This window comes from Muscardinus avellanarius, assembly GCF_963383645.1.
Source record: "Muscardinus avellanarius genome assembly, chromosome: 15".
NCBI lineage: Eukaryota > Metazoa > Chordata > Mammalia > Rodentia > Gliridae > Muscardinus > Muscardinus avellanarius.
This window is the reverse complement of record NC_137801.1, coordinates 58,949,488-59,237,845: the sequence shown is the minus strand read 5'-3', so window position 1 is coordinate 59,237,845 and position 288,358 is coordinate 58,949,488. Positions and strand designations below refer to the sequence as shown.

At 38.2% G+C, this 288,358-nt stretch overlaps 4 protein-coding genes across 5 annotated transcripts; 2 read left to right on the top strand and 2 right to left on the bottom strand.

The window, feature by feature from the left end:
- Window positions 1-26,287: 26,287 nt before the first annotated feature.
- Window positions 26,288-40,473, top strand: PELI1 (pellino E3 ubiquitin protein ligase 1; the record flags this gene model as incomplete). The annotated part of the gene is made up of 6 exons (XM_080711834.1): window positions 26,288-26,358; window positions 30,056-30,185; window positions 36,208-36,309; window positions 38,173-38,370; window positions 38,465-38,653; window positions 39,907-40,473. 6 exons carry the CDS (start codon window positions 26,288-26,290, stop codon window positions 40,471-40,473), a joined length of 1,257 nt encoding a protein of 418 aa, XP_080567960.1.
- Window positions 40,474-146,842: 106,369 nt separating this feature from the next.
- On the top strand, window positions 146,843-243,270 carry VPS54 (VPS54 subunit of GARP complex; the record flags this gene model as incomplete). Of its 2 annotated transcripts, none has more annotated exons than XM_080711000.1 (22): window positions 146,843-146,978; window positions 149,796-150,001; window positions 157,870-157,948; window positions 160,605-160,639; window positions 164,488-164,619; window positions 169,618-170,003; window positions 186,912-187,038; window positions 187,961-188,068; window positions 190,580-190,635; window positions 192,733-192,829; window positions 212,269-212,609; window positions 218,135-218,264; window positions 219,169-219,350; window positions 219,780-219,892; window positions 226,148-226,211; window positions 229,897-230,002; window positions 230,840-230,927; window positions 231,457-231,578; window positions 231,683-231,763; window positions 236,116-236,223; window positions 238,212-238,306; window positions 243,165-243,270. In XM_080711000.1, the coding sequence occupies 22 exons, from the start codon at window positions 146,843-146,845 to the stop codon at window positions 243,268-243,270; spliced, it is 2,898 nt and encodes a 965-aa protein (XP_080567126.1). The 2 variants fall into 2 exon arrangements, with proteins under 2 accessions (XP_080567126.1, XP_080567125.1); XM_080710999.1 differs by having other exon boundaries at window positions 149,760-150,001.
- On the bottom strand, window positions 209,113-209,998 carry LOC308273718 (uncharacterized protein; the record flags this gene model as incomplete). Its single annotated transcript, XM_080710998.1, has 1 exon — window positions 209,113-209,998. The coding sequence occupies exon 1, from the start codon at window positions 209,857-209,859 to the stop codon at window positions 209,113-209,115; it is 747 nt and encodes a 248-aa protein (XP_080567124.1). The 5' UTR covers window positions 209,860-209,998.
- A 2,217-nt stretch (window positions 243,271-245,487) lies between the features above and the next one.
- UGP2 (UDP-glucose pyrophosphorylase 2) lies at window positions 245,488-284,443 on the bottom strand (the record flags this gene model as incomplete). The annotated part of the gene is made up of 9 exons (XM_080711373.1): window positions 245,488-245,595; window positions 247,280-247,384; window positions 250,650-250,892; window positions 251,411-251,608; window positions 252,989-253,286; window positions 254,617-254,750; window positions 255,934-256,119; window positions 283,143-283,250; window positions 284,330-284,443. The coding sequence occupies 9 exons, from the start codon at window positions 284,441-284,443 to the stop codon at window positions 245,488-245,490; spliced, it is 1,494 nt and encodes a 497-aa protein (XP_080567499.1).
- Window positions 284,444-288,358: the final 3,915 nt, after the last annotated feature.

The following is a 288,358-nucleotide window of genomic DNA, read 5'->3' as shown; positions in this document are numbered from 1 at the left end:
AGGATGGTTTTAATTTCAGTTTATTGAGTTACATGAAAAAGGAGCCCAATTAGTTTAAACAATTAAGATCTGTAAATTTATTGTATTCTGAGTCTAGTATTTTTTTTTTACCGAACACCAAAGGTATATTAAATGCCTCCATTTATGTTTCTCTATAAAAGACTATTCTAAGTTTAAGTGATTTTCACAATTTATTGGTATCTAAAAATTTTCCTTGACTTCACATTTTGTTCTAAATGTCTTGGTTTCTTTCCTCCACCCACACAGTGTTAAAGACAAGGGAAGCAAGAGCTGCAGAGTAATACAGCAAAGTTGAGAACCTTTGCTTTTTTTCAAAACAAAACAACCCTTATTATAAGATTGCCTTTTATTGATACCAAAAAAGGGGAGGCTTTGGCAAGTGTTCAATACATGTGTGAATAACCTAATTGATTTCACTGGAATGAATAGGAAGCTTTGCTGCTTGTCTTTGTAGATACTTGGCTCAGTAAACACAGTGATGATGATAACCAAATAATATGTGATGAAAGGTTGGAAAGAAAAATAAAAAAATCTACCAAACTCATAGATTCAGTTATGAGCAATTTTATGTCTATGTCTCTTTTCTCCAAAGAGAAAAAGCAGTATGTTAATTAGGACTTTGTATTTCTTTTGTTAACTTACAAGAAACTCAATGGGTTGACAAGTGTTAATAGGTGAAAATATTAAGAGAGGAGACCCTTGCTTAGAATTGTAAGCTATATGAAATTCAGAGATGTATAGAAATTTAAGCATACTATATTATAAAAATTATTATACTCTACAATAAGGCTTCAGTAAAGGCAGGAAGCATATTTAAGACAACTAAATATCAGTAGAAGCAAAGTGAGGATTTTTTAAAAAGCTCACTATAGATGTCATATTAGCTAAACTGAATCTGTAACTTCAATTAAAAAGTAAAATTTTGGGATATCTTTGAGATCACTTAAGAAAAAATTTTCTATAGGAATAGAATGGAAGGTAAAAGAACTGTTGGTACGAAATAAAATATATAGTACTTAAAAGTACATTTGCATATCTGACCACTTAGCTTAAAAGCAGAGAAATCTGTCATAACATTACTTTAAAATTATGATATGATTAGAAATAAGAAATCTCAGAAAAATTGGAGGGGGGGACTTTTCCAAATTTTATTAGCTCCTTCAAGATAGGAACATTTCACATTAAACTAGCACAGTATGGGACTCATAGTAGTCATTCCATAAATGTTTATTAAACTAACCTAAATTTTAGATATTTCAGGGTAAAGTAGTCTTTTTCTGGTCTTTAAACTTATGCCACACCCCTCTCTACCATTGTATCTCATTTTTTATAAAAATAGGTTCTCAGATTTGAGTGTGAAGAAAACTGGTTGATTTTTTTTATTTACCAGAATTTGACCTAAGCTGAAATTACTTGAAAGGGAACTTGATTTAAAGTTTCTTCTTGCCGGGCGTGGTAGCACATGCTTGTAATAATCCCCATGCTTGGCAGAGACAGGAGGATCGCGTAGGTTCGAAGCCAGCTGCGCTGGCTTAAGAGACCCTGTTTCCAAATAAAAAGTATATATAAAATAAGTCTGGGAGTGTAGCCCGGAGGTAGAAGGGCTTCCAGGAACCCCAGTACCACACATAAAAAAAGTTTCTTCTTAAGCCAGGCATGGTGGCGCATGCTTGTAATCCCCGTGCTTGGGAGGCTGAGACAGGAGGATTGCGCAGGTTCGAAGCCAGCTAAGGCTGGCTTAAGAGATGCTGTTTCCAAATTAAAAAAATATATAAAATAGGTCTGGGAGTGTATCCCAGAGGTAGAAGGCCCCTGGGTTCCATCCCCAGTACCACACCAAAAAATAAATAAATAAATAAATAAATAAATAAATAAATAAAGTTTCTTCTGGATATCCAGAGCAGAATATTGATTCTAAAGTATATAAATATAATTCTTAATAAAGGCAGAGAACTGTTTTGAAAAAAGGAAAAAACCCATTGCTATTTAGTGGTCAATTCTAACAGTTGTAGAAAGCAGAATTCCAACTTTCAGTGTTAACTGAGGCTATAACCTAGGTTTTCTGGGTTCCAGTTTTAAGTACCATAACACTTTGACAACAAGAACTACATTTAGTAGAATGACAATTGCCACAGTCAAGGTCTCGTTGGAAATAGAGGGTTGGGGAAAAGTTAAAAACATTTAATGAATATATTTTTAACCCAGCAAAAATTCCCAGAAGACATTCCAGTTCAAACCATATTCATCAGCTTTTAATGCTCAGTTACCATTAGTTAGAAAACATTGCTGTGATGTTATGATCCACCAAAGCATAGAGGCGCCCAGCAAGTTTTATACAGAACCATGCCTCTAAAAAGCTTTCAAATAAACTCTTAATGACTTGGAATTAGGTGCTTTCATTCCCCCTTGCTTTGTTATTGTTGCTTAATAAATATCAGCAAGAGTATTTTGTAACAACCTAGGCTTATATAAATTAATATTTTTAAGGGAATTTTTTTCAGGTTTTGGTAGTTTATCTTGGAAAGAATATGTGAAGAGATACTGTCTGTTGTTAAGATATAAAGGAGAATCAATGCTTGTCATAGTTTTTGTTTGCATTAAACTGAAATTTTCAAGTACTGTTTTATATTTTGTTGTGCAAATATTAAAATTCATTAATATTCAGTAGTTACTTTAGTTTTGTTCCAAACCACCCCTCCCTACTCCCCATCTCTAAGTAAACTCATGTTTAATCAAATTTACCCTGGTTCTTAGTACCTAAAAATATGAAGACCATATCCAACATCAAAGATTCCTTCTGATCAAATTTGGACCAGCTGGTTGTACATAGTTTTAATAGCACTCTCCAGTTTTATATATAATTTTGTATTTCTTTAACATACTTGCATTCCAGAAATGTCTGTGCAACCCAGTTTACTTAAGGGAAGAAACAATTATTGATCTGTTGTTGATCTATTCACCCTGAGAAAAAGGATGCAGACCCATCCAAGTCTCCTGCCTTCTTCCGTAGGGAAAGCGACTTCCTCTTTAGAGAAGCTAAACAATAACATACACAAATATTGAGGGAGCCCACCAACCTCCTGTATTCATCAATATAGATTTGCCTAAATAAACAGCAGGAAATTACCAAACATGAGAGGAGAATCAGTAACCTACAAGAGTGCCAGGCTGTGCCTTTTGTGACTTTTCAGTTTTATATCATCCAATTTGTTGTATGTAGCTTATTTTTTTCTTTTCATTATTAGATTAACCAAAGAATCCCAAAGTAAATTTTATGTGTTCCACACAGCCTATGTTTTGGGTCAGATTATCCCAATATTCCACCAAAATTTAGCAAAAAAAAATCAAAGAAAAACATAATGCAATAATACTAAAATTTTCTAGTATGGGGAATCATATCTTTTGCATTAGGTTGACTATCCCCATGGCTTCTGACATGGTGAATGCTCAGTAATGCTTCTTGGGTTAGAGACTACATTATTGGTGACTCTAACTGCATAAAATTAAAAGGAGGGAGACCATGCCCTCAGTTTGGAAACTTGTCTAACTCCTAAACTGTAAGAGAAGCCCACAATTGTAAGAAGAAATAATAAACATTTAATGGAAAGCATTATCTGTAATATTAGAATGGTGGCTCTTTATACTACAGTGGCAGATGGATGTCATCATCTGTAACATAGAAATACTAGTTACTGGAGGACTTTGATTGTTAGCTATTTAGCCAAATAGGACTATTACTAAGTAGGATAGGCTAGATCAAATGTTTTATCAAACACCAGGCTTTGGATTAAATACTGTATCTTTTGGTTTAGTAATATCTTTGTTCTCAAAGAAATTAAAAGTCATTATTTGGGCCATGGGTTAAATTGAGCTATTTATTTGAATATTCAACCTAATTTAATATTGTTGCTATGGTATAATAAAAAAAATTTGTTTATTGTTTGTCAGACTACGCAAGTAGTGAGACTCTCATCAACCTAGCAAGACCCTGTTTCCAAATAATAAAATCAGTCTGGGCATTTAGCTCGAAGACAGAATACCTCTAGGTTCAATCTACAGTAACACATACACACACACACACACACACGCACACACTCTGTTTAGTGTTTGTGCTTTGTTGGATTCCTAGCATAAAGCTTCTAAACCCCTTGGAATAGTGATAGTAGTGTTTTTTGTTCAAAATGAGCCCTTTTTAGATCACACTTGAATTTAAGCTCTTGAGGTGACTTAGGACTCTTAGCTAGCCTCAGAATGGGGCTGGTCACCTGAAGGACCAAGTGGCTAGAATGTTGTTAGAACCTTCAGCCTTACCCACTAACCTTTGGGAAAGGGGCAGGGAGAGTGGAAGTTGAACTTTGAAGGTGGTGAACACATCCAGGCACTGGAGAGTGGCCTTTCCTCCTGGAAAGGGCTCCCACCCACCAAATACCATGTACTAAGCATCTCTTCCATTTGGCTGTTCCTGAATTTTACTATTTTTCTTTTCTTCTTTCTTTTCTCTCCTCTTCTTCCTCTTCTTCCTCCTCCTCCTCTTCTTTTTTGTTTTTTAGATGAGGTTTTGCTATGTTCTTAACTCCTCTGACCTCAGCCTCCTGAGTAGCTGGACTAAGGCCATGCTCCAGTGCCTGGCTCTGAGTTGTATTCTTTATAATAAATCAGGAGACATAAGTGGGTTTTGTTTTGCTTTGCTTTGCTTGGAGTTCTTCTGTAAGCTGTATTAATTATGGAACCCAAGGAGTGAGTTTTGGTAACCCCTCAATCTCTTATAGCTTGTAAGTCAGAAGTATGGATAGCCTAGGACATTTGATTGATAACTGAAGAGGGAAGTCTTTTAGGATGAGTCCTTTAACTTGTAGGATCTGACACTAACTTCGAAGAGGTTATTGGCAGAGAATTGAAGACTTGGTTCATGGCAAAGAAAACATCCCTTAATTGTTTTCTTTTTTTTCTTTTTTTTTTTCTTTTTTTTTTGGTGGTGGTACTGGGGTTCCTGGAAGTCCTTCTACCTCCGGGCTACACTCCCAGACCTATTTTTTATTTTTGGAAATAGGGTCTCTTAAGCCAGTGTGGTTGGCTTCGAACCTGCGGTGATCCTCCTGTCTCCGCCTCCCAATCGAGGGGATTACAAGCGTGCGCAACCACGCCCGGCTACCTTAGTTGTTTTCATTGAAGGTAATGTAAGATGTCAGCAAAATATAAACAAATGAAGAAAAATTTTAAAATTCCATATCTACAATTAAACCTAAGCAAAAACAGAATCTGAGATTTAAAATTATAAACCTAATTGTAAATTTCATGATTTCTGATATAAAAAACACTCAGTTTGGGTACATTCAGTTCTGTTTGTGAAAACTTAACCTGTCTTATAGAATGTTCATGAGTGATTAGTTTCAGCTTCTCTTACTAAAGAGGTAGTAGGAGTTAAAATATCTAGATTTTTAAATTTTTATGTAAATTCTAAAGTTGCATAAGATCAGTATTTGAATTCCAGATGAATATCTGTATCTGTAGCAGATTTTTTTTTTTTTTCTTTTGGTACTGGGGATTGAACCCAGGGGCATTCCACCCCTGAGCTACACTTTTATTTGAAGCAGGGACTTGCTAACTTGCTAACGTTGGCCTCAAACCTGTGGTACTCTTGTCTTGGCCTTCCAAGTACTAGGATTACAGGAATGTGCCACTATATTCAGACAAATTTATTTATTTGCTTTCTTATTTATTATAATAGTTTTATTGAGTTGTAAATGTACATTTTCCCAAAAGGAAAATAAAAAACTGGGCACATATGGACATACAATAAAAACTTGCTGTATAATAACAAATGCCATCTATGTGAGTTTCTTTGAATGATAGAGGAACATGACCATAGCATCTCCAGTGAGGTAGAACTAAAGGAAGAAGTAATTTACATACCTGCTGAGGGTGTGGTTAGGGGTAGAGACTGTGAGGGATGAGTCTTGATGCATTCTTAGCAGTAGTCAGAGATCATTAGAGAAGAAGCACGCTCTCAGATCAGTTGGGTTCCAAAGGCAGACCCAAAATCTAGACTACAACAAGTAAGAAGAAAAATAGATCTATTAGAAAACAAGTATCTGAAAGGACCTAGAAATTGTGAGGTAAGTGTGTTTTGATTAATTTTGTGGGAGGTTTGTTTTAAAAAGTCTCAGGGTACTGAAAGATTATCATTGTTCCCCAAGCTAAACTGAAATAAATTGCTACAGATGGATGGTAGGATAAGATAAGAGAGTTTAAAACACCAGTGTGCCAAGCCGCATATGTTAAGAGTATGGGAAAGGTCATTAAGATTCAGGTGTCTGGTAACTTTGATTCCTCCCAGCCAAGAAAACTTAAGTATTGGTTGTTTCATTTTTGTATCTGACTAGCCTCTGTGATATTTTTAATCAGACATCATTATGAATAAAACAGATGTGAAGTGGGCATGGTGGAGCACACTTACAATTCCAGTACTTGGAAAGCTGAGACAGGAGGATTGAAGGTTCGCTGCCAGCCTCAGCTACTTAGGCCCTCCCCAACTCAGTGAGATTCTGTTTCAAAATAAAGAATAAAAAAAAAGGGCTGGGGTGTAGCTCAGAGGTAGAATGCCCCTGAGTTCAATCTCTGATACTACATACACACACACACACACACACACACACACACACACACACACGCTACATGTGAGAAAAGGGGCTTTTGGTCAAAATTCAGATTGGGAAAGGAAATCTTACAAATATATCTTTTCTCTTATGAATATGGGTCTTTGTCCTATTATAAAAATAGCTCATCATACTCACTTAAAACATGAAGGTGTTTGTCTTTAATGTCTTCTTAGAGCTCTTTAAAAAACTATTTCTATAGATTATTTTATATGAACACAACTTGATATACATAAGAAATTTCATACTCTTAGTGCTCTGTTTAATCATGAAGATAGTAATGATACAACATCATATGGACATTAGTATCTCCATTGCTCCAGGGTTAACAAGAAATACTGACTTCAAAGATTATTAAGAGTTGATATGTTGCTCCAAAGAGTAGCAAGTCCTCAGATTTTGTTATGGAATCAAATTTAAGGAATAGACAGTTAACCACAAGTACATTCTGTTTGGTGTGAGTGTTGCACCTATCATGTCCGGCTTCTTGAGCAGTTTCATCAGCCTAGAATCACATGGCAAGGCAGAATCAGGGGACAGCAAGATCTTAGAATCTACCCAGATCAGCTTTGTAAGTGCTTTGGACTAGACACATATCTACACTGGGCATAAGCCAGATACTTGAGTAGATTTATTTTGCTGTAATCTAAGTGGGTCTTTTGCCAGTAGAAGGAGCAAAAGAATTCATGCAGACTTACAGAAGAACAGCTTCAGGGCATGTGACACAGTTATGAATGCTGAGAGGAATAGAAGTAAACTTGCCAGCAATGAGAGCGGGCTGATTAATTTTGTACCAAGGTATTAGTGACAAGATACTATCCTAATAATGTTCTCTTAAAAATGTAGCCAGCAGTGAATCAAAGCTGATGTCCCAGGGACACATGGTGATAATGTTTTGCAGATAAAGGTAGGGTCACTGGAAGTCCGTTTTTATGACTATTTAAAAAAAATACAGTACATTTATAGGTAGGACTTTGTGGCACTTACTGACTTTCCAGACAGGTATTAGTAGTGTAATATTTAGTATATTCTAATTGAATTCTTAAAGTGTGTAAGTAGCAGTTTATATAGATGGCTATAAACTGTGGGTATCATCAATGTTAGGACTCTGGTAGAATGTTTATCACATTTTACAAAGAGAGTTGAACACTTTAACTACTAAAAAAACTTTAATAAGGGAATATTGAGTACCTAGTCTCAAGTTGGATTTCAGTTTAATGGGTAAGGTACCTAGATTATGTGCATGAGACGTTTACTAAACAAACATCAACTTTTATTTTCTTGACTTAATTTTGCATTCTTAAAAAAATCTTGGTGTAGCTGGGCGTGGTGGCGCATGCTTGTAATCCCCACGCTTGGGAGGCTGAGACAGGAGGATTGTGCAGGTTCAGAGCCAGCTGTGCTGGCTTAAGAGACCCTGTTTCCAAATAAAAATATAAAAAATAGGTCTGGGAGTGTAGCCCAGAGGTAGAAGGGCTTCCAGGAACCCCAGTACCACAAAAAAAAAAAAAAAAAAAAAAAAAAAAAAATCTTGGTGTAATTAAACATAAAGCAAATTCACCTTTGGCTGTATAAAGGAATAGACTAGCGCCATGCACCACCATTTCCTATACAAAAATACATTTCTTTTTCTGAAAAAAAAAAAGAGTATGGGCAAATTGTAAGTACAGGTAGTAATGAGATAATCTGAGAGCAGCAAAGTTATTAAGTAGGGTGCCTTCTGTAGCTATGGGTGAAGTTTGTCCAATCCCAGCTTACCTCTGGGTACTGCTATCATTTCTCCATGTTCATGAACATCAGATGAATATAAAGTGTAAAACACACAGCTAGAAATGAGAAGCATAATCAATTAAAAATCTGGCCGAATGTTCGTTTATTTTATGTCCTGGATAATACAGTATTTTATGACTAGACCCCCCCATCAATTCATTTAATATTAAAAGAATACTCTTTCTTTACATATGAATTGCATTTTTGTTTTTTAAATGGAGTGTTTCTTAATAGACTGTTATACTAAATCTGTTAAAATAGGCTCTTTTATTGCCATGAAAAATGGTATTTCAGTATCTTAATTATAATTCTGACATTTTAAAATCATTTATACAATTAATTCAGGCAGCCTTTTAAAGAAATAGAATACTCTGTTGTTGGAGTACCTTATTCTATAACTCGATGTTAAGTCTGTGTTAAAAATTGTTCTGTGCTTCCTCTTACTTCCGTTTTTTCCCTTTTGGGCCACAGACTTCCTTAGGGAGGAGATGAGGGAGAAATGAATTCTGACTTCAGCCAATAGAATCTAGAATTATGTAGTGTTTACCTATTTTGCGTAACACAGGCCCACCCACACACATTATGAGGTGCTTAAGTGAAAGAACATTGAGCAGACAGCTCAGCGTGTCATTCCAAATGTAATTGTCAGATGCTTTAATACTATCTGGATTTTATCCTCTGGTGAGAAGATTGTCTAGTTTGTGGTGATAGCGATGGAATAAAAAGGTAGGTATTTTGTGGCTTAGTTAAGTGTCATGTTGTCGATGCTTCAGGCTAAAGTAAGCTTAAAAAAGGAATGATTTGAAGCGTAATTGAATCATTTATATTTAATTATTTCTTGTTCAGCATTAGAAGTATATTGTATGAATTAAATTTTCTTCCATCTTAGGAAAAGGTTGAATAAAGGCACCAAGGTTTGTGTTCTTAGGGAGGATTTACATTAATGATCTCATTTCCCATCAGTCATTAAGAAATGTAACCACAGGTGTTTATTGCCTGTTCATTATAGGTCAGAAGAAAACTGAAAGCTGTTCATTTTTACTATTTTTGTGATCCAAACTACAATCTTTAAGTTTTTTATGGTTTAGAACTTAATGTTGCTTATTGTTTCCTTTTCGGTTATCAAATTTGAAAATTGTGTGGCTCTCTGAAGGAAATTGTTTGGTAGTCAGATGACAGTGCTGTCGTACTTTGGTTAGATGTTGACAGCTTATTCACAATCTTAGTTTCTTAGTCATAAATTTTTCAGGATCTTTTCAAGAAAGAGAGATCTGGACCTTTGTGATAAATATAATTTTATTGAAACATCGTAAGATAAAAAAACTAAAGAATTTAAAAATACAGTCATACTTTATAGGGATTTTATTTAAGTAGTGTTTCTACCTGAATATTTTAGTTGTTCTTTTGATGTGTTGGGAAGAGATTTAATAATTTCAGATCTGATAATTGATTAGGGGGGCTCTTTCTAAAGTGAGCAATCATAAGTTTTCTAAAGCTTTTAGAAAGTGTTCTTTTCTAAAGCACTTTGTTTTTACCCAAAGAAAGGTATAATTGAAATGTTTTATAGGAAGTGCATGAAGAACGTAATCTGATTTCTAGACTATTGACATATAATCATCTTTATCCAATTTTCTATTTGTGAGGAAGAAATATCCTCTTAAATATGTATAAGATGAATGATAAGCCAGTGACTGGGGAAGAGTTACAAACCAGGGGGAAGTTTTCTAATTACCTAACTGGGGTATTTGTTATGTGATAATAGAACAATAACTGGAGTGGTAAAAGAGAGGAGAATCATAGAAAAATCCCAGCTACATGTATTTATCACTTTCCTAATGAAAAGTATAAAGTAGGAATACCATACTGATTTTAAATATTCATTCTGCTAAAAAATAGATGTTCTTAGCCTCCTACACACAGTGTCTCTAAATTACTGTTATAAAAATTTATGGGGAACACATTATGATTTGGTCAAATAAAGATCAGCTACTACTTTTAAGAATTTTTTAGGAACCAAAAGAAAATTATAACTCTCATAAAATGAAACTTGATGGCTGGGCCCAGTGGTGCATGCCTGTAGTCTCAGCAATACAGGAGTCTAAGGCTGGAGTATTTCAAGTTCAAGTCCAGCCTTGACAACTTTGAAAGACTTGATGTCTCAAAATAAATAAATAAATAAAAATTAAAGGGCTGGAAATATAGCTCAGTGCTAGAGTGCCTCAAGTTTCAGTCTCTTAATAATGATATATCTCTACTGATATCCAACTTTACTGAAGAAACAACATAAGATCCATTTGTAATATGAATTTAAAACTATATATTTTTTGCTCATTTTTTTAGAATGTAGCTAATTGCAGAATTTTAAAATGAGAAGACTTAAAGTTAACTTACTTATAAGCACAGGGAATACATGTTGTAACTGGTTGACCTAGATATATTGTTTTCCCTTTACTGAGAATCAAACATTTATATGGCATTCAATCATGAAACTAATTACAATGGATTTTGAGGTCTTTATGTTTTGGGGCCTATTGTATATTAACAGCTATAGAAACCGAGAGCTTTCTACATGGGTATCAAAGTTATCTACAAAGAATAGATATATAAACATTTATTTAGATGCTGAGAAACAAAGATGAATTTCTGAGGAAATAATCAAATCTCAAGTTATTAGGAAGCATCACCATGAAGTCAACCAAGTGTTTTTCTTGCTGTAATAGAGATTGAACCAAGGAGCAGTCTACCAGTGAGTTATATCTCCACCCCTTCTTATTTTTTATATTGAGACAGGGTCTCAGTAAGTTGCCCAGGCTGGCCTCGAATTTGTGATCCTCTTGCCTCAGCTTCTTGAGTAACTGGGAATGACAGGTGTGTACCATACTGCACAAGGCTTTAGCCAAGTATTTATGAAAACCTGTTTTGTATGCCTAATTAGATAGACATTAACAGATACTTAATTTTTATATTACTTTATGTATTTGGAAATCACTGTTTTAACTTTTACCATCTGGATAATTTTAAGATACCAAAAATCTTTTATAAAAGAAAGCTATAAGGCTAGCACAGTGGTGCACACCTGTAATCTCAGCTACTCAGGAGACTGAGGCAAGAGGATCACAAGTTCAAGACTAGCCTTGGCAATTTAGCGTAAGACCCTCTCTTAAAAAATAAAAGGGGCTGGGGGCTTTAGCTTAGTGGTAGCCCCCCCCCCAATCCCACCCTGAGTTTCACCTCTAGTACAGGGGTCAGGGGAGAAAAAAAGAATAGTGTATTTAGTTAGTAAACCAAGGATATGGCACACTGGCCAACATTAAAATCTCACTGCAGCTCTGTTGTTCTCATTCAGCCCTCATGACAAATCCTTTAAAGTGTGGGAAGTATTTTCACCATTTGGTAGAATGTGGGAATCATGTGCTACCCAGAGCTGGTTTGTAAATTTCAGAATTCATCAAGGATCCTGGATGTAGCCCCTATGCGTGTCCCAAATTCTTAGGGTTGGTCTTACTCACAGACTTGGCTTAGTACTTCACAAGTGTCTTCTAGTTTAAAAATAACACTTACTATAATGAACTAATTGGTGATAATTCAAGAAAGTGTTTGACTTTTTAACTTAGATTTATTTTAAAGCCTTTTATTTTATTATTTTTTGTGTGTGGTACAGGGGTGGAACCCAGGGGCTTTTCTACCTCCAGGCTATACTCCCAGACCTATTTTAAACTTTATTTGGAAACAGAGTCTCACTAAGTTGCTGAGAACCTCACTAAGTAGCTAAGGCTGGCTTTGAACCTGTTCAATCCTCTTCTCATCCTCCCAAACTCTGGGATTATAAGAATGCACCACCACGCCCATCTATTTTAAAGCTTTTTAAGTGAAATGTGTCAAAATTACCCAGGGCTATTTCTTATTCTTCACTCTTCCCAGCTCCTGTTGCTATTCCTTTTTATAAACGTGTGTGTGTGTGTGTGTGTGTGTGTGTGTGTGTGTGTGTGTGTGTGTTACTGGGGATTGAACTCAGGGGCATTCTACCTCCAAGCTACACTCCCAGTTCTATTTTTATTCTTTATTTTGAAACAGGGTCTTGCTAAGTTGTGGAAAGCCTCACTAAGTAGCTGAGGTTCACCATGAACCTGCCATCCTCATGTCTCAACCTCCCAAGTACTGGGATTACAAGCATGTGCCACCACCCTTGGCATATAAACTCTTATTTTTAGGAGCTTTCATGTAGTTAGGTGAACAGAATTGAAATAAGTTTGAGTACTGTTAAAGATTTCGTTGTACAGCATTAATTCAGAAGGTATGATATAATTGCATATATAAAGTGTTTTCTAAGACCACCTAGAAGATTCAATAGCAAAATTGCCCCTATATATTGGTTTATTAAGAAAAAAACTTGAGTCGGACGTGGTGGTGCACGCCTGTAATCCCAGCATTCAGGAGGCTGAGACCTGAGGATCACAGTTCGCGGACAGCCTCAGCTACTTAGTGAGGCCCTCCGCAACTCAGTGAGACCCGGTTTCAAAACAAAGAATAAAAAATAGGGCAGGGCTGTAGCTCCGAGGTCAAATGCCCCTGGGTTCCATCCCCAGACCAACCAAAAAAAAAAAAAAAAAAAAAGAAAAGAAAAGAAAAGAAAAGAAAAGAAAAGAAAGAAAGAAAGAAAGAAAGAAAGAAAAGAAAGAAAGAAAGAAAACTTGAAGCTGGGTTCTGCCAAATCCGGTTAGGTTGTGAGCGGATAAGGTTCAGGTGTCACTCAGTCCAGTGAGAGCCACATTTGTGCAGTAACAACTTTCCTCACCAAAAGAGGTATGGATGGGGGTGTTTCATATTGGAAAAAGGACCAATATGGAACAGAGTCCAGCAGGCCCTGTGACTTGATGGGCCCAGGCAATATAGAGCTGCACATCTTTAAGATGTGGAAAAGTTGTCGGGCGTGGTGGCCGACACTTGTAATCCCCGCTTGGGAGGCAGAGACAGGAGGATCGCGCAGGTTCCAAGCTAGCTGCGCTGGCTTAAGAGACCCTGTTTCCAACTACAAAGTATAAAAAAATAGGTCTGGGAGGGTAGCCCGGAGGTAGAAGGGCTTCCAGGAACCCCAGTACCACTAAAGAAAAAAAAAAGATGTAGAAAAGCAGAAAATGAATCTTGAATTCATACTTCTTAACACCTTGAATTAAATTTAGAAATGTGTTTGTTTGTTTTCTTTCTTTTTTTTATTTTTTTTTTATTTTTTATTTTTTTTTTATTTTTTATTTTTTTGGTGGTACTGGGGTTCCTGGAAGCCCTTCTACCTCCGGGCTACACTCCCAGACCTCTTTTTACATTTTATATTTGGAAACAGGGTCTCCTAAGCCAGCGCGCGCGGCTGGCTTCGAACCTGCGCGATCCTCCTGTCTCTGCCTCCCAAGCGCGGGGATTACAAGCGTGCGCCACCACGCCCGGCTTTTTTTTTTTTTTTTTTTTTTTCTTTTGTGGTACTGGGGTTCCTGGAAGCCCTTAGCCCTTCTACCTCCGGGATACACTCACACAGGCTACACTCCCAGATCTATTTTTTAACTTTTTTATGTGGAAACAGGGTCTCTTAAGCCAGCGAGGCTGGCTCTGAACCAGCGCTATCCTCCTGTCTCCGCCTCCCAAGCGTGGGGATTACAAGTGTGTGCCACCATGCCTGGCTGTTTGTTTTCTATTTTTAAAACTTTTTATTTTAGCCAGGCATGGTGGCACATGCCTGTAGTCCCAGTACTTGGGAGGCTGAAACAGGAGGATCATCAGTCTTAGCTCAACTACAGTAACCTAGCAAGACCCTGTTTCCAAACAACAGCATAAAAATTAAAAGGTCTGGAGGTAGAATGCTTGTGGGCTCAATGCCCAATACAAAATATATGTGTTTGTATATATTTTGGAAATAATTTAAACCTTAAAAATATAATGAGGCAAGTTTGCATAAACCCTTTACTCAACTTCCTCCAATGATAACAATTTATATAATCAGTATATTTATCAAAACCAGAAAATTAACACTGATACAGTGCTGTTTACTCAACTATTAACCATATTCAAATTTTGTCTGTTTTTTCACTAATGTCCTTTTTCTGCTCCAGGATTCAATTTATAATGCTATTATCACATGTAATTTAGTGTCTTTATAATTTCTCCAACACATGACAGTTTCTCAGTCTTTTTGTGTTTTCCCTGACCATGGGACTTTCCCGAATAGTTATTTTAAAAAATGTCAATTTGGGTTTTCTTGTAATTAGATTTAATTTATGCATTTCTTGGTAACATAGGTCAGCACATGATATCAGATATATGATATCAAAAAGTCTTATTACAGCTGTGTTATACTCGATCAGTTAAGATAGTGTCTGCCAGGTTTCTCCTACTATAAACTTAGTATTGTCCCCTGTATAATTAAAAGGTATCTAAGAGGAGATTGTTTGAGACTGTGGTTGCCTTTTTTTGAAAATATGTGGAATGTGGTCATTATTTTAATAAAAACAAAGACTAAGGAAAACTCCAGAGAGCCCTATTTCTGGGAGCAATTTAACTGCCCAAAATAATTATTAGACAGTATTTTTGTGGAAAGAGCCCATAATCTATATAATATTTATATTGTTTACTCTTGGAAATAAAACAATGACCATCACTTAGTGTTCAATTTTTGGTAATAGGGGTGGAACTCAGGGGCTTTTCTACCTCCAGACTCTACTCCCAGACCTATTTATACTTTATTTGGAAACAGGATCTCACTTAAGTTGCTGAGAGCTTCACTAAGTAGCTGAGGCTGGCTTCGAACCTGTGCAATCCTCCTGTCTCAGCCTCCCAAGTGCTGGTATTACAAACGTTTGCCACCAAGCCTGGCTTAGTGTTCCATTATTAACTCTCCTTCCTCCCCACCCCTCTCCTGTGTGGGGAGTTACTGGGGACTGAATCCAGGGGCATTCTACCATCAAGCTACACCCCCAGCCCTAGTTTATTATTTTAATTTTGAAACAGGATCACACTAAGTTGCGGAGGCTGGCCTCAAATTTGCAATCTGCCTGCCTCAGCCTCTCAAAAACAGATTACAGCTTGCACCAGCACACCCAACTTCCATTATTTCATAGGTTGATACTGGCTTAAAGTAGTTAGGGGATAGCTGATTATAGTGGTCCATTTCTATAATCCCAGTATTTAGGGGACTGAGACAAGAGGATCACAAGTTCGAGGCCAACCTCAGTTAAAACTTTGCAAGATACACTGTTTCCAAATAAAAAAATGAGTTTACTGTTTAATTTCATTCCCCAGTAATTCTCTGATGCACTCAATGTTTCAGCAATTCCAGTGGTATAGTTTACATTTGGTAAAGTTGTTCCAAGGCTTAAATCAGTTAATACAATTGAAGTTTTTAGAATACTGCTTAGCACAGAGACAGGACCCAGCGTTTGCCATTATAAAAAGGAATTATGAATGTTGGATGCTGACTAAAAAAAAATGACATGCCAGGCGTGGTGGCGCACACTTGTAATCCCCACGCTTGGGAAGCTGAGACAGGAGGATTGCGCAGGTTCAAGCCAACCTCGCTGGCTTAAGAGACCCTGTTTCCAAATAAAATATAAAATAGGTCTGGGAGTATAGCCCGGAGAAGGCTTTCATCCCCAGTACCACCAAAAAAAAAAAAAAAAAAAGAATTTTCCACAAAAAATATTTTATGCTATATTTTGTTCCAAATAACTGCTGGATCCCACAAAAATTACTGCTTTGTGCAGAATTTTGGTACTTTAAGTGGAGAATTTCCAGTCTTTCTGAGAAGTATATTATCATTTTAGAAACTTTGGAAAACTAAAATTGTTGATTGCAGGCCAAATATAGACAGGTACAGTAAAAATGTTTAAGTCCCTAGTTTTGTTTGTTTGTTACTGGAAATTGAATCCAGAGGCATTCTACCTCCAAGCTACTCCCCAGACCAATTTTTTTTTTTTAACAGAGTCTCACTAGGTTTCTGAGAGCCTCATTACATTGCCAAGGCTGGCTTTGAATCTGTGATCCTCCTGTCTCAGCCTTCCAAGTACTGGGATTGCAAGAGTGCACCCCCATATCCAGCTCTAGTTGTGTTTTTAAAGTAGTATCTTAGCGTGCCTATAATTCCAGTACTTGGTAGGCTGAGACAGGGAAATCACAGGTTTGAGGCCGGCATGTACTCAAAAGTGGTCAGGGGTGTAGATTAGAAACAGAACACCTCTGGGTTTAATCCCTAGTGCTAGTAATAAATAACATTTTCATCCTTCAGATAGGAGGAATTAAGTGATTATTACTGAGGCTGGTCTTGAACCTCTAATTCTCCTGTCTCAGCCTCCCAAGTACCAGCATTGCAGGCATGCACCTCCGTGCCTGACTGAACTCACTTCTAATGTATTTTTCTTCCAGATGGTACTAGGAATTTGCCTTGGTTCAATGTCCTGATTTCCCTCTTGGCTTCCTGGTTTTTAAAACAAGTATGCAAAGTCCACTTTATTTACTGAAGTTTTTTATTGTTGGCCACAATTAGGAAATGGGGTTAACAAATAAGAGTTAAGTACTGAGGAAATGATGGAGGTTCAAATAATTTCAAAAAACACTAGTCATTGCCGGGCGTGGTGACGCACACTTGTAATCCCCGCGCTTGGGAGGCAGAGACAGGAGGATCGGGCAGGTTCGAAGCCAGCCACGCACGCTGGCTTAGGAGACCCTGTTTCCAAATAAAAATGTAAAAATAGGTCTGGGAGTGTAGCCCGGAGGTAGAAGGGCTTCCAGGAACCGCAGTACCACAAAAAAAACAACAACAACAACAACAACAACAAAAAGAAACACTAGTCATAGTTGTTAATAGTTGGTTAGGGTTCCTTTTATACAAATGTACTTTCTAGTCTCCTAAATGGTTCCTAATAGGGCCTCTTACTCTTATTCAACCATGTCTGGAGTGTGAATTAGGTCACTAAATCATACGAAACCCAAACTCCTTCACCTCTAGGACCCTCAGTCTTATTTATAAAAGGGAGATAAATGCTGGGCAGCTACTTAGTGAGGCTCTCAGCAACTTAGTGAGACCCTGTTTCCAAATAAAGCATAAAATAGGTCTGGAAGTATAGCCCAGAGGTAGAAAAATCCCTGGGTTCCACCCCCAGTACCACACACACACACACACAAAAAAAAAAGCTAAGTTGTGGCGAAAATTAAATTGGTTAATGTATGTTGTTGTATTCATAATGTTTTTCATTCCTTGCTCTGCCACAGCTCTTCTGGCCTTGAGTCAGTCACTTGGCCTTTCTAACCCACTCAGTTCCCTTGTCTAGAAAATGGAGTTAGTAAAACTTTCCCGCTCGATTCACAGAGCTATTGTGAGGGTCAAATAATTTGTATGTAAAATCATTTTGTTAATTTTTTGTGTAAGTGAAAAATAGACTTTATCACAAGGTTGACTCAGATTGACATCCCCCCCTTTTTTGTGGATCTGTTGATAGACCCCAGGGGCATTTGACCTCCGAGCTACAGCCCCTGCCCTATTATTTATTCTTTATTTTGAAGTAGGGTCTCACTAAGTTGCGGAGGGCCTAAGTAGCTGGCGAACTGCAGTCCTCTGGTCTCAGCCTCCCGAAAGCTGGGATTACACGCGTGTGCCACCATGCCCGGCTTTGACATCCCTTTTGACTTAAAAGAATTTCCCTGTATCTTTCCAAAACCCGCTTTTAATTTTTCTAAGTATGGTTGTGCTGGGTCTAGAAGATACTTCCTTCTTAACTATTTGAGAGAAATTGTCCTAATAAAGTATCTTAAGTACACAGAAACATTAATAATTTATTACCATCAAGGCGAAATGATAGTTCTCTCGTTCTCACCTTAGCCACTCTTAGTAGTTCTAATAAAATACCAGAATTGTAGCTTCCTTTAAAACCATTGTCTAACCTAAGGCTTAAGTAATATAAATGACTTTTTAAAATATCAGCATCAGTAGATCTTAAGAATCAGACATTTTATTTATTAAGTACTACTAAGTGTGAAGCAGTGTACCAAAAATAGGGGCAGTTCTCCTTTTACAACAAATTGTTTTAGCCCTGATTCAAGATAAGAGCATTGTTTTTCACAGGATTGAGTTATATGGGATGATGGGCCAGGAATGCTCCTGAACCTTTTTACAGTGTACAGTCCAGGCCTCTACAATGTCAAAATGTCATTGGTGCCCAAGATGAGAAACCCGAGGTTAGAGAAAGAAATAGTCCTTTACAGTTCTTAAGAAATATGTTAATTGCTTTCCCATCAGGATGAAATAAGTTAACCCTGTAGGTGATAGATTCTCAGCATGTTATTTGGCTACTCTGCTAGAGGAGACTGGAAGTTTGCACAGTGGTGCTGTGTATCTGCCCCCCAACTACCATCTCTTGACACCATTATTTCTCCTTTTGTGTAAAAATATTGCTTATTAATCCCGCTGATTATATAGAAGGAAGAAGACAATTTAATTTTCACTCTTACCAAGAAGCTACTTACAAATTTACCTCTATGTGGTCATCAACTGCATTAGTTTCATAAAGTGGCTTCCTTGCAAATATACCTGAACAGTTCTCTCAATTTAAGTCATCCTTTTGAAGTCAGCCATGGGAGGACTTTAGGTGGAAATCTGTTTCCTTAGAGATTATATATGCTGTCCACATTTTTTCATCAGAAAGCAGCCTTATAATATTTTCATATTATAAAGCATTTTCCTTTTCTTTCCCTTTATACTTACTCATTCGCTGCTAAAATAGAAGTTTTCAAAAGATTTTATAAACATCTACATAATATTTGTTTTGTCCCTTAGTATTTGTTTTAATTCTTTTTTTATTTTTCATGGCAGGAATTGTGTATTTGTTCTGTAGGTAGTAAGCATAAAGCATGTGTAATGTAATTAGTTAAAAAAATGTATTATGCCGAGGGACAGAGATTGATTTCCCAGTGTCTCTTCCTTAGGTGAAACATAATTATATATTTATAGAAAGTTTTTCTTTTGGTAAAACCTGGTTTGAAAATAATTGAACTTCACTGGCCTTCAAAGAACAACTGGTGGGTTGTCACATCAGTCAAAATAATAGTAAGATTATTCCCAAGAAATATATATATTTAAGGCTAACTTCATGTTTTCCCAAACCCATACAAAAGTATCACTGTTCTAGAATATGTTTCTTGGGGTGAAAAAAAATGGTCTAACTTGGGAAAGTTAGTTCCTGACATTGAGAGTAACATGCTTAGCTTTCAAGAACCAAAAAGAGCTTTAAAGTAATAAATACTATTTAAAAAAACAGCCTTATAAACCAGATGTGGTGGTACACATCTGTCATCTCAGTGACTCAGGAGCCTGAGGCAGGAGGGTCACAAGTTCGAGGCCAGCCTAAGAAACTTTGCAAGACCTTATCTCAAAATAAAAAGGGCTGGGGATAAAGCTCAGTGGTAGAGCCCCTCTGGGTTCAATTGCAGGACCGCAAAAGAGGAAAAGAAGGAAAGAGGGAGAGAGAGGAAAGGAAGGGCAAACAAGCTATAATTTTAGCAAGATTTTCTCTAACATTTTTTGCAGCCAGTTAGAATTATATGTACCATTTCATATTCTTAGAGCTAGATCACTTTAGGACAGGTTCATACCACCAAGTAAGGCCAGTAATCAAGGCATTAGGATAGTCTTTTTACACATATTCATTTCAAGTTCTAAAATATATAACTTCAGGAATTCATTTTGAGGAATTTGAAAAAAATTCTCAGATTTGAAAAAATATGAAGAGGGATACATAAACGAGGCTAAATATAAAAGCGTTCACTAGATCCTGAACTGTGTTAAAATTCTGACGTACTGTGACAATCATGAATCTAGATTCTAGCAAGCCAGGCATCATGGCACACATCTGTAATCTCAGTGCTTAGGAGGCTGAAACAGGAAGATCTTGGGTTCCAGGCCAGCCTCAGCACCTTAGCAAGACCCTATTTAAAAAAAAAATGAAAAGAATTGGAGGTAGAACACCCCTGAGTTCAATCCCTACTGGCATAAAAACAAACAAAAGAGATTCCAGCACCTTTTGGCAGTCTCCTACATGTGTTAGGATTGCAGTGAAAGGTTCCAGGAGAAATAGCTGTCATGACACATTTTATTTGTAGTTTAGTAGTGTGGTTTAGATATATATCAATTAATTATATGCTATTTTAAAACTAAGAAAACTGGTTATCTTGGGCCATTTAACTATATAAATAACCAATACTACTGAATTGTTTCGGGTTTTAGATTATAAGAGACAAAAGTCAAGTTTGAGTTTGCTCCTGAGATTGAAACTTCAGTGTCACACTTATAAAATATTTCAATATATCAGACCTTCTGAAAGATCTAAGTAGAGTAAGAATATGTCTGACTAAGGGCTCCAAAAAGTATAAGGTAGCCCTACTTTTAATCTTTTAGTTCTTTGTTGAAGCTATAGAGGCAGTAGAACTAACTCTAAATAATATATAGTGCTATACATGTTACTTGTAGACTCTGGACCAGATGGTCGTTTATATTTTTTCTAGCTCTAAAATTCTCTTCATTCTACTTCAGTACCTTCATTTTTAGAGATTAAGGAACAGATTGCTGTGTTCAAAGAGAGCTAGAACTAGAACACAAGCTAATATTTGCCATCCATGTGATATGCTAAGTCAGTCAAATATGGGCACTCACATAGCACTTAAGATTTTTGCCATATCTATATACTGCTAATACTATCTAATACTGTTTAAATTGAGTTCTTTAGATAATTAGTTCAATTTAAAAGGACATCTTTTTTTCCTAAACATAGAAAATAATCACTTCTTTTAAACAGAAAGTCACCCTAAGTAAGAATACAAGTCAAAACAAAGCAATGCTATTAAAATTTAATTTAAAATTAATTTAAATTAATATATTAAATTTTAATTCTTGATGTTCTTTGTCAGAAATGTGTCTCAGGCTGGGCGTGGTGGTGCCCGCTTGTAATCCCAGTATTTGGAAGGCTGAGACAGGAGGATCACAGGGTCATAGCCAGCCTCAGCTACTTAGTGAGGCCCTCTGCAACTTAGTAAGACCCTGTTTCAAACTAAAGAATAAAAAATAGGGCATAGGTAGAATGCTTCTGGGTTCCATCCCCAGTACTTCAAAAAAAAAAAAAAAAAGAGGAAGAAAGAAAAGACAAAGAAATGTGTCTCAATAGTGTTTTCATGTCTGATGGTAGCATACCCTAATTGTTTAAAAGAAGCACAATTAAAGACTACAGTTGAGTTGATTTTCTACATAAAGTCCTAAATGGGATGCTTCTTAGGGGAAAAACGAAAGAATATGAAGACATGTTTATATATTCAAGTATTGTTTTGTGCATATCAGAAAGCAGAAAGATCTTGTTACATGGAACCAAAATTGTCCTTTGGTTAATTTTTCTTAAAACCCTTAGATTTTGACATTGAAGTATTTATTTATTTATTTATTTATTTATTTATTTATTTTGTGGTACTTGGGATGGAACCCAGGGGCATTCTACCTCTAAGCTGTACCCCCAGCCCTATTTTTTATTCTTTATTTTGAAGCAAGGTCTCACTGAGTTGCAGAGGGCCTTACTAAATAGTTGAGGCCGTCCATGAACTATGATCCTCCTTTCTCAGCCTCCCAAATGCTGGAATTACAAGTGTATGCCACCAAGCCTGGCTCACTCAATATTGAAGTTTTTAAGTTAGCATAACATCCTTTTTTTCTTCTAAATAGAGAATTTGATCAGTGTAGTTTATTTTTACTTAAGGCATTTCCACACAACTCTATAATGTCTGACAATTATGGTAGCGTACCCATGTATTGGTTTCTGTTACTTTTAATTTTAAACTGTCTAATGAATTAAAATCTCATCAGCAAAAGCAAATTTATCTGGGAGATAAACGTCTATTTTAGTTTATTTGAATTAAGCAAATGTTTTTCTTAAAATAGTTCTAAGTGTGTTTCATTTCTTTAAGTCAGTATATTTAAACTTTACTATAATGTTAGCCTTTGTCTGAATTGCTTGTCTAAAAGCATTATGTCACTGCCAAAGGATTAAAGGGGAGTCAAAATGGCTAAGCTTTTTCCTTTGACTTATTGAACTGTATTCTGTTGCTGCCTTCTCTATAAAACTGTCATTACATAGGCTGTATTTCAAAACACTGTAGAAACAGACTTTTTTTTTTAATTCATGAGTTTCCTCTGAGACTTATTGGTGAAAATATAAGGCCAGGAGCCCTTTATGGACTAGTTAGTGTTTTATTGAAAAACTTGTGTAATAGGGTTCATCAAGGAAGACTAAGAAGAGAAATAGATTTAGGAAATACCTGGTTTTATTAAACTGCTAATGACATAATAGTATTTGGGAGTTTTTTGGCTTTTTCTTAAATTGCTGCATTGTAACCATACATCTTAATAGAGTACAAGATGATAGAGGCATATATGCACACACTCATTTAGCCCTTCCCCTGTTCCCACCCCATTCCCTCCCCCCTTCCTCCTCCTTGTTTGGGGGATTATTATAGTGTTTTTCCTGGTTTATCAGAAGTGTTAGCCTTCTGATCTCCATACTTGTGTCATATTTGTGCTCTAAAAATATATTCTTATTGATTAAAACTACATTTGTGGGGTGGTTGGGGTTTTTTTTTGTTTGTTTGTTTTGGGTCTGGGGATGAAACCCAGGGGCATTTGACCTCCGAGCTACACCCCCTGCCCTATTTTTTATTCTTTTTATCTTGAAACCGGGTCTCACTGAGTTGCAGAGGGCCTCACTAAGTAGCTGAGGCTGTCCACGAACCGCGATCCTCCGGTCTCAGCCTCCCAAATGCTGGGATTACAAGCATGCGCCTTTTTTTTAAATGATGGTACTGGGGTTCCTGGAAACCCTTCTACCTCCGGGCTACACTCCCAGACCTATTTTATATTTTTATTTGGAAACAGGGTCTCTTAAGCCAGCAAAGCTGGCTTCGAACCTGCACAATCCTCCAGTCTCCACCTCCCAAGCTACATTTGTGTTTTTTAACTAAGCTTTTTTTATTTTGAGATAAATGTAGATTCACATGCAATTGTGAGAAATAATACAGAGATATTCTGTGTACACTTTCCCCAAGGGTTGTCTTGCAAAACTATAGCAAAATATCACAACCAGACTATTTCTTAGGTATGGTAGTGCTGGGATCAAACCCAGGACCTCGAGCATGCTTAAGCAAGCACTCCACCACTGAGCTACATCCCCAGGATATTGATATTGATAAAAGTACATTTCTATCACCATAGGGTCCCGTCCTATTGCTCTTATATAACCATGCCCACTTCCCTTCTACACATTTCAGAATGTTATATAAATGGAATCATTCATGTAACTTTTTGGATTTACCTTTTTTCAATATATAGTTATCTTGAGGTTCATTCATGTTGCTGCTTTTATCCATAGTCTACTTCTTTTTACTGCTGAGTAGTATTCTATAGTATGGATACATACACTGGTTTAACCATTCATTGGTAAGAACATCTGGGTTGTTTCCATTTGGGATATTAAAATTAAAGCTGTGATCATTTCTGTACAAGTTTTAATGTGAACATTAGTCTTCTTGTATCCGGGATAAATGCTCAGGAGCACAGTATTGTCATAAATATTTCCTTTACATACATTTATAAATATAGTGTTGTAGTTTCCACCTTGACTATCAAATATAATTTTTAAAATACAAGATAAGGAAAGCTTATTATATTTACTCATGTTATTGCTATGTATTCTTTGTTTTCTGATATTCCTAGGCTTTTTGTTCAGAGGATCTTTCTCTATGGTCCACTACTTGCAAATTCTTTTAATTTGCCCATCTGAGAATGTCTTTATTTCCTCCTCTATTTTTGTTGGATATAGAATTTTATGTTGACAATTCTTTTCAGCACCAGAAAAATATTAAACCATTGTCTTCTGACTTACATAGTTTTTTTTTAATGAGAAATCTTTTGTCATTCTTATTGTTTTTTTCTTATGGATAAGGTATTAACATCTTTCTACTTTGAAGACACTTTCTTTTTCTATCTTTCATTCATCAATACTTTCTTAGGTCATTTCTATTTTGCAACAACATGAATGAATCTCAAGATAACTATATTGAGTAAAAAAAAAAGTAAGCCTTTTTATTTAATTATTTTGTTTTATTTTATTTTATTCGTGGTACTGAGGGTGGAACCCAGGGGCTTTTCTGGCTACACTCCCAGACCTATTTATACTTTATTTGGAAACAGGGTCTCACTAAGTTGCTGAGAGCCTCACTAACTAGCTGAAGCTGGCTTCAAATCTGTGCCCCTTGTCTCAGCCTCACAAGCACTGGGATTACAAGCATGCACCACCATGCCCAGCTTTGTAGTAAACATTTTATTTTGGTTAATATTTTCTTAGTTTTAATTTCCTCTTGCTTCTTTATATATTCTCTTCTTGTTGAGACTTTCAATTCCCCCCCATATGTCCCAAATGTATTGTAATAACATATTGAAGCATTATCATGGTTGCTTTTAGCTCTTTGTTAGGTGATTCTTACATTTCTGTCATCTCAGTTTTTGTATCTGTTGATTATCTTTTGTGTTGTTGTAAATCTTTTGGTCTTGTTGAAAAATTTTCTACTCAAATGACATTTTTATATTATGTTTTGAGGCTCTGGATATTATCTAAACCTTCTGTTTCACCCGACCTTTCTTGACACTTTGGCAGGATAATAGGGGATGCCTTCTTATTACCACCAGATTTATATATCAGAAGCCTAGCTTCGCCAGGCTGGTGGCGCACGATTTTAATCCCCGTGCTTGGGAGGCAGAGACAGGAGGATCGCGCAGTTTTGAAGCCAGCTGTGCTGGCTTAGGAGACCCTGTTTCCAAATAAAAATATAAAAAATAGGTGTCTCGGAGTGTATCCTGGAGGTAGAAGGATTTTCAGGAACCCCAGTACCACAAAAAAAAAAAAAAAAAAAAAAAGAAGAAGAAGAAGAGGAAGTCTAGCTTCTCTGTTCATCCTCCATTGACACCCGAGGGAGGGAGAGCCCCTTTTTATTTATTACTTGGTTGGGGAAGCCCACGTTCCTACTGACACCACTGGGGTACATGTAAGAATATACATGGGCATGGGGGTGAAAATCCAGACTTCCTATTTTGCCTACTGTGACTCCACCCCAATTATACCTCCTCATTGTGGTACAGGGAGTAGAAGTGTCCCACCCAGCTCTTGCTGGTGTAAGGAATGGGGTACAGTGTTTTCTCTCATGTTTGGCTGGATTGAAACAGTTATTGTCCAGGGTGTTCCGTGTCACTAGGCTACGCTTTCTTACTCCTTCAACTGGAAAGCAAACTTTTATTGTGGATTTTTCTCCCTCAGGTATATACAGGTCGACATCTTTGGTTCCAGGTCTAGGACATATTAGTAAAAAAAAGAAAATCCAGAGAACTTACTTTCATGTTGTTTCTTGGATCTTCAGGTTCCTACCTGTTCTCTCTCCATTTTTCATGTCACCTTGCATTTTATAATGTCCAGGGTTTTTAGTTGTATTTGCAGAAATAATAGGGAAAATACATCTCATCTTTCCTGTGAATGGAAGGCCCAAATTTGCATTTTGATACACTTGTGACAAATACATAACCATTACTGGGGAAATGTCACATACTTCATGTATCATATGATGATTTGCATAATGCTCTATGAGGAATGCTGGAAAATATCTTGATTTTAACTGAGATCTATTGCTTACATAATTAATGAAAACTTTTCCTTTCTAGGAAATAATGAAAAGGTGTCTCAAGGCTCCTGACCAGTAAACAAAGATTTGAGAAGACAGCCAAGCTCATGTTTTCTCCTGATCAAGAAAATCACCCTTCCAAAACACCAGTAAAATATGGTGAACTCATTGTCTTAGGGTAAGATTTCTATATCTAATGAGACATAAAATTGAGTAATATATAGTAATTTTGAACTTCTGGTTAAAACTTTTTTTCAAGTATTTTTATCTTACCTATTTCCCAAAAAAAGGGGAAAAAAATTTAAAGCTACAGGGTAATATAAACAAATTAAGAAACATAGTTCTCATATTTATGCTATTTGTGTGCTTCAATTATTATGTGAACTTTAACTTCACCCCCCAGAAACGGCAAGTCTTTCTTCTTTAGCCCATCTTTTAGAAAACTTTACCTTAGCCAACTTTATCAAAAATCCCCTTTCCCTTCTCTTGCTTTAGGTCATTTCATATCAGTTAGTATTTATTTGTTGTTTTGTCCCTCTGAGGTAGTTTTTTGCTTAGTGCTTACAGACTAGGGATATGGCTACAGTAGGGTGACTCTGAAGCCCAGTCCCTTCTTTCTTGTTTGATTCAATAGTAATCTTATTTGTTTAACTCCCAGAAAAGCAGTCCTCAAATTGAGGAATAGATAATTCCAGTCTTTCAGTCTTTTCAGTGTCAACTTGCCATAACTATTAAAATGGACAAAAATGTCATAATGTTAGTCTGCTAACTAGAGATTCCAGAAACTAAAAATTGCAAAATTTCCTTCCCACCTGCTATATCTCTCCTTTTGCTTAAAAAGCAGCTCTAGATAATGTAGTATCTTAGAAAATCAGATTGGTATAAGTTCTTGTCCAAGTGAAAATGTGTTTCAGATGAGAAAAAAAAAATATGGAGAGCTCGATTTGGAACCAGAGATGTCTGATTCTGGTGCTTATTCTAACATTTTTAGCTATTAGGACCACAGGCAAGTCAATGATTCTGAGCCTTAGTTTCCTCCCCTATAAAATGACAATTAGATATGATCATCTAAGTCCCTTTGAGACTTAATTTTTTTTCTCTCAAAAACCACTTAAAAGATCAAACTTAATGCTGGGCGTGGTGGCGCACGCTTGTAATCCCCGCGCTTGGGAGGCTGAGACAGGAGGATCACACAGGTTCGAAGTCAGCCTCAGCTACTTAGTGAGGCTTTCATTCAGCAACCTAGTGAGACCCTGTTTCCAAATAAAATATAAAAAAGGTCTGGGAGTATAGCTCGGAGGTAGAAAGCCTCTGGGTTCCACCCCCAGTACCACAAAAAAAAAAAAAAAAAAAAAAAGATCAAACTTAGCTGGGCGTGGTGGTGCACGCTTGTAATCCCTGTACTTTGGAGGCTGAGACAGGAGGATCACACAGGTTCGAAGCCAGTCTCAGCTACTTAGTGAGGCTTTCAGCGACTTAGTGAGATCCTGTTTCCAAATAAAATATATAGTAGGTCTGGGAGTATAGCCCAGAGGTAGAAAGCCCCTGGGTTCCACCCCCAGTACCACCAAAAAATAAAAATAAATTTAAATTTAAAAAAGATCAAACTTGCTGGGCATGGTGGCACTCACTTGCAATCCCCGCCCTTGGGAAGCAGAGACAGAAGAATCGCGCAGGTTCAAAGCCAGCCGTACTGGCTTAAGAGACCCTATTTCAAATATATGTATGTATGTATGTACGTATGTATGTATGTATGTATGTATGTATGTATGTATGTATATAGTAGGTCTGGGAGTGTAGCCTGGAGGTAGAAGGGTTTCCAAGAACCCCAGTACCACCAAAAAAAAAAAGATCAAACTTAATATAGTAACTACAATATTACAATATCAAGTCACATAGATTTTAATGATAATCATGACAAACTTCTATTGTAATTTATATTATTTTAGTAAGAAACTTGAGAATATTTTGAAGATGACATTTACAACTTTAATATATGTTGTTTGTGTTTGTTTTGTGGCATGGGAATTGAACCCAGAGGCATTCTGCCTTCAAGCTATACCCCCAGACCACTTTTATTTCCTATTTAGGAACAGAGTCTTGCTATGTTGATTCAAGTCTCACTGCTTGCTAAGACTGTCCTCAGACCTGCAATCCTCTTGTCTCAGCCTCCCAAGTACTGGTATTACAGGCATTACCCTGAAGCCTTGTACATCCTTAGTATATGGTTTTAAATTGCCTCTCTTATTCTACAAGTTTTTCAGTTAATAATTTCAATAGTAATTATTTCTGTTTCTGATACTGTCTTAAAATACAAATAATATTTCTTCCCAATTCTAGAAGAAGTGAACCAGACAATTCTGTTTCCTGCTGTTATATAGAAGAGATTTGAATTCAGGAATACAATATGGAAATAGCATAGATCCAGAAAAGAAATGAGTCATGCAATTTAGAGAATAGTAGTGAGGGGCACGGAATCCCCACAGTGAATCTGTTGGTAACACATAGCCTAGAATAGTAAAATTAATATATTAGCCAAGGTGCTCTACTTTGCACTTGGAGCAAGGCTAACAAGATTAGTAAGGACTTTCTCCCAGTAGAGTGTTTTATTTTTTATAATGGACTAGTATGATTTCTGTATATGACAGTTATTGGACAAAGTTTCTTCTCAAATTTAGAACATTCTTCCTTATCAATCACAGTTTCAGGCCATTTTACAGTCGCTTTCTTCTCCAATCTCAAATCTGTTCCTGTTCCCAGCCTCATTTCTCTGCCCAGATTAACCAACTGCATATAGAAAATGATCAAACTAAAGATTTTGTCAGGGTAGAGGAGCAGTGAAATTAACTGTTCTTGCCTCGATGAAATAATAAAGAATGACTCAAAATCATGACAAATACACCCAGATTCAAGTGTTATGTGTATGGCCCTCAGAAAATAATTCCTAACCTGTAGAAATGGGGACAGTAATGCCAGTCTTGCAGTGTTCTGAGGCTACATTAAGTGAGGTGATATATGGGATAGAACTCAGTAGTGCCTGGTATACGAAATACTCAAATGTTTTTGTCAGGATTTCTTTTTAAATTTTTCCAGTTGTTTTAGTCCTTGCTTACTTGTTTACCTTCAGGGTGTGTGTGTGTGTGTGTGTGTGTGTGTGTGTGTGTGTTCCTTGCTTACATTATGTCATGTATTTGTACACACACAAAAAAATCCTTGCTTACTTATATGCATATGTATATATACAAATCTTGAAGGTAAGCAAGTATGTATGTAAGTATGTATGTGTGTCCTAAATAACAAAAGAGTATTTAACTACTACTTAATTAGATAGGCTTTGCCCACACAATGCGAGCGTGTTGTGTAGACATATGTGCAAGTAGCCAACACTGAACAAGTCAAAGTATTTATTTTAGAAGTTCCACTAAGTAGCATGTTTGGTTCACAATTAAAGGAGTATCTGTTTTAAACAATACATAATTTACTTTCAAAAGTTGCATCAGAACATACAAAAACATTCACCTTAAAAATGGGGGGGGGGAGTATGATTCATAAGGAGTCACATATGCCATTAATCCACTCTTGATTATCTTCAATTCTTCTAAAAGAGAGACAAAAATATAGAGAGAATACAAAGTTATGTATAATACAAAAGGTACTTCTCTGTGACTTGGAATGTAGCCAAAAAAAATCTCATTTTGTTTCAAGCCTAGGCAACTGGTCTGGAGATCAGCAGTTGCTAAAAGGAATTTGAGATAATTATAATGTGCTATTAGATAATTAATTGAGAATTAATCCTATAAGGCAGAGTAAAACATTTATTTTAAAATTGTATGATTCTTACAAGAAATCACCTAATCTTTTTTTCCTCCCATCAGGTATAATGGGTCTCTCCCAAATGGCGATAGAGGAAGGAGGAAAAGTAGATTTGCTTTGTTTAAAAGACCTAAGGCAAATGGGGTGAAACCCAGCACTGTGCATATCGCTTGTACTCCTCAGGCTGCAAAGGTAAGAAAAAGAAAGAAAAATGAAAAATCTAAATGAATTGGGGGAAATTTTAAAACTTTTATGTGTTATGTATATTGTCTAGCATTCCCCCCACATTTCTATTTCAAAAATTTTCTTTTGTCTGGATTAGAGAAAAGACTTTGGACAATGATTTTTTTTCCCCCTGTACCAAGGATGGAACCCAGGGGCATTGTACCTCCAAGCTATACTCCCAGTCCTATTTTTTAGTCTGTATTTTGGTTTTTTGTTTTTTGTTTTTTGTTTTTTTCTTGGTGGTACTGGGGTTCCTGGAAGCCCTTCTACCTCCGGGCTACACTCCCAGACCTATTTTTATTTGGAAACAGGGTCTCCTAAGCCAGCGTGCACAGCTGGCTTCGAACCTGCGTGATCCTCCTGTCTCTGCCTCCCAAGCGCGGGGATTACAAGCGTGCACCACCACACCCGGCTTAGTCTGTATTTTGAAACAGGTTCTCACTGAGTTGCAAAGGGCCTCGCTAAGTAGCTGAGGTTGTCCGTGAATTGCGATCCTCTGGTGTGCGCCACCACACCTGGCCTGGAAAATTATATTTAAATGGCTACTATATGGTTGGTGAAATTAGAAGGAAACATTCATTTCCTTATTGAAAGAGGTGGATGTTGAAGCCAGGGCTTTACCTAGTAATGTTAAGAATTATGCTACTACCCACCCTGATAAGAGGGAGTTTCTATTCTGTTCCTCTAGGGACATCCCCTGGGCTGGTAGAGGAATGTGGTATATAATATATATATTTGGGTATCAGAAGCATATTTGAGCCGGGCTTGGTAGCACATGCTTGTAATACCAGTACTTGGGAGGCTGAGACAGGAAGATTGTGAGTTCATGGACAGCTTCAGCTACTTGGTGAAGCCCTGTTTCAAAATAAAGAATAAAAAAATAGGGCTGGGTATATAGCTCAGAGGTAGAATGCCCCTGAATTCAATTGCCAGTACTGCCAGAAAAAAAAAAAAAAAGAAGAAGAAAAAGACGCATGTTTGGATGAGGTAATTTTTAAACTAAGGGTCTTTCTCTAAGAAAGATGCTCTTTTTTGTTTATTTTTGTAGTTGTATGGAACATTGAACCCAGGGGTATCCTACCTCCAAGCTATACCCCCAGCACTATTTTATTTTATTTATTTATTTATTTTATTTATTTATTTATTTTTTTTTTTTGGTGGTACTGGGGTTCCTGGAAGCCCTCCTTCCTCCGGGCTACACTCCCAGACCTATTTTATATTTTTGAAACAGGGTCTCTTACGCCAGCACGGCTGGCTTCGAACCTGCGCGATCCTCCTGTCTCCGCCTCCCAAGCGCGGGGATTACAAGCGTGCGCCACCACGCCCGGCTATTTATTTATTTTTGAAACGGTCTCACTAGTTAGTTGCTATGGGCCTCACTAAGTTGGTGAGGTTGGGTTCGAACCTGGTTATAGGCATATGCCACCACACCCGGCTGATGTTCTTTATTTACTTTTGGTTTATTACTCTCATAGCTTTTATCCCAGTGCCTTGTACACAGTGGACCTCAGTAATTGTTAGACTGAATCAAAGCTATGGAAGCAAATATTCAACTGTATCTTCAACTTAACTTCTCACCCTCCTGGCCTTACTCATGCTTCTTTCATTTTTATATTCCCTACCAAAATCTCCAGAAACTGGACCACCATTTCAAGACACTTTTGCTTTTCCTAAAATGATGACAAATAGAGGGAGTTTCATCTTTACAGAGTTCTTTGACTATATGAAATACCTATATCTTTAAGTAGTCCTAGGATATACAGTAATATACCATTCAAGATGTCTTTGTAAGATAAATGACAGTAAAATAGACATTGTTGCTCTGTTTTAGGTCATAGCTTTGGTCCCTGAAGTTAATTGAATTTATGGCTTTGTTTTACATCCACTTTGAAGTGTAAAACAAGAGCCCTCAAGCCTTGACTAGGCCTCCTCCATAACTGTTTGGGACCAGTGGAGTGTAGGAAGGACAATTTCTTTTTAAGTGTTCCTTTTGCTTCTTTGCAGAGAAGGGATGTGCTGAGCCAGTAGTAGAAATGAATGGTTTATTGATCCCAATTTAAGAAATTCCTTACCCGCCAAAGGAATATTCTTGGCATTTGGGGTGTGCCAATTCTTCATTGTGTAGGACTGTCCTGCATATTATAGGACATTTAATATTTTTGGTCTTCTAGCCACTGAGTACCATTTGAGCCTCTAATCATTGTACCATCCAAAAAATACATGTACATGTTTCCAGATGCTTCTGGTTATAGAACCACTATCAGACTTACAATCCCTCCTTCTAAAATGCCCTGTTGTACCTATCATCCCATTTGTTTACTATAATGCCCCTTGTGTCTTTTTGTTTGCTTGCTTGCTTGTCTTTTTTTTTTCTTTTTTCTTTTTTTATTCTTTTTTTTTTTGAAACAGTCTTACTGAGTTGCAAAGGGCCTCACTAAGTAGCTGAGGCTGTCTGCAGATCAGCAATCCTCTGGTCTCTGCCTCCCAAATGCTGGGATTACAAGCATGTACCACCATGCCCGGCCTTTGCTTGTCTTTTTTGTTTTTTTGATTTTGGAGGTTTGTTTTGTTTTTGTTTTTGTTTTGCAGTACTGGGTATTGAACCCAGGTACTCTGCCACTGACATTATCTCCAGCCCTTTTTATTTTGAGCCAGGTGTGGTAGTGCATGCCTGTACTCCCAGTACAGTTAGAGGAGGCGGCCCTCTATGTGATCTTTCTGCTTCAGCCTCTTGAGTAGCTGATACTACAGGTATACACCACTGTGCCTGTCATACCCCTCACATTTTCTTTGTTGTCTCCTTTTCATCTTTGCCAGTCAACAAGAATCTTAGGGATAAAAAAAAGTCTCTTCCTTCCCCTGCTTTGACACTGGGACTTGAACCTAGAGTCATTCCACCTCCAAGCTGTAAGCCCAGGCCTTTTTATTTTTTATTATGAAAGAGGGTCTTGGTGAATTGCTAAAGCTGATATAGAACCTGTGATCCTTCTGTCTCAGCCTTCCACCCACTGGGATTATAGGAGTGTGCTACTCTGCTTGACTTGCCTCTTTCATTTTTAAAGTTTGGAGTAATATACTAGTGAGGTCATAAAGAAAACTGTCAATCATCTGGGCTGAGTGGTTGTTTTTTTAAAACAAATGTTTTATTGAACATAAATGGTATACATTTAAACTATATTTGGTGCCCTCTCCCCCTCACCCTCATTTCTCCCCCCACCAATGGTTGTCCAGGGTAACCATGTCATATTCATAATTTTACACATATTCAGATGTAGACCCTCATTAATCAAGATCAGCTTTCCTCCTCTCCTATCTTTTCATTCAAACTTTGCTGATATTTCCCCTCCATTATCTGGAGTCCCACTGGTATCCTCTGTGTTCCCTAGTTTGGGCATATTACAGGAAACATATGTACCTTCTCCTTCTGTGCTTGGCTGATCTCACTTAACATAATGCTCTCCAGGACTTTCCATCTTCTTGCAAATGATACAATTTTGTTCTTCTTTATGGCTGAATAGAATTCCATTGTGTGTATTTCCCAAAGTTTTGCTATCCATTCATCTGTTGATGGAGATCTGGGTTGGTTCCATATTTTGGCTATTATGAATTGTGCTGCTATGAACATAGGTATGTTTATGTTACTGTAGTTCTCTGAATTCAACCCCTTTGGACATATACCCAGGAGTGGTAGAGCTGGATCATATGGTGGATATATTCCCACCTTTCTTAGGAATCTCCACACAAATCTCCATAGTGGCTAAACTAGTTTGCATTCCCACCAACAGTGTAAAAGAGTTCCTGAGTGGTTTTTTAAGTCCAGTGAATCCTGCCTTTAGGTCCAGTGAGACTCAAACTTGACATAGATCGTATTTCTAATCACGGAGTTACTTTAGTAGCTAAAAAAGATTACAGTCTTAGCCAGGCGTAGTGGTGCACACTTGTAATCCCAGCATTCAGAAGGCAGCAGGTTCGCAGACAACTCAGCTACTTAGCAAGATCCTTTGTAACTCAGTGAGACCCTGTTTCAAAAAACGAAAAGACTAAAAAATGGGGCTGGGGTGTAACTCGGAGGTACAATGTTCCTGGATTCCATCCCCAGTACTGCAATAAATATATATATATATATATTACAACCTTGAGACAAAAACCAGTGTAATGTTTTTACATACTGAGCAATTACCTGAAAACTCAGTTTCTTAATGCTGAACAAAAGTGATTTTAAAACCTATGAAACAATTGTATTATAATCATGAATACATAAATGTGTTGTAAGAAATGGTAACAACATGTATGTAAATGATTGACTGCATTCTTGAGGCTGGGTATCTCTGAAGAAAGATGAATGGGAGGCATATCTGGGTAGCTTCAACTGTATCTTTAGAGTTTGTTTTCTTTAAAAACAAATCAGAAGCAAAAGTATATAAAGCTGAGTAGTTAGTACCCAAATATTTGCCTATTCTCTTTGAGTATTTAAAAATAAATTATTGTTTTTAATCTTTAAATTATTTTTAAAGTTATTAGCTAAAATTTTTATTAGCTAAAAATTGAAGCCAAGTGACATTGTATGCCAAACTTCTAAATTAAAAAACAGCTTTTCATTTAGCTTTTCTTTTTTTTTTTTTTTTTTTCAGTACTGTGAATGGAACCCTGGGGCATTCTTCTTCTTTTTTGTGGTACTGGGGTTCCTGGAAACCCTTCTACCTCTGGGCTACACTCCCAGTCACCTATTTTTTAAATATATTTTTTTTATTTGGAAACAGGGTCTCTTAAGCCAGCAAGGTTGGCGCGATCCTCCTGTCTCTGCCTCCCAAGCATGGGGATTACAAGCGTGCGCCACCACGCCTGGCCTAGTTTTTATTCTTCATTTTGAAATGGGGTCTCACTGAGTTGCAAAGAGCCTCACTAAGTAGCTGAGGCTATCCACACATTGAGATCCTCCTGTCTCCGCCTCCCAAGTGCTGGGATTACAAGTGTGCACCACCACGCCCTGCTCTCATTTGGCTTCTTTACTCAGAATAATCATTCTTTTGTGTCTTTGTATCTGTTTTCCTTTTAAGAAACCTGTTTCCGCTTCCTTTGTGCAATGACTAGGTTTTCCCCCTCTGATATTATCTTCAACTTTTATATTTAAAAAATGCCTAAAACCAAAACTGAAAAGTTCTATTTAGCAATGTTTTTAGTTTGGGATAAGTCAGAACTACATTTATAACTACTATACCCATTCCTTTGGTAATGTTTAATCATTCTATAAATTTTTCTCTATCTACCCCAGCATGTTAAAAGCATTTGTCATAGTAAACCAGCCAACTCTGCTTATTGGTTAACTTTATAATTCTTTGAAAATAAGATTCTTCTTATCTTGTAAGATTTTGTATTTTCTCCTTATCAGAGAGGTACTAAGTATTTTTTTTTTTTTTTTTTAGTTTCCACATGGTATTTGGTTTTGATCACTTTATAATTTAAAATCCTTATAAGCTGGGCCTGGTGGTACACCCTTGTAATTCCAGCATTTGAGAGACTGAGACAGGAGGATCTGGGTTTGTGGCCAGCCTAAGCTACTTAGTGAGGCCCTCTGCAACTTAGTGAGATCCTGTTTCAAAATAAAGAATAAAAATAGCACTGGGAGTGTAGCTTGGAGGTAGAATGCTCCTGGGTTCAATCCCCAGTGCTGCATAAATAAATAAATAAATAAATTAATTAATTAATTAATTCCTTATAAAAGAGACCCAGATTTTATAGTATTTTGATTAAAAAATTTATGTTTTTATTCTATAACTTCTTGAAAGTATTCTATACCCATTCAACCTGAAAAAACCACTGTCACAGCTGAAGTTGTACAAGAATTATTAACCTTTACCCTAAATTCCAGAGGGGAAATATATAAGTATGTTGTATATCCGACAAATAGTTTTACCTTCTTCTAATGAAAAGATTTTCTGATTTGATTAACCTGTCTACTAACTTTTTCTCTTAACCTTTTTATTCACAGGCAATAAGCAACAAGGACCAGCATAGCATATCATACACTTTATCTCGGGCCCAGACAGTTGTGGTTGAATATACTCATGACAGCAACACTGATATGTTTCAGGTATGTAATTTTTTTTTTTTACTTAATAGTTTTTAAAATCTATTATCAGGAATTTGAGGTTGTAGTACAGTGTGTGTTGCGTAAACATGAAGCCTTGGATTCAATTCCTAGCACCCCTCCCCATAAAATAAAATTTAAAAAATCTTGTCAAGTACTTTAGCTATGATGAGATTAAGAATTACCGTCTTTTAATAATGTATCATTAAAATATATATTGGTTTCTAAACCTCACATATAAAAGTTACTGTGGCATGGTTGAAAGATGGGGTTTAGAATCAAGATTTCTGGTAAACATACTGCTCTTTGCCTCATTGTCATCCTCTGTGAAGTGCAAACAAGAGAATCTTCCTCGTGACTTTTAGGCTCAAATGGATTCATGAATGTGAAGTACTCAGCTGTGCCAACTTTCTAGTAAACTTTTAGTAAATGTTAGTGCTTATTATCTAAATAAAAAACCCAGCTAGGCATGGTGGAGAACGCTTGTAATCCCAGCATTCGGGAGGCTGAGACAAGAGGATCACAGTTCGAGGACAGCCTCAGCTACTTAGTGAGACCCTTTGCAACTCAAGTGACCTCAGTACATCCCCATTAAGGAGTGAGATTCTCATTCACCCATACATCCTGTTTTTAAACTAGTATGAAATAGGACTGGAGGTGTAGCTTGGAGGCAGAATGCTCCTCAGTTCAATCCCCAATACCACACACACAAAAAAAAAGAAAAGAAAAGAAAAGAAAAAACCTAGAGTTTTATCTAACAGTATGCTTATGTGAAGAACTCTTGAGGCTTAACCATGCAAAGAATGACTTAAAAGTCACCATCTTTGTAGAGGGTCAATCATTTTTCTCAACTTCATGCTACTACTTTGCAACAGATACTAATGAACCAATCATTTCTAAATGCTTACTTTAAAACCTATGACTTTTGTCATCTCTTCCAGTGATTGTCTTTTTTCAGTGTTCAAAATTAAAGTATTTACTAGGTAGTAGTTCTGAAGATTTTCTTAATTCTCTTGACACCTCACCTGTGCAAAACTTTTATCTGGGATCCTTGTCTTCCAGAAATATGAGCAAAAGAACCAGGAAGAAAATGAAAGGACACAGAGGTTTATGAAATCAGAGCCACAAAGTCATACACTGAAATTGCTTTTCTGTGCTCCCTTGAGAATCCCTTAGGGGCTCTCACTGAGAACCTTTGGCAGTACTGTTCTTTGAAGTTTTATTATTTGATTTCCTAGCCCATATCAGAATAAGAGTAGCTAGTTACTTAAGAGGAGAGGCTTATTGGGGGTGGTGGTGGTGGGAGACATGACCAAAAGCAAGAGTGACCGGTGATAACCTGACAGAAAAGAAAGAAGAAAATCTGTGCAGTATACATGAACCCTCAAAGCCAAGGATACGCAAGCCCTTAACAATGAGTTTTCTTGTACACTTTTTACAGTACCTAAGACACTGCATTTCATCTTTATATAAATGGTAGTCATAGTGTAATGTTCCAGAGTCGTCATATAAGATTTATTCATATGTTCAGTGTATGTTGTTAGACTAGGTAGAGTAATACATGATAGATATTATTTCCACCCAACAGAGTTAAAGTCTGTAGCCTTCTAGAAATTTCAGACGTCCTGAACTCTTCATTCCCTGAGTATTTCATAAATTCCCACTTAATTCTTTGCTCTAGGTGATTATCAGTCTGACAGATTAGTTTTCATGGGTGTAGATAGATGCCCCCAAAGTTAAGTATGGTTAAGTTTGAGCTTTAGAAATTTCAGAAGCTTAATTTTTTTACCTTATTATGCCTTTCTTGAATGGATTTCCCATTGTGTTCTTTGAATAGGTTTATAGATATTTCTTTTCCCCCCTTAGATTGGCCGGTCAACTGAAAGTCCTATTGATTTTGTGGTAACTGACACAGTTCCTGGAAGTCAAAGTAATTCTGATACACAGTCAGTACAAAGTACTATATCAAGATTTGCCTGTAGAATCATATGCGAACGGAATCCCCCTTTTACAGCACGGATTTATGCTGCTGGATTTGATTCATCAAAAAATATCTTTCTTGGGGTAAAATCTTTTTTCCTAAATGATACATTCTTTTATACTAGGTTGTATTTCCAAATTACAAGTAAATGTAAGCTCACTGTTATTATTTCTATAGGAAAAGGCTGCCAAATGGAAGACATCCGATGGGCAGATGGATGGCTTGACCACTAATGGTGTTCTTGTGATGCATCCACGCAATGGGTTCACAGAAGACTCCAAGCCTGGAATATGGAGAGAAATATCAGTGTGTGGAAATGTGTTCAGCCTGCGTGAAACCAGATCCGCTCAGCAGAGAGGAAAAATGGTAAATTATAGCTTCTTATATTCTAATTCATCATTGCATAGAATGAGTTGGACTGCATATATTGTGTATATTCAGAAAAGAATCTCAAATATATCAGTCACTGACACAGAGAACTAAGTATGAAACACAGACTATCAAGCCAGGCATGGTGGCGCACGCTTGTAATCCCAGTGCTTAGGAGGCCAAGACAGGAGGATCTCACAGGTTCGAAGCCAGCCTCAGCAACTTAGTGAGACCCTGTTTCCAAATAAAGTATAAAATAGGTCTGAGAATAGAGCGCAGAGGTAGAAAAGCCCCTGGGTTCCACCCCAGTACTACAAAAAAAAAAAAAAAAAAAAGAAGAAGAAGAAGGAGGAGGAGAAGGAGAAGGAGAAGGAGGAAAGAAAGAAAGAAAGAAGAAGGCGGCAGGCAGGCAGGCAGGCAGGCAATCAAATGCTCTACTAGAAGATAATAATGTTTCACCAGGAAACTAAAAGCTTATTCTTATGTCACATATTATGTTAATATATTTTAAAATCTAAGCTTTCCTAGATTAAACAGCACTCTGACCTTCCTCTTTCTAAATTTGGTCTAAATATCTTTGACCATATTTACCTAAATAAAAATATGAGGCTTATTGACTAGCTAGATATTTTAATGATATTTTAATGATAAGTTGTCTTTATTGCTAAGAAGAGATACATTACTGTTTAATATTTTATACATTTTTTTTTTTTTGGTGGTGGTAGTGGTGCTGGAGATGGAACCCTTCTACCTCTGGACTACACTCCCAGACCTATTTTTATATTTTTATTTGGAAACAGGGTCTCTTAACCAGAGAGGCTGGCTTTGAACCTGCGCAATCCTCCTGTCTCCGCCTCCCAAGCGCAGGGTGCTCCACCACGCCCGGCTGTACTTAATTCTTAACTTACATTTTCCGTGACTATTTCTAGAGTTCTTAAGTATTCAGTAGATTATCCCAGAAAATCTCATTTCTTAATCAAGGAGCACTCATGACCAAAAAAATCTCTTATGTTAAAAAACCAGGCCAAACATGTAATTTCAGTACTTGAAAAGCTGAGAAAGGAGAATCGAAAATTTGAGGATGGCCTCAGCAATGTAGAGATTCTCAGAAACCTAGTGAGACCCTATTTTAAAACAAAAAATGAAAAAGGGCTAAGAGTGTAGCTCCAAGATAGAATGCCCCTGGAACCACAAAGAAAAAAATCCAAAACATAGTAATGAGTGCGTTTTTTAATTCTTGTCTTCTCTAGGTGGAAATTGAAACAAATCAGTTACAAGATGGCTCGTTGATTGACCTCTGTGGCGCAACATTGCTGTGGCGTACTGCAGAGGGCCTTTCCCACACTCCTACTGTGAAGCATTTAGAAGCTTTAAGACAGGAAATCAACGCAGCAAGGCCTCAGTGCCCCGTAGGGTTCAACACACTAGCCTTTCCTAGTATGAAGAGGAAAGATGTTGTAGATGAAAAACAACCATGGGTGTATCTAAACTGCGGCCATGTACATGGCTACCATAACTGGGGAAATAAAGAAGAACGTGATGGAAAGGATCGTGAATGTCCTATGTGCAGGTCTGTTGGGCCCTATGTCCCTCTGTGGCTTGGATGTGAAGCTGGATTTTATGTGGACGCTGGCCCTCCAACCCATGCATTCAGCCCTTGTGGGCACGTGTGTTCAGAGAAGACAACAGCTTATTGGTCCCAGATCCCGCTTCCTCACGGTACTCATACTTTTCACGCGGCCTGCCCCTTTTGTGCACATCAGTTGGCTGGTGAACAAGGCTACATCAGACTTATTTTTCAAGGACCGCTGGACTAACAGACAGTTGTCCTCCAGGACTACATTATAAATTTATAAGCTAAGTGAATTGGGTTTTCCAACCTATTCCACGTCACGGTTTCTCTGCTCTGGTCATTTGCATTAAGATGAAGAATTTTTTTAAAACATTTATAATGAATAGTAGCAATTTCTGAGCAAATATCTGGGACACTCAAGCAAGGGAATTTTTGAAAGTACCAGACTTCTGAATTCTGAATTTTGGAAATATATTTTGAGGAGAAAAAGACATAGTCTAATTTGATGCCTTCATTTTAGTGTCTTTGAATCACCCATCCTCAGTGCTGAGAAATTGTTTTGTATAACTGAGGGTACTGTTGGTTCAAACTATGTTAGTTTACAGTTTGTTGCAAACATTGTAAAATACAGCAACATGTATATTAACTTCTTTTCTATTTATCTTTATTTTAGAAAGTATCTTAGAATGTTCTCCATAGAGTAGCTTGGTAACAATGGTGTCACGCCTCTGGTGTGAATGGTAGTTTAGTGAGCACAAAGCTCAAGGATTTGCAAAGTTAGGAAGAAGGACAGGAAAGCCTCTCCCCCACCCCATCTAAAGATGGAATTTGGTAAATTAAAATGCTTTGTTAAAACAGATTCATATTAATTACTGTTGTCCAAGGTGTTTGTTTTTTAACCACATTGAAGATAATCAGGAAAGATTTTTTCCTTAATGTTTCTCTTGAGTGTAGTACTATAACAAAAACTTAATGCTAAGAAACATTTTATATGCTCCTTTGAATATGCAATTTAATCTAGATTATCTATTTTTCTCCCATGATAACTAATCTGTTTTTAGTATCAGCAACATTTGGCAAGTTTATTTTTTGGATATAAACTGTGGTTCATCTGTTCACTGTTTCTAGAAAAAAAATTATTTCTATGAGAAAAAGCATAAATTAACAAGAAAGGAGAGTGACTTGCTTTGCTTTTAGAAGAAGAAATGCTTAGTGAATTCTGTGTTGGGCTTTATCCAGGCATTAGATAAATATAGAGACATAGAGGTTAAATGGCAGTAGTGCTCCCCTTTCTTAACCTAGCAGACCAGCCTTAACTGTGGCTTGAACCCTAGGCGAGTTGCCGTAGTGCGACTTGGTGAATGTTCACTTGGCAGGTGAGCACCACTGACAAGCAGAGTCAAGGGACACGCTCGTGAGGTCTGCTTATTCTCTAACTCCAGGAAGTCTTTTGCTTTCAGAAGCAAGAAAAAGTTTCTTCTCCCCCCAGCCCTTTTTAAAAAATATGCCAGAAGGAGGTACAAATAGACACTACATTAAACCCTTTTGGACACTTGTAAAAATCAATACACTTTTAGATTAAGACAGACCATTTTTAGTCATTTGATTTGTTTTCCATTAGTTTGAAAAGTTGTATGATACTTAATTGATTGTAGCAGGTTTTTTTGTATGTGATAGCCTAGCTTTAATTTACCCTATTACATCACTGTTTTGGTTTTGGTTTTGGTTTTATAAAGCAAAACTTGTCACGTAGAAGCCATGAACTATTTTATTTTACTTTGACTGTCAAAATCCTTGTTTTTACAAATGATCATTTGGGTTCACTCAGGAAATGCATGTCAGGAAATTGTATTATAAGTTTATTAGTTATAATGTATCAGTAATTGCTGTTAACCCTTTTTCAAAGAAATACAATTGATTTTGAAGTTTTCTAGATTGTCACATGCTTTGTGACTAATGCAAGGAAATCAAGTCCTGTGTTGTATTTGTTCTAGTCATTTCTATTCAAGCTATATATTGTAGCTTAATTTTTATTTGCAATTAATTTATTCAAACTAAGTAAATACTTTTCAAAATAGATATTTGAATCTGTCTCTTGTGAATTCCTTCTTGTATAACAGAGAATGGGAAACCAGAATGAAAACTGGACAAAATATATTCCAGACTTTTAAAATAACTCATTTGGAATAGATGAAGAGGTTGCATTTACTGTAACATTTTAAAGTCTCTAGTTCTCTCCGGAAATGGGTCTCTTACTTAGTAATGAAGAAACTTAGGAGTGGGTGAATGATGGAGGCCTTTCTGAGTTAGTCCTTCAAGAGTTGGCTCTTAGGCAAGTTGTATAATAGGCTGTATAAGTAGCGCCTCACTAACTATGAAAGTTTCATGTTCTTCCCAAAGTGCCTGAATTTCTTCCTAGCAGCTGGGAAAGATCTAGTTCATTTTCTATCAAATTCAAGTTTTAAAATTTCAAATAATGTAAATCATTAGGTCTTTGCTGTACAAGCATTTTGAGTAACAGTTCTTGACTAACTGTGGGAGCCTAACAGAATACTACATTCAGTTGTGTTAAAGAAATGTCAGTTAAGTCTTTTAAATGGACTCTCAAGAAAGATAACCCATATAGTTTAACTCTTCTATCAAAGAAATTTCATATTTAAAAATTCTCATTTTTGTACAGAGAATTATTTTACTTCATCTAAAATGTTAGTTATGAAGCAAAACCTGAAGAGCAGACATTCAGGAAAAGGAGACTTTTACAAGTTATACTCTTGAAGGGATGATTGCATACTTTACTCATATAAAAATCAGGTACATGTGCAACAGGTTAGGAATAAATAATAACGTCAATATGTAATTATACTTAATGACATTTGATGACTTTTTACTCCTTTCTTGGGATGCCTCAGGAACCATGAGTGATGCATGACCTCCTGGCACAGACTGAGGGCACCAGTGAAGATCTGTGCATTATTCCTTTAAATATATAAGATAAATCTGTTTCAACCTTTCAACTCTTCATCCCAATGCTTCATCTGTGTTATCCCACTTTAGAGACCACTGGTCAATCTGCAGTCTATTCTTTTCATAGGCATTCACCATATAGCAAACTGTACATAAAAGACCTATAATATTCTATCTCACACCCCCATTTTAAGTTACTCTTGTTTGTTACAAGTATACTTTAAGTCTTGACCTCAAAATTGTATCTACTTGTTTGTTTGTTTGTTTTTGTACTAGGGATTGAACCCAGGGGCATTCTATTTCCAAATAATGCCCCTAGCCCTTTGTATTTTTTATTCTGAAATAGGATCTTGCTAAGTTGCTGAGGCTGGCCTCAAACCTGAGACCCTCCTGTCTCAGCATTCAGTAGAGGCATGTGCTACCACGCCTTACTTACCTGCTTATTTTTAAAGCAGATACTTAAATATCTAGTATGCACTAAACAATGTTCTAAGCATTGGGTGATAATAACAGGAGAAAAAGGTTCCTGCTTTCATGGGATTTATAGACTAGTCAGAAACAAGAAAAAGTAAAATATAGCATGAATAGATAGTGAGCAGTGCTAAGGGAACAAATAAAGCAGAAAAGGGAAATGTGAAATGTCTTGTCCTAGGAGAGAGGGACGGGTCTGCTATATTGTGTAGAAAAGCCAGGGCAAGTCTTACCAGGAGGGTAGAAGTGGAGTAAGGTGTGAAGGAACTTGAGGGCAGAGAGAACAGCTAGTGAAAGGGCCCTGAAAGGGAAGCTGGCCTGGAATGTTTCTGTTGTAGTTTAGGCCACTGTGGCTATAAAAAAGGGGAAGAGAGTAGGTAAGGTCCAAAAGTAAGATGACAGAGGTTAAGGGTGGAGGCTGGAGGTGAAACTAGATCACGAAGGGCTGCCTGAGACGTTGGCTCTTATTCTGAGTGAGGTGGGATCCACTGGAGGGTTTGGGCAGGACAGTGACAGAGCAGGCCAGTGCAGTGAGCCTGGAGAGAATCAAGGTGGTGGCAGTAGGAAAAGTTTGGAAAGACTGTGGATATTTTTGCAGGCAGAGCCAGCAGCATTTGCCGGCAGATTAGCTTTGGACTGCAGATGAAGGGTCAAGAAGGACTAAGCTTGGGGGTCAGGTGTAGCCCAGTGGTAGAGTGTGCGTGCACCCTGGGTTCAGTCTCCAGCACCTGAATAAAAAGTACAAAAGGAGATAAAAAGAAAAAGAACAACTCAGCCCAATCAGCCTGAGCCTCAGTGAAGATGGAATTCACGGTTTAGGGGGAGGAGAACTGGCAGCAGAGTTGGGAAGTTAGATGGAGATTCCTATTAGATAATACTTTCATCTGAGGTGGGATGTCTCTAGTTGTTGTTTTTTTAAGTGCTATTAAAGTTCTCGGTATACTTAAGATCATTATCATCAGTGCTCTTTGTGTATTCCATACTAGCTTAAAGACAGATCAACAAAAAAGTTATTCCTGTTAATGGTGGACTTCCTTTCATTGAAAGAGAGAATTGGGACAGTTCTCGTGTTTCTTTGCTTTGGCTACCTCTAAGGAAATGAAGTTCCATTTACAACTGTACCAACCACCTTTAGCTAAAGTATTTTCATAGCTTTTCTTTCTCCTCACCCATATACACCTTTGTCCTTGGTGCTTGCCTTTTTAAATAAATAGTCCTTCATTATATCCCTAATAATTATCAATAGAAAGTGTAGTATATAAGATCAAGAGAGTTTTCTAAGTAATCATTATAAAGTATCATGTCTAAACATTGTACTGTGATGATGCAGGGGAATATGAAGTTCTTAAGGTTGGTGCTAAATTGTAAATGCAGGTATATAAGTCAGAGTTCAGCCACAGTATATTAGGAATTTGTCACAGCTAACATTTGAATATTTATACTGTGTCAAGCCCTGTTCTAAATGTACCATGCCAAAAAATATTAGGATTTTATTTAAAACTCAACCCTATAAGGTAAGAACTATTAAAAGATTTTGCAATGAAAACCAGCCACGACAATGTAATTTTCCCTGAGGTTCACATGGCTTGTAACTGGAGGACACAAAATTTGAATTTTAGAAGTCTGACTCCATTTGTGTGCACACAGTCACATTTTGCTGCTTCCCTGTATTAATGATGGTTCAACACATTGAAGGAATTCTTTTGCAAGTTGCACATATCCTGGTCTTATGATACTCACTGAGCCACAGAATAGATACTCAAAGACTATTTCTTTGGATAATCAGAGAAAACTGAAAACTTTTAAGCCACCCAAACACTTTCTGAGTAGGAGCATTAGCAAATATAGAAAGAATGAAGGTTATAGAAACTTTATTTAATCAGAAAATGCACTTACTGTGGCTGAACAAGAGACAAGCAGGGAAAAGGAGACGCTACAAAAAGTAGCCCTGACTGGAAGTTTAACAGGGCAACAAGAAAACCCATGGAGAGTGCTGGAAGAGAACAAAAAGGACTATCATGGAGAAAAGAGAAGAAATAGTAATTATATCAGACATTAGCTTTTAAGAACTTACTGTTAAATAAGGAAAGGCACAGAGGGCAACTGATATTGGAAATTAAGATTTCTAACTTTAGATGTTCCTAAAGTTGTATTATATCTTCATGTGTCACTATTGATTCTTAATAGAATATATAAACTAGCAGAGATTTGGGCAATGAAGTAACAGATGATGAAACGCGGCCCTAGTGCAGTGATTACTGATGGACAGATCAGGCAGTAGAACCCTGATCCACTGTCATTCCTAATACTCTTGAGTATCATAAATTTGAGTCAGTTATACCCCTGTGTTTTGATTATTAAAGCAGAGATAAGTGCATTGCATGTAATAGCTTTTATTTTAAAATTATGTGTCCACAGAGTGAAAATAACTGTTGTTGTCATGTGAACACTGGTTCACAAATGTAGGGGATGGTCTACTTCAGATTTCATTTAACTAAAAGGCTGACAAGTCTGAAAACAAGAGTTCTGTGGGAAGCCAGGCGTGGTGGTGCACGCTTGTAATCTCAGCACTTGGGAGGCTGAGACCAGAGGATCACGGTTTGAGGACAGCCTCAGCTACTTAGCGAGGCCCTTCTCAACTCAGTGAGACCCTGTTTCAAAAAAATGAAAAGACTAAAAATAGGGCTGGGGGTGTAGCTCAGGGGTAGAATGCCCCAGGGTTCCATCCCCAGTACCGCCCCCAAAAATAAAAAGTTCTGGGGAAATAATGCTGTATGCCTGTAGTCCCAGCCACTCAGGAGGCTGAGGCAGTAGCGTTACTTGATCCCAGTTCAAAGCCAGCATGGGCAAACAGATTGATCCTGTCTCAAAAAAAAAAAAGAATTGTCTGGAAGTTTCACTTAAAGTCCGTTGATACTATTCACGAATCATTCAGCTCAATGACAAGGTGCTTTTTTTTTTCTTTTCTTTTGGTGATACTGGGGTTCCTGGAAGCCCTTCTACCTCCGGGCTACACTCCCAGACCTATTTTATATTTTTGAAACAGGGTCTCTTACACCAGAGCGGCTGGCTTCGAACCTGCGCGATCCTCCTGTCTCCGCCTCCCAAGCACGGGGATTACAAGCGTGCGCCACCACGCCCGGCTACAAGGTTCTTATTTTAATACTCTTCTCTTTGCTCTGAAGTTAGTACAGTTACTTTGCATACCACACCTCTGCAAGAATAAAATGCATTCACATGCTCCTCAGTTTCATCTGGCTTCATCATTCCTCTTAGAAAATTGGTTATTTGAAATGGGTATGGTAGTCCATGGTTGTACCACCCTAAACACACCCGATCTCATCTGAAATGGATATGGTAATGAATGACTTAATAAAATGTTATAATTACTATTGTCAAGTAACTAAAAAAAAAATCTCCGTTCCCAATATATCTGAATAAAACTAATCTGAGCAGGACATGTTGCCATACAGCTGTAATCCAAGAACTTGGGAGGCTGAGACAGGAGGATTGCAGGTTTGAAGCCAGCCTCAGCAATTTAGCAAGACCCTCAGCAACCTAGCAAGACCCTGTTTCAAAATAAAAACTCAAAAAGGGGGCCAGGAGTATAGCTCAGAGGTAGAATAGCCCTGGGGTTCAATCTCAGATACAAATAATAATTTTTTAAAGTAATCTGAGCACCAAGTACCCATGAAATTGTATAATCTTGAATCATGAGGGGCAAATCCCTACGTGAATTGGCAGCAGCTGAATTGGACCAGACATACAGGGAAAGAGAATGAATGAGAGGGTGTCCCAGACTGTCTGATGTCTCCAACTAGGAGCTCCCAAAGCAAGAATGGGTTCAGGCGGCTGCTGGACAGCAGAAGTGGGAGGAATTCCCCATTGTGGATGTTAGTAACATGTTAGGATGCCGGAAGTGATTATTTCCAAAGTCCACTTTGCAGGGGAGTTGGGGAAGGGAAGCAGTTGAGGACAGGCAAAGAGATTTTAAAAAATGATATCTCCTGTCCAAGGAAAAAAATCCCCCCCACACACACACACATATACACACACACACGTGACTAGTTTTGGGGGGAAAGTATTTACGTGTGTGTGTGTGTGTGTGTGTGTGTGTGTGTCTCACTGGGGATTAAGCCCAGGGGAATTTTACCTCTGAGCTATACTCTCAGCCCAATTTTATTTCTTATTTGGAAACAGGGTCTCACTAAGTTGTGGAGGGCCTCACTAAATTGCAGAGGTTGTTTTTCTCCTGCGATCCTCCTTTCTCAGCCTCCCAAGTACTGGGATTACAAGCCTGCACCACCACGCCCAGCTAAATTCTAACAAGTTTGTTATTATTGTCACTTACTAATATTGCATGAATGCAAATGTTGATTATATTTTTCATTGATTTTACTCAGAGAACTCAATCTTGGCAGGAGTCCCTGAGCCAAGTCTGCAATGCAAAGTTGGCATCTTATTGCAGAGGTGAGGTAATAGAACTCTGAAGTGACGCTTGTCGTGTGATGGAAGTCAGAGACAACTCCTGGATGTGGCCTTTTGCAGAGAAGCTTTAAGAGCATTTAGTGCCTGGGTATATGCTCTAGGATTTTTTTTTTTAAGTTTGAGAGTTAACAGAAAGTTTGTTTGAAGTACTTTTATGGTTTCACTATTGCGACTGACTTCAACTATGGCCATATTTATTTACAGAAGTGTTTTAATTCCTCTTTAAATACAAAAGGGCCATTGAAAATGTTGTGTGGGTGAGATTTCACAGCTACAAGGAATTCTTCAGACAAGGCACAAGTCCAAGCTTCAATCCAGTCTGGCCTCAGATACCAGTCCTCAGAAGTTTCTTTATCAGAGTAGGTTACAATGGGCGGTTATTCATCGTAAATAAGCTAGAAGGGAGTTAGAAAATATCAAGATAAGTAGCCTGCCTGCCCTTCCAGAGGGTGCAGTCATTCTGAAGCCAGCATTTCCTGTAGTTTTGTAATATGCCTTTACATTTAACTACTTAGCTCTGTCTGTGGTCGTGAATCTCATTACCTGCAAAATGAGATAGAAAAAAACAATTCAACTCTGACGTGGGTGAGTTAACAAGGGCTCATTCTGCCTCATCATAGCTCCTTGGGTCTTTGGTGCTTGTCCTCTGCGTGGAATTAGACTTGCACAGCAGATGGTCCCAGACTAACAGATTTGCAGCTTCTTCATTTGGGGATCAGTAGCCTCTCTGAAGTACAACAGTCTAGAGTATGTTAAATACGCTGCGATGGTATCTTCAGCCAAGGAACTGTTTAATCATTTGATGGCTAATGGAAAAGATAATCTTGGCTGAAACACTTCTGAAAGGGTATAGTTTTGGGGGTAAAGAGCAGAACAGTGACCCAACATACCAAATTCCCTAACAGCCAATTCCTATTCCTATTAACTTGTATTGGAACATAATTGTACATTAAACAGCTTTTTGATCTGCAAAAATGCTTTATGATTCTAAGCTGAACTTAACCTTTCTTTGCATGCCTTCATTATGATGAACTAAGCCTGCTTACCTTGAAAATCCACTACAAAATGGGAGAGAGATGAGTAAAAGAATTGACATAACCTGCAGATACAAACATTTGTATTCCAAGACTCTAATAGTAATTTAACTTTTGTCATTATTAGTGTTCATTATATGGGCTAACGGGACCCAGTAGGGACTAGAGAAGGTTTGCCCATACACATGAAGTTCATGCCTATTACAAAGACATTTCCAGATAATCTTTTTTTTTTTTTAACCTTGTTTCTTTGAGTTTTCTCTTTATGTGGAAGCCTGGTATTCGCATAGGTCACTTTACGCAGTGACAGCACCTTCTTCTTGGCTGGTAAAAACACATGACTCTTCAGGTCCTCTCTCATGTGCTTCTCTTTGCATCGTTCATTTCCAGCTAACAGCATTTCTGAAACTCCAGCATTTGCTTTTTGTTTTCTGGCGTTGTCTAAGCAAACTAAACTTATCTCGGTGCCAATAAGATAGAGCCATGCTTTTATAGAATTCCAGATCACTGGTTTCCTTTCAACGGGAGTTGGAGGTAGTGCTGGTGGTTCGTTAATAAATTCAAAATTTGATCCTGTTCCGTAACCAATTATTTTCTCATAGAGAAAACTATTCCATGACCAGCAATCTCACAAACTCACGCCAACAGCTAATCTATGCTAAAGTGATCAAGGGAGTCAGGATAATGCAATGCATTATGATTGATTAAACAAACAAAGGAAAATTATTTTTGGAATCCTAAATTAGTAATGTGATGGGGACCCATATGACTGGGACTGAAACTTTGTCTAATTATTTTCTGCTGCTTAAAGGCTAGGGGACCACAGAGTTATGGGACATACTCCTCTCCTGAAAGAAGGGCTGTGTGTGAGAATAAAATAATTTTACAGGAGACAAAGGTTTGACCTTTCAGAAAACCAGAGGAGAGCCGGGCGTGGTGGCGCACGCTTGTAATCCCTGCGCTTGGGAGGCAGAGGCAGGAGGATCGAGGCCAGCCGCGCTGGTTTAAGAGACCCTGTTTCAAAAAAATACAGAAAATAGGTCTGGGAGTGTAGCCCAGAGGTAGAAGGGCTTCCAGGAACCCCAGTACCACAAAAAAAAAAAAAAAAAAAAAAAAACAGAGGAGATGTGGAAAATGAGAGGATGTCTTGCATACTGTCAGCCTACGGTTAAATATTCACAGAATATCTGAGCAGATAAGAAATGGACCCTTCATCCTTCATGTGTTGAAGAACCATTTTTAATTTTCTTGCAATCTTAAGATCACAGGGTAGGAAAGAGGAACTCCTTTTGAGTAGAATAGGAAAATAGTAAGAGGCTTGGCTAACAGTCATGATCAACTTTTCTCTCTTCCTGTTCTTGAGACTCTTGGGCAAACCTCAGACAAGGAGGCCTATTGGCAATATAAATCAGAAAGCAAGAGTTGGCTTTAATTTGATCTTTTAGTCTGCATAAACATCACAATTTTTAGTGCTCTGTTAAAACTGGTGGGGTTTTTTGAAACTTAAGATGTCTTGAAAGAAGAATTCATTCTTTTCACTCATGGTGAAAGTGGTTGTTACACTGAGTATCTCTTAATTGCCTGACTAGTCAGACATGTTTATCCGCTATGAAAGGGAAGGACTATTGAATACTGAATACCCACTTTGGTTCATTTATTCAATTGAGATAAGTGATAGACACTGGAGATATAAAGATGAATAAAATAGACATGATTTTTACCCTCATAGTGCTGAAAATCCATTACATTTTGAGCTGTAAATAAGCAATTATACATGGTGTGGTTGGTGTTAGGACAAAAGTAAAGATCCTTCTGGAGGAAATAAAAAGGGCATGAACCAGACTGGGAGGGGTCAGAAAAGGTGCTCCAGGTGGAAGTGATAGGAACCAGAGACCTGAGAGGACGGTACCAGAGATGGGGGCAGGGTGGCTGGGGGAGCGGAGTGAAGAGGATTCCAGCAGAGACAACAGCTTAGCGTGTGCAGAATCTCAGCACCAATGGCAGGAGTGTGTATGTGAGAGACTGAAATTGAATGTGGCTAAGTGGAGAGTAAAAGGCAGGGAGTGAGTGGCAAGAGAAGCAGCCGGAGACGCGGGCAGCAGACTCAGAGCTCTAGGAAGCCACATCAAGGTGTGGAACTTTATCCTGCGGGCTGTGGAGAGTCAGAGAATGACAAGATTAGATCTGCACTTTTGAGAGTGGAGAATGCACTCTGCCTGCGTTTGGAGAATCGGTGTACAAGACTGGAGACAGACAGAGGAGGTTGTAGAACAGCCCAAGTGAGAGATGGTGTGGAGCTGCATTGGGAATAGAGACAGGTGGATGATCTGAAACATTTTAACATATATGAGAGTAAATTGGCAGGATTTATATGGTTGATTGGATGAAAGAGAAGCTATGACTCTGGCTTAGGCAACTACCTGGATGATTTATAAGCAATGCAAGAAGGATGAATGTAGTTTGAGATCACTAAGGATATCCATGATGCTATTCTTTTGGCAGTTGGATGTGTGAGTCTGGAGCCCCCCCAAAAGAGATCTTAGTAAGCCATAACCTCGACAGAGAAGATTAATATTTAAGGCAACATTACTATCAGATTAATATTTAAGGGATAAAAGAAACCCATAAAAAACAAAGATGGAGAGAACACAGTATCAAGGGGAGAGAAGCTGGATGTGGTTGTACACACCTGTAATCCGGTACTTGGGAGGCTGAGACAGAAGGATCGCAGGTTGGAGACCAGCCTCAGCAACTTAGTGAGCACCTCAGCAATTTAGCAAGGCCTTGTTTTACAATGAAAAGAGCTGGGGTTGTAGCTCAGAGGTAGAAGGCCCCTGGGTTCAATCACCACTTCCAAAAAAAAAAAAAAATCACTAGTGATACTGAGGAGCAAAGTAAGCCGAGGACTGAGCTAGGTCCATTCAATTTAACTACAAAGAAAGCAGAGTATCGAGAAGATCCTTAGGGATAAAGAAGGGGAAACACAGAAGCAAAGTCAAGTAGTTTTACTATGATGGGAGAAAAAAAGGAGAGGGAGAGGGAAAAGGGAAGGCAAGAAGGGGAGGAAGTGAGAACTGGAAGGGAGTGCAAAGTTGAATGAAAGCGTTGGTTGGCTCTTTGCTTCACAGATGAGAACTGCTTGGTGTTTGAAAGCTGAGAGCAAGGAGCTGGGGGAGAAGAGGGCGAAGAGGGTGGCTAGAGGCTAGTCCCTTAGTAGGATGGAGAACATAGAATCTCTAACACGTGGGATCTGTAACATGGGAGGAACTGGCCTCAGGCTAATTTCACTGTAACCGAAGGGTAGGAAAAATCTAAATGGTGGGGTACGGTAACCTTGGGTGTGAGCGAGGCGGGAAGTTCTTATCTAAAGGGTTTTCATATTTTTTCCCTCTGAGGTAAATAGAGGTCAGCTGCTGAGAAGGAGGGGGTGAAATTTTGAGGAACATGAAGAAAGCTTGAAGTGGCTCGTTGAGAACTGAAAATACTGCTGGGCAGCGCTCAGGGCCCACTTGAGGTTGGAGAACAGACTTGATGTTGCCACTGACCTGCTTCGTGAAGTGTTTGACCGTCGGTATTGGATGGTCAAGCACTAATATTGGATGGTCAAACATTAATATTGGATGGTCAAACGAAGGGAGCACATGGGACTCCCTTGGTCGCCATGACTGCTTCAGGCTGTTCTACTTAATAAAGGACGGGTTTCTGTCTGATAATTGAAGGCTCACTTCTTCTCAGTCCCCCTGGACATAATGAAGAAGTGTGTGGGCCTGGTTGCTGCTGACATCCAGACTCTCTTACCACCACCGGGAAGCCAGTCCCAGAATAAAGTTGACACTGAAGATGATGGAGTGGAGAAACAGAAGCCCAGGTCCTTGGTAAGTCTAAGCTGTAATCATCTCCACCCAAGGCCCTCGCCACTGTGACATTTATACTTACTGGAGTCAAAAGATCTCTTTAATGTTGAAACCAGTTAAGACTTGAGTTTCCTGTTCCCTGCAAATGAAAACGTACTAATTAATCAAAGAGGAAACTGAGGGAGGTTGAGTCAAACAAATGAATTAGATACAGGGGAGGATGTAAATGGGAGTTAAGAGCATGATAGGTGAACGAAGGGGTTTATGCCATGGGGAGAGACCAAGGGAAACAGCAGAGGTGTGCTGAGTTTCACCAGATGCAAGATTTTACAAAAATTTAGTTTCTGTTCTCTGGAACTAGGGGTTGAGAGTAATCAGAACAGTTCTAGCATTGTGCTAGGATAATTCAGTAAGGTTTCTATTACTCTACTGTGTAGAGAGGAAACTTGAAACTCACCCAAGGACCTGAAGCTAGGAGTTGGCAGAGGTAAACCCTATTGAGTTTGACTCCAGGCCCCAAGTTCTTTCCACTACCTCCCCATGGCTGTGTGATGCCAAAGGGGTGGGAATAACTCAGATGGGGACAAATACCCCTTATCAGTCCTTCCCGTGCCTCACTCCAGGACAGCAAGCAAGACTGACTGGTTCAGTGGGATTGTTTTCCCACGTAGAAGGGGTGGTTCACCTACAGGATGTATGGTACCGTGTTTGAAGTACAAAGCACAGATGGGTCATGGGCTAGCTGAAGAGACGAAAATGTTTAAAGGACCAACATCAACACAGATGAAAGGAAAAACCAAAGGGAGAAGTGACAAAGATTCTGATGTAATGAAAAGTATTTAATATTAATTATCAAGCACTGAGTATCATATTATGTGCCTCGGCACTGTTTTTCATTTTGAAAACTTATCTTCCCGCTTACATTTGTTTTGTGAATAGTTAATGCATGCACACAGAACAAATGTAAGAGGTACAGAAAGCTAAGCAATCACCACTGATAGAATCCCTGTTCCCTTCCTCCCTCTGTTCATTGTGTGTGTGTGTGTGTGTGTGTGTGTGTGTGTGTGTGTGTGTGTGTTAGTGGGGACTGAACCCAGAGACATTCTACCGATGAGCTACACCCCAGCTCTATTGTTGTTTTGTTTTAGTTTAGTTTAGTTCAGTTTTTTTGAAACAGGGTCTCACTAATTTGCTGTGGCTGGCTTCAAACCTGTGATCCTTCTGTCTTATTGTCCCAAGTACTGGGATTACAGGCATGCACCACCATGCCTGGCTCCCTCCCCCCATTCGAGGCCAAGGTACATCAAACTGAGTTATTTTACCTAGTAACAATATAGACTTTTCTAATATTGCAAAGTTTTTCTATTTATTTCTGTACCAAATAAAAATCAAATAGACCAAAAAAAAAGCATCTTCTTGCTGGAAAGCCCCCATTCTTAGTGTAGGTAGATAGCACTTGTTCTTTCCATTAAAGCTATCTTAGTCTCTTTAAAAACTGGGAAATTTCTCACTTGGGAAATTGCCCTGTGTTGGAAGGATTCTCCCTCGCCCAGGTGTCTTCACTCTCCCTTCCCTTTCCCAACATGTTATCCAGGTAAAGGAAATCTGTCATCCTCCAGGTCCTCCCACCTCCCTCAATAAAGAAACTGTCCTCTCTGGTGGCCTTTGAATCTATCAATTCTAGCTACTGAGAGCCACAGCCCCATCCCTCAGTGGTGAAGAGCAAGAGGCTTGTCCGTTCTGGGCTTAGGGCCAGGCCTCATCCAGCCCATTCACCTGCTGGTCGGCCAGCCTCCCAAGAGGCTCCCCCAAGTCTCAGTCCATGCACGGGCCCTGAAGGACTGGAAGCATGATCTCAGGCCTGTGGTTGACTAATCACAGCATTCTCTTTCTCTGTAGTTGCCCTGGTTCCAAATGAAAAGTGGGGTACATCCCTCCTCTGCCTAAGGGTTTCGCTTCCATTCATCTGGGGCAACCCTGTGCTCATAGTCTCTGAATCTCCCAGCTTCCTGCCTGCTGCTTAAACTTTGATCTTCCTTTCCACTCATGGAAAAAGGGCTCTGACATCACAGCCTGTGTTCTTCTCAGCTGGGTGTAGGACCTGCTCGGGGCAGTCCTCCCGGCTCTGCCTCACAGGTATAGAGAAATACATCTTTTTTCATTCAGCAAAGTCTGGCTTTTGGTTTAAAAAAAAAATCACTTGATCTCAAACTATTGCCTTGCTATGGATTTTTAAAATTCTATCTTGAAACTGTGGGCTAAGTGATGATCTACCCCTTCTTGGCGGGTTTCCTCTCTCTGACTCAGTGGGTGGGGGAGTCACAAGGACAGGGTTTACTGGGAAGGCAAATATGTTGGTTTAATATCTCACAAGTGTTATCTCCATTACATCAGCATAAAGTTTCCAGTACCGGCTGTAGCCAGCGTCAGCATGGTGAATATGCTGTTTTCAGGTGCTCCTGCAGGTACACCCACTGCTTCTGAAACTTCAAGGTCCTCCGGGCCTGTCACCTGGACTTTGGCCACACTGCCCTCACTGCTCTCCCACTCTTCTGTTTGACCTCTGCAGCCCATCCTCCACAAAGCAGTCAGAGTTATCTTTAGCAACATAAATCATCTGGGTGTGGTGGTGCACGCTACTAGTGATCCCAGTACTTGGGAGACTGAGATAGGAGGATCACAGATTCAAAGCCAGCCTTGACAACTTACCGAGACCCTGTTTCCAAATAGGAAATAAAATTGGGCTGGGGGTGTAACTTACAGGTAGAATGCCTCTGGGTTCAAGCCCCATTACCACACACACACAAAAAAAGGTAAATTAGAGCCAAGGGTGGGGCATACGACTGTAATCCCAGTACTTGACAGACAGACAAAAGGATCACAGGTTCGAGGACAGACTCAGTTACTTAAACCCTGTTTCAAAATGAAAAATAAAATAGATCCGGGGGTGTGACTCAGGGGTAGAATGCCCTGGGTTCCATCTGTTGGTCGCCTGTCATGCCTTCCGCCCTACCCTGCCCCAGCCACACTGCCCTCCTCAACCACACAACATTCATCTCTACGGTGGTCATCAGGCTGCATCCTCAGCCTTTGGGTCTCAACTCAGATGTCACCAATCAACAAGGCCTTGGTAGAAAAAAGCTGAGTTTCCTGAGAGGCAAATATCTGAAATTCCAAAGTCTCAGAGATAAGAAGGACCAGAGCTTCACAAAGCCATCTGTTTACTAATCAATAAACCTACCAAACAAGTCTGGCACTGCTGAAAGGAGATTCTTCAAGGACTTGCAAATACCCTATGCAAATCCTGAGAGCTGCTTCCCAGAATTCCAAAAGTCACCCTAACCAAAAGAGGACTCGCAATGGCCCTAAGTGATCAGCAGATGGGGCTTTTCCCTCTCAGGACCCCCTCCCCTTTGGGGGAGCTTTTCTCTCTCTCTCACAGGTCATGTTAGCCCTGAGAGAAGGCAGAGTGCAACTGAGGGCACATGGCTTAGGCTACTCTTGGGTAGTGACCTGAAGGCCTCTGCTGGACATCAAGGCTGACCAGGGCCCCTAGGGGTGACCTGCACCTCTTTTCTGGCAGATCGCGTGGACTCTGGGAGAAAGTAGTTTGCAACTGACGGCACTTGGCTCGGGCGACACTCGGGTAGTGACCTAAAGGCAACTACTGGACACCAGAAGACCCGACAGCCCGAGTGGTGTTCTGCCTCTTTTCCTATTCTCTTCTGGCAGATCGCATGGACTCTGGAAGAAAGCAGCCTGCAACTGAAGGCAATTGGCTTGGGCTACTCTCAAGTATTGTCCTGAAGGCAGCTGCTGGACCCAGAGTTCCAGCCCCTTTGGGGTGTTCAGCCACCTTTCCCCATTCCCTGCTGCTTCCAATAAACCTTTTACTCCCCTTCCTGAGGTCTGCGGTGTCATTCTTCGCTCACCGTAGACAAGAACCCTGTACCCTGTACGGAGATGCTGAGTTTCTTCTCAAGAAACTCCGTTTCATCAATGATGAAACTCCAGGTTTCTTCTCAGGAAACCCCCCGTTTCATCTTGGGGGGCTCAGAAGAAACCCCTGTTTCAACGCCACACCCCAGGTACCATCTACCATCATCCCATTTCACCTTTTTCATAGCCCTCAATTACTGAAATCTCATTATTTCTGTTTGTTTGTTTGTTTACCTGTTTAGTAGCTATCCCCTCCTCACTTGGAATGCTAGGAATTTGGCAGCACATTTTTTTTTACTTGGTGGTAGTGGTCCTAGGGATTGAACTCAGGGGCATTCTATCTCTGAGCTGCCCTTCCAGCCCATTTTATTTTTTTTTTATTTGAAATAAAGTTTCACTAAGTTGCTGAGAGCCTCATTTAAATTGAAAAGGCTGGCCTCCAATCTGCAATCCTCCTGCCTGCGCCTCCCAAATACTGGGATTACAGGCTTGCGCCACCACATCTGACTAGCACTGTATTTCTTGTCTGGCACATAGTAAACACTCAGAAAATATTTATGGGCCAAAAAAATTAATTTCAACCAGAAGGGAAAAGAAGGGCAGGGAGTAGAGAGGTTTCTTAATAGATTTTTTTTTTCCTTTTTTCCATGCTGGGGATATAATCCAAAGCTTCAGACATAGTAGACAAGTACTCCAGTGCTGAGCTACATCCTTGGCTAAAGATAATACCTTTAAACTGCAGAAGCCCTAATGTATACCACTTTATGTCAATGTTAGGAAATACTAATTCTTATGTAAAGGAATTCTAAGATTAATGTGGCCTTCTAGTGAGAATCTTGGCTGCAAGACAGATGGAACACCTCTAAGTATTGCCACAGAAAAGTTGGCTTTATTTCCCCTCCAAGCAATCAAGTCAGATCAAAGTACACTGTCCCAGTATTGGGAAGGGCCTAGGGAGATTTGAGAAAGCCATGATTATTAATATATTTCAAAAATTGGGTGAGGGGCAAATCTGTGCAAGGACTTGGTTTCTCCCTAAAAGCAGGCAACTATTCCAATGTAAATTAACCTAGCTAAAAGTAATTAACAAGACCATAGGAGAGGAGAACTAGGCCTTTCTGTAGCTGAGGCTGGCTTCAAACCTATGTGATCCTCCTGTCTCAGCCTCCCAAGCGCGGTAATTACAAGCGTGCGCCACCACGCCCGGTAAGAACTAGGCCTTTCTTTTTTTTTTTATTTAATTTAATTTTATTTTTTTATTGGTGCACTGTATTCATACATCATAGTGGGATACAAACTTTTGTAGACATACATGCACACATCGCCCAGTCAGCCCCCACCCGATCCCCACCCTATTCTCTCCCCATCCCTCCCTCCCATGCTTGGCTTAGTGGTTGACATCTAGTATTATAGCAATTTATCCAAAATTAAAAATGATAATCTCACATAACAGTTTCATTTGTCTGATACCAAGCTTTTGATGACTTAAACATAACAATTCAATATTTCTTTTTACTTTCTTTCTCACCAGAGAATATTTTTTTTCTATTTTTTTAGGTGAAACTATCATATATTTATATATTTATTTTTCAGAAAAAAAATCTATCCTAATATGGAATATGGACTCTAGATACCCAAAACGATCTTGACAAAGAACAAAGCTAGAAGATAGATATTTTCTGATTTCAAACCATATAAAGCTACAATAATTGAAACAGTGTAGTACTGTTCTAAAGGCAGATATATAAACCATTGGAGTTAAATAAAAGCCTACAGCTAAATTCTTCCCTATATTGTCAAGTTATTTTTGACAAGGTTTCCACAAACATTTGGTGGAAGAAATAATCTTTTAACTAAATATTGTTGAAAAGTAATACTTACATGGAAAAGAATAAAATTGGACCCTTACCTAATCCCATATACAAATATTAACTCAAAATAGATAAAAGACCTAAATATAAATCTTAAGACTATAAACTTTTAGGAGAAAATCTGGGTCATAAAACCTCACAACATTGAAATTGGCAGTGATTTCTTGGATATGATTTCAATGGCACAGGCAACAGAAGAGTATACAAACTCCCTAAAAAAAAAAAATTATATATTCAAAGACAATGTAAACAGAGTTAAAAGTTACTAATAGAATGGGATAAAATATTTCCATGTGCTATATCTGAAGGTATATTAATATTCCAACTAGAAATCCTAAAAATTAACAACAATAAAGGCAAACAATACAATTTAGAGATAGGTAAAAGACTAACATAAATAATGAATCTCCACAGATAACCAATCTTAGTTGTCTGTTGGATGGAAAATCTTGTTTCTCTGGTTCTGGTGTGTGTTAACTATTTCTTCTTTGTAGTTCATCTCTGAGTATTTTCTCTAGTGCTGGTTTTGAAGACGTAAATTCCTTCAGTTTCTTTTGTCATGGAAGCTTCTTATTTCTCCATCTAATTTGATAGAAAATTTTGCTGGGTAGGAAATTTTTGGCTGGAAGTTGTTTTCTTTCAGAGTTTGGAATATGTTACTCCAAGCCCTTCTGGCTCTCATGACTTGGATTGGCAAGTCTGGAGTGATTCTAATTGGTTTGCCTCTGAATGTCACTTGGCCCTTTGTTTTTGTTGCCTTTAAGATTCTCTGCTTGGCTTCCACATTGGTCATTTTGACAATTATGTGGTGTGGGGATCCTCTTCTCCGATCCTGTCTAAAGGGAGTTCTACAAGTTTCCTGGACCTGTGTATTGACCTCTTGCTCTATGTTTGGAAAATTTTCTGCTATTACTTCCTTGAAGAGATTGTTGATCCCTTTGGTATCACTTTCTTTTCCCTCCTCTATTCCAATTATTCTTAGGTTAGCACTCTTAAAATGGGCCCATATTTCTTCAATATCAGATTCCTGCTGTTGGATATTTTTTTCTAGATTAGAAACTATGCGTTCATTTTTGGAATGATCAACTTCTAAGAGCGAGATTCTGTTCTCCATGTGGTCTAATCGGTTGTTTGTGCTTTGAATTGAGGCCTTTACTTCATTAATTGCATCCTTTATCTCTTTTTGGCTCTCTCTGAGTTCTTTTCGAAGCACCTCTATTATTTCTACAGTTATTTTCCTGATTTGATCTTCTAGAAATCTCTGATTTTCTGTTTTATCGGGTTCTGATGTTGTGGGGTTGTGGGCATTCATTGCTCCAGTATTATTCCTCTTTCCCATGATTTGGAAGTTTGTGCCTTCTCTGGGTTCTTCCCTTGAGTCACTATGACTTCACTTAAGGTGTTCTGGATCTCGAGTCAGTAGTATCTCAGACCCCTCTACTCCTTTACTGGGTTGTATCACAGAGTCTCCGACCCAGGGAGTCGATAGAGGCTGCTTTAGACTGTGGGGGGTGCCAGGTTGCACGTTCTCCTATGGTGTGATATCTCTGCCACCGCCACTCCCCCACTGGGTCAAGTCCCAGGGAGTACAGTACTGGGATTTCTCCTCTGTGGCCCGCAATTTGACTCACTGTTCTTGAGTACGCAGATGTAGCTGTACTGGACTCAGTGAATTCGCTGCTGCTGCCGCCGGTGACAATATGGCGCCGCTGCTACGCCCTCGGCCATGAGGCTGGCGTATTTCTTCTTGGTTTTTAGTACCACTCTGAATCCCTGCAGCGTGTGCTGAGCTCAGCCGCTGGGAACTTTACATGCTCCCTGCGCCAAGAAATCCCACCTGGCTGTTCCACAGCAGCTCACCTCGGCTTGCTGTAGCCGTCCGGTGAACTCGCCGCTGCCACCAGCAGTAAAGCGCTGCTGACACGTCCTCGGGTGTGAGGTCGGTGTATCTCCTTTGTGGCTCTGAGCTCAGTTCTCAGTCTGCTTTTTCTCTGGAGCCTGGTGATTTTTTTGTTTCTCTGGTGATGGTGTTTTCTGGCTATGAAAGGCGCTGATTTTGTGGTAATGGACATTGGTTGTTAGCGGGGCTCTTAAGCCCCACTTTTTTCAGGCGCCATCCGGCCTTTCTTTATCTAAAAACAGATCTACATCATGGGATAAGCTAGCTAAGATGGTAGGAGGGGTCGACCTTCATGAAAGGAGACACCTTCCCACACCTTGCTGGGGGAGGTACCTTACAGGGCTAAGGGGAGGTACCTTACAGGGCTAAGGGGAGGTACCTTACAGGGACGTTCACTAAGTCAGAATCATGCAAACAAGATGGAGGTCATGGGTATAAAAATTCCGGTCCACATGCTGTATCTGGGGAGTGGTGAGTTGGCCTGGGCCACCCTCCCCACCTCATGCCATTTTGGCATGGGGCTGTAACGATTTTCTGTATTTCTATTTTCTGTATTTTTATCTTTTTAATAAACTTCTTTAAATCTGTCCAAGCTATGCATATTTATTCTTAGGACAAGAACCCGCAGTTTTTCTGTTTTGGGTTGTTTGGGGTTTTGTTATGGGTTGGGGGAAAGTGTGTCCGGGACCCTTGCAGAGGTTCCCCAGGAATAGTTTCCCCACAATCATACTCCCAAATCCGTAACATAAACGATGTTCATTTTATTTTCCAGGTACAAAATTTGAACAATTTGCATGCGTGTTGGTGAGAGCCTAACCTACTACAGACCCTGCCTGCTATTTTAGGGTCCTCTGATTGCTGAAAGTTGTTTACTTGATTTCTTTCATCTCAAGTGTAGCTAAGGAGGCAGGGCTGATCAGAGGAAAGAAGTCAAGAGAAAGGGGAAAAAGCTGCAATGTTAATGATTTTTCAGACACACTATAAGACAATCACCAACAATTTAGGTATTTCTTGTATTTTCAAGACTGAAAACTAAGCTCTCCTTGATACGTGCTTTTAAGCATTTGAGTAACCAGTACACTGGAAAGTCCTGAACAGCTTCACAGACACTGAATCAAGATCTTTAAAATTCTGCTCTGTATGACATGGTTTTTGAACAAAGATGCAGGAAAATTATTCTTTGTCTTGATCAGGACTAAACGAGGTCAAATATCCTCCACCCTGGTGATACAGTGTCCACAATTTCTATCAACAGAGCTCACCTTTTTATCCTGGAGTCCTCTTTTAAAATGCTTGCATTCTTAGGAATCTCCACACAGATCTCCATGGTGGTTGAACTAGTTTGCACTCCCACCAACAGTGTAAAAGAGTTCCTCTTTCCCCACATCCTCGCCAGCATTTGTTGTTGTTTGATTTCTTTATGCTTGCCACTCTGACTGGGGTTAGATGGAATCTCAGTGTAGTTTTGATTTGCATCTCCCTGATGGCCAGTGATGAAGAACATCTTTTCATGTATCTATTAGCCCTTTGTATCTCTTCTTTTGTGAAGTGTCTATTTAGTTCATTTGCCCATTTCTTGATTGGGTTGTTTGTTTTGCTAGTGTAGAGTTTTTTGAGCTCTTCGTATATTCTGGATATTAGCCCCCTATCAGAATGGTGGCTGGTAAAGATCCTTTCCCATTCTGTCGGCTTCCTCTTTAGGTTATTGATCTGTGTGGAGATTCCTAAGACAGGTGGGAATAGATCCACCATATGATCCAGCTATACCACTCCTGGGTATCTTTCCAAAGGGGTTGAATTCAGAGAAATACAGCAATATATGCATACCTATGTTCATAGCAGCACAATTTGTAATAGCCAAAATATGGAACCAACCCAGACCACCATCAACAGATGAGTGAATAGCAAAACTGTGGGAAATACACACAATGGAATTCTATTCAGCCATAAAGAAGAACAAAATTATATCATTTGCAAGAAGATGGAAAGCCCTGGAGAACATTATGTTAAGTGAGATCAGCCAAGCACAGAAGGAGAAGGTACATATGTTTCCTCTAATATGCCCAAACTAGGAAACACAGAGATACCAGTGAGACTCCAGATAATGGAAGGGAAATACCAACAAAGTTTGAATGGAAAGATAGGAGAGGAGGAAGGCTGATTTTGATTAATGAGGGTCTACAGCTGAACATGTGTAAAATTATGAATAAGACATGGTTAACCTAGACAACCATTGGTGGGAGGGGGGAAGGGAAAACATGGGCGGGGGGAGAGGGCACCAAATATATTTTAAATGTATACTATTTATGTTCAATAATAAAATTGTTAAAATAAATAAATAAATAAATAAAATGCATGCATTCGCCGGGCGTGGTGGCGCACGCTTGTAATCCTCGAGCTTAGGAGGCGGAGACAGGAGGATCGCGCAGGTTTGAAGACAGCCACGCTGGCTTAAGAGACCCTGTTTCCAAATAAATATATTAAAAAAAAATAGGCCTGGGAGTGTAGCCCGGAGGTAGAAGGGCTTCCAGGAACCCCAGTACCACCAAAAAATAAAAAAATAAAAAAATAATAAAATGCATGCATTCCTGGCCAGGCGTGGTGGTGCACGCTTGTAATCCCTGTGCTTGGAAGGCTGGACAGGAGGATCGCACAGGTTCGAAGCCAGCCTCAGCTACTGTGTGAGGCTCTCAGCAACTTAGTGAGACTCTGTTTTCAAAAAAAATATAAACTAGGACTGGGAGTATAGCCCAGAGGTAGAAAGCCCCTGGGTTCCACCCCCAGTACCACCAAACAAAAAAAAGCATGCATTCCTGACATTATATTAGACTAATTCATGAAGATATTGAAGCTAATAAGACCCACGACCCTCCCTGTGGGAAAAATCGTCAGTAAGACAACCCTGGAAGAAGAAGAAAAGAAATACACTGGGGAGAGTGAGAAGTACCCGCTCTTGAGTTTTCTGAACCTAGAATAGATCAGTATAATATAGCAGTTGTTGGGCCACTTTGGATAATGAGTGATATTGTAGAGCAAATGGTTTTATAAGTAAATTTTGTAATGGGATTTAATCTAAGAAAATGGATTTTTTAAGACTTCACGGGTTGCTATTCAATATGAATTTTGATTGATTTTTTCCAGTTGGGGTCCCAGTGAGACACAGATGGCATACTTAGGATAATCTGAGAAGAGGTTTTTGTTTTGTTTTGTTTTGGGATGCTGAGGATCAAAACCAGAGTATTGCGGGCAGCCTGTAATTCCAGTGCTTGTGAGGCTGAGACAGGAAAACAAGCAGCTGAGACGGGAAGACAGCAGGTTCGAAAGTAGCCTCAGCAACTTAGCAAAACCCCATTTCAAACTTTAAAAAAAAGTTTAAAAGGCACTGGGGGTGTAGATAGAACATCCCTAGTTCAATCCCCATTATCAAAACAAACAAAACAAAACCCAGGGCTTTACTAATGGTAAGTAAGCACATGTTCTACCACTGAGCTTACCCTGAACAGAAGATATTATTTTTATTTTTATTTTTGCGGGTTTGGGGATGGAACCCAGGGGCATTCGACCTCTGAGCCACACACACACACCCCGCCCTAGTTTTTATTCCTTATTTTGAAATAGGGTCTCACTAAGTTGTGGAGGGCCTCGCTAAGTAGCTGAGGCTGTCCACGAACCGTGAACCGCGATCCTCCTGTCTCAGCCTCCCAAGCGCTGGGATTACAAGCATGCATCACCAGGCTCAGCTAAGAGTTTATTTTCAAAGGGACTGTTCACAAGGGAGTGAGAGGGTATAATGGAAACACATGGCTAATGTTACGGTTTGGGAAACTGTCCCCAGGGATTTTTGTTAGACCCCTGGGAATCATTTCCCAAAAACTCCCCAAAGAAACAAAAAAACAGAAAAAGAGGAAAAGATAAAAATACAGGAGATAGAAATACAGCCTCATGCCAAAATGGCATGAGGGGGTGACTCGAAATGACTACACCAAAGGGATTACACATGGACCGGAGTTTTTATACCCATGACCTCCATCTTGTTTACGTAATTCTGACGTAGTAAACGTCCCTGTAAGGTACCTCCCCTTAACCCTGTAAGGTACCTCCCCCAGCAAGGTGTGGTGAGGTGTCTCCTTTCATGAAGGGCAAGGTCAAACCCTGTCCTATCCTCCCTAGATCATCATGTAGATCTGTCTTTAGATAAAGGCCTAGTTCTCCTCTCTTAAGATCTGTCTTTAGATAGAGAAAGGCCTAGTTCTACTCTCCTATGAACTTGTTAATCACCTTTAGCTAGGTTAATTTACATTGGAATAGTTGCCTGCTTTTAGGCAGAAACCAAGTTCTTGCACAGATTTGCCCTTCATCCAATTTTTGAAATATATGAATAATCATAACTTTCTCAAATCTTCCTTGGCCATTCCCAATACTGAAGGGTCCAAGAATCGCCCACCAACCCAAATATCGAAGGACTCACAAGAGATGTAAAATGCAAGCGAGGTTTATTGTGCTGCAGCTCTGTCCCGGCTAGCCAGGGGTCGAGACCAAGACACTAAATGGTCGAGGTCCGACCCCTCCCCCCTCCACGCTCTGAATTTTATAACCCTACGAGGGAGTGGTTACACACAAGAGAGTGGTTACACACGAGGGAGTGGTTACATACAGCAGAGCCCGCCAAAAGTTCGAGCCCGCCAACCTTAGAATACAACCAATCAGATACAAGGACAAACAAGTACAACCAATAATTTTAAAACATGCATCCACACATGTCAGAGCCTGCTAAGGACTGCTTATCTCCCTTATGGTATGTGTTCGGTCCCTAGGGCTGCCTTTCCCACCCACCTTGGCTGGGCCAAACTTATCTCTGCACTGAAGAATCTTCCTAGAGAGCAGATTAGCCTGGCCTTGTTTGCTGATCTGGCTCAGAGATATGGGGATGGGGTCCCATTTACAAAGACCTTGGCCGGCAAGCCGGAGATTAGAGGCTTTGACCTGATGGGTCCCCTACCCTCCTTGAATCCTGCAACCTGGGCAGCTGGGCTTATGGATCTTCATTCTATTTCTAATCCTACCTTACTTCTATATCTTAACTCTATATTTTAATACCTTATTTCTAATCCTAATATGGAAGAAGACTTCTCTAGTTAACTTCTCATACTGGGGGGAAAGTGCTTCTTCCAGCCTGCTTTCCAGCACCCCTACAATACTGGTACAGCTAACATAGGAACTAGGACTCAGAAACAGCAGAATGGTGGACACTGTTAGACAGTTGGGGAAGTGATCATTAGAATCTGGGAAGGGAGCATGATTTGGAGCAGACCACCTTGAGAGGAGCAATGACCTTCACTCAAGGGCCGCAGCCAGCCAAAGGCAGTCTCCCTGGGAACAGCCAAGGGAATAACAACCTCGGTCTTGCTCTTCTCCCTACCGCTGGTCTTCTGCAAGGGCTCCCATTGGCCAAACCCAACTGAGCCCAGGGAATAGGACTGCATCCATGTGGCCCAGCCACAGGACAGACAGGAAAAGGGTAGAGAGTGGGTCTGGAGGGGCAGTGGAAGCTCCCAGCATGACCATATCCCCATTCGCTGGACAGGAGGGGCCAAGCGCGGGCCATCCACACCTCCCTTCTTCCCACTGCAAGCCTTAGGGAGAAGCTCTTCTGGATGGGTGAACAGACAGGATCTTAAGTGTCCTTAAAGTCAGATTTGGAGTATTGATTCATATCTTGCACGGAACATTCCAATTTTTGCATTGAGACAATGTTTGTAACTAAAAGCTAAAAGTGACAGTCTATGACCATAAAGTGACTAGAAAATTTAAGAGCTTGCCAGAATTTTCATATCAGAACAGGAAAAGATAACTCCTCCCCCACCTACTATGCATGTGCACGTGCACACACACATACACCAGCATTTATATATGTATATACCTATATACATATATTTGTATACACACACACATATATATGAATGTACATATGTATGTAAAGGACCACGGAGACAAAAATTAAGTTGCATTTTTATTAGGTCAGAGAATTGTACGTATTTAACATACCACTTCGCTGATGTTTCCCAGCTCTCTCACTTTACAGACAATAAAGCTGAATCTCCAAGAGCTTGATTTTCATGTGTTGTATCAGTAACCATGTCACACCCAAATCCAAGACAGAAGTATGAATCGAGGCATCTGTAGGACACGCAGCTGTAGACTTACACAAGAAGTTACCACTGTGGCAAATATCAAACAAGGTTAAAAACACTGATCAGCTATCTCTGCTCTGCCCCTTGGCTGTAGACATTCTCCTTAGATGGGTACAATAGCTAGCCAGTGAGAAAGTCTTGCTGGCTAAATCAGATTTTCCCCTCACAATGACTGGTATCTCTAACCTGAGAGTTAGCCTTAGTTTTATTTTTTTTTAATTTTATTTTATTGGTGCACTGTATTCATACATCATTGTGGGATACAAACTTTTGTAGACATACATGCACACATCGCCCAGTCAGCCCCCACCCGATCCCCACCCCATTCTCTCCCCATCCCTCCCTCCCATGCTTGGCTTAGTGGTTGACATCTAGTATTATAGCAATTTATCCAAAATTAAAAATGATAATCTCACATAACAGTTTCATTTGTCTGATACCAAGCTTTTGATGACTTAAAGATAACATTTCAATATTTCTTTTTGCTTTCTTTCTTACCAGAGAATATTTTTTTCTTTTTTTTAGGTGAAACTATCATATATTTATTTTTCAGAAAAAAATCTATCCTGATATGGAATATGGACTCTAGATACCCAAAACAATCTCGAAGCAAAAACAAAGCTAGAAGATGTATATTTTCTGATTTCAAACCATATAAAGCTACAATAATTGAAACAGTGTAGTACTGTTCTAAAGGCAGATATATAGACCATTGGAGTTAAATACAAGCCTAGAGCTAACTTCTTCCCTATATTGTCAAGTTATTTTTGACAAGGTTTCCACGAACATTTGGTGGTGGAAATAATAATCTTTTAACTAAATATTGTTGAAAAATAATAATTACATGGAAAAGAATAAAATTGGACCCTTACCTAATCCCACATACAAGTATTAACTCAAACTAGATAAAAGACCTAAATATAAATCTTAAGACTATAAACTTTTAGGAGAAAATCTGAGTCAGAAAACCTCACAACATTGAAATTGGCAGTGATTTCTTGGATATGATTTCAATGACACAGGCAACAGAAGAATATACAAACTCCCTAAAAAATAAAAGAAAATATTGTATATCCAAAGACAATGTAAACAGAGTTAAAAGTTACTAATAGAATTGGATAAAATATTTCCAAATGCTATATCTGAAGGTATATTAATATTCCAACTAGAAATCCTAAAAATTAACAACAATAAAGGCAAACAATACAATTTAGAGATAGATAAAAGACTAACCTAAATAATGAATCTCCACAGATAACCAATCTTAGTTGTCTGTTGGATGGAAACTCTTGTTTCTCTGGTTCTGGTGAGTGTTACCTATTTCTTCTTTGTAGTTAATCTCTTTGAGTATTTTCTCTAGCGCTGGTTTTGAAGACATAAATTCCTTCAGTTTCTGTTTGTCATGGAAGCTTCTTATTTCTCCATCTAATTTGATAGAAAGTTTTGCTGGGTAGGAAATTTTTGGCTGGAAGTTGTTTTCTTTCAGAGTTTGGAATATGTTACTCCAAGCCCTTCTGGCTCTCATGACTTGGTTTGGGAAGTCTGGAGTGATTCTAATTGGTTTGCCTCTGAATGTCACTTGGCCCTTTGTTTTTGTTGCCTTTAAGATTCTCTGCTTGGCTTCCACATTGGTCATTTTGACAATTATGTGGCGTGGGGATCCTCTTCTCGGATCCTGTCTAAAGGGAGTTCTATAAGTTTCCTGGATCTGTGTATCAACCTCTTGCTCTATATTTGGAAAATTTTCTGCTATTACTTCCTTGAAGAGATTGTTGATCCCTTTGGTATCACTTTCTTTTCCCTCCTCCATTCCAATTATTCTTAGGTTAGCTCTCTTAAGATGGGCCCATATTTCTTCAATGTCAGATTCCTGCTGTTGGATATCTTTTTCTAGATTAGAAACTATGCATTCATTTTTGGATTGCTCATCTTCTAAGAGCGAGATTCTGTTCTCCATGTGGTCTAATCGGTTGTTTGTGCTTTGAATTGAGGCCTTTACTTCATTAATTGCATCCTTTATCTCTTTTTGGCTCTCTCTGAGTTCTTTTCGAAGCACCTCTATTATTTCTACAGTTATTTTCCTGATTTGATCTTCTAGAAATCTCTGATTTTCTGTTTTATCGGGTTCTGATGTTGTGGGGTTGTGGGCATTCATTGCTCCAGTATTATTCCTCTTTCCCATGATTTGGAAGTTTGTGCCTTCTCTGGGTTCTTCCCTTGAGTCACTATGACTTCACTTAAGGTGCTCTGGATCTCGAGTCTGTATTATCTCAGACCCTACTACTCCTTTACTGGGTTGTATCACAGAGTCTCCGACCCAGGGAGTCGATAGAGGCTGCTTTAAACTATGGGGGGTGCCAGGTTGCACGCTCTCCTATGGTGTGATATCTCTGCCACCACCACTCCCTCACTGGGTCAAGTCCCAGGAGGCACAATATTGGGATTTCTCCTCTGTGGCCCGCAATTTGACTCACTGTTCTTGAGTACGTAGATGTAGCTGTACTGGACTCGGTGAATTCACTGCTGCTGCCGCCGCCGGTGGCAATATGGCGCCTCTGCCACGCCCTTGGCCATGAGGCTGGCGTATTTTTTCTTCTCTGGTTTTGATTTCCACTCTGAATCCCTGCAGCGTGTGCTGAGCTCAGCCACTGGGAGCTTTAAATGCTGTCTGCGCCGAAAGATCCCGCCTGGCTGTTCCGCATCGGCTCACCTCGGCTTGCTGTAGCCGTCCGCTGAGTTCGCCGCTGCCGCCGGCAGTATGGCGCTGCTGCCGCGTCCTCGGGCGCGTGTGTCTCCTCTGTGGCCCTGAGCTCTGTTCTCAGTCCGCTTTCTCTCTGGAGCCTGGTGGTTTTTTTGTTTTTCTGGTGATGGTGTTTTCTGGCTATGAAAGGCGCTCTTTTTGTGGTAATGGAGATTGGTTGTTAGCGGGACTCTTAAGCCCCGCTTTTCTCGGTCGCCATCTTCCCGGAAGTCTCCTAGCCTTAGTTTTATGATTCAGAAATTCCATTTCATCTGTTTCCCCAAGAATAATCAGGCCCTAAAGAATTGATGTACTTGCCAACCTCACAGCAGATTTACAGGTGAATCCAATAGTCCACTGAATTACACTAAGAATCTTACTGCATCAAAGAGACAAGTCTGGGGCCAGCTAGTCAGCACATTCTCTAGCTGAATAGTTCAGAAGGAGAATATAAACAAATCAGACATTTATTTTTATTTTTAAGAAAATAACTCAGATCTGGGGATGTGGTTCAAAAGTAGAATACTTGTCCAGCACCTGTAAGGTCCTGATCCAGTTCTAGAACTGAAAAAACAAAAAGGAGGAAAAAGGAAGAAAGTAGGAAAATAACACATAAATCCCACTGATAGTGGGTCAGAAATAAAATTCACATGTAAAAGACAATATATAATAATAATTTTGCTAGCTGGGCGTGGTGGCTCACGCTTGTAATCCCAGCATTCAGGAGGCTGAGACCTGAGGATCGCGGTTCGCAGGCAGCCTCAGCTATTTAGTGAGGCCCTCCGCAACTTAGCGAGATCCTGTTTCAAAATAAAGAATAAAAAAAATGAGGGCAGGGGTGTAGCTTGGAGGTCACATGCCTCTGGGTTCCATCCCCAAACCCACAAACAAAAATAAAATAAAAAATAATAATTTGCTTGACTAGCCATATAACCTGCCTTTTTACAAATTCCTGAGTGTTCTTATATACATACACCACAAGGTGGCAGAACCTTGGCACCATAAAACGTTAACCAGAACCAAATTAGAACTCTTAGTTTAAAAGAATGTCTGTGGACACATGTTCTGGCTAGTCAGCATTTTCCTCTAAGTTCCAAATCCTTCCCTGCTCCGCTTTGCGATGCTGGAGCTGGGCTCTGTGGACATTTCTTCTTTGCAGCTTGCAGAATGTTAAGCTTTGTCAGTGAAGAGCGCTGCAGGGCCACTGCAGGAGGAGAGTGCTTCCCTTCCTCGCTCTGATGTGTTTTTCCTTCTCCTGAAGGAACCAGTGTGTGCTACAATCCCAACAGCACTCAACTGCCCAGTGAGTGTCACAAGGGCCCGAGCAGGTGTTTTCTTGCTTCCTGGCTGGGACGTGTAGCACCTCTGTGAACTTCTTTACCATCCGGTGGTGACAGCCACCCACTCCCCAACGAAGTCAGAACTTAGCCTTGGGTAAAGAGAAGTTCAGTGTCAATGGTAAGCAGAGGAATGCAAGTTAAAAATGTTTCAGATACCACTACACACCCAAGAGATTTCTAAAAATTGAAAAATAGGGCAATCTTGACAGTCCTGGCAACAATATAAGAAACAATAAATTTCATGTACTAGTGGTAGCACCGTATATAAATATAGTTCTTGTAGAGAGCTTGTTAATGGTATGTTGTGTGTGTGTGTGTGTGTGTGTGTGTGTGTGTTTGCACGCATGCACGCACATACGACCTATGACTCAGGAACGCCTCTCTACACAAGTTCCTGAGGAGATATGTACAAAGAGGTCTATCACAGAGCTCTTTGTGGTACAAGAAAGTTAGGCAATCTGGGGATTATATCACTAGGAGAATGGATATGTTCAAACACCAGACACACATTATGGAACCTTATATCACAGAAGGCATGAGCTAAATGTACATAAGGGAAACTGGATAGAACTTAAAAGCAGCATGGCATAAAAATTAAGGAAAAAAATGAGAGCCATTGAACACTACAGAGTTGAAACATACACATTTATAAAATGACATAAAATTAAAAAAAAAATTAGGGAACCAGGAATATCCAATCATACATTTAAATGTCTCAGATTGGCCACCAATGCTGGCAGTGAAACAGGCGAGGTAGTAATAGAGCGAAATTAACCAGGTAAAGGCCTGGCTAATCGTGTACCTGAGGAGGAAGAGCAACTCAAGCTGGAAGGAAAAGAGGTCTGACTCCATCTTTCTCTCTTGACGTTTGTTCATCCCACAAACGAGATGCAATGCCTGGTCTCTGAGATCAGCCAGGTAAACAGCCCTGTGAACAGCCCCTCGAGGCTCCTCCATCCACCTCCTGCTTCCAAGTCTCAGGGACCCTTGAGCAAAGCACACGTCCACAAAAGCCAGAGGGTGGGAAGAAAAGAGGGCAGAGGATACTCTTGTGAACTGCTCTATACACCAAGCCTAAATGAAGCCTTAGTTATGAAGCTCGGCGTGCCATGTGAGACTGAGAATAACATGTTTATGTTGCAGTGTCCCATGAGAATAACATGTTTATGTTGCAGTGTTATTTTCACCAAGCAAAAAGTTATATAAAGTATTAACTATAAAAAGCAAACTAGAGCCGGGCGTGGTGGCGCACGCTTGTAATCCCCGCGCTTGGAAGGCAGAGACAGGAGGATTGCACAGGTTCAAAGCCAGCCGCGCGCACTGGCTTAGGAGACCCCGTTTCCAAATAAAAATGTAAAAGTAAAAAAAAAATAAAAAAAAGCAAACGAGACATACAGACATCTCCAAGCCATCTGCAAATCTAATTTAGTTGTCAAAGGTGGATTATTTGGCATCATTGGGCAATATGTGTGTGTGTGTGTGTGTGTGTGTGTGTGTGTGTGTGTGTGTGTGTATACGTACATTTTTTTTTTTTTTTTGCGGGTCTGGGGATGGAACCCAGGGGCATTCGCCCTCCAAGCTACACCCCCTGCCCTGTTTTTTATTCTTTATTTTGAAACAGGGGTCTCACTAAGTTGCGGAGGGCCTCACTAAGTTGAGGCTGTCTGTGAACTGCGATCCTCCGGTCTCAGCCTCCCAAATGCTGGGGTTACAGACGTGCGCCACCACGCCCAGCTATATGTACATTTTAAAAGTGAATTGATTTCAGGACTTTGTTTGCTTCAAATTGCTCTCAGCCAAACAGGAAACCCAAAGGAGTCTGGTTTGATTCCAGAGCTCTTCCTTTTTAGGGCTGCCAGGACTGTCCTCTTGCAGGGAATGAGAGCACAGGAGGCTGAATATTTCTCTGTTTCCGAGAAGGCCTCTCTGACCCGAGCCCTTGCAGCTGCATGCACCACCTGTGGGACGAGTCTGTTGCCTTTTTCAGTTCATTCTTTCTCATCTCCAACTGCCTGCCTACGCAGACGACTGCTGAGAATTCACATAGCTTTTGTTTTCCTTAACCTCGAGACTATAGCCGCTCACTTAAATCATTCTCTAAGCAGGAACTGGTGTCAACTGGAATCCTGCGAGGAGGTCCAGAAGGTGGAGAGCAGTCGATTCTTATTCTTTGGCACCATAGTACTACTTGATTCTTCCTCTGAGTTAAGTTTTGTACGAAAAATCCCTTTGTTTGTCTACTGAAGTGAATGATTCTTTAGGCTATACTCACTTGGGGTACTTACACATTTGAAAACACTTTTGGCTACTATTTAATTTGGTTGTCCTTTCATAGTGGACTCACTATACTTTTAGCAGCACACCAAACTTGATTAAAGGAAATTAGCTTTAAAATTTATAGACACTTAAGCCGGGTGTGGTGGCACACACTTGTGGTACAAATACTTGGGAGGCTGAGACAGGAGGATCGTAGTGGAGCCCTCCACAACTTAGTGAGACTGTTTCAAAATAAAGAATAAACCAGGCGTGGTGGTGCACGCTTGTAATCTCAGCACTTGAGAGGCTGAGACAGGAGGATGGTAGTTCGCGGACAGCCTCAGCTACTTAGTGAGGCCCTTCGCAACTCAGTGAGACCCTGTTCCAAAATAAAGAATAAAAAATAGGGCTGGGGGTGTAGTTTGGAAGTAGAATGACCCTGGGTTCCATACCCAGTACCACACACACACACAAAAAAAAGAATAAATAGGGCTGGAGGTGTAGCTCAGAGGTAGAATATCCCTGGGTTCAAACCCTAGTAGCAGGCCGGGCGTGGTGGTGCACGCTTGTAATCCCCATGCTTGGGAGGCAGAGACAGGAGGATCGCGCAGGTTCGAAGCCAGCCGTGCTGGCGTAAGAGACCCTGTTTCCCAAAATAAAAAAGTATAAAATAGGTCTGGGAGTGTAGCCCGGAGGTAGAAGGGCTTCCAGGAACCCCAGTACCACCAAAAAAAAAACAAAAAAAAAAAAACAAAAAAAAAACCCTAGTAGCAGAATTTTTTTTCCACTGGCTATTGTATATACTATATTAAGATATTTACTGGCTGGGCATGGTGGTGCACGCTTGTAATCCCCGCGCTTGGGAGGCTGAGACAGGAGGATCGCACAGGTTCGAAGCCAGCCTCAGCTACTTAGTGAGGCTCTCAGCAACTTACTGAGACCCTGTTTCCAAATAAAATATAAAATAGGTCTGGGAGTCTAGCCGGAGATGGAAAGCCTCTGAGTTCCAACCCTAGTACCACCAAAAAAAATATATATATATATTTACTATATTACTAGATATCATATAGTAATATGTACTATTAATTTACTGTATTATCGGAAGCTTACTAAGAAAAGCCAATTCACAATTTATACAATACAATATCTGGCTTTGAATTTTTAATTTTACTTTGCATATTCATGTAGAGAAGTTGCCAAACCCAGATGAACGGGGAAACAATTTTTCATAATCTTACCACCTAAACAGTATTTTCCCACAAGTACACTTAGTTTTTGTTTTCATCTTAAACAAGAGTATTTTTCTTTGAAATATCCACACTAATAGACTTGTTTCAACTAAGGTGAGCTTCTAAGAAACCAGCTTCCCTTGTGCAGGCTATGGAGTCTGCTCAGGGGGAAGGAAGTAGCTCACATCCTGGCCAGCAGGGGATCATTGTCACTCTATAAAATTGGCATAAAGCCTTCCGCAGCCAGAAAGAAGATCATGAGACAGAGTCGAAGAGTTGTGTCTGCCTTAGGGCAAAGTGCTTAAAAGCAAAATTTACTCACAGGGAATGAGCGAGGCATTTTCCTTGCCGTCTCACTAATTACATCCAGAAAGACACAGGATTGGATCCCAGATGTTCCTTACAAGCTATGGATAAATTCCTATAATCCTTCTCTGCCACAGTTTGCTCATCTGCTAAATTGGAACAATTTCCTGGGCCCTTGGAAAGGTCAATGAATGAGTTATGACAATGGACCTTAGTGTTTTCTCTGAAGTAAAAAGTTTTCAAACCATGTTGGAAACTTCATTGTGGTTGTTGGTTGGAGTGAGGATTACAGGAAACTATTTAAAACCCCGGTCTGCCAATGAATATGGTAATTAATATTATGGGGAGGGTTTGTTCTAAGCCATTCACCTTTACGCTTGGCAACATGCCCCAGTTTAACCCTGGCCCAGTGCTTTTCAGCACAGCTTTCTCTGACAACAGAAATGGTCATCAGTGCTGTCCAATATGGTAGAGCTCTGAAATGTGGTTGTGCAATGGAGGAGCTGAGTTCTTAGTTTTAATTTTATTCAGTTCTTACTAATTTAGTTAGTCAAAGCGAGTCTCTTGATGTCCGTCTGCTCCTCTCCCTGTCTAATCACCCCCCCATTTCCTTCTGGGACAAAGTAACTCCATCTGTAGGGAGTGTCGTAAATGTCTCCTCATCCGCAATAAGTTTCGAAGAACACCATTTTCTATGTAGCACTTCCTTGGTAAGTACAATCATACCATTAGGAGAAGTCAAACCGCAGATGGTACACACCTGTAATCCCAGGGGCTCAGGACGCTGAGGTAGGAAGATGCAGCTCAAGGGTAGCCTGGGCACTTTAGCAAGACCTTGTTTCAGAATTTAAAAATAAATAAAGCCAGGCATGGTGGCACACACTTGTAATCCCAGCACTTGGGAGGCTGAGAGAGGAGGATCACAAGTTCACAGCCAGCCTCAGCTGCTTCTGAGGCCCTCTGCAACTTAGTGAGACCCCGTTTCAAAATAAAGAATAAAAAAATTGAGCTGATGGTGAAGCTCAGAGGCAGAATGCCCCTGGGTTCAATCCCTAGTGCCACAATAAATGGGGCTGGGGGTATAGCTCAGAGCATTTCTGGATCCAATCCCAGTACTCAAAAATACATACATGCCTGGTGTGGTGGTGCATGCTTGTAATCCTCATGCTTGAGAGGCTGAGACAGGAGGATCATGCAGGTTCAAAGCCAGCCTCACTGGCTTAAGAGACCCTGTTTCCAAATAAAATATAAAATAGGTCTGGGAGTGTAGCCTGGAGGTAGAAGGGTTTCATCCCCAGAACCACACACACAAAAAAAAAAATACATACAGGTGAAACGGGGGTTTCTTCTGAGTCCCCCAAGATGAAACGGGGGTTTCCTGAGAAGAAACCTGGTGTTTCAAAAATGAAACAGTTTCTTGAGAAGAAACTCAGCGTTTCCTTACTGGGTTCTTGTCTACGGTGAGCGAAGAATGACACCCGCAGACCTCAGGAAGGGGAGTAAATGGTTTATTGGAAGCAGCAGGGAATAAGGAAAGGTGGCTGAACACCCCAAAGGGGCTGGAACTCTGAAGTCCAGCAGCTGTCTTCAGGAGAATACTTGGGAGTAGCCCAAGCCAAATTGCTTTCAGTTGCAGGCTGCTTTTTTCCAGAGTCCACGCGATCTGCCCAAAAGGAATAGGGAAAAGTGGCAGAACACCCCAAAGGGGCTGTGTGGGGCCCTGGTGTCCAGTAGCTGCCTTTAGGTCACTACTCAAGTGTCGCCTGAGCCAAGTACCATCAGTTGCAAAATACTTTCTCCCAGGGTCCACGCAATCTGCCAGAAAAGAGGTGCAGGTCACCCCTAGGGCCCTGGTCAGCCTTGATGTCCAGTAGAGGCCTTCAGGTCACTACCCAAGAGCAGCCTGAGCCACGTGCCCTCAATTGCACTCTGCCTTCTCTCAGGGCTAACACAACCTGTGGGAGAGAGAAAAGCCCCCCCAAAGGGGAGGGGGTTCCTAGAGGGGAAAACCCCATTTGGTGGGCGGCTAGGGCCTTTGCCAGATGTCTGCGAGTCCTCTTTTGGGTTAGGGTGAGTTTGGGATCCTGGGAATTCTGGGAAGCAGCTCTCAGAATTTGCATAGGGTATTTGAAGATTCTTCTTTCATTCAGTAGGAGTGTCAGACTTGCTCCTGTGATGGCTCCTGGGTTTGTTGATTAGTAACCTGATGGCTTTGTGAAGCTTTGGTCCTTCTTATCTCTGAACCTTGGCCCCTCACCGCCCTCAGGAAATTAAGTTTTTTTCTACCGAGGCCTTTTCTCTATCTGCTTATTTCCTTTCTATCTCCTCACATACTTACTAAAAGGCAGCTTAAGCAGGTTTTGGGCTTTTGTTCTGTTTTTATGCTACTAGGGTTACAACCCAGGGGCCTTCTGCCTCCAGGCTATGCCCCCAGCCCTATTTTTATTTTTTATTTGGAAACAGGGTCTGGATAAGTTGCTGAGAGCCTCACTAAGTTGCTGAGGCCAGCTTTGAACCTGTGCTCCTCCTGTCTCAGCCTCCCAAGTATTGGTATTATAGGTGTGTGCTACCGTGCTTTAGATTAGTTTTAATAGCTTCTTTATGGATCTGGAATGGAATGATATGGAGGTATTTTTCTATCAAACACCCTGACTCAGAATACATAGCAGGGCAATTTCTTTTTACTCTTTCTTTCTTTCTTTCTTTCTTTCTTTCTTTCTTTCTTTCTTTCTTTCTTTCATCATTTGTGTGATATCAGTGATTGAATCCAGGGGCATTCTACCTCTGAGCTATACTTCCAGCCCTGTTTTATTATTTTATTTTATTTTTTATCTTGAAACAGAATCTCAAGTAAGGTGTGGTGATATATGCCTGTAATCTCAGTACTTGAGAAGCTAAGACAGGAATGTTACATTTTCAAGGCCAGCCTCAGCAATTTAGTGAGATCTTGTTTAGAAAAAAAAAAAAAAAGGCCTAGGGCTGTAGCTAAGAGGTAGAATTCCCCTGGGTTCCATCCCCAGGAACATGCACACACACAAAAAAGAAACAGGGTATCGCTAAATTGTGGAGGGCCTCACTAAATTGCTGAAGCTGACTGAGAACCTGTGATCCTCCTATCTCAGTCTCCCAAGAACTGGGATTACAAGTGTGCGCCACCACTCCTGGTGTATGTATGTATGTATGTATATATGTATGTATGTGCTTACTTTTTCATATATATACATATATGTATACACACACACACACACACACACACACACACACACATATATATATATATATATATATATATATATATATATATATATATATATATTATGTATTTATTTATTTTTGCAGTTCTGGGGATCAAACCCAGGACCTTGTGCCTGCTAAGCGAGCATCCTGCCCTTGAGTTATGCCCCACGCCCCAGCAGGGTAATTCTTGATCTGCTGCACTCTGTACACCCTTGCTCAGAGCCCTGTTCTGAACCTCAAGCTGACACCTTTGCCCAACCCAAGCATGACACCTGCCCAACTTGCCAGACTTCTCCAGGGCAGCCACTGAGCTCTCAGCACCAACAGCTCTAGACTGGCCTTGGAAACAAGCCCACAAGCCCATTTTCCAGTTCCAGGTCTCTGCTTCTCTTCTCTCTGTGAAAAAGTGATCACTACTTCAGGTCCTAGATAAATCGCCTGACACTTATATATCGGGGCAAAGCTATAAAACTAAGCTATAAACTCTAAACCCAATTTTGCATTAGCTCTTCTTTCTCTCCCGGGGAAAGGCTGCCACCTGCTGTCCCACACGAGCATTGGGCTTTTCCCAGGTTACTGAACAACCACCTCCTCCAAATAAAACATACACACGATCCCACCTGCCTTCATCTCTGTGGGCCAGGAGCATAAACAGGAGGGCAAACCAGGAGGCAGTGACCGAGGGTGGGTAAACTCATCCTTACCAGTAGTGCCCAGAATAAACTGGCTTCACCGTAACTCTGAATATATACGAGCATCCTCTCTTCAGACTCAGCAGCAAGGTGTTTCCAATTAGTTCATAGTAACCCTGAGAACAATCTCTGTTGGCATGCTCGCTACGCCCTCTTTCTGTCTCGTTCTGTGTATCTTTATTCTTAATGGCTCTAAAAGTCTTTGGCAGGTGAGAGGATTTGAAAAGAATTAAAGTTGATCATCTTCAGTGCAGCATCTCTGAGCCTTAATCCTGACATCCTGCAAGAACTCCAGGTGGCTCCTTGGAAGCCCGAGTTAACACGGGGCCCATCTCAGTGCACAAAAGCCTTATTTGTTTGTTCTCAGTCTTCTTGGTGGGCTCTGTGTGCCCAAGGAAGAATATTGTTATAGCTCATAAAATAAGTGAAGGAGTTTGGAATATGCCACTTTAGGATATGTATTATTTTGAGCTGAAAGTATTTGAAAGACAGCAAATGAAGGGGGCGCTTCGTTTTCTGTCTCCCTGAATTCCCATTATTTGGCTAAAGACAGGTCTTCCAAAAGGAACTCACTTGACCTAAGTACCTCCCCCGGGAGTTTCAGTAACCAGGAAGGATTGATCCCGATAGGAGAGGAGACCAGAGTTGACACTACACATACAGAAATTTCATCTTTTTTTTTTTTTTGGTGGTACTGGGGTACCACCAGACTACACTACCTCCAGACTACACTCCCAGACCTAATAATATATATTATAATAATATATAATAATATAAATATATTATATATATATATATATATATATTTTTTTTTTTTTTAATTTGGAAACAGGGTCTCAAGCCAGCGAGGCTGGCTTCAAACCTGCGCAATCCTCCTGTCTCTGCCTCCCAAGCGCGGGGATTACAAGCGTGCGCCACCACGCTCGGCTCCTCTGTTCTTCTAAGGGACCTTTCATCTTTCCCCCAAACCATTAGCTCTCCCCTAAATTGCCTGTGTCCCTTCTCCCACTCTCCCTGTGAAAACAAGGTATGAGCTCCCAAATGTGCTTTGTTTAGGCTCTGCCTTCCCCTCAGGCCCCCATACATATACTACACAGGTACATCTCTTGCTAATCTGCCTGCTGCCCGTTGATTTCATAGACCTGCTAGGGAACCTGGGAGGGTGGAGGGAAAGACAAGAGAACAAGAGCAAGGTGAAGTGGTGGCGGGGCCCATCACTACTCCCCAAGCCCTCTCCTCCCTTTCACTCCTACCCGAGGCCATCATTACCCACCAGCAGTTGGGGATTCTCTCTTCACACACAATTGTGTGTGTGTGTGTGTGTGTGTGTGTGTGTGTGTGTGTGTGTGTGTGTTACTGGGGATTGAACCCACAGATATTCTACCTCTGAGCTACACACCAACCCTTTTTTATTTTTTGTTTTGAAACAGGGTCTCACTAAGTTGCTGAGAGTCCCACTAAATTGCTGGGACTGGTCTTAAACCTTCAATCCTCCTATCCCAGCCTCCCTGCTGAGATTACAGGTATGCACCATCAGGCCCAGCTCCACACCCAACTTTTAGGAGTAGATTTTGCTCCCCCTTATCTTCCTGTAGCACCGTTCCCCACTCCCAAAGCAGTATGCCTTTGTATCTGGGAACTTACCAAACTTAAGGTAATGCTTAGGGATTTCAACATTGTACTCAGTGTTTACTATTCAGATATAAATAAACTGAAATTTACAGCTGAGTAGCCTATATCCCAAAAGTCTGCAAAATAAGAAAAATAGGACGAACACCAATAATTTCTAAGCAAAAACAGCCTAAAGAAGAATGCCTCACAGCCAGGTCTTAGCCTGTGGAGTCCATGGCACTGATGTGGCTGATGCAGTTGTCAAATAACTGCATACCATTTGCCAGCCTCCTGAGGAAACTCTTATTTCCTTCGCTCAACCATTGGAGAGTCCAGATTGCCACCCACCACGTCCCACTTGCATTCACAGAGACAGGAAGAAGCAGGCTAGGAAAACAGGAAGAGACAGTAAGAGAAGGCTTTGAAAGGTCACATCAATACCCAAAGAAATGAAATGAACCCTTGTAGGATCTGATCCTGCAAGGTTGTGTGTGTGGAAGGGGAAGTGTAATAATTTTTAAGGTAACATTCTATTTTTTTAAAATATTATAAAATACTGAATGTTTAAAATTCTGCCTTCTTCATGCCTATAAAACATCAGTACTTCCACTCCACCACATGTCAGCCCCCGGATTGGGACTAGGAGCAACTCTGTAGACCCATAGCTCATCGATCCCTTCCCCCACAAAGGTGCCAGGTTCTTGATTAAAGCCCTTGTTAATAACCTGGTTGGTGCTTGCCTCCTTTACAATTTCCCCAAACTCTTATTTTCAACGTTTCAGTTTCAAAATTAAAAATTAAAAAATAGGGCTGGGGATTTAGCTCGAAGGTAGAATGCCCTCAAGTTCCATCCCCATTACCACCATCACACACACAAAAAAGTTACATGACAAAGAAAGATAGCCGTGGTATTGTTTGTGACTCAGCTGTGAATAATAGTCATAATAATGTAAACATTGAACTTTTTTGTGTGTGTGGTCTTGGGATGGAACTCATGGGATTTTTCTACCTCCAGGGTATACTCCCAGACCTATTTTATATTTTATTTGGAAACAGGGTCTCACTAAGTTGCTGAAGCCTCACTAAGTAACTGAGGCTGGCTTCGAACCTGCGCGATCCTCCTGTCTCAGCCTCCCACGTACTGGGATTAAAAGCGTGCGCCACCACGCCTGGCTAACATTGAACTTTTAAAAACAAAACAAAACAAAAATACTGGAAATCTTATGAGGATTGAGGCAAGAAAAGGTTGTATGGGTGTGCTGGGGTAATGGTTATTAAGATAGTTCACTCTTCATTTTCCATAGCAGAAACAATAAATAATACCTAAACTGGAAAAATGAAAAGATAACAAATATAAGCGTGCATCAATATGGACATACATATTGGAAAAAATGTCTAAAAGAGTTGAAAATAGATCTTTCTAGGAATTAAAACTAAAGGTATGGGTAAGAGGTAAGCAAGAGACTACCCTATTTGATTGTAAACCTTTCAGTGCTTATTGAATTTAATACTCTGTGAAAGTAACATGTGAATCAGCAATTAAATATGAAAGAAATAAAATTTCAATGACATGAAATCCATAAAAAAATAAAATTCTGCCTTCTTAATTTCTCTAATTTTCTGCTGCTATACTTTTTTCATTTATGTTTATTTTACACTCCATCTTGTAATCTACTCAACTTTTTTTTTTTAATGTACTGGGGGTGGAACCCAGGGGCATTCTACCTCCAAGCTATGCCCCCAGCCCTATTTTTATTCTTTATTTTGAAACAGAGTCTCATAGAGTTGCAAAGGGCCTCACTAAGTAGATGAGGCTGTCTACAAACCTCCATCCTCTGGTCTCAGCCTCCCAAGTGCTGGGATTACAAGCATGCAGCCCGGCTCAACATTATTTTGTGTGTGTGTGGTACTGGGGATTCTATCTGCGAGCTACACCTCCAGCCCTTTTTACTTTTTTGTTTTGAAGCATTGTCTTCACAGGATTCTGAGATTCTCCCTAAATTGATGAAGCTGGTCTTCAACCAGCAATCCTCCTGTCTCAGCCTCCCAAGTACTGGGATTATAGGGGCATCCCTATACTACACACCCGAGTTGAAATTTACCCCATGATAAAGATTTAGTTCCTTAGTTGCTCATTTTAGTTAATACTGAAGTATATTTGTGGAAAGCATCTTCCCTTACTGTAATATGTCAGCCTCAGTGAGGAATGTGTGGCAAATGCTCAGCAAATATTTGCTGTATAAGTAAATTGTTTACAATCGATGATAAGGAATGAGGCTATGGGGCCAAACATAAGGCAATTCTGGTATAAACAAACTCAGTATCTCCTAATACAGATTACTAAATAGCTTTCTAAAGAAATTTACTGATTGGCACTATCAACAGATAAGTTTACACAACCTTTTCCATTGACATATCTTTTTAAATTTTGGCCGGGCGTGGTGGCGCACGCTTGTAATCCCAGCATTCGGGAGGCTGAGACAGGAGGATTGCAACTCAGTGGGACCCTGTTTCAAAATAAAGAATAAAAAAAAAATAGGGCAGGGGATGTAGCTCAGAGGTCAAATGCCTCTGGGTTCCATCCCCAGACCGGCAAAAAAAAAAAAAAAATTTGCTTAATTAACCATAGGTCAAGATGTGACAACAATTTTGCTGAAGTCCAAGGATGTGGAGAGTCTGAATCAATATGGAGGGTGGGGGTCACAATTTTAATTACTTTTAAGTTTTATACTTGGCAATAGCTTATTTATTCCTCTTGTTAAGTATTCATTCTAACTTGTAAAGCAGAACATGTAATGGGATCAGTTAGCTGACCAGCCTTTGTAGGCGATTTGGATATACCAGCTTCAGCCCGAAGGACTAACGTGGGACTGAAGATCAGGGACAAGGAGGGTTTTGTTTTTTGTTTTTTTTTTTTTTTTGTGTGTGTGTGTGTGTGTGGTACTGGGGGTAGAACCCAGGGGCTTTTCTACCTCCAGGCTATACTCCCAGGCTTAGTTTTATACTTTATTTGGAAACGGGGTCTCAAAGACTGCCTTTGAACCTGTGCGATCCTCCTGTCTCAGCCTTCCAAGAGCTGGGATTACAAGCGTGCGCCACCATGCCCGGCTAGGGACAAGGAGTTCTAAAGGAGGGTGGCTCTAGGGGCGTGAGTGACAAGTGGGTATGAAGACTGAATGTCAGCACCCACTGGAGAGCACCCACCATGGGGGGCAAAATGACGCAGCTGGTCGACCTGTGCTAACCTCCTTCATCTGCTCCCAGTGTTAATACAGTAGGTAAAGCAGCAGAAAGGGGTGTCAGGGTGGAGAGCACACGAGACTGTAAAAGCAGCAACTCTTCAGCGGCACAGCTGAAGCCCTGGCTGAAAAGGCATCGAAGCGCAGCTTCTGCTTCTGTCCACGCTTGCCTCTGCCCCTTCCCTTTCACAGGTTTTGGCCCCAAGGACACTCCTAATAAATTTCCTGTGTGATCATCTTCTCGTGGTCTACTTACTAAGATCCCGCTGGCCAAGTGTTGTTTTTTAATTTTTTTTTTAATGTGTAACATATTTAAAATGGCACACATTCAGACTGTGCTTAGTGTCCTTTCCCCCTCCTGCTCTGCCTTCCCCCCTTCCAACAATGGGTGTCCAGGTTGGCCATGCTATATCATACTTTTACACACATTCGGATGTAGCTCCTCCATTAATCAACCTCAGCCTTCTTCCTCTCCTATCCTTCCCTTCTAGCTTTGTTGAGGTTTCCCCTCCATTATTTGTAGTCCCTCTGGTATCCCCAATGCTCCCTCGTTTGGGCATATTAGAGAAAACATATGTCCCTTCTCTTTCTTTGCCAGGCTGATCTCACTTAACATAATGTTCTCCAGGTCTTTCCATCTTCTTGTGAATAACATGATTTTGTTCTTCTTTATAGCTGTGTAGAATTCCATTATGTGTATTTCCCATAATTTTGTAATCCATTCATCTCCTGATGGAAACCTAGGTTGGTTCCATATTTTGGCTATTAGGAATTGTGCTGTTATGAACATGGGTATGCATAAATTACTGTTTCTCTGATTTCAACACCTTTGGAAAAATACCCAGAAGTGGTATAGCCGGATCATATGGTGGATCTAATCCCATTTTCTTTCTTTCTTTTTCTTTTTTTTTTTTTTTTTGGTGGTACTGCAGGTGGAACCCAGAGGCTTTCTACCTCTGGGCTATACTCCCAGACCTATTTTATATTTTATTTGGAAACAGGGTCTCACTAAGTTGCTGAGAGCCTCACTAAGTAGCTGAGGCTGGCTTTGAACCTGTGCGATCCTCCTGTCTCAGCCTCCCAAGCGTGGGGATTACAAGCGTTCGCTACCATGTCCAGCTCTAATCCCATTTTCTAAGGAATCTCCATACTGATCTCCATAGTGGTTGAACTAGTTTGCACTCCCACCAACAGTGTAAAAGAGTTTCTCTATCCCGACATCCTCGCCAGCATTTGTTGTTGTTATTTGATTTCCTTATGTTTGCCACTCTGATTGGGTTAGATAGAATCTCAACTAGGTTTTTTTGTTGTTGTTGTTGTTTTCTGCGGGTCTGGGGATGGAACCCAGGGGCATTTGACCTCCGAGCTACACCCCCTGCCCTATTTTTTATTCTTTATTTTGAAACCGGGTCTCACTGAGTTGCAGAGGGCCTCACTAAGTAGCTGAGACTGTCCGCGAACCGCGATCCTCCAGGTCTCAGCCTCCCGAATGCTGGGATTACAAGCGTGTGCCACCACGCCCAGCTTTCTAAGCTAGTTTTGATTCGCATCTCCCTGATGGCTAATGATGTTGAACATCTTGTCATGTATCTATTGGCCATTTGTATCTCTTCTTTTATGAAGCATCTATTCAATTCAGTTGCCCTTTTCTTGATTGGGTTATTTGTGTTGCTAGTGTACAGACTTTTGAGCTCTTTGTATATTCTGAATATTAGCCCCTATCAGAGTAGTGGCTGGTAAATATCTTCTTCCATTCTGCTTTCTCTTTAGGTTCTTTTTTTTTTTTTTTTTTTTTGGTGGTGGTACTGGGGTTCCTGGAAGCCCTTCTACCTCCAGGCTACACTCCCACGGGCTACACTCCCAGATCTATTTTTTAACTTTACGTGAAAACAGGGTCACTTAAACCAGCGAGACTGGCTCCGAACCAGGGCGATCCTCCTGTCTCCGCCTCCTAAGCTCGGAGATCACAAGCGTGTGCCACCACGCCCGGCTCTCTTTAGGTTCTTGGTGGTTTCCTTTGATGAACAGAAACTTTGTAGTTTAGCCGGGCGTGGTGGCGCACGCTTGTAATCCCCGCGCTTGGGAGGTGGAGACAGGAGGATCGCGCAGGTTCGAAGCCAGCCGTGCTGGCGTAAGAGACCCTGTTTCAAAAATATAAAATAGGTCTGGGAGTGTAGCCCGGAGGAAGAAGGGCTTCCAGGAACCCCAGTACCACCAAAAAAAAAAAAGGAAAAAAAGAAACTTTGTAGTTTGATGCCATCCCACTTGTTAATTCTTGTTTTAATTTCCTGTGCTTTGGAGATCTTGTTTAGAAAGTTACTGCCTCTGCCTATATGTTAGAGTGTTGAGCCTAAGCTCTCCTCTAGTTACTTCACAGGCTCTGGTCTAATTTCTAGGTCTTTGATCCATCTCGAGTTGATTCCTGTGCATGGTGAAAGGTAAAGATTTAATTCCATTTTTCTACAATTGGGTAGCCAGTTCTCCCAGCACCATTTGTTGAAAAGGCTGTCTTTTCTCCAGTATATGAGTTTGGCCCCTTTGTCAAAGATCAATTGACTATAGGTGTGTGGGTTTGTTTCTGTATCTTCTATTCGCTTCCACTGGTCAGTATGCCTGTTGTTGTGCCAGTACCATGCTGTTTTTATTACTGTTGCTCTATAGTATAATTTGAAGCCTGGGATTGTGATGCCTCCTGCCTGGTTCTTATTGCTGAAGATTGCTTTGGCTGTTCTGGGTCTTTTCTTTCTCCATATAAAATTCATGACTGATTTTTCTAGGTCTATGAAGAATGTCGTTGGGATTTTGATAGGAATTGCATTGAATCTATAGATCACTTTTGGCAGAATGGCCATTTTGATGATATTTATTCTGCCTATCAATGAGCAAGGGAGATATATCCATCTTCCAAGGTCGTCTTCTTCAATTTCTTTCTTTAATGTTTTATAATTTTCATTGTAGAGGTCTTTTACATCTTTGGTTAGGTTTATTCCTAGGTATTTTATTGGTTTTGAGGTTATAGTGAATGGAATTGTTCTTTTTATTTCTTTCATTGTGGATTCATTGTTGGAATATAGAAAAGCCACTGATTTTTTTTTTTTTTTTTTTTTTTGTGGTACTAGGGGTGGAACCCAGAGGCTTTCTACCTCTGGGCTATACTCCCAGACCTTTTCTTATATTTTATTTGGAAACAGAGTCTCACTAAGTTGCTGAAAGCCTCACTAAGCAGCTGAAGCTGGCTTAGAACTCGTGCAATCCTCCTGTCTCAGCCTCCCAAGCACGGGGATTACAAGCGTGTGCCAACACGCCCGGCTCAGAAAAAGCCACTGATTTCTTTAGATTGATTTTGTATACTGCAACTTTGCTGAATTGGTTAATCAGCTCCAGTAGTCTTTTGGTTGAGTCCTTTGGGTCTTCTAGATAAAGGATCATGTCATCTGCAAATAAGGATAGTTTTAATTCTTCTCTTCCTATTTGAATTCCTTAAATTTCCTTCTCTTGTCTTATTGCTGTGGCAAGAGTCTCGAGGACTATATTGAAAAGGAGTGGTGATAGTGGGCATCCTTGACTTATTCCTGATTTTAGGGGAAATTCTTGCCATTTTTCCTCATTCAATATGATGTTGGCTTTGGGTTTATTGTATATTGCTTAATTATGTTGAAATATGTTCCTTCTATTCCAATTTTCTGCAGTTTTTTTAAATTTTTTTTATTGGTGCACTGTATTCATACATTATAGTGGGATAAAAAAAAACAAAACTTTTGTAGACATACATGCACACATCACCCAGTTAGCCCCTACCTGATCCCCACCCCGTTCCCTCCCCGTCCCTCCTTCCCATGCTTGGCTTAGTGGTTGACATATAGTATTATAGCAATTTATCCAAAATTAACAATGATAACCTCACAGAACAGTTTCATTTGTCTGATACCAAGCTTTTGATGCCTTAAAGATAATGTTGCAATATTTCTTTTTGCTTTCTTTCTTACCAGAGAATATTTTTTTCTTTTTTTTTTTAGGTGAAACTATCATACATTTATTTATTTATTTTTCACAAAAAATCCATCCTAATATGGAATATGGACTCTAGATACCCAAAACTATCTCAAAAATGAACAAAGCTAGAGATGTATGTTTTCTGATTTCAAACCATATAAAGCTACAATAATTGAAACAGAGTAGTACTGTTCTAAAGGCAGATATATAAACCATTGGAGTTAAACAAAAACCTAGAGATAAATTCTTCCCTATATTGTCAAGTTATTTTTGACAAGGTTTCCACGAACATTTGGTCGAGGAAATAATAATCTTTTAACTAAATATTGCTGAAAAATAATAATTACATGAAAAAGAATAAAATTGGACCCTTTCCTAACACCATATACAAATATTAACTCAAAATAGATAAAAGACCCAAATATAAATCTTAAGACTATAAACTTTTAGAAGAAAATCTGGGTCATAAAACCTCACAACATTGAAATTGGCAGTGATTTCTTGGATATGATTCCAAAGGCACAGGCAACAGATGGGTATACAAACTCCCTAAAAATAAAAAAATATTGTATATCCAAAGACAATGCAAACAGAGTTAAAAGTTACTGATAGAATGGGATAAAATATTTCCAAATGCTATATATGAAGGTATATTAGTATTCCAACTAGAAATCCTAAAAATTAGCAACAATAAAAGCAAACAATACAATTTAGAGATAGGTAAAAGACTAACATAAATAATGAATCTCCACAGATAACTAATCTTAGTTGTCTGTTGGATAGAAAATCTTGTTTCTCTGGTTCTGGTGTGTGTTACCTATTTCTTCTTTGTGGATAATCTCTTTGAATATTTTCTCTAGTGCTGGATTTAAAGACATAAATTCCTTCAGTTTCTGTTTGTCACGGAAGCTTCTTATTTCCCCATCTAATTTGATAGAAAGTTTTGCTGGGTAGGAAATTTTTGGCTGGAAGTTGTTTTCTTTCAGAGTTTGGAATATGTTACTCCAAGCCCTTCTGGCTCTCATGACTTGCTTTGGGAAGTCTAGAGTGATTCTAATTGGTTTGCCTCTGAATGTCACTTGGCCCTTTGTTTTTGTTGCCTTTAAGATTCTCTGCTTGGCTTCCACATTGGTCATTTTGACAATTATGTGGCGTGGGGATCCTCTTCTCCGATCCTGTCTAAAGGGAGTTCTATAAGTTTCCTGGACCTGTGTATTGACCTCTTGCTCTATGTTTGGAAAATTTTCTGCTATTACTTCCTTGAAGAGATTGTTGATCCCTTTGGTTTCACTTTCTTTTCCCTCCTCTATTCCAATTATTCTTAGGTTAGCTCTCTTAAAATGGGCCCATATTTCTTCAATATCAGATCCCTGCTGTAGGATATTTTTTTCTAGATTAGAAACTATGCATTCATTTTTGGAGTGCTCATCTTCTAAGAGCGAGATTCTATTCTCCATGTGGTCTAATCAGTTGTTTGTACTTTGAATTGAGGCCTTTACTTCATTAATTGCATCCTTTATCTCTTTTTGGCTCTCTCTGAATTCTTTTCAAAACATCTCTGTTATTTCTACAGTTATTTTCCTGATTTGATCTTCTAGAAATCTCTGAATTTCTGTTTTATCGGGTTCTGATGTTGTGGGATTGTGGGCATTCACTGCTCCATTGTTATTCTTCTTTCCCATGATTTCGGAAGTTTGTGCCTTCTCTGGGTTCTTCCCTTGGGTCACTATGACTTCACTTAAGGTTCTCTGGATCTCGAGTCTGTGGTATCTCAGTCACCACTACTCCTTTACTGGGTTGTATCGCAGAGTCTCAGACCCAGGGAGTCAATTGAGGCTGCTTTAGACCATGGGGGGTGCCAGGTTGGGTGTTCTCCTATTGTGTGATATCTCGGCCATTGCCACTCCCTCACTGGGCCAAGTCCCTGGGAGTACAGTACCGCAATTTCTCATCTAGGGGCCGTAATTTGACTCACTATTGTTGATTGCACTGATGGAGCTGTAGTGGACTCGGTGAATTCGCTGCTGCTGCCGCTGGTGGCAGTATGTCGCCGCTGCAATGCCCTCAGCCATGAGGCTGGCGTATTTCTTCTCTGGTTTTGAGCTCTGCTCTGAGTCCCTGCAGGGTGTGCTGAGCCTGGCCTCTGGGAGCTTTAGATGCTCCCTGCCCCGAGAAATCTGCCAAATTCCGCCCGGCTGTTCTGCAGCGGCTCACCTCGGCTTGCTGTCTGCCGCTCCTCTCTAGAGCCTGGTGGGCTGTTGAGTGCCTTGTTCTGGAGCTGTCCGGTGAGCTCGCCACTGCCGCTGGCAGTAAGACGCTGCTGCCACGTCCTCGGGCGTGAGGCCGGCGTATCTCTTCTGTGGCTCTGAGCTCCGTTTTGAGTCCTCCTCCTCTCTGGGGCCTGGTGCTGCAAGGGAAGATAGCACCTGTGCCATTCCGCACCGTGGCTCTGGCCGCAGCACTGTGGTCTGGTTTGTTTCTGTTATCTCATTTTTCCAGCCCTCTTTTTCTCTGTCCTTGTAATTACATTTTTTGTTTCTCTGCTGATAGTGTTTTTTGGTTATGAAAGGCACTGATTTTGTGGTAATAGAGATTGGTTGTTAGCAGGGCTCGTAATGCCCTCTTTTCTCCGTCGCCATCTTCCCGGAAGTCCTGCAGTGTTTTTAACATGAATGGGTGTTGGATTTTGTCAAATGCTTTTTTAGCAACTATTGATATGATCATGTGGTTTGTGTTCTCAGTTCTACTTATGTGGTGAATAACGTGTATTGATTTGCATATGTTGAACCAGCCTTGCTTTTCTGGGATGAAACCAAGTTGGTCATGGTGTACAATTATCTTGATATGGTTTTGAATGCTTATAGCTAGTATTTTGTTTAGAATTTTTGCATCTATGTTCATCAAGGATATTTGTCTGTAATTTTCCTTTCTTGAGATATTTTTATTTGGTTTGGGGATTAATGTGATACTGGCCTCTAGAAGGAATTTGGGGAGAATTCCATCTCAATTTCCCGAAACAAGTTGTGAAGTATTGGGATTAGTTTTTCACTGAATGTTTTGTAGTATTCAGCTGGAAACACATCTGGACCTGGGCTTTTCTTTTATGGAAGAATTTTTATTGCTGTTTCTATTTCTTTGCTTGTTATTGATTGGTTTAGGCTTGCTATGTCCTCTTGGTTCAATTTAGGTAGGTTATATATGCTTAGAAATCTATTGATTTCTTCCATGTTTTCCCGTCTATTGGAGTATAAATTTTCAAAATAGTTTCTGATAATCCTTTGAATTTCCCCACTGTGGTTATGTCTCCTTTTTCTTTTCTTTTTTTCTTTTTTTTTTTTTTTTTTTTTTTTGGTGGTACTGGGGGTGGAACCCAGGGGCTTTCTACCTCTGAGCTATACTCCTAGACCTATTTTATATTTTGTTTGGAAACAGGGTCTCACTAAGTTGCTGAGAGCCTCACTTAGTATCTGAGGCTGAATTCGAACCTGTGTGATCCTTCTGTTTCAGCCTCCCAAGCGCAAGGATTACAAGCGTGCACCAGCATGCCTGGCCGTGATGTCTCCTTTTTCATTTCTGATTTTTTTTTTTTTTTTTTTTTTTTTTTGCGGGTCTGGGGATGGAACCCAGGGGCATATGACCTCCGAGCTACACCCCCCTGCCCTATTTTTTATTCTTTATTTTGAAACCGGGTCTCACTGAGTTGCAGAGGGCCTCACTCTAAGTAGCTGAGGCTGTCCACGAACTGCGATCCTAAAGGTCTCAGCCTCCCGAATGCTGGGATTACAAGCGTGCGCCACCACGCCCGGCTTCATTTCTGATTTTAATAACTGAGTTGATTCTCTCTTTCTTTTGGTTAGGTTGGCCAGGGTTTGTCAATCCTATTAATCTTTTCAAAGAACATGCTTTTTGTTTTGTTGATTCTTTGAATTTTTTTTGTGTTGGTGGTGGTGGTAGTTCTTATTCTCTATTTCATTTAATTCTTCTCTGATTTTAATAATTTTCTGCCCTCTGCTAGCTTTGGAATTAGACTGTTGCAGTCTTTCTAGGTCCTTGAGATGTGTCATTAGGTTGTTTACTTGGTAACTCTCTGTTCTTATGTGGGCACTCAATGCTATCAACTTTCCACTTAACACCACCTTCAAAGTGTCCCATAGATTTTGGTAAGTTGTGTCTCTATTTTCATTATTTTCAGGAATTTATTTATCCCCTTTTTTCTGATCTTACCCACTCATTAATCAATAGTGTATCACCGGGACTTCCGGGAAGATGGCGACCAAGAAAAGCAGGGCTTAAGAGCCCCGCTAACAACCAATCTCCATTACCACAAAATCAGTGCCTTTTATAGCCAGAAAACACCATCACCAGAGAAACAAATAAATCATCAGGCTCCAGAGAGAAAGCGGACTGAAAACAGAGCTCAGAGCCACAGAGGAGATACACCGGCCTCACGCCCAAGGACGCGGCAGCAGCGCCATACTGCCGGTGGCAGCAGCGAGTTCACCGGACGGCTACAGCAAGCCCAGGTGAGCTGCTGTGGAACAGCCAGGTGGGATCTTTCAGCTCAGGGAGCATCAAAAGCTCCCAGTGGCTGAGCTAAGCACACGCTGCAGGAACTCAGAGTGAAAATCAAAACCAGAGAAGAAAAAAATACGCCAGCCTCATGGCCGAGGGTGTGGCAGCGGCGCCATATTGCCACCGGCAGCAGCAGTGAATTCACTGAGTCCAGTACAGCTACATCTGCGTACTCAAGAACAGTGAGTCAAATTGCGGGCCACAGAGGAGAAATCCCAGTACTGTACTCCCAGGGACTTGACCCAGTGGGGGAGTGGCAGTGGCAGAGATATCACACCATAGGAGAACGTGCAACCTGGCACCCCCCATAGTCTAAAGCAGCCTCTATCGACTCCCTGGGTCGGAGACTCTGTGATAAAACCCAGTAAAGGAGTAGTGGGGTCAGAGATACTACAGACTCGAGATCCAGAGCACGTTAAGCGAAGTCATAGTGACCCAAGGGAAGAACCCAGAGAAGGCACAAACTTCCAAAATCATGAGAAAGAGGAATAACACTGGAGCAATGAATGCCCACAACCCCACAACATCAGAACCCGATAAAACAGAAAATCAGAGATTTCTAGAAGATCAAATCAGGAAAATAACTGTAGAAATAATAGAGGTGCTTCGAAAAGAATTCAGAGAGCCAAAAAGAGATAAAGGATGCAATTAATGAAGTAAAGGCCTCAATTCAAAGCATGAACAACCGATTAGACCACATGGAGAACAGAATCTCGCTCTTAGAAGATGATCATTCCAAAAATGAACGCATAGTTTCTAATCTAGAAAAAAATATTCGACAGCAGGAATCTGACATTGAAGAAATATGGGCCCATTTTAAGAGAGCTAACCTAAGAATAATTGGAATAGAGGAGGGAAAAGAAAGTGAAACCAAAGGGATCAACAATCTCTTCAAGGAAGTAATAGCAGAAAATTTTCCAAACATAGAGCAAGAGGTTGATACACAGGTCCAGGAAACTTATAGAACTCCCTTTAGACAGGATCAGACACCAAGATCCCCACACCACATAATTGTCAAAATGACCAATGTGGAAGCCAAGCAGAGAATCTTAAAGGCAACAAAAACAAAGGGCCAAGTGACATTCAGAGGCAAACCAATTAGAATCACTCCAGACTTCCCAAACCAAGTTATGAGAGCCAGAAGGGCTTGGAGTAACATATTCCAAACTCTGAAAGAAAACAACTTCCAGCCAAAAATTTCCTACCCAGCAAAACTTTCTATCAAATTAGATGGAAAAATAAGAAGCTTCGATGACAAACAGAAACTGAAGGAATTTATGTCTTCAAAACCAGCGCTAGAGAAAATACTCAAAGAGATTAACTACAAAGAAGAAATAGGTAACACACACCAGAACCAGAGAAACAAGATTCTCCATCCAACAGACAACTAAGATTGGTTATCTGTGGAGATTCATTATTTATGTTAGTCTTTTACCTATCTCTAAATTGTATTGTTTGCTTTTATTGTTGCTAATTTTTAGGATTTCTAGTTGGAATACTAATATACCTTCAGATATAGCATTTGGAAATATTTTATCCCATTCTATCAGTAACTTTTAACTCTGTTTGCATTGTCTTTGGATATACAATTTTTTATTTTTTATTTTTTAGGGAGTTTGTATACTCTTCTGTTGCCTGTGCCATTGAAATCATATCCAAGAAATCACTGCCAATTTCAATGTTGTGAGGTTTTATGACCCAGATTTTCTTCTAAAAGTTTATAGTCTTAAGATTTATATTTGGGTCTTTTATCTATTTTGAGTTAATATTTGTATATGGGATTAGGTAAGGGTCCAATTTTATTCTTTTCCATGTAATTATTATTTTTCAACAATATTTAGTTAAAAGATTAATATTTCCACCACCAAATGTTCGTGGAAACCTTGTCAAAAATAACTTGACAATATATGGAAGAATTTAGCTCTAGGCTTTTATTTAACTCCAATGGTTTATATATCTGCCTTTAGAACAGTACTACACTGTTTCAATTATTGTAGCTTTATATGGTTTGAAATCAGAAAATATATATCTTCTAGCTTTGTTCTTTTTCAAGATCGTTTTGGGTATCTAGAGTCCATATTCCATATTAGGATAGATTTTTTTTTCTGTAAAATAAATATATAAATATATGATAGTTTCACCTAAAAAAATATTAAAAAAATATTCTCTGGTAAGAAAGAAAGCAAAAAGAAATATTGCAACATTATCTTTAAGTCATCAAAAGCTTGGTATCAGACAAATGAAACTGTTCTGTGAGATTATCATTGTTAATTTTGGATAAATTGCTATAATACTAGATGTCAACCACTAAGCCAAGCATGGGAAGGAGGGATGGGGAGAGAATGTGGTGGGGATTGGGTGGGGGCTGACTGAGCAATGTGTGCATATATGTCTACAAAAGTTTGTATCCCACTATGATGTATGAATACAGTGCACCAATTAAAAAAAAATAGTGTATCACCCAATCTCCATGTATTTAAATAGTTTCTTTTGATCTTCCTGTTGCTGATTTCTACTTTTATTCTATTGTGATCCGAAAAGATGCAAGGAATTTTATTTGGTGCTTGCTTTGTGGCCCAGGATGTGATCTATTTTGGAGAAGGTTCCATGGGCTGCAGAGCAGAATATGTATTCTGATGTTCCTTGTTGAAATATTCTGTATATGTCTATTAGGTCCATTTGGTTTATAGTTTTCTTTAGTTCTGAAGAGTCTTTACTCATTTTTTTTTTTGCCTTAAAGATCATTCTAGTGATGTGAGAAGTATGTTGAAGTCTCCCAATATTAATGTATTTGGATCAATTTGAGATCTGATGTCCAGGAGGGTTTGTTTTACAAATGTGGCTGCACCCACATTTGAGGTATAAACATTTACTATCATTATATCTTTTTGGCGGATTGTTCCTTTTAATAAAAGGAAGTGGCCGGGTGTGGTGGCGCATGCTTGTAATCCCAGCATTCGGGAGGCTGAGACCGGAGGATCACGGTTCATGGACAGCCTCAGCTACTTAGTGAGGCCCTCCGCAACTCAGTGAGACCAGGTTTCAAAATAAAGAAGAAAAAATAGGGCAGGGGGTGTAGCTCAGAGGTCAAATGCCTCTGGGTTCCATCCCCAGACCCACAAAAAAAATAAAAAATAAAAAATAAAAAAAATAAAAGGAAGTGCCCTGCTTTGTCTCTTCTGATATGTTTTAGCTTAAAGTCTGTTTTGTTGGATCTCAGCATTGCTAACCCTGCCCGTTTTTGGTCTCCATTAGCATGATATATCTTTTTCCATCCTCTCACTTTCAGTCTATGAATGTCTTTGGCTATAAAGTGAGTTTCTTTCAAGGAGCATATATTTGGATTATGTTTTTTTCATCCACATTGCCAGTCTATGTGTTTTTGTTGGTGAATTAAATCCTTTGACTTTCAGAGTTATTATTTTAATACGATTTTTTTTTTCTGTCATTTTGTGTTCTATCTTCTGTTTGGTATAATGTTATTTCTTCTTTACTTAGATGCCCTGCTTGTCGGGAATCCAGCCCAACAGCGGCGGGGCTGGGTGAGATGATGAGTACCGACGGCCTGATCACCACACAGAGCTGGGAGATATGTCAAGCAAGATCTCATTTATTTCTCTCCAAGAAATCATATATAGCACCAAACCACGAGGGGAATTCCCATGGGAAATAGCTCAACCTATCGGGGATAAAGATCACTAGCACCTAGTTTACAGCCAATCCAAGGCCAGTATATGAGCCATTCATGTGTGCAGAAAGCTCCTTTAAAGGTAGAAAGGGAAAAACCGCTCAGTCTCCCCACCCATAATGAATGGGGAAACCACGCCTTCGTAGCTTCCTCCAGGTGCCATCTTAGCCCATTTTCTGCTGAATCACTTTACTTAAAGTTTTGCCTTAGGCTGCAGGCCACTCAGGCCAAGGGAGGCTGCATCTCCTTAGGCGCTGTATGGACACACCCCATCACCTGCTGATTAACTTCATCTCTTCTCTAGTTCTGAAAATTGCTTCTTTTTTCTTCTTTATGGTTTTTTTCTTTAAGTATTTTCTCTAGTGTTAGCTTTGAAATCATGAATTTTTTGCATTTCTGCTTTTCTTGAAATACTTTTGTTTCAGCCAGGTGTGGTGGCGCACGCTTGTAATCCCCACGCTTGGGAGGCAGAGACAGGAGGATCGCGCAGTTTCGAAGCCAGCCGCGCGCGCTGGCTTAGGAGACCCTGTTTCCAAGTAAAAATGTAAAAATAGGTCTGGGAGTGTAGCCCGGAGGTAGAAGGGCTTCCAGGAACCCCAGTACCACCAAAAAAAAAAGAAAGAAAGAAAGAAAGAAATACTTTTGTTTCTCCATCAATTTTGAATAATAATTTTGCTGGATATAGCAGTTTGGGCTGGAAATTGTTTTCTTCCAGGATCTGGATCACATCATACCAGTCTCTCCTGGCATTCATGACTTGGGTTGCATAGTCTGGGGTGGTTTTTTTTGTTTTGCCCCTATATGTCACCTGATATTTTGTTCTCACTGCTTTTAAGAGTCTTCCCTTGTCCTGTATGTTGATCATTTTATTACATGGCATGGGGAGGTCTTTCTTTGATCTTGTCTTAATGGTGTTCTGTATGTATCCTGAACATGTCCAAGTCTCTTTCCATGTTTGGAAAATTCTCTGAAATTATTTCTCTGAAGTGGTTATAAATGCTTTTGGTCTGTACCTCTTTCCCTTCCTCAATGTCTTTTATTCGTAAGTTAGGACATTTCATATGGTCCCGTAGTTGTTGGATGTTTAGGTTTTGTTGCTCTTATGATTTCTGTATGCTGTTGACTATGCTTTCAGTTTTAAGTGAACTGTCTTCTAATAATGATATTCTATTTTCAACTTCATTTAATCTTCCAGAATTTATTTCTATTGCTGTCTTAGTTTCCTTTATTTACTCTTTCATTTTATTCTAGACCTCTTTCTGACTCTTAGTGTCTCCATTTCCTTTTTCATTTTCTGTACACTTGCTTTGAGGCCTTTTATCATATTGTAAATCAGGATTCATAATTCTCCTTCTTGCATTTTTTGTAGGTCTGTATTCATGATTTTCATTATTTCTTCACTATTCCTAGTTCTCATATTTTCAAGGTTCTCAAGCTTGTTTTCCTGATGTCTTGGCATCGTTTGTAGGTATTATGTCTAATCCAATCTTAGTAGTAGGAATTTAGAGGTGTCATCAGGTAAATGATGCTTTTTCCAATGGTGAAGGCTGATTAATGGGGGAGGAGCCGGGCTAATGGGTAAAGGAGTCAGGTAAGGTAGAGGATATGATTAGGTTGAGAAAGAATTTAAGTATAATAAGGTAGTATCTGGTTGAGAATGAGAGAAGGTTAGATAGTAGGACTCTTGTAGTTAGTATTTAAGTATGGAGATATGAAATACCTTGGATATTACTCAAGGAGATACAGTAAGAAAAAAAAGTTTTGAGAGAAGAGAGTAGATAGGCTAGAGTGAGGAAGTTTGTAAAAGGAATGGGCAGAAGGAGCGAACAAACACGAATAAGATACCAAAACAAGATACAAATGCCAACAATTATACATCAAAGACCAAAAAAAAAAAAAAAACCAACCAAATTTAAAAAAAGGAATGAGAGAGAAAAAAATGAAGGACAAAAATTAAATAAAATAAAAAGAACTAGTGACAGTGTAAGACAACAAAGCAAAACAAACAAACAAACAAAAACAAATAAAAGGAAGAAAAAAAAGCAACAGTCCTATTAATTTACGAGTTTAGGGCTGGGCTTGTATAATATCTGTATGTCTGATCACTGTGGTAGATTCTGGAGTATATTCCAATGTCTCTTATTTGCCTTGTATCCTATTGTCAGCTATTAAACCCACTCTCTGGGTGTTTGTGCCCCTCTCTGACCTCTGACAGCTTTGTGTTTAGGTGTCAAGGTGTCGGGTGTCACTGTTAATGAGTTTCGTGTAATTAAATTCTGTAATTTTTCAGCCTGTGGTCTGGGCCCTGGGCCTCTGCACTCTCCACCCCAGGCTCAGGCCTGAGTTTCCCTACCTGCACTGCACCTGCTCTTCCCTATCCTCAAGAGGAGGATGGTATCCAGTGTAGTCTTGGGCACGGTGAACTCGCTGTCACTGCTGGCAATATGGTGCCGCTGCCACACCCTCAGCCATGAGGCTGGCGCTGCTGGTAATATGGCGCCACTGCCATACCCTTGGCCATGAGGCTGATGTGTTTCTTTTCTGGTTTTGAGCTCCGTTCTGAGTCCCTAGAAGGCGTGATGAGCTTAGCCACTGGGAGTTTTAGATGTTCATTGCGCTGAAAGAACTGCTGACTTACACCCAAATGATCCACAGCTGCTCACTTCAGCTCCTTGTTTACCTTTCCTCTCTGGAGCCTGGTGCTGCGAGGGAAGGTGGCGCTGGCGCGGCTCCGCTGCCACATTGCAGGCTTGATTTCTGGTCTCTGGTTGTTCTTCTAGTCTTTTTTTTCTCTATCCCTTGTGTTTACATTTTTTATTTCTCTGCTTATGGTGTTTTCTGGCTATGAAAAGTGCTGATTTTGTGGCAACAGAGATCGAGTTCTAGCAGGACTCGTAAACGCTGCTTTTCTTGGTTGCCATCTTCCCGGAAGTCCCAGTGTAGTCTTGGAATGACCCCCTGTGACCTTGTGCAGGTACCACACCTTGAGCACCTTTCCGGTGTCTCTGGAGGTTCTAACTGGACTAGCCTGTCAGGTCCCGCGGCTTCCCTGGACAGTCTTTCACCAGTACCAAGTAATGCCAGTACCGAGTAAGGCAAGCAGTTACCTGGCTGCCCTGCTCTGGGTCTCTGGAGGGCTCACTATGCCTCTGTGGGTGCTGCCTCTGGTGAGAGCACAGGCTTTTGGGTCTTCTTCTGCGTCCCTGCAGCATGATACCAGGTGTCCCTCATCGCTTAAGATGTTGGAGCCCTGTGGCCGCTTTCAAGCTCTTGGATTATTTTTCTGGATTTCTTGGGATTGCCACACTGGTGTCGGCCTGAGCCAGAACTCACGATTTGGGCCTCTAGCCTGTGATGGTTGCAGCAGCCTGGCTGGTCCACCACAGGTCCATTGCATGCTCAAGCTTTTTGCAGTGGACCTCACAGTTCAGAGTACTGGATTCTTTCCACTGAAGTTTCTGGTTCTGTTTTGGTTCGTGAACTGTATTCATTTTGTTTGTCAAGATGCTACCTTCTTGGTAGTTGAACTTTATTTGTTTCAGCTACTGAGATGTGCTGCATCCCGCAGTCACCATTTTTAATCTCCCCACGTGTTGTTGATGATGTGGTCCAACAATTTCCATTCACTGCTTATGGGACTGTAACTTGGTACAACCATTTCAGAAAATTGAAAGAACCCACTGAAACTGAACACAGGCATACTCTATGACCCAGTGATGCAACTCGTAGGTAAATACAGAACAGAATGCAGAGGTATATGTTGCAAATGAATTGCACAAGAATGATCATAAAGATATTATTTGCAATAGGTGAAATTTGGAAGTAACCCAAGTATTCATGAATAGTATAGTTGAAAAACCTTTGGAATAGTCATACAATAAGAAATACTGTATAGATTATCTATAGTGTGTAAGTACACTGAGTACTAGAGTAAGTATTCTATAGTTTATATGAATAAACTACTGCTACACATATATGAGTGAATCTTACAAGCATAATATTTAGTGACATGAAACAGACATTTATGTATATAAAATTATAAAGTAACTATATACAAAGTTCAAAGACAAAACTAATTAAAGTGATATAAGTCAAGATACTGCTTAACTTTAGTAGTGACTTGGAGAGAACAAAAAGAGGAATTCTGGGATGTGGTAATGTTGTATTTCTTGATATGAGATGTGGTTACTTGAATGTTCACAATTCATTTGTGAAAATGAATTGCACCATCCATATTGATGTATTAATTACATGTCAATAAAAAGTTATTACCTGTTAGTAAAACATACTAAAGTATTAATGAGTAAAACGATATGATGCTCAGGTGTTTCTTTAAAATCTCCAAAAAAAGAAGCCAGGTGTGGTGGCGCATGCTTGAAACCCCAGTGGTTGGGAGGTTGAGACAGGATGATGTCACAGGTTCAAAGCCAGGCTCGGCTACTTAGTGAGGCTCTCAGCAACTTAATGAGACCCTGTTTCCAAATAAACTATATATAAAATAGGTCTGGGAGTATAGCTCAGAGGTGAAAAAGTCCCTGGGTTTCACTCCTAGTACTACAAAAAAAAATCTCCAAAAATTAATTAGGCATGATAGAGATAAATAACAAAAATATACATTGTTAATAATTTTATTTTTCCGGCACTGGGGATGGAACCCAGTGGTATTCTATCTCCAAATGAACAGCTCTAGCCCTATTTTTTATTCTTTATTTTGAAACAGGGTCTTACTGAGTTATAAAGGGCCTCAATAAGTAGTAGCTGAGGCTGGCCACGAACCGCAATCATCCTGTCTCACCTTCCCAAATGCTGGGGTTATAAACATGGGCCACTATGGCAGGCTTGTTAGTAATTTTTTAAGCTGTGAGATAGAGAGGGATAGTTTACTATTCTGTTCTACTTTTTGTATATGAATGTTTTATAATAAAAGTTTTTTAAGTTATGGGTGAAATTTTAGTCTTAGGGTGGAGAAGAACATAAATACCCAATGGTCATAAATGAAAAAATGATGATGGCTTCAGCATTCATTCCATTCCCCTCGCCTCCAGCCTTGGATTGAAAACTTAGAAGTGAAACTAACAGCCAGGAACTCAATTGGAAGGAAACAAGGGAATGCCCCTCAGCCAGCTACAAGTAGCACCTACTCAAAGAAAACACACTTCAAAGAATGGTGAGAATTCTTTTTTTTTTCCTAGACAACTGATGATTTTAAAAAAATAACCTAAATCAGTAAGGATGAAGAAAAATGGGTACTATTATATACTGTTAGCAGTAGTTTAATCGGTTATTAACTTTGGAGGGTAATTTTACAGTATTTAGCAAAAACCTTAAATACAAAAATTTTGATACAAAAATTCCAATTCTATCTGAAAATGTGTGTGTGTGTGTGTGTGTGTGTGTGTGTGTGTGTGTGTGTGTGTGTTGGTACTAGAAAATGAACTCAGGTTCACTGAGCTATACTCTAGCCCTTTTTATTTTTTATTTTGAGGCAGGGTTTTGTTAAGTTACCCAGGTTGGCCTCAAATTTCCAGTCCTCCTGTTTTAGCCTCCCAATTACTGGGGTTTCAGGCATGTGCCACAGCACCTAGCTGCAAATATTTCTGAATATTTTGTGGGTACAGGGACTGAAGATTAAACCCAGGGGTGTTCTATTTCTGTGCCTGACCCTCAGTCCTATTTTATTTGTATTAATTAATTAATTTTGTGGCACTAGCTTTTGAACCCAAGGTTATTCTACCCCTGAGCTATATTCTCAACCTGATCTTATTTCTTATTTTAAAACAGTGTCACAATAGGTATGGAAGCTAACCTTGAACCTGTGATCCTTCTGTCTCAACCTTCCAGGTACTGGGATTACAGGTATGCATCATTGTACCTTGCTTAATTTTTAAAGCAATATGTGCACATGGAATTTTAAAAATTAATCTAAAAGCCTTGGGTGGGAAAACAGTGGGCCTCTGGCTTCATTTGTTTTTTTACCTTTACTGATTTCTACTCTGCCACTTCCTCAAAGCTTCACGCTGTTTCATCTACTATTTATCTTTTTGTTTAAATAATTTGCTCATTCAGCCCTTTCTCCGTTGATCAATTTAGGACATTGTCTATTGACATCCTGTTCTGGTAGTTGAAAACTTAGCTCTTTTATTCAGTCTCCACGGGCACTCCCTTCCCCACATCCTCTCACTATAGTTTCATCATAATCTTTTAGTGTCACATGATAGGACTGTGTGACAAAAACACCACAGGACAAAAATGTTTTGATCATTATAGTTAAGTTTTGTAAACATCAAAGTACTAGCAATAGTTTATCCAAACCTTGAAACACAAAACTATCCACCAACCTAGCAGTCCCATTTTCTTAAGACCTTACTCCCATGCCCTTCATTTTTCTTTTTCTATTTCTTTTTCTTTTTCTCTCTTTCTTTCTTTCTTTCTTTCTTTCTTTCTTTCTTTCTTTCTTTCTTTCTTTCTTTCTTCCTTTTGTTCTTTCTTTTCTTTTTTTTTTTTTTTGAACTAGGGATAGAACCCAGGGCCTTAATTATGTTAGGCAAGCACGCTACCGCTGAGATACACTCCCAGACTCCTCTGTCCTCTTAAGATTTTTTTTTCTACACTGGGGATTAAACTAAGAGGCATTCTACCTCCTAGTTATACCCCAACCCTATTATTTATTTATTTATTTATTTATTTAGTGGTACTAGGGGTGGAACCCAGGGGCTTTTCTACCTCCGGGCTATACTCCGAGACCTACTTTATACTTTATTTGGAAACAGGATATCACTAAGTTGCTGAGAGCCTCACTCAGTAGCTGAGGCTGGCTTCAAACCTGTACAGTTCTCCTGTCTCAGCCTCCCAAGGGATGGGATTACAAGTGTGCACCACCATGCCCAGCTCTATTTTTTATTTTTATTTGGAAATCATGTCTTGCTAGGTTTATGAGAGTTTCATTACTTGCTGAGGCTGTCCTGGAACCTGCCATTCTCATGTCTCAGCCTCCCAAGTACTGGGGTTATAAGCGTGCACCACCATGCACAGCTTTCTTAATCGGACTGATGGCTCCCTAGACTTAGGGCATGGTTGTCATTCTAGAACTTTGCTTACCAGCCTCTATGTGATGCTCCCATTTCCCAGACTCCTTTATTTTTTGTGCTTTTGTTTTTTTGTTTTTTGGGTTTTTTGTTTATTTGTTTGTTTGTTTTTGTCATAAGGGATTGAGCCTAGAGTATTCTACCTCTGACCTACACCCCCTCCCCAGTCCTTTTAATTTTTTATTTGGAAACAGTGTCTAAGTTGGGAGAGCCTCATTTAGTAGCTGAGGCTGGTCATAAACCTTCAATCCTCCAGTCTCAGCCTCTAACATACTAGGATTACAAGTGTACACCACCACACCCAGCTTCATTTTTGTTTTATACTCCCTGGAATTCCTACTGGCTGAACCATAAAATTTCTGGTTGAATTTTTAATTCTCTTACCTTTTTTTCTTCTATTAAAAAAATCTCTTTCTGAAAGGTATCTTGAATATTCTCCTGCACTCTTTTGGACATTTTATTTCAGTGATCATAATTTTAATTTCTGATTGCCTACAATCCCAATCCTTGGGAGGCTGAGACAGGAGGATCACAGGTTCAAGGCCAGTTTTAGCAACTTAGCAGGACCCTATTTCAAAATAATAATAATAATAATAATAATAATAATAATAATAATAACAATAAATAATAATAATAATAGTGGGTGGAATATAGCTCAAATGTAGAATGCTCCTAGGTTCAATACCCAGCTCCATACACATTAAAAAATAAAGTCTAGCCGGGCATGGTGGCACACACTTCTAATACCTGCGCTTGGAGGCAGAGACAGGAGTATCACACAGGTTCGAAGCAAGCCTTACTGGCTTATTGTTTCCAAATAAAAAATATAAAATAGGTCTGGGAGTGTAGCCTGGAGGTAGAAGGGTTTCATCCCCAGTACCACCAAAAAAAAAAAAAAAAAAAAAAAAAAAAGTCTAGAGCTGAGCGAGGTGGCATACACATGTAATCCCAGCATTTGGGAGGTTAAAACAGAAGGATCACAGTTCGCAGACAGCCTCAGCTACTTAGTGAGGCCATGTGCAACTCAGTGAGACCTTGTTTCAAAATAAAGAATAAAAAATAGGGCTGGGGGTATAGCTCAGAGATAGAATGGCCCTGGGTTCCATTCCCAGTACTGTAAAAAAAAAAAAAAAAAAAAAAAAAAAAAAAAAAAAAAACGTCTACAAGTAAATATACTGAAATGTTGAATTAGTTCTTTCTTAGTTTTGGATTTATGAGTGATTTTGTTGTGTGTGTTACTAAGGATGGAACTCAGGGGGGAATTCTACATCTCAGCTACACCCCAAGCCCTATTTTTATTTATTTATTTTTTTATTGGTGCACTGTATTCATACATCGTAATGGGATAAAAAAAAAAAAACCACTTTTTGTAGACATACATGCACACATCGCCCAATTAGCCCCTACCCAACCTCACCCCGTTCCCTCCCCATCCCTCCTTCCCATGCTTGGCTTAGTGGTTGACATCTAGTATTATAGCAATTTATCCAAAATTAACAATGATAATCTCACAGAACAGTTTCATTTGTCTGATACCAAGCTTTTGATGACTTAAAGATAATGTTTCAATATTTCTTTTTGTTTTCTTTCTGACCAGAGAATATTTTCTTTTCTTTTCTTTTTTTTTAGGTGAAACTATCATACATTTATTTATTTATTTTTCAGAAAAAATCTATCCTAATGTGGAATATGGACTCTAGATACCCAAAACGATCTCGAAAAAGAACAAAGCTAGAAGATGTATATTTCCTGATTTCAAACCATATGAAGCTACAATAATTGAAACAGTGTAGTACTGTTCTAAGGGCAGATATATAAACCATTGAAGTTAAACAAAAACCTAGAGCTAAATTCTTCCATATATTGTCAAGTTATTTTTGACAAGGTTTCCACTAACATTTGGGGGAGGAAATAATAATCTTTTAACTAAATATTGTTGAAAAATAATAATTACATGAAAAAGAATAAAATTGGACCCTTTCCTAACACCATATACAAATATTAACTCAAAATAGATAAAAGACCCAAATATAAATCTTAAGACTATAAACTTTTAGAAGAAAATCTGGGTCATAAAACCTCACAACATTGAAATTGACAGTGATTTCTTGGATATGACTCCAAAGGCACAGGCAACAGAAGGGTATACAAACTCCCTAAAAAAAAAAAATATTGTATATACAAAGACAATGCAAACAGAGTTAAGAGTTACTGATAGAATGGGATAAAATATTTCCAAATGCTATATCTGAAGGTATATTAGTATTCCAACTAGAAATCCTAAAAATTAACAACAATAAAAACAAACAATACAATTTAGAGATAGGTAAAAGACTAACCTAAATAATGAATCTCCACAGATAACCAATCTTAGTTGTCTGTTGGATGGAAAATCTTGTTTCTCTGGTTCTGGTGTGTGTTACCTAATTCTTCTTTGTAGTTAATCTCTTTGAGTATTTTCTCTAGCGCTGGTTTTGAAGACATAAATTCCTTTATTTTCTGTTTGTCATGGAAGCTTCTTATTTCCCCATCTAATTTGATAGATAGTTTTGCTGGGTAGGAAATTTTTGGCTGGAAGTTGTTTTCTTTCAGAGTTTGGAATATGTTACTCCAAGCCCTTCTGGCTCTCATGACTTGGTTTGAGAAGTCTGGAGTGATTCTAATTGGTTTGCCTCTGAATGTCACTTGGTCCTTTGTTTTTGTTGCCTTTAAGATTCTCTGCTTGGCTTCCACATTGGTCATTTTGACAATTATGTGGCGTGGAGATCCTCTTCTCCGATCCTGTCTAAAGGGAGTTCTATAAGTTTCCTGGACCTGTGTATTGACCTCTTGCTCTATGTTTGGAAAATTTTCTGCTATTTCTTCCTTGAAGAGATTGTTGATCCCTTTGGTTTCACCTTCTTTTCCCTCCTCTATTCCAATTATTCTTAGGTTAGCTGTCTTAAAATGGGCCCAGATCTGTCTTTAAAAAGAGTAAGCCCTGAGCTGGGCGTGGTGGTGCACACTTGTAATCCCCACACTTGGGAGGCTGAGACAGGAGGATCGCGCAGGTTCGAAGCCAGCCTCAGCTACTTAGTGAGGCTCTCAGCAACTTAGTGAGACCCTGTTTCCAAATAAAGTATAAAATAGGTCTGGGAGTATAGCCCGGAGGTAGAAAGCCTCTGGGTTCCACCCCAGTACCACCAAAAAAAAAAAAAAAGAAAGAAAGAGTAAGCCCTAGCTCAACTGTCCTATTTGTTACGAGGGAGTATGGTTTGTAGGAAACTGTTCCCCGCGGACCCCTGCTAGGGTTCCGGACACACTTTCCCCCAACCCATAACAAAAGCCAAAAATGACCAAAAACAGAAAATGACCACGGATTCTTGTCCTAAGCTAAGAATAAATATGCATAGCTTGGACAGTTGCTGAAGATTTAAAGAAGTTTATTTATGTATTTATTTATTTTGCTGGTACTGGGGTTCCTGGAAGCCCTTCTACCTCCGGGCTACACTCCCAGACCTATTTTTACATTTTTATTTGGAAACAGGGTCTCCTAAGCCAGCGCGCACGGCTGGCTTCAAACCTGCACGATCCTCCTGTCTTTGCCTCCCAAGCGCGGGGATTACAAGCGTGCGCCACCACACCTGACTTAAAGAAGTTTATTAAAAGATAGAAATATAGAAAATAGAAATACAGCCCCATGCCAAAATGGCATGAGGGGTGACTCGAAATGAATACACCAAAGGAATTACACATGGACTCGGCCTTTTATACCCATGACCTCCATCATGTTTATGCAATTCTGACACAGTGATTGTCCCTGTAAGGTACCTCCCCTTAACCCTGTAAGGTACCTCCCCCAACCAGGTGTGGCAAGGAGTCTCCTTTTCTGAAGGACAAGGTCAAACCCTGCCCTATTCTCCCTAGATCATCATGTAGATCTGTCTTTAGATAAAGGCCTAGTTCTCCTCAACTAAGATCTGTCTTTAGAAAGAGACAGGCCTAGTTCTCCTCTTTTATTGACTGGTTAGTTGCTTTGAGCTAGGTTAATTTACATTGGAATAGCTGCCTGTTTTAGGCAGAAATCAAGTCCTTTCTTTACCCATGTCTGCCGCCATTTTGACACAACTATTTTTGAAATATATTAATAACCAGAGCTTCTCAAATCTTCCTAGGCCATTCCCAATACTGGTACAGTATTGGCTTGCTAATTAACTAGCTTAATTTACATTGGAATTGCCTTTTTCTTCCGGCAGAAACCAAGTCCTTTCTTTACCCAGGTCTGCCGCCATTTTGACACAATTATTTCTGAAATATATCTATTAATAATCAGAGCTTTTCAAATCTTCCTAAGCCATTCCCAATACTGGTACAGGAGGTAGAAGGGTTACCGGGAACCCCAGTACCACCAAAACCAAACAAATAAAAATGCCACATGAAGCCGGGCATGGTGGCACATGCTTGTAATCCCCGCGCTTGGGAGGCAAAGCCAGCCTCACTGGCTTAAGAGACCCTGTTTCCAAATAAAAAAATATAAAAACATAGGTCTTGGAGTGTAGCCCGAAGGTAGAAAGGTTCCATCCCCAGTACCAAAAAAGAGAAAAAAGAAAAAAAAAAAAGAAAGTCATATGAGCTGGGCGTGGTGGCACACGCTTGTAATCCCAGCATTCAGGAGGCTGGGACAGGGGGATTGCAGTTCGTGGACAGCCTTAGCTACTTAGTGAGGCCCTTTGCAACCAGTGAGACCCTGTTTAAAAATAAAGGATAAAAAATAGGGCTGGGGGTGTAGCTCGGAGGTCAATGCCCCCGGGATCCATCCCCAGACCCTCAAAAAAAAAAAAAAAAAAAAAAAGAGCCACATGAAGTCACAGTCCTCTGCTATTCTCATTAATATTAACATTTTTAAAGTTCTCTTGTTCTGGTGTTGCTCAACCAGATAAAAAGGAGGAACCAATCAATTCTCTGTAATTGCAGTCTTCAGTAGTCAATCATGCTTTATACTCTTTCCTATTGCAGGCTAAATAAGCACGGTGTGGCAGTTGCTGAGGGAAACTTGAGACCTGATGGTAGAAGAAGCCTGCAATTTAGCACAAAGTGAGGCTCACCAGGATCTTCTGCTCCAGCTGCATATTGAGGATTCCAGCCTGTTTTAAAATACTCCTACACTTGTAGTTAGGTTAGTTCTACAATATAATTAATTCTTTGAAAAACTTTGCAAAGGTTTTTTTTTTAAGGCTATTGCACATTCATACCTACCCACTCTTGGGTGGCTCACTCAGGTCTGACACTATAGTGCTGCTTACTCGTAATTTGTAGAAAATGACATGCGCTGGTTAAATGAACTTTGTGGTGAAAACCTTTATCTTTGATCTCACTGCATGATTCAGAATTTTGGGGTTGCTTCATTTCTGAAAATCATATGTGGTAAAGTTGCGGTTTTGACATTATTCTGCTGCTGTTTTTATTTCTTTCTTCCTCTTCCCCCTTTATGTGTGTGTAATTGGAGATGCCAATTAATGACAGCTAACCAGGTTCTAGTTAATTTGGGGCTTTATCATCAGCGGATCAGATTCTTTTACCTCTAGAAACACCTAGAATAAGTTTCCTTATTTTTCTTCTCCCAGTTACCAGTCCTTTTAAATTAAAAAGGAAAAAATATGCCGGGCATTGTTGCTGTGAAATATGTTCGGTGTGTGAGGGGAGAAATAATTCCCCCAACACAACCACACAAACAGAAAAACAGAAAAACTGCGGGTCCTTGTCCTGAGCTAAGGATAAATATACATAGCTTGGACAGTTGCTGAAGATTTAAAGAAGTTTATTAAAAAGATAGAAATACAGAAAATAGTTACAGCCCTATGCCAGAATGGCATGGGAGGAGGGTGGTCTGGGCCAACTCATCACCCCCCAAGATACAGCACGTGGACTGGACTTTTTATACCCATGACCTCCATCTTGTTTACGTAATTCTGACATAGTGAACATCTCTGTAAGTTGCCTCCCCCAGCAAGGTGTGGCAAGGTGTCTCCTTTCATGAAGGTCGAAGGTCAACCCCCTCCTCCATCCTCCCTAGACTATCATGTAGATCTGTCTTTAGAAAGAGGAAGCCCTAGCTCTCCTCTATTGACTTGTTAATTACTTTTAGCTAGGTTAATTTACATTGGAATAGCTGCCTGCTTTTAGGCAGAAATCAAGTCCTTTTTTTACCCAGGTCTGCTGCCATTTTGACACAATTATTTTTGAAATATATTAATAATCAGAGCTTTCTCAAATCTTCCTAAGCCATTCCCAATACTGGTACAGGCATGGTGGCACACGCTTGTAATCCCCGTGCTTGGGAGGCAGAGACAGGAGGATCCAGGAGGATCGTGTAGGTTTGAAGTCCCTCGCTGGCTCAAGAGACCCTGTTCCCAAATAAAAATATAAAATAGGTCTGGGAGTATAGCCCGGAGGTATAAGGGTTCCATCCCCAGTACTGTACCAGTATTGGGAAGGGCCTAGGAAGATTTGAGAAAGCTATGATTATTAATATATTTCAAAAATTGGGTGAGGGGCAAATCTGTGCAAGGACTTGGTTTCTTCAAACCATATTCTTTCAATCCGTAACAATTTTAGTAGGTAGAGTTGACAGAGTCCAGCAGAAATAAAGAGGCAGGCTGGGCATGATGGCACACGCTTGTAATCCCAGCATTCTGGAGGCTGAGGCCAGAGTATCGCGGTTCATGGACAGCCTCAGCTACTTAGTGAGGCCCTCTGCAACTCAGTGAGACCCTGTTTCAAAAAATAAAGAATAAAAAATTGGGCAGGGGGTGTAGCTCGGAGGTTGAATGCCTCAGGGTTCCATCCCAGACCTACAAAAATAAATAAATAAAATAAAATAAAATGGACTAGCCAGGTGTGGTGGCCCACGCTTGTAATCCCCGCATTTGGGAGGCTGAGACAGGAGGATCGCGCAGGTTCAAAGTCAGCCTCATCGACTTAGTGAGGCTCTCAGCAACTTAGTGAGACCCTGTTTCCCAATAAAATATAAAATAGGTCTGGGAGCATAGCCCGGAGGTAGAAATCCTCTGGGTTCCACCCCCAGTACCACACACACACACACACACACACACACACACACACACAATAAATTAAGTAATTAAGTAATTAATTAATTTTAAAAATGGACTAAAAGATAGGGCTGGGGGTGTAGCTCAGAGGTAAAATGCCCCTGGGTTCCATCCCCAGTATCAAAAAAAAAAAAAAAACTGGGCGTGGTGGCGCACGCTTGTAATCCCTGTGCTTGGGAGGTGGAGACAGGAGGATCATGCAGGTTTGAAGCCAGCAGCATGCGGTGGCTTAAGAGACCCTGTTTCCAAATAAAAATGTAAAAATAGGTCTGGGAGTGTAGCCCGGAGGTAGAAGGGCTTCCAGGAACCCCAGTACCACCAAAAAAAAAAAAAAAAAAAAAAAGACAGCCGAAAAGCTCAAGTCTTTTTAGGGACCATGAATAATGACCAAAAAGTAGGTAAGATCTCCATTAAGATATCCAAGTAAACCAAGCATGGTGGTACACACCTATAATCCCAGTACTTAGGGGAGGCTGAGACAAAATGGTAGGGTGTGTGTGTGTGTGGTACTGGGGATGGAAACCAGGGGCACTCTACCTCTGAGCTATAGCCCAAGCCCTTTTATTCTTTATATTGAAACAGGGTCTCCCTGAGTTGCAAAGGGCCTCGCTAAGTAGACGAGGCTGTCGGCAAACTCGAAGCCTCTTGTCTCAGCCTCCCAAATGCAGGGATTACAAGTGTGCGCCACCACGCCTGGTTACAAGATGGCAGTTTTTATTCCCATCTCAGCAATTTAGCAAGACTCTTAGCAACCTAGCAAGACTCTATTGCAAAATAAAAATATATATATATTTAAAAACTGGAGCTGGAGGTCTATCTCAGAGGTCAAATGCTCCTGGGTTCAATCCCCAGTTTATTTAAAAAAAAAAAAAAAAAGATATCCAAGCTAGGATTTAAACCATATTCCAAATAAATTAATTTTTTTTTTTTTTTTTTTTTTTTTTTTTTTTTTTTTACTAAGAGTGGTCAAGAGCCCAGGCTTGGCATCAGATAGATTTGAGCTGAATTCTGATTCCACTTACTGTGTGTGATCTTGGCAAGGCACTTACCTGGTCTTTCCTTTCCAAACCTCAGGTTAATCATCTCCAACTCACAGGTCTGTTATCAGGATTAATTACAATTGGGATATAAAGCACTCACTCATTCAGAAAATATTTATTGACCTTCCACCGAGTGTCCCAGACACTGAGCTTTGTACTGGTGATACAGAGATAAGGCAGAAGCCCCGCCTCCAGGGACCTCATGGTCACGACAGGTAAGTACAGAGAAAATCACAGCATAGTGTAAGTGAGCTAAGGGTTAGAGAAGCTCCGTAACTCTGATGAGGGAGGTGGGTGGTAAAGGAAGCCTACCAGAAGAGTTCATCCCTGAGGCACCAGAAAGGAACCTTTAAATGTAGTTAGGTAGAAGTAGAAAGTATTTTTCAAGGTCTGTTTATTTTGGTGAGTAATTCTTATGCATTGTAGTTTCTAGCAGAAACATACATTTAAAACTTTCAAGGAATTTTGTTATTTTTTCATTCATCTGGTTGATTTTTTTTTTTTTTTGGTTTATTTCAAAGTCAGAAAATTAGAGATGGAGTAAGAGAGATCACTGATCAAAGGGAAGAAGAGGCCATTTGCAGTCACCACAGCAGTGGAAGAGGTAAGCGAGCGCACCCTGAGACAGACGAGGTCTGGTGGGAGGAAAGGGGCTGCAGGGCTGTCTGCCTAATGCAAAGTACCAAATCTGGGTTCTCACCTGCAAGAGGCCCGCCATGGTCATTGTTGGGTGTTCAGTCCACATTTATTTCCTCTTTTGAAAGGGGGCCATAGTTTTATTTCTGGAGAACCACATTTTTCTGTTTCTTTTTCTCTTTAGTTTGTTCTGATGAAGTTGTCCCCATTTGATTTTGACTTCAGAGGTTGGCTGCGATTCTGGCCTGTTCCATTACAGCCTGGCATCAGTGCTGGTGGCTGGGTCATAGAAGGATGTGTGACCCTACGGGAGCCAGTGACAGGCAGTCTGGAACTTTTGCTGAGCTTGTAAGACAAGTGTGCCTTGGCTTCTGCTGGTTTGAACATGGGAGCTGTGGATTGGGAGCTGCTGCCGGCCATGTTCCAGCACTTGAAGCCACTCAACATGGAGGAGAGTTAAGATCCTCCCAATAGAATGTAAGACTCACAAGACAGGAGGATTGCAGGTTCAAGGAAAGACTCAGCAACTTAGTGAGACATATTTAAAATAAAAATAGAAATGGGAGTGGGGGCGTGACTCAAAGGTAGAGTATCCCTGGATCAACCCCCTCATACCAAAAAAGAAAAAGAATATAAGACCCATGAGGGGAGGAAGTGTGGCTGGCTTTATTTTTAATTTTTTTTTTATATTGACACATCCCTTTTCTATTGACACACCTAGAACAAAATTGCCTGTAAGTGAATACACTGATTTGCTATCACCTAGGTCAAGAAATAAAACATTCACCTCCCACACCTTCGTCCCAATCACTGCACCACAGTTTTGACAGTCAATCAATTCATCAATGTCTTTGGCCCACAGATGTGTGCATTACTATGGGCTGGATTCCTGAGAGTAGAACTGATAGAACACACAGTGTCCATATGTTGAAAAGACATTTTCAAATTGTTTTCCAAAGTGATTGTACTTGTTTTCTACGCTCCACGTTGTACCTGTTGCTCCACATCGTCGGCGACATTTGGAATCATCAGCCTTTTAAATGTGGATGTCTAGAATGTAGCATTTAAATCTATAATCCGGCCAGGTGTGGTGGTGCACGCTTATAATCCCCGTGCTTGGGAGGCGGGGATATATATGTATGTCTGGGAGTGTAGCCCGGAGGTAGAAGGGCTTCCAGGAACCCCAGTACCACCAAAAAAAAAAAAAAAAAAAAAAAACCCAAAAACTATAATCCAGAGCCAGGCATGATGGGTGGCACATGCTTGTAATCCTAACATTCAGAAGGCTGAGACTTGAGGATTGTGGTTTGCAGACAAAGGCCTTTCACAACTCAGTGAGACATTGTTTCAAAAATAAAAAGACTAAAAAAAAAAAAAAAAAAAATTGGGGCTGGAGCTGGAGCTCGGAGGTCCAATGCCCTTGGATACTGCAAATAAATGAATAAATAAATAAATAAATCTACAGTCCACATGGAATTAATTTTTTGTGTAGGTTGTAAAATAGGGATGTATTTTGTTTTTATGGCTAGTGATTTATTTAATTTTCTGGGTACTGGGGATTGAACCTAGGGCAACCTTCCTCTGAGACACCCTCCAGCCTTATTTTTTAACTTTAATTTTGAAACAGTGCCTCACTAAGTTGCTGAGGGCCTCTTTAAGTTGTTGGGGTTTTCCTCGAACCTTCAATTCTCCTGTCTCAGCCTCCCGAGTACTGGGATTATAGGTATGTGCCACCACTCCTGGCTTATTTTTTAGTTTGAAATAGTATTTTGTTAATTTATCATGTGCTGGCCTCAATCCTGTGATCCTCCTCTCTCAGCCTCCCGTGTACTTGGATTATAGGCATGCTATAGGCAGCTGGAATGACTTGTTTTTTTCAATACACTCGCCACCATTTATTTGAAAAGACCATTTCTTTCTTACAGATCTGCAGTGTCATATTTTTCATAAATCAAGCTTTTATGTATTCATGGACGTATCTTGGAGCACTCTCTTGTCTTTGATAAATCTATTTGTCTGTCCTCATATTAACAACGTACTATATTAGTGCCATTTCAAGTTATATTGGAGTTGCGCAATAAACCTTGATAACAAGTAAGATAAGTCCTCTTACTTTTTTTTCAGTAATAGGGATGGAACCCAGGGGCATTCTACCTCCAAGCTACACCCCACCCCCATTTTTTATTATCCTTTATTTTGAAACAAGGTTTCAGTGGTTTGAATAGCGGAGGCTGTCTGCGAGCCACCATCCTCCTGTCTCAGCCTCTCAAATGCTGGGATTACAAGCATGTGGCACCATGCCCGGCTTCACTTTTTTTTTTTTAAGAGTGTTTTGACTCCTTCTGGCAATATGCACTTTCATATACATTTTATAATCAGGTTGCTTTTTTCCACAAATAAACCAGATGGGATTTTTATTGGAGCTGCATTGAGTCTATAGATTTATTTGGGAGATTGACATAACATTGAAACTTCCAATCCATGAACATGGCATATATTTATTTAAGTTATCTTCAATTTCTCTTAATAAATTTCTGTCGTTTTCTGTGTAAATGAGTATTATAATCTTTTATTAGATTTATTCATAGGTATATGACATTTTGGGGCAGTTGAAAATGGTAATTAAAGTATTTAAAAATGTTTCTTTTTGTTGCCAATAAATTAAAATTTTGAATTTTTGCACATTGACCTTATATATTAGTTTGCTATTGCTGCGTAACAAATGATCGCTTGGCATCTTAAAAAGTCATACAGTGTAGCTGGGCGTGGTGGCTCATGCTTGTAATCCCAGCACTTGGAAGGCTGAGACAGGAGTATTGTACAGGTTCAAAGCCTGCCTCAGCTACTTAGTGAGACCCTGTTTCCAAATAAAGTATAAAAATAGGTCTGGGAGGATAGCCCGGAGATAGAAAAGCCCCTTGGTTCCACTCCCAGTACCACCAAAAAAAAAAGTCATACAATTTCCATAAGTCAGTGTCTGGGTACAGATGATCAGTGTCAGGTATCTGCTCCGAGGCTCACTGGGCTGGATGGAGATGTCAGCTGGGGCTACAACCTAATCTCGGGCCAAGGGTCCTCTTTCAAGATCATTGCTATTGGTGCAGTTTGGTGACTTGCAGTTGTAGGACTGCGGTTTCTCTTTCATACTGGCTGTCATTTGGCACCTACTCTCAGCTTCTAGAGGCCACTGCCATTTCCTGTATGTGGCCTTCTCTACCACATAGTATTTTGCAGCTTACAGGCCATCAGGAGAGTATCATCTTTTTTCAAATAGCTGACTTTGAAACTCTCTCTCTCTCTCTCTCTCTCTCTCTCTCTCTCTCTCTCTCTCTCTCTCTCTGTGTGTGTGATACTGGGTATTAAATCTAGGGGCTTTCTACCTCCAAGCTACACCCCAACCCTATTTAATTTTTTGTTTTGAAACAGGGTCTGAAACGCTGCCCTATTTTATTTTTTTGTTTTGAAACAGGATCTGAAACTCTGCCCAGCTTCTGAAACTCTCTTTTAAAAGAGCTCACCTGATTAAGTGAGAGCCACCAGGATGTCCTTCTTTTTGATCAACTTGGGCTCAATGGATCAGGGTTCTTATTTGAATCTGCAACTTCCTTTACCTTTGCCAAATGCCATAACCTAATCACAAGAGCAAAATCTCATTATATTCACTAATCCATCCACTCTCAAGAAAAAGTGGTTATGTAGGGTATATATGCCAGGAGATTAGACTCTTAGGGGAACAAATTAGAATTCTTTTTTTTTTCTTTTTCTTTCTTTTTTCTTTTTGGTGGTACTGGGGTTCCTGGAAGCCCTTCTACCTCCAGGCTACACTCCCAGACCTATTTTATATTTTTATTTGGAAACAGGGTCTCTGAAGCCAGCGCTGCTGGCTTTGAAACTGCGCGATCCTCCTGTCTCTGCCTCCCGAGCGCGGGGATTACAAGAGTGCGCCACCACGCCCAGCAACAAATTAGAATTCTACCTACAACACTTTGTGTCCAGCAATTTTACTGGTATCATTTATTAATGATGATGCACACCTGTAATCACAACCACTCAGGAGGCTAAGGCAGGAGGATCACAAGTTTGAAGCCAGCCTGGGCAACTTAGTGAGACTGTCTAAAAATAAGAAATAAAAAGGGTTTGGGGTGTAGTTCAGTGGTAGCATAGTTGCTTAGTATCTGTGAGGTCCTGTATCAATTTCCAGGACCAAAAAACAAACACAATTATAATATATAGATTCAATGAAATTTTAAAAATACATATTATTATTATCTAAATATAATATTTATCCAGGTGAGGTGGTGCACACCTGTAATCCCAGTGCTTGGGAGACTGAGACAAGAGGATCTCAGATTCAAGGACAGTCTCAGCAACTTAGCGAGACTCAACAACCTACTAAGACCAGTTTTACACACATACAAAAAAAATAGTGCTGGGGGGTGTGGATCAGAGGTAGAAGTCCCTGGGTTCAATCTCCAGTATCAAATTAATTAATTAATTAATTAAAATATTTTTCTTCTCTGAGCTGGGCATGGTGGCACACACTTATAATCCCAGCATTCAGGAGGCTGAGACCAGAGGATTGCAGTTTGTGGACAGCCTCAGCTACTTAGAGAGGCCCTCTGCAACTTAGTGAGACCGTTTCAAAATAATGAATACAAAAATAGGGCAGGGGCTGTAGCTCAGCGGTTGAATGCCCCTGGATTCCATCCCCAGACCCATCAAAAAAAAAATGTTTCTTTTATTCCAGTTCTTATGTTTTAAACTTTCTTTTTCTGGCCTTATATTACTAAAACCTCTTGTGTAATGCTGAAAAGAAGTAGCAAGAATGGGCTTGTTTGTCTTTCATACCACTGGATTTCCATTGCCTAAAATAGGGTTTGGGTCAAAGCAGCTTTTCTACAAATATTTTTAGATGAATATAGGAAAGTTGAGAGATGGGGAAAGATTGGTTCCTGTTTCATCACTTGTCTCCGGATCCAATCTTGTCCTAAGTTATCCCTAGCTATAGACTTCTTCATGACATGAAGCAATAAATTGCCTTCTCTTTTATCCCTTTTGCTTAAACCAGAATTTTTTGTCAAGTTCAGTCAAGAGTTTTAAATGATATTGGATTTCATGACTCACAGAATAACACGAACAGACAAATATTTGAGGGAAATCAATCATTACGCTCAGTGAAGGGTGAAGTTACTTTCTTTTGAAGAGCAGTCCTGTTTTTTTTTCAAACTTGTTCAGATATATACCATATAAAGACCTTATGCTCCCTCTGCCTGACACTCCATCTATCCTCTGCCCCCCTCACAACCAAGTTAGAAGCAGTTTGCCTATGCTTTGCTTGTCTTCATATCACAGTCCATTACACAGAAAATTTGCTTCTGATTCCAAGACCAAACTTTTCTTGCTAGAATCAACAGCTACCTTCATGCTGATGAGTCTAATGAACAGCACACATCTTATTTACCATAGCTGACAATTCCTTGCTTCCTCAAAATTGTTTACTTCTGTTATCCTCTGTGAGTGTGCGTCTCCTGGCTTTCCCCTTCTCTGGTTCCTCTTTCTAGCCTGTAGGCTGCTTTTCCTCCTCTTAGGACCTAGTCAGAGAATGAGAGGGCTATGCTAAACACCTGGGATCAAGACAGTGCTACCAGCATGTCTGTGAGTCCAGTTTAATCTCAAAGAGAAAGCCATTTATACAAACTTTTTATTAGCTCATTAATTTGAAGTATGCTTGTTGCATGGATCTGTGGCCCTTCGCCCCTCCTCGTTCCTTCTTTTCTCATGCATCTGTATTCTCTTCCTTAAACATACACATCCATCTTTTCAACGGTTAGTTACCTGTTGACGATTTCTGAATTTATACCTTCATTTAGGCCTTTCTTCCAAGTTCCAGATCCAAACATCTACCTGCCTCCTTCCTTAACATTTTCAGGTAGCTTATTACATAGGCCTCCCAAACTGGACATGCCCAGTGCTGAATTCATAGTTTCAAATCTTTTCCTCCTCCAATGTTTCCTGTCTCATTAAATACCTCCATTATTCTCTCAACTGCTTATGTTAGGAGCTTAGGAATCATTTTTAGTATCTGCTGCCTCGAAGCCTCTTTGTTCAACAAATCACCAAATACTATCGATAGTCTGTCTCTTGGGAGATCTCTCAAAATGGTTGTTATGGATTGAATATTTGTGTCCCTTCAAAATTCATATGTTAAAGCCCTTACTGTCAATCTAATGATATTTGGAGTTTGGCAGGTAATTAGGTTCAGATGAAGTCATGAAAGTGAGGTACCCTTGAGGAACTGAGTGTTTTTTTAAGAAGAAAAAAGATGGTTGTGGTGGTACAGGCCTGTAATCCTAGTACTTGGGAGGCCAAGGCAGGAGGACTGCGGGTTTGAGGATAGACTCAACAACTGGGCTAGAATCTGTTTCAAAATAAAAAATAAAATAGGGGTAGGAGTATAGCTCAGAGGTAGAATGCCCCTGGGTTCAACTGGTACCAAAAAAGAAAAAGAAAAGAAAAGGAAGAAGGAGGAGGAGGAGGGGGGGAGCAGGAAGAAGAATAGGAGGAGGGAGAGGAAACCAGAATTCATTCTCTTTCCATCACATGAGGACGCAAGGAGATGGTGGCTATCTATACATCAGGAAGACATACAAAGAGAGGGTAGCCATCTACAAGTCAGAAAGAGCCCTCATAAGAACCTGACCATGCTGGAACACTGATATCAAACTTTGTTACGGCAGCTGGAGCAGAGAGATCTGTCTATGCTTTTGGTTTTCACCCCAGCCACCTTAGCCTGACAACTGGACCACCCTTTTTAGCTTCTGGTGACACCCTTATCTTGGTTACTTCACTCACGCATTGTCCACAAAGTGGTCGGACTGATCTTTTAAAAACATGCTTGTGACATCTTGCCCAAAGCCCTATTATAGCTTATAATAAAGTTCAAGCTGCAACATAACCTAAAGCTCCCACGTGGTCTCTGGTTGGGGCCCACTTGCCTCATTGCATGCTAGCCACATTGGTCCTGTCTCTGTTCCCGCTGCTGACTTAGCTCCTTCATGCCTCAGAACCTCTTTCTGGAAGCTATTTCCTCTGCCCAGGACTCCTTACCACTACTACTGCCCTTCCCTGGCTAACTGTTCGTTCTTCAGTTTGAGTGTTGCTTCCTTTGGCAAGGATTCTTCATTCACCTTTGTGAGGCACACCTTTACAGGCTTCCGTCGCTTTCTCTACCTCTCCATGATACGTATCCCAAAGTTGTCCAACAATTCCTATAATTTCTTTAGTGTCTCTCTTCTCATCTCAGACGGTGAGGTTCATGAGAGTATGAACTGAATCCGTCTTGCTTACAGCTAGCATATAGGGCCCAGAAAGTCCTCAATAAATATTGGCTGGATGTCTGGATGTCTGTTTGAGAATGAGGATGTGCTTCAGGGAATTAAGGAACACTGGTTTAGGAACATTTTTCCTAATTCTTCATTGTGATATGATTTAGAGTCAGAATACTGGTTTCACCGTTAAGAAGAACCACAATTTTGAATCGCTCATTTCTTAAAAAAAATCAACCTTATTCTGGTGGCAAGTAGTAAGTACCTTAGGCAGTCTCTAATAAACTGGGGCAAAATATATCAGGTAGGCAGTAAAAAAATAAGACAGAGGAGAGAGCAATTTCTCTCTCTGATATCATTAGCCAGAGAGATATGCTGACCACCTGGAATTGAAGTAGCCCTCGGTGGCACGCATCAGTGAGCCAGTTTAATCAGAAAGACAAAGCCAGTTATACAAGCTTTTTGTTTGCTCACCAATTTGATACATGCATGTTGTAGAGATTTGTAGAGGAACAAAACTACGGGCCTGAGCCGGGCGTGGTGGCGCACGCTTGTAATCCCCGCGCTTGGGAGGCGGAGACAGGAGGATCACCCTGGTTCAGAGCCAGCCTCCCTGGCTTAAGAGACCCTGTTTCCAAATTTAAAAAAAAGTATAAAATAGGTCTGGGAGTGTAGCCCGGAGGTAGAAGGGCTTCCAGGAACCCCAGTACCACCAAAAAAAAAAAACAAAAACAAAAACAAAACAAACAAACAAAACAAAAACAAAACAAAAAAAAAACTATGGGTCTGGCTTTCAATTTGTAATAGACACAGAAATACTTATACTTTGTAAATGTGTCCTTTATGCTCATTTTACCATTTCTTTTGCTATGCATACTGATCTACAGAGTAAGTTGGGATAAACTTAGAAGGGTAGAAAAAGGCTTTTGCATATTTATAAAGGAGGAATACATAAAAATAAGTTGTACAGTTTCAAAAGAATTGGATTCTTGCAATCAACTATGGAAGTGTCGCTTGGATTTGAAAACCAGTAAAGTATACTTACATTATTTCCTAATTTATTACTTGCTACCAAGCAAAATCTTCTCTACAATATTTTTTCTCTTACAAGCAATGAAATGTTTCATATTTTAGAGAAAGCCCTAACCTTTTCCTTGGGAGTTGGGGAAGAAACCTGATCATTTTTGGATTCAAATAATAGGTACTTCCCTTGAAAAGAATTCTTTAGCTTTTCAGTAATTTGTTGATGCAGCATTACTTCAGTATAAAATGGGCCAAAGAGGACTAGAAGTTCTAAGCCTGGCTTCTGATTGGAAATTGGCTTTTACCACTAAAACTATTGCCTCTGTCCTTTGGACCTCCATTTCCTCGTGTGTCAAATGAGAGTCCTGTTCTGAAAGTCTAATTTCAATGTTTTTCTTCTTTTGAGTTTATTATTTTTATTTTATACAGAATCTTAAAAGGTAAAAATGAAAGTATGGAAGGGAAAATGTGGTTCTACATCTGAAGTCTGAATTTTGGAATTAGAAACCAAAATGAGATTTAGATTGAGAATTTTTTAAATTAAAACTCAGGAACTTAGAGAAGTAAAACAGATAAGTATTGAAAACACAGATATTTTGTTTCTTGCTAGCATGGGAACCAAAATGATCAGTGGCCTGAGAATTAAATGATCTTTATACTACATTCAGGTATTCAAGGAAAGCCATTGTGTAATTGTAATTCATTGTTACATCAATCTTTTACTTTGGATTATATTGTGAAACTTTTTGGGTTTCATGATATTGAGTAATATTTTGTCTCTATTTTGCTTGTAAAATATTTCTCCATTCCTTGATTTTTTTCTCTATTTAAAAATATTTCATTGTGGTGTAAGAGTTTGAATTCTTACTGCTTAGTTCTTTCTAAGCAATAGCTAATATTAAGTCACATAGTCACTTGATGTATAAGGTGTTTCTTGTGAAAATTCTTTGAGAGGCCAACTATCTACTGATGAGATTTTAATACTCATGACTCAATAGAACATTTAATACATTAATACACTAGTTTTCAGGGGACATTCCATATCCAACTGTAACAATATTTCAATTGTAAAGTAAGCTAAGACTATTGTATTCATCATAAATCTAATAAATGAGTGATGGCTCAACAAAATGTTGAGACCTACAATATATCAGTGGTGAGTCATTTTTAAGACATTAAACTACTTGTTTCTTTTTCTCTTTCTTTCTTTCTTTCTTTTTTTTTTTTAATGGTACTGGGGATTGAACCCAGGGCTGTTCTACCTCCAAACCATACCCTCAGCTTTATTTCATTTTTAATTTTTATACAAGGTCTCGCTAAGGTGTTGAGGCTCTCACTTGGTTGCTGAGACTGGCCTTGAACATGGGGTTCTCCTGTTGCAGCCTCCCAAGTACTGGGATTGCAGGTGTATGCCATCACATCTGGTTCAGAGTAATTTTTTATTCTGCTTACTGGAACTTAATGGACCTTTAAAACAGATATGACTATCTTTCCTCAAGGAGCATGCATTCATGAGGTAGATGGGCCTACAATACTTACATAAAACACAGTGGGTTAGATATAATAAAAGGTAAGGGGGGAAAGCATATGCGACATAGTGTTGCAATGAGAAATGTGGGTGTCAAGGAACGCCTCACGGAGGTGGTGAGGTTTTTATTGTTTTTGCAGTACTGGAGATTGAACACAGGCCCACACATGCTACGCAAGCACTCTAGTGCTGAGCTACACTGCCAGCTTCACACTCCCACCCACCCAACTTTTTTGGGGGACAGGATCTCCCTAAGCTGCCCAGCTGGCCCCAAACTAGTGATCCTTCTGCCTCAGCCTCCTGACTAGCTAGGGTGATAGGCATGTTCTGCTACCATGTTCAGCAGAAGGAAGGTTGGAATAAAGAGTTGAAGGAGATAAGGGAGTTAGACATATGGATATCTGGGGGATTCTAGCAGAAGGAAGAGTGCATGCAAATATCCTGAGGCAGGAGCATGCCCAGCATGTCCCAGGAAGCATGAGGAGCCCAATGTAACTACAGCAAAGTGAGAAATGGAAGAGCAGGAGAAGAGAAAGCCAGAGCAGTAAAAGTGGGACAAGATCATTTAGGGCTTTGCAGGACATTATCTTTAAATGATATGGGAACATCTGGGGGATTTAAGTAAAAGAATGACATGATTTGACTTTTTTAACAATTTAATTTTAACAGGATTAAGCTGACTATTGTGTTGAGAATAGACTGGAAAGGAAGAAGACAGCAACAGGGGAATGTGCTAAGAGGCTTTCACAATAATCCAGGCAAGTAGGATCATCGTACTGCACAACTCCAGAAAACATTATTTATGCTGCAACCTCTGTGGATGGTGCATGGTATTATAATGAGCAAGGTATTAGAGTCTGGCAGCTACAGTCAGAGGCCTCACAGGCAACATGGCTGGGACCTGGGTGGGTGCAATGTGAGTGTTAAGAAGTGTTTAGTCTACATGTATTTTGCAGGTAGTATTAGTAAGATTTGCTGACATATCGATGTGGTATGTGAAAGAATTAAGAACAATGTCAAGGTCATCCACTAGTTTTAAAAATTATTAGTATTCACCGGGCATGGTGGTACATACTTGTAATCCCCGCACTTGGGAGACTGAGAAAGGAGGATCGCACAGGTTCAAAGCCAGCCTCAGCTACTTAGTGAGGCTTTCAGCAACTTAGTGAGACCCTCTTTCCAAATAAAATATAAAAAAGGTCTGGAAGTATAGCCCAGAGGTAGAAAGCCCCTGGGTTCTGCTCCCAGTGCCACCAAAAAAATTATTAATACTCATTATACCAAATACTATTTTCTAAAGGGGAATAATTCTTTCTTTCTTTTTGCAGTACTGGAGACTGAATTCAGGGGCATTTTACTTCTGAGCTACACACCCCAGCCCTATTTTTTTTTCTTTATTTTGATACAGGGATCTCACTAAGTTGCAAGAGGCCTCACTAAGTAACTGAGGCAGGCTGAGAACTTGCAATCCTCTTGTCTCAGCCTCCCATGTACTGGGATTACAAGCGTATGCCAGCACGCCAGGCTTCATATTTATTTTAATTCAATAAACATTTTTCGAAATTATACTATGTACTATACTGTTCCAGATTCTATAAGAAATTAAAAAAAATTTTTTTTTGTGGTACTGAGGATGGAACCTAGGGGCATTCTACCTCTGAACTATACCCCCAGCCTTATTTTTTATTCTTTATTTTGAAACAGTTTCTCACTGAATTGAAAAAGGCTTTACTAAACAGCTGAGGCTGGCTTCAAACTGTGATCCTCCTGTCTCAGCCTCCCAAATACTGGGATTACAAGCATGTGCCACCATGTCAGGCTGGGAATTTTTAAATTTTTAAGTTTTCTTTTGTGGTCTGAGGATTGAACCCAAGGGAATTTTATCTGTAAGATACACTCTCAGCCCTATTTTATTTTTATTTTTATTTTGAAATAGAATCTCACTAACTTGTTGAGGGCCTAGCTAAGTTGTCAAGGCTGGCTTCAAACTTGTGATTCTCCTATCTCAACCCAAGTACTGGCATTATAGGTATGGGCTACCACACCTGGTTTGTAGGGATTTTTTTTTTAATTTTTTAAAATTTATTTTTATTGGTGCATTGTAATCATATATCACATTGGAATACAAGACTTGAGAGGATATACAAGCACACATCATCCAATTAGCCCTCATCCACTCTCCATCTCATTCCTTCCCCCTTCCCTCGATCCCATGCTTGTTTGGTGATTAGCTTTGATACATTTGTTTATGTACCTCCTGCATTTTAAAGAGGCTCCATCCTCCCCTAGTCCATACCCTCTGATTGGTCACCTTAATTGCTTCACTATAGGGCCCTTTCTATAGCTCGACCTCTTCCTGTTGCCCCTTTCCTCCTAGTTTTTGCTGATTAGGAGAAGCATCTGGTTTTTATTTTCTGTGATATTTCTCTGTGCATGCTGCGTTGCAAGTACTGATCCCACTCTTGACGGCCCCAGTAGTGGCCTGGCTACCCGGTGGACTGATCCAGACCTTGCTGGCTCAAGCAGCGGCCTTGCCTCATGGGAGGCCCCGATTCTGGTCTTGCTGGCCCCGACACCGGCCTAGCTCCTCAGCTGGCTCCAATCCCGGCCTTGGTGGCCCCAGCACCGGCCTAGCCTCAAGGCAGGCTCCGATCCCGGCCTCAGAGGCCTCAGTAGCGGCCTTGCCTCACGGAAGGCTCCGATGTCGGCCACTGGCCCCGGCACTCGACCAATCCCTTGGCAGGCTCTGATCCCGGCCTCGGAGGCCTTGGCACCGGCCTAACCCCTCGGCAGGCTCTGATCCCGGCCTCAGAGGCCCCAGCACCGGCCTTGCCTCAAGGCAGGCTCCGATGCTGGCCTCGCTGGCCCCAGCACCGGCCTATCCCCTCGACAGGCTCCAATCCCAGCCTCGGAGGCCCCAGCACCGGCCTTGCCTCACGGCAGGCTCCAATGCTGGCCACTGGCCCCAGCATCGGCCTAACCTCTAGGTATTTTTTTTTTTTTAAAGTACAACAGCAAATCTTGTGCTGGAAATATTTACAATTTAGTTTGTTAGACAAAGTTTATAGGTAAAAGAACCACATCCTATATAAAGTAACACAGAACAAAAATATAATAATGGAAATAGTGAAATAGTGAATATAAAAAATAGGGGTATAGTCCAATTTTGAAAGTATTTTTATACTCGTCAAGATATGCCCATATCTCTGATTGCTATATTTACTCTTCCAGTCTGGTTTTTTTTTTTTTTTTGGTGGTGGTACTAGGGGTTGAACCCAGGGATTCAACATTCAACACTGAGCTACAACACCAGCTCTCTTGATTTTTTATTTAGAGACAGGGTCTCACTAAGTTGCCAGGCTGGCCTTGAACTTGTGATACTCCTGCCTCAGCCTCCTAGGATGCTTGGATTACAGGTGTGTACCATCATGCCTGGTTCCTCTCCAGTCTTTTAAACAATTTATTCACCTTTTTTTTTTTTTTTTTTTTGGTGGTACTGGGGGTGGAACCCAGAGGCTTTCTACCTCCGGGCTATATTCCCAGACCTTTTTTTATATTTTATTTGGAAACAGGGTCTCACTAAGTTGCTGAGAGCCTCACTAAGTAGCTGAGGCTGGCTTCGAACCTGTGCAATCCTCCTGCTCAGCCTCCCAAGCGCAGGGATTACAAGCGTGCGCCACCACGCCAGGCTCTTCACCATTTTTGATAGTAATATGACTCATGTGTTTCCCATTCATAATGCTGGGCTAGACATGCACAATGACTGACTTCTGCTCCAACAGGGAACATACAGAAGGCTTCATGTCTGGGTAGAAACTAACGATTTGGTGCACCTTTCTGTTGCTGATGTCTTAGGTTGCATTTTTTTCTCAGTTCCATTGAAATCTCACCATCTGACCTTAGTTCCTAGTTCCTGTCTGTCTAGTTCCTGACTTGCTGATTTCATACTTTCAGACCACTTAATCTTGTGTGTAGCCCATTGGCTTATGAGGACTTTTAAGATCTGTGGCTTTTCATGCCACACCTCACCCGCCTCTATCCTATTTGGTGGATTTTTTTTGCTAATATAGCCTTCCTAATAATAATAAGATAGTGAAGATTATCACACTGATTATGATCATTGATATTTTAAAGTCCTGACTATGAGCTAGACCCTAAGCTATCATATTTAAGTGAATTTTAACATAATCATCACAGCTTATCTATGAAATGGGTACTATCATTATATTCATAAAGAACTCAGCTTAGTGAGCTTAAGTAACATGTCTAAGGTAATTTAGCTAGAAAATGGCAGAGTGGGGATACCAACTCATGAATAATATGTTATAACATGTCCTTTTGTAGGTTATGTGTATTGAAATGGTTAAAAGTAAAAATAAAAAAAAAAACAATCTCAGCAACATTCTCTAAATTATTATCTTTCTAATATTATGGAGTTATGGTTTTATTAATTATGTCAAGGTTAAGTAGTTGCATATAACATTAACAATACTATCAGCCTTGTTTTAAAGGTATTTAACACTAAAGTTAGTTTTGAACAGTCCTAGACACAATGTACACATACACACCCCTCTGGACACAGGGTAAAGGAGTAGCAGTTGAAAGTCTAGAAATTAGCACGAAGCTAGGGCTCTCAGTCCAAAAACTGCAAGAAGATAAATTCTGCCAACAACCCTAGTGAACTTGGAGGGAGATTCTTACTCAGTCCAGCTTCCAGATGGGAATATAGCCTGGCTGATGTTTTGATTATAGTCTTGTGAAACCTAAGCAGATGACAGGCTAAGGTATGCCTAGACATGACTCACAGAAACTGTGATGTAATTAAGCGTGTTCTTTTAAATTGCTAAAATAATGGTAGTTTGTACACAAAAATAAAACCTAATACACGATACTATTTTTTCTTGTACTTTTTTTTCTCTTGGTGCTAGGGATTGAATCCAGAGGCATACTACCCTTGAGCTATATCCCCAGCCCTATTTTATCTTTTATTTGGAAACAGGGTCTAAGTTACAGAGGGTTTCACTAAATTGCTGAGGCTGTTCTTGAACCTGTGAGCCTCCAGTCTCAGCCTCCCAAGTACTGGGATTATAAGTATGTGCCACCAAATCCAGCTTCCCTGTGCTTGAAGTGCAGTAAATTCTTAGCAAATGATGGCTGTTATTATTATAATAATCAACACATAAATTTGAAATATCAGAATCAAAATGAAAGGAAACAGAGAAATTTAACAGACTTAAACAATTACTTCCTAATCAAGAAGCTGATAGCAGAGAGAAGCAGATGGTAAGTTGAAAACTTAAAATTATTGAGTGCATTGTTATCTAGTGAAATGTTATAGAATTTCTAGTAGTACTTATACCCACATTCAGTTGTAATATCTTACACTATATTGGATGTAAACTGAAAAGTTTTCCTACATTAAGATAGTCTTACATTAAATCTGAGAAAACATCAAAACACAGTTTCATAGTGGAGTCATAGTGTTGTATGTTTCTAGATATTATAATACTTAAAAACAGCTTACAGATGATGGATAAAATATAGACATTGGATCATAAAAATAAACCCGATGCAACAACTATCAGCATAATACTTTTCAGTTTATTAGGCCACGTGGATTTTGCATATTAAAGATTATTTATACTAAACACATAATGCAATTTTATATATTTGGCTGAGGAAATAGGTTACAAAACCTTGGATGAGTTCCCACCTGGTAGATTCAAGACTTGCTACTGTGAAAAAAAGGCAGGCTTAGCCAGTCATGGTGGCCCACGCTTGTAAAACAGCACTTGGGAGGCTAAGACAGGAGGATTGCGCAGGTTGAAAACCAGCTTCAGCTAGTTAGTGAGGCTCTCATCAACTTAGTGACCCTTTTTCCAAATAAAATATAAAATAGGAAGTTTTTTTTTTGATCCCGTTATGATGTATGAAACAATGCACCAATAAAAAAAATAAATTAATTTAAAAAATATAAAATAGGTCTGGGAGTTTAGCCCAGAGGTAGAATGCCCCCAGGGTTCAAACCTCAGTTAAAAAAAAAAAAAAAGAAGAAAAGAAAAGAAAAAAGACAGACTAATATCTTATTTAAAAATGACAGGCTAATACCTTATTAAACTGCAAAATGATTTTTCACTTGTTCTTTGTACCAGTGCCTACTTTCCCTTCTGTATTTATACTGGCGCATGGATATATAGTTTCTGTCAAATGAGTCATTAAAAATGGCAGTGCTCCCTGAATAGATGTTAACTTCACTACTGCTACACATACAAATGTGTACTAAACATATAATAAAGGCATTTATAGGCCTTTTATAGTATTATATCATTAGAAAATTTGCTATTCTTCCTCTAATGAGAATAGGTGACCCTAACAACTATCTTCTTTAATGGTTCTTAAAAGATATTGTACATAGGCCAAATGTAGTTAGTAATATGGCAGATAAATATTGTCTTCATATTTCCTTCTTCTGAGGCCAATGATAAAATCTTCTATCAATTTTTCTTATTTCCTATCATCCATGATTTCTAGAAATGAACATTAATAATATGTCTACACACATTTGTTTGTAACTTGCCATCTTTCTAATACTGAAATAATTCAAATAATAGCAATTGAACTAGTTAATTTCAAATTTGTCTACCTTCAAATAAAATTACTTGTCTAAAGTATACATAATCACCAGCATTTACTTTTCTATTTAGAGTCAATATTATAAATTGTTCTGTGGAAAGGTAAAAGTAAACATAGTGCTGGATCCCTGAAGGAAAAAAGTGCAATGTTCAATGTGAATTTTCTCCTATGGTATGTTAACAGATGGATAATGAGGAAAGAAACCAGTTTGTCTTGTTCTAGTGTTTGGGAGACACCCAATGGCTATTAATTAATCCAAGTGCAAACTAGAACAACTTGGGATCTTTTCCGGAACAAGGTGGGGATATATGATTATATATATATATATATATATATATATATATATATATATATATCCTCAGTATCTATCTATCTATCTATCTATCTATCATCTATCTACCTATCTATATATACTGAGGATTGAATCCAGGGCCAGTGCTCTACCATTGAGCTACATCTCTAGCCCTTTAAAAATTAAAAAAAATTTTTTGAGACAAAGTCTTGCTAAAATGCCCAGGTTTGGCCTTGAACTTATGATCTTCTTGCCTCAGTCTCTCCAGTACTTGGGGTTACAGGTGTGCTCCACCAAGCTCAGATCCAAAAATATTTTTCCAAAAGCCAAACAAGCCAGGCTTAAGGCAATCTATGAACTGTTTTTGACTTCCTAATACAGGTTCAAAATAGAACCTTGCTAAATTAATTTCCTAGTATTAACTATGAAGTGGTTCTAGACACAAAGTAAAATTATTTCCCTCCTTGGCCTTAGACAAAATTTGGTTAATCTTGTAACTATTTTCATAATATATTTATCCATTATAAAATTTGGATAAATAATTGTACAAATTTATGGGATATAATGGGATGTTTAGATATATGTATAAATTGTGAATATTAAATCAAACTAATTAACACATCTGTCTTTTCAGACACTTATTTTCTTATGGCAAGAACATCTAAAATCCATTCTTTTATCAGTTTTGAAATACACATATAGTAGCCGGGCGTGGTGGCGCACGCTTGTAATCCCGGCGCTTGGGAGGCTGAGACAGGAGGATCGCAAGGTTCGTTAGCCAGCCTCAGCTACTTAGTGAGGCTCTCAGAAACCTAGTGAGACCCTGTTTCCAAATAAAATATAAAAAAGGTCTGGAATTATAGCCCGGAGGTAGAAAGCCTCTGGGTTCCACCCCCAGTACCACCAAAAAAAAAAAAAAAAAAAAAAAAGGAAAAGAAATACACATATGGTTACCATAGTATGCAACAGATCACTAAAATTTACTCCTTCAGACTGAAACTTCGACCATTCCTCTTAACCGTTCAATTCTGCTTCAGTGTGAATACATGTGATTTTATAAGAGATCAGGGATTTAAGAGAGCTTATTTTATAGTTGTTTATTTCATATTGGGGATTTTTCACCCTCCTTATTACAAAATTATGAAGAACTGAATTTAGAAGAATATATGGAATGACTTTCCTCTTAATTATTTTTGCCCTTTTCTTTCCTTCCCCCAACTTTACTTCTTTGGTGATTAAACCCTCTGAGAGTTATGTTTGCAGTTTTCAAAGTGACTTGTCAATAGTGAAACTTGCTTGCATCAATTTTTTTTAATTCTCCAACTCTAAGAGTTACATTTTCACTTTTGTTAAAATATACTGAGTTTCTTATAAATGCTTGAAGCTATTTTAGGCAAAAAATAGTTTTTGGAACAAAATCTTAAAAGTAACATACAAACACTCAAATGATGGAGGATATGTATTTATTTATTTATTTACTGTGGTACTGGAGATTGAAGCCAGGGGCACTCTACTACTGCCCTATTTATTTATTAAAGTTTGAAACAGGGTCTTCTATTTGTAATCCTCCTGTCTCAGCTTTGCCAGTACTGGGCTTGGAGGGGTGTACCACAGCGCCAAGTTTAATGAAATATATAATTCTAGGATATTCTCTTTCTTGTGAATTGAATTTTATTAGTTTAAGAGTGCAAGCCCTCTAAAACCAGGTTTGAATTAGAAAACTGTTAATACCTCCTATTAATAGAAAACTATTAATACTTGGGTCAGGAGGTATTAATAAAACACACACACACAATCAGGAGGTATTAATACAATCAAGAAGTATTAATACACACACAAGCAGGAGGTATTAAAACACACACGATCAGGATGTATTAATACACACACTATTAACACACACACAGAGCCAGGAGGTATTCACACACACACACACACACACACACACACACACACACACACACTCCCAAGTTTCGAGTCTTCAAACTAGTAGAACTGATTTCTGCGCCAGGGAAGCGCGCTGGGCGCCCGGCGGGAAGGCCTGGGACTCGGAGGGCGAGCTGGAAGGGCGTCCATGGGGAGAGGATGTGCGGTCTGCAGCCCGTGAGTGGCGGCGGCGGCCGTGCGCTGCGGAGGGCCTCGGCGCGGCGGGCGGAGGCCCAGCAGGCCGCGCGGAGCATTGTGGGCCGGGGCTGCGGCTCCGCGCGGTCTCCCGGACCCTCCGGGCCGGCGGCGGCGGCGGCGGCGGCGGCGCGGGCGCGGGGCGGCGGCTCCCGGAGCCGGGCATGTGGGAGAGGCGGCGGCGGCAGCGGCGGAGGCGGCGCTGCGGACCCGCGGGGAGCTGCCGGCCGACGGGACGCCCGGGGGCGACGTGAGGCCGCCGCCCGCGCCTGCCTGCCGAGCGAGCCGAGCGGGCCCGGCGGCGGCCTGCGCGCGGCGGCGGAGGCGCCGGGGAGGCCGAGGGAGGCGCGGCGGCGGCGGCGATGCGCTAGGCCTCGCTCGGGCGGCCGCCCGGACCCGCAGGTAGGTGTGGGCCGCCCCGGCCCGGCCCGGCCCCGGCCCGCTCCGCAGCTGCAGCCGGCGGCCGGCGGCCCGGTTCGGGCTGGCAACTTCCATTACTGCTCCCAGACCCGACCCAAACTTTCCCGTCTTCTTCCAGCCGGGCCCCCGGCCCCCTTCGGAGCCTCCCGGAGTCATTTCTCTCTCTCGTTTTAGATTTTTCCCCGTCTGGGGAAGGCTAACCTAAAGCCTAACTCGGTGTTTTGTACTCGGCGATGTAGCTCACAGTAATTGGTTGAGTAATGAAGCCTCTTCAGCTGTGGTTCTGTCTCTGCAGAGACACCGCGGCAGGCCGGGCCCGCCCGCCCGTCGTTGTTGGGGAACTTTTGCCTGACCATTATAATTAGCCTCTTGGGCTGTCCATGTGTTGAGTTCGGCGTTGTATTTATAGAATTTTGGCCAACCAGAGTTGCAGATTTTTTTTTTTAAAGTTTTCTTTTAGCCAGCTTTATTTTATGGTCTTTATGGAGGCTTCTCTTACTTTCGAATAATTAAATTGAAGTGTTTTTTGTTTCTAATTGACTCGATTTCTGATTTGTTAAACCCTGGCCAGTCTTAACAGTACATGCTAATTTGGTAAGTGATATATCATGATAAATTATTTGTAGCGTATAGAGAAACACGTTGTGATAAGCCGCAGGGTTAGGTGGACATTCACTTTTTATAAATCTGATAGGAAGTTTTAATTGAAAAAGTACTCTGAGAGCCTAAATGATTTTTAAGCAGTTTGATGGAGCAGATGGAATGATGGGATTTGTTTGTTTGGTATTGATGGCTCATAGTGATCGTCAGTGCTTCTGATAAGTTTGGGTAAAAAAGCGACATGTGTAATTGATAGCTGTGTTTTGGGGGATGAGATATTTGCAATTTTACTGTGATTTGGCTATTTTTAAATTATGTTCTGATAACTTTAGAATTTTTACAATGCCGTCCTGTTCACAATAAAGCTGTAGGCTGTCCATTGTTGTTGATATTCATATATCTTGTTCTTATATAGCATTTGGCTTTCTGAAATATTTTTTATTGTTTTCAAAATCATGAACAGTAAAATTATCTACAGTACCAAATTTACAAGGAAATGATTAAATTTGCATATGTTTATGTTTTTTGGAAAAGTTTAATTCTGGATAATTTTTATATCAGGATTCAAATTTTATATCAGGATTCAAATCTTATATAACCCATATAATGGCAATAAAATTTGTTCCTAATCACTCTTTTTTTTTTTTTTTTTTTTTGGTGGTACTAGGGTTCCTGGAAGCCCTTGTATTTCCAGGCTACCCTCCCAGACCTATTTTATACTTTTTATTTGGAAACGGGGTCTTTAAGCCAGCGCGATCCTCCTGTCTCCACCTCCCAAGCACGGGGATTACAAGTGTGTGCCACCAAGCCCGCAATCACACTTTTTTCTACCAATAAAAGTTGATTAAAATTCTTTTTTCCTACACTTAGCTTTTCTGTGTGCGTGCGTGCGTGTGTGTGTAAGCTGACTCCTTTAGATTTACCCCAGGGCCTCACACATGGTAGGCAAGTGCTTTTAGCTTTTTTAAAACAACTTTATTGAGTTAAAATTAACATACCATGAAGTACACCCATTTAAATTGTAAATGAGTGGTTTTTTTTTTTTTTTTTTTTTTTTTTTTAGTATATATACTGAGTTGTGGGACCAGCATCATAATCTAATTTTTTAACTTTTTTTTTTTTTTTTGTGGTACTGTGAACCCAGAGGCTTTCTACCTCCGGGCTATACTCCCAGACCTATTTTACATTTTATTTGGAAACAGGGTCTCACTAAGTTGCTGCGAGCCTCACTAAGTAGCTGAGGCTGGCTTTAAACCTGTGTGATCTTCCTGTCTCAGCCTCCTAAGTTCTGGGATTACAAGTGTGTGCCACCACGCCCGGCTAATTTTTTTTTTTAACATTTTTATGACACACCGCTCCAAATCCTTATACCCATTAGCATTCTTCCCTTTTCATGGCCAAGCCATAAGCGATGCAATAATTTACTTTCTGTCTCAATATGTGCTTAACATGGGCCTTTCATATAAATGATATGGAGTCAGTTTCTTGAAACGTTATTTTAAAATCATGTTTAAAACTATTTGGGTCAGGGAATAAGCAGCTGATAACTGGTATGAACAGGTATATTGTAAACAGCTGATACACTGGTTGTGTCAACATAAATGTAAAGTTTGAAGAAAGAAAACAGTATGAATGACTTCAGTGATCTCAAGAGGTTTGGTCAGCTGGAGGAGTATTGGTCATTTGGAGGAATATTTTGCCATTGAATGTAGGGTGTCAGGTTGAGAAAGACCTTAAAGGTCATCAGCTTTACTTCCTCCTTACCTCACAAATAGTTGGCAGGAACTAGATGAGGAAATTTGAAGGGTAGAAGCTTAAATCTCCAGGATGCATGGTTCAAGAATCACACGGTGGCATACAAAGTAAGAAATGGGTGACATAGGGAGATGGGTTGGATGTTAAAATTGTTTAGATTTTCATATGTATTTGGCATTTCCCAGAGTTGGGAAAGAACTAGACACTGCTCCAATTTGGGTACAAGTGGGTGACTAAGGTATCCACATAGAGAAAATCTATGTTACAAAATCTTTTTAAAATCCTTTAACCTAGCAGGGCATGGTGGCACACACTTGTAATTCCAGCATTTGGGAGGCTGAGACAAGAGGATCAGGGTTCTCAGCCAGCCTCACCTACTTAGTGAGGCCCTTTGCAACTCAGCGAGACCTTGTTTCAAAATAAAGAATAAAAAATAGGGCTAGGGGTGTAGCTTGGAGGTAGAATGCCCCTGGGTTCCATCCCCAGTACTGCAAAAAAGAAAAAAAGCTTTAACTTAAAGCAAGGTAAATATATTATTTAGATATATTGTACTGTTGCCATATTTTAAATCCATATTTTAAAAGGAAAAAAAATTCTTTTTTGGTACTGGGAATTGAACCCAGAGACATTCTGCCCTCTTGAATTATACCCCCCAGCCCTATTTTATTTTGAAAGAGGGGCTCAGTAAATTGTGGAAGGCTTTGCGGAGTTGTTGAGGCCGGCCGAAACCTCTGATCCTCCTGGCTCAGCATTTTTGTTTGTAAACTGAAGGGAGGTGTGCTGTTGGCATCTAGCTAGATGTGTTGCTAAATATTGTACAATGCATAGAACATACCCTGCCTACACAACAAAGACTTATCAGACTCACAATGTCAATAGTGCTATTATATACCTGTAGTTGGTATGATTCTGGTAAGGGTCTGAGGTAAGTGTTCTTGACCCCCACCTGATAGAACAATACTCCCCTGATAGAACAGTACTCTTCTGTGCACATGATTTGGTGGATTAGATTAATATTTAAAAATCTCTAGCAACTCTCTTTCTTTGCTTGCAGATGCAGTTGAGGGAAAAGTGAAAGGAAATCTAGAACATATTGCAGATACTTTGTAGTCTGTTTAGTTGTCTTCAAATGTGAAGACATTTTTCCACCTTAAAATGGTAGCCTTGCATTACTGCAGATTTGAACTACTCTTGGTTTTTTTTTTTTTTTTTTTTTTTTTTTGGTGGTACTGGGGTTTCCTGGAATCCCTTCTACCTCCGGGCTACACTCCCAGACCTCTTTTATATTTTTTATTTATTTGGAAACAGAGTCTCTTAAGCCAGTGAGGCTGACTATGAACCTGCTAGATCCTCCTGTCTCCGCCTCCCAAGCGCGGGGATTACAAGGGTGCACCACCACGCCCGGCCTTACTCTTGTGTTTTGAATTGTTGGTTATGGTTGCATAGGTTTTTGAAATTAAAAGTAAACATATGGTAGTATCTTCTTTAGCCAGAAGTGACTTTCTTTATTCCTGGCATCTTCAACTGTCAAGAAAAAGTAAGCTAAGTATTTTAATATATATATAGTGAATAACTAGAAAAATTCAAAGTTTATACCCAAATCTCATCTTTTCTCCCCCTATAGGTGTCACTTTCGATTCTTAATTTTTTTTTTTTTTCCCATTGCTGGGGATTGAATCCAGGGACATTCTACCTTCAAGCTATAACCCTAGTTCTTTTATTTATTTATTTTTAAATTTTATCAAAGAGTTACCTTGATTTTTTTTATATGTATAGTAGTTCACAGTTGTGCTATAGCATTTAGAATTCATTTGATTAAATAAATGAAGTGAATGGGGGGAAATATAAATGTCTTACAATTTTTTTTTTTTTTGAAACAGAGTCTCACTAAGTTGCAGAGGGCTTCACTAAGTAGCTGAGGCTGGCCTTGAACCCAGATCCTCCTCTCTTAGCCTCCCAAATCCTGGGATTACAAGTGTGTGCCACCACGTGCCTGGTGGTTGGTTGGTTGTTTTTTTTTTTTTTTTTTTTTGTTGGTACTGGGGTTCCTGGAAGCCCTCCCTCCGGGCTACACTCCCAGACCTATTTGAAACAGGGTCTCTTACGCCAGCACGGCTGGCTTCGAACCTGCGCGATCCTCCTGTCTCCGCCTCCCAAGTGCGGGGATTACAAGCGTGCGCCATCACGCCCGGCTGGTTGTTTTTTTAAGCAATAACAAATTTTCCAAATTTGCTGATCTTTTATTGTTGTTATTATTAAGAGATGGGGGCCTTGCTATGTTACCATGTCGTCTCTCAACTCTTGGGCTTAAGTGATCTTCCCATCTTAACCTTTCTAGTAGCTGGGGCTATAGGTGCGTGCCACTGTATGTGCCCAGCTTGTTTTAGTTTTTAAACAATCAGCCAGAAAATAGTTTACTTTTTAGAAATGCTTATGCTATGGTATTTATGTATGTATGTATATATTTTGAAATGGAGTTTGGAAATACTCCACTGTTATTGTAATTTTATTACTGAAAATGATGAACTTTTACTAAAATAAATGTAAATTTCTAACCTATTTAAAAACCCTCTAAATAGTGGGTTTAGAAACTAGTTACTGATATGATGGTGTATTTCTTCCATTGGTTCTACATATAATTGTGAGGAAACTTTTTTATTTTTTATTTTTTGCGGTACTGGGAATGGAACCCCGGGGCATTCTACCTCTGAGCTACACCCCCAGCCCTGATTTTTATTCTTTATTTTGAAACAGGACCTCACTGAGTTGCAGAGGGCCTCATTAAGTAGCTGAGGCTGTCTTCCTCAGCCTCCCAAATGCTGGGATTACAAGCATGCGCTACCATACCTGGCGAGGTAACCTTTTTTCCTATAGCAGTTTTTAATAAAGTCAGGCAGTAACAAATTGAACTTAGAACCAAATTAATTAAAATTAATAAGAGTAAAAAGTTTCTTTTTACTATTAACTAATAAGTTATTTAGCCATGCATGGTAGCACACATCTGTAATCCCAGTACTTGAGACCGAATGATGATTCAAGGTGCAGGTAGGTATAAGGATGAAGCTGAACTTTTTAATTTATATATATGTATGTATTTCTATATCTATATCTATATATTTTCCCCCTGTATTGGGAATTGAACCCAGGGGCATTCTACCTCTAAGCTATTCCCCAGCCCTACTTTTTATTCTTTATTTTGAAACAAGGTCTCACTGATTTGCAGAGAGCCTCATTAAGTAGTTGAGGTGGTCCTCAAATCTGCAGTCCTCTTGTCTCAGCCTCCCAAGTACTGGGATGACAAGTGTGTGCTGGCTTTGAACTTTTATAGTTTAATAATAGTTCTTACTATATATTTTACATGATGAACAAAGTAATTTCATTTTTAAGAGAACATCTGAAAAGTTCAAGATAGAATAGGTAAATACTAATAATTTCTTTTAGTTCTATCATATGAACTACTGTTAATATTGTTGTGTATGTCCTGTAGTTTTTATTCTCAAGTATATATACTTATTTCAAATTAGAAAATTGGAGCCAGGCGTGGTGGCACACGCTTGTAATCCCCGTGCTTGGGAGACTGAGACAGGAGGATCGCACAGGTTCAAAGCCAGCCTCATCTCAGCTACTTAGTGAGGCTCTCAGCAGCTTAGTGAGATCCTGTTTCCAAATAAAGTATAAAATAGGTCTGGGAATATAGCCTGGAGGTAGAAAAGCCCTTGGGTTCCATCACCAGTACCCCCACCCCACACACACAAGAATTGGGATCACATTATATGTGTTATTTTGAGAACTTTACACATAACATGACATTTTTATGTCACTAAATATTTTGCAATCTGATTCCTCCCAACCACTAACAGCCATCATTCTACCTACTTTTTTTCTCTAAGAATTTGCTATGCTGGGCATGGTGGCGGCTCACTCTTGTAATCCCAGCATTTGGGAGGCTGAGACTGGAGGATCGTGGACAGCCTCAGCTGCTTAGTGAAGCCCTTCGCAACTCAGTGAGACCGTTTCAAGAAATAAAAAGACTAAAAAATAGGGCTGGAGGTGTACCTCGGAGGCATAATGCCCCTGGGTTCCATCCCCAATACTACCCCCCCCCCAAATTTGCTTTTTAGACACCTTATAAGCTAGGAATGGTGGCATGCACTTGTAACCCCATTATTTGGGAGGCTGAGACAGGAGGAACACAGGTTTGAGGACATCCTCAGCAATTAGTGAGGTCTGGGAGGTAGAATGCCCTAGGGTTCAATCTCCAGTACCCAAAAAAAAAAAAAAAAAAGATACCTTATATAAATGGAATCATGTAATATTTGTCTTTTTGTGAGTGGCTTATTTCATATAACATCATGTCTTCAAGGATTCATCCATGTGTGACATATGTTAGAATTTCCATCCTTTCTGCTGGATGTGGTAGCATGAATTTGGTAATCCCAGCTACTCAGAAGGATAACAAGTTGAGGCCAGCCTGGGGAATTTAGCAAGAATGTGTCTAAAAATAAGAATTGAAGAGACTTCCAGGAAGATGGCGACTGAGAAAAGCAGTGTTTACGAGTCTTGCTAACACTTGATCTCTATTGCCACAAAATCAGTGCTTTTCAGAACCAGAAAACACTATCAGCAGAGAAATAAAAAAAAATGTAAACATAAGGGACAGAGAAAAAGAAGACTAGAACAACCAGAGACCAGAAAAGAAACCAGCCCTCATTGAGGCAGTGGAGCCGCGCCGGCGCCATCTTTCCTCACAGCACCAGGCTCCAGAGAGGAAAGGTAAACAAGGAGCTGAAGTGAGCAGCTGCGGATCATTCGGGTGTAATTCAGCAGTTCTTTCAGCATAAAGAACATCTAAAACTCCCAGTGGCCAAGCTCATCACGCCTTCCAGGGACTCAGAACGGAGCTCAAAACCAGAAAAGAAATACGCTGGCCTCACAGCCGAGTGCATGGCAGCGGCGCCATATTGCCAGCAGTGGTGGCGAGTTTTCCACACCCGCAACAACTCTAGATCAGCGCGCACAATAACCATAAGTGAAATTGTGGTCCCTAAAGGAAAAATCTCAGCACTGCACCCCCAGGCACTTGGTGCAGTTTTGATAATCTCCCTGGGTCTGAGATTTTGCAGTCCAACCCAGTGAAGGAGTAGTGGTGGCAGAGTTAACACACGCTAGTTGCAGCTCCCCATGGGAAAACACTCAGCCTGGCACCCCCACGGTCTTGCGCAGCCTCGATTAACTTCCTGGGTTTGAGACATTGCGATACAACTCAGTAAAGGAGTAGTGGTGGCTGAGATTACCACAAACTCGAGATCCAGAGCACCTTAAGTGAAGTCGTGGTGACCCGGGAAGAACCCAGAGAAGGTACAAACTTCTGAAAGCATGGGAAAGAGGAACAACAATAGAGCAATGAATGTCCACAACCCCATAATATCAGAACCTGATAACACAGAAATTCAGAGATCTCCAGAAGATCAAATCAGGAATATAACTGTAGAAATAATACAGGACCTTCGAAAAGAATTTAGAGAGAGTTTAGCGGGCGTGGTGGCGCATGCTTGTAATCCCCGCGCTTGGGAGGCGGAGACAGGAGGATTACGCTGTTTCGGAGTCAGCCTTGCTGGCTTAAGAGACCCTGTTTCCAAATAAAAAAATATAAAATAGGTCTGGGAGTGTAGCCCGGAGGTAGAGTTTAAAAGAAATAAAGGATGTGATCATGGAAGTAAAGGCATCAATTCAAACTATAAACAATCGATTAGACCACATGGAGAATAGAATCTTGCTCCTAGAAGATGATCACTCCAAAAATGAACACATAATTTATAACTTAGGAAAAAAAATCAGACATCAGGAATCTGACATTGAAGAAATATGGGCCCATTTTTAAGAGAGCTAACCTAAGAATAATCGGAATAGAGGAGGGAAAAGAAGGTGAAACCAAAGGGATCAATAATCTCTTCAAAGAAATAATAGCAGAAAAATTTCCAACCATAGAGCAAGAGGTTGATACACAGGTCCAGGAAACTTACAGAATTCCCTTTAGCCAGGATCAGAGAAAAGGTTCTCTACGCCACATAAATGTCAAAATGACCAATGTGGAAGCCAAGCAGAGAATCTTAAAGGCAACAAAAGCAAAAAGCCAAGTGGCATTCAAAGGCAAACAAATTAGAAACATTCCACACTTCCCAACCCAAGTCATGAAAGCCAGAATGGCTTGGAGTAACTTATTCCAAACTCTGAAAGAAAACAACTTCCAGCCAAAAATTTCCTACCCAGCAGAACTATCTATCAAATTAGATGGAGAAATAAGAAGCTTCCATGACAAACAGAAACTAAAGGAATTTATGTCTTCAAAACTAGCGCTAGAGAAAATACTCAGAGATTAACTACAAGGAAGAAATAGGTAATACACACCAGAGAAACAAAATTTTCCATCCAGCAGACAGCTAAGCAAAGAAGAATAAACAGTATTTCAAATAGAAATAAAATCTTAACATGTTAGATATTAAAAGTTATCTCTCAATAATCACACTGAACGTAAATGGCCTCAATTCCCCAATAAGAGGACATATAGTGGCAAAATGTATTAAAAACCAGAATCCATCCATCTGCTGCTTACAAGAAACACACTTTACAAGTAAAGAGAGTAACAGACTCAAGGTAAAGGGCTGGAGCAAGGTAATTCATGTTCAGTAGCCATCCTAACAAATGTGAAGTAATATTTCACTATAGTTTTTATTTGTATTTCCTTAATGATTAGTTATATTATGATAATGATGAGTGATATTCATGTGTTTATTGGTCATATAAAAATCTTTGGATATTCATTATCTATTTTAGTCTTTTACCTATTTCTAAATTGTATTGTTTGCTTTTATTGTTGCTAATTTTTAGCATTTCTATTTGGAATATTAATATACCTTCAGATACAGCATTTGAAAATATTTTATCCCATTCTATCAGCAACTTTTAATTCTGTTTACATTGTTTTTGGATATACAATATTTTTTATGAAGTTTGTTTATTCTTTTGTTGCCTGTGCCTTTGGAATCCTATCCAAGAAATCACTGACAATTTCAATGTTGTGAAGTTTTATGACTCAGGTGTTCTTCTAAAAGTTTATAGTCTTAAGATTTACATTTAGGTCTTTTATCTATTTTGAGTTAATATTTGTATATGGTGTTAGGTAAGGGTCCAATTTTATTCTTTTTCATGTAATTATTATTTTTCAATAATATTTAGTGAAAATATTATTTCCTTCACCAAATGTTCTTGGAAACCTTGTCAAAAATAACTTGACTATATATGGAAGAATTTATTTCTAGGCTTTTTATTTTACTCCACTGGTTTATATATCTACCTTTATAGCAGTCCTACACTGTTTTGATTATTGTAGCTTTATAAGGTTTGAAATCAGAAAATGTACATCTTCTATCTGTGTTCTTTTTTGAGATTGTTTTGGGTATTTAGAGTTCATATTTCATGTTAGGATAGATTTTTTCCTGAAAAAAAAAAAGTATGATAGTTTCACCTTAAAAAAAAAAAAAGAAAAAATATCCTCTGGTATGAAAGAAAACAAGGAAATATTGAAATATTATCTCTAAGTGATCAAAATTTTGATATTAGACAAATGAATAATGGATAAATTGCTATATTAGAAACAAATTAATTACTTAAAAAAATCCAGATGAAGCAGCGTGACCACTTTTGCTATGGCTGATCATAGATCAATAGAAAGTGGGCTGCTCATCTGCTGAAGTGATATGACATACAGGAAAATAACTGCCAAACCCATTTTCTTTTTTTCCTTTAACTCCTTCAGGGGGTTCTAGTTTTGATGTCTGTGAGATTAATTCTGACTACGTTGTGAAACTATTTTCCTAGTAAAGACCCTTTACTTGTATATGTTATATATTACCAAACAGTATTTGGGCTTACGCCTGCATTTGTCACCTTAAAATAAACTTATAATTCATTTCACATTAAAACAGAACAAAAAAGAATTGGCCGGGTATGGTGCTAGACACTTGTAATCCCAGCATTTGGGAAGCTGAGACAGGAGGATCGCGGTTTGTGGCCAGCATTAGCTACTTAGGCCCTTTACAACTCAGTGAGACCCTGTTTCAAAATAAAGAATAAAAATTTGGGCTGGGGATGTGAATCGGAGGTAGAATGCCCCTGGGTTCCATTCTCAGCACTATTAAAAAAAAAAAAAGAGGGCTGGGTGAGGGACTGGGGCTAAAGCTCAGCAGTAGAGTGACTACCTAGCATGTGCAAGGCCCTGGGCTCAATCCCCAGCAATACACACACACACACACACACACACACACACACACACACACACACACACACCATTCCTTTTTAAGGCTGAGTAACATTTCATTATATGTATAGGCTATATTTGTTTATCCATTCATCTGTGAGTGGACACTTGTGTTGCTTCTATTTTTTAGCTATTTCAAATAGTGCTGCTATGAAGATGAGTGAATAAATATATCTTTGAGATCTGGCTTTCAATTATTTGGGTATATACCTGTAGTAGTGGAATTGCTGGATCATATGTTAATTTTGTTTTTCATTTTCTTAGGAATTGCTCTGTTTTTCCCATTGTAGCTATACCATTTCACATTCCAGCCAACAGTGTGCACAGTTCCAATTTCCTCACATCCGTGCCAATACTTGTGTTTTTTCCCTCATAGCAACCATCCTAATTGGCATGAGATCTGCAATCCTATTTTTAATGGCAGAATAATCCATTGTTTGGTTGCACCAGAGTTAAGTTAACTAAGCTAAGGCTTATTTATTAGTAATTTAATGCTATAGTTCATTAAAAGTTTGGTTGTGCCGGTGTGGTGGCGCACATTTATAATCCCAACTGGATAAGACTGGAGGATCATGGCTCACATCTAGCCTCAGCTACTTAGCAAGGCCCTTCACAACTCAGTGAGACCCTGTTTAAAAAATGAATAAATAAAAGAAAAAATAGGACTAGGGTGTAGCTCGGAAGTACAATGCCCCTGGGTTCCATCCCCATTACTGAAAAAAAAAGTTTGGTTGTTACAACTTTTTCAATATTAAAAATATTGGGATGATTTTTATTTATGTTTTTAAATGTGTATATATTTGTTTCTTAGGACATAAAACCTAGAATTGAAACAATTCAAAATGACTTTTTAAATGGGAAAAGAGACATTAGATAGATAGATGGTTATGAATTTTCTAGGAAGGTCACAATCTTACAAAGACAAAGCAACCTGATTGGCATGATAAATTAGAGAAACAAACCAGCCTGTTTGGAATAGAGGTTATCCACAGGTAATAGAAAATAAGGCCAAAAATAAAGATAAGTTATAGATTGTGAAAGCCTTGAGTAGCAGCTTATGAAGTTTGGGAAATAATAAATAAGCATTAAAGGTTTTGAGGAATTTGGTAAAGTGCTTATCTAACATATATGAGGTTGTGGTTTGCAGTACCATATACAAAAAAGTTTTTTTTTTTTTTTTAAGATTTAAAGAAGTTTATTAAAAGATAGAAATGCAGCCCCATGCCAAAATGGCATTTGGGGGGGGGGTTGACTCGAAATGAATACACCTACAAAAAAAGTTTTGAGCTAAAGAATGGTAAGATGAAAACTTTTTAGGAGATTCTTTTTTTTTTTTTTTTTGTGGTACCGGTGATGGAATCCAGGGGTGTTCTACCTCTGAGCTACATCCCCATCCCTATTTTTTATTCTTTACTTTGAAACAGGATATCACTGAGTTGCAAAGGGCCTCACTAAGTAGTAGTAGCTGAGGCTGTCCATGAACCCAGATTGTCCTGTCTCAGCCTCCCAAATGCTGGGATTACAAGTGTGCGCCACCATGCCTGGCTAGGAGATTAATTCTTAAGCAGTGTATGGAATGGTTTAGACTGGAAGTAGAGTGACCAATTAGGAGACTGTACTATTATAAAGCATGTTGGAGAGTAAGCAAGTTTAGCTGTTGAAGCAGAGTATTATGATAAGTAGAAGGGAAATAAAATGATCGGTCAGTATATCAGTATGTTAACCACTCTAGCAAGAAGTTTTGGGTTAATTGAAAGTAGTAAAAGCCCGTGTGGTGGTGCATGCTTGTAAATCCAGTATTTGGGAGGCAAAGACAGGATAATCACAGGTTAGTGAGGCCTTTCCCAGCTTAGTGGTCCCTGTTTCAAAATAAAAGAATGAAATATAGGGCTAGTAGGGGTGTAGTTTGGAGGTAGAATGCCCCTGGGTTCCATTCTTAGTACTAAAAAAAAAAAAAAAAAAAAGACCTTTGCTATTACCTTACTATAATAGATAATTTCATAAATAATTCTTAGTTGATTGTAAATGATTTTTATAATATCACTGTTCTCTGTAAGCAGGAACTATTGTAGTATAGAAATAAGAGAAGTTTTTGCATACTGTCTGGGTAATGTGATAACTCTCAGCTTTCTTTTCATTTAAACTTTTAAGTAATTCCAGTATCTATATATTGTATTATTCCTCTGCAACATAAAATTTTGATTGAAATCTTTTGATAGGTTTTCTGTATTTGAAATTATACAGTATTGCCATCTTGAGGTAGATTAAGTAACAGACTTTTTTCTTTTCTTGGCTACTTAAGTTTTGTACTATTTAATATTTGACAAATGTTCAGTTTTTTCTACCAAAATTTTATTATGCAACATTTAAACAGAAAAATAAAGGAATAGGACATGTAATATTCATATACATTTCAGTTAGACTATTTTTAACATTTTGCCATATTTGCTTTATGTGTACCTTTTGCTGACTGTTCAAAAATAAATTGCAGATGATCTCATGCTTCATTTCTAAATATTCTTTTGCTTAGCACAGGGCATTTCCCATAGTCTATTACCACTAATACACTGAAGACAATAATTCTAAATAACAATAACTCTAACATAAAACATCTAACAATCTATATTCAAAATTTCCCAGTTGTCCCAAGAACATATAAAAGACAGTTTTTCTTTCTGAACCATTCAGTCAAGGCTAGCAAATTGCTGTTAAATGTTGCCTCTTTATTTTAGTCTATAATAATTTCCTGCCTTGTTAAAATGACTACTAGGACAGTTTTATTGTTGAACACCTAATTTTTCTGATTGTTTTTCCATTTTGTGGGTTAAACCTTATTCTCGTATTCCTAATTCCTGTAAACTGAAAGATAGGTCTAGAACAAATAGGTCTATAACTTTGGGTCACAGATCCATTGTGAATTCTGTGAACCATAATCCATTCATAGCAGCTTGTGTCTAATAGTCAGTGAATGTTGCAATTGGTTGTTACACCTTTGCATTGAAAGTAGATATGAAGCCAGGGTGGTGGCGCACGCTTTTAATCCTCCCCCCCCCCCACACACGCTTTTAATCCCCGCGCTTGGGAGGGCTTAAGAGACCCTGTTTCCAAATAAAAAAGTATAAATATAGGTCTGGGAGTGTAACCCGGAGGTAGAAGGATTTCCAGGAACCCCAGTACCACACATACACACACAAAAGAAAGTAGATATGATATGTATATAGTAATATATGTATGTAACACCTTACATAAATGCACATTATATATTATATAACATGTATATATTAATATATTGTGTATATGCAAATATATGTATATTATGTATAGTATATAGTAACTGTAATACATTCTTAAGACAACTGGGAAATTTTGAATATAGATTAGATGTTAGATATTTTGTTAGAATTATTAATTTTCTTAGGTGATAGTTGATATGCAAGGAAATCTGAGAAGTGTAATTTTTAGCTTTTTAGAAATCTAGAGGAAGAGTAGATGAACTATTTATAGAGGTTCCTAGCCTTGGATCTTTTCCCCTTCTATTCACTGGATTTCCTAGCTTTTTTTTTTTTTAAAGCTTGTTAAGCACAACATTTTCTGGGCCTCACTATCCTATCATCTCTAATATTAACCTAGATTAAGTGATCTCTAAGCATTACATTAAGAAAGTAATCTGTTTTCTTCAGTATTCAGTTTCAGTATTGCTTTATTTATTAAACTTCTGACACTATAGCCTGCATTATGTAGTTTTGCCCTACAAATTCTCTTAGTACTTACTAAAAAATATAAACATAGGTTAGCCTTTGTTTACTTATATATTTTTATTGCTTAATATAATCATAAACATCATGAAGAATGTCATTTTTCTTTTATAATTTTTTTTTTCTGGTGGTAATGGGGTTCCTGGAAGCCCTTACTACCTCCGGGTTACACTCCCAGACCTATTTTATATAGGGTCTCTTAAGCCAGCGCGGCTAACTTCGAACCTGCATGATCCTCCTGTCTCCACCTCCCAAGCGCGGGGATTACAAGCGCGGGGATTACAAGTGTGAGCCACCACACCTGGCACTTTTTCTTTTATAATTTAATTACTAATTATCTCATAGTCATTATGTGGAAGTCACATAGTAAAAATAATTATAATGTTAATAGCTAACAACTGTGAAACCAACTTTGAGGCATTATTTTAAATACTTTACATAGATCCATTCCCGTAATTCTTAAAAGTTGTTTATGAAATGGGATCTTTTTTTAAAATCTCTATTTCACAGATGAGGAAAGGCACACTAAAGTCAACAGAATTTCTTCATGCTTATACTTCTGGGTGTGAAGGTGGAATATGAACCCAGGCAGGCCGACTTCAAAAACATATGCATTTGTCGCCCATGGTGGCGCATGCTTGTAGTCCCCGTGCTTGGGAAGTGGAGACAGGAGGATCGCAGAGGTTTGAAGCCAGCCTCGCTGGCTTAAGAGATGCTGTTTCCAAATAAAAATATAAAAATAGGTCTGGGAGTGTAGCCCGGAGGTAGAAGGGTTTCCAGGAACTTCAGTACCACAAAAAACCAAACAAACAAAACTTATGCATTTAACCATTTTGTGGTAATGTATCACTACTGTGTACTTGTTGGAGAGTTTTCATCTTTAATGGGCACAGGATTGGCATCTATTTGTACTTTATTTTTTTTGGTGGTACTGGGGGTGGAACCCAGAGGCTTTCTACCTCTGGGCTATACTCCCAGACCTTTTTTTTAAAATATTTTATTTGGAAACAGGGTCTCACTAAGTTGCTGAGAGCCTCACTAAGTAGCTGAGGCTGGCTTTGAATCCGTGCGATCCTCCTGTCTCAGCCTCCCAAGCGCAGGGATTACAAGCGTGTGCCACCACGCCCGGCTCTATTTGTACTTTAGATAAAAGACTAAGTAAGGATGTTTTATTTGGGGGATAATTTTTTTTTTCCACACTAGCAGAACTTTCAGGTTTAATAGCAAATTCCTTACTTAAACTTTGAGGAATTTTGAACATTTTTCTGGTTTTGAAAGAAAATTTATTACATATATTTATACCAACAGAGGGGCTCTGGAGTATATGTAATGTTTTAATTATTTGTTTCTTGCTTATTTTTAGTTGAGTGGTGATTTTATGCAATGGCTTCAAGCCACAGTTCTTCACCAGTGCCTCAAGGAAGCAGCAGTGATGTTTTCTTTAAAAAGGAGGTAGATCCAACAAAACACATTCGACCTGTGCAGTCACTGCCAGATGTATGTCCCAAGGAACCCACAGGTAATGTTTCTTATTTTTTTCTTTTTGAGAATTTTTACAGATGATTTGTATTATATTTCAGTTAGTAGTCATGGTTCATAAATTCACCTAAAAATAGTAAATTCTATGATATAAAAGAGATAAAACTTGTAATAATTTGATTGGGAAATTGGAATATAGTTATTTTCATAAAAGAAATTACTTCTAAAAGCTGAAAATGTGTTGAAAACGAAAGTATATATAAAAAGCTGTTTAGTTAAAATATTACAATGTGTACATTCTTCTATTCTCTAACCCTAAAATCAATACTTGTGCTACTTTTGTAGTCATTTCGAGATATGTGGAGGGCTGAAGAATTTGAAGCTGGACATGGTACCACACACCTATAAATAAGCCTAGGTACTTGGGAGGCTGAGGCAGGAATATAAAAAGTTTGAGGCCAACCTGGGCAATTTAGTGAGACCCTGTCTCAAAATAAAATGAAAAGGTCTGGAAATGTAGCTTAGTGGTAGAACTTGCTTAGTATGTATGGGGCCCTGGATTTAATCAGTGCCACAGAAAAAAAGAAAAATAGTAAATTCTTTTTTTTTTTTTTTTTTTTTTTGGTGGTACTGGGGTTCCTGGAAGCCCTTCTACCTCTGGGCTATACTCCCAGACCTATTTTTACATTTTTATTTGGAAACAGGGTCTCCTAAGCCAGCGCGCACGGCTGGCTTCGAACCTGCACGATCCTCCTGTCTCTGCCTCCCAAGCGCGGGGATTACAAGTGTGCGCCACCACGCCCAGCTTGTTGTAGCTTTTATACAGTTAAACAAGTGTTCTTTTGAGGTCTTATTTTGAGCCAAATGTTTTGTATTTTTGTGTTTTTTCTTGGTAATTTTGCCATTTAAAGTGGCCCCCAAGAGGGTACATGCCTCGACTTGGGATGCTGAAATGAAGAGAATCATAGATTTAAAGTCAGCCTCAGCAATTTAGTGAGGCCTTCCTCGACTTAGACCTATTTCAAAATAAAAAATAAAATGAGGCTGGGGAAGTAGTTCAGAGGTAAATAAATAAATAAATAAATAAATAGGGCTGGGGGTATAGTTCAGGTAGATTGTTTCTGGGTTCAGTCCTCCTCAGTACCAAATAAATGAATGCCCCTAAACGTCGTGCTGAAGTACTGTCTATTGTTCCTTAAACACAAGAAGCCTTTGTTGTACCTTATTGAGAAAATTCATGTGTAGAATAAGTTTCATTTGAGCTGGGTGAGGTGGTGAGACTCTTATCAACCTAGTGAGACCCTGCTTCAAAATAAAAATAAAAAACAGGCTGAGAGTATAGTTTGGTGGTAGAATACTCCCAGGTTCAATCTCCAGTACCCCAAGAAACAGAACAGTAAGCTTCATTCAGGTACAGGATATGGTCAATGTTAATGAACCAGTGAATATATATATATATGTATGTATACACACACACACACACACACACACACACACACACACACACACACAGTTAGTTAGTTAGTAAGTGTCTTTAAACAGAAACATACACAAAATAAGTTTATGTAAGCCTGGCGTGTCCCAGCATTTGGGAGGCTGAGACCAGAGGATCGCAGTTTGTGGACAGCATCAGCTACTTAGTGAAGCCCTCTGCAACTTAGTGAGACCCTATTTCAAAATAAAGTATAAAAAATAGGGCAGGGGGTGTAGTTCAGAGGTCAAATGCCCCTGGGTTCCATCCCCAGACCTGCAAAAAAAATAGTTTATATATTGATTGATTGATGAAAATATTATAACTTGAGGCTCACAGAACTTAGCTCTTAATTTCCCTAGAAGTGATGGTATAGTTGTTGCCAGTTAGAAGATTTTATAGAACAAAAATGCTATAAATAACTACAGAAACATTATATCACCTAACGATTATATAACTATACATATATAAAAAAGATGTTTGAACCAGAAGTACCTGTCATAATACAACATAAAAGGGTCTACCTTTAATAAAACGGGGGTATTTCAATTTTAGAAAAAAATGATTTTAAAAACAAGGGGTATTTCAGTTTTTGGAAAAAGTGATTGAAAGTCAGATATGGTGAAAACTGCCTGTAATTCTAGTACTTGGGAGGCTAGATGGGAGGATCATAGATTCAAGATAGCCTCAGCAACATAGTGAGATTCTTTTTCAAAATAAAAAATAAATTTTATACTGGAAAAAAGAAAGAAAAGGACTGGGGGTATATCTTAGGCTCCTGGATTCAATTTTTAGTACCAAGGGAGGGGGGGAAGGATTATACATTTAAGAAAGGAATTAATGAAAAAAAAAAGTTTTACTAACCACCTGACAACTATAACTCTCAAATTTTACATATCTGTTATCTATGTATGTGCACGGGTGCACGCACACGCACACAGGATAAGAAATTAAACCCGGGGGTATTCCCTTTTGAACTTCCCCCAACACCCAGCCCTATTTTTTACTTTTTATTTTGAAATAGTCTCACTAAGTTGCTAATGACCTTGCTAAATTGCTGAGGCTGACTTTGAACCTGCAATTCTCATGTTTTGACTTCCCAAGTACTGGGATCATAGGTGTGTACCACTACACACAACTTGAAATTTTTTTATCTTATACATATTTTTTATCCCTTTGACAATCGATGCTGGAAGATAAAGATTATTTAATTAAATTGATGGATGCTTACCAGTATTTTACCGTGGAAGAGTTTGGTTGATTTGTGTAAAGTAGAATCTAAGCATTTTTATTATTCTAGGATGAACTTTAAAACCAATTTTACAGAGTTCTCTTGTTTGCTTTTTGCAGGTGATTCAAATAGTTTATGTGTTGCCCCATCTCTAGTTACAGATCAAAATAGATGGACTGTATATCATTCCAAAGTAAATCTCCCAGCAGCATTAAATGATCCTAGATTAGCAAAAAGAGAATCTGATTTCTTCACAAAAACATGGGGATTGGACTTTGTGGACACCGAAGTCATACCTTCATTCTACCTCCCACAGATCAACAAGGAACATTTTACAGTATACCAACAAGAAATCTCTCAGGTAACATCTGATCTTGAAATTAGTTATAGTTAGGACAAAAATATTAGAGAAATTTTTAGTTGGAGTTATTGTAAATTTTTGACTAGTAATCTTTTATGAACATATGGTATTCTTTTTTTCATGTAAATTCTATTATGGGTTATGCATATATATATATATATATACATACTTTCCAATGCTTTAGACAGTGATTTAATTTTCTTCATTTAAATTTAATTCCTGCCAAGCATGGTGGCGCAATCCTGTAATTCCAGCACTTGGGAGGCTGAGACAGGAGGATCGCAGTTTCACGGTCAGCCTCAGCTATTTAGTGAGGCCATCTGCAACATAGACCCTGTTTCTTTTTTTTATTTTTATGTGGATCATATTGAAAATGGCATACATTCAGACTGTGCTTGGTTCCCCCCTACTTCCCCTTATCCCCTCCCAACAATGAGTGTTCAGTTTGACTATGCTACATTCATACTTTTACACATATTTGAATGTAGCTCCTACATTAATCAACCTCAGCCTTCTTCCTCTCCTACTTTTCCATTCTAGGTTTGCTGAGGTTTCCCCTCCATTATCTGGAGTCCCTCTGGTATTCCTAATACTTCCTAGTTTGGGCATGTTAGAGAACATATGTCCCTTCTCTTTCTTTGCTTGGCTCATTTCACTTAGCATAATAATCTCCAGGTCTTTCCATCTTCTTGCGAATGACATGATTTTGTTCTTTATAGCTGAGTAGAATTCCATTGTATGTATTTGCCATAATTGTGCAATGCATTCGTCTGTTGATGGAGACTTAGGTTGGTTCCATATTTTGGCTATTACGAATTGTGCTGTTATGAAAATGGGTATGTAGATGTTACTGTAGTTCTTTGATTTCAATATCTTTGGAAAAATACCTAGGAGTAGTAGAGCTGGATCATATGGTGGATCTATTCCCAGTTTTCTAAGGAATCTCCACACTGATCTCCATAGCGGCTGAACTAGTTTGCACTCTCACCAACAGTGTAAAAGAGTTCCTCTTTCCCCACATCCTTGCAAGCATTTGTTGTTATTTGATTTCTTTATGCTTGCTACTCTGATTGGGGTTAGATGGAATCTCATTGCAGTTTTGATTTGCATCTCCCTAATGGTTAATGATGTTGAACATCTTGTCTTGTATGTATTGGCTATTTGTATCTCTTCTTTTGTGAAGCGTTCTTGATTGGGTTATTTGTTTTGCTAGTGTAGAGTCTTTTGAGCCCTTTGTATATTCTGGATATTAGCCTTCTATCATAGTGGTGGCTGGCAAAGATCTCCCATGCTTTAGGCTTTCTCTTTAGGTTCTTGATGGTTTCCTTTGATGAGCAGAAACTTTAGTTTGATGCCATCCCACTTGTTAATTCTTGTTTTAATTTCCTGTGCTTTGGAGGTCTTGTTGAGAAAGTTACTGCCTTTGCCTATATGTTCTATATGTTGGAGTGTTGAGCCTATGCCCTCCTCTAATAACTTCACAGTCTCTGGTCTAATTTCTTTGATCTTTGATCCATCTTGAGTTGATTCCTGTGCACGATGAGAGGTAAGGATTTAGTTCCATCTTTCTATAAATGGATAGCCAGTTCTCCCAACACCATTTGTTGAAAAGGCTGTCTTTTCTCCAGCATATGAGTTTGGCCCTTTTGTCAAAGATCAATTGACTATAGATGTGTGGGTTTGTTTCTGTATCTTCTATTCTGTTCCACTGGTCAGTATGCCTGTTGTTGTGCCAATACCAGGCTGTTTTTGCTATTTTGCTTTGTAGTATAATTTGAAGTCAAGGATTGTAATGCTTCCTGCATGGTTCTAGTTGCTAAGATTTGCTTTGGCTATTCTGGGTCTTTTCTTTCTCCATATAAAATTCATGACTGATTTTTCTAGGTCCATGAAGAATGTCATTGGTATTTTGATACGAGTTGCCTTGAATCTGTAGATCACTTTTGGCAGAATGGCCATTTTGATGATATTTATTCTGCCTATTCATGAGCTAGGGACTTCTTTTAATACCCAAGGTCTTTAGAGTTTCTTTCCTTAATGTTTTATAGTTTTCATTGTAGAGGTCTTTCCTGTCTTTGATTAGGTTTATTCCTAGATATTTTATTACTTTTGAGGTTATAGTGAATGGAATTGTTCTTTTCTTGTGGATTCATTGTTGGCATATAGAAAAGGAGCTGATTTCTTTAGATTGATTTTGTATCCTGCAACTTTGCTGAATTGGTTAATCAGCTTCAGTAGTCTTTTGGTTGAGTTCTTTGGGTCTTCTAGATAAAGGATCATGTCATCTGCAAATCTGGATAGTTTTAATTTATCTCTTCCTATTTGAATTCCTTTGATTTCCTTCTCTTATTTCTGTGGCAAGAGTCTCGAGGGCTATATTGAAAAGGAGTGGTGATAGTGGGCATCCTTGTTCTGTTCCTGATTTTAGGGAAATTCTTGTTGTTTTTTCCCATTCAATATGATGTTGGCTTTGGGTTTATTGTATATTGCCTTAATGATGTTGAAATATATTCCTTCTATTCCAAATTTCTGCAGTGTTTTTAACATGAATTGGGTGTTGGATTTTGTCAAATGCATTTTCAGCATCTATTTGTATGATCATGTGGTTTTTGTTCTCAGTTCTATTTATGTGGTGAGTAGCGTGTGGTGAGTGTCTGTGTATGTTCAACCATCCTTGCTTTTCTGGAATGAAACCAACTTGTTCATAGTGTACAATTCTCGATATGGTTTTCAATGCATATAGCTAGCATTTTGTTTAAAATCTTTGCATCTATGTTCATCAAGGATATTGGTCTATAATTTCCTTGAGATATCTTTATTTGGTTTTGAGATTAATGTGATACTGGCCTCATAGAAGGAATTTGGGAGAATTCTATTTCTTTCAATTTCCTGGGACAAGCTATGAAGTATTGGGATTAGTTCTTCACTAAAAGATTTATAGAATTCAGCTGGAAAACAGGCAAGTCCTGGACTTTTCTTTGATGGCAGAATTTTTATTGTTGTTTCTATTTCTTTGTTTACTATTGGTTGATTTAGGCTTGCTATGTTTTCTTTTGTTCTGAAAAGTCTTTACTCATCTTTTGCCTTGAAGATCAAGATCTGATGTCCAGGAGGGGTTGTTTTACAAGTGTGGGTGCACCTACATTTGGGGCATTAACATTTACTATCATTGTATCTTCTTGATGGATTGTTCCTTTTAATAAAACATAGTGCCCTGCTTTGTCTCTTCTGATGTGTTTTAGCTTAAAGTCTGTTTTAGTTGGATATCAGTGTTGCTACCCCTGTTTGGTTTTGGTCTCCATTAGCATATATATCTTTTTCCATCCTCTCACTTTCAGTCTATGAATGTCTTTGGCTGTTAGGTGAGTTTCTTTCAAGCAGCATATATTTGGATTATGTTTTTTAATCCACATTGCCAGTCTCTGTGTTTTGATTGGTGAGTTAAATCCTTGACAGTTTTTATTGAAATATGATTTTTGTTTCCTGTCCTTTTGTGTTTTATCTTCTGTTTGGTATAATGTTATTTCTTCTTTACTTAGATGTCACGCTGATCAACTTCATCTCTTCTCTGATTCTGAAATCTGCTTCTTTTTTCTTCTTTATGGTTTATTTCTTTAAGTATTTTCTCTAGTGTGGATTTGTACTGATGAATTTTTTCGAGATTCTGCTTATCTCGAAACACTTTTGTTTCTCCATCAATTTTGAATAATAATTTTGCTGGATATGTAGTTTTGGTTGGAAGTTGTTTTCTTCTGGGGTCTGGATCATATCATTACAGTCTCTCCTGGCATTCATGACTTGGGTTGTATAGTCTGGGGTGATTTTCATTGTTTTGCTCCTATATGTCACCTGTTCTTTTGTTCTCACTGCTTTTTAAGATTCTTTCCTTGGCCTCTATGTTGGTCATTTTGATTTTTACCTGGTGTGGGGAGGTACTTCTTTGATCTTGTCTTAACAATGTTCTGTATGTCTCCTGAATGTTTATGTTCAAGTCTCTTTCCCTGTTTGGAAATTTGTCTGAAGTTATTTCTTTGAAGAGATTGCGAATACCCTTGCTTTGTACCTCTATCCCTTCTTCAATACCCTTCTTTAATCTATAATTTAGGACATTACATATTGTCCCATAGTTGTTGGATGTTTAGGTTTTGTTTCTGTAATGACTTCTGTATGTTGTTGACAGTGCTTTCAGTTTTGAATGAGCTGTCTTCTATCAATGATATTCTATTTTCCATTTCATCTAATCTTCCAGAATATTTTTCTATTGCTATCTTTATTTCATTTATTGACTCACTTTATTCCAGACCTCTTTCTGATTCTTTTTTAGTGTCTCCATTTCCTCTTTCATTTCCTTTTACACTTGCTGTGAGGCCTTTCATCATATTGAAGATCAGGATTTGGAATTCTCCTTGCATTTCTTGTAGGTTAGTATTTGTGATTTTCGTCATTTCCTGTTCTTAGTTCTCATATTTTCAGGGTTCTTAGCCTTGTTTTTCTGATTTATTGGCCTCTTATCTATTGTGGGTATTATGTCTGGTCCAATCTTAGAAGTAGGAATTTAGAGATGTCAGTAGGAAAGCAGTGCTTTTTTCAATGATGAGGGTTGGGAAATGGAAGAGGAGCTGGTGTGATGGGTATAGGAGTCGGGTAAAGTAGAGGATATGATTAGGTTGAGTAAGAATTTAAGTACAATAAGGTAGTATCTGGTTGAGAAATGAAAGCAGGTTAGATAGTAGGACTCTTGTAGTTAGTAGATTAAGTATGGAGATATGAAATACCTAGAATATAAAACAAGGAGATGCAGTAAGGGAAAAGTTTTGAGAGAAGAGAGTAGACAGGTTAGAATGAGGAAATTTGTAAAAGGCATGGGGGGGAAGGAGGAAACAAACACAAAATAAGTAAGAAAACAAGTTACAAAAACTAACAATTATAAATCAAAGACAATAAAAAAGCCACCAAAAGAAAAAAAATAAGAAAGAAAAAAAGAAAGAAAAAATAAAGAACAAAAATAAAAGAACTAGAAACAGTGTGAGAGAAAAAAAAAACAAAAAACAAATGGTCCTACTAATTTACGTTTAGAGGGCCGGGCCCATGTAACATCTGTATGTCTGTTTACTGTGGTAGATTCTGGAATATATTCCAATGTTTTTTATTTGCTCTGTAACCTATTGTCAGTTTTTGAAAGCACTCTGAGTGTTTGCAACCCTCTCTTGCCTCTGACAGCTTTGTGTTTAGGTGTCAAGGCATATCGGGTGTCACTGATAATAAGTTCCATGTAAGTTGAATGTTCTCTGTTTTTCCACCCTGTGCTCTGTGCGCCCTAGGGCCTCTGTGCTCTCCACCCTGGTCTCAGGCCCTCTGCTCTGCATCTGCGTTTCTCCACCTGCACTGGCGGAGGGATTCCAATGTAATAATTCTTGGAGCAACACCCTGTGACCCTGTGCAGGTACCTTGAGCACCTTTTCTGGTATCTGGAGGTCCTAACAGGACTTGCCTACCTGCCCTGCGGCTGCTCTGGGTGGTCTTACGCCAAGTACTGAGTATCGCAAGTGGTTATCTGGTTGACGGACTGCTGGCTCTCTGGAGAGCTCCCTGCACCACTGTGGGTGCTGCCTTTGGTGAGCGCACAAGCTTTTGGATCTTTCCCTGCCTCTGAAGTATTGTGCCAGTTGTTTAAGATGTTGGAGCTACGTGGCCGCTTTCAAGTTCTTGGATTGGTTTTCTGGATTTCCTTAGGCTGCCGCGCTGGTGTTGGCCAGAGCTGGTACTCACAATTTGGGTGTGCGGTTTTAGATGGTGCCTGCGGCTGGGCCGTGTTCATATCAATTAAGTTGTGTGCTTGGTGCTTTTGCAGTGGATTTCACAGTTTAGAGTACTGGATTCCTTCTGCTATGGTTCATGATTTTCTCCTTAGATATACTTTAATACATTTACTTACTGTAAGTGACTTTTCAAAAGTATACATTAATTTCAGATTCAGCATAAAATCTCCTTTATCTACCAAAGAGAAAAAAATTCTATTAAATCAGAAAAGCCCAGCTGATTTGTGAGATTTAAGAAATTAGAAGTAAACTTTCATCTTTCATTTATTATAGATAATTTAATAGTGTCCTAGGTCTAGCAGATAGCCTTAATGTATCCAGGCATAATTATAACTCAGTATGTTTCTTGAAACTTGATCTAAATATAAGAACTGAGAGTAGTACAGAGTTAGAGATGGACTGTTACTAAATTTAGAAACTGAGTGGCTGTTATCAATATAATTCTAGTTACCATTTAAGTCTTTCTTTTTTTTTTTGAGATGGAGACTTGCTCTGTTGCCCAGGGGTGACCTCAAACTTTTAGGCTCAAGGGATCCTCTCTAGTAGCTAGGACTATAGGAACCTGCCACTCTTCTGTGCTCAGCTCAGTATTTATTTATATTTTGATAACTATTCCTTTTTATACTTTTCATTCACAAGTAGAATTTGAATTTAGCTGATATAATTTTGCTTATTATTACTTTGTTTTTTATGATTTGGTGATAGGCTAAATATGGCTTTATTATTGGAATTAATACTAGGTAGTGTCTGATTGTTTAGCATTATTAGACATTTTTATATAGAATCTACAAAATGCAAATTTAAAAAAGATGCCACTGTATATCTATAGGATGGTAAAAATTCCAAATACTAATAATACCAAATATTATCAAGGATGTGGCGCAACAAGAATTCTCATTCAGTGCTAGTGGGAATGCAAAATGGTTTAACCTCTGAAAATAGTTCTGTAGCAACTTAGAGTTGTTACTAAAACTCTGAATACCGGTAGCCAACTGTTTTCCTGTGTCCACTTTCCCAGGTATCCTTTCAGTGTCATCTCTGAAAAGATAATCTTATTAATGGCTATTTAGTCCTAAATCAGAGTGCACTTCTCGCCTACCCCCACCCTTCCTCACAATGAAAGTGGCAGTAATTAATTTTTGTCTTTCTGGGTTGTACATACAGATCCTCTTCCTCTTCCTCCTCCTCCTCCTCCTTCTCTTCTTTTCCCTTTCCCCCTCCCCCTCCTCCTCCTCCTCCTCCTCCTCCTCCTCCTTCTCCTTCTCCTTCTCCTTCTCCTTCTCCTCCTCCTTCTTTGCAGTACTAGTGATGGAACCCAGGGACATTCTACCTCCGAGCTACACTCCCAGCCCTCTTTTTTTAATTCTTTATCTTGAAACAGGGTCTCGCTGCGTTGCAAAGGGCCTCACTAAAGTAGCTGAGACTGGCCACGAACCATGATCCTCCTGTCTCAGCCTCCTAAATGCTGGAATTACAAGTGTGCGCCACCATGCCCGGTTCAGATTTTCTTTTTGATTTAAAACAAATTATTCTAATTGATTTGTTACATAAATAAAAATTTCCATTTGCCTTCTTCCATGTATGGAGGTTTTGCTATAATTATATAAGATGAGATGGTATAGGTATACAAGTGTTCAAGATAGTAATATTTGATTCATTAAGCACACTTATGCTGGACAGGTGGTGCAACCCTGTAATCCCAGTGATGCAGGAGGCTAAGGCTGAAGAATCTCAAGTTCAAGGCCATCTTGAGCAACTTAGTGAGACCCTGTTTTAGCAGAAAACATTAAAAAAATGAGCGGGGCTGGGAATTTAGCTTAGTGGTAGAGCATTCTGGGTTCAGTCCCCAATACTACACACACACACACACACACACACACATCATAATCACTATTTGTATTATTTGTATTTAAGTTCAGGGGACTAGTGATTTTATTAAAAATTCTAGAGCTAATTTGGTGTATTTTGATTTTCTGTTGTGAAACATTTTGATGCTTGAATACTCAGTGATACATTCCATTGATTACTTATTTGATTGTGTTTTTTTAGAGAGAGAAGATCCATGAGCGATGCAAGACTATTTGTCCTCCTAAAGATACCTTTGACAGGACTCTTTTACATACTCATGGTATGAATATGTATTATTTGTAGATAAAAGCATAGCATAAGTATTAATGAACAAAATATTGGAATATTGTTTGCTATCGTATCTATACTTTTTACAGTCTACGGTCATCTTTTGAAAGAACTTTTAGGAGAAAAATTATGTGTATGACATTAGTGTATTTCTTTAGTGTAACAAATATTTAATGTCTTGGTACTTGGCTTGTTGCTTAAAAATAGATGAGTAAGAAATAGTCTCAGTCCTCAAGGATTTGATTGTCTCCTGAGATAGGTTAAAGAAATAAAGTAATAATTGTGGCACTAGATATTAAATAGTAATTTGGAGTGGTGAAGGTTTGTAGATAGCATTCTATCTTAGCATTACAAGGCTCCCCATAATGGATGATGATTACTTGTATTCTAAACTTGTTAGTTTGAAACATTTATGTGGGAAAAGGCATTCCAGGCAAAGGGAGAAGTTTATACAAAGCCATAGAGTCAAGAGAGAATATAAATCTGTACAAAGATTTTCAAGAGTCTAGTATGTTGGCCCTACTGGGAATAAGAGATGAAGTTGAAACAATAGGCAGGAGTCAGATCATAAATAGCCTTGTGTATCACGTCCAGAAATTTTATTTTTTTTAAAGGCAGAATTGATGTACAAAATATTCTTTGTCTGTCTGTCTGTCTGTCTGTCTTTCTTTCTTTCTTTCTTTCTTTCTTTCTTTTTTTTTTTTTTTTTTTTTTTTGGTGGTACTGGGTTTCCTGGAAACCCTTCTACTTCAGGGTAACACGGTAACACTCCCAGACCTTTTTTTTTTTTTTTTTTTTAAATATTTTTATTTGGAAACAGGGTCTCTTAAGCCAGCAAGGCTGGCTTTGAACCTGCGCGATCCTCCTGTATCCACCTCCTAAGCGCAGGGATTACAAGCGTGCGCCACCATGCCCAGCTCAAAATATTCTTAAATATTCTTATCACAGACAAAATCAGAGTTATACATTTTACTGTGAAAATAGTTGTGGGTAAGGAATTATCAAATGATAAGACTAGAGGCAGGAAGACATTTGGAGGCTACTCTAGTAATTAAGAAATGATGTGGTCTTAGTAATAAGTTACAATGGAAATGGAGAGGAAATTGAGCTTTTGTTTTGAGAGAGATACCTCAGAGATCTAGGTACAGGTTTAAATGTACTAGTTATTGGTAATGGAGCAGATGACTTCAAGGATGACTCCAGGTTTCTTGCTTGGGCAAGTAGGTGAGAATGGAAATTCAGTGAAAGTAATAATTGGAGGAAAAATTTTAGAGGAGATGGAGGCTAGTTTAGTTGCAGAGTTGGAGTGAAGTACATGTCTTGTGGTAGCCTATGTTGGCTGAAATGTAAGTATGGTGGACATTATCATAGTATATTAGAAGTTAGCATGGTGGCTGAATTTGAGACATGTCTAGGATCACCCAGGGAGGATGTGACTATTGTGAAGAAAAGGAATGATGATAGAACACTATGAAGCTGTCACATTTAAGGGACAGATAGTAGATGAGTTACCTTTGAAGTAGACTAAAAAAGTGGTCAGAAAGAGAGATAGGAAAGTCAACCAAGAGAGAATTCTTAGAAATAAAAGATGGCAAGAGTTTTAGTGGAGTGAGAATGATTAGTCCACAGTGTTGTAATACTTCAGGGATAAATCAGTTTGTACACTGAGAAGAGTTTCATGATATTTGGTAGTTGGAAGATCTTACAGTGTTTAGACTGGAGTGGTGGTTGTTAGATAAATCTCAATGCTACATGTTAAGAAGTGAGCACAAGAGAAAGAAATACAGATAACTGGTATGATTGTAACTTGAAGATTTGAACTAGGGTATTGACTAGAGAGGACAGTGAAAGAATGCGTTTCATGGCTAGGACTAGCAGAGACAAGAGAAGCATTTGCATAACTCCAAGCATAAGTGCGTCTTTACATTTAGCATCTGAGAATTCTTTCATGTAGTTCTGGTCCTAGGTTTTATCTTTTTCTTTTTTTAGTTGTTCTTTTAAAATGAAAGAGAACTGAGTATACTTATATACATAGATAAGAGAACTAGAAGGAAAGAGGTTAAGGATATGGAGAGGGGCAGGTTTAATAGATGAAGTAAGCTCATCAGAGGCAGGAGGGGTTGGAGTCCAAGTACAGAAAGGTTAATTTTGGAAAGGAACGGGAAATCTTATCTGAGATTGGATTGGCAGGATAAAGATTATGTAGGTTCACTTGTAAATAAAATTAATATGGTATATAAGTAATCTTTTAGCAAAAAACTTCTAGGTGTGATGGTGGGTTTTTTAAACAATAAAAACAGTAATTCTGTCTTATAATTTAATTCATTTTCCAAAATTACATAGCTATCATACTTAATTCTACCAGAACTTTATGAGAGTATCAACTTTTCCATGTTCATTTAAAGAAAATATTTTAAATGTATTCAATGTTTTATTTCTGCTAAACAATTGATTCAGATTATTTGAAACATGTCTTAGTGCTTTGCCTACTTCTAGGTTATACGGTAGTGGTGTTGATTGATACTTGATGAGGAAAGATACTTAAGTAGTTATTTGGTTGTGACTAGTATATTTAATCTATCAAAATATTTCTAATGAAGATCAAATGAAAACAAGTTTAAAAAGTCATATTTTCCTTTTTTTTATAGATAAATCCAGGACAGATCTGGAGCAAGTACCTAAGGTAACAAAGATTAAAAATGAGAATATTACATTTTAATATATTTTATGCTTAATAAATTAGAACTTTCATTGGACTCTTTTTTGACCGTTGGGCCACTTGGCTTCCTTTGGGGCTTTGTTGCATTATTTTCTTCTCTTTTTTTTAAATGAAAAAAAAATTTAATGAACAAAAATTGTATATGGTTGTGGTATTCTTTATCTTTTGTATTCTTAAACTCTTCTTCATCACTGACACCTATAAATATGTTCACCTATTCTAAAAAATGTTAGATTATTAAGAGATACTTTTTGTGTGTGTGTGGTATTGGGGGTAGAACCCAAGAGCTTTTCTACCTCTGGGCTATAACTCCCAGACCTATTTTATAATTTATTTGGAAACAGGGTCTCACTAAGTAGCTAAGGCTGGCTTCGAACCTGTGTGATCCTCCTGCCTCAGCCTCCCAAGCACTGGGATTACAAGCGTTCGCCACCTCGCCCGGCCCGAGGTACAATCTTTGTGTGCCAAATTTTATAGAGTTGTGTAATAGAAGCACTTTTTCTGGGACAAACCTATTGCTTTCATCAGATTCTCAGAGATCTATGACAGTTGCTCTTGAGGATGAGAAAGAGACAAAGATGACAGATGGAAACAGGAAGAGAGATCATTTCAAGAGTTCTTTGATTTCTACCAGATAAAATTCAGACTGCCATTTAAAAGCCTTAATGATTTGCTTCCATCATAGTCACACTTTTAACTTTTGCCAGCTGATATTTACATATTTTTTACTTTAGTCAAACTTTTTTTGCTGGTTCAGTGTTTTACTTGTACTCTTTTCTTATTGGAAGACATTTTCCTCATCTTCCCATATCTAATCCTTTAAAATTTTCTACTAAAACAGCAACTTTACCTTTATACATACTTCTCAAGTGAAGATGATTAGCACCTTTGCCAAATCTTCATAACATTTAATTAGATCTTCCCTCCCATCCCTGAGAATTTCTCTTTCTTTTCCATGCAAGGTATTTATACACTTGTTCCTTCCTTGGTATCTACAGGAGATTGGTACCCCAGGACCCCCACACACACCAAGAATACTAAAATTCACAGATGCTCAACACCCTATATATTGTATATAACTTGCACATACCTTCCTGTATACTTTTTGTGTGTGTGTGTGGTACTGAGGATGGAACTCAGGGGCATTCTACCTCTGAGCTACACTCTATTTTTTTATTCTTTATTTTGAAACAGAGTTTCACAAAATTGCAGAGGGCCTCACTAAGGCGAGGTTGGCTGAGAACCCATAATCCTCTTGTCTCAGCCTCCCAAGTATTGGGATTACACGTGTGTGCCACCATACCTGGCTGTACTTTAAATCATTACTTATAATACCTGGTGCAATCTAAATGCTCTGTAAATAGTTGTTATATTGTTTTGAAAATAATGACAAGGAAAAATGATTGTATACATGTATTTTTTTTTCAAATATTTTGATTTTCAGTTGGTTTAATCTGTTGATGTGGAACCAGAGGATACAGAGTTGATTGTATATATATTTTATCATGTTCTATGGACTGAAGATCATTAGATTAGGACCTATATAGTAATTTACCTTTGTTTCCCCCTCAGTGTGTAGCCTAAGAGACAATTCATAGGTATTTATTGAATTAAATAATACTTTTAATTATGTTACTAAAGCAGGGATTAGAAAATTTACAGCTGGACATGGTGGTGGACACGTGTAATCTCAAAATTTGGGAGGCTCAAACAGGAGGATCTTGGTTCTCGGATACCCTCAGCTATTTAGTGAGGCACTTTGCAACTCAGTGAGACCCTGTTTTAAAATACAGAGTAAAAAATAGGGCTGGGGGTATAGGTCAGAGGTAGAATGTCCCTGGGTTCCATCCTCAATACCGCAAAGAAAAAGAAAAAGAAAAAAAAAGAAAATTTACTCTTATCCCTTAGATTTTCCCCATCATCATCATGTTGGTTTTTTAGATATTGGTCAAATGAATCAGTAAATAAAATATAGAATACATATTAATTAATAAATTGATAGATTAAACCATGTTTTAGGCATACTGCTAAGTGCTAAGGATATAATAATTAAGCTATAAATCCAACCCTGTAGGAACATATAGTCTCTGGGGAGGGATATGCATATTGATAAATAATTAAATATACATAGTATTTTTGTGTTCGGAGGTGTGCAGTTAATCTCTATCAGACACAGAGTTGTATTTGCTCTTTTGATTGGGTCATGTCTGCTAGGTAGGTAGGCAAGAAAGGGTATACTAGGCCAAAGGAAGTGTAAAGATACTTAAGCATAAGGTGGTATGGAAGATGATTGAGTACTGCTATACTATAATGTGTAAATAATGAAAGGAACTGATAAGAACAAAGAGGTAATTGGGATCCCTCCAAAAAAAAAACCACCAATGAGTTTTAAATGTTCTTAACTGTTTGGTCTGTGGGTCACAGGAATCTGTTGATAGTTTTCTATCAATAGATAGAGTTAGTACAGTTATATTTGACATTTTAGAATAAGTATTACTCTTTGAACAATACAAAAGATAGATAGGGAGGGTATTTAAATACCAACATATAGCCGGGCCTGGTGGTGCACGCTTGTAATCCCTGTGCTTGGGAGGCGGAGACAGGAAGATCACGCAGGTTCGAAGCCAGCCTTGCTGGCTTAAGAGACCCTGTTTCCAAATGAAAAAATATAAAAATAGGTCTGGGAGTGTAGCCCGGAGGTTTCAATCCCAGTACCACCCAAAAAAAAAAAAAAAAAAGAGGTAAAGAATAAAAATAAATAAATAAATAAATACCTACATATAAATATGTAGATATTTACTGTTAGCCAGAAATTACAAAAAGCTGAATCAGTGAATGTTGGAATGTTGAGGAGAGAGGAGAAAGGGAATTTAAGGGATATTTAGGAAATAAAGTAGGTCTTATTGATTGGCTATATGTGGTATGGAAGGGAATAGGAACAGTCTTCATAAACCTGAATTTGTTTTGGTTTTAAATTTGAGTGTGTGTTTAATCAAAAACTAATTTGAAAGAATTTTGAGCAGAAGAATATAGAAGTGAGATATATATATATATATATCCAAATAATTAAATATATATTAATATATGAATATATATAATTTTTTGTAGTACTTGAGGTTGAACAAGTACTGCAAAAAATTATATATATATTTATATATTAATATATATATTTCTACACTCAATGTAGAAGAGGCATTCTATACTGCAAAACATTATATATATATTTATATATTAATATATATTTCTACACTCAATGTAGAAGAGGCATTCTACACTCAAGCTACACCCCCAGCCCTATTTTTTATTCTTTATTTTGAAACAAGTTCTCACAAAGTTGTGGAGGGCCTCACTAAGTAGCTGAGGATGTCTGTGAACCTGTGATCCTCCTGTCTCAGCCTCCCACATACTCAGATTACAAGCATGCGCCACCACACACAGCTGAGAAATTTATATTTACACACTAAAAAACTATTAGTGGGCAATAGTGTGGACATTTTAGCATAAGTATGTTTCCTTTTGTTATATGCCTGGTAGACCTATGTTAATGAGTTTGATCTTATAGTAATAGAATGATCATTTCCATTGGTAAAAGTAAAAACATTTTTCTGTCTTTTATGAGTATCTTAAGTTTGGTAAAACATTTATACAATTTTCTGACCCAGGTTTTTGTATAAATAACTCAGCCCGTCATCACTTCTTTTGCTGTTCATACTCAAGGTCCAAGTTAATTTTTGTTTATGGTCTTATGATATTATAAAGGAAAATAGAATTAATGAAGATATCTAATTTAGGGAAATGTATTCTTTTAACAGATTTTTATGAAACCAGATTTTGCCTTGGACGATTCCTTAACTTTTAATTCAGTTTTACCATGGTCTCATTTTAATACTGCTGGTGGAAAAGGAAATCGTGATGCAGCTTCCTCAAAGTTGCTTCAAGAAAAGGTAATTTTTCTTTGACTTTTTCCTTATAGAAACATTTATTCTGGTTAAGTGGTACTGTTTGCTTGAGTTCAGATTTAGTTCCTTAGTAAGCTCTATTTTTTTAAATTCTCTCCCTCTTTTTCTCTTTTTATGTACCAAGGATCAAACACTGCTACGCAAGTTCATTTTTGTTGTTACTGCTCATTATTAACTGTCTTAACTGATAAACTAATAGCATTTTGATTCAATGGAATTAAAGTTTCACTCTCATATGAAATAACAGTTGATAAAATTTTAATTGAAGTTCGGTGTGGTGGCACATGCTTGTAATCCCAGTACCTGGGAGGCTGAGACAGGAGGAACACAGCTTTGAGGAGAGATTCAGGCAAGCAGTGAGAACCTCATCAACCTAGCAAGACCCTGTTTCAAAATAAAAATAAAAAGTAGGCCTGAGTGTAGCTCAGAGGAGAATGACCCTGACCTCAATCCCCATTGGCACCAAAAAAGAAAAAAATTGAAAGAACGTATTAGATAACACAGTGAATTGCTTTTCACTTATCTCAAATGGTTCAGTTATATAGTAGCTAATTTTTAAAGAATGATTTAAACGACAGAAACTCAATTTTTCTTGAGGTTCTATTTTTCCTTATTTTTATGGTAAGGATAATCATTTTGAAGCAAAAATGTTAAATTAAAAAATACAATATCCCTACTATGTTTTTAGCTTTACAAAAAAGTCTTTTAGAAAAGTCAGCAGTTATTTAAATTTTACAATGTTCTGTATTTCAGAAGTCAACATCTTGAAGGTCATTTAAAATTTAGAACTTTAAACCTAACATACTAAGAATCTTCTGAAACTTGAATGATAGGAAAGACTTTTCATCTTTCTCCTTTCTTAGCACTTGGTTTACAGACTTTCTTAAACTGATTATCATTCTTAAAATGAGAAGAAAGTATTCTCTTTCACTCTAATGACATCGCTTAGCAGTCTCAAAACTTGTTTTAGGAAGACTATTTAATAAGTTACCAGTCCTCGTTAGTAACTAAAGAAAGGACTACTTTGGGGAGAAGAAATATGGGGAAAGAGTCATGAATATTCCTTTACTTAAAACTGAAAATGAAAAGGAAAAACTTTTGGCAGCATTTCTACCTATAAAAGGATTTTCTTGAGTTAAGAACAGATTTATAAATCTGATGAAAGTGATAGATTAACTGACATAGGCTTGCTTATATGTCCTCATAGAATAATACCTTGAAAAAAGAAAAATAGGCCAGATGTGGTGGCACACAACTTTTAATCCTAGTACTTGGGAGACTGAGACAGGAGAATTGCAGGTTCAAAGCCAGCCTCAGAAACTTAGTGAGACACTCAGCAACCTAGCAAGACCCTGTTTTGAAACAAAAATATAAAAAGGGCTGGGAGTGTAGCTTGAAGGTAGACTGCCCCTGGGCTCAATCTCTAGTACCACAAACAAACGAAAACGAGAGGAGGGGGGGAGGGAGGGGAAGTAAAGAGAGAGAGAAAGATATATATGAAAGAGAGAGAGATATCCAGAAAGGAAGGAGGTATGGAGGGAGGGGAGATAAAAGCCAATAAAAATCTCATTAATATATACAGAGAATCTTAGAAATTCTTTAAAAATTGTTGCCTTTGTGGCATTTTAATAGGAAATGAATTATGAGAATATTATGCCTTTGAAAAGAATGGATCAATGGAATATTGATGAATTCCAAAAGCCTTTGAAATTCAAATGAAATGTTTTTCTCATCCTTCATATATAGAGTGACTAAAGTAATGGAAATTTTTAAAATTTATAAATCGTAGGCTTGCTATATTTACATTCTGATTTCTTTTCTATTTTACTCTGTTGTCAGAATAGGAGTGGAAGACAGAATTCTAAGATAGCGTTTCAAGTTCTTATTGTGTATAACACCTAGTCTATCTTGCTAGCTTTAAAGGGAAGGGATGCTACAACTAGAATTAAATTTATATCATATTTTGTGCTACCCAGAGCATTGGTCTGTGATGAGGTAGAGTTTGCACTGTAATCGCATCACTTGGGAGGCTGACGCAGGAGGTTCACACGTCTCTGGCCAGTCTCAGCAATTTAGCAAAGCCCTCCACAATTTAGGAATGAATACCTTGTTTCAAGATTAATAGTGATGATGATGATGATGATGATGATGATGATGATGTAGGGTTGGTGGTGTAGCTCTGACATAGATTGCCCCTGGGCTCAATGCTCTGTAGAGTGGGCGCACACACACATCTGCACTGAAATGGGTATCAATGTATTGCTTCCTTTATTAAGTCTACCTATTAAATAAAGGGGGTGGGGCTGGGGATATAGCTTAGTGGCAGAGCTCTTGCCTAGTATGTTGAGATCCTGAATCCAATTCCCAACATGGCAAGGAAAGTTAAAAAAAAAAAAAAGAAAAGAAAAGGAAAAAGGAAGACAGTATGCTTAGTCATGTAGTTAATTGATTTACTTTCTGGCAGAATTTATTTTATCATGGATCTGTTAAATGGTTCAATATTATCTATGAACTACAGTATGAGTAGCACTATCGTAAAGTAGTTATTCATTCTCTATTATTCTGAGAATTGAGTCCACTTGAACTTGTACTATACCTTACTACATGTGTGTGCCCATTTTGCTTTTTAGGTAAATAAGTGAACAAATGCATTAAAGGTGAGAAGAAAAGGACATAAACCCAAGACATTTAAACTATTGAAAATTTCTTCTTTATAAGCTATTAGATATTATAGTAGATTATTAAAGGAACAGTATTGAAGATATGAATGATACTCTGATTTTAAGGAAATAGTCTTGACCAAATAATCTCTTTTAACCATTTAAATCCTAAATGAGGAAGACCATTAACCTTTTTTTTTTTTTTTTTTTTTTGGTGGTACTGGGGTTCCTGGAAGCCCTTCTACCTCCGGGCTACACTCCCAGACCTATTTTTACATTTTTATTTGGAAACAGGGTCTCCTAAGCCAGCGCATGCGGCTGGCTTCGAACCTGCGCGATCCTCCTGTCTCTGCCTCCCAAGTGCAGGGATTACAAGCGTGCGGCGACCATTAACCTTTTAACAGTAAGAGATATTCAGAGATAGTGCTTAGAGTCTGAGCATGGGTTAAATAATCTAAAAGTTTAAAAGTGGGAGAAAATGCAACACTAATGTAGCCTAAAACATCTTATGCAGTTAAATAGCAAGAAAAGACAAGTTTTAGAAGTCTATATTTGGGGAAAAAAAGGGCTTTTTTCATACTGGGGATTGAACCTGGGGCATTCTACCTCTGAGCTATACCCTTCGCCTTTTTTATTATCTTTATTTTTATTTTTAATTTTTGGTATTGGGGATTGAACCTGGGGGCATTCTACCTCTGAGCTACAACCCGAGTCCTAATTTTTTTTATTCTTTATTTTGAAACAGGGTCTCACTAAGTTGCAGAGGACCTCACTAAGTAGTTGAGACTGGGCGCTAACCTGCAATCCTCCTGTCTCAGCCTCCCAAGTTCTGGGATTACATGTTTGTGCCACCAAGACCGGCTCTTATTATTTTTATTTTGAAACAGGGTCTCACTAAGGTGCTGGAGCTGGCATCCAACCTGTGATTTTCCTGTCTCAGCTACCCAAATACTGGGATTACAGGCCTGCGCCTCCATGCTAGGCTTTATATTTGAAATAGAAAGCATGTTTAATATATAACTATAAGAATGAATCTTGATAGTGTTAAAATATACATGAGCTAAGTGTTTAAAGAATTTATCAGTCTTTTAGGACAGCATTTTGAAAAATTTTTTTTTACAAATTGATGAAAACCGTTTTTGAAATGTAAAATAAGCAGCCTTGAAAAATGATTCATATGAATTTTAGTATTTTCTATCATTTATGTCTGAACCACGTCTTTCATGGATTCTTTAGCATTTTAAAGTAGCATAATATAATAGAAAGAGCTTCAGTTTTTGAGTCTGACAGACCTGGATTTACATTTTAGTTTTGCCACTTGCTGATTACATGACTTTATTCAAATTATTTAATGTCTCTGGGTTTCACTTACAAAATAAGAAGGATAATGATACGCGTATCCTAAAGTTGTTCAAAGTAGAAAAAACTACACTAGATGTATACAAAATACCTGTGCCTAGTATACAGAAAGAAGTTGATAAATGGAAACTGTAAGCCTCTTCTTGGATTAGTGATGTGTGATGTTGGTGGGGGCCAAAGAGGTCATTCTCTCTTAGATCTTAAACGTGTGTGTGTGTGTGTGTGTGTGTGTGTGTGTGTGTGTGTGTGTGTGTGTACTGGGGTTGAACTCAGGGGTATTACATCCCTGAGCTATACCCCCAGTCTTATTTTTTTATTCTTTATTTTGAAACAGGCTCTCACTAAGTCATGGAGGACCTCACTAAGTAGCTAAGGCTGGAATCTGTCTCAGCCTCCCAAGTACCAGGATTATAAACATGTACCACTACACCTAGCTAGAGCTTAGAATAGAATTATAACCTGAGTTAGTCTTGTCTTTTAGAAAATAGTTGGTATTTGGAGGGTAGTAGTAGCAGGAGCAGAGGAAGAAGATAAATCATCTATTTTTCCATTGTGCATTATTATTATTATTATTTGGGATGCACCTTTCCTTTCCCTTCCAGGTGTTGTGCCTAATTCTGAGAATTTCATAATCAAACAATTCATAGAATGAAATTTAAAATACATGTAGAAAGCTGGGAGGGGTGGTACATGCTTGTCATCCTAGTACTTGGGAAGCTGAGACAGGAGAATTGTAGGTTCTTGGTGGCCAGCCTCAGCAACTTAGACTTAGACCCTGCTTCAAAAAAAATAGTGCTGGGTGTATAGCTCAGAGGTAGGACTTTCCTGGGTTCAATCCCAGTGCAACACTCCCTCAAAAAATACATGTATATGTGTATGGAAATCTTTCATCATTTTCAGAAAATATTTGGACTGTCAAGAAAGATATACTTACATAACTATTTTCTTTTTTCTCTTTGAAAAGCTGAGCCATTATCTGGATATTGTGGAAGTAAATATTGCTCACCAGATCTCTCTACGTTCAGAAGCATTTTTTCATGCAATGACCTCTCAACATGAATTGCAGGACTACCTCAAGAAAACCTCCCAGGCTGTAAAAATGCTTAGAGATAAAATTGCACAGATTGATAAAGTAATGTGTGAAGGATCACTACACATTTTAAGACTGGCACTTACCAGAAATAATTGTGTTAAAATATACAATAAACTGAAGTTAATGGCCACTGTACACCAAACTCAGCCTACAGTACAGGTGTTATTATCCACTTCTGAATTTGTTGGCGCATTGGACTTAATAGCAACAACGCAAGAGGTTCTGCAACAGGAACTTCAAGGCATTCACAGTTTTCGGTATGTCTATTAAATAAGCCATTAGCCTGAAGTGTTAGTAAAATTTAAAGGATAAATATTAGCATGTTAAAAGTTTGAGTGTATTAAAAGATGTGCATTTTTTTCTTTCAGGTTGATATACTTACTATTAGCATACTAATCTTTCAGTATTAGCAAAATAAATAAAAACCATAAAAATAATAGAGATGTTTAGCTAGAGAATGAAAATTAAAATTTCAAGTAGAGCCAGGAGTGGTGGCGCACGCTTGTAATCCCAGCATTTGGAAGGCTGAGACCAGGGGATCATGGTTCACGGACAGCCTCAGCTACTTAGTGAGGTCCTCTTGCAACTCAGTGAGACCCGGTTTCAAAATAAAGAATACAAAATAGGGCAGGGGATGTAGCTCGGAGGTTGAATGCCCCTGGGTTCCATCCCCAGACCTGCAAAAAAAAAAAAAAAATTTTTTTTTTCAAGTAGATAAAAGAAATACAAGGCCAGTTATAACTTTGAAAATAACATTTAGAAATTGCTTTGGGTCAGGATGATAGATCAAAGTGGAGAAGTGAATATTAATATGTTTAAAATTAAAAAGTTTATGAATAGGGTCTTTATTTTTGCAGTCTTGGAGACTAAATTGCAAGATGCTTTCCAACTGACCTATTCTTTTAGCCCTTTTTTTAAAAAATTTTGAGACAGCATCTTGCTAAGTTGCCAAGGTTGCCATCAAATTTAGGATCTTTTGCCTCAGATTCATGAGCCACTGGGATTACAGGTGTGTACCACCATGCCCAGCTCTTAATAGATTTTTTTTTTTTTTTTCAGAACTGGGGATGGAACCCAGGACATTCTACCTCCAAGCTATACACTCAGCCCTATATATATATATTTTTTATTTATTTTGAAACAGAATCTCACTGAGTTGCAAAAGGCTTTACTAAGTGGCTGAGGCTTTCCATGAACCATGATCTTCCTGTCTCAGCTTCCCAAATGTGGGATTATAAGCATGCACCACCATGCCTGGCGCCCTGGTGCTCTTAATAGATTTTTTTTTTTTTTTTTTTTTTTTTTTGTGGTACTGGGGGTGGAACCCAGAGGCTTTCTACCTCCGGGCTATACTCCCAGACCTACCTTTTTTTTTTTTAAATTTGGAAACAGGGTCTCACTAAGTAGCTGAGGCTGGCTTCGAACCTGTGCGATCCTCCTGTCTCATCCTCCCAAGCACAGGGATTACAAGCATGCGCCACCACTCCCGGCTTTAATAGATTTTTTTTTTTTTGGTGGTACTGTGGTTCCTGGAAACCCTTCTACCTCTGGGCTATACTCCCAGACCTATTTTCATACTTTTTTAATTTGGAAACAGGGTCTCTTAAGCCAGTACATGCGGCTGGCTTCAAACCTGCACGATCCTCCTGTCTCCGCCTCCCAAGCGCGGGGATTACAAGCATGCACCACCACTCCCAGCTTTAATAGATTTTAAATGGAATAATTGTCAAGATTTATTTTTGATTCAAAACCTGTTTGTTACATTGCAAGAAAGTATAAGTTGTGGTCAAGACCTAGTTTCTTCTAAGCTACTACCTTAAAAATACCTAAAAAAGCCCGGAGGTAAAAAGGTTTCCAGGAACCCTAGTACCACCAAAAAAAGAAAAAAAAACTAAAAAAGATAATTTGATTTTGAAATACACAACTGGGCATGGTAACGCATGCTTGTAATCCCAGCATTTGGGAGGCATAGACGGAGGATTGCGGTTCACACCCTAAGCTACTTGGCAAGGCCCTTCAAACTCAATGAGACCCTGTTTGAAAAATAAAATGATTAAAACCTAGGGCTGGGGGTGTAGCTCGGATGTACAATGCCCCTGGGTTTTATCCCCAGGACCACAAAAAAGTAAGAAAATTAAAAAAAAAATAAATGAATGACATGCACATAGACAAATGCCTTTAAGATTAGAGTTTTATAGCATTTGGGAAGCTGAGATGGGTGCATCACGCTTCGTGAACAGCCTCAACTACTTTAGGCCCTTTGCAACTCAGTGAGACTCTTTTAAAATAAAGAATAAAAAATAGGGCTGGGAGTGTAGCTTGGAGGTAAAATGCCCTGGGTTCCATTTCCAGTACTGCAAAAAATAAAATATAAATAAATAAATAAATATTTTACATATTTTATGTTTGAATAGCAAAGTGCTTATTTTATAGACTAATCGAAAGCCATTAAAATTTATTCATTCAAGCAGACTTTCAGTGTTTCTGTAAAAGTTCCTAGATTCTGGGAATCCCATCCAAACCTTGCACTACTAAGTGATTACAAGTAAAAGTTAGTGTCAAAATAACTATTTTAAGTGTGGTGCATGCTTGTAATTCCAGGACTTAGGAGGCTGAAACAAGAGTATCACAGGTTCTTAGCCAGTCTCAGCTGTTTAATGAGGCCCTCTGTAACTTAGTGTGACCCTATTTCAAAATACAAAATAGGGCTGGGGTGTAGCTTGGAGGTAGAATGCCCCTATAGGTTCAATCCCCAGTACCACAAAACCTATTTTAATTTAGTTATAAATTCTTATTGATTAAGGTTATATAGTTGAAATACTTATTTAGCAAGCATTTTTTAACTTGGGCCAAATTTAATTGATAGGTTGATTCATTCATTTAAGAAATGGCAACTGAACACCTATTACATGCCAGGTGTCAGGAAGAGAATGGTGTATATGTTCATGAATAAAACAAAGATGCTCTCTATGCTAACAGTTTCTATAGCTTATTTGGCTGGGGGGGGGCAGACACATTACCGAGCACTTATGATGCAGTGTAATGTGTTATGATGATGGATGTAGAGATTACTGTGGAGCTCTAATTTGAGAGGAGGAACCTAATCCAGACTGCATAGAAGTTCAGTCAAAGACATCTTTGAGAATCTATTGAAAACCTTTGTTGGAACTTCTTTCCATAAAATTACTGTCCATAAAATTTTGTTCATAAAATTTTGCAATTTGGATAATTCATGATCTTTTGAAGCCTACTTTGGATTCCACAGAGTAACTAAATGATTTCTAATTTCCTTTTCACGTCTAAACTTAATATCGTTCTCTTTTTTGAAATTTTGTGTGATATTTATTTTTTCAATAAATCAGTTTTGTTATTACTTTAGAAAAATAGACTTTTTGGCTGGGGCATGGTGGTACACACTTGTAATCCCAGGATTTCGGAAGCTGAGATGGGAGGATTGTAGGTTTGAAGCCAGACTCAACAACTTAGTGAGGCAATCAGCAGCTTAGTAAGATCCTGTTTCCAAATAAAAAATAAAATAGGGCTGGTGGTGTAGTTTAGAAGTAGAATATTCTCACCTGCAAAAAAAACCTTCTATAAATGACAGAAGTTAGGTTTTTTGACTTATCATTTATTATATAAACCTGAGTGTTGATGAATATTGGAGCCAGTATTCTCGGGATAGTACAGAACTGAGAAACAGAATCAAAGAATGAATGCTTGCTTATTAAATACAGATGATAAGCCTGCTCTAATTTTTACCCCAAAGTCATGCAGTTTATTTTATTTTTCTTGATTCATAAGTTTGTGCTAAATAATATTGGTGATAACTGTAGTTACTTAAAGCCATCTGTGGGAAACAACCAATTCCAGTGGTTTATTATTTATTTGACTACAGAATAAAATTTTTTTAACCTTTATTCTGAGTTCAAGAACTTACCTTTAATTTTTTTTTTTTTTAATGTGATACTGGGGTCAAACTTGGGCCTTTGCTCATGCCATGCACACACTTTATCACTGAGCTATATCCCCAATACCTTCTTTCTTCCTTTCCCTTTCCTTTTCTACTTTCCTTCCCTTAAGTAGCCTTTTATTATTCTTTTCTTTAGAACCTACACATATAAAGAATGTTTATTCTTCATGTGAAACATTTTTGTAATGTACATAATCAGAATATTTGTAAGTCTTTTAAAAAACCATATATATTTTTTCTGTGTGTGGTCCTGGGGATCAAACCCAGGACCTTATTCATGTCAGGCACAAGCTCTTTCACTGAGCTATACCCATAGCCCTAAAAATCAGATACATTTGTGTGTGTGTGTGTGTGTGTGTGTGTGTGTGTGTGTGTGTGTGTGGTTGGTACTGGGGATTGAAACTAGGGGCATTCTACCGCTGAACTATACTCCATCCCTAATTTTTATTCTTTATTTTGAAACAAGATCTCACTAAGTTGCATAGGGCCTCACTAAGTAGCTGAGGCTGGTTGTGAACCTGTGATCCTCCTGTCTCCACCTCCCAAGAGTGGGGATTACATGCATGCGCCACCACGCCCGACTGTGTCATACATTTTAATATATAATTGTGAAGTCTGAATTATCTATGATATTATCAAATGTATTTTGTATTTTATATCATCTTTTTCTGTTTTTCTCTTTTGTGTGTGTGTGTGTGTGTGTGTGTGTGTGTGTGTGTGTGTGTGCGCTGGGGATTGAACCCAGGACCTCAAACATGCCACATTAATACTTTACAAATAAGCTACATTTCCAGCCCTTTGTATTTTGAGAGAAGCTTGCTAAATTGCATGGGTTGTCCTGGAACTTGAGATCCTTCTTGCCTCAGTCTTCTCAGTAGCTGGGGTTACAGGCAAATGGCTGCTTTCTGCTGGCTTCTGCCCCCCCCCCCCATGATCATTTACCATAATTAACTACTTATAGTCATGTATAGCATGATTCTTAGTCCTGCTACAGAATAGCACTTCCTGAAGAACTGAAAAGGCATGCCCTCCCCTCGCCCCCCCGAGTTAGACTTCCTAGAGAATAAAGTCTGAACATCTGCCTTTTTTATTTTTTGGTACAGGGGATTGAACCCAGGGGAATTCTACCTCTGAGCCACAACTCCAGGTCTAGGATCTCACTAGAGTTGCTGAGTCTTGCTTTTTGTCGAGGTTATCCTCAAACCTGTAATCCTCCTGTCTCAGCCTCTCAAGTACTGGGATTACAAGTGTGTGCCACCATGCCCATGTCTCCATTGTTTTGGGGGGAGGCCTAGGGATGGAACCCAGGGGCATTCAACATCCGATCTACACCCCCTGCCCTATTTTTTATTCTTTATTTTGAAACTGGGTCTCATTTAGTTACAAGGGGCCTCACTAAGTAGCTGAAGCTGTCTGCGAACCACCATCTTCCAGCCTCAGCCTCCCAAATGCTGGGATTACAAGTGTGTACCACCACGTCCGGCTAACACATCTGCATTTTTTAAAGCTCTCTGAAAGATTCTAATGTGCTTCAGAATTGAGAAGCCTCGATTAGAATTCCCATTGGGTCTTAGAATTAAAGTGGTAATATTTTCCTACATAAACTTAATTTTTTAAACAAAATTTGCAACCCAAACATCTTCTTGTTCCTATTCAGAGTATAGTGTATCTAATATTAGTGTGAAAATCCCAAGTTTTGACCATCATCTTCTGAACCTGAAGAATAATTTGCAGAATGGGATTCATTTATAATTGATTCATTACGTAATTCACAAATATTATAATGGTTATTTTGTATATTGTTGGTTATGTAATTTAAACAATTTTAAGTGATTTTATTGCCTAAATTGTTACAAAATGGGCAGTCTTAATTATAAAGACATAAATATTTTAAAATTTACTCATGAAATGAAATTCTATTAGTAATAAAAATAATATATATCACTTATGTTCTATACTAATTCAACTAAAAGTATTGCTAAGATTAATGATGTTCAAATGCCTACTTAGATATAGAAGTTTCAAAATAGGCCTAATAATACATATGAATATTGATAACTTGCAGGTTTTGGTATAGAAAAGCTTCTATTACCTTGAAATTGATGGCTGTATCATTGTTACTTCCTTTTCATATTGTAAAGGTCGATGTAGAAACTCTTTAGTTTTTGGTACTGTTATTTTTCTTTTCTTATTACTTACTACCACTGTTACTCTACTGCCATTACCATTACAATTTAGGCATTTATTAAATAGTTCTTTGAACCAAATGCTATGCTAATATATATATATATATATATATATATATATATATATATATATATATATTACATGTTTTATTTGATGTCCCCTCACAAAACCAGTGAGATTGGTAAAGTTATCCCAATTATCACAGATAAGGAAATTAGGGTTTAGAAAGTCTTAGTAACTTACTCCAGGCCATGCTGCTACTTATAAACAGTAGAGTAGAAACTCAACTTATATCTCATTAGAACTAAGAGCTATACTTTTTAATATATTTGGGCATCTTTAGTATTTCAAGTATATCACTATGAACATCAGTGCTAATTTTATAATGCTATACAGGTTTGAAACTAGGCAATTGAGCTATATAGTAAGTGCTCTTAAAGTAAAATTTAATAAAACTAGCTTGTTTTCTAGTTGTAAGCTTTTTTTCCTGCCTGTACTGAGGATTGAACCCAAAGCCTCAAGGATGCTAGTAAGCACTTTCCCACTAAACCCCATTGTACCACTCCCCCCTCCTTTTGAGAGGAAACATGAAACATTCAAAGTCAATTAAAGTTCCAGCTATTGTGGATTTATTATCAGAGGCCACCTTGGGATTTTTATTATTGGTTATATCAAAAAATATTCAACATTTTTTGATGCTGAAATACTCTGTAATTTCAATTTCAAACATATAATAAGAAAGCATCTACATTGTAAGCTTTGGGATGAAGCCAAGAAATCCAAGATTCTGCTGTTTGATAAAATTAATTACTGCAGTTTATTGATAGACAATTATGATAAAAACAGCAGAGAGGTCACTGTATTGTATAGACAGCTTTAGCTAAGAGGAAAATCTGAATTAATGTATAACTTGAAGCATATCTAAGTAGAAAGTACTATAATTGTTTTATTTAGCTGGATATATGAATATAAGTGCTCTTTCAAAGAATGATATTTTAGTTGTCATTATAGTAGATTTGTTACCTCTTAGATGTTAGGCTGAAATGACACAGAATTATTTTTGATGCTCAAATATCAGTAGGTACAATCATAAGGACTTCCCACTATAATTCTTTCTGGTAATTTGTTGAAGACATACCCAGAGTAACACTTGAATGTTGGCTTCCAGGCTACAATAAAAGGGAATCTGTGATTTCCATAAAAACTACTTGAGAAACAAGCAATGTTGAAGCTACATGTAAGCTTATATTTTACCTTTTTTGTTTTTTATGTAATTTTTACTTTTTATTTTAAATTTAATTTATTTTTTAATTTATTTTTTTGATACTAGAGATTGGACATTCAAACTCTCTACCCCTAGCCCTATTTTATTTTTTATATGTAAACAAGGTCTAAGTTGCTTAGAGCATCGTTAAGATGCTGAGGCGATTCTGAACCTGCATCCTCTGTCTAAACCTCCCAAGTACTGGGATTACAGGTGTGTACTACCATTCCAGGCTTTATTTTTTTGAGATAGGGTCTTGCTGTGTTGTCCAGACTGGTCTTGATCTCCTGGATTCAAGTGATCTACCCACTGCAGCCTCTCCACTAGCTGGGATTACTCATAAACCATCACACCTGGTTTGGTCGTTCTTTAAAAAAACTCTTATTATTATTATTGAAAACTCAAATATACACAAAGATAAGGGAAATTGTGAAGAGAATTATAGAAAGCTGGATGTCATCTATCAGTTACCGACTCAAGACTAACTTGTTTTATCTGCACCCTCTCCCTACTCCTGGATTATTTGGAAACAAATCTCAAACGTAATTTTGTTTCACCCATAAATATTATATTATGTATTTTTGAAAGATAAGAAAAATTTTAAACAACTATAATATCATTTATATTTCCAAATGCCTATTCAGATTTCAAATTTCCCTTTCTATCTTAAAATCTGTTTTACAGTGTATTGCAATCAGGATCTAAATAAATAATAACTATGTAGTATGATTGGTTGATCTGTCTCAAGAATTTTTTCACATATAGTTCCCTATTCTCATTTTCTCACTTTTAAAGTATTTATTAAAGATAGTGGATTACAAGGCTTGTAGAGTTTTTCTCAGTCTGGATATTACCAACCACACCCCTATATTTAGCATGTTCTTAATCTGTATTTCTACAATTGGAAAGTTAGAGTTAAAAACTTGGTAAAATTTAAGTTTTACTTTCTGGCAAGACCACCTAAGAAGTATGTATTTCTTTTTTATTTATTTATTTATTTTTATTGGTGCATTATATTCAGTCATCATATTGGGGTAAAAAACTTGTGTGTACAAACATGTACACATCGCTGATTTAACCCCTACCCAATTCCCACCCCATTCCCTTCCCGTTCCTCCTTCCCTTGCTTGGCTTAGTGATTGACTTCGATATGTTTAAGTACATTTTGTGTTTTAGAGATTTTCCTCTTCCCCCCTCCTTTCTCCTCCTTTAGGTTGTCTTGTTTGCTCCTCTATAGGATTTCCTTTTCAAGAGTTCCTCCTATGACCCATTTCTCCCTAACTCTCAAATATTCGGGAAAGCATCTGATTTCTTATTTTTTGTGACTGACTAATCTCACTTAGCATAATGTCCTCCAGTTGCATCCATTTCCCTGAAAATGATGTAATTGAGGTTTTTTTTTTAATGGCTAAGTAAAACTCCATTGTGAACATATCCCACAATTTTGTAATCCATTCATCTGTTGACGGACATCTTGGCTGGTTCCATAGTTTGGCTATGGTGAATTGTGCAGCTATGAACATAGATACACATGCATTAGTTTGGTAGTTTTGCTTCCTATCTTTTGGGTAGATACCCAGAAGTGGTATTGCTGGGATCAAATGGTATATTTGTTCCCATTCTTCTGAGGATTCTCCATACTGTTTTCCAAAGTGGTTGCACTAATTTGCAATCCCACCAACAATGTCTTAGAGTTCCCTCTTCTCCACATCCTCGCGAGCATCTGTTGTTTGTGTTTTGAATGATTGCCATTCTAGTTGGAGTTAGGTGAAATCTCAGGGTAGTTTTGATTTGCATCTCTCTGATTGCAGTGATGTTGAGCATTTTTTCATGCATTCATTGGCCATTTGAATTTATTCTTTTGTGAAGTGTCTATTTAGTTCACTTGCCCATTTTGTTATTGAATGCTTTGTTTTCTTAGTGTTGAGTTTCTTGAGTTCTCTGTGTATTCTAGATATTAGTCCTCTATCTGAGGTGTAGGTGGCAAAAATCTTCTCCCATTCTGTTGGCTCTCGATTGAGGTTCTTGATAGTTTCCTTTGCTGAACAGAAGCTCTTCAGTTTCATGCAATCCCATGTATTGATTCTCCTTTTAATTTGTTGTGCCTTTGGGGTCTTGTTGAGGAAATGTTTATCTGTGCCTATGTGTTGGACCTATGCTTCAAGATCTCTGGTTTAATTTCCAAGTCTTTGATCCATCATGAGTTGACTTTTGTACAGGGTGAAAAAGTGGGATTAATTTCCAATTTTCTGCATATGGTTAACCAGTTTTGCCAACACCATTTGTTGAAGAGGCTGTCTTTTTTTCCAGTGTATGTTTTTGGTCCCTTTGTCAAAAATCAATTGGCTGAAAGTGTGTGGACTTGTTTCTGGGTCTTCTATTCTGCTCCATTGGTCTATATATCTGTTCTTTTGCCAGTACCATGCTGTTTTTATTACAATGGCTTTGTAGTATAGTTTAAAGTCAGGTATTGTGATTCCTCCTGCGTGGTTTTTGTTGCTGAGAACTACCTTGGCTATTCTGGGCTTTTTGTTATTCCAGATAAATTTAAGGACTTATTTTTCTATGTTTGTGAGGAATGATCTTGGTAGTTTAATGGGCATTGCGTTAAATCTGTAGATCACTTTTGGGAGGATGGCCATTTTAATGATATTTATTCTGCCAATCCATGAACATGGAAGGTCCTTCTATCTTCTAAGATCTTCTTCGATTTCTTTTTTCAGTGTTTTATAATTTTCTTTGTAGAGATCTTTTACCTCCTTGGTCAAGTTTATTCCTAGGTATTTTATTTTTTTGTGGGAGATCCTGAGTGGAAGTGTTTTCTGAATTTCTTTTTTAGTGGATTTATGGTTGGTGTACAGGAAAGCTTCTGATTTTTTAAGATTGATTTTGTATCCAGATACTTTGCTGAATTTGTTGATTAGTTCTATAAGCCTTTTGGTTGAGTTTGTTGGGTTTTCTAAATATTGTATTATGTCATCTGCAAATAGTGAAAGTTTGAGTTCTTTTTCTATGTATACTCCTCTGATTTCCTTTTCTTGCCTTATTGCTCTGGCTAGAGTCTCTAGTACTATATTGAAGAGAAGTGGTGATAATGGACATCCTTGTCTCGTTCCTGTTTTTAGGGGGAATTCTTGAAGTTTTTCCCCATTTAATATGATGTTGGTGGTGGGCTTATTGTAGATTGTCTTTATGATGTTGAGATATGTTCCTTCTATTCCAATTCTCTGCAGTGTTTTTTATCATAAATGGATGTTGAATTTTATCAAATGCTTTTTATAGGGAGTTCTATAAGTTTCCTGGACCTGTGTATCGACCTCTTGCTCTATGTTTGGAAAATTTTCTACTATTATTTCCTTGAAGAGATTATTGATCCCTTTGGTTTCACCTTCTTTTCCCTCCTCTATTCCAATTATTCTTAGGTTAGCTCTGTTAAAATGGGCCCATATTTCTTCAATGTCAGATTCCTGCTGTCAGATTTTTTTTTCTAAATTAGAAACTGTGTTCATTTTTGGAGTGATCATCTTCAAGAAGCGAGATTCTATTCTCCATGTGGTCTAATCTGTTGTTTATACTTTGAATTGAGGCCTTTATTTCAATGATTGCATCCTTTATCTCTTTTTGACTCTCTCTGAATTCTTTTCGATAGTCCTCTATTATTTCTAAAGTTATTTTCCTGATTTGAACTTCTAGAGATCTCTGGATTTCTGCGTTATCAGGTTCTGATGTTGTGGGGTTGTGGGCATTCACTGCTCCATTGTTATTTCTCGTTCCCTTGATTTTGGAAGTTTGTGCCTTCTCTGGGTTCTTCCCTGGGTCACTACTAGTTCACTTAAGGTGCTCTGGATCTCAAGTTCTGTGGTATCTCAGTCACCACTACTCCTTTACTGGGTTGTATCGCAGAGTCTCAGACCCAGGGAGTCAATCGAGGCTGCTTAGACCGTGAGAGGTGCCAGGGTGGGCGTTCTCCTGCGAGGAGTTGTGACTATGGTGTGATATCTCTGCCAACGTCACTTCCCCCTGGATTGGACTGCTAAAATCTCCGACCCAGGGAGAATATATGCGCAAGTCCCTGGGAGTGCAGTACTGGGATTTCTCCCCTAAGGGCTGCAATTTGACTCACGGTTGTTGAGTGCGCTGATGGAGCTGTAGTGGACTTGGTGAATTCGCAGCTGCTGCCGCTGGCAATATGGCAGTACTGCTATGCCCTCGGCCGTGAGGCTGGCGTATTCCTTCTCTGGTTTTGAGCTCCGCTCTGAGTCCCTGCCAGGTGTGCTGAGCCCAGCCCTTGAGAGCTTTAGATGTTTTCTGCACCGAAAAAACTGCTGACTGCTGCCCGGCTGTTCAGCAACTGCTCACCTCGGCTCGCTGTCCACCCCTCCTCTCTGGACCCTGGTGGCTGGTTGAGTGCTTTGGTCTTGAGCTGTCGGTGAACTCGCCGCTGCTGCCAGCAGTAAGGCGCTGCTGCCGCGTCTTCGGCCATGAGGATGGCGTAGTTCTCTGGTTTTGAGCTCCGCTGAGTCCCCGCGGGGTGTGCTGAACCTGGCTCTTGGGAGCTTTAGACGCTCCTTTCGCCGAAAAAATTGCTGACTGTCGCCAGACTGTTCAGCAGCTGCTCACCTCGGCTCGCTGTCCACCCCTCCTCTCTGGCACCTGGTGGCTGGTTGAGTGCGTTGGGCTGGAGTCGTCCAGTGAACTCGCCGCTACCACCGGCAGTAAGGCGCTGCTGCTGTGTCCTAGGCCGTGAGGCCGGTGTACCTCCTCTCTGGATTTGAACTCTGTTCTGAGTCTCCCTCCTCTCTGGAGCCTGCTGCTGCTGCGAGGGTAGATGTAGCCCGCGCCGCGGCTCCGGCTGCTCAATGCTGCAGCGGCTGCGGCACTGCAGGCTGGTTTCTTTCTGGTGTCTTGTTTTTCCAGCCCTCTTTTTCTCTGTCCCTTGTATTTACAGTTTTTACTTTTTTGCTGATGGTGTTTTCTGGCTCTGAAAGGCTCTGGTTTTGTGGTAATAGAGATTGATTGTCTGCGGGACTCATAAGTGCCGCTTTTCTCTGTCGCCATCTTCCCGGAAGTCCCAAGAAGTATGTATTTCATTCAAGGGGTTCTTTCTTTTTTATGATTAGCAGCCATTTGATTATTATTTCTTAGATTTATCATTTATTTTGGGATACAAATCATGATATTCCAATTCTGTACTTACTTCATTTATTAATTGGAATAGTCCTATAGAGTGATTTTTATCCCTCAATAATTACAGTTTACTTTTTTATATTCTTGAATAAGATGGGTTGGAATTGTATGAGTAGACTTAACACTTTTAACAGTTTGAGAAACTCTATAACCTAGATGTATCAAAACATCTAGAAACAACTTAGAAAAGCTAAGTACATGGTGAATGCATAACATAATCTATTTTATCATTTGCTACCATAATATCATTATAAAATTATATAAAAATTAAAATCATAAAAATATGTGCATACAGAATGGTATGTGGCACTATTCATAGACAATTGAAATGTAAACAAATGTTAAAAAGGTGCAGTTTTAAATCATAAATACAAGCCAGCTGTGATGGTGCGTGTCTAAAATCCCTGTCCTTGAGAGGCTGAGACAGGAGGAATTTGAGTTTGAGGCCAGCCCGAGCAACTTAAGGAGACCTTGTCTCAAAAACATTTTTTTTTTTTTTTTTTTTTTTGGTGGGTCTGGGAATGGAACCCAGGGGCATTTGACCTCTGAGCCACACCCACTGCCCTATTTTTATTGTTTACTTTGAAATGGGGTCTCACTAAGTTGCAGAGGGCTTCACTAAGTAGGTGAGGCTGTCCGCGAACCTCCATCCTCAGGTTTCAGCCTCCTGAATGTTGGAATGAAGCGTGCGCCACTACGCCCAGCTCAAAAAAATTTTAAGAAGTGCTAGGGGTATAGTTCAGTAGTTGAATGTTCCTGGGTTCAATCCCCAGTACCCTTCCCCCACACATACTAATCATAAGTGCACAAAATTAGCTGTATTTTATATTCTGTTGTAATGATTTTATAGGCACCTCCTCTTGCTATTGTATTGAGCTCAAATGCTGCAAATATCTGCTTATGTAACACTAACCATCCTCGTGTAAGTAGTCCGTCTCTCCAGTAAATTGCCTGTGAAGTTAAAAACATAATTTCTTGGCATGGTTCTCTCATCATACATAATATGTACAAAATTATTGTGAGTCAGCAGTTTATATTATTGGTAAGATTCTGGTCAATAGCAGCTAAGTTGTTAGTTTAGTAGTAAAGTTTTTAGGCAGTCAAAAGTTAACATCTTATTTTTGAATTTTTTATTGGATGAGTGGGGGTTGGTGCTTCATTTCCTATGTATTCATCAATCAACTGTGTTTGGTTATTTTGAAAGGCAGCTTTTACAAGGATAGGCAGGATAAATGCTAGATTCTTGTTCTTTAAGTTTTAAAAATAATGAATTGGAAATCTAGTTTACCTCAAAAGGTGAATGTTGAGTTTTCTTTTTAGAATTACTATAAGTACATGGATTTAATTATATGTGGATTTATACGCATTTGAATATATTTGAGTCTTTTGTTATTTTTTTAGTAGATGTTCAAAATGTTCCTAAGGATATCAACATAATATATTTTGTGGGGGTGGGTACTGGGGATGGAAGCCAGGGGTATTTTATCTCTAAGCTCCACCCCTAACCCTTTTTATTTTATTTTAAAATGTGACACAGGATCTAAGTTGCTGAGAGTCTCACTGAGTTCCTGAGGCTGGGCTTCACCCTGCAGTCCTCTTGTCTTAGCCTCTCAAATACTGGGATTACAGGTGTATGCCACCACTCTGGCTCTGATTTGTTTTATCACACAATATACATAGAATGTTCTCAGAAAGCTGGGCATGGTGGCACATGCTTGTAATCCCAGCATTCAGGAGGCTGGGACTGGAGGATTGCTGTTTGTGGACAGCCTCAGCTACAGCCTCAGCTACTTAGTGAGGCCCCTCACAACTTAGTGAGACCCTGCTTCAAATTAAATAATAAAAAATAGGGCAGGAGGTGTAGCTCGGAGGTTGAATGCCCCTGAGTTCCATCCTCAGACCCGCAAAAAAAAAGAATGTTCTCAGAACTAACAATTACAGTCGTCATCTGTTCCCCTTTATCTGTGGGGCATATGTTCTAATGCCACCAGTAGATACCTGAAACCACAGATAGTCCAACTCTCTATATATTTCTCTATATATTGTGGTTTTTTTTCTACACACACACACACACACACACACACACACACACACACACACACTAAAGTTTAAAGTATAAATTAGGCACAGTAAAAGATTAAAAACACTAGTAGAATAATTATAACAACAAACTATAATTAAAGTTACATGAATATAGTCTTAGAATATCTTGTTACATATTAATTCTTAAGATTATATGAGATGGTACAGTGCTTACATGATGATATACAGTAAGGGGAATGATGTAGGCTTTGTAATGTACCACTAAGTTACTTATGTAAGGGCTACTTAAATACAAGTGCTATGATACTGCAATCAACTTGATAGCCAGGACCAGCAATGAAGTGCCTAATGGGTGATTAGTATATGAGGTATGGATAGGCTAGACAGAGGAATGAATCAAGCCCCTAATAGATGGTGTAGGCAGATGAGATTTCACCAGACTACTTAGTTTGGTGCACAATTAAAAACCTATAAAATTATTATTTCTGGAAATTTCCATTTAGTATTTTTAGATCACCATTGAGCACAGGTAACTGAAACTGGAAAGAAAACTGAAGAAAGTGGGGTATTATAGTGTAGTATAAGATTTATCCCACTTCTATTCCTAAGGTACTTGCTTAAAGATGGAATTAGTTAAGTTGCTGTTTTAAATTTACTTGAAATAGCTGGGTGCAGCAAAGTACACCTATAATCCCAGTACTTTGGAGTCTGAGACAGGAGGATCACAGGTTCAAAACCAGCCTCAGCAACCTAGTGAGATCCTCAGTAACAGTGAGACCCTATTTAAAATATAAATAAATAAAATAGGGCTGAGGTATAGCCTTTGATTTATTTTAAAGATTGATTTTCTATTTTTATTTTATTTATTTATTTTGCAGTACTGAGGATGGAAACCAGGGGCATTCTACCTTCGAGCTATATCCCCAGCCCTATTTTTTATTTATTTTGAAATAGGGTCTCACTGAGTTGCAAAGGGCCTCACTAAGTAGCTGAGACTGTCTGCGAACTATGATCCTCCTGTCTCAGCCTCCCAAATGCTGGGATTACAAGTGTGCGCCACCATGCCCGGCTTGATTTTTTAAATGTAATGTTTTATAACTATGTTAAACATATGGTTCAAAAATAAAATATACAAAAAAACAAAGGATATCTAGAGAAATTTAGCATCTATTCTGGTCCCCTTCCTCTCTCATCCTCTACCGTCACTATTTTAAAAATGTTTTAGTTTATTTTTGTCCATCTACCCATCCATCACTCATCTTAATAAGTTTTAGGGCACTGTACACTTGTTATTTCACCTTGTTATTTTTCACCTTGTTATTTTTGTTTTACAATATGCCCTGGATTTTGTGCCATGATCTATGGCATATATTCTCAACAGGAAATAGTTTCCAAAGAGGAAAAATATTTGTTCTTGAAGGGTAAAAAAAGAATCTTGGATATTACAATAGTTTGTGATTCTCTAAAAAGCCACAGGACACAAACAGATATGCAATATATCTGTATATTAAAATCTCATGAGAGTATGTAAAAAGTTAAAAATTTTCAACTGATTCATAAAAATTATCCTACTTTTTTTTTTTTTTTTTTCCTCTGAGGGACTTTCCTCTGAGATTTTCGATTGGCCTATTTCACTTAAATTTTCAAATATTTGGACCAGGTAGGGTTTTTTCCCCCCATCTCATTATTTTTATGAAGCTGATAGATTGTGTGACAAAAATCCTGTTGTTTATGAAGGAACTTCTTTTCCTATACTTCCAATTATATGTTCTAATGACTTGCAGTTTAATGATTTGAGCTGGTATATTGTATAAACTCAAATTGATCATGACATAGGTTGAATTGAGTGTGTACCTGTGGTCCTTCTGATTATTTATGTGCACCTAGAACAGGGCCTGACACATAGTAGGCACTCAGATTTGTTGAATGAATGAATGAGGAGCTGCCACCATTGTTACTCAATAAATGGTTAATGAAGGAGTTAGAAAATCTGAATATTTTGTTAATGAAAAGCAGTCATAAAATTTACCAAGTAATCACATTGTCTAGACCACATTTAACTGTTAAGATATTAAAGATAAAATTAGACAAAAGTAGAATTTTGGAGATGAAGTGAAGTGAAATTCTTTTTTTTTTTTTTTTTTTTTTGTGGTACTGGGGTTCCTGGAAGTCCTTCTACCTCTGGCTACACTCCCATGGGCTACAGACCTATTTCTATACTTTTTTATGTGGAAACAGGGTCTCTTAAGCCAGCACGGCTGGCTTCGAACCTGCGCGATCCTCCTTTCTCCGCCTCCCAAGCGCGGGGATTACAAGTATGCGCCACCACACCCGGCATGAAGTGAAATTCTTGAAGTTATTTTTGCTTATTAAAAGTTTTCCACTTTGTTAAAACTTCATATATTTGCACAGGTACTATCAGCCAGAAAAACAGTGCCTGCTAGTTCCTTTGTAAGTAGAGAGAATATGATTTTTAAATGAATATATGTAAAATTTTTTCTCTTCCTTTTGTAGGCATTTGGGATCACAGCTTTGCGAATTAGAAAAACTGATAGATAAAATGATGATTGCTGAATTTTCTACTTACTCTCACAGTGACTTAAATAGACCACTGGAAGATGACTGTCAGGTTTTAGAAGAGGTATGTGTTTTGAACTGTAGAATGAAATTGATGTTGTTGCTTATTGTTAATTCCAAATAGCGTTATACACTTCTCAGGTTATAGTGAACAAAATTTACCTTACGTATCAAGGTCTGTCAGATTTATGATTTCTTCACTAGTCATTTGATGTTAGTATTCAGTATCCTTTGACAGAATGAAATCATTTTATAGCTTATGTGGAAATAGGGTTAAAAGGTTTTTATGGCTTATAAATCAAATTCACAATATCGATATAGGATGAATTAACTTAGATTCTGTGTATACATATTCAATGAAATTTTATCTTTTGTAAAGAGTGACCCATTACGTGGTAGTTTGTTAGTCGTTTAAATTCATTGTATGCTTAATGTGAACATATTTCATATATGTGCATATATAAATACATCATATCCAGGTTTCACTTACCTGCTAACTTCTTAATGCTAATCATTATCAAGCACTAGTTAAAAAAATTAAAAGGCCTTGACTGATAACAGCCTAAGTAGTTAAAGAGATGTATGTTAGCAATTGACTTATCCCTGAGAGTCCAGGTAGTCCTACAGTGTTCAAGACCCTGAATTTAAAAAGCGTAGGGCTCATGGACTATTCATAGGTCATCTGGCTTGAGAAGAATATTTTTTAGCTCTTTGTGGAAATTAGTACAAAAAAAAACCCCTTATATTCTTTTGCCCCCAAACCATCTTCCTTTGATCCAATGTATTGGAATAGGATTTATCTGTTTTAGAACACCGATGCCAGCAGTCTGATAAAGTTGCCCTAAGGGAGCTTTTTCATGTTACCAGAAATACCACATGCAGGATAGATCTGAGGATCAAGTAAAACTCTTAATGCTAAATATTATCTCTGAGTGAGATTGTTTCAAATTTAAAATACAAAATTTTGTATCCTTTTATTTTAACAGGAAAGACTGGTATCCCTTGTATTTGGACTTTTAAAACAAAGAAAACTTAATTTTTTAGAAATCTATGGTGAGGAAATGATTATTACAGCAAAGAATATCATTAAACAGGTAATTGTACATTTTTATTTGATATATGGTATAGATTCTTTTGTAAAGTTTGTTTTTATGTTATCTAATAGTAATTATGCAGTATGCAGTGTAATAGTAATACTTGCTCATTTATTTAAAAATTGAAATTAGGAAAGAATAGAAGAAAACAATCCTACCAAATTTACCATTTCAAGACTATTTCTATGTATAGATTGTTACTGGGGTTTTCATAGTTTTTGCATTCATAATATAAATATGATTTTTGAACACACATTTTAGTTAGAATTTGCATAGTATTTTTCCATATTATTATGAAAACCTTTGGAAAGGCACTTTTTATGCTTATAAGAATTCCATCAACATTGGGTTGGTTAAGTTAGTCATTATTCTATGTTGAATATTTAGGTTTTTTTCAGTTTGATAATGTAAAGATGATAGGCATCTTTGATATAAAGTTACTTTGTTAGTTTATTTTTCATACTTAAGACTGTTATGACTACAATGCACCAATAAAAAAATAAAGACTATTAGACTAATTCCCAAAAATAGAAATACTAGTTAGAGAGTGAAAAGTACCTTTTTTTTTTTTTTTGCGGTACTGTGAATGGAACCCAGGGACATTCTACCTTCAAGCTATATCACCAGCCCTATTTTTAAAAATTCTTTATTTTTTGAAACAGGGTCTCACTGAGTTGCAAAGGGCCTCCCTAAGTAGCTGAGGCTGTCTGTGAACCTCAATCCTCCTTTCTCAGCCTCCCAAATGCTGGGATTACAAGGGTGTACCACCACACCTTGCTTGAAAAGTACTTTTAAGTTGTTTGCTATTTAAAAATATTTTACCAGTTTATACTCACATCAGCAGTAAAGTTCATTTCCTCTTTACTTTGATCTCTAAGAAATTATGATGATAAACTAAAATCCATGTGTTTTTTAGTTTTCTCTTTATTTTGATTTTTTACTTAGATAAATCTTATCTCCTGAAGTTCTGTTTCTATGTATGGAAAGGATAATATCTTGAACTTATTATCAGGGTTTAATCAACATCAAGTTGAATGTACATATATGAGTTTTTAGTGTTTATATAAAATAAAAATATTATAATTATCTTATTTCTCTCAAACACTGACTAAAACACTATACTTTTTATATAAGGACTCTGGAAAATTGTCAACAGAATCTATTAAACATGTACACATGATTTTACCCAGCATTTCTGTTTCTAGAAATATTTACACAAGTACACCAAAACAGTGAAGAATATTCATGGTAGTATTATTTGTAATAAAAAATGAGAAGCAACCCAAATCCCATCCTCAATAGAAAGGATAAACCCCATTACTTATACAACGTAATACTTATACAATGGAATACTATATAGCAACGACAATAAATTACTCAGAACTACATAAATAAATGTTACAGGCATATTTTGAGGCCAGAAAAACTAGTAGTAACTGCACAGGGAACTAAAGAGGGGCTCTAGGTACTGTCAGTGTTCAGTTTTATGAGCTGATTTCTGGTTTTACAGCAGATGTTAAAAAGTACTGCACTGTAAGCATACTTTTAAACATATGTATATATGTTTAACATACACACACACACACATACATACACACACACACACACACACACACACACTTTTTTGAAATATTGGGAATTGAACCCAGGGGCATTCTATCTGTGATCTACCCCTCCCCCCCCCGCCATATTTTTTATTCTTTATTTTGAAACAGAGTCTCTCACTACATTGTAGAGGGCCTAAGTAGCTAAGGCTACCCGCAAACTAGCAATCCTCCTGTTTCAGCCTCCCAAGTATAAGTGTGTACCACCACATCTGGTGTATGTATATGTGTATATATATATATATATATTTTTTTTTTTTTTTTTTTGTGGGTCTGTGGATGGAACCCAGAGGCATTTGACCTTCAAGCTACACCCCCTGCCCATTTTTTTATTCTTTATTTTGAAACAGGGTCTCACTGAGTTGCAAAGGGCCTCACTAAGTAGCTGAGGCTGTCCGCAAACCCCGATCCCCCGGTCTCAGCCTCCCAAATGCTGGGATTACAAGTGTGCTCCAACACGCCCGGCTATCTGGTGTATATTTTTAAACACAAATTTTAACTGCTGTGTTTTAATTCTTTAGACTTCTACAGACGTTTGCGCCTTTATTGTTTTTTTTTAATCTTTAAAACTGTTGTATGTGTTTCAAAGAAATGTATACTTCCAAAATGCATTTCTTTTGGAATTTTAATATGGGGCTTATATCTTGTTTCTAAGTATTGCGTTCTGTTTTTTCTGGCGAATGATTTTGAACAGTTTTAAATAGTAGTTCAAGCATATTCTGAAATAATTATTTAATAGGGCAAGGGTAATACAACTTTTCAAACACCTTGAGATGTGTATAAAATATATAAGAAAAGACTATTAAATGATTATTGTAATTAGTTATATTTTAGCATAGAAATGGAACATAGAGTACTTAGGATTTTAAAGATAATTAATCAAGTTTTTTTTCCTTAAAATTTACAGTGCGTGATTAATAAAGTTTCACAAATAGAAGAAATAGACACAGATGTCATTGTGAAGTAAGTATAATATATAGATTGGTGATTAGCAGTTAGGGAAAAGGTGACACATGCAAATTAGAATAATTTAAAGAGGACTTAAGGAATTGTCTGATTGTGGGACAGCATATAAGAAATAACAAATGATGGTGCAGTGCCTTTAAGATGCAAGGGAAATGAGCAGTCAACAGAATTCAAGAGAAACACAGTAGTTGAAAAAAGCTCTGTCCTTGAGTTGAGTGAAATGGTAATCTTGAGGTAACCCTTCAGGGAAGAAACTGGAGAAATAAGTAGTCTGCCTTTATCTATGGGGGATACATTCCAAGGCCCCCAGTGGATGCCCGAAACTACATAACATACTGACCCCTGCACGTACTGTGTTTTTTCTGTGTGCCCTGAAGAGTTACCACACAGTACCAGTTACTCTGCCCATCCGTGTTTTATACCGTGGTGCCCTCTGTGCATCACTACTCTTGTGCTTTGGAGCAATTATTAAGTCAAGGTGACTTGAACACAGGCTCTGTGAACTGATACAGTTGACCTGCTAACTGAGACAGCTACTAAATGACTAATGTGACAGAGAGCATACACAGCATGGATATACTGGATAATGGATTATTTATGTCCTGCATGGGAAGGAGTAGATTGGTGTAAGACATCACATTACTCAGAATGGCTTACAGCTTAAAACTTAAGAATTATTTCTGGAATTTTTTATTTAGTATTTTTGGACTACGATTACTGCAGATAACTAAAACTGCAGAATGTGAAACCGCAGACAAGGGGTGACCACTGTACCTTCTCATTTTCCAGTCTTTGTAAGGGTTCCTCATTGGCTAGACCTAGCAGATTGACCTCAGAGGGCAGAGAGGAGGGTAGGAGTTGGATAGAAGGCAGATACAAAGTGGGGAATTGAAAATAACTTACTACAGTAAGGAAAGCAATTATTAAATTTATTTAGCTTTGAGGAGTTCAAGAAGTTGATTTTAAATTGCCTTTTTCTATAATTTTTGTTTTCACCCTTGAAATGCCTATTCTTTTCTCTTGAGAAAACTAATAATAAGTTGACTAAATTTCTCATTCATGTTGATATCTAAACTTTATTGACTAGCTTAAGATATGAATAGTTATATGGGTTTCTCTAGGCCAATAGCACAAAATGGAGATTGTGGGAAGTTAGTTTCCATACTATTACCAGTGACAACTCAGTTTCAGAATTAGTTGGAGCAACTAAAGTACAGGAGGAACTATTAATACTTAGAAAACATGTCATTGGCACTCTGTTGGAAACCCTACAGATATGGAGAGTTAGTAGATTTCATAGAGAATTTTCTCCACTTAAGTAAAGAACTTCTGTCTATTCAGTATGGAAGTATTTTAGAGTAATAGCCCACAGCTCATTTTAGTACTATAAAATATCTTTGTGGGATTCTAATTATATTAATCTGTTTTATATTTGAAGTTATTGATATCAGTTACCAAAACAATATTGGCCTATATTTGCATAGCATGTTTAGACATATCCCACATTACTGTAAGTGCATTTTTTTTAACTAACTCAATATTTACAACAACTATATAAGGTAGATTGTATTACTTTCCTCATGTTAAGATGAGAAAATTGGAGCATGAGGGACATAGTCACTTGATAGAGTCACATAGCTAATAATTCTAGTAAGCTACTAGAATCTTGAACTGAAGCAGTATGGCCCCAGAGCCCATGCTTTTAACCATCATGTCATATTACTTCTTATATGCAGCAAAGTACTTCAGTTTGCAGTTAGAAAACCAGGTTATTAACTTTGTTGAGAGAGATATTAAATTTTAATTTTAATTCCAAAAGATATCCTTACCTTTAATCTAAATTGGACTATTTCTCTGTGGTTTATTCCTTCAAAGGCTACAAAGCATGTTCATATGAAATTAATATAGGATAAGGTTTATATGTCATGATCTTAATTAGACTATTGACCAGAAATTCTATATCAGTTAGAACACTAGATAAAACAATCTTATTCTTGTTACTAGATAATATTCAGGATAATTTCTTTCTCTTTGTAAATATTTTCATATTGATCCAGAGATAATCATTACTTTTGTTTAAATTATTTTTTTCAGGCTTGCAGATCAGATGAGAATGTTGAATTTTCCCCAATGGTTTGATCTATTAAAGGATATTTTCTCTAAGTTTACAATTTTCCTACAGAGAGTTAAGGTAAGCTTACATATCAGTTTGTCCAGAATATCTTTAAAATTGGCATTTATATATATGTAGAATGAACCTAGAATAAAATATAGTTTCTGTGTTTTTATAATTTTTCTAAAGAGGTTTGGTTTCAAATAAGATTTGAAGTACTGTAGAATATTTTGACAATTTTTATAATTTTGATTCCTTTGTTTTATATTAAAAAGAAGGTGGGTGTGATGGTGCATGCCTGTAATCCCAGTACTTGGGAGACTGAGATAGGAGGATTGCAGGTTTGTGGCCAGCCTCAGCAGCTTACTAAGGCCCTCTGTAACTTAATGAGACCATTTTTCAAAACACAATAAAAATAGGGCTGTGGGTGTAGCTCAGAGGCAGAATGTCCCTGGGTTTAATCCCGAATGCGTGTGCATGCACACACACACACTGACTACTTGACACTAAATATTATACAGTAATTTTTTCTGTGATTTTATGATTTTTTTAATCTGTCTAGATGATATTCATATTATAAAACACTAACAACTCATCCTAAACCATTAATTTTGTTAGAAATTTAGTATTGATATAAGGTTATTTTTTAACATACTGTTCATTTTCAAATGATCCTGCGTGTCCTTTATTGCAGGTTTTTTGTTTCATTTTTCTTGTGTGGGGTCCGATCAAGTAGCATTTATTACATTTAACCATTTTATCTGTTGAGCCAACTACTTATTTTTAAGACATTTAGTATAAATAAAAGGTCTCATGCAACACATTTTTTAGAAGTGAAGATTTCATAGACTCTTACATATTGGTTGACTTTACTGTATTGCTGTGGACTTGTAGCAAGGCAAAACATCAGAACAGGGAGAGTGTGGCAGATCAAAGCTGTTCACCTCTACCTCATGGCATCCAAGAAGTAGAAAGGGAGAAAGAAGAGGCTAGAGACAATTTACAGTCTCCAAGGGCCTGCCCCCAAGGACCACTCCTTCAACTAGGTCTTATCATCTATAATTTCTACCACCTCCCAACAGACCATTCAGTTACAAATCCATCAGTCCATTATCCATTGATGAGGTAAGAACCCTCAAGATCCAGTCATTTCCCCAAACCCTCACCTCTGAACATTGATTGTTACATTAGGGTTGAGGCCTCCTACGCACGACGAGCCTTTCAGATTCAAACTATAAAATCACTAATGTGTCATAACTGTTTTACTTTTATTAATTTTTAGATTTGTGTGTTATAGTTATGCATAATAGTTGGATTTGTTGTTATATATTTGTACATGTACATAACATAATTTGGTCATTTTTCATTCCTAGTACCTCTCCTTTCCTTTACTTTCTCTCTCCTGCTAATCCCTTCCCACTCTTCTACTGGTTTCCCTTCTTTTTTTTTTTTTTTTTTTTTTGTGGTACTGGGGTTCCTGGAAGCCCTTCTACCTCCGGGCTACACTCCCAGACCTATTTTTACATTTTTTATTTGGAAACAGGGTCTCCTAAACCAGCGCGCGTGGCTGGCTTCGAACCTGCGCGATCCTCCTGTCTCTGCCTCCCAAGTGCGGGGATTACAAGCGTGCGCCACCACGCCCGGCTACTGGTTTCCCTTCTATTTTTAATGATATCTTTCCCTCTTAATTGATAAGCTTATCAACAGTGTATGAGTTTCTTTCCCTCACATCCTTACCAGTGTTTGTTATTTGTATTCTTTATGACTGCCATTCTAACTGGAGTGAGATGGAATCTCTGTAGTTTTGATTTGTATTTTCCTGATTGCTAAAGATATTGAACATTTTTTTCATGTATTTATTGGCCATTTATATTTCTTTTTTTTGGTAGCCAGGCATGGTGGCGCATGTTTGTAACCCCAGCATTTGGGAGGTTGAGACAGGAGGATTGCTGTTTGTGGACAACCTCAGCTACTTAGTGAGGCCTTTCGCAAATCAGACCGTTTCAAAATAAACAATAAAAAATAGGGCTGGGATTGTAACTTGGAGGTAGAATGCCCCTGGATTCACCACACACGCATACACACACACACACACACACATACACACACACACACACACACAAATGTATATTTCTTTTTTGGAGGGCATTTTTGTTTAGTTCATTTGCCAGTTGATTATTATTATTATTATTTTGTTGTTGTTGGTGGTGGTGGTAGTGGTTTTTGCTGTACTGGAGACGGAACCCAGGGGCATGCTACCTCTGAGCTATACCCCCAGCCCGATTTTTTATTCTTCATTTTTTGAAACAGGGTCTCACTGAGTTGCAAATGGCCTAAGTAGCTGAGGCTGTCCATGAACTGCGATCCTCCTGTCTCAGCCTCCCAAATGCTGGAATTATAAGTATGTGCCACCATGCCCAGCATTTGCCAGTTTATTGATTAGGTTATTTGGAGGTTTTGAGTTCTTTATATATTCTGGACATTAATCCTTTGACAGCAGAGTGGCTGATAAAGATTTTCTCCTATTATTCTATAGGATCTTTCTTCGTGCTCTTTTTTCCTTTGCTGTGAAGAAGCTTTTCAATTTGATGCCTTCCCATTTCTTAATTCTTGGTATTATTTTCTAGCTTTAGAAGTTCTGTTGAAGTCATTGCTTGTTCCTATATGTTGAAGTGTTGATCCTATGCTTTTCTTCTAACAGTTGCAAAATTTCTGGTCTAATTCATAGGTCTTCCATCCATTGTAAATTGTTACAGCTATGTTTTAATAAAAGTATAGTCATTAGAAATTTGTATACTGACTGTTTATGTTCTGTGAGTTAACAAGTGTCAGTATTGTGTTACATGTCCTATGCATTTCTGGCAGCTCCTGAGTACTATCATGTTAAGTAATCTCGGGAACTTTGATAGTTCTTTAGGACATGGCTTTTCCTGTTGACCTTGGAGCAATTTGAAGTGTGTGTCTGTCATACTAAGTAGAACTATTTGATGAGTGTACTGTATGGAAACTGATTTGTCATGGTTGTGATTTCTTAGTGTCACATTTGGACCACTTAAAACTAATACATAGAACATCGTGTGTGAGTGTGTGTGTGTGAGTGTGTGGGTGTGTGTGCGTGCATGTGTGTGGTACTAGGGTGGAACCCAGGGGCTTTTCTACCTCCAGGCTATACTCCCAGACCTATTTTTTATACTTTATTTGAAAACAGGGTCTCACTAAGTTGCTGAGAGCCTCACTAAGTAACTGAGGCTGGCTTCGAACTTGTGTGATCCTCCAGTTTCAGCCTCCCAAGTGCTGGGATTACAAGCATGCTCCTCAATGGTTTAACATAGAACATCTTTAAAGATTCCACTTAACCTTCAAATATTTTTTTTTTTTTTTTTTTTTTTGCTGGTCTGGGGATGGAACCCAGAGGCATTTGACCTCTGAGCTACATCCCCTGCCCTAATTTTTATTCTTTATTTGAAACAGGGTCTCACTAAGTTGCAGAGAGCCTCACTAAGTAGCTGAGGCTGTCCAAGAACCTCAATCCTCCAGTCTCAGTCTCCTGAATGCTGGGATTATAAGCGTGGGCCACCATGCCCGGCTAAGTTATTAGTTTTTTTGTTTTTGTTTTTTTTGGTGGTACTGGGGTTCCTGGAAGCACTTCTACCTCCGGGCTACACTCCCAGACCTATTTTTACATTTTTATTTGGAAACAGGGTCTCTTAAGCCAGCGCGCGGCTGGCTTTGAACCTGCGCGATCCTCCTGTCTCTGCCTCCCAAGGGCGGGGATTACAAGCGTGCGCCACCACGCCCGGCAAGCTATTAGTTTTTAATGAAGAATTTTTGTAATTAAAAATGGAGCCCAGATATCCAACAATAGAGGAATGGTAAATGATGCCTGATAAATTCTTTATCATGGAATATCAAGGTTTTTTTTTTCTTTTTTCTTTTTTTTTCTTTTTTACAGTACTGGGATTGGAATCCAGGGGCATTCTACCTCTGAGGTATACCCCCAGCCCTATTTTTTTTTTTTTTTTTTTTTTTTTCGTTTTGAAACTGGGTCTCACTGAGTTGCAAAGGGCCTCACTAAGTAGATGAGGCAGCCAGTGATTTTTAATTTTATAAGAAAATATATGCATTATAATTCTAAATGAAAAGACAAGATATAAGAGCTACTTATATATTGAGATTTCAGCTATATAAAAGTAATTTTTATTTGTTCCTTTTTATAGGACAGAGAGACAATTTGGTTTGTTTTGGTGGTTATTTTTAGAAATGTTTGAATTATATGTAATTTAAAATTTTTATTTTTTTCCCTAAATTTTCTTTAAAAGGGGACATTATTTTTATAATCAGAAAAAGTTGTTTTACATTAACATTTCAGTAATACTTTTTTTTTTTTTTTTGGTGGTACTGGGGTTCCTGGAAACCCTTCTACCTCTGGACTACACTCCCAGGCCTTTTTTATATTTTTATTTTGAAACAGGGTCTTTAAGCCAGTGAGGCTGGCTTCGAACCTGTGTGATCCTCCTTTCTCTGCCTCCCAAGTGTGGGGATTACAAGAGCATGCCACCATGCCCAGCTCAGTAATAATTTTTGAATTAATAAATAATAAGATTTGGGCTTAAAATTTATATTTGAGTGACTTTCATACTTTTATTGGTGCATTATAATTAAACATCTTAGTGAGTCTCTGAGTCATATAGACATGCACACAAGTCCTGATATGATTTAAGATAAATGATACAAGACATGCACACAGGTCTTGATATGATTGATTCCCTATAGGTCCCACCTACTACTTACCCCTCCCTGAACTTAATAGCTAGAGTGATAGTACTACCTTTATATATGAACACAATGTAATTTAAATGTTTTCTTTCATGGGTTTTTACTTTCTCTTCTCTACCTCCTTCTTCCTATCCCCTTCCACTGTTCTACTGGTCATTCTCTTCAATTTCTAAAATCGCTTTTATTTTCTGTTTTCTCTCTAGCTTCCACATATAAAAATACATTTCATCCTTCAATTTCCTGTAACTGACAGATGTCAACATAATATTCTCTAGTTCTATTCATTTTCCTGCAAATGACATAATTTTGTTGATTTTTATGGAAGAGTAAAATTCCAGTATGTGTATATATCTATATACCACATTTTCATTATCCACTCATTTGTTGATGGACACCTAGACTGGTGTCATAATTTGGCTGCTGTGAATGTGCTGCTGTAGACATGGATATGCACGTATTACTATAGTATTCTGGCTTATTCTTTTGGAAAGATTGAGCCAAAGGTATTACTAGGTCAAATGGTAGTTTCATTCCTAGTCTTTTGGGTAACCTCCATGCCGATCTTGTCAGTGGTTGTACTAATTTGCAATCCCACCAACAGTGTATAATAGTTCCTATTTTCCCATATTCCTCCCCAGCATTTGTTCTTGTTTATATTCTTTTCTTTTTTTTTTTTTTTTTTTTGCGAGTATGGGGATGGAAACCTAGGTCATTCGACCTCAGAGCTCTACCCCTGACTATTTTTTTTTATTATTTTTTTTTTTTTGCGGGTCTGGGGATGGAACCCAGAGGAATTTGACCTCCAAGCTACACCCTCTGCCCAATATTTTATTCTTTATTTTGAAACCGGGTCTCACTGAGTTGTGGAGCTGAGGCTGTCCGCGAACCGCGATCCTCTGGTCTCAGCCTCCCAAATGCTGGGATTACAAGTGTGCACCACCACGCCTGGCTTATTTTTTGAAACAGGGCCAATGATTGCCATTCTAACTGGAGTTAGATGGAATCTCAATGTGTAGTTTTGATATGTATTTTCCTGATTGCTGATCATGTTGAACAGTTTTCCATAAATTTATTGGCCTTTTATATTTTTTTCTTTTGAGAAACTATTCAGTTCAAGGGCCCATTTTTATTAGTTTTTTAATGTTAAGTTTTTAAAATTATTTATATATTCTAGATATTTGTCCTCTATGAGAAACTAGCTGGCAAAGATTTTCTCCCATGCTGTAGACTTTTTTTTTTTGTGGTACTGGGCATGGAATCCAGGGGCATTACCTCCAAGCTACACCCTAGTCTTTTTTTTTTTTTTTTTTTATTGGTGCACTGTATTCATACATCATAGTGGGATACAAACTTTTGTAGACATACATGCACACATCGCCCAGTCAGCCCCCACCCGATCCCCACCCCATTCCCTCCCCATCCCTCCTTCCCATGCTTGGCTTAGTGGTTGACATCTAGTATTATAGCAATTTATCCAAACTTAAAAATGATAATCTCACATAACAGTTTCATTTGTCTGATACCAAGCTTTTGATGACTTAAAGATAACATTTCAATATTTCTTTTTGCTTTCTTTCTTACCAGAGAATATTTTTTTCTATTTTTTTAGGTGAAACTATCATATATTTATTTATTTTTCAGAAAAAAATCTATTCTAATATGGAATATGGATTCTAGATACCCAAAACGATCTTGAAAAAGAACAAAGCTAGAAGATATATATTTTCTGATTTCAAACCATATAAAGCTACAATAATTGAAACAGTGTAGTACTGTTCTAAAGGCAGATATATAAACCATTGGAGTTAAATACAAGCCTAGAGCTAAATTCTTCCATATATTATCAAGTTATTTTTGACAAGGTTTCCACGAACATTTGGTGGTGGAAATAATAATCTTTTAACTAAATATTGTTGAAAAATAATAATTACATGGAAAAGAATAAAATTGGACCCTTACCTAATCCCATATACAAATATTAACTCAAAATAGATATAAGACCTAAATATAAATCTTTAGACTATAAACTTTTAGGAGAAAATCTGGGTCATAAAACCTCACAACATTGAAATTGGCAGTGATTTCTTGGATATGATTTCAATGGCACAGGCAACAGAAGAGTATATAAACTTCCTAAAAAATAAAAAAATATTGTATATCCAAAGACAATGTGAACAGAGTTAAAAGTTACTAATAGAATTGGATAAAATATTTCCAAATGCTATATCTGAAGGTATATTAATATTCCAACTAGACATCCTAAAAATTAACAACAATAAAGGCAAACAATACAATTTAGAGATAGGTAAAAGACTAACATAAATAATGAATCTCCACAGATAACCAATCTTAGTTGACTGTTGGATGGAAACTCTTGTTTCTCTGGTTCTGGTGTGTGTTACCTATTTCTTCTTTGTAGTTAATCTCTTTGAGTATTTTCTCTAGCGCTGGTTTTGAAGACATAAATTCCTTCAGTTTCTGTTTGTCATGGAAGCTTCTTATTTCCCCATCTAATTTGATAGATAGTTTTGCTGGGTAGGAAATTTTTGGCTGGAAGTTATTTTCTTTCAGAGTTTGGAATATGTTACTCCAAGCCCTTCTGGCTCTCATGACTTGGTTTGGGAAGTCTGGAGTGATTCTAATTGGTTTGCCTCTGAATGTCACTTGGTCCTTTGTTTTTGTTGCCTTTAAGATTCTCTGCTTGGCTTCCACATTGGTCATTTTGACAATTATGTGGCGTGGGGATCCTCTTCTCCGATCCTGTCTAAAGGGAGTTCTATCAGTTTCCTGGATCTGTGTATCAACCTCTTGCTCTATGTTTGGAAAATTTTCTGCTATTACTTCCTTGAAGAGATTGTTGATCCCTTTGGTTTCACTTTCTTTTCCCTCCTCTATTCCAATTATTCTTAGGTTAGCTCTCTTAAAATGGGCCCATATTTCTTCAATGTCAGATTCCTGCTGTTGGATATTTTTTTCTAGATTAGAAACTATGCATTCATTTTTGGAATGATCATCTTCTAAGAGCGAGATTCTGTTCTCCATGTGGTCTAATCGGTTGTGCTTTGAATTGAGTCCTTCATTAATTGCATCCTTTATCTCTTTTTGTCTCTCTCTGAGTTCTTTTTGAAGCACCTCTATTATTTCTACAGTTATTTTCCTGATTTGATCTTCTAGAAATCTCTGATTTTCTGTTTTATCGGGTTCTGATGTTGTGGGGTTGTGGGCATTCATTGCTCCAGTGTTATTCCTCTTTCCCATGATTTCGGAAGTTTGTGCCTTCTCTGGGTTCTTCCCTTGGGTCACTATGACTTCACTTAAGGTGCTGTGGATCTCGAGTCTGTAGTATCTCAGACCCCAGTACTCCTTTACTGGGTTGTATCACAGAGTCTCTGACCCAGGGAGTCGATAGAGGCTGCTTTAGACTATGGGGGGTGCCAGGTTGCACGTTCTCCTATGGTGTGATATCTCTGCCACCGCCACCCCCCCACTGGGTCAAGTCCTAGGGAGTACAGTACTGGGATTTCTCCTCTGTGGCCCGCAATTTGACTCACTGTTCTTGAGTTCTCAGATGTAGCTGTACTGGACTTGGTGAATTCTCTGCTGCTGCTGCCAGTGGCAATATGGCGTTGCTGCTACGCCCTCGGCTGTGAGGCTGGCTTATTTCTTCTTGATTTTGATTTCCACTCTGAGTCCCTGCAGCGTGTGCTGAGCTCAGCCACTGGGAGCTTTAGATGCCCCCCCCCACGCTGAAAAATCCCGCCTGGCTGTTCCACAGCGGCTCACCTCGGCTTGCTGTAGCCGTCCAGTGAACTCGCCGCCTTCGCCGGCAGTATGGTGCTGCTGCCGCGTCTTCGGGCGTGAGGCCAGTGTATCTCCTCTGTGGCTCTGAGCTCTGTTCTCAGACCGCTTTCTCTCTGGAGCCTGGTGATTTTTTTGTTTCTCTGGTGATGGTGTTTTCTGGCTATGAAAGGCGCTGATTTTGTGGTAATGGAGATTGGTTGTTAGCGGGGCTCTTAAGTCCCGCTTTTCTCGGTCACCATCATCCTGGAAGTCCCCCTAGTCTTTTATTTTATTTTATTTTTTTCCTTTTTGAAGAATTTTATTTATATGTGGAACATAGTGAAAATGGTATACAATTAAATTGTGCTTGGTGTCCCCCCCACCCCCAGTAATTAGTGTACATGTTAACCATGCTGTATTCATACTTTTTTTCTTTTTTTTGTTGATACTGGGGTTCCTGGAAACCCTTCTGCCTCCGGGCTACACTCCCAGACCTATTTTTTTATACTTTATTTGGAAACAGGGTCTCTTAAGCCAGTGCGGCTGGCTTCAAACCTGTCCGATCCTCCTTTCTCCGCCTCCCAAGCGTGGAGATGTATTCATACTTTTACACATATTTTGATGTAGCTCCTCCATTAATCAACCTCAGCCTTCTTCCTCTCCTATCCTTTCATTCTAGCTATGCTGAGATTTTCCCCTCCATTATCTGGAGTCCCTCTGGTATCCCCAGTGCTCTCTAGTTTGGGCATTTTAAAGAAAACATATGTCCCTTCTCTTTCTGTGCTTGGCTGATCTCACTTAACATAACTTTCTCCAGATCCTTCCATATTCTTTGAATGGCATGATTTTATTCTTTATAGCTGAATAGAATTCCATTGTGTGTATTTCTCATAATTTTGCAATCCATTCTTCTGTTGATGGAGACCTAGATTGATTCCATATTTTGGCTATTACAAATTGTGCTGCCATGAACATAGGTATACATATGTTACTGTAGTTCTCTGATTTCAATATCTTTGGAAAAATACCTAGGAGTAGTAGAGCTGGATCATATGGTGGATCTATTCCCAGTTTTCTAAGGAATCTCCACACTGATCTCCATAGCAGCTGAACTAGCTTGCACTCCCACCAGCAGTGTAAGAGAGTTCCTCTTTCTCCACATCCTCACCAGCATTTGTTGTTATTTGATTTCTTTATGCTTGCCACTCTGATTGGGGTTAGATGGAATCTCAGCGTAGTTTTGATTTGCAACTCTTTGATGGCTAATGATGTTGAACATCTTTTCATGTATCTATTGGCCATTTGTATTTCTTTTTGCGAAGCGTCTATTCAGTTTAGTTACCCATTTCTTGATTGGGTTGTTTTGCTAGTTAGAGTCCTTTGAGCTCTATATATTCTGGATATTAGGCCTCTATCAGAGTGGTGATTGGTAAAGATTTTCTCCTATTCTGTACTCTTTCTCTATAAGTTCTTGATGGTTTCCTTTGATGAGCAAAAACTTTTTAGTTTGATGCCATCCCACTTGTTAATTCTTGCTTTAATTTCCTCTGCTTTGGAGGTCTTGTTGAGAAAGTTACTGCCTCTGCCTATATGTAGGAGTGTTGCCCCTATGCCCTCCTCTAATAACTTCATAGTCTCTACTCTAATTTCTAAGTCTTAAGTTGATTCCTGTGCATGATGAGAGGTAAGGATTTAGTTCCATCCTTCTACAAATGGATAGCCAGTTCTCCCAGCACCATTTGTTGAAAAGGCTGTCTTTTCTCCAGCATATGAGTTTGGCCCCTTTGTCAAAGATCAGTTGATTATAGGAGTGTGGGTTTGTTTCTGTTTTATTCTGTTCCACTGGTCTGTATGCTTGTTGTGTCAATACCATGCTGTATTTATTACTGTTGCTGTATAGTATAATTCGAAGTCTGGGATTTTGATGCCTCCTGCCTGGTTCTTATTGCTGAGAATTGCTTTGGCTATTCTGGGTCTTTTCTTTCTTCATATAAAATTCATGACTGATTTTTCTAGGTCTATGAAGAATGTCTGTCGTTGGTATTTTAATGGGAATTGCATTGAATCTATGGATCACTTTTGACAGAATGGCCTTTTTTTTTTTGGTGGTGGTACTGGGGTTTCTGGAAACCCTTCTACATCTGGGTTACACTCTCAGACCTATTATATATACATATACATATACACATACACATACACATACACATACACATACACATACACATACACATACATATACATATATATATTTTTGGAAACAGGTTCTCTTAAGCCAGTGTAGCTAGTTTCGAACCTGCGCAATCCTCCTGTCTTTGCCTCCCAAGAGCGGTATTATAAGCGTGCACCACCGCACCCGGCAGAATGGCCATTTTGATTATATTTATTCTGCCTATCTATGAACTAGGGAGATTTTAATAATTTCTGATTTTAATCATTTGAGTTGATTCTCTCTTTCTTTTGGTTAGGTTGGCCAGGGGTTTGTCAATCCTATTAATCTTTTCAAAGAACCTGCTTTTTGTTTTGTTGATTCTTTGAAGTTTTTTTTTATTCTCTGTTTCATTTATTTCTGCTACTGATTTTAATAATTTTCTGCCTGCTGCTGGCTTTGGGATTAGACTGTTGCAGTCTTTCTAGGTCCTTAAATTGTGTCATTACGTTGTTTACTTGGCAACTCTCTGTTCTTCTTATGTGGGCCCTCAATGCTATAAACGTTCCTCTTAACATTGCTGTCAAAGTGCCCCATTTATTTTGGTAAGTTGTTTCTCTATTTTCATTTATTTCCAGAAATTTCTTTATTTCTCCCCTAATTTCCGATCTTACCCACTCATCGTTCAATAGTGTGTCATTCAATCTCCATTTATTTAAATAGTTTATTTTGGTCTTCCTCTTGTTGATTTCTACTTTCATTCCATTGTGATCTGAAAAGATGCAGGGAATTATATTACATCTTTTGAATTTTCTAGTGCTTGCTTTGTGGCTCAGGATGTGACCTATTTTTGAGAAGGTTTCAGGGACTGCTTAAAAGAATGTGTATTCTGTTGTTCCTGGTTGGAATATTCTGTATATGTTTATTAAGTCCATTTGGTTTATACTTTTCTTTAGTTCTGAAGAATCTTTACTCATCTTCTGCGTTAAAGATTGATCCAGTGGTGTAAGAGGTGTGTTGAAGTATCCCAATATTATTTTATTTGGGTCTATTTGAGATTTGATATCCAGCAGTTTGTTTTAAAATGTGGCTGTACGCACATTTGGGTATAAACATCTACTATCATTATATCTTCTTGGTGGATTCTTTTGTTTAATAAAAGGAAGTGCCCTGCTTTGTCTCTTCTGATGTGTTTTAGCTTAAAGTCTGTTTTGTTGGATATCAGCATTCCTATCCCTGCCCATTTTTGGTGTCCATTGGCATGATATATCTTTTTCCATCCTTTGACTTTCTTGCAAACAGCATATATTTGGATTATGGTTTTTAATCCACATTGCCAGTCTATTTCTTTTGATTGGTGAGTTAAGTACTTTGACATTCAGTGTTATTTTTGAAATATAGTTTTTTTCCCTGTCATTTTGTGGTCTAACTTCTATTTGGTGTAATATTATTTCTTCTTTATTTAGATGTGTTGCTGATCAACTTCATCTCTTCTTTGGTTCTGTAACTTGCTTCTTTTTTCTTCTTTATGGTTTATTTCTTTAAGTATTTTCTCTAGTGTTGGCTTTGAATTCATGAACTTTTTGAGATTCTGCTTATCTGGAAACACTTATATTCCTGCATCAATTTTGAATAATAATTTTGTTGGATATAGTAGTTTCGGTTGGAATTTGTTTCCTTCCAGGGTCTGGATCACATTATTCCAGTCTCTTCTGGAATTCATGACTTGGGTTGTATAGTCTGGAGTAATTTTTATTGTTTTGCCCCTAAATGTCACCTGTTCTTTTGTACTCACTGCTTTTAAGATTCTTTCCTTGGTCTCTATATTGATCATTTTATTACCTGGAGTGGGGAGGTCCTTCTTTGATCTTGTCTGAATGGTGTTCTGTATGTCTCTTGAATGTGTAAGTCTAAATCTCTTTCCATGTTTGGATAATTCCCTGAAATTATTTCTCTGAAGAGATTATGAATGCCCTTGGTTTGTACCTCTGTCCCTTTTTCAATGCCTTTCATTCGTAAGTTAGGACATTTCATATTGTCCTATAGTTGTTGGATGTTTAGGTTTTGTTGCTGTAATGACTTCTGTATGCTGTTGATTTTGCTTTCAGTTTTGAATGAGCTGTCTTCTATCAATGATATTCTATTTTCCATTTCATCTAGTCTTCCAGAATTTCTTTCTATTGCTATCTTCACTTATTGACTCATTTTATTCCAGACCTCTTTCTGATTCTTTCTTAGTGTCTCCATTTCCTCTTTTATTTCCTGTATGCATGGTTCGAGGCCTTTCATCATATTGTAGATCAGGATTTGGAAATCTTCTGCATTTCCTGTAGGTCAGTATTCATGATTTCTGTTGTTTCTTCACTATTCCTAATTCTCGTATTTTCAAGGTATGCTTGTTTTTCTGATATTTTGGCATCTTTTGTGGTTATTATGTCTAATCCAGTCTAAGTAGTAGGAATTTAGAAGTGTTAGCACGTAAGCAGTACTTTTTCCAATGGTGAGGGTTGGGTGATGGTGGAGGAGCTGGTATGATGGGTGCAGGAGTCAGGTAAAGTAGAGGATTAGGTTGAGGAAGAATTTAAGTATAATAAGATAGTATGTGGTTGAAAATGAGAGAAGGTTAGATAGGACTCTTATACTTAGTAGAATATTTAACTATGGAGATATGAAATACCCTGAGTATTAAACAAGGAGATGCAGTAAAAGAAAAAAAAAGTTTTGAGAGAAGAGAGTAGATAGACTAGAGTGGAGAAGTTTGTAAAGGAGTAGGGGGAGGGAGCAAACAAACACAAATAAAGTAACAAAGCACGATAGAAAAGCTAACTATTATATATCAAAGACAAACAAAATAAAAAGAGTAAGAAAGAGAAAAAAGGAGAAAAATAAAATGAAATAAAGAATAAAAACAAATAGGTCTGGGATTATAGCCCAGAAGTGTAAAGCCCCTGGGTTCTACCTTTAGTACCACACACACACAAAATAGAATGTATTTTAAATTTTTTTTATGGTGGTAAATAATAACATAATATTTAAATAGTTTTAAATGTGCAGTTCTAAGGTATTAAGTTCATTTACATTGTTGTGCTACAATAACCATCATCAATCCACCAAATTTTTTTTATCTTAAAAAGCATGAAACTATTCATCAATAACTCCCATTCTTCCCTTATTCTATCCTCTGGCAACCTCTGTTCTACTTTTTGTCTCTGAGTTTGTCTGCTGTTTTGTGTGCCTCAAATATGTAGGATTATACAAGTTATACTTTTGTCACCTGTGTATTTCACTTGAGGGCCATTCATGTTATAGAATGTCTTATAATTCCCTTTCTTCTTAAGGCAAAATAATACTTTATTGTGTTTCTAGCTTTTGGCTTCTATGAATTATGTTCTCATCAGCATGGGTATATAGATATCTCTTTGAGTGCCTGCTTTCAGTTTTTCTTGGAACATACCCAGAAATAGAATTACTGGATCATATAGTAATTCTAATATTTGAAGTAACCTGAATACTATTTTCAACAGCAACTATACTACTATTTTACATTTCTATCAACATTAAGTAAGGTTTTCACTTTATCCACATCCTTGCTAACACTTTTTTTTTTTCTGGTTTGAGAGTTGCTAGGGTATGAGGTGGTATTTCACTAATGATCAGTGATATTGAATATCTTTGTGTATGTGTTGGCTATTTGTATGCATTCTTTGGAGAAATGTCTTTGCCTATTATTTAATTGGGTTATTGTTTTATCATTCAATTGTAGGAATTCATTATCCTTTATATTCCTTATCTGGTACATGATGTTCCAGTATTTTCCTCATTTCATGGGTTGCCTTTTCACTGTGTTGATTGTGGTTTTGATGCATAGAAGCTTTGTTTTTGATGTAGCACAATTTATTTATATTTTCTTTTATGCCTGTGTTTCTGGCATTATATAAGAAATGAATGCCAGTTGAATGTTGTGACTGTATTTTCTTCAGAGTTTTATCTTTTTAGATGTTAAGTTTAAGGCTTTTTTCTATTTTGAAATTTTATTCGTTTATTGATTTTCCCTTTTATTGGCAGCACTAAAGATAAGATCCAGGGCCTCATGCATGCTAGGCTAACACTACCACTGAGCTATAATCCCAGCCCTTGAGTTAATTTTTCTGTATCATTATCCTAGTCCATTTTGTGTTTCTAGGACAAAAAATATTCAAAGCGTGGCATTTTATAAGGAAAAGAAGTTTATTTTGCTTTGGAGGTTCAGAAACCATGGTGCTGGTACTTACTTGGGTCTCACGGTGAAAGGCATCATAATGGTGGGTGTATGTATGGCAAAGCTCACATGATAAGACAGGAAGCAAAGAACCAAGGAGAAACCAGGGTCATCTTTTTATAACAATCAGCTGTCAAAGAAAGTAATACATTCCTAGCAAACCTGACCCACTCCTGCAAAACAGCATTAATCCATAAGGGGAGAGCCCTAATGACCAAACTGCCTTCCACTAAGACCAACCTTTCTCTCTTTCTTTTTTTTTTACACATTTGATTGAGGTACCAGTCTGATCACATATGGTCCAAGAATACTCAAATAATAAAATATAATTTGTTAAATCTGGTTATATTTTATCATCTGATTATATTTTATATTTTCTCTGATATAAAACCATATCCACAAATTTGATACTTGCTACAGTCTACTACTTACTGCTTTTTCCCCCCACTACTGCTTTTAATCCATACTACTCTCCAGTCTTTTCCATCTTTGTTGTCTTTTTTCCCTCTTTTCTTTTTTTTTTTTTTTTTTTTTTTTTTTTTTAGGGGGGCACTTCTAGCTTTAATGGAATCAATCTGGTGTGATATTAGAATGATGAACCCTCAGCGAAACATTCCAGATTAGAATTTAAAGAGGCGGATAGGCTTAATGTTTTAGTTGGGTTAGTAATATGCAAATTAGCTGTATATATACAAAGCTATCTATTCCAATTCTTACTGCATCAGAGTAAAATCTGGGCCATTAACCCCCAAATTTATACTGTGCAAGCCGTGTTTTATTTTCCACTTTTTATCACAGGTTGTGGCAAAGTTTACTGTATTTTGATTCCTTTTACTATAAACATAAAAAATTCAAGTCAACTTAAAATTTTCTCCGTTCTAGAATTTTTACAAGTGAGAAAGAGATGATCATTTTCAGAACTGTTCTTTACGCTGTACCGGCCATGCGGGGCTCCTCTTAGATCCTCAATAATTGGATGGTTTATGGTTTCCTTTAATTTTTATTTCTCTTATGAAAATGATCATATTGTAACTTCGTGGAATCTCTGGAAACCAATTTTGATATTTCTTGAGAGGTGCCTGTGAAATTGCATGGCCTTCTGCTTTGAATTTCTTAAAAGCACGGTACACAAGACCATTCACATTCTAGTTCACTGGTTGGTGGGAACAACTGACTTCAGCGTTTAAAAGGATTGTGAAAGGAAAATGGCTTGCACAGGCTTAACCTGCTTGGCCTTTATGTTAGTACAATGTGAAGAAAATCATGACTACTCTAGGTTATGCAAGGCAGCGTGTCTCAGAGGCAAGGAGATTAGGAGTGAGATGGGCATGGTGAGCTTATCAGCAGCAGGCGCAGGCGGGGCGGGGGGCGGACAGGGCGGCGTCAGCAGCGCGTGGCCATTTACATGGAGGTCATGTCATTGAGAGCGTGGTCGAGCTCCTCGCTGATGGCCTTGTACTTCAGTTTCTGGGCATACAGCTCGTCTTCTAAGTCATCAATGCTCTTCTCCAATTTAGTTACTGACCTCTCTGCAAACTCAGCCCGAGTCTCAGCCTCCTTCAGCTTGTCAGAGAGGACCTTGATCTCCTCTTCATATTTGTCCTCCTTCTGTGAGTACTTATCCTCTGCAGCCATTAATGCTTTCAAGGTCTGATCCATTATTCTTAATTGTTCTTCCAGCTGTCGAACTTGGCCTTCTGACAGCTCGGCCCGCTCCTCAGCACGCTCCAAGTCACTTTCAATGATGACCAGTTTACGGGCCACCTCTTCATATTTGCGGTCGGCATCTTCAGCAATGTGCTTGGCCTCTTTCAATTGGATCTCCTGAATTTCCATTTTTTCTTCATCTTTTTGGGCTCTGCTTTCAATGACTTTCATACCTCTCTCGCTTTCATCTGCTGCCTTCTCTGCTTCCTCCAGCTTCTGCAAGGCTGTTGCCAGACGCTCCTGAGCACGATCCAACTCTTCCTCAACCAGCTGGATACGTCTGTTCAGAGAAGCCACGTCAGCTTCAGCGCTCTCCCGCAGCTTCCTCTCCTGGTCTAGCTCGCGCTGCAGGCTGCCCGCGCGCTCCTCCGCGGCGTCTGCCTGCTCCTGCAGGCTCCGGATCTTCCTCCGCACCGCCTCCAGCGAGCTGCTCCCCGCCATGGCGAGGCGGCGGCGGCGGCGAGTGCGGAGCCTCCCCTCTTTTCCTTTCTGTCTTGTTGATTTTCTTTCTTAGCTGTATTTAATTTATTTTATTTTATTATTTTATTTTATTTGTTTTTTGTTTTGGTGGTACTAGGGGTGGAACCCAGTGGCTTTCTACCTCCGGTCTACACTCCCAGACCTATTTTATACTTTATTTGGAAACAGGGTCTCACTAAGTTACTGAGAGCCTCACTAAGTAGCTGAGGCTGGCTTCAAACCTGTGCGATCCTCCTGTCTCAGCCTCCCAAGCGTGAGGATTACAAGTGTGCGCCACCATGCCCGCTTTTAGCTGTATTTTAAATAAAATGATCATGATGATGGTCTTTCCTCCCCAACACCTACTCTCATCTCTCTATTGTATAGCAACCATATAATTTGAGGGGAAATGGGTCTACTTTGCTTCTTTATTTACTCCTGAAGAGCTCACACAGTTCTCAGCCTCCTTTCTTCATTATTAGTTCACAGAAGAGAATAAAATCTAGCTCTCTACAATCAGTATTTGGTATTTTTCTGACTACAGTGCCTGGGATATGTGACCTAAATTGGTTTAAATAATCAAGGACTTTCATTTGATGACTGAGAAGAAAACTTTTCTACTAAATAATGATATGGTATTCAAATGTGGCAGACCTGGATCTGATGAAGCCAACAACAACAACAAAAAAGAAAAGTGCATATTTCAATAAAAACTCAAAATTTTATTGAATTTCAATAAAAATTTAAAATATAGTTAACACCAAACAAAGTATGAAAGTCTCATATGTTCTGATTTGAAAATATACTATAAGGCTATATAGTATAGCATAAAGATAGACATAGATATCAGTGGAATGGGACAGAGCCCAGACTGTTTTCTTTTTTAGTTATAAAAATTCAAAATACAATTAACAGTGAAGAAGAATGAGGTATGGAGGTCTCATACTTTCTTGTTTCAAAATATACTATAATGCTGTACTGTAGGAAATTTGTGACAGTACAGAAGTTAGTGGTCAATGAAGTAAGAAAAAAAGCTAGACACTTGGATACTTGAGCTCTTAAAGACTGTATTTGCTGTACTGTCTTTGTTATTGTATTACTTCAGAGTACCATCAGTTCCAAATGATAGGAAATATTACTCAGGGCATTTCAAACAAATAAAAAGGATTTATTGGCTCATATAACAGAAATATCCAGAGATAGGTCAGCATTTAGGTACTTAAAAGATTGATGTTGTTGTTAAAACTTAACTTTGTTTTTCTACAGTCTGTCTTCTGTGTATCTTCTTTAAGCTCAGCTCATGGTAGTTCCATGTGCTGACTGAATTAGTTTAGACCCTGTCCTGCCTTTGGACACTTGAAGTTGGAGTTTCTTAGAACCATGTAGATCCCAAAAAGGAAACTAGAGTTTTGAGAAAATGAGTAACAAATTATGAGAGAGCAACTCTGAATGTTAAAGTAGGCAGCTAAGAGTAGTCCCTTCTTATTAGTCCATAAAGACATTAATCTCTGTAAATTACTTTTACTCATCTAGCTTTCAGTATTTATTGAGTACTTATTATTTACCAGGTATTATTCTAGGCTCTAAGGTTATACTATCTAATGGAGCTAACATTGTAGTGGAAGAGCCCTAGAATAAATAAAAAGTTAATTTTCGATGATGATAAATGTTCCTTTAAAAACTGGGTAATAGGATAGAGCTGCTAGGAGAAGAGTCAGGGACAGCCTCATTGAAGAAAGTTACTATTAGTGCCAGAACCTGAGTGGTGAGAAGAAAAGTGAGCAAGGATCAGATTTTCACACAGTATTCTGCACAGAATAAACAGCAAAGTCACTGAGCTGGGAACTTGGAATGTAGAAGAATAGAAAAAGAACCAGAATGTCTAGAGAGTAGTGAAAAGGTGAGAGAAGTTGTGAAATGAGAGATAGGCAAGGCTTAGGTTTGGTAAGGAATTAGAATCAGTTTTCTTTTAAGCAGATATATGATTCTCTGACAGGCAAATTACGAGGTGTTTAGTATAGCCTACTTAAGAAGTTAGAGAAATGTGCCATATATTTTAGGGAGGTTACTATTTTAAAAATCAGGTAAGAGCTGGGTGTGGTGAAGCACACTAGAAATCCCAGTACATGGGACGCTGACACAGGAACATCTCAGTTCGAGGACAGCCTCAGCTACTAGTGAGGCCCTCTGCAACTTAGTGAGATCCTGTTTCAAAATAAAGACTAAAAATAGGGCTGGGGGAGGGGTAGCTTGGAGGTAGAATGCCCCTGGGTTCCATCCCCAGTACCGCCAAAGGAAAAAAAAAAAGTTAGGTGCACAGAATTTTACTTTTGGGAAATTGAAGTACAAGATATTTTAAAGCCTCTTAAAATGTATCCTGTTTTTTTGTAGGCAACGTTGAATATCATTCACAATGTTGTTCTCTCAGTTCTTGACAAAAGCCAAAGGACTCGAGAATTGGAAGAGATTTCACAGGAGAAGAATGCTGCAAAAGATAATTCATTGGACACAGAAGTGGCTTATTTAATTCACGAAGGCATGTTTATAAGTGATGCATTCAGTGAGGGCGAATTAGCACCTATAGCAGTTGACACTACCTCTCAAAGAAATGCATCTCCAAATAGTGAGCCCTGCAGCAGTGACTCGGTATCCGAACCAGAATGTACTACTGATTCTTCATCTAGCAAAGAGCAGACATCATTATCTGCTACTCCAGGAAGTGTGGATGTTATGTGAGTATAGTAGCTATTGCCAAATTGATAGGATTTTTAAAATCATCTTATTAATGGTTTCACAAAGATTAAGTATTCATTTTATTCAAAAACCATGTAAGCTTTTGTCTTGAAATTTAGTAACAGAAATATATTAATTCTGGGAAGCTGAGACAGAGGGAATGCAGATTGAAGGCTAGCATGTAGTAACTTATTAAGACTACTTCAAAATTTAAAAATAAAAAGTGCTGGGTGTATAGCTTAGTGGTAGACCACCCCTGGGTTTAATCCCCAGTACCACCACTACCATGTTCATATATATGAAACATTTATCTTTTTGAAAGTCTATGGAAGGTGCAAAGGTGAACTTTGGAAGTAATGGAGAAATTATAGAATTTTAAGACTGGAAAGGATCTTTAATTTATTAAATTATTTGAATGTCCTTTTTTAAGTGATACGATAACTGATCCACAGAGGACTTAGATGATTTACTTAAAGTCATTAGTGGAAGAACTTGTCCTGGGATCCAGGTTAGTTATTGCTTTGGTCATTTTTCTTTGTTCTTTGTGTTTTACATATAGTGAAGATCTGTTTGAAACACAACTTCACAACTTTTCAAGACCTGAATTTTTAAGAGGATAACACTGTCTTTATGAACATTTATATATTTTTATTTTCCTTTTTTTTTTTTTGGTTCTGGGGATTGAACCCAGGGACATTTTACCTTTGAGCTATACTCTCAGCCCTATTATATTTTATTTTGAAACAGGATCTCAATAAGTTGCTTAGGCTTACCTCGAACCTGTGATCCTCCTATCTCTGCCTCCCAAGTACTAGGATTGTACTTGGCATGTGCTAACTGGCACATTATATTTTTAAACTTCCTGTTTTGAAATTGTTTCATATTTACAGAAAAGTTGTCATATCAGTACAAAACACTTTTAAATATCTTTCATTCATGTTACTCATTTGTTAAAGCTTACTGCATTGCCCTCTCTCTCCTTTGTTTTCTCTCTCCCTTCCCTCTTGTTTGACAAAATATGACAACTTTTGTACTGGTGACACTTTTCTTTAAATTTGAAACAACTTCAAAATATTTACTATCTTATCCACAGATTCCATTCAAAGTTTATGAGTTGTCCCAGTAATCTCTGGTATCTAAAAGAAAAAAGCAACAGAATTTTTCTGGTCCAAAAACTTAGTTTGGATTTGATTATTTGTAAGTAGAGTAAGGAGATGCAATATTTTTGTTCATCTTTACATAAATCAACCTATGGTCTAACAGATTGCCCCCAGGGGAACACTGGACAACCCAGGGCATGGTGGTAGCCTCAGCTCCAACTGAGGGGAGCATTAAATATAAATAAGGGGGAGCTGGAAGTACCCAGGGGGAATGGGTGCTGAGTTATTTTTTTTTTTTCTTAAAAGGGTGTGGTAAGCCCATAAGTTTGGGAATCTATAGAAGAGCTTATAAAGATCAGTTATAGCATTAAGCCAGCTGTAACTCCCCTTCTTCCTACCAAAACAAACCCCAGAACTCTATGTTCATAAAGATATTTTTCATTGTTCAGGCTAACATTTTCACATTTACTAGGTAGGGGGCAGGTCCAAAATTATTTTTAAAAGAAATTTAAAAACTCTGTGGTATATATAGTATAGGCTTTTTTTGTTTTGTTTTGTTTTTTCCTGTCCCATTACATTTCAGAAGTAGGAGGCTTTTACCTGAGAAGATCCATTTGTGACTAGAATAACTGTTCCAGCTCCCCTTTACCCCCAGTACCAGGGATTGAACCCAGGGACACTTTACCACTAAGCTACATCTCCCAGCCTTTTAAAATTTTTATTTCTTTTATTTTTTGGTGGTGGTACTGGGGTTCCTGAAAACCCTTCTACCTCCGGGCAAACTCCCAGACACCTACTTTTTATATTTTTATTTGGAAACAGGGTCTCTTAAGCCAGCACGGCTGGCTTCGAACCTGCGCGCTCCTCCTGTCTCTGCCTCCCAAGTGCGGGGATTATAAGCGTGCACCACCATGCCCGGCTAAAATTTTTATTTCAAGACAGAATCTTGCTAAGTTCCTCTGGCTGGCCTTAAACGTGGCAGTCCTCCTGCCTTAGCCTCCCAAGTAGGTAGAGTTACAGATGTGAGCCTGGTGTTGGTCCACTTCTTATCAGTTTATCTTCACCCTGGCAGCAGGAAGGAGAGGGCACGAGACTGGTACTCCCCCTTGCTTTTTTTTTTCTTTTCTCTCTTTTTATTCTTTTAATTGGAGCATATGCCAGTTAAAAGCAGTTGTCTCCAACAATTATTATAATGTGAAAAATGGGTGTAATCACCAGCTAGTCAAGAAATGAACATCACCAGCTCTATAGAGACCTCTTGCCACTGCAGTACTCCTCGAAGGAATCTTGAAAACTGCTTTTCCAGTTTTTAAGCTTTATATAGGTCAACTCATATATATGTGCTTTTATTCATTATATTTGTGATATTTGTCTAATATTTTGCATGTAGCTCTTTTTCAGAGCAAAATTTAGAATTTGAACTTAATACTTCCAAACTCCCCTTAGAGGCCAGAATATTACTACGTATTATCCATCTATAAGGGATGTTGGAGAAACTGTCTTTAGCTTATTTTATGTTTATCAGATAAAGCTATTTGCCTAGTTAAAACTATAATTGTGGCACAGGAGATAATAAATACAGAAAGCTCTAGGAGTCTGCTTTTTAAGATCCTTTTAAAGCAGACATAGTCTCATAGGTTTTTTCTTCCCCTCCTGTCTTCATTGTGGTTCACTTTATATGTAGAACCTTTTCTGGCTTTCCCCTGTCATGTTACAACACATTGAAACAGATTCTGTAGATAATTACTTCTATGTTCAGTAGACATATGATAGTCTGGGAACTACCTAGGCCAAAGGGGCAGTGAATTAATTATATTAAAAAATATATATGTCCTGAACTGTTTTTTTTTCACACAAGGTCTCACTATTCCTGTATGAAGTATTTTTAGAGTATATCATTGTGTTATGGATATAGAATGCAAAAATGTTTGACATTTTACTTTATTAGTGGCAGATTTTCCCACTTTGTCAAAATAATTTACAATTTTCTAGGTTTATTGTAGTGCAAATATGGGCACAAAAGAATAAATACATTTCCAGGAAGGACATGGGAAAGGAAAGTTAATTGAAAGATTAGAAAGAGTTGTAAACTTTTTTAAAATTAACAAAATTAATTAATTTTTTTAAATTAAGAAATTTGCCGGTTGTGCACACTTGTAACCCCAGAACTTGGGAGGCTGAAACAGGAGGATCGAACAGGTTCGAAGCCAGCCTCAGCTACTGAGTGAGGCTCTCAGCAACTTAGTGAGACCTTTTTTCCAAATAAAGTATAAAATACATCTAGGAGTATAGCCCAGATGTAGAAAAGCCCTGTGATCCACCCCCAGTATCACCTAAATTAATTAATTAAGAAAATTTAAATTGTGATAAAATATACTTAGTTATTTCTAACCAGGCATGGTGGTGCACACTTATAATCCCAGTGCTTGGGAGGCTGAGTCAGGAGGATTACATAGGTTTGAAGCCAGCCTCAGCTACTTAGTGAGGCTTTCAGCAACTTAGTGAGACCCTGTTTCCAAATAAAGTATAAGGTAGGTCTAGGAGTATAGCCTGGAGGTAGAAAAGCCCCTGGGTTCCACCTCCAGTACCCCCCCCCCCCACACACACACAGCATACAAAGCACAATATAGCAATTTAATTGCATAATCAATCTTTAAAATTTTTTCATCTTGCCGGGCGTGGTGGTGCACGCTTGTAATCCCCGTGCTTGGAAGGTAGAGACAGGAGGATCATGCTGGTTCGAAGCCAGCCTTGCTGGCTTAAGAGACCCTGTTTCCAAATTTTATATATATATATATTAGGTCTGGGAATGTAGCCCGGAGGTAAAAGGGCTTCCAGGAACCCCCATACCACCCCCCAAAAAAAGGAAAATTTTTTTTTCATCTTCCAAAACGGAAACACAAACAACTCATTTCTTCCTCCACCTAACCACTGGCAACCACCACTACTTTCTGTTATTATGAACTCAAACATTCTACTACTGCAAACTTCAGTAATCCCCCCCAATAAAACTTTAATAGATAATTTGAACTGGAAAAGTTAAACAGATATTTTTGTGAGAGCTGGAATTAAAATACTACCAGGCTGTTTACATAGAAATAAATGTCTAAGCACAGGAAGCTTAGTAAAGTCAGTTAGTCCAAATGGACATGGACTAATTCTGGATTCTAGTCTTACTTTCTTAACTTGTGACCTTGAGTAGACCACTTAAGTTTTCTAAGATTCATTGAGGTCTGTAGGTGGATATCTACCTGCCTCAAAGTGTTAGTGAGAGTGCTTTAAGAACATTAATTCCTCTATTATTTTAAAGCATTAGTAAATGCGTTGAGTGATATTATAATTTTGAAGGATAGCAGGTAATCCTTAATACCTTAACCCAGAGAGACTATAGTGATTTGCTTCTAATGAATATACATCAGAGCCTTTGTAATATTTTTGAAAACTATCTTAATTCAGCAGAAAGGTGGAAAAATGATGTTTAAGCACCTAACTTGGTTCTTGGTGACCCTCAATGAAATTATGACATGGAATCAGTAGTCTGTATGTATGTCCCTGGGGGGGGGGGGGAAATGTCTGAAAACATAAAGTCTTACATTCTTCTACAAAATAGAACAAAATGCATTACATCTCATAAATATTCCTATTTGGCTGGGTGTGGTGGCGCATGCTTGTAATCTCAGTACTTGGGAGGCTGAGATAGGAGGATCACAGGTTCACAGCCAGACCCTCTACAAATTAGTGAGCCCCTGTTTCAAAATAAAGAATGAAAAAGAGGGCTGGGGGTATAGCTCAGACTTAGAATGCTCCTGGGTTCAATTCCCAGTAACACACACACACACACACACACACACACACACACACACACACACAAGTAATAATAAATAAATACTCCTATTTGATTGCTAGTTTCTTGAGGACAGCAACCTACTGCATCCCTACCAGAGCTTAGCATTTACATTTAGTGAATGCTTAGTCATAAGGCAAATATGACATATTAGGAAGTCATTCATAATTTTAAGTAAAAGCAGGACTTGATTGTAATGAAATATCCTGTCCTTTGTCCTTCTAGTGTCGTTCTAGGTGCTGTGCACAGCCCCTCCCGGTCACAACTGCCACCTTGTACCTAAACCAGAAACAAATTCTTTTTTGCTCTAGGATCTATAGATTTTCCAAGCAGAGTATGAACTAAGTATTAAATATAATATACTAGAGAGAAAATTACTCTCATATGAGGTTTGAGTTAAATATATATTATCTGAGCACATTTACATGATACTTCAACATTAAAAACTGTAAAGTATTTGGTACATCACAGTTTTTTTTCTCACGTGAATTTACAGCCTTTTATTTTTATTGCTATATCACCTATGGACAATACTGTATTTACATTTTTCCCTGACTAAATCTTATTTTATCATTATCAGGGTCAGTGAAGACATGAAATTAACTGACTTAGAGCTAGGAAAGCTGGCAAATAATATCCAGGAGTTATTGTATAGTGCCTCAGATATATGCCATGATCGAGCTGTCAAGTTTCTCATATCAAGAGCAAAGGTATTTTAATAAAACTTTATATTTATGCATACTATTATTATAGAGATCTGAAATTATGTCTTTGCTTATATTCCTATGTTCTCCATAATGCATATTTTATATATATATATATATTTTTTTTTTTTTTTTGGTGGGTCTGGGGATAGAACCCTGGGGCATTTGACCTCCGAGCTACACCCTTGCCCTATTTTGTATTTATATTTTGAAACAGGATCTCACTAAGTTGCAGAGGGCCTCACTAAGTGGCTGAGTCTGTCTGTGAACCACAGTCCTCTGGTCTCAGCCTCCCAAATACTGGGATAACAAGCACGTGCCACTGCCCAGTTTGCGTATTATAATTTACCACTTAATAGAATTTATAGTATTAGTATTGTGGTCTTTTAAGGGAAAGACTGAGATTTAAAATAATCAAAAGAAGTAGGAAAATTTTAGCAAATCCTTATTTTCAAATAAATGATTAAAAGACCATTTATTTTAAATTTTAAAATATATCACCTTAGTGATCAATTTGAATCGAATATACCATTTCATATATGTATATGTATACTTATATAGATAGACATATAGTCAAACAAGTTGTTAGTAAAATTCAACTACAGTATTGTTGAAAATATTATAGTATGACCTGAATTCATTTGAACTGCTTTATTAGCTGTAAATGGATCAAAATTAAATTTAGACATCTTAAATTTTTCGTGTTCAATTTTGGATCTAAAGTATTGAGCAGTTTATTTTAAATGATAACAAATGTTAGTTATTTTTATAAATATAATTAATATACAATTATACTATATTGTGAATATATTAATATTTATATTTATTAAGTTTAGTTGATTTTATAGCTTATTGTTTTATATTATATTAACTCCCTATCATGATTTTTTGTGTTATTTTAAAAATCTAGGATGGTTTTCTTGAGAAATTAAATTCCACGGAATTCATAACACTTTCTAGATTAATGGAAACATTCATTTTAGACACCGAACAGATCTGTGGAAGAAAAAGCATGTCATTACTTGGAGCACTTCAGAGCCAAGCTAATAAATTTGTAAATAGATTTCATGAAGAGAGAAAAACCAAACTCAGGTATCATTATTATGCAATTTTTTTCTTTACAAAACACCATTATATTTGTAAAAGAAAATTGATTTGCTAGCCAAAATTCCTGATAGTTATTTTAATTAAAGGTAGATTATAAAATTAAAATTACATTTCTTGGTTTTTCAAAATGGAGTTAGAATGTTTCCTTATATAAAAGTGCTTAGCAGGAAGATTCTCAGTTGGTTGACTTTTTCCCACTCAAAATTAAGTAAATTATGTTTCATTACTCCTCTAGATTAGGCTAAGAAATTTAAAAATACTATCTGAAAGTGTTGACATTATTTATGAATTATTCCAATTTATTAAGATGTTCAACACTTTAAAAATCTTATGTATTCAACTGAGCTATTACTCCTTTTTAACCAACAAAGATGTTGAAATATTATTAAAGTTTATCTTTTTTCTTTTGAATAGCCTTCTCTTAGACAATGAGCGCTGGAAGCAAGCTGATGTTCCTGCAGAATTTCAGGATCTTGTTGATTCTATATCAGGTGGAAAAATTGCTTTACCTGAAAAAAAATCAGGGGGTATGTATATTCTTCCACACATTTTCTTCAAGTTTTATATTGCTTTTTTTTTTTTTTTTTTGCAGTACTGGGGGTGAAACCCAGGGGCATTCTACCTCCAAGCTAAACCCCCAGGCCTATTTTTAATTCTTTTTTTTTTTTTTTTTTTTTTTTTTTTTTTTTGAAATAGGGTCTCACTGAGTTGCAGAGGGCCTCACAAAGTAGCTGAGGCTGGCCGCAAACCACAATCCTCCTGTCTCAGCCTTCCAATGCTGGGATTACAAGCGTGCGTCACCACGCCCGGATTGCTTATTTATTTTGAATTAATGTTTACCATTTCTTTAGTTGACAATACCTATTAAAAAGCTTATGCTCCTAGTTTAGTAAATAGTTGACAGGAAAAGTATTTATAATAATCATTTTATTATACTTTTGTAATAATTATGAAATATTTTATAATAGTAATTTAAAATATTTGAGTGCTAACCATATGTCAGACACTCGATATGTTTTACATACAGGTTATTGTCATAACCTGTGAGACTGATATTATTGTTAACACTGAAGAGGCTTGAGGTATATGAGGGGTTAAGGAATTTTGTACAGATAGTAAACTGGGATTTGAAACCAGCTTTATATAATTTTATAGCTATTTCTTAACTCATATGCCATATTGTTTAGTGAACATGTATTTATATGAATTTATTTAGTGAATACTATTTATCTTCTACTTTGTGTCCTATTGAGACAAAGATAACAGTTATTAAACTGGATGTGCTGGCCCATACCTGTAATCCCAACACTTGGGAGGCTAAGACAAGAGGAGGATTGCAAGTTTGAAGCCAACGTGGTCAATTTAGTGAGGCCCAGTCTCAAAATAAAAACTAGCAAGGGCTGGAGTATAATTTACATGTAAAATGCCCCAGGGTTTAGTTCCCAGTACCACAAAAGAAAAATAGCCGGGCATGGTGGCGCACGCTTGTAATCCCAGCATTCGGCAGGCTGAGACCTGGAGGATCATGGTTAGCAGACAGCCTCAGCTACTTAGTGAGGCCCTCTGCAACTCAGTGAAACCCAGTTTCAAAATAAAGAATAAAAAATAGGGCAGGGGATGTAGCTCAGAGGTCAACTGCCCCTGGGTTCCATCCCTAGACCCGTAAAAAAAAAGTATGTATATATAATTTTTCTTTTTATTCTATTTTATTTTGTGTATATATGGGGGGGGGGATTGAACTCAGGGCCCTTCTATCTTTCAGCTACTTTGAAGCCTTTATTTTATTTTATTTTATTTTTGGAAACAGGGTCTCTTAAGCCAGCGTGGCTGGCTTCGAACCTGCACGATCCTCCTGTCTCTGCCTCCCAAGCACGGGGATTACAAGTGTGCGCCACCACGCCCAGCTCCTTTTTTATTTTTTGAAACAGGGTCTTTCTAGGTTGCTGAGAGTTTTGCTATGTTGCTGAGGCAGGGATTGCAGATGTGCACCACTCCCAGTGTAATTCTGATTTTTAAAAAAATTTTATTGGTGCAATATATTCATATATCATATTGGGGTAAAAAACTTGTGTCGACATACATGTACACATCACTGATTTAACCCCTACCCAATTCCCACCCCATTCCCTCCTCTTCCCTCCTTCCCTGCTTGGCTTGGTGGTTGGCTTCAATATGTTTAAGTACATTGTGTGTTTTAGATAATTTCCTTCTTCACCTTTCCTTTCTCCTCCTTTAGGTTGTCTTGTTTGCTTCTCTGTAGGATTTCCTTTTTCATCTAGAGTTCCTCCTATGACCCATTTCTCCCTAACTCTCAGATATTCGGGAAAGCATCTGATTTCTTATTTTTTGTCACTAATCTCAGCATAATGTCCTCCAGTTCCATCCATTTCCCTGAAAATGATGTAATTGAGGGTTTTTTTAATGGCTAAGTAAAACTCCATTGTGTACATATCCCACAGTTTTGTAATCCATTTATCTGTTGATGGATATCTTGGCTGGTTCCATAGTTTGGCTATGGTGAATTGTACAGCTGTAAACATGGATGCACATGCATTAGTTTGGTAGTTTGGTTTATTTTCTTTTGAGTAGATACCCAGTAGTGGTATTGCTGGATCAAATGATATATTTGTTCCCATTCTTCTGAGGATTCTCCATACTGTTTTCCAAAGTGGTTGCACTAATTTGCAATCCCACCAACAATATCTTAGAGTTTCCTCTTCTCCACATCCTCGCCAGCATCTGTTGTTGTTTGTGTTTTGAATGATTGCCATTCTAGTTGGAGTTAGGTGAAATTTCAGGGTAGTTTTGATTTGCATCTCTCTGATTGCCAGTGACGTTGAGCATTTTTTTCATGCATTCATTGGCCATTTGAATTTATTCTTTTGTGAAGTGTCTATTTAGTTCACTTGCCCATTTTGTTATTGAATGCTTTGTTTTCTTAGTGTTGAGTTTCTTGAGTTCTCTGTGTATTCTAGATATTAGTCCTCTATCTGAGGTGTAGGTGGCAAAAATCTCCCATTCTGTTGGCTCTCGATTGAGGTTCTTGATAGTTTCCTTTGCTGAACAGAAGCTCTTCAGTTTCATGCAATCCCATGTGTTTATCTGTGCCTATGTGTTGCAGTGTTGGACCTATGCCCTCTTCAAGGAGCTTCAAGGTCTCTGGTTTGATTTCCAAGTCTTTGATTCATCTTGAATTGACTTTTGTACAGCGTGAGAAAGTGGGATTAATTTCCAATTTTCTGCATATGGTTAACCAGTTTTTCCAACACCATTTTTTGAAGAGGCTGTCTTTTTTCCAGTGTATGTTTTTGGCCCCTTTTTCAAAAATCAATTGGCTGAAAATGTGTGGACTTGTTTCTGGGTCTTCTATTCTGCTCCATTGGTCTATGTATCTGTTTTTGTGCCAGTACCATGCTGTTTTTAATTTTGATTTAAAGCAGCTAAATTTAATGAATAAAACAAAAAATATATAAACAATCACATAGAGAAAACCAAAATTTAAAGAACTATAGAAAAATTTGGGAAGATACTAAGAAAAAATGGATACTAAGAATGAGGAAGAATTCAGAAGAACTTAGAGGTAAAATATTAGAGGTTCAATGAGAAAATTGTCATTGGTGTCAGATACCAGTTGGGTTTCATATGAAAAGGACTCAATGGCTTATGTGTTTTAACTTGTCTGTTAAAATGCAGTTGTCATACTTTAACTGGCAGGGGAAATACGAGGATCATGAAGGTGGTTTTCCCAGGGTGAGGCTTATCCACTGTACTCCGGATGTGCTGACCCCTGTGATTTCTCCAAATATGGGAAACTTGACTGCATAATTTTTGGTAGTGGGGGACTGCTTTTGCGCTTTCCCCTGGGGAAAAACTGCAGTTGTCAGCTGGGCATGGTGGCTCATGCTTGTAATCTCAGGGAGGTTGATACAGGAGGATTGCAGATCCAGCCTCAGGTACTTAGTGAGACATTCTACAACTTAGTGAGAACCTATTTCAAAATAAAGAATAAAAACTAGGGCTGGAAGTGTGGCTCATAGATAGAATGTTCCTGGATTCAACTCTCCCAGGACCACCCCCCCCCCCACACACACACACAAATGGAGTTGTCAGATTATAATAATGTAAATTGATGTACTGTACTGGGGATGGAACCACAGGGGCATTCTACTTCTAAGCTACACCCCCAGCCATATATATATATGTAAGCTCTTTATTTGGAAGCAAGTTCTCACTGAATTGCAAAGGTCCTCACTAAGTAGTAGCTGAGGCTGTCCTCAAACCGCAATTCTCCTGCCTCCCAAATGCTGGGATTACAAGTGTGTACCACCATGCCTGGCTCAATACACTCTTGATATTACAAAGTTTTTGAGTATTTTTAATGGAAAGGAGGCATTTGCATTATTTCAAATTTTATCCAATTAATGAAAGTTTAATATTTTTACATACAAATATTTTCAAGTTGTACACTTTGTACAAAATGCATCTGATCAAGACATAGGTGGTGACCATTACTTTGTCATATAGAAGGATTCTTTGTAATCTCAGTAATTCAGTGGAGTGATAGAGTCAGTGCAGGTCAGTGCTACGAAGGGTAGACGAGTGTGTGTCTGCGAAGAGAAAGCAAGTGATGAGGAGGTAGCTAGAGAGATAGAGAAATTAGATTGTTATCTTCATCTACTCAGGGAGTTGAGAGAACAGGGTTTAAGGTGGGGGGGGTGGAAGAAGCTGAATTACATTTTTATGCTTAAAAGAAGTAAGAAGCTTGATTTTGAATGAGTAAGGGTGATTTATGGGGCAGTGTGCCTGGAATTGAGTCCAGAGTTCAAGAGAAAGACTGCTTACTGCTACTGTGACTAGAGGGAAGGAGTTAAGGGTAGGTGTAAGATAGATTAGATCATATAGGACGGAGAAGAATTAAGGGAATGGAATTTCTGTTATCTCGTGACTGTTGTTACTGGGCAACAGTATTACGTGGTGGTTACAATTTCTAAATGATTTTATGATACTACCACACAAACGCATTAAAGTAGCAAAAGCTAAAGAAAACAGAACCCTTTGACCATACTAAATCTCTAGTTTAAAATGATAAGAATTAATCACTCATCTCGTTTTTTAAGCTGTTTGATTGACTTCTCCTTACGTGAGTTACTGTGCTAGTTAAGTAGGACATGTTTTCTGTCCCTGAAGAGCTCATAGTCTTTCAATTCCATTCCTATTCAGACAGAATTATTTTAAAATAAAAATTCAAAATGTACAATGATTGAATTAACTGAGTATTTTTCCTGCCAAGTGAATTATTTTCACTTGCTATTTGGAGGAGTCCAATAGTTTGAGAATTTTCTTACCTTGCTTCCACCTCAATCCCCACCCCACCCCCACACCTCTTTTCATAGCAAAAGTATATACTATTAGAAGTCCATCAACCTTTTCTTAATTCTTACCAGGTTAAGGATCCTTGATTAAGTATTCATTAATCTACTATACATTTATTGAGTTACTAGATACTCTGCTAGTCATTGGCGAAATGAAGGTTAATGGATAGCAGCCAGTATTGAATTGGGTGCTTGTTTGATGCTAGATACTGTTTGTTCTAAGCACTTTACATGTGTTATGTCATTTACAGGTTCATGGTCTAGACACTATTAGTGTTCTTACTTAACAAATATGGAAACTAAGGTATAAAGAGTTTAAGCATTGAGCTGAGCATGGTGATATATGCTTGTAATCCTAGTACTTGGGAGCCTGAGACAGGAGAATCAGTTTCAAAGCCAGCCTTGGCAATTTAGTAGGACTCTAAGCAACCTAGTGAGACCCTGTTTCCAAATAAGAAATAAAATTGGGCTGGGGATGTAGCTTGAAGGTAGAATGCCTCTGGGTTCAATCCCCAGAACCAAAAAAAAAAAAAAAAAAGTTTAAGCAACTTGTCTCGGGCTACATAGCAAGGAGGGTGTGGCACTGGGATCCAAATTCAGGCACACTGATTTTAGGGTCCTTTTTCTTATCTGTCATGCTATGCTGCTTCTTATAATATAAATAACAGGTTAATAAACAGTTCTTTCCCCCAAAAATTTAAAGTCGGACACACACTGTGAATTGTGATTAGAATTATATCACACTGGACTTCTTTGCATGAAATAAAAAGAGACATTTTGTATTTTAGTGTTCAGAGGGAGTTAAGTTCAACAACTTGCCTATGGTAGTTAACTACTTTGGCTGATATAGGATAATAATCAGCTAAAAAAATTAAATGATTTTTTTTTTGGTACTGGGGACTGAACTCAGGGGTAATCTACCTCTGAGCTACACTCCCAGCCCTTTCATTTTTTATTTTGAAACAGGTTCTTGCCAAGTTGCTGAGGTCCTTGCTAAGTTGCTGAGGCTGGCCTCAAACCCATGATCTTGCTGTCTTGGCCTCCCAAGTACTAGGATTACAGGGGTATGCCACTCTATCCAGCTTGATTCTTTTTATAATGATAAATGCTACGTGCTCAAACCAAGCGTGATGACACATGACTGTAATCTTACAGAAGTTGTTGAAAATGAAGCAACTTCTCTATTGAAGTCTGAAGAATTAAATATATATTCTCTTCATGAAAGTTAGGTATTAACTCATATTCTAAGAGTAATACTGAAGACAACCAATTGAAATGCTAGTTCTGCCTTTCCATACTTTTATCAATTTACTAGTCATCTAGCATGTGCCCTAAATAAGAACTGTTTTCACATTTTATCCAGTATTGTGTTTCATTGTGTATCTTTTCTTTATTTGCTTTACTCTCTAGCCACAGAAGAAAGGAAACCAGCTGAAGTTCTCATTGTTGAGGGACAACAGTATGCTGTTGTTGGGTAAGTGGCATATTTTTTTTATTAGTTGAGTCAGTTAGTTGAAGGATGTCTTCTAGTGCCCTCTAGAAGTAAATTGGAAGTTTTGGAGTAACAATTTTAAATTCTACAAAGTATTTTATAATAGTAGTCCTATCTGAAGTAAGGTTCCTTTTTTATTTTCTATATTCTGTTATGTGCATTATCCATTAGGGGATACACAGACTTAACAAAAAGGCTTTGATTTTCCTCATATAACAAGAAATGTAGGCAGTCCAGGGGTGATGTTGCTCCATGATACTATTACCATCATAGGGTCTTGCTGTCTTATTTTCTACAGCACATTAGTTTTAAGTTGTGAACTCTGGAGCCCACAAAATGTGGAAGACAGTTTTTCTATACATAGAATTAATGTTAAAATTATACAAGTAATGCTGTAAACATTTATCACAGTTCTAGCAACTAACATGTTGATGATTATTTTGGTCATCCTTTGAATCATTCGGTCTTTTACTGTTTTACCAGTAAACATCTCTAATTCCAGTTAACTAAAAAACATACAAAATTTTAACTTTTTGTTTATTACTATATACCTTTTATTAAATTGGTAATTAAAATACTCATATTTTTAAAATCTTCATATTCTTTACTAGTGTTTTACCGTTTAAGTATTTTCATGTATGTGATTTCATTTGCTCTTTACCACCACTTTGTGAAATAGACCTATTAGAGAATATTGTTCTTTTTCAGTATTTACCAGAATTGATTCTTAGAAGGTTAAGAGGTAAACATAAAGTGGCCCAAATGAAGTCAGAGTTAGAATTTATTTCTAACTTTCAATACCTACCTAAACCATTGTTCTTTTTCACTTTTCTTTTTTGCTTCTTGTCACTAAGTGTTTTCTGAAATAGCTTCCCCCTCCAGAAACAAAATAACTCTATCATGGCACTTACTGTAGTATAATGAAATTATTCAGTGTGTGTGTGTGTGTGTGTGTGTGTGTGTGTGTGTGTGTGTGTGTGTGTGTGTGTTATCTGCTGCTAGTAAGACTCTGAGTTCCATAAAGACAGAGCATCATTTTTTACCACTTTAATTTTTGCTGGCACCATAACAAGCATTTAAAAAGTATATAGAGAGCCAGGTGTGGTGGCCCACACTTTTAATCCTGGTACTTGGGAGGCTGAGACTGGAGGATGCAGGTTCATGGCCAACCTGAGCTACTTAGGCCCTTTGCAACTTAGTGAGAACCTGTTTCAAAATAAAGAAGAGAAAATAGGGCTGGGGGTATAGCTCAGAGGTAGAATGCCCTTGGTTTCCATCTCCAGTACCTCCACCCCCCCTCTCACACACACACACACACACACACACACACACACAAACACACACACGTGCGCACACGTGTGCACAGAGAAAACGTACTTTTTTAAAAGCCTATATTCAGTTTCTGAAATATAAACATTCTAGGCCAGGTATGGTGTCGTATGTTTACAATCCCAGTACTTGGGAAGTTGAGACAGGAGGACTGCAGGTTTATTGCCAGCCTCAGCAACTTAGTGAGGCCTTCTACAACTTAGCAAGACCCTGTTTCAAAATAAAGAAAAAAAAAAATAGAGCTGGGGGTATAGCTCGAAGGTAGAGTGCCCCTGGGTTCAATCCCCACTACCTCATAAAAGTAATAATAATAATAAATGAAATATGTGCATTCTAACCTAAAGCTTCCTTTCTTCTCTGGAGTCCTTCCTTGATTCTGGCAGGACAAAATTTTTTTTCATCTTCCCTCCTTGGCATTCTACCTCTGAGCTATACCCTCATCCCTATTTTATTATTTTATTTTAAAATAAGTTGCAGAGGCTGGCTATAAACCTGCAATCTTCACAGTACCGGGACTACAACAAGCATGTTCTACCAGACCCAGCTTTTTAACCCCATTTCTTTTTTTTATATTTCTGTTTGGAAACAGGATCTCTTAAGCCAGTGCAGCTGGCTTCGAACCTGCACGATCCTCCTGTCTCCGCCTCCCAAGTGCGGGGATTACAAGCGTGTGCCACCACGCCCAGCCTCCAACCCCCCCTTCTAATCTCACCCCTTCCATCTAATTATGATGTTCCTTCTTAACTCTTCATTACCTGGTTGTTCTTAATGTGATTGAAAATGGCTATCTGGATTTCTGGCTGTTCACGCAGAGGCTGTTGAAAAAAAAAGAAAGGAAGGAAGGAAGGACGGACGGACGGACGGACGAACTACCTGGCTCTTAAGGAGAACCAATATATCTTCTGGGAAAAGATTATAAAAGATGATGAGCTCATGCCAAGTAGAACAGGCTCTAGGAGTGTGTGTGGAAAGTGATATATGGCCTCACACACACACACACACACACACACACACACACACCTTATAAAGTCTAGTGTCTCTCTCATTCTCTCTTATCACTCTTCCTCCCTTCCTTTCTTCATTTGTTCTTTCCAAAACTGAGAACTGAAACCAAGCTTCACTCTTCTAGGCAAGTAGTCTACCACCAAGCTATATTACCCAGCGTCCCCCCTTTTTTGAGACAGGATCTTGCTGAGTTGCTTAGGATGACCTCAAATTTGAAATCCTCCTGCCTCAAGCCTCCTCAATAGCTGGGAGACAGATAGGCATGTGCCACCATGTCCATTTGACTTAGCTCTCTTGAATGAGTAATTTCTGATATCCTTCATACTTTTATAATGTAGTATTTTACACATTTCTGAGCCTCTCAGTGAACCTAGATGTTCTCATTTAACCTTTTAGTAACTATTGTATCTTCTGAACTTGAGACATGTCCTGCTATTGAGCTGATCATTTATCATATTTAAAGAACCATTTGTGACCTACCAATAATTCTTTTTGGGAAATATGTGGTTCTTTTAAGCTATTAGAGCTTTTTTCTTTTCATCTTTTACTAAGAAAATGTGGGCTATGTTTTCTTCATTAATTCAGTAGTTATGACCAAGGTCCCTGTAGGTAATCAGAAAGACTGGATAGTCTTTTTGTCAGTGTTCAATTCAGAGAATTGACCAAAGAATGGAATATTTGCCTTATTGAAAAGTCTGCCTGCCTGCCTGCCTGCCTGCCTGCCTGCCTGCCTGCCTGCCTTCCTTCCTTCCTTCCTTCCTTCCTTCCTTCCTTCCTTCCTTTCTCTCATTTATTTATTTATTTATTTAATTTTTGTGGTAATGGGTACTATTAAGCTCATGGAAATTCTATCTCCAAGCTGTCCCCCAGCTCTGTTTTTTATTCTTTTGAAACAGGGTCTCACTAAGTAGCTGAGGCTGGCTGCGAGTCCGAGATCCTCCTATTTCAACTTCCCAAGTACTGGGATTACAAGCATGAGCCATCATGTCCAGTTTCAAAAGACTTTGTTAATAAGAGTGCCATACATAGAGTGCTATGCCTACAGCACAACATTTGACAAGCCACTCATTTTCAGTGTTGTGTAAATGTTGACTCTGTAAATGTACAACTCTGAGAATAAGTGCCTCCGTAGATCTTGTACCCTAGGTATTTTTCTTGCTTCATGTGAGGTCAGAACCTGCTGTACTTGTAGGTGAAACACATAATTTATTAGCTACCAAGATCAGTGTCTCCTCAGAGATGCACTAAATTGGTAAGTAAATTGATTTTTATGTGCAGATCAGTTTGATTTTTCTTATTTTATTGCCTGTGGGTCATCCTTTTTTCCTTATAGAACTGTATTGCTGTTAATAAGAATTATCCTCGAATATTGCCAGTGTGTCGATAACATCCCATCTGTTACTACTGACATGCTCACTCGTCTGTCAGATTTATTGAAGGTGTGTATAACTTCACTCCTTATGGAAAAATAGTTGGAAGAATTACTCTATTATAATATAACAAATTTTTAAGACATTTCAAGGCCAAGTTATCTTTAAGACATTAATTTTGTGATATTTGGTCATGGTTACATCACAACATGTTATTGGAAAAAGCTGCCTGCTTCCTTCTCACTCTACATTTAGTGATTCCTCGTTACACCCATAGAATTGTTAATGACATTGGAGACAGGAGATGATTTGTTCGTTAGGTGCTGAACATGACTGAGGCCACTTAGGTCAAAAAACCTGGACTGGTTTCAAATGTGCATGGAAGGAATTCACAGAACATTACAAAATTCATCTCACTAAGGTTAGAGATTTTTCTTACATCATTCTTTCAGAACCATTGATGTAAAATGAAAATGTGATCATTTTATTCATTTTATATTAACAGATATTTTTAACTACTATTATATAGAAAGGCTTTATTTTTTTAAAACCTCTTATCTTACGAATTTGAAATTTCATGAAGAAAGATTTTTGCTCTTTTGAAAATAGGCCACTTCAGTAAGAATAACAGAAACTGAGTATTGTGAATGCAAATTAAAGATTAATCTCTGAAAACTGATTTTTAGAATTTCTCGATTTTTTTTCTACCAGAAGTAAATATTATCCTTTAGAATGCCCTTCCTCTTTTTTCATTATTGCATATATAAATCCTAATTGTTTCTACTAAAAATTCATTTGGACCTTGAATGAGAGGAAAGAGAAATGTATTTTTTAGGATAGCTAACACATTGCAAGCATATAAAGAAGGATTTTTAATAAATCACTGAGCATTTTCTTCCTTCTTAGTACTTCAATTCAAGAAGTTGCCAGTTAGTTCTTGGAGCTGGTGCACTGCAAGTTGTTGGACTAAAAACAATAACTACAAAAAATTTGGGTATGGATTTTTGCATTTAATTCATATGTTGTGATATTATAATGTGGTTCTTATGTTTTAATTATATCTGAGGTTTTGCTCCTATAAAAGTGGCAAATGCTGCTTCATTCTTCTGTGTGTTATTATAATTGACAAACTAATCTTTAGGAAAATATTATGAGAAGTTTCCACTTTAACAAATGTAAAAGCTGCACCCTTCTAGAAAATGTTAAGCTGTAATGTATATCAAATACTTTGGAATGAAAGATATCTAAATGTCAGAATAGAATCAGTTACTTTGTTAGTGTCCTCAGACTGGTAATGCTTACAACTCGATTTCTTTGAGAATGCAACATGTTCATTAAATTATTTAGTGCCATATTATTTTTCTAAGAAAAATGAAATGTGTTACCTTTTGCCATGTTGCTCTTCATTTATTAAATAAACTGGGGTCTGTATAAAATTAATGAACATTTTTAACTTAATACATAATTAAAGTCAACTATCTTTTTTTGTTTCTCCATTATATATCTACTCCCTGAACCTTTAGCTCTTTCTTCACGATGTTTGCAGTTAATTGTGCACTACATTCCTGTGATCCGGGCTCATTTTAAAGCTCGACTACAACCTAAGCAATATAACATGCTTAGGCATTTTGATCATATCACTAAGGTACTTTTTTACGTATTGTCTATGGAAGTTTTATAAATTTAATTCCTAATGTTCAGTATTGTTGGTGTATTTCAGGAACTTTATAATATTATTTCTCATTACAGGATTATCATGACCACATAGCTGAAATATCAGCTAAGCTTGTGGCAATAATGGATAGCTTATTTGACAAGCTTTTATCAAAGGTAATGACTTATGGAAATCATTTGGCTTTGTTAAAAGGCATTTTTAATTTTCAATTCATAGAGAATCCTTTGTACATAAGTTCAGATGTGTAATAGAATCTAAATTTTCAGAAGACATATACCAGTTGTTAGAATTTATAGAATTTTTTCCAGGAAAATGTGGCCATCTGCTGTGATCACAGCCACCAATAAAAGCCTAACTCATAGTCATCTAACAAATCAACTTAGAGTTTAGAACAAACAGCTGAATCAAGCGTCCAAGTTCCCCAATAGTTTGATATGCATGTTCTGGGGCAGGAGGGAGTAGGGGATAAGATTTTAAGGATGGTAGACACCTTATACAGAAGTATTTTTATGTTGGCTGCATTGGCAAATGTGTGCCTTCTTCAAAATGAACTTTCATTTGGAAGCCTTCTAGAGACAGAATTAATAAAGACAAAGATCAAAATAAGAAAATGCAAGTAAATAAATTACTTGAAATGAAGTCTATTACTTTATTTTCCAGACTGAAAATGCTCTGAGTCTGAGGTACTAGCATACTTCCCTTTTAGACAATCCATTTCAATGATCTTCTTTACTTTTTATTCCTAATAGATAATTAAATAAAGTACTGTTCTCCAAAGAATTCTCAATTATACTGAGAGAGTATCTTTGGAAAAGTGATTTTTAATCAACCTCAGTCACTCATGCCTAGCCCTCACTTTTTTTTTTTTCCTTAAGTATTTTAATGGATGTTTTAGGGGGAAAGCAGAAATTTTACAATTTAGAAGTTTGAAGATTTATTTAGTGTATACTTTTTGCCCAAGATCATATTTAGAATAATGCCATTAAGCAAGAAACTTTGATTTGCCTTTTTTCTCCTTGCATTCATCACATTTTGAAATATCAGGAATAGCAAGAACAGAAGAATCATAAGATATGAATATTTCACGTTTTTGCTAAAATATTTTATAAAAACATTGAGGCATTATGGTATTTCATCCCTAAATAAATTTTTTGGGGGGCAGGTCTCGGAATGGAACCCAGAGGCATTCGACCTCCGAGCTACACCCCCTGCCCAATTTTTTATTCTTTATTTTGAAACAGGGTCTCACTGAGTTGTGTAGGGCCTCATTAAGTAGCTGAGGCTGTCTGCGAACCGCGATCCTCCTGTCTCAGCCTCCCAAATGTGGGGATTACAGGCGTGTGCCACCACGCCCAGCTCCCTCAATAAATTTTTTTAAACTAAGAACCTTTTTCTGCAACCATACTACCATCATCATACCTGACAAAATTAACAATAATTCTTCAATATTATCCAGTTCCTTATATTTGAAACTTACTGATTGTTCCAAAATGCCTTTTTACAATTAGTTTGAACAAAGACTTCCACATGATTTACTTACTGCATTTTATTATCATGCTTCTTATAATTTTTTTTATAAATTAGGATACTCCCCCTCCATTTTTTTGGTTTTTTGTTCTTAATATCATTACTTAAAGAATGTGTCCAGGCTTTTATAACATAGTGTTGTACTTTCTTTCTCCTACCCCATGACTTCTGCTACCTAGTTTGTTAAATTATCTCTGTATTAGCAAGTCTTTCTTTGCCACTCCCTGCCCTGTTTGCTTTCATGTGTTGCCCAGGATTTTGATCGCACGTGTGGGGGGGGGGAGCGCGCGAGCAAACGAGCGAGCGACTAGGGTTGAACTCAGAGGCATTCTACCTCTGAGCTATACTCATAGTCCTGTTTTATATTTTATCTTAAAACAGGGTCTCACTAAGTTGCTGAGGCTTGTCATGAACCTGTGATCCTCCCGTCTCAGCCTCCCAAGTACTGGGATTACAAGAGTTGCCATCGTGCCTAGCAGTCTTGTTTCTAATTCATACCAGTAGAGCAGACTGGATTTTGTTTGGGTTTGGCTTTCAATTTTTAGCTTTTTATTTTTTTCACCTAAAAATTTAATTTTGTGAAAGAATGACACAGTATTTAATAGGCTGGTTCTAAGAAGCCAGTAAGTAAGGATTTCATTGCTTAGGTAGAATGAAATGTTGATATCAGTTTACTGACAGCTAGACTGATGTCTTACCCACTACTGATTCATACTCATTCAGTAAGTTATGTTGCAAGCCATATATTAGGTGACAGAGAGATACATGGATGAAGAAGCCTTCCTTCTTATTTTAAATAACAGAGTATATCAAGAAGAAGTAGAATTATGTAACATGTTGTAGTAAAGAATTGATTTAGTGCATTGAAGCTTTTAATGCTTTGGAATTACTGGGACAGAAGATATGAGAAAGCTTTATAGATGCACTATGCATATAAATTTTGGTTTCAAAGAGATAAGATTAGGGCAAAGGAAGTTGAGGTGGAGAGATCTCTGGGATAACAGCATAACGAACATGTTACAAATCTTAAGAGGACAGTTTTACTGTCGGTTTTAGAGTTGGTTAGATTGGAATTCAGATCCCATGTTTTTTACACTAGCTGTTGGAGGGCTGTGGGCAAATTAATAATCTTTTAAAGCCTCAGTTTTTATCTCTAAATGGGGATAATAGTAGAGCCTACCTCATAAGGTTGTAGTGAGGATTAATATGATTAAAATGTAGAGTGCTTTTCATCATGTATCTGGCCAACATTTCCATTAAATGTTGCCTGTTAATATTTTGCTATTAATAATAACAAAGGTAGCTGGTAGTGGTGGCACACACCTGTAATCCCAGTACTTGGGAGACTGAGACAAGAAGATCGCAGATTTGAGGTCAATCTCAGCAATTTAGTGAGTCCCTCCACAACTTAGTGTTTAAAAAAAAATAGCGCTGACAGTATACCTCTGAGGTATAATGCCCTTGAGTTCTAGCCCCAGTAACACACACACACACACACACACACACACACACACACACACACACACACACACAATCTTTGTAGTTGATTTTTTTAAAATTAGACAAGTTAAAATGTGATGGCACTTGTTCAGGTGATTATAAATATTAAAGGCTTTATACAGAGCAGTGTTTACTGAGGCAGTGTACCCCCTTTGTGGGGGCACTGAGATATTGGGCACATTTTTGGTTGTCACTGCCAACTAGTGAGTAGAAGCCAGGGATGCTGCTAAATATCTTTCAAAATGCAGGACAGCACTCACAACAAAGAATTAGCCAGCCCCAAATGTCAATAGCGCAGAGCTTGAGAAACTGACAGAGTACAAGCTCATGTACAGAATATTTTGATAGGATAATAGGTAGTTGTGAATTCAACACAAGAAAACGAGAAATAGGAAAAGTAAAAACTGAGTTGCGGCTGTGTGTGGTGGCACATACTTGTAATTTCAATACTTGGGAGGCTGAGACAGGAGGATCGCAGGTTCGTAGCCAGCCTCTGCAACTTAGTGAGATCCTGTTTCAAAATAAAGAATAAGCCGGGTGTGATGGTGCACGCTTATAATCCCAGCATTTGGGAGGCTGAGACAGGAGGATTGCAGGTTTGCAGTGTTTGCGGTAGAGAGTAAAGGATTACAATGTCAAGTTTAGGTTCCTGAGGAAATGTTATAGTGAAAGTAAAATGGAAAAGAATAGTATCTTTAGTGAAAGCAGGGGTGAAGAAAGGTTTTGGGGTATATATTAGTTTTTTAGGGCTGCCATAAGAAAATTACCACAAACTGAATGTCTTAAACTTTTTGTTGATAGTTCTGGAGATAAGTCCTAAATGCAGGTGTCAGCCAGGCCATGCTCTCTGTGGAAGCTCAAGAGAAGAATCCATTCCTGCCCTCTTTCCAGCTTCCAGTGCTTGCTGTCAATTCTTGGCATTCCTTGGCATCAGACCAGTATCTTCCTCTGCCTTTCCATGGTCGTCTCTCTCTGTGTCTGAATTTTCTTTCTTATATAAAGACACCAGTCGGATTTAGGGCCTATTCTAATCCAAGTGAAGTTCTGGGTAGACATGGATCCTGGATTTCTAATGCTTATGAAGTACCAGGTAGACATGCATTCTGAGAGGCACTGTTTCCTCCAGTACGGAGTGGTAGTTAAGAGTATGTTACAAAGCCAGGTGTGATGGCGCATGCTTGTAATCTCAGCATTTGGGAGGCTGAGACCGGAGCATTGTCTACTTAGTGAGGCCCTCTGCAACTCAGTGAGACCCTGTGGCTTGTGTTCTTAGCCACTAAACAGTTCTAATTCCCATAGACTAATATACTAAAAGGTTCTCGAGATGAGATGAATACCACAGATCACGGTTGAAGTACAAGCTTGAGTCCTGTACCAGGAATTAGAGATGGGGTGGGTGGGGCATATGTCTTGGGGTGTAGTGGAGACAGTACAGAACCCAGAGAACCTAAACATTACTTTCATCATTTCTCTCTGCTAGTATGAGGTGAAAGCTCCCGTTCCTTCTGCCTGTTTCAGGAATATTTGTAAACAAATGGCAAAAATGCATGAAGCTATATTTGATCTTCTTCCAGAAGAACAGACTCAGGTGAGTAGCAATTCCCCAGACTACTTCTGCAGATTGAGGTATTTTCACATGCTTGTATATGGCATTTTTTTAGGCATATTGACTAGTAGAATATGGACAAAAATGTCTAATTTCAAAGTATCCTTTGTTTTGACAGATGAGAAATAGAGCTGTGCAGTCTGGTCAGTAATTCTAAAATTCAGGTCTTCCATTTGTTCATTATCCAAGGTCCCAGATTTTACTTATATCGCTCTTTATATTGTTAGTATGAAAACCAAAGTTGACATTTATCAATCAGTAGTAAAATATGTTACCCACTGTGATTGCAATCCAAATTGGATATGTAAGGAATTAGTGATAGAGTTAATAAGATTAATATGTATAACTAAATCAATAAGCTTGTCATTAATATTTTGTTAGATTAACATAAATGATCTCTGGTAGGAAAAATATAGCAATATGGGGAATCTTTGGCACCTCTGACCTGTGAGATATCTACCCTCTGTTTCCCGCTGTATCCACTGATAATACAGAAATACTATCAGAGTTTACTCATGAGGGACACTCTACACCCCTTTCTCCTAAGACGTTCAAAGTTCCAGCATTGCCAGTTTTCACACACCTTATCTCATTCAAGCGTAGTTGTAGAACAGTACAGTGTTATAATACAAGCCTAGTTGTTGCATAAGGAATGAATTTAAATTTCAGTGGGATTTTGGTCACTCAGACTTCTTTGTTTACTTTGGTTTGCTACTAGTTAGTTGAGTGCATGGAAGTATTTGGGAGTAGAGGGTAGCTTTTGTGTCTCTTGCCTACTCTTGGTCCTACTAGTCTCCTTTCTCATGCCCTCAGACCCCATTAGATATTATCTATTACCACTTTTCTTTATACTTTCCTGGGTTTTCATTAATTATACCAATCTCATAATTGAATACCATTTAGCTCCTTTGGGGCTCAGAGGACTGAAGGGGTGCCATAAGATATGATACAGAGTGACCCACAAGGATCTCTTTTTTTCCTTCTGATTTCTTCCTAGCTAACCCATCCTTTTAATTCCACATGTAAAATCCCCCGCTTCTGACATTCTGACCTTCTGGATTTGCCATCTGAGTTCTAATTCAAGAGCAAGTCTTAGCCAGGTCAGGGAGCTAGGCATAGAGGTACTTCATGTGTTTTTATCCAAGTTATAAAGGGTACTTTTGTGAAAGCTTAGGCAAAAGCTATAGGTTTTATATCATTAATGCCACTTGAATACCAATAATGACACAAAACTTCCATAAGTGATTTTATATATACATTTATTCTCATTGAAAATGTTATTCTACCAAATCATTTCCATAGGTTAATTTTTATATGATTTAGGTCAAGAGTAATAAAATATTTTTTAATGATTTTATTAGTTAAAAGTGTATGGGTATCTTTGCCTCTAAGGTTGTATTTTTTTTTCCCTTTCTCTTTGAGGTTTCTAGTTAATATATTACAAAAATTTTTACTACTTTTTACCTGTCATGATTAATCTCACTCATATATCCCTTAGGAACTCTTCCCATGTGCAAGAAAAAGAAGGAAAATTTCTCCCCATGTGCTTTAAAAGTACTTCTAAGAAAGGAGAGAGCTTGTGTCCAACTAAGGGAAAACATAATAATAAAATAGCACTGAAATACTTTCAGAGGAGCATTTTAAAAACTATACGTCAAAACAGTAGTTTCATTTTGTTTTTTAAGAATGATAATTCAGCCGGGCGTGGTGGCGCACGCTTCCAATCCCTGCGCTTCGGAGGCAGACACAGGAGGATCACGCAGGTTCAAAGCCAGCCTCACTGGCTTAAGAGACCCTGTTTCCAAATAAAAAAAAAATAAAAATAGGTCTGGGAGTGTAGCCCAGAGGTAGAAGGGTTCCATCCCCAGTACCACCAAAAAAAAAAAAAAAAAAAAAAAGATAATTCAGCTACTTATGTCGTCTTCTACTATGGGAGAACTTTAAGAAACTAAGTTTTCTCTCTCTTCTAGATGTTATTTTTAAGAATTAATGCAAGTTACAAACTTCACTTGAAAAAGCAATTGTCTCACTTAAATGTGATAAATGATGGAGGACCTCAAAATGGGTATGAATTTTAATATATTTTTATCACAAACTGCAATATTGAATTGCTTTAATGCTTGTTTTTTATTCTTTATGCTATTCTTTTCTGCTCTAATCAAATGGTTATATCAAATATAACCAAAATTATAAAAGTAGTAATCTTGTGCTTTTTTTCCCTCTGTGATGATGATGTTTGTTTGTAGCTCTCTTTCTATTAAAGTGGTTTATAAATGGTCAGTTCCTTACCTGACCTTAGATACCTGTTTTGAGGAAGTGTGAGGAGTTAGTATTGAGTTCTGAAATACTCAGCTTGAATGGGGGAACACTACCCAGTTGCTCTGTGCCTAGGTGATAAACTTCCGTGTCTCATATTTCTAAAACAGCAAGGATAAAGTCTGCCTTAATTCTTTTACAGTGTTATGGAAAATAATGTATATGTGGGTATATGTGTATATTCTATTGTAAAATGTTGATTACTGAGAAATAGTGTAGTATAAAATAGAAAACAGAATTTGTAACCAGAAAACTTGGATTAAGTAAGAGTTCTGCCACTTACTAGCTATATAACTTTGAGCAAATCACTTATCCTCTCTGGGCCTTAATTTTCTTAGATTTAAAAACAGGGGCCAGGCGGTGGTACACGTTTATAATCCCAGTACTTGGGAGGATGAGACGGCTACTTAGTGAGGCCCTCTGCAACTTAGACCGTTTCAAAATACAGTATAAAAAATAGGTTTAAGGGTGTAGCCCGGAGCTAGAACGCCTCTAGGTTCAGTCCCCAGTACTGTAAAATAAATAAATAGGGATGATGACCAAACTGGGCAAGTTAGTGAGACCTTATCAAAAAATAAAAAGGGTAGAAGCTGAGTGCAATGGTGCACTTAGTACTTGGGAGGCTGGACAGAAGGATCACATGTCTGAGGTCAGTCTTAGCAATTTAGTGAGACGCTGCTTCAAAATAAAAGATAAAATAGGGCTGGGGGTCTAACTCAGTGATAGAATGCCTCTAGGTTCATTCCTTAGTACCACCTAAAAAATAAAAAGGTCTAGAGATGGCTTCAATCCCTAGTATCAAAACAAAAATTGCAATTTCCAGTTGAAAAAATATTTTTAAAATGGCACTTAAAAATAGTATTCCAGATCCTTGGGAGCTGAGACAGGAGGATTGCAGGTTCATGGCCAGATTTCAGCAATTTAGCAAGACCCTTGGCAACAGGATACCGAGGGATGGCTATAAAGCATTTATCTCCTGTGATGACCCATTTCTAGGTCGTTGCTTTTTACATCACAGTGCTGTCGTAGTGAGATGCTTAGTGGTATGGCAGATTCCTGACAGCAGATCCAAGTGGATCAGAGCGCTTGCGCATCTTCACTCTGCTAGCAGTTGTACCAAGTTTACTGTCTCATGGGTAGTTTGCGAGTTCCTATTTTCCAGCTCATGTCAAATATGATTGTTAAGACTTAATTTTTGCCATTCTGACAGGAAGTTTTGATTTGCACTTTTACCTGGTGCTTATCTTTTATGTTTACTGGTCATTCAAGTATTCTTATCTGTCACTTTCTAATTCATTTTCTTTCTCATTTTTCTCTTTTTTGTTATTTTCTTGATTTGAGATTTTTTCTATATACTCTGTTAGAAATCTTGCTGTCCATATCAGTTGCAAATAGTTGCCTTTTCATCTAAGGCAAACCCAGGTATTGTGGCGCACACTTGTGATCCCACCATATGGGAGACTGAGACAGGAGGATTGCACTTCAGGGATAGCCTCAGCTACTTAGTGTGGTCCTTTGCTACTCAGTGAGACTGTTTCAAAGTAAAGAATAAAAAACAGGGCTAGGGGTGTAGCTTGGAGGTAGAGCATCCTTGAGGTCCATCTCCAGTACTGCAAACACACACACACACACACACACACACACACACACACACACACACACACACACATTTTTAAGGCAAACCTGTTTCCTCATCTATTTAATTTTATTATTTTATTTTATAGTATTGGGGATTGAACCCAGGGGCATTCTGCCTCTGAGCTATACTCCCAGCCCTATTTTTGAATTAATTTTTTGCATTACTAAGGATTGAACCAGGGGCATTATATCTATGAGCTATACCCCCAGACCTTTTATTTTTTGTTTTGAAAGAGTCTCACTAAGATGAGGAGGGACTCACTAAGCACAGGAGGCTGGCCATTAACCTGCAATCCTCCTGTCTCAGCCTTCCAAGTACTGGAATTACAGGCCAATGGCCTGACTTTCCTCATCTCTTTTACAGACTACTAAATCAAAATCACCTATTTCATTCTTCAAGGGCTGTCAAAATATACAGCTTAATCATGTCAATATCTATTTCTATGCATGGAGTGTTAACATGTTTACCTATAAGATACATAAAATACCTAATTTTAGGTCAAATTGAGATTACTCTTATAGGAGATATAAAATATGTAGATTACAGGTAGTGTGTTAGTAAAACTAAATAAAAACCAGGAGAAATATATTCTTACCCTGTTAGAATCAGAAGTGCCTAATACTTTTCTTTCTTGGTTCTGAACCAATTGAGAGATAGTTGTGAAATGATCAGACTAAGGTCTGCTTTGGCATTTTATAGACTAAGCAAAATTTGGCTTCCTACACTTCCTTGCTTTAATTGAATTTAACTGAATTTACATAGACCAAAGAACTTGGTCACACACATGTGCTTCAGGATCCACAGCAAGAACCACCTGTTTGTCACACTAAACCTCAGTTTTCCACAAAATAGGGTAATAATAATATGTAACTCCCAGTGTTATTGTAGAATGAAGAGAAATATTATAAATGAACGTATTTAAAGACCTTTTAGGTGCTATCTAAATGCTGTTTTTTATCTATTCTGTAGCTATGAAGGTTACAGATTAGCTGGTAGGCATTACATAGATTTGGAATTAAAAGTTTAGGTCATTTGTTTCCTTCTAAAGAATATAGGTTGTGAGTAGGTTATTTATATGCCAAGAAAACATTGTCATTATATGCAATTTATCATCACTGTGGGAAGAATTAAGAAAGGTTGGAATAGGTAAGATTTCTTGTTTTCTTTTCTTCTTTTTTTTTTTTTTATTTGGGTACTGGGGATGGAACCTCAGGGGCATTCTACCTCTGAGTGATACTCCCAGCCCTATTTTTTTATTCTTTATTTTGAAACAGGGTCTCACTGAGTTGCAAAGGTCCTCACTAAATAGCTGAGGCTGTGTGCAAACTGCAATCCTCCTGTGTCAACCTCCCAAATGCTGGCATTACAAGCATGTGCCACATGCCTGGCAAGATTTATTTTAAGTGTACCCAGCGCAGTGATTTCTAAAGTGATGCTTTCCTTCTGGGTCACTTTAGTGTCAGTAGAGGAGTTGCTTCAGGGATTAGACAAGTGAGCTAACAGCCTGTTCTTAATAAGTGAAGGTAAATCATGTGCTCTGTGCCAGGTAACATGCCATGGACTTTGTGGGCATTTTCTTATCCTTAGAAAATGGTTGTTAGAATATCAACTCATGATAAAAATATGATTCAACATTTATATGAAATTTTTACTGTGCTTAATATTAGGAGTTTCAGTTCTTTTGCCAGCATTTATTGTAATCTACTTACAAGATGAGGGTACCTTAAGGAACTGTACCCATAATTAACTTGTAATTTATTTATTGTTAATGTGTTATATTTAGTCCAAGTTAAAAGCTGAACATTTCATATGTAGTATTTTATTCATTTTTTTACAATAAGGAGTTCCACTCTTTATTGATAAGCTACTGAAAAATTCAAACTCATTAATTCATAATTATATTTTATTTGCCCCTTTATAAAGCATAAAATATTTTTTCTTAAATGGATTACACTAGCCATATCACCTATTTATCCTAACACCCTGAGTGCCACACTGGGAAATAACTGAACAAATATCCCATGGGGTTGTGTCTCTGAGGTATTGCTCTAATCTTTCACAGCAATTAAAAATCTGGGCTGGAGGTATAGTTCAGTGGTACAGAGTAAATGTGCAAGGCTCTGGGTTTATCCCCAGCACCATACACAAAAAGTCTATTCATGTATTAAGCTCTTCTATGTACTTTTTTTTTTTTTAATCTCTGATAATTTTTCAAAGTTTCTAAATCTTACCTGTATGGGGGAGGGGGGCTGTGATTAAATATGAGTACTGTCAGCAAGTTAGCATGTGTGACACTTTTTAAAAGGTATGCTTCATTTTTTTAGTGAGTCAAAGGATAAACAATTTTCATGTTAATAGTTCTATGTCTAAATGAAGTAAGTGGTATAGGAATTAATGTAACAGGTCAGCACACAAAAGTGCAGTTTTTCTCTTCTCATCATGTTGTTATATTATTAGTATTGAGTTTTGTTTTTATTTGTGGTACCTGGGATTGAAGCCAGAACCTCATGTATCCATTCCCATCCCTTGGTGTGAAGGTTTCTATCCAGTAGTATTTTACATACATGGGTTTCACCTTTCACTTAACTCCTTAGATGGTACTCAGGAAACCTGGCCTTTCTTTCCCTTGAATATACTATTTTAGTCATATACATGTGTGCTGTAATGACAACCAATCCTTTTAGTTTATTTTCTCCATATTTTAATTCTCTGTATTTTAAGATAAATCTGATTTTCTTGGGCAGGATTTATCATGAAATCCATTTTCCAAACATTTATTTTCTAAATAGAGCATTAGATAGTTAACTGTGTGACAACAGGAATCCTTCTAAGAGAAATATGTTGACATTTGTTGCTAGGAATTCTGAATTTTAAATTATATTCTAACAGGATAGGTCTGTCAGCATTGGTCTTCTACCTGAAAAAAAAAAATGTGAAATTTAAAAATAATTTTCTCTCCAATGTCTAGGTTGGTCACAGCAGATGTAGCTTTTTACACTGGAAATCTTCAAGCCTTAAAGGGTCTTAAAGATTTGGACCTAAATATGGCCGAGATCTGGGAACAGAAGAGGTGATGACTTACTGGAAAACTGGGTAGTTCCTCCAATCATGACATGTGTGTTTGTGAAGAAAATCTGAATGCCTGTGTTTGGAGAGCTGAACCTGGAACCCAAAATGAACTGAGCTGGGGGAAAGGGAAAAGGAAAGTTATCAGTGTTGGGAAACTGATGGATTCAGTGGGCTCTGTAAGGAACGCCATTTTGTGCATTCTTCAGTGAGGAGTAACTGATCAGGTGTCTAGAACATTTTTCATTCTCTCTGGAAACAGACTCAGGTTTCTTTGGACCAAATCCAAAAGAACACATAGCTGTAACACAGCTGTAGTTGAATAGAATGCTCTGTATACTTTATATTAAAAAAAAAAAATGCTTTGCATTTCTTCCAGTGCAATGAAATTCATATGGTGTCCCACCTTATTTAATGATGGTACAATTTAAAATATTAAAATCTTAGTCAACCTCTGTAGAAAGTTTTCTCTATGAAAGTAAAGCTGTTTGAAAAAATATTTTTTTACAGATCTTTCTATAAAAAATAAACATCTTTTGATTGCTTGGATTTAGGAATTCAGTTTTTGTTTTAGTGACCAATTTAAAGTTTCAAGGCTTTGTGTGTTGCATATTTAATCTTTCTACTCCCACTGTATGTCAAATGGATAAAGCCGCCTCTGAACATCTAAATACATGAAAGGCTGATTACAAGTAATAAAGAACGAGATATTGGCCTTTTTTGTGCAACTTCTAATTAATTTAAATACTTTTCAGAAGTGGTATATAGGAGGATACAGTTTAATAGGTGTATTTTTATAAGAGTACCTATGAAAGGTTTGGATTTCTCCCCCTTTTTATTTCTAGCAGAGGTAAGACTATGAATTCATATAATATGCCTTCTTATGAGTTCTAATTTTAACATTTAGTTAACATGAGTACAGACTCCTTGGATTCTTGGTTTTAAGTTACTTCTGTTGTGTTCTTGAAAGAAGACCAGGGAAAAACAGAAAATTTAAAATACAGGCTGCTGTGTTGGGGCCAGAAATATTAAGTTATTTAAAGACTTTTATAATACCTAATTCCAAAATGAAAAATTAGAATCAGCAGCACTCTACACGTGAAAGTGCCTGTGCCTCACCTTACACCAAGAGTCTTGCCTAACCCTGTCAGAGTGCCTAATCTTGTGGTGATTGTGTACAATGAAATAGTCTTGTTTTGTTCTTTTGTTTTCTCAAGAGGAAAGCTTGTTTTCTTTCCTTTATTACAGAGGAATGTCATGGGTTCTTACACTGTCTATAATAAAGCTGTAAAAAATTACTAGACTTTAAAAGACAACTTTCTTTTTTAATAGCCTAGTATGCTGTAAACTTTAAACAAGAAGCCTACTCAAAACTAGCATGGAAAATTTGTAAAACATGACTTGATTCTTGAAAGCATAAGCTGAACTACCAGGATGCCCAATTTGGAAAGTTACTTATGAAATCTTTGACGGCAAGCTTCAAGAAATGAAGCTTTAAGGAAAGAGAACTACATGTGAAGGGTACCCACCCCACTGTACAGGGTGTTAAAGAAATACCCTACTCTGCCCACCCTGCCCCTCCAGCTAGGAGAAGAAACACCACTTTGTCTTAGTAAATAGAGAGTCTGTGGAAAGCCTGGCAGGCATCCCAGCTTCAGAATTAGACGAAAGGTACTAAATGCCATCAAGTTCAGTTCCTATGGAAATAATGATGTGTGTAAGATTCTTAGAAATGCAATAACTGAGACTTGCTAGATAACTAGCTAGTGAGTACTTAAATATTCCAAGAGAAAATCTTCCAACCTGTGTAGTACCTGTTTATCAAGAATAAATCATTTTATTCTTTCATAAAGTTAGCATTAAAAAGTTCAAGTATACACATGTATGGCTTCACCACTTTATTTTTTAAATCACAGGAAATTCAAAGTGACCATCAGTGAGGCTTCTGTTAAAAGAGCTTCCAGCAGACTGCCCCAGTTTTAAGATTAAACAATATTGCACTTTAAAATGAACTAATTTTCAGGATCCTCTCAAAGAAGGAAAGTATTGCTCCATCAATGTTTTTCTTAGACTAAAAGCATACTGCAGAAAACTCTTAAAAATCAACACTGCAGGGTACAATAACATAGTAAAGTACCTGCCTATTTAAGAATCCTGGAGGACATTCCATTGTAAGAAACTATTTAGCCCATAATTAGTATAAAGTGTATACAGTATTTTTCATTTCAGTGGTCCAATATGCGAAGGTTTCCAGATACAATCTTGTTCTCTAATACTGCTCCTGGTGGGATGTCAATTCTGTCACCATGATTTGCAATGATGATGACTGTTCCCTAAGTGACAGGGAAAACAAAAAGCAGGAATGTACTTGGAATTACATCTGAAATGCAATAAATTATCTTACAATTGTCAAGCTTATGTACCACTCCTTTTTATAAATGGAGTAACTGTAATTATAAAAAATATTAAACATGGAAAGTAAATAACATGTTAAGGAGAATTGTAATGTGTCCTTCTGTCACAATCCTGGCCACCAGCATTATCTAATCATCATTAAAAATAAATAAATATAAGTAAAAAAGAGCCAGGTGTAGTGATACAGCTACCCAGGAGGATCTCAGGAGGCAGAAGGAACTCAAATTTGAGGCCAGCCTGGGCAACTTATTGAGAGCTTGTCTCAAAATTTTAAAAATGGATTTGGATAAAGCTCAGTGCTTTCCTAGCAGGTGCAAGGCCCTTGGTTCAATCAGAGAGGGAGGGAAGGGAAAGAAGAGTGCTTGTATATTTACATATAGGGTTTTATGTTTTTTAAAGGAACGGTTTACTGATAAGATTTTTCATGCCATGAGGTTTTTAGATTAGGCAATATAAGCAATAAAGCTTAATATATGTAATGGTGGGGTTTTGTGGTGGGGGGTACTGGGGATTGAGCCCAGAGGCATTCTACCCCTGAGCAACACCCTCAGTCCTATTTTATTTTTTATTTTGAAACAAGGTCTAAGTAGCAGAAGCCTCACTGAGTTGCTGAGGCTAGCTATAAACCTATGATCCTCTTGTCTCAGCCTCTCAAGCACTGGGATTACAGGCAGCACCACCATGCTCAGCTTGTAGTATTTTTCAGGAAGGATCTCACTTTAGCAAGTAGCTTTAATGGGAAGAATACATGAAAAGCAGGTAGGAGATTTTTAACAAATTACTTCATTAGGAAAAAGCTATTTCAGTTATGGCCTTTAATACTCATATTTCCTCCCTATTTTTTATGCTAGGCTAGAAGGATAATCATTCAGAGTACCCAAGTACTATAGTAGGTAAATGAGCATCTTTTTTTTCTTTTCTTTTCTTTTTTTTTTTTTTTTTTTTTTCTTTTGGTGGGTCTGGGGATGGAACCCAGGGGCATTCGACCTCCGAGCTATACCCCCTGCCCTATTTTTTATTCTTTATTTTGAAACAGGGTCTCACTGAGTTGCAAAGGGCCTCACTAAGTAGTAGCTGAGGCTGTCCTTGAACCGCGATCCTCCGGTCTCAGCCTCCCAAATGCTGGGATTACAAGCATGCGCCACCACGCCCGGCTAATGAGCATCTTGATACTAATAAATTCCTTTAATAGGGATAGACTATATTCAGTATAAATAAAGTCACTATTTAAGCAGTAATTTTTAGTAAGCTAACACAAATAGTAATTCTATTTTAAAGACTCACATTTCAATAAAGTATAGCTGTTTCATTAATTAGTTTTTGCTGTCCAATTTAAATGCTGTCTCATAAAATCCCTATATAAATAATCATGTTTGTATTTTAACTAGGTATATATCTGGATAAATAAGACTACCATGGTAAATAAGACTACCATGGTAACCTATTTATTTCATTTCTGTATTGACTCATTCAAAAAAAATATATCTATCTTATAAATTTCTGATTCAGACTAAGAAATAGTCCTTAAATGTAACAGGACTAGAAAGTGAAACCCATTCTATTAAGCCATAAGAAATATAATTCTCATCATTAACAACATACCTTTAATGAAACATTTTTGCCAAATGTCACATCTCCTGAAACTGTGAGGTGATCCAACTCAAGCATATCAGGTATGCTTTCAAATCTTCTCAGATAATCTTGAACCTTTAAGTAGAAACATAAAAGTTGGGTCTAAAATATGTTCACAGAAAGATAGGAAATATTAAAAAGATAGAGTAACTGAGCTAGGTGCAACGATGCATGCCTGTAATCCTGGCACTTGAGAGGCTGTACGACAGGAGGATAGAAGGCTGGAGGCCAGGCCCAGAACTTAGTAACACCTGTTTCAGAATGAAAATATTAAAAGGGCGTGGGGGATGTAGCTCAGGGGTACAGTGCTCCTGAGTTAAATTTCTAGCGCCCCTTCCCCCACCCCCAGAACTGTAAAACATTTTATGGCCAAGCTCTGGTTCTTTATAAAGAGAACCTATTTATTAAGCACTTACTATATACAAGTATACTGGCAAGAGAGACCAGAAGTTAAGAGCATCATCCTTACAAACAATTCACAATATAGTAGAGCAGATCAAACATTGTTAAAAAAAAAAAAAAAAAAAACCTGCCATCATACTAAAAGCCAAAGTTCACATAGTCAATTTAGTTGGAAAAATAGGGAAAATTATCATGATTTGAAACAGGCTAGACTGGAGGAGTTGGGCATTATGGGTAGAATTCAGAAGTGGAGCACACTTCAGGAGGAACATAGCACAAATCCTCATTATAAATTATCATTACCTTTGCCTCTTATTTCCTTAGATTTTCAAATACTAGAAATTATTCTGTATGACTGTTTTATTTTGCTGAGAAAATAGAAACAAAACTCTCACTGGCTTTGACCTCCAGCACCACCTCCCTCCTACTCCAGTAACCCTCCCTCCTGGTCCTGGGCTGTACTACCTCTACTCAAACTAAAGCCAGCCACTTCACTGGTGCTTTGGAGCCCTTTATTGGGGAGGGGGGTACTAAATTCTAGTTCATTATAGTGGCTTATTTACCAACACACGCATTTCATACATTTCTAATCATTTTTAAAACTATATTCTTAACATGTAAGCCAAATATCAGTAAATATATTTTAATGTCTGGAAATGGAGTACATTGTACCCTCTTTTTTTTTTTTTTTTTTGGTGGTGCTGGGGACTGGGGTTCCTGGAAACCCTTCTACCTCCGGGCTACACTCCCAGACCTATTTTTATACTTTTTTAAATTTGGAAACAGGGTCTCTTAAGCCAGTATGGCTGGCTTCGAACCTGCCATCTCCGCCTCCCAACCATGGGGATTACATGCGTGTGCCATGATGCCTGGCACTACCCTCTTTATTTTTAAACTTAAAATATATTTTAGCTGGGCATGGTGGCACACGCTTGTAATCCCTGCGCTTGGGAGGCTGAGACAGGAGGACCGCACAGGTTCAAAGCCAGCCTCAGCTACTGAGTGTTCCACCCCCAGTACCACACAATATATATGTACACACACACACACACACACACACACACACACACACACACACACACACACATGTGTATATACTTTATACTTTTATTGGCATATCATGATTATGCATCATAGTGAGATTCAGAGCGACACATGCGCACACAGCAGGCCATTGGTGTATTTCTCCCTCATCCCATGCTGCTCCCCCTTCTCCTGCCCCATACATGTGAGATTGGTAATGACAACATCATATATGGACAGAACTTGATTTCAGCGGTTCCCTTCCTCAACCCTCACCTCCCCCAACCCCTTCCACGATTCCACTGTTTTGTCTTATTTAAGGACCCTTTCCCTACTTTCATTCTAGTTTCCACATTTGAGAAAAAACATACAACCCCTTGACTTTCTGAGACTGGCTGATCTCAACATAATATTTTCTAGTTCCACACACTTTCCTGCACATGATATAATTTTGTTCTCACAGCTGAGTAAAAGTCTGCTGTGTGTTTGTGCTACATTTTAGTATTAGTTCCCTTCTTATGCTCTACTAGAGAATACTGTCCCAGGGAGCCTCTCTCTCGAATGTTTCTTTCCCTCCTTATTGCATCAGTTCCTCTCAATATATAAGTAAAATTTCCTGTTTAAAAAACAAAGTAAAATCTCTTAAATCTTATATTCCTTTCTACCTATGGCCTAATTTGTTTCTTTTAAGCAAAACTCTTGAATGAGCTGTCTACGTTTATAGCTCTAACTCTTCTCCCATTCTAAAATCCATTCCAGACAGCCCGGTATCTCTGGCCACACAATGTAAAGTCACACATCCTCTCACACATGTATTTCCTAGCTTTTTTTTTTCTCCACAGATTTTCACTACTTTGTATACTATATGACATACTATACCATCTGATTATTTGCTTATTATCTTCCTTCCTGTTAAGAGTCTCAAACTAGCTGGGCATGGTGACACATGCTTGTAATCCCAGCATCCGGGAGGTGGAGCCTGGAGGATCGCAGTTAGCGGGCAGCCTCAGCTACTTAGCAAGGCCCTTCACAACTTGGTGAGATCCTGTTTCAAAAATAAAAGGACTAAAAAATAGGGCTGGGGGTATAGCTCAGAGGTAAAATGCCCCTGGGTTCCATCCCCATTAACACGCACAAAGAGTCTCAAACGAAAGTGCCCCCATCTTGTGAAAACGTGTCATTTTCCAGGCCTCTTTGACCAGAAAAGTCCCAAGTCTTACTCAAATACACTCATACCTCTGCTTACCTAAATGTCCCCACTGTCTTGCCTAAGATGTGCCCGACAAGACCCTTGCTTATCAAATCCCTCTGCTTATGGAAAATTCTCATTGTTCTGCTTAAACTCTAACCCAACAAACTCCCCTTAACAGTACCCCCCAGCAATGACTAACACCACTGCCCGAGCCCTATAGAAGCTCCCCTTAAACAAGCTACATAAACTTTTAGTCTGTAAACTGAACACGGGCTCCAACCTTTCCTGAATATCTCCTCAGCAGGTTTTATTCCAATGAAGCCTGTACAGCCATTGAGCTGTCTCCTGTCTCCTCCACAAACCTTTCATTTCCCACACTAGAATGTTAGTTCCAAAAAGACAAGGACTTAAGCCTTTTTTGTTTACTGCTAAATCCCCACATCTAGAAAACTGCTCAGCACATGGTAGCAACTCAATAAATACCTGTTAAGCCAGAATTAACCTTTTCTCATTGATGAAAGCAGCGTTGGTCTTAGGAGAAACATAAGATACAATGTCCCTATATTTAAACATTCTTTTAAACTCTATAGCAATCAAATTTCCAAAGTACATCTTTATTTTCTAAAGTCAGTTCCTTTAAATGGCATCAAAGATAGATGAATATAACAAGTCAGTAACATAGGTTAATCTCCAATTCATATTCATATCTTTATAGTTACATACCTTTGTGAAAGAACTGCCTAATTTAACCAGGGGCACTGTAGGAAATTCCCGCTTTTCACTCATTGTCAAAGATCCTGCATTAAGGCTATAGAGGTTTGACATCACAAGCAAGAGATCTGATGTGGTTTTGACAGGCAGAAAACGGCTTCTTGGAACATTAATACCTAATGAATTCTCAAAACTTTTAATCGCAGCCCCTACTGCTGTTTCTAACTGAATGACATTCAGGCCTCCATCCAAAGTCTGAAAGAAAAGTAAGGGGCAAAAATTTTAGGCACCTTTATCTCAGAGATTAGTTCCATGTGTGCTACTTGACATTTAGGAAGCAATTTCAGAGAATCAAAGAAGGACATACAATATTGAGAACTACATTTATCACACATGCACCAAATGCCCATGTGATCCTTTTCAGTAGCATAACTCTTCGGTTCAGTAATATTCCATTTTACAATAAACCAAAGGTTCAGAAAACTCATGCAAGCTGTCTATGGCCAAAATAGCTCATAAGTGTCAGAGCAATACCAAAGGCTGAGGGAGGTTTACTTTAGAACCCAGGGCTCTTGCCACTACCACAGCCCAGTCAAATAAGGGCGCACCAGAGGGATGAATGCAGCTTCTGGAGGGAGCCAGGAACTGGAGTCTGGCTAGGCAAGAAGACTGGCCAACAGCACAGACAGGCTGGAGGGCGTGGGCAGCGCAGCCTGTGCTTAGCCTACTGTGATCCTAGGAACCAGAGCCCAGTGAGCCTTGGCCTTGGTTACCTTTGGATTCACAATGATTTCCATGTCAATGGCATTCTGTTCCTGCAGTCTTTTAACTGCTGCAAGGGAAATCCATAGATTGTTTGTGTTGAATATTTTAAATTTTGATACAGACTTGAACTCGTCCACGTGTGCTTTTGGTACTTGAGCGATTTCCACCAGTCTCAGTTTTCCTTCATACTGAGTGAGTGTTCCACCCTAGGAAGGCAAAAAACAGTTAGTGCTTCCACATCTTTCCCAGCCACCACCATAGCACACCAACTGCTTATTAATTTTATAGACTTTTATAGAAGAGACACTGATGATATAATTTCCCAGTACACAAAACAATATATGTTTGAAGGTAGGGGAAAAAAGGACTCATTTTCATTGTATAGCTTAGATCCATTGTTTTGTTCATAACTAAACCCCTGAGAGGACATTAGAGTCTTACTCCCTTTCCTAAGTTCTGCTACAGGAACAACCATTCCTCTTTTTCCCAAATCACTGCTTGTTACAGAACAGTGAGTCCACCACCTGAGGCCTTGCTCTGACTAACTCTAGCACAAGGGGAGACATCGCACACGTAGATGAGAAGAGCCTCAGGATGGAGGTGTCCTTACAACACTAGGCCAGGCCAGTGTAGAAAGATGGAGACTTTCCAAGAGGCGTGAAATCCAGGCCAGAAACTCACTGCTTAGTATTCACACACACTGCCCACTTTTCTTACTCTCTGTGGGTAAGTAGGAAAATCTGTGTGCCATTTCATGAAAGGCCAAATATCATGGCCATCAAACTTGCCTGGTTAAACCAATTTGTGCTCTGCACCAAAACAACTACATATTTTTACAACTACTACAAAGACATTATTACAGGTATAAAACAAAAAATTATACAATATAACAAATGCCAAACTAGGAAAATATAAAAGGCCTGAACAAACTTATTGAAAATGTTTTCATGTTTCAGAATTGTTTGGAAGACAGGTGTTGTGGCACACATGTGTAACCCCAGTACCTGGGAGACTGGGACAGGAGGACTGCAGGTTCAAGACCAGTCCCAGCAACTTATGGAGGCTTTCTGCAATTTAGTGAGTTTCTAAAAATAAAATAGGCTGCTGGGCATGGTGGCGCACACTTGTAATCCCAGTGCTTGGGAGGCGAAGACAGGAGGATCGCGCAGGTTCGAAGCCAGCCGCGCTGGCTTAAGAGACCCCATTTCCAAATAAAAAAATTAAAAAAAGGTCTGGGAGTGTAGCCCAGAGGTAGAAGGGTTTCCAGGAACCCCAGCACCACCAAATAAAACTAACTAAATAAATAAAATAGGGTTGGGGGTGTAACTCAGAGGTAGAAAGTCCCTGGGTTTAATCTCCAGTACCAAAAAAAAAAAAAAAAAAACTGTTTTAAGTTAAAATTACTGACACAGATTATTAAAAAAAATAAGGATTGTATTACTATTAACTCTATCTTACAATGTAAATTCAATAAATGTGTTCTGCTTAAAACATAAACTTTCAAATCAGGGAAAAAACAGATTTTAACTGTATAACCTACAAATATGAAAAGAGGAAACTCTAAACCGCTTTCTCTCGGTATTTACCTTCACATCTGCACGTGTCTTATTTGTGACTTCCATGACAAATTCACAGCGTTTTCCGTTGGGCGAGTTCATTAGATGATTAAGAATATAAAGATCCACTGTGGCACCCAGATTATCTATGTTAGACACAAAAATATACTCTTTCCCTTCTCCTATGAAGGTGTCAAGCAAACCAGAGTTGTAGAAACTGGCATAGATGTCACCATGACCTGGTGGGTACCAAGCTTCTGTATTTTCCCCTGAGTAAGATACATCTTTTGCTACAGGAAGTAAGGATTCTTTATTTATCCTTGGGTACCTTTAAAAAAAAAAGTTCTTTTGCAATATCACTGTAGAGTACTCCAGACATTTAAGTAAAACAACACATTAAAGTCAAATAAATTGTCCCTTTGTTTCAGTCTACAAATAGGATTCAATTATAGGTGAATTCATTTAAAATTTCTCATGCTGTCCAAATTTTTCTAGATAATAATAGTTATGGCAAAAAAGTTTTCCATGTTCAGACAGACAGAAAGAACCTCATGTTTTAAGATATTAATGTTTTATGACTCCAAGAAAAGTGATATATTCAGCAAATATTCTCAAACTTATGTTTATAGAAAGGTTCTTTTCCCCTGTAAACCTATCTGGAGAAAGCTTCTCATTCTTCCACACATATATTCAGAGGTGGTTCTCTCTGCAGCAGGTCAGCACCCTGGGCGCCTGCTTCCCACCGTAAGTGGACAGTGGGAAGGACGGCCATGGGGAAAGGACAGTACAAGACGGTACAAGAGACTGGACCAACTAGAAAACAGGCAGCACATCTGTGATGTAAAAAATGTCCACGGGAAAACAGATTAGTTTAAAAAAAAAACTGCTGGGCCTGGTGGTGCACGCTTGTAATCCCAGTACTTGGAAGGCTGAGACAGGAGAATTGCAGGTTCGGGGCCATTCTCAGCTACTTAGTGTGGCTCTCCACAATTTAGTGAGACCCTGTTTGAAAATAAAGAATAAAAAATCGGGCTGGAGTTGTAACTCAAGAAGTAGAATGCCTCTGGGTTCAATTCCCAGCACCAACAAAAAGAAGAAAAAAAAAATATATATATATACATATATCTCAAACTAGTGGTATAACTTTAGACATAGCACAAGTTTGTAAAGACTTGGTGTCCACTCTTTAAATGGAGGCCTTATTTCCCCAGTTGCCTGGGCTTTATGACAGTTTATCATTGAAATTCCTTTTTATTCTCTCTATTTACACAAAGTAGATGCTTTTCTCCAGAATCTATTAAAATGTTCTTGGCCTAGTCAAGGTGAAAAAAGTCTCATAGGAGTGAAGGTTATCAATACTGTAGAAGGTAGAAAGACTTTCACACACCCAGCTAGAGACCAAATATGCCCTCCTAATAAGCCAACCTCAAACATTCTGGACATGAAACAGAATCTCAATCAGATTCTCTTGAAAACTGGAAATTACAGAACAACAATCACATATCTATTAACAAATGCTCTTGCTTTTAAAGGTACCAAGCACTTGCAAGCAATAATCTTTACATGCACATCTTGAGGCTGCTCTGTTGTAAATGAGGCAAAGTAGCCCTTTCCAGGAGTAGACCCTCCCCTACAGTTAATTTTTTTACTCCTTGTACCTGCTTTGATTGAAAGTGTAGATTTTCACACGACAGTGATTATACTTCTGTAGTATTTTTTTTGTATCTTCGTCTGTGTTAAAAGAGTTCATCAAGACAAGAGGAACATCTGTATTGTAAGTTTTGTTCAAATGCTAGGGAGAAAATCAACATAGATTATCCAGATTTTTATTTCCCTTATTTAAAAATGTAAAACTAACCCTTCATGGTTAATTGGTTAATCACAAAATGTCCAAAACCTCATCTTTATAAAGCCTAATACATATATATAATTGCTCCACTTGAGCCAGGCATTTTACTAAACTAAATCACAACCCTTGAAACAGAAACTACTGTCTGCATTTTTTGGCCGACTACACTAAGGCCAACTTGCTGCCCCCAGGCAGTCCCAACTCTGGAGCTGCATGCACAGCCACAGGGTTCTGTGGCCTTGGTGGGTAGACAAGTGCTGGCTCATCATTTATTCTGTTTGGAGCTCTGTGGGGATGATAGTGCAAATGTCACAGAGCCCTGGCTCCCTGTTTTCAGGATGAATGGTCAAAAAACTTCTGAATTGCACCTCCCACTGAAATCTTTTTTCTCAGAAGAGCTAAGAGGCCCCATACGTAGTGGAAAACAAGTTTTTAGAGGTCAGATGAACCTGCATTTACATTTGATTCTGGGTCTCCTAACCAGCTCGGGTGCCTTAGACAACTCACCACTCCATGCCTTGGTTTTCTCCTGTAACACAGGGATAATACTTTCCTCAGTATCGTTGAGAGGAACAAATGAGTCAATTCATGGGAAGAGTTTAGAGGACTTGGTGTACATTAGGTGCTAGATAAATGTTAGTAGCTGCTACTGCCAGTATTATGATTATAGTTACCAGCACCATGATAGAGACAGAAAAATAGTGCCACTGCTCCTGAAGAGCTTATAGTCTTTGATTAATGACTTTGTCAAGAACAGTTCTTAGCCTCCATGGCACCCAATCAGTTGTGACATCCTTCCCACTTTCTCAAAAGGGGTTGTTAAAGCCAGATCATCCCAGCCCTCATGACTGCAGCCTCTAGAAATAAAGGGGACGGAGGGGGGCAGATCACAGGAGAATCTGAACAGGCCTAGAGATTTCAGCAACCACAAATGCTATTTAAAATCAGAAGCTTTTACATCAACCCAAGGACATGGCCTTAAACCTTTTTTTTAAATACTAATAGAGATACTAAAGATAGCAAGCTCTTTGACAAATTCACATCTGCTACATTTAATAACATTTATGATAACCTAAAAACTAAAAGCTATTTTAGTAAACCATCAGAAAGGCTAAATGTTACTTACTTCAATTTGTTGAACAGTCAGATCCAAAAAGGTATTCTCATTCCTCACACCAATCAGACTTTTAGGGCCTTTGCATCCCATGCTGGTTCCCAAGCCACCATTGAGTTTTACCACCACCAGCTTGTTCAACACAGAAGATATGTTATCAGGTAAGCCCCTGGCCTTTATCTTTTCATAGGGTTGAATCTGAAAGGAAAAAAAAAATTGTAGGAGTAATTAAAATAGTTTTATGAGAATATAAAGCAAATTAATGCCAAAATTATTTCCATGGTTACTTAAAAGTTTTGGTTTCTCTGTGGAACATTTCAACCATGTTTCTTTCAATGTCACAGACTCTCTTGGTTCAAAATCAAGGATTTAACTGGCAGTTTCCCTGGCACACAAAAGTAGTTCAGTGGTTCATTTACATTATAATGGAGTACAAGGAGGGGAAAAAGTTGGTCTACAAACATTTGTCTGGCTGGTGGGAACATCCAAGTCTCTTGGACTCTCTTCAAAAACACAATTTCCAATTTGCATCAACAGAGCAAATGAGGTACACAAAACTCATCAAGCCTAAATATTTCTGGTATACATGATCTACTTGAATTCTGAAAAATACATATATTCTTCCTACCACAGAAGAAAAGCCAAAACATACTTGTTCTTTGCCATGCTCTTCCATTCAGTCAGAAGTTCCCCTCCAGAAGGTGGCACAGGTTTTTTGTCACACCACTGGGTATATAAAAGGACAGGTTTCCTTCCTCAAGAATTTAACTCTTGGGGTATCTTTGCATAAAACACCCAGTTTTATACAGGAAAATTAAGTGTTCTCATTGTTCCAAGAAATACCCTTGTAGGGAGGGAGGAAAATCCCAACTCAATCTCCTCTCCAGCATCCTCAACTATTTCTGCGAGCAGAGAACCTTACACCTCACTTCTCCCTATCGGTAAGGAGCAATGACATTTAAGCAGAGACTCCAATTATATAGCAAGAATAAACAAATATTTTAAAGATCACAATGAGCTGGGCGTGGTGGCGCACGCTTGTAATAATCCCAGTATTCGGGAGGCAGAGACCGGAGGACCAAGGTTCGGGGACAACTTTAGCTAGACAGCCTTAGTGAGGCCCTTTGCAACTCTGTGAGAACCTGTTTCAAAAAAATAAAAAGACTAAAAAATAGGGCTGTGGGGTATTGCTCGAAGTAGAATGTCCCTAAGTTCCATCCCCAGTACTGCAAAAAGTTTTTTAAAAAAAGATCCCAATGTATTTTCTTAAGTACAGGTTTGATTTTTTTAACTTTTTTTATTGGTGCATTGTAGTCATACATCTTAATGGGTACAAGATGATAGAGGCATACATGCACACATCACTCGTTTAGCCCTTCCCCAGTTCCCACCCCATTCCCTCCCCCACCCTCCTTCTCATGTTTGGTTTAGTGATTGACTTTCATATGTTTGTTTCCTAATGTACCCGATGTATTTTCTATTTACGGAATATTTTTGTTGTTGTTTTGCTTTAATAGAATAGATTATCAAATGGACTCTTTGGTTACATCATGGTTTGGACAGATAATGGCATGAAGAAGTCAACTAGTCAGTGCTCTATAAATATTAGTTGCAATTTATTCTGCCACCTGTAGGGGAGAGGGATAGAAAAGTGGATGATGTTTGTGATTGGGAAAGGTCTTAATGGACTCATACCCCAGTGATTTAGGCCTGTGGAGACCAAAATCTCTTTATGCTGGTCAAACATATACACATTGATTCTGACCACATAATTCTTGTTAATATCTCTTTCCACAAAATACTAGTCTGTAACTCCTTTCTTCTTCCCTCCAACATACCATATTAACTGTCAAATGTGGACTGATAGACTTTCTTACGTGGTGAAAATACTGAGGAGCATGTATCTCCAACCAAGGCTTTCTACCAGTTATCTCCAATCCATAATCACTATTCTGAATTATTTCCTAATGTGATAGGATTGTCTGTCTTCCTAGTAAGTGCTACTAGGTAGCCATCAGCAGCAATTCCCATTCATAAACCAAAAGAAGGGCCGACAAAAAAGATGGGAAGAGGAGACAGCGCTGTGGGCACTCCAGCAGGTGCTGCCTAAATACTGGGATGCTAAGCACCAAGGGAAAGGAGGGCAGGGGGGCAGGCAAGAACCACATGGGTCACTTCCCTGGCAGCACTTAGACTAGATGAGGACAGGCAGGCATGGTAACTTGGCCACACACACACACACACACACACACACACACACACACACCCTGGCCCGGTGGACCAACATTCTTTGAAGATGTTTTGACTCTATCGCAGAAACATAATTTGTTTAGCATTTTTTTTTAATTTTTAAAATTTGTATTCTTTTGTGGTAGTGGGGCTTGAACCCAGAGGTGTTCTACCTCTGAGCTATAACCCCATCCCTTTTTTTAAAGTTTCAGAGGGCCTAAGTTGCTGAAACTGGCCACAAACCCAAGATCCTCCTCCTGTCTTAGCTCCCAAGTACTGGAATTACAAGTGTGCTATTTAATGCTTTGAATATGCTTTTGAAAAAATAAAATACACAGAATATTTTCCTACACATGTTGAGATGGACCTGTTTTCTAATTCCACTTAAAATTTTTATTTGTGAAACATACATATACAGCTGGAAACATAACACTTAATACATACTACTATAACTTAGAAACTTTTGTACACTGTCCTTAAACACAATCCTCTTCTGCCCCTTTAGGTAAACATTTGAACTTTCATTTTCTATGGGTTTAACACCTATATGTGTATCCCTAATAACTTAAGTCTATTTGTCACTAAACATTTTTTTTGTGGGGGGTAGTACTAGGGATTGAACCTAGGGGGATTCTATATCTGAACTACACCCACAGCCCTATTTTACTATTTTAAATTTTGAAACAGGGTCTCACAAAATTGCAGAGGCTGGCCACAAATGTGTTATCCAACTGTCCCAGCCTCCCAGGTACATGGATTACAGACATGTGCTACCATGCTGGCTCCTAAACTTTTAAATAAATTGAATCATACTATTAAGTATTTGCAGCACCAGCAATCATAGGCATATCATTGGGATGTGTTGTTGATATTTAAATATTGTTTCAAATAGAAGTAAATATCATCTACATGTAACACCAACTGAAAAATTCCAGATAATACGTTATCAAAGTATACTTATTATTACAAGAGTAAACATGCTACAATAATTAAGGATTTTTAATGTTATTAATTTTATGTGCAAATGTCTTCAAATATTTTATTTAGTTAAGTAGAAAACAGAATGACAATGCATATAAATATTCAGCATAATTTCTGGGTATGATGGTGCATGTTTGTAATTCCAGTACTTGAGAGGCTGAGACAAGGCAGGTTTGAAGTCAGACTCAGCAATTTAACAAGACACCTGTATTCAAACAAAAAAAGCAATAAAATAGGGCTGGGGGTATAACCTGGAGGTAGAAGGCCCCTAGGTTCAACCCCCAGTAACACACACACACACACACACACACACACACACACACACACCAGTATATACATTAGATATCTTTAGAAAAATATAATTTCCTTTTTAGCTGACAACTGTTTCTGTTTTTTAATACTTTTATTGGTACAATGTAATTATGCATCATGAGAGTCAAACTGATACAAACATACATGCAGCTAACAATTGTTTATACAGATTTAAATAATAATACTAGGCCAAGTAATCAAAATTACATAATATTTTAATTCTAACCCGAGTACATTCTACCCCAGAGCTATGCCACCAGCCCTTTTTTTTTTTTTAAATAGGTTCTCAATAAGTTGCCAAAGGTTTTGCTAAATTGCTGAGGCTAGCCTCAAACCTGCAATTCTGTGTCAGTCTCCCATGTACTAGGATTTACAGGCATGTGCTATGCTTGGCTTAATTCTCTAACATTTAAGAAATTGTTTGGTATACCAACATTCACATTAAATAAAGGACTTTAGGACCCATGTTTAATCTCCAGCTATTTAATTCCACTTAAGTCCACTTCTTCAAGAAAAAGTACATAAGAATTTTCACTTCCTATGAAGATGAATTTAAAACATAATGTCAACATTACTGCCTTAAAATTTTTACCAGAAGAAAAAAATCTTCAAAATCATGTGTACCCATGATAAATCATCTTTGTTCCACACATGATAAAGAATATAAGGCTTATGAAAAAAGTACTTAGAAATAGTTAAGTAATCAAACTTCAAAACATGCCTTTATTAGAATGTGTTAAGATGATATATAAATGAGTCTGCAGGCTAAACAAGTGAAAAGCAGGTAAAAATGCTTCTTACAGGGCTGTCAACCTTTTAAAATAATTGAAAACACAGGATTCTTGATGTTCACTCAAGTTCTCAGTCTTAACATAAGTTTCCTTGCAGAAACATGTTACTAGAAAGCTTTCTTCTTCACTTTAGTTACAAAAATTAAATGTGCTACTTCTTCCTGTACTTAGTCATGTAGACACAATCATAGCCTTTTTTAAAAAAGTTAAAAAGCACAGAATGTTGATGAATTCAACTTTGCTAAAAATACAGTATCTGAATGAAGAGATATGAAGTTGAAAACAAAAAGTGTTACACAATTATCAGTGAAAAATAAGGTGAAAAAATGACGCAGAAACCAGCAACACTCAATACTTCATTCAGACTTCAATTACTTGCTGTTAGCCGAGCGAGGGTGGCCACTCTCCATTATGCCTCAGAAATGAGCCACGAGAGACCATGTACTTAAAGATGTTCACACAGATTGAAACACAGTAATTACTATGTTTTATACAGGCTGCTCAAACAAAAAGAGAGCCCCAAAATTATGCTTTGGAAATAACAAAACCAACATATCAGGACCTACTAACGACCAATGTTGGCTTACTACTTCATTTTCTAAAACTGCTAAAAAATAACCAACCCAAGTACCCTGAGTATGCAAAGGCTTTTTTTTTTTTTTTTTTTTGGTACTCCAGATGGAACCCAGGGGCATTCTATCTCCAAGCTACACCCCCATCCCTATTTTTTACTCTTTATTTTGAAACAGGGTCTCACTGAGTTGCAAAGGGCCTCACTAAGTAGCTGAGGCTATTCAGGAACTGTGACCCTCCAGCCTCAGCCTCCAGAATGCTGGGATTACAAGTGTGCGCCACCACACCCGGTTTTTTTTTTTTTTTTTTAATTGGTGCATTTTAGTCATACATTTAAATGAACTGTGATCCTCCTGTCTCAGCCTCCCAAATGCTTGGATTGCTTCTTAAAAGGTACAGATTTGGACATGGCCTGGAGGTAAATGCCTGTAAATCCAGCTACTAGGGATGCTGAGACAGGAGGATCACAGTTCAAGGCCAGCCTAGATAACTTAGAGAGATATAACTCTGTGGTAAAGTGCCTGCCTCACATATGTGAGGCCCTAGGTTCAAATCACCAATACAAAAAAAAAAAAAAAAAAAAAAAAAAAAAGAGCTGTGAGGAGATTCTGCTCTTTCTGCTCTATGGAAATTGATGTTTATTCGGTAAACATATTTGAAAATACAAAAAAGGCCTATGTACCACTAATATAACTTATATAGTGGAAAAAATTCAAGCCATCTGCAAGCATGAAGAAAAGTTCAAGAAAATGGCATTATAGCCACTGATAAAATTTAAAATAAGTTCAGGATACTGAGAGGCCAAAGCTTCATTTCAGTCAATGACTCTTAAGAGAAAAAAAAAAACTTGACATCATGGTAGCTATAATCAGCACATCCACTATAGCAAAACTACTCAGCTCTCCCACCAACACTGTTTGACTCCTTAAATCTATGTTCTGTTGCAGGTATGTAACTGACCACAAAAGCAATGTAGCAGATGACTCTGATAAGAAATTATTGTTCTTGCATTATAATAACATTTTAAAGTCTGGGTACACATTTCTAAATCAAATTTTAATGATTACAGTTTTTTGTTGTACCCCCAAAACTTATTCTACGGTGGCAAAATAAGGTCTTATTTCAAAATATCGTGGCCTTACTGATTTTAACTAGACCACTCAGCCTTCAACCCAAGGGTATATTAAGTATACTTGTAGTTTTAATAGATATCTCCCAAAGGCTAGCATCTTAGGAGTCTAAGTTTGAGTTTAAAATGTAATTCTGAACACTTCTCAAATATTTGGTGTGAAATAAAATGAGGTGACTTACACGTAATATTAAAGTTCTAAATCTGGGCTAATAGTGACATTGGCACTGGCAACTTACAATAGAAAGAATTACATTCAGTGCCCAGATTTCTCAGTGGTGTGTTAACCCCTAAGCAAGAGGGCATAGTGCTGGCCCACCCACCTCTACAAATGTCAAGCAACTTTTTTTTTTGGGGGGGAGGGCGGGTCTGGGGATGGAACCCTGGGGCATTTGACCTCCAAGCTACACCCTCTGCTCTATTTTTTATTCTTTATTTTGAAATAGGGTCTCACCTAGTTGCAGAGGGGCTCACTAAGTAGCTGAGACTATTCAGGAACTGTGACCCTCCAGCCTCAGCCTCCAGAATGCTGGGATTACAAGTGTGCACCACCACGCCCGGTTTTTTTTTTTTTTTAATTGGTGCATTGTAGTCTTACATTTAAATGGGATACAAGATAGTGGAAACATATCCGTGGTCCTTTTAGTCATACCTCTTTGTTATATCTAACTGTTAATGCAGCTAATTAAATACAGGTCCTACTGAGCAATTTGTACACAAGAAAAAGATTCTGAGAAGAATTATGGAAGGAAAAGGAAGAAAGCAAGGTATAAAGAGGGAAGCGATGTCCACAGTGGAGAGGCTAATGCTGCTGCTGGAAGCCTCCACTGGAGATTTTGACTCCAGCCTCACTGGAGATTTTGACCTACGCTCACCCTAATTCTCCCCCAGGAGACAAACACAGTCACACATGCACCCACAAAGAAAACTCACAGCCAGTGGTTGAGTCAAACAACTGTCTAACTCCAAGTAGCCAGGACATTTAGCTTATTAGAGGCTAAATTAGGTGGTAAGCACAGTTCTCTGTCACATAAATCACCTTGTATTTCAACAGAAGTGCTCTCTATTTGTGATACAGTCCATGCTCCACCAGGGAACCTAACTAAACAGTCCACAGAGCTTACTCAGTGTAACAAGCCAAGGGGATCAGTGTTAGAAAGTTGCTTAGCAACAGCTAAAGTTACACTGGACACACCTTGTTACAGAGACATTTTTAGAGCTGCCTTCCATTTTCCTTTTCAGCTCCCCCAGAAGGAGGTACAAAGCTATTAACTAATGCAAAAAGGGATGGTGTTTGCAGACAGCAGAGCGTACCATGCACCACTGGTACAGCAGAACCTCACTGTAGCTCTGACTGAATCACTTCTGCCAGTCACTAAGTGTGATCTTTGTGCTTTCAATCCTACTCACTCCCCTTCCCTTTTCCCCCAAACATGAATTGAATTCAGTGTTCTAAGAAGATTCTACTGCAGCTAAACAGACAGTCGGGCAACCTCCACAGGCAGTGCAACCTCCAAGAGCCTGCGGGCAAAATGTTCAGGGAAGGCCAGGCCACTTGTGTTTTCTTACTAGTAAAAGAGAATTAGTCCAGTATCTAACTTCCTCTGGGGAACAAGTAGAAGAAAGCAGTTGGCAATCTACTAAAGAACATGATTTAAACAACATTTTCCCCCTCTACAATGTCAATCTAATTTTCCTATAGAAATGGAAAGGAAATCTTTTAAAAGTTCTTTGAAAAGCTTTCTGCATGGTCTGTATCTTGCCAAGTCTGTTCACAACTTAGTTTCCAGTTAAAAGAAAAGCCAAATTCATCACACAGTCATGGACACACTGTTCCCATTAGCAATAATATAACCCAGTTCTGGGTAGCATATTTGTGCTATTCCTGGAGACAGTGCCAAATACCAGAAGCAAGCTAACAGTACCTGCCCTGTTATGGTTCACAAGGGTATGATTATTACAATCTGAAAGAATTTTTTTCAACAAAAGCAAGTTTGCCTGAAAGAAAATGAGCTGTGTAAACAGTAAAACAAATTAGGAATGATGCTCCATATGTATAGAAAGTGTTCCAAGAACACTGGCTTATTCACAAAGCCCTTATGTACAGTGTTTCTGTGCCAAGTTCTGTGCTAGGAACTTTCACATATTATCTCTTCATTTCACATTTCTAAAGATAATGACCACAATCTGGGTCACCTAAAAGATCCTATAGACCAATTTAATAATAGAAAAATCATACCTAGACCCAAAATGTGTTTTTCATTATGAAATAGCTGATAAATCATATAATGGAACATTATCACATGGTCTACCAATAAGTTCATTAATACTCCCTCAACCACCAGGATGAGTTCAACTTCTACTTCACAAAGCAAGTGAAGACACTGACTTTCTGTGACCCTCAGACCTTCCCTGCGTCTCCATCCTATTTCTGCTCCTTCCTCTGGTTACAGAAGAGCTGTCCCCACCCAATGCTCCCTCTCCTCCAGTGCCCATCTCAAGGGCTCAGTTTCATCGTCTCCCACCTCTTATCTTCAGCCTATCCTTTCTCCTTTTCCAAGAGCACCTCTACTTCCTCACCTCCATTCACTCCCCCACCTACTCCAGCCTGGCTTTCTCTATCACTGGAAGAATTGCTCTTAACCTGGCATCGAAAAATTCCTACTTGCCAAATCCTATCAACATCATGAACACTCTTAACGCAACCAACCACTCCCTAAAACCTTCAAATGTGTTCTCTCCCTTGACTTCTGAAACACACTATATTCCTTCTCATTTTGACTGTTCCTTACAAAGTTCAACCTAAGTAGACCTTTTCCCACACAGCCAGCTCTACTTCCATGGCTTCTTCACTCCTGTCCCTATGGCACCAAGGCACCCAGCTGGAAAGCCAGGGGCCTGTTCACATCAGATCAATCACCAAGTCCTTAAAGTCTCTTGAAACTGTGCTGCCATGGTCAGAACCCCACTCACTTCACTGCACTGTTCTCCACAGCCTTCCTGCCTCCTTATAACCCACCTTCCTCTTAGGTGATGCTAGAAGGGGGGAAGAAGGGAAGGAGGAAGAGGAGGAGGAGGAGGAGAAGGAGGAGGGAGAGAGAAAGAGAGAGAGAGAGAGAGAATGAGAATAAATTTGAGCATGTTTCTCTATTGTATCCTTCAAAGAATATAGCACTGACAGGCATAGCAGCGATTATTAGCTACCACCCCAGTATCATTTTTTCCTCTTCCACTTTAGAATCCTAAAGTTAGGCACACTGTCGTACAAAATAAAAGACATTTCCCAGCCTCCCTTGCAGCTATTGGTGACAAATCCTGAGCAATGTGATTAACTCCAAGCACACTGAGATTTCCATGAAGTCTCTATGAAAGGGCTGGGGACCTACTCATCTCTCTCCTTCCTACTATTTGGAATAAAGACATGATGATGAGAATTCACTCTGGTGGCCATTTGGAACCACAAGGAGACAAGTTAAGGATGGAAGATGAGCAAGACAGAGACACCCATGTTCCTGGTAACCACCAAGCTGCCATACTAACTCTGGGTTACTCTCTCCAGATTGTTACTGTGAGTTTCCATATTACACATAACTGAATCTAACCCTGACTGAAAGACATGGTCTGTAAGGTCCTTAATTATTTGACCCTTTTTACCTTCTCTGCTCTTCCCTAATCCCCTAACACACTGTGCTCAAGACACATGAAACACCAAGTTCTCTAACATTCCCTATCATCCCTTGCTTACAGGCCTGTGCATTTTACACCCTCATGCCATGCAACTTCACCAGCTACTTTCTCTTGGTTTTCTACATCTCAGCTCAGAAAAGTGATTTGCATTTTTATGAAATCATCAGGCATTTGTGAAGATCAGAAGTTAATCGATCCTCTTTCAGAAAAGCTCACTCCCCTCAAAGAACCCCCAAATTTTGTACATGTAATTGATTTCACTACATTGGAAATTTTATCACAGAATATAAAAATAATCTTTGTAAAAGATACTATTTAGTTCCAAGTGGAAATTAATATGTTAATAAAGCAAAAAATAAACATCTCTCTCCGAACTAAATTTCAATGAGAAGGCTTCTGTTTGGCTTGAATAAAGAAGCAGACACCATGATGTAGTTTGAGATGGTTATCTGCATGCATGTCATCTTTAAATGAAATTCTATTTTGATTTGTTTTGTTTTGTTTTGTATTATAGTACTGGGGATTGAACACAGGGCTTTGAGCATGTTAGGCCAAGTGCTCTACCACTGAGCTACACCCCAGTCCTTGATTTTTCTTTCTAATAGTCACAGATGCCGAAAACCCTAACTCTCTTAATAGTTCCCATAGCTTTCTCTGTTTCATACTGAGAACATGAGAAATCTCCAAGACTCTGAGAGCTGAACAGATCATGCATTTCCTATGTCTTCAGAAGTCATTAAGGTCATTTGGGCACAGTGGCACATATCTATAATCCCAGTATTTGGGAGGCTGAGAAAGGAGGATCACAGTTTACCAGGACAGCATGCTGTAACTTAGTGAGACCATCTCTCTTTCAAAATGAAAAATAAAAGGGCTGCAGGTAGCTCCACGGTAGAATGCACCAGGGTTCAATCCCCAATATCACATTACACCAAAACGAGTGGATAAATCTGCATCACTCATGCAGGTCTTTGATGCAAGATTCACAGATGCAGAAGAGGACATATTATAGCAATATACGGAGCTCACTCTCAACCTCTGCAGCATGAACAGAGACACACTAATGATGCACAGAGTACCAACAATTCTCTTCTAGAACAAATTCTGACTGTCTTAGAAACTTTAAATCATTTTGAAAACATCTTCAGAAGAAGTTCACAAATAATTATTTGAGGACAAAGGGACACAATAAGAGATGGAAAACTAGTAGATATGTGCACAGAGAAATGTCTGAAATTCCAAGGACATACTAAAGAGAAATGATGTAGCTGCTGTTTCCTCCATGACCTGATTCAATAAACTACATTAATTCCAACATAAATAGTATCATTTGACAAAAAGACTGCTCAAAATCTGAAGGAAGCAGTACAATAGTTGAGAGAAAACACTGATGTCAGCGCCAGGTTATCTGGGTTTGAATCCTGGACTCCACCATTTATTATAGCAAGTTATTTAATTGCTCCAATCCTTTTTCATTTACTCCATTGATGATTTGTTATAAAGATACATGAGATAATACATATATAGTGCCTGGCAAAGTGCCTGGTTCATAGTAAGTACTCAAATATTGGTTGGTATTAGTACATCACTAATTCAGACACATTCCTCCACCCCCATTCACATTTTAACATTTTTCTGTCTTTGTTTTTTGGTACAGGGGATTGAACCCAGTGACATTCTATCTCTGAGCTACACCCCCATCCCTATTCTATTCTGAAATGGTTTTGCTAAGTTGCTGAGGCTAGCTCCTCCTGTCTCAGCCTCCCAAGTACTGGGATTACAAGCGTGGGCCACCACACCTGGCTATATTTTAGAAGTTTTATTTTTATTTATTTTTAATTCTTTATTTTATTTATTTATTTTTGGGTGGTACTGGGGGTGGAACCCAGAGGCTTTCTACCTCCAGGCTATACTCCCAGACCTTTTTTTATATTTTATTTGGAAACAGGGTCTCACTAAGTTGCTGACAGCCTCACTAAATAGCTGAGGCTGGCTTCGAACCCGTGCGATCCTCCTGTCTCAGCCTCCCAAGTGCGGGGATTACAAGCCTGCGCCACCACGCCCGGCTATTTTAGAAGTTTTAAAACCAGAAATCCAGCTGGGTGTGCTGGAGCATACTTGTAATCCCAGTATGTAGAAGGCTGTGAAAGGATGATTGCAGGCTTGAGACCAGCCTCAGCAACTTAATGAGACCGTTTCAAAATTAAAATAATTAATAATAATAATAATAATAATAATAATAAATTGGACTAGGGGTGTAGCTTTTAGATAGAACACCTCTGGGTTCAATTCCCAGTAACACACACAAACACAAAACACACAGGATGCATCACACAGCCAATGAGTTCTTAATTGACTATATTCTTTTTCTTTATTAATGTAACTTATAAACAATGGCCCAAATTTGATAAAATATAGTATTGAATTTCTCTCTCTGCTCAAAGTCACAAACAAGCCAATGGCCTCCTAGGCATGGGTTTCACCCATGCACAGCTTGAGGGTATTAAGACAAGGGTCACAAACAACAGCCTATGGGACAATTGCCACCTGTTGTCACAAAGCTTTATTATAATATAGCTATACATATCATTAGTTTATATACAGTATATGGCTGAGTTGAGTAATCATGGCAGAGAATGTACAGCTTATAGAATATCAAATTTTATACTGGTACTTTATAGAAAGGATTTGCCAACCCCTGGTTTAAGATAGTCTTATAAGAAAAATTCAAGTTTTGATAATATTTCAGCCTTTCAAACCATGCTTTTCCTAAAATGGCTTTGTGCTCTCTGAGATTCTCAGAATGACCAGAGGAAACAGGATCTCCCTTGGGCTGTATGTTGGCTTCATGCTTCCACTGGCAAGAATATTTCCAAGCCCACGTGGTGGCACACGCTTGCAATCCCAGAGGATTGTAGTTCGTGGACAGCCTCAACTACTTAGTGAGGCCCTCTGCAACCCAGTGAGACCCCATTTAAAATAAAGAATAAAAATAGGGCAGGGGGTGTAGCTTGGAGGTCGAATGCCCCTGGGTTCTATCCCCAGACCCACACAAAAAAAGAATATTTCCATATTATAATCCCCTATGCTTGTATATCTTTTCCTGTGTGTCTAGGAAAGTAAAACCAAAAATATGCAATTGGTAACAGAAATCAAACAATTTCCAAAACAACAAAAATAAAATCTGAGTTTAAAAACTCTTTTTTCTACTTATATGAGTTATCTAAAGTAATTAAATTCATAGAGACAGAGTAGAATATAATAGTTGCCTCAGGGGTTGAAAGAAGGGTTTAAGGAAAGATGGTCTTTAATTGGGCCTGGAGTTTCAGTTTTGCAAGATGAAAAGGTTCTAAAGACTGGTTGCATAAGAATGTGCATACACTTAATGCTACTGATACTGATGTATATACTTCAAAATGGTTAAAATGGTAAATTTTATGTTATTTTACCACAATTAATTTTATTTAGTTTCTTAAAGTTTTGTGTATTATGTATGTGTAGGAACATATATATGCCCCATCAAGGAACCCAAAGACTACACAGAAAAATATTACTTCTTCTAGAGCTACTTGTGACCCTCAACTTTATGGCCCATACTCTTGGCTTCAGGTACTACCACTCCAGTTATAACAATTATTACACTGTCTCCAAATTGTTTGTTTAATGTTCTGTATCTATTACATGACTGTAAACTCCAGAAGGACAGTAACCACATGATACCTACTACATTCATTGCCTTTTAACTAAGGAGTTAGCTCAATTGCTGACACTCAAATATTTGTTAAGCAAGCAAATAAATAAAGGAATAGAACAAAGAGCTGTTAATAAATGAAATATATTAACTGAATATTATTTCTTGTCCTACTTCTAAATTCTAAGTTGGTCATAGTGGTGTATGCTTGGGAGGCTAAGAAAGGAGAATCAGGGGTTTGTGGTCAGCCTCAGCTACTTAGTGAGGCCCTCTGCAACTTAGCGAGACCCCGTTTCAAAAATAAAAAATAGGGCTGGGAGTGTAGCTTGGAGGTAGAATGCCTCTAGGTTCAATCCTTAGTACCGGAAAAAAAAAAAAAAAATTCTAAGTTTAAAACAGTAGTATGAACATTTATTAGAAATCCAGTTAGAACCATCCAGTTTTTAATTTAAAAAACAAAGTATTAAATTAGCATATATTGTACACAAGTTTGATGAACGAAAACCTAAACCTAAAATTCTGCATAGAAAATAAGTTTGTAAGTCATAACATTAGTGTAATAATTATAAAACAATTCCTCTATAATTAAGTAAGCAAATAGAATAATTACTTAAATATTGCAAACCTAAAAACCATTTTCTAATAAAGTTCTTTTGTCTTTTCCCAGTTATAAGACCACAAAACAAACTTATCAAGTATATACTTTGATTTTACAACTAACTTCTAAATTTTCAGAGTTTTTAAGATTAATTTTGATTATTCTAATGTAAATGCTACTAACCTAGCAAAAGGAAAGCATAAAGGCATTTTTTCCAGTGGTTGAAAGAATCTGCTGACCTATCCACATATAGTCTTCACACACCCAAAAGCAAAAGTTTATAAGAAAGGTTAAGAGCTAGTTAGAAATCTCGTCTAAACACTGGCCTCTTGGGACTAGAGATAGCTCAATGTAAGAGTACTTGCCTAGGATGCACAAGGCCCTGAGTTTGATCCCTAACACCTCAAAAAGAAAAATAAACACTGTTCTCTCAATAATCTCATTAGTACCAACCTATTAACTCATACTCAATATTCTTCAATATATTCTGCTACCTTAGTTATGAAAGCTAGTACTAATTGCAGCAAAAATATTACTAGGAGACAGAATCACAAAATTTTATTTTCAGTCTAAATATTGCCTTGCCTTCTATATAAGTGCCAAACTACTGGCACTTCTACAATGCCAATACTATACCTTTTTGTTAATATAAAGCATTATAACAATTTAGTCTTAAAACCAATTTCTACAAATAAAAGGGTAGCTCAGTAGTAAGTATTTCAAACATCAATTAATAGTCAATTTTGAAAAAACAACTTATAATCAAATAAATGAAAATTAGTATTTTTTATCTAAAAATGGTTTTTGTTTTTGTTTTTGTTTTTTGTTTTTTGGTGGGGTTTTTGTGTGTGTGTGTGGTACTGGGGTTTCTGGAAGCCCTTCTACCTCTGGGCTACATTCCCAGACCTATTTTATACTTTTTTATTTGGAAACAGGGTCTCTTAAGCCAGTGAGGCTTAAGAGATCCTCCTGTCTCCACCTCCCAAGCGCAGGGATTACAAGCGTGCGCCACCACGCCTGGCTTAAAACTGGCATTTTAAAAAGCTATAGTAGGCCGGGCATGGTGGCTCATGCTTGTAATCCCCGCACTTGGGAAGCTGAGACAGGAGAATCACACAGGTTCAAAGCCAGCCTCACTGGCTTAAGAGACCCTGTTTCCAAATAAAAATATAAAATAGGTCTGGGAGTATAGCTGGGAGGTAGAAGGTCCCTGAGTTCCATCCCAGTACCACAAAAAAAAAAAAAAAAGTTATAGTAGCCAATGTTTTAATAAATGCAATGAAATAGAGAATAAGACAGATTGTAGGGCTCTACCAGAATGTCAATTCAGAAAGGTCTTCTTAGACTACATAGTGAAATACTACTTCTATTTTCCTTATTTTCTGTCCTTTACTTTCTTTTCTTTTCTTCTTTTTTTTTTTTTTTTCTTTTTTCTGGCACTGGGGAGTTCTTCCTCTGAGCCACACCCACAACCTTATTTATATTTCTTTAGTTTGAAACAGCTCCTCCCTAGGTTGCTGAGTCTTGCTACATTGTTGAAACTGTTCTCAAACCTACAATTCTCTGGCTCACCCTCCCAAGTACTGGAATTACAAGTGTGCACCACCATGCCAGTTTTTATGTCATTTATCTGCACTTGAGATTATAGTATATGTATTTGTATTGTCCACTTCCTCCCTCCAGTAAACTGTAAACTAGAAACTAGATGAAGGCAGAGTTTTATCAATATGCTTCTCTACTAATACAAAGTGCTGAAAAGATGGCTGTCGAACCATGTATTAATATGTTAACTTACGGAGAGTTTGTAAACTGTTAAACTCCTTCTGGAAAGCCACGTCAAATAGGTTATACAGAACCTTTACAACATCTGTATTCTCTGGCCAGAGCACCCCTTCTAAAAATGTATTCTTAGAAAATAATTCAGAGAGGAAAAGATTTATAAGCCAGGCATGGTGATGCATGCCTGTAATTTCAGTACTTGGGAGGCTGAGACAGGAGGTTTGCCGCTTTGCATCTACTTAGTGAGGCCCTCCACAACTTAGTGAGACCTTGTTTCAAAATAAAGAATAAAAAATATAGCTAGAAGTGTAGCTCAGAGGTAGAATGACTGCCTCTGGGTTCAATCCCTAGTATAGCCAAAAAAAAAAAAAAAGAAAAAAGAAATTTAAATATCTGTGTGTGTGTGTACTGCATTTATCACATTGGTTTTATAATAAATAATCAGAACAACCTATATGACTAACTATAGGAGAATCTCTAAAGTAATACACAAAGATATACTTCTATAAACCCCCAACCCTCACATTGTGTCAGCTAACACTTCCTTCTATCATCAAGAAATTAAGGACTTCTGAGAAGATGGCAACTGAGCGAAGCAACACATCTCACTCATGCTAACACTCCATCTCTATCAGCCTGAAAGCAGTGTCTTGACAAGAGAATATGCAGCAAAAAATTGAACAAAGCAATGAAAAATTGAAAGGCAGCAGAAACAAAGCCAGAAGACAGAACAAAGGACAGCAAAGTATCCTGTGCACCTCCCCTGGGGAATGGGGTGCGGCTGCAGGGGCTTTGGTGGTGCCATCTTGCCTAATTGTGCTGGGACTGCTGGCACTGCAGCCTCCAGATCCCCAGCAGGGGAAAAAAAAACAACAACAACAACAACAAAAAACCAATGACTTGATGTGAAATAAGCAGCTGCAGCTCATTGGAATTACAAGTGGTCAGCACATCTTCCACACTCGACAAAGATCCTACTACCCAGACAGCCATCTAGAACCTGCAGCAAGAACAGTCAAGCCCACTTTGTTCTTCAAAACCCATAGCAGTGCTCAACAACACCATAAATGGACTAGCTGTCTCCCTGGGAGACCACCCAGTGCAGAGACTCACCCATAAAGTGAAAGACTCGCTAGGTCTGGGACTTTGTGGTTCACCCTGGTGAAGGTGGGGGTGGGGGTGGAGTTTGCTGTTGGACAGAGCAGAGGCATGGATTAACAGAGAGCTCCCAGGGTCAATAGGGCAAAGAGGCCTACAGTCTGCAGGGTGCAGCACCCTAGTAGGGCCTTCAGAGATCGCCACAGGCCACCCAATCGTAGTGACCAGGGAGAAGTCAGACCAATCCAGCCCTACCTGTGAAGAATGCAGACCCTTAGGTATAATCTGGGTCTGATCCAAGCAGCATCCATGACCCATTGTAGGTGGGAAGAGATGCAGGCTCAGTGTCTGTGAAGAGCATAGAGATCTGTACGTACACTGGATCCGGCCCCATTGATACCCACCACCTGCAGAGACCCACAGAAACTCAGAAACAGGCCCTGTGGAGAGTTCAGAGACCTAGACTTGCAGCAGGAGATGTACCAGTGGCACTTGGCACCTACACAGACAGTGAGAGACACCAGCCCAGGGTCCCAATCATTGAAGAAGACCAAAAAGTGGGGCTACAAACTAACATCATTGCTATAGGTTACAGAACAAATCACAGCACTTGGAATATGCTTGAGAACCTAATATACAAAGTAAACCTTAAGGGGCTAAAAGTATCCATGCAGACCCACCAGGACTGAAGAGGCCAAATCTGCTCTGTACTCATTTATTTGTAGGCTGTTTTGTTTTGTTTTTTTGTTTTCATGTGTGTGTGCTGTTTTTTGCTCTCTTCCCCACCCCTTTCACAAGCTTTTTCCCTCTTTCATAAGTACTGTCTTTCTCTGTCCCTTTTTTCTTTTTTTCTTTGTCTTGTATCAAATCTGTTGATTATCACTATACATACTCTACACGGTACTAGAATGCTGCTATATATTCATTATTGCTAATCTGTACTGTATATTAATTTACTGTACTGTCTCGTTTTACTCGATCCTACCTGCTATTTTATCCTATTCTTTCATCCACTACTCCAGCTCCTTCCTCCTCACTCAATCTTTACCATTATCCACCTTGCCCTTGTATATACCAGCTGACACCTACTGAGTGAGAGAAAGCTATCAAAACCAACAGAGATATAAACTTAAGAAACCCAAAATAATGAAAAGGAAGAATAGCAAGGGAGCAATGAATGAACTCCTACAACCCCACAATAATAGAACTTGCCAACAGAGAATTGCAGAGATCACCAGAAGGACAAATCAGAACTTTAATAGTAGAAATGATACAGAATTTCTGAAAAGAATTTAGAAAGAGCCTGAAAGAAATAAAGGAACAAATAAAGAATCTGACGCCCTGAACAGGATTCAGAAAGAAACTCTAAAGGAAATACAGATACAATCATTGAGGTAAAGTCCCAATACAAACTATAAACAGTAGACTAGACCACATAAAAAGCAGAATGTCACTTTTAAAAGATGACCATCCCCAAAATGAACACATAGTATAGAAATTAGAAAAAACATTTTTATAGCATGAATTGGACATAAAAGAGATATGAGCCAATTTTTAAAGAGCTAACCTAAGAATAATAGGAATAGAAGAAGAAATAGAAGCTGAAACCAAAGGAATTAATAATCTTTTCGGAGAAGTAGTATCAGAAAATTATCCAAACACAGAAAAAGACGTGGATACACAGGTAACAAGACACATAGAGACCCCCCCCCCCACTTTAGACAAGATCAGAGAAAAGGTTCACCACGCCACATAATAATGTTTATAAACTGGGTCTGGTGGCGCATGCTTGTAATCCCAGCATTTTGGAGGCTGAGACAGGAGGATCACAGTTCATGAACAACCTCCGCTCCTTAGTGAGGCTGTTTGCAACTCAGTGAAGCCCTGTTTCAAAATAAAGAATAAGAAAAAAGTAGGGCTGGAAGTGTGCCTTGGAGATAAAATGCCCCTGGGTTCCATCCCCAGTATCTAAAAAAAAAAAAAAAAGTTTATAGCTGCACAATTACCAAACTATGAAACTAACCAAGATGCCCATCAACAGATAAATGAACTATAAAACCATGGGATATGTACACAATGGAATTTTACTCAGCTATAAAGAACAAAATTACGTCATTCAGAGGGAAATGGATGGAACTGGAGATTATGCTAAGTGAGATTAGCCAGTTACAAAATGTGAAAAGTCAGATATTTAGCCAGGCGTGGTGGCACACACTTGTAATCCCAAAATTTGGGAGGCCGAAACAGGTGGATCACAGTTGTGGACAGCCTCAACTACTACTTAGTGAGACCCTTTGCAAATCAGTGAGACCCTGTTTTAAAATAAAGAATAAAAAATAGGGCGGGGGGTACAGCTTGGAGGTAGAAGGACCCTGGGTTCCATCCTCAGTGTCACACACACACACACACACACACACACACACACACACACACACACTCACACACAGTCAGATGTTCTCCCTAATATGTGGAAGCCAGGGAGAAAATGGGACACAGGAAGGACTCTAGACAAAGGAGGAGAAAGAAAACTTAGATGAGTAAAGAAGGAGGCCTAACTGAGGGAGATGGGAGAGGGAAGGAGGGAAGCACCCTAATGCAGATGATGTACATTCACAAACATATCAAGGTCAGTCACTAAAAGAAATTCAAGAAGGAGGAAGGGGGAAGGGAAAGGGGTAGGAATTGAGGAAGGGCTAAATGTGTGATGTGTGCACATTCACCTCTACCATTCTGTACCTCATAATAATGTTGATTACAATGTACCAATAAATAAAAAATAACAATAAATAAATTTAAAAATCCATAAATAAAATACTAGGCTGTAAAATAAAAAAAAATTAAGAAAAACATTTCATTTTCAAAGTTTTGCTGTGCTCAATGCTAGATGATCAAAGAACTAAATTCTACCATGCTCATCAGCCTACAATTTCACCTAGGCCTCAGCAATAATGCCAAGGACACTCCACAAAGTTGCTTCAGCCTACTACATCATATACCACACTGTTGTGGTTGGGTTTGAAATGTCCCCCAAAAACTCATGTGCTGGAAGTATATCCCCCATACTACAAGTTTTAGAGGTAGGGCATGGCTGGAGAAGGTAAGCCTCTGGGGGTGTGGCTTTAGGCACTATATATGTCCCTGGCTGCTTCTCACTCTCTCTCTGCTTCAGGTCGCCATATTGAGATTGGCTTCTCTCCACCACACACCCTACCGCCACAATTTCTGCTTTGGAGCCAACCCAACCATAGACTAACCCTCCACAATGTGTTCCCAAATACAACTTTCCTTTCCTAAATTGTTCTCGTCAGGTATTTTGGTCACAGCGATAATAAAGTAGACTAAAACACACACACAGTGAACCTATATTAATCCTTTAAATATTTACACCTCCACACAATATAAAAATGGGTACACTCAATTCTTTAAATAGTTACAAAGAGTCCTTCTAGAAGGGTTACTCCTTATATCTATCTTGCATTTAGCAGATATAAAACCTACATACATGGATAAAGATATTAACTAAAGGTAATTCCATATAAATATTAGGCGTTCACAATCCAGTTCTATACATATTTTTCAATAAAACTCATCAAATAGAATAGTATGATTAGACATTTTCATAATGGAAGGTGTTGTTTTGCTTTCTCTCAATTATGTGACAAAATCCACCTTCTTGCAATCCTAAAGTTTAAAGAATTCGCTAAATTTTATCTTTACAACAAAATTTTGTTAGTGTAGTGGAATTTATCTAACACCACAAAATTGCAAACTAATAACATATCTGATATAGGAAAATAGAGGGATGTAAACTATGGTTCATCTATTTGACAGAAGATTCTGCTATAAAGCTATAAAATATTAAAGTACTCATGATTATAAGTGAAATATGGCCAGGTGTAGTAACACATGCTGGTAATCTCACTACATGGGAGGAACACTCCTGGCTAAATGAAGGTAGGAAAGTGGAGAGAGGCAGAGCCTGTAAAAAGAAAGTTCTATAGCACATTAAAGGGCAGACATGGTTGAGTGGACAAAAGACTAAAGAAAAAGGCACAGATGAGACAAAACTGAGGTGAGGCTAGACATCTGAATGAAGAAAAGGCAATACTTTAGCAAGATACATATTTACTTGTGTGTTTAAAGAGGCAAAATGAAGACCAGATATCTTTAAATAATAAGCATGGTTTAAAGGGGCACAAGAGAAATATTGTGGGTGATATAAAAGTTCTATATATTGAGTGGGCAGCTGGTTAATGACTATATGCATTTGGAAGAATTCATAAAAATGTACTCTAAAAGGGAATATTCTACTCCATACAAATAATTCAGTAATTCTGAAATTTTAAAAAACAGCTATAGCTGGGTATGGTGGTGCATGTTTGTAATGCCAGTACTTGGGAAGCTGAGACAGGAGAATCACAGGTTCAAGACCAGCCTCAGCAACTTAGCGAGATCCTATTTCAAAATAAAAGAATAAAATAGGGTTGGGGATGTAGCTCAGAAGTAGAATGTCCCTGGGTTCTATCCCCAGTACCACATACCAAAAAAAACTATTAATGTCTAAAATGCTGATGAACCTAATAAGGGTTACCACAATTAAAAACTTATTTTTAACTAATTTAAAAGATTTTATAAGGTTGCAATATTTAACCTAGCTATTGGGTTATAATTTTGTGTTTGGGTCATGATCAACAAATGATTTTTAAATTTCCAGTCTTCCACTATTAGCAACTCTCTTAATTGAGAATTGCAATTTCTGATATCTCCCCACTACAATCCACCCAGAGATGGGAGAAGCTTTCAGCCAGTGAACAGTAGTGGCAAGAAGAGGCAGAGATTTAGCCTCTAGTTTACCCAGGGCCTTTCTTCTGGCTCTAGAAACAGAGAAGCAGACAAAGTCAATATATGCTCCACCAACAGGGAACAAACTACATGCTTTAAGCTATGACTGAGGTTCTTACTATTCTCGCAGCATCTTTTTAATCTTTGATTATCCTTCCACCCTCAGAGAAGACTTGCCTCAAGGTCATTCCAGGAGTCCTTAATGCCATGAAGTCTTCCTGAGCCTTATGCCAGTTAACTGCTTTCACAGCACCCCATGGACTCCTCAGAGCATTGTTCTACAGAGCTGTTTATGGATCCACTCCACAAATAGGAGGCCAAAATGCTACAAGGAAATCAAGACTTGCTTTTATAGTCCCAGCATCCAGCTACTGCCTGGCAGTGAGGAGATACCTGATAAATGTTTCTTAAAAAAGATTCTAAGAAAATAGTTCTTAACTTCTACAGATCACAAGCCCCTTTGACAATCTGATGAAAGCCAGGGATTCTACTCTGGATAAAAAGAAACAAACAACAACAAAACACACACACACATTTAGACAGAATTTTACCTATGATTTTAAGAAATCTATGAGGTGCTTGCAATTCCTACAAAGATCTTCCAAAGATACCTGGTTTTTCCCTTGGCTATAAAATGGGACAAGTGGATAGATAGCTACTCAAATCTGATCTAGAACAAAGAGAAAGAATAAGTTAAAAATTACCCACAGAATTTTAGGGCAGGTAGGGTAAGAGGTAGGCATGAACAGCCCATCTTGCTTCATATAAAAATTATCTCACTACATATCTTATAGGCTCAGAATATTCTTTATTAAATATAGTAAAAATTACCTCACAGTTGTACCAGAGATAAAGACATGGGATAGGAGAACCTCACAGATATATTTTTCTAATCCAGTTATAAGATATGATACTTACATAAGCGATACACTTGGAGGAGTATAATACTAAAATTATCTTATTACATTAATGGCCCTCTGACATATAAGTCAAGTTCCATAAAGACTCTATAATGTGAGGGGTAGAGTGGAAGGAATAGCAAAGTTCAGAGAGCAGTAACATCACCCATACCTACTCTATGATTTTCCCAACAAGTTTGATTCTATGACTAGATCTCTTACACTGTATACAAGGGTAACAATTAGAGATTCTGGTCCAACAATAATAGCTAGAATTTCTCAAACCAAATATGGAATTGCAAATAAAAGTTAAAAGTTATACATATCTATCATTACTATTTCTAAAGTGAAATTACAAATAGGGAACCAGAGTTGAATTAATTAATTTATTTATTTATTTATTTAGGTGATACTGGGGGTGAAAGCCAGGGGCTTTCTACCTCCGGGCTATATTCTCAGACCTATTTTATACTTTATATGGAAACAGGGTCTCACTAAGCTGAGAGCTTCACTAAGTAGCTGAGGCTAAGGCTGGCTTTGAACCTGTGTGATCCTCCTGTCTCAGCCTCACAAGCGCTGGGATTACAAGCGTGTGCCACCACACCCAGCCACCAGAGTGGAATTTAGAATCACAGGCCAGTTGTTAACTCCTCATTCCGGCCTCTGTTAATGAAATAAAGATCTTATAAACACAGGAATGTGAAAGAAGGCAGTCCTTGGGGAAATCAAAGACTACTCAATTCTTCATGAAATTAAAGGTAGGAAATTAAAGCTTTGGCAATATTTGCTAAATTTGTACTAGTATATTTGCATAGATTATTATTTTTATACATTATCATTTTAAAACTTTACATCAAGGAAAAGATGAAACTTTTTGGTATTCAGTCATGTCCTTAGGGCCATTTTCTTAAATGCCACTGTTTCCTTTTTGTGAAATACTCTTTACATTTGAAATCTCATTTTATCTCTACATAAACATCTAACAAGTATCTAATGTCTTTACCACACAGTTGGAAAATCTTTATATGCTCAAAGAAAAACATCCTATGTCCTATCAGGTTAGATCCTTGGTTAAGTTCATACTTGAGATGCACTGTGTACATGGCTCACCTTAAGAAAAATAAATAAATACTACTGTGGATTTGTACTCTGCATACATACACTGTAACTTTCTCAGAATACCTTTTTCTTCAGACACAAACATTTTAATGTTTTAGAAAGACTAAAAGAAAAGCTTATTTATGGAAAACCAAGAAAACTGTTGGAGCTAAATACCATACGAATGTATGATAATATATTCTTTAGTTTTGTTTTATAGCACTGGGAATCCAACACAGGGCCTTGTCCATCTTAAGCAATCACTCTACCACTGAGCTACTCCTCCATCCCTACAAGTACATTTTTAATCTTTATTTTTACAGGGCTAGGGATTGAACCCTGTGGCATTCTACCACTGACATACATCTCGAGCCCTTTTTTGTTGGTTGGTTGGTTGGTTGACAGGTCCCACTAAATTGCCCACACTGGTCTAGAACTTGGGATCCTCCTGCCTCAGCTTCTAGAGTTGCTAGGATTACAAACATGACCTAACTCATCTGGCCACATTTTGTAAATGTGTTCAAAAATCTTGGTTTCAAAATCAAGACATTTTAATGAAGGCTTACACTGTTAGAAATACAAAAACTATACCAAATGATTATATCCAGAATATATTTTCTCTTTCTTTTCTTCATCAATTCTAAATTTTCATCAGTAACTATGGATTACTACAAGGGCATAACCTTCTGTAAGATTTAACAGAATCTTCTCAGGTACTGAATTGAAAAAAAAATTCCAAGGTAATTCTGATCCCTCTATTCCTTCTTTTTTGGCCCTCTAATCCCCATGTCAAGAACCCCTACTAGCCAGGAGTGGTGGCGCACACTTGGAATCCCAGCACTCGGGAGGCTGAGACAGGAGGATCCGGATTCTCGAATAGCCTCAGCTACTTAGCGAGGCCCTTTGCAACTCAGTGAGACCCTGTTTCAAAATAAAGAATAAAAAATAGGGCTGGAGGTGCAGCTTGGAGGTAGAATGCCCCTGGGTTCCATCCCCAGTATTGCAAAAACAAAAAAACAAAACAAAAAAAAACCCTACTATGTCATGATCTCTCAAAATACACAGACAGATTTCTCTGGTGGCAAAACAGAACCTTAAATCTTAAAATATACTGGAAGTAACAAATCTCTGTGCTTCCCTTCAACATAGGCTCTGTCTTCAAAAGGTTAAGTTTGTATAGAAGAAAACAAAAAATTGCCAAGCCTACAAGCAAGAATTAAGACACATTGCACCAATTAAAAAAAAAAAAATTAAGACATGAGAAAACCACACCTTCAGACCCAAGTCCATCATTAATTAGATCAGCAAGGTTACTTCAATTAGGAAGAATTCCTAAACAAAAATTTTAAATATTTAAAGCGGAAAACAAACAGTGCCTAAATTTACTGTATTATCATTTCAAACCCATTCCCAAATAGTTTTAAAAATCTGATTGACTCCATATTTAGTTCCCTTTTTAAGCAATATACTTGTCAAGAAAAATTTCCTCATTACTCTTTTTTTAGAAATATTAATTCTACTATTTATTTATTTTTATTTTATTTTATTTATTTATTTTGGTAGTACTGGGGTTCCTGGAAGCCCTTCTACATCCAGGCTACACTCCCAGACCCATTTAATATTTTTTTATTTGGAAACAGGGTCTCTTAAGCCAGCACGGCTGGCTTCGAACATGCGCGATCCTCCTGTCTCCGCCTCCCAAGCATGGGGATTTACAAGCGTGTGCCACCACGCCCGGCTAATTCTACTATTTAAAAGTAGAAAAATAAATTTGCAACTCATTCATCAGGGCAAAAAAATCAAAGGCCAAAAACAGACCCTAAAGAAACATACTAAATATAACTGCCAGGCATTATAGGCAAGAAGAATTTTAACTTTAATATAAAAAAATGAGAGATTCAGCCAGACCTGGTGGCACACACCTATAATCCTATTACTTTGGAAGCTGAGACATGAGGATATAGGTTTGAGGCCAGCATCAGAATTCGGCAAGACAGTTTCAAAATAAAAAGGGCTGGGGGTGTAATTTGGAAGTAGAATGTCCCTGGGTTCAATCCTCAGTACCCCCAAAAATTAAAAAGACAGACAGATTGATTCCTCTAGGTAAAAAAATGAGGCAGAAACATAATCTTTTAGCTTATTTTCTTTTTTATAATAAGCATGTGGTTTATAAGTTTTTAAAGTTAAAAAAAACTGAAGGATATTTTCCACAAATGGTAATAAAAGTATTCCTAACGGAACTATATTTAAGATTTTCTAATTAGGAAAAAAACATAAGATTCCATTGGCTTAAGCTGCCACAGACAGTCCATACATGAGTGAGCTAACATGTATTCCAGTAAAACTCTGCCAACACAGGCAGTGGAGCAGAGTTCAGTCAGTAGCAGTAAACAACCCTGTTTTAAAGCCAATGTTCAATTATTTAAGATTACCAACACGCAAGAGATAAACCACATATAATTATTTCACACTATCAAGCTTTTTCTACCTGTGATTAAAAACTGCTACAAGCAGCAGAGGTCCAGAGCTGACAGGAAAGGGAAGAAAGGTCAATATGTTAACAAAACCTATTTTTTAGACAGTCACTTCATTTAGATGATTCATTTAACAAACATTTGCTCAGTACACATGGCCCCCTAGCTCAAGATCTAGTACAGAAGATAACATACGCACAAAGGCAAAGATCTACTACTAAGTAGGCTGGCTACGTGCCACATGATGTAGAAATAACTGCTAACTCTACAAAATGCATCATGATATAACATATTTTCTTAATAAAGCCTCATAACAACCCTGTAAAGTACATGAAAAGTTTGGATCATTCTCATTTTACACAAAACTGATTAAGCAGCAGAGGTAAGTAGTAAAACTGCCAGTACTACTGCTTATACCATCTTTGTACAGCTTTGTGCTAAGGGCCAATGGCAGAGGGGCAGGCATTTGAGTTGTGCCTCCAAGAATGAGCAAGATTTTGACAGGTGAAGATACCATGGCATCACACGAAACAACATACACAGAAGTCCAGAAGCAGGAATACAATGTGTGGAGGGAATGCTAGGTTAGTTTATGTGAGGCAAATGAGAAAAATAAGATCATACATATGCACAGAAAGCAAAGGGAAAGCTTTAAATTCTGATTAAGTACCTAAAAGACCGTTTGGGCAATGAGAAATCAAATGGTTTGGAGAAAGAAAGTAACTAACATGAAGCTCTTGAGGTATGCTTTGTGCTAATAAAGACATATAGAATAAAAAATGACTTTATTTACAAGGATGTTAAATTATAAGGTGCTACTACAGGGAGATCAGACTTTTTAAGTCCTCAGTGAGACTTTAAAAAGAAGTGAAAATAGTGAAAGGCTATCGCCATAGTTTGAGCAAGAAGGGTAAGAGATTGCAAAGCAATTTATATATCTGACATGATTATTCTTATGGTCCAGTATACTACCCCACCTCCCAAGTCAAATTAATGTCCAAAACTACCTCAAATTTTCTTACATTTTACCTAAAACTTACCGAATCTTCTGGAGGTCTCTGGATTTTCCCCCAATCCACAGAAGGTCCCTTTTCTTGCAAAAATCTATGAAATAGCTTCCGAAATCCATCAAGATCTTTCTTAGTGTGCTATGAAAATAGAATTCCTTGTTATAATGAGCAGAATTTTTAACATTTAATAAAAACAGATCAACCATACATTTAAAATGCCTTTACATGAAATTCTTATACTATTAAAATATGGAGTAAAGATTTTTTTTCACACTCTAAAACTGTAGAGGTAGGAAAGCTAGTGAGAGCCATAGTTAAGGGAATGCAAGCCAAAAATCATCCTTACCTCTCACCAGTATCATGTAATTGGAACTCCATTTGGTTCATGAGGATTTCAACTGATTCTCTATAGTACTCACCAATGTCTTTTTCTATTTCTTGTGTGTGTGTGTGTGTGTGTGTGTGTGTGGTACTGGGGGTAGAACCCAGAGGCTCTCTACCTCCGGGCTATACTCCCAGACCTTTTTTTTTTTTAAATATATATATATATATTTGGAAACAGGGTCTCATTAAGTTGCTGAAAGCCTCACTAAGTAGCTGAGGCTGGGTTTGAACCTGTGTGATCCTCCTGTCTCAGCCTCCCAAGCACGGGGATTACAAGCATGCACCACCACACCGGGAATCTTTTTCTATTTCTAAGTGGAAATTAATCTTTGCTAAAAAAGCAAAAGGCAACAAAGTACAACTAACCTTAGAACATTAAGTAAAAATAGACAATAAAAAGGATAATCTATTGATTCAGTAGTAGAAAAGTAAATACCTCCCAATTCTAGAAAGCTCTATGTTAGTTGTCAAAGTAGCATGGTTTTATTAGAATTGGCTTTTTGGAAAAGGCACGTAGGATAAATTATTTATAAACTAATTTCTCACAATTCTCACTAATTTCCATTTCTCTATCCAGTGAGGTTAAAACACAGAAATAAAGTACAATTTTATTGATTCTTTTAATGACTGTGGAAACTTTCTAAACTTTAAAAAAAAAACTCAGTGGTTTTGCTATGGGTAAATGTTGGAAATCCTTAATTGTTAAGCAAAGCTAATTGTCTGTTTGATGTTATCGTATCCATCTTGCACTTATTTCAGGCTATATAACCAACAGCAGCAGCTGCTGCTTGACGTAGGTATATGAAGCAAAAGAAGCACTGTACAGTCCTTACCTCAAACTCATGTGAGGGCGCCGTGGTAAGTATTTTTTCTAATTCCTTTTTCACAGATAATTCTAGTTCTTGTCGAATGACTTCTTGGAACTGAGAAGCACCATCTTGAGACATCGCTTTGCTAAGATCTTAAAACAAAAATATAAAACCACCACATGAAAAAATCAGACAACTATTCAAATAGCTGGTAAGCTATATCAGATCTATTTCTAGTGTTCTGAGACAAATGAAAAGGGTTCAATCCTATGGCCCCATCATCCGCCAGCAAGAGTTCAGCAGAGCCACTCATGAATGCTACATAATATGGCCTCAAATTTAACTGTAGTGTACCAGAGTTTATCTGTTACACTGAACAGTTGGGGGTGGTTAGGCAGGTGAAAATAAAAGGATTATTCTGCATTTGTGCAGGTAATTTCATTTCTACTCTTTCCCTACTAGCCACCAAACATGAAAAAAAAATGAAAACAACTAGAGTGATATTAATAAGGTCATCTTTTATAGAATATGATAGAACTGCTGCCTCATAAGAGAGCTGAAGAGGCTTGGCAATTTCATAGAAGCAAAAGATCCCTACCTCCTCCTTTCTAGTCAAGATGAAAAATTTTAGGAATCCCTTATCTTTAAAAGGGGAACTACTTCAGTTTCATCTTCTTCACTAAAAAAGAACTCCTTGGAAGATGCTGGAAATTTCAAGATGCATCTACTTCCATGTATTAACACTTTTACTTTAAAAGGAAAAAGGGGCTAGGTGTAATGCTGCATGCCTCTAATCTCACCCAGTACATTGGAGTACTACTTACCTCTGCTGCTTAATCAGTTTTGTGTAAAATGAGAATGACCCAAACTTTTCATGTACTTTACAGGGTTGTTATGAGGCTTTATTAAGAAAATATGTTATATCATGAAGCATTTTGTAGAGTTAGCAGTTATTTCTACATCATGTGGCACGTAGCCAGCCTACTTAGTAGTAGATCCTTCAACTTCACTGAGAGAAGATTGCCAGCCTCAGCAATTCAGTGAGACCCTCATCAACTTAAGCAAGACCCTGTTTCAAATTTTAAAAAATTAAAAAGGGCTGGGGTATAGCTCAGAGGCAGAACACCCCTCTGGGTTCAGCCTCCAGTACAAAAACAAACAAAACAAATCAAAACAAAACAAAAACCCAAAGGCAAAACAAAACCAGGGAGTTGGGAAAAGAACACTACAGAACTGCCTATCTCCTTCTGGTCCCCAATTTTAGCCAAGATTTTTTATTGCTCTTTTTTGCCAGGAAAAAAAAAAAAAAAAAAAAAAAAAAGGCTATCAGGACTTTTAGCATAGCTGGGCAGGCACTTCTGTGACAGATGGATCTCACTAAAGGCAACATAAATGCCTGTTAGATTAATACAAACAAAAATAGAAAAATACAGAAAAAGACAACTCCCCAGGTCCAAACACATTAGAGAAAAACACAGGTTGTTTTACATACTTTACTATCTCAAGAGTAATCATACTGTTTACTTCTCATTTAAATAAGAAACAATGAGACTATTGTCCAACCCTCCAATTTCAGTTAATATCTTGTGATTTCTACAAATACTAATTAAGCAGAATCATATCTCTATAAAAGCCAAAAACTTTATCACCTTATACACTCCTATACTATAAATTATGTCACTTATCTGAGCAAGAGATGAAGACATTTATATAGAGACAATTAAAGCTAACAATCAATATTTTAAGGATACTTTTGAGAATAGACATTAGTAAGGTATGTAACTCCTGGGGTAATTTACTTAATTATAAGACAGCTCTACCTCCCCTAAACATGTAAAATATGTAAACAAATGAATACTTAATATAACTCTTCAAAAATATTTGCATATATACTTTCCATCATATTAAAAACTCAAGAGAAAAAAAAAACCAAGGGAATTTGGTGATCACACACAATTCAACCCTAAAATAGCCATTTTCTAATTGTTCTTTTTGTGGGCATAAACCACAAGACAATTAAGTTCATAGACTCTATGACTCTAGTAAAATTACCAAAGTGACTCAAGACTATAGTTCATAAATAACTTCTCTATGAACTAAGATGCACCATATATCACGTGTTTCCCATAAACAACCTAAGACATATTTTGATTTGTAAGTAGCAATTTGATTATAATGTATAAATTATATTACATGACATAAGAATGGATAAGCACATTTGCATAAGCTTTGACATGTAATTAAAAGCTACTGCAATACAGTTTAAAATAGAGTTAATATGACATCATCCATGCATTTTTATTCATTGGCAGACTTAGCTATAATTTAAAATTTGTCACAGGTTAAGTCTCCCACCTTAATGCCTCATGCATAACTGGGATGATTCTTCTTCAGTCTTTAAGTCAATTTTCATATTAATGTGTAGGAAATAATATGGAAGAAAAACCAAATAAATATAGGGAAGAAAATGTCTGTATGTAGAGAACACATGAATTATTTGATTCTGGGTCACAGATCAATTAAAATAGATCAAGAAATAACTACAGGATGATTTTCGTTATACTCAATATAAACTTGTTGCTTGTTGCTGAAGTTTGAATGTGAAGGCCAGCATTCAGAGTCACATTCCTAAAACACACTGGTGGAAACATTTAACTTACTTATACTCTGGGCAAATGCCAAAATGAGATAAAACTAAATGTAACTGCAAAGCTTAAAAATAACTAGAGCAGCCATCTGAGATTTGTCTAAATAAGGGCAGTTTAAAGCAACTTTAGAGGCTCTCTGTGCAGATATCAACTGACATGGTTTAAGGTTTACGAACAAACAGAACCAACTATGTCACTATTCTTTTAGCTAAAACTAAGAAAGGCTGGCTCAAAGACCATTAATAGTGTCTGTGATCTTTGCCAACAAAGCAGGTCCAAGCTTCAGGCACAGATTTAAAAAACCCCAAACACAGATTAAAACTTGAGTTGTGAGAACTGTCCCTATAACTTTTAGCTTCCCTTTTGTTTGATAAGTAAACAAACACACGAAAGTACATATTCTATGTGGTTTACAAATAAAATTAACTCATACAGCAAAAGAACATTACAACAAGCATGTCACCTTTTTAACTCCATCCTGCTGCTTCACCGCCCCACCCCCATCCCTCCCCTCACCCCTGAGCAAAATGCTACTATGGGGGTTTTGCTTGTTTGTTTTTCACAGAACTGGGGAATAAAAATAGGGGCATTCTACCTCAGAGTTATAACCCCAGTTCTATTTTTTATTCTTTATTTTGAAACAGCGTCTCAGTAAGTAGCTGAGGCTGGCCACAAACCTGCAATCTTCCTGTCTCAGCCTCCCAAGTATTAGGATTACAAGCATGTACCACCACACCCAGCTTGAAGCTGTTTTTAGTGATTAAAGAATAATCACTGGAAGAAGCCAGGCAAGATGGTGCATACCTGTAATATCAGCACTTATGAGACTGACACAAGAGAATCACATTTTCTATGACAGCCATAGTAACTTGGCGAGACCCTATTTCAAAATAAATAATAAGAAAGGCTGGGGGTATAGCATGAAGGTAGAATGCCTCTGTGTTAAATCCTCCTACCAATGAATGAATGAATGAATGAATGGAGGAAGGATGAATGAATTAAGGAACAAAGAATATTCAAGAATATTCTTGTTCTAAGTACAGAACTTAGAAACTCTCTTGGATTTAACAATTCTCAGGTTACACTTCTGGCAATGATAGTTGTGTTCTAAGGGAAGGTCAATTAAAGAATCCCCTGAATAATGCAAGATTTCAAACCTCATGAAATGTTTTTGTCCCTTCCCACTTCCTAGCAAATATAATTGATTCTCTATAACTTTAAGAGAAAGTAGATTAGGATCCAAGCATTTCATTACCTTAGTCACAAATGAAAATATTTTTAGGGAGCAATTAATCTATCTTCCTCATTTCACAGATAAGAAAACTGAGGTTGAAAACAGATGACTTATCCAAGATCACAGAGCAGACTAATGCTGGAGCACAGAACCAAAGCTCTTTTCTGAGCC